Source organism: Trachypithecus francoisi, unplaced genomic scaffold, assembly GCF_009764315.1.
Source record: "Trachypithecus francoisi isolate TF-2019V2 unplaced genomic scaffold, Tfra_2.0 Lachesis_group4, whole genome shotgun sequence".
Lineage (NCBI taxonomy): Eukaryota > Metazoa > Chordata > Mammalia > Primates > Cercopithecidae > Trachypithecus > Trachypithecus francoisi.
This window is the reverse complement of record NW_022681469.1, coordinates 112,938,437-113,177,512: the sequence shown is the minus strand read 5'-3', so window position 1 is coordinate 113,177,512 and position 239,076 is coordinate 112,938,437. Positions and strand designations below refer to the sequence as shown.

At 47.9% G+C, this 239,076-nt stretch overlaps 5 protein-coding genes across 12 annotated transcripts; 2 read left to right on the top strand and 3 right to left on the bottom strand.

Annotated features, from left to right (window-relative positions):
- The first annotated feature begins 30,058 nt into the window (after positions 1–30,058).
- TECPR1 (tectonin beta-propeller repeat containing 1) lies at positions 30,059–71,912 on the top strand. Of its 7 annotated transcripts, none has more exons than XM_033195020.1 (26): positions 30,068–30,190; positions 30,767–30,898; positions 37,574–37,817; positions 38,665–38,847; positions 39,041–39,163; positions 40,612–40,737; positions 44,091–44,265; positions 44,384–44,484; positions 46,672–46,773; positions 49,392–49,537; positions 52,746–53,236; positions 53,685–53,830; positions 54,714–54,869; positions 55,151–55,300; positions 55,398–55,558; positions 57,349–57,476; positions 58,402–58,504; positions 61,414–61,510; positions 61,636–61,715; positions 62,788–62,844; positions 63,298–63,478; positions 63,909–64,044; positions 64,655–64,747; positions 69,347–69,453; positions 69,578–69,697; positions 69,857–71,912. In XM_033195020.1, exons 3-26 carry the CDS (start codon positions 37,593–37,595, stop codon positions 69,968–69,970), a joined length of 3,501 nt encoding a protein of 1,166 aa, XP_033050911.1. In that variant the 5' UTR covers positions 30,068–30,190; positions 30,767–30,898; positions 37,574–37,592; the 3' UTR covers positions 69,971–71,912. The 7 variants fall into 7 exon arrangements, with proteins under 7 accessions (XP_033050910.1, XP_033050909.1, XP_033050908.1 ...); XM_033195023.1 differs by having other exon boundaries at positions 30,083–30,190; positions 30,767–30,822; XM_033195019.1 differs by lacking the exon at positions 30,767–30,898 and having other exon boundaries at positions 30,059–30,190; positions 46,672–46,731.
- Positions 71,913–71,914: 2 nt separating this feature from the next.
- Positions 71,915–76,095, bottom strand: BHLHA15 (basic helix-loop-helix family member a15). Its single transcript, XM_033195028.1, has 2 exons — positions 75,876–76,095; positions 71,915–75,153 (listed from the first exon to the last, which is right to left on the bottom strand). Exon 2 carries the CDS (start codon positions 75,097–75,099, stop codon positions 74,512–74,514), a length of 588 nt encoding a protein of 195 aa, XP_033050919.1. The 5' UTR covers positions 75,100–75,153; positions 75,876–76,095; the 3' UTR covers positions 71,915–74,511.
- Positions 76,096–77,584: 1,489 nt separating this feature from the next.
- LMTK2 (lemur tyrosine kinase 2) lies at positions 77,585–189,041 on the bottom strand. 2 transcript variants are annotated; one of them, XM_033195015.1, is made up of 14 exons: positions 188,616–189,041; positions 152,345–152,472; positions 148,403–148,547; positions 137,886–137,959; positions 134,459–134,577; positions 130,177–130,264; positions 117,422–117,555; positions 102,204–102,288; positions 100,851–100,972; positions 96,650–96,799; positions 92,952–95,910; positions 83,472–83,604; positions 82,996–83,238; positions 77,585–81,722 (listed from the first exon to the last, which is right to left on the bottom strand). In XM_033195015.1, exons 1-14 carry the CDS (start codon positions 188,716–188,718, stop codon positions 81,694–81,696), a joined length of 4,512 nt encoding a protein of 1,503 aa, XP_033050906.1. In that variant the 5' UTR covers positions 188,719–189,041; the 3' UTR covers positions 77,585–81,693. The 2 variants fall into 2 exon arrangements, with proteins under 2 accessions (XP_033050906.1, XP_033050907.1); XM_033195016.1 differs by having other exon boundaries at positions 188,622–189,023.
- On the bottom strand, positions 114,154–114,720 carry LOC117073353 (vacuolar ATPase assembly integral membrane protein VMA21-like). Its single transcript, XM_033194154.1, has 2 exons — positions 114,667–114,720; positions 114,154–114,505 (listed from the first exon to the last, which is right to left on the bottom strand). Exons 1-2 carry the CDS (start codon positions 114,718–114,720, stop codon positions 114,251–114,253), a joined length of 309 nt encoding a protein of 102 aa, XP_033050045.1. The 3' UTR covers positions 114,154–114,250.
- On the top strand, positions 159,647–165,269 carry LOC117073352 (heparan-sulfate 6-O-sulfotransferase 1-like). The gene is given in 5 exon segments (XM_033194153.1): positions 159,647–159,698; positions 159,769–160,851; positions 162,256–162,352; positions 162,869–163,042; positions 165,038–165,269. Coding segments are annotated over 5 exon segments (1,638 nt in total).
- Positions 189,042–239,076: the final 50,035 nt, after the last annotated feature.

The following is a 239,076-nucleotide window of genomic DNA, read 5'->3' as shown; positions in this document are numbered from 1 at the left end:
GGACAACACGGGACCAGGATCAGAAGGGGGAGGGGTTTGGCCGTGGCAGGTGCGGGTCAGAGCCCGTATCTAAACCTGGGTGTGTTCTGGCCTCGGGGGCCGCGTCAGGCGCCCTCGTTGCAACATTTCCTCATACAGGGTTTCACGGGTTTGCCAGAACAAGTTTAAAACGAACGATTGGAACGTTTAGGATTCCTTGCGTCCTTAGCGCCTCTGCACCTTTTCAGGGGCACCTGTAGCCGTTACGGTATTCTGTCTCCAGTTTTCTCACCTGCATTTTGATCTCACCTGCACTGTAGCTCTGGGACGACTACAGCTCTTCTCGAACCGCGCCTTTTTAATTTTTAAAAACATTTTTGTAGGGAGGCCCGGGGGTGGGGGCTGTCTTGCTGTGTCCCCAGGCTGCAGTGGAGTGACACAATCATTGCTCAATGCAGCCTTGACCTCCTGGGCTCACGCCATCCTCCCACCTCAGCCTCCTCAGTAGCTGGGACCACAGGTACACGCTACCATGCCCAGCTAATTTTTTAAAATTTTTATATGGGATCTTACTATGTTGCCCAGGCCAGTCTCAAACTCCTGACCTCAAGCAATCCTTTTGCCTTGGCCCCCCAAAGTGCTGGGATTACAGGTGTGAGCCCCTGCACCTGACCTTTTTATTTTTTAATAAGGAATCATCATTTATTTATTTATTTATTTTTGAAACAGGGTCTCACTCTATGGCCCAGGCTGGAGTGCAGTGATGCAACCCTAGCTCACTACAGCATCGACATCCTGGGCTCAAGTGATCCTCCCACCTCAGCCTCCTAAGTAGCTAGGGACTACAGGTGCACGCCACAGTGCCCGGCTAATTTTTGTATATTTTGTAGAGATGGGGTGTTGCTATGTTTCCCAGGCTGGTCTCAAACTCCTGGGCTCAAGTGATCCTCCCGCCTCAACCTCCCAAGGTGCTGGGATTATAGGCATGAGCCACCATGCCCACCTGGCCATCATATTTCTTTATCACAAGTCCAGCTCTTCGAGGCCCATTCCCATTTTGTACGTCCTGTCCTAGTCATCATCCCCGCAATCCTCAAAAGAGGAACTAAGAGGTGGTCCAGGTACACTAGAAGACTGAGGAGTGGCCCCTGGCACTAACGAACAGCCAGATCAAGAGTGGAGACTGGGCTGGGCGTGGTGGCTGACGCCTGTAATCTCAGCACTTTGGGAGGCTGAGGTGGATGGATCACTTGAGGTCAGAAGTTCGAGACCAGCTGGCCAACATGGTGAAACGCTGTCTCTACTAAAAATACAAAAATTGGCTGGGCATGGTGGGGGGGAGGGTGGCACCTGTAATCCCTTGGGAGGCTGAGGCATGAGGATCACTTGAACGTGGGAGACGGAAGTTACAGTGAGCTGAGATCGTGCCATTGCACTCCAGCCTGGGCGACAGTTAGACTCCATCTCAAAAATCAAAAACAAGAGTGGAGACTGGCCAGGAGTGGCCAAGGGCTTTGGAGCCAGTAGAGGCCCTGGTAGGCAGTGAGGAGGCCATTGTTCTTGGGGGCAGCTGTCCGGCCACCATAGGGTGACAGCCCTTGGCCAGAGAATACTGGGGTGCAACCTCGTGCCTCATCAACCATGAAGAGCTGTGGCTCAGGTCAACCCTCCTAACACCTGGTCAACAAGGACCACCTGGATTCTCCTCCCAGCCTTGCAAACTGCTGAAGAGTAGCAGCTGCAGACCTGGTGATCTCCTTTCCTATCAGATCAACAAAAGCTGGCACATTTTCCTTCAATTTCATGGCTAATTGTCCCTTCACCACTTGTCTGCATTTCCTGATAAACCCCCACAAAATCCACAGCCGCTGGTCCCCTTTTCTTCCAATACTTGTCTTTGCCCCAGCAATGCCCCTGGTTTGGAACTCCAAGTCTGTGAACGCCGGGGTGTGGTTTTGGGATGTCCCAGCATGGCTTTGACCAGTGCTGCCCTCAGACACAAAGCAGTTCCTGCCCCTTCAAACGTGCAGCATGCAGAAGGTGGAACTGCTATCCCAGGCTCTGTGTGCAAGCCCTGGGGGGCCAAAGAGGACGATGACAGGGACACAAGTAGCAGTCAGATAGGGAGGCAGACAGTAACTGTGGTGAAGGGAGCTTTGTATGGCGAGAGGGTTGGAGGTGCCACACACTGGCTGGTGATGAGCCTGGGTGCCTGGAGAGTTCCAGGACCACAGCCTGGCTGGGAAGGCCAGTGGCGAATCAGCCGCAGGGACCAGTGGCAGAGCATTCCAGGCAGAGTGAACTGTGATCCCAGAGAGTACACAGTGGCCCATTATATGCCAGAGCTTGTCACTGGGTGTGGCCGGAGCCCTGGAAGAGTCTCTAGAAGGTAGAGGTGGGGCTGGGCATTGGCATTGGGATAGCATCCTGTAAGAGGTTATTGGGGAACTGCATAGAGTTTGAACAGGGGAGTGTGAGCATCAGATTTCAGTATTAGAAAAATGTCTTTGAAGGGAGGGGCACAGTAGCTCATACCTGTCATCCCAGCACTTTTGGAGGCCGAGGTGGGAGGATCGCTAGAGGCCAGGAGTTCGAGACCAGCCTGAGCATCATAGTGAGACCCTCGCTCCCCAACCATCTCTACGGAAAATTTAAAAATTAACTGGATGTGGTGGTGCATGCCTCCAGTCCCAGCTACCCAAGAGGCTGAAGTGGGAGCATCACTTGAGCCCAGGAGTTTGAGGCTGCAGTGAGTCATGATCGCACCACTGCCGACAAAATAAAGTGAGGCCACCAGTCATCTTGGCTGCTATGTGATGACAAATTCACATGTGCCAGGCTCTGTACACAGCTCTTTATATGGTTGGCATCTCTGCTCATCTGCAGGACCATCCCATGAAAGTGGCCATTCCTTTCCCCCAGGTGCTTGATGAGGAAACTGAGAACTGGACACAGTGGCTCACGCCTTTAATCCCAGCACTTTGGGAAGCTGAGGCGGGCGGATCACTTGAGGCCAGGAGTTCAAGACCAGCCTGGCCAACATGGCAAAACCCTGTCTCTACTAAAAATACAAAAATCAGCCGGTGTGGTGGCTCACACCTGTAATCCCAGCTACTCAGGAGGCTGAGGCATGAGATCGCTTGAACCTGGGAGACGGAGGTTGCAGTGAACCGAGATCACGCCGCTGCACTCCTGCCTAGGTGACAGCAAGACCCTGTCTTAAAAACAAAAAAACAAAAAACGGGTGGCTCACGCCTGTATTCTCAGCACTTTGGGAGGCTGAGGTGGGCTGATCACCTGAGGTCGGGAGTTTGAGACCAGCCTGACCAACATGGAGAAATCCCGTCTCTACTAAAAATACAAAATTAGCTGGGCGTGGTGGTGCATGCCTATAATCCCAGCTACTTAGGAGGCTGAGGCAGGAGAATCGCTTGAACCTGGGAGGCGGAGGTTGTGGTGAGCCGAAATCGTGCCATTGCACTCCAGCCTGGGCAACAAGAGCAAAACTCTGTCTCAGGGAAAAAAAAAAAAAAAAAGGGCCAGGTGTGGTGGCTCACACCTATAATCACAGCACTTTGGGAGGCTAAGTCGGGCAGATCACTAAAGTCAGGAGTTTGAGACCAGCCTGGCCAACACGGTGGAACCCTGTCTCTACTGAAAATACAAAATCAGCCGGGTGCAGTGGCTCACACCTGTAATCCCAGCACTTTGGGAGGCCGAGGCAGGTGGATCACAAGATCAAGAGATCGAGACTATCCTGGCCAACATGGTGAAACCCCGTCTCTACTAAAAATACAAAAATTATAGTGGCATACGCCTGTAGTCCCAGTTACTTGGGAGGCTAAGGCACGAGAATCGCTTAAACCCAGGAGACGGAGGTTGCAGTGAGCCAAGATTGTGCCATTGCACTCCAGCCTGGTGACAGAGCGAAACCCTGTCTCAAAAAAAAAAAAGGAAACTGACACACAGAGAGCTTCCATATGTTTCCAAGGCCTACCAACCAGTAGAAGTGGGTCTTCAAACAACAGATGTACCACACTTAATCCTAGGATCACCCCACACTGCCTCTATGCCAAACACACAAGAGAAGCATGCCACCTTTTGCTGGGTGTTTTGTTTTGTTTTGAGGCAGAGTTTTGCTCTTGTTGCCCAGGCTGGAGTGCAGTTGCACGATCTCGGCTCACCGCAACCTCTGCCTCCTGGGTTCAAGCGATTCTCCTGCCTCCGCCTCCCAAGTAGCTGGAATTACAGGCATGTGGCACCATGCCCAGCTAATATTTTTGTATTTTTAGTAGAGATGGGGTTTCTCCATGTTGGTCAGGCTGGTCTCTAACCCCTGACCTCAGGTGATCCGCCTGCCTTAGCCTCCCAAAGTGCTGGGATTACAGGCATGAGCCACCGCACCTGGCCTCTTGCTGGTTTTCACAGAAATGCATTCCTATTGAAGATTTGGAATACATAAATATGCATATGTTTCGGATCGCCGAAATTCTGCTCTGTACCACTTTTGAATTTCTTTCTTGTTTTTTTTAGAGACAGGGTCTTGCTCTGTTCACCTGGCTGGAGTGCAGTGGTGCAGTCATACCTCACTGCAGCCTCAACCTCCCGGACTTAGCGACCTCCCACCTCAGCCTCTCTGAGCAGCTGGGGCTACAGGTGCCATCACCACACCTGGCTTATTTTTTAATTTTTTTGAGGTGGGGTCTCCGTCTGTTGCCCAGGCTGGTCTTGAATTCCTAGCTTCAAGTGATCCTCCTACCTTGGCCTCCCAAGGTGCTGGGATTATAGGAGTGAGTCATTGAGTCTGGTCTTTTATCCACTTTTGTATCATGCAGACAATTATTTTTATTTTTTTGAGACAGAGTCTCACTCTGTCACCTAGGCCAGAATGCAATAGTGTCATCTTGGCTCACTGCAATCTCCACCTCCCAGGTTCAAGTAATTCTCCTGCTGCCTCAGCCTCCCCAGTAGCTGGAATTACAGGCGTGCGCCACCACACCCAGCTAATTCTTGTATTTTTAGTAAAGGTGGGGTTTTCCCATGTTGGCCAGACTGGTCTCGAACTCTTGGCCTCGGCCTTCCCAAAGTGCTGGGATTACAGGTATGACCCACTGCACCTGGCCTCATGTAGACATTTAATAAAATTATTTTTAGTACTGCTATTCCCATACAAATGAATGCATGTGATTTTTGTTGCTGTGTGTGAATGTTTTCACTGGGGGTACTCAGCAAGGAGACCTGGCCGGACAGTGGAGGTGCTGGTCCCTGCCTGGGGGATGAGGGAGATGTCTTGTTCCGGAAACCCTGACAGTCACCACGGACTCTCATCCAGTGTGCCAGGGGAAACCTAAACCAGGATCATGCCCTTTCTTGAATGCTCTCGAGAAAGGCTGATAAGCCACCACGTGAGCTTCTGGGCACACAAGCAGCAAGTATCTCACATGGTCAAGACTGAGGGAAAAAAAAAAAAAAAGGAAGCAAATATAATTTCAAACTCCAAGGCTGTACCCAATTACAAGCGCCTGGCTCAGGGAAGGCCCTTGCCAAATATTTACTGGATATTTGCTAAATGTTTATCTTAGATAAACACTTTAAGTTCCGAGTTTTATGGTTAACCGGAGGTAAGCCTTACGGTTCTACTAGGCAAATATTTCTAAATATTTTATAACTTAAGTGCATAAGTTTCTACATGACACAGGCAAAATTTTCTCTTGCTGAGTGACAAGACAAATTCTATCACAAGTCGTGTGTGTATATACATATATATATTTCCTCTGTGTATATATTTGCATATTTAAATCTATATTACACTCTTCATTCTCTAATGGGGTGGTCCTCACTACATAAATCTGCTTGGTACAACACACTTAACTCACACAATGAAACACACAAAGCATTTCTTTTGTAATCCACATTTTCAAGCACTTGCCACAAGAACAAAGAACAAATTCTGGGCCAGATATGGTGGCTCATGCCTGTAATCCCGATACTTTTGGGAGGCCAAGGTGGGAGGATCACTTGAGGTCAGGAGTTCGAGACCAGCCTGGCCAATATGGTGAAACGCTGTCTCTATTAAAAATACAAAAATTAGGGCTGGGAATTAGGGCTGGGCACAGTGGCTCACGCCTGTAATCCCAGCACTTTGCGAGGCCAAGGCAGGCGGATCACGAGGTCAGGAGTTCCAGACCAGCCTGGCCAGCATGGTGAAACCCCCATCTCTACTAAAAATACAAAAAAAATTAGCCGGGCATGGCTGGTCAGGAGGCTGAGGCAGGAGAATTGTTTGAACCTGGCAGACAGAGGTTGCAGCGAGCCGAGATTGCGCCACGGCACTTCAGCCTGGGGGACAGAACAAGACTCTGTCTCGAAAAAATGCAAAATTAGTTGGGCATGGTGGTGCATGCCTGTAATCCCAGCTTCGCAGGAGGCTGAGGCGGGAGAATGGCTTGATCCTGGGAGATAGAGGTTGAAAAAAAAAAAAAATTAACGAAAGCACAAATTTGGAATCGCAATTTTCTGGCTAAGTTTCCAAGCTGCTGTACTCAAAACCCCTGAGAAGCAGCTGCAGGATTAACAGATGCACCAATACCTCCAGGCTAAAATGTAGATGTCAACACATTTCTGGCAACACATGCAGAATTCAGTGGACACCTTTTATCTCTGCTAATATTCACAGTAACTCAACAGGATGCTTTTCCAAGACTTCTTGATCGGTGGCGGGGGGAATCCTATAAAACATCAGCCAAATTTGGATGTCGAGGGCAGTGAGTTGTGATTGAAAGAATAAGTAGTTCTTAGGCCGGATGCGGTGGCTCACGCCTGTAATCCCAGCACTCTGGGAGGTCGAGGCGGGTGAATCACGAGGTCGGGAGATCGAGACCATCCTGGCCAACGCAGTGAAACCACGTCTCTACTAAAAAAAAATACAAAAAATTAGCCGGGCGTGGTGGCGGGTGCCTGTAGTCCCAGCTACTCGGGAGGCTGAGGCAGAATGGCGTGAACCTGGGAGGCGGAGTTTGCAGTGAGCCGAGATTGCGCCACTGCACTCCAGCCTGGGCGACAGAGCGAGACTCCGTCTCAAAAAATAAAAAATAAAATAATAATAATAATAAGTAGTTCTCATTCAGACTGTTCTATGTCCTCCCTGCGGGACGGGCACAAGTCAGTTAACCTCAGGGAGCCAGGCTTGCTTAAACCAGAGACCTCAAGCATCCTTTCAGAATTATAGTCATGTCTGTTCTTTGGGGGCATTTTTATCTCATCACCTTCCAGAATGACACAGTCATCATTTCTAAATGGAACTTCAAGGCCAGGTACAGTGGCTCATGCCTGTAATCCCAGCACTCTGGGAGGCCAAGGAGGGAGGAAGGCTTGAGCCCAGGAGTTCAAGACCAGCCTAGGCAACAAGATCTCTACAAAAAATAAAAAGCAGGCTAGGCATGGTGGCTCACCCCTGTAATCCCAGCACTTTGGGAGGCCGAAGCAGGTTAGGAGTTCAAGACCAGCCTGGCCAATGTGGTGAAACCCCATCTCTACTAAAAATACAAAAATTAGCCAGGCATGGTGGCGAACACCTATAATCCCAGTTACTTGGGAGGCTGAAACAGGAGAATTGCATGAACCCATGGGGCAGAGGCTGCGGTGAGCCAAGATCACGCCACTGCACTCCAGCCTGGGTGACAGAGCAAGACTCTGTCTCAAAAGTAAAAAATAAAAATATAAACTTAGCCGGCCATGGTGGCATGCACCTGTAGTCCCAGCTACTCAGGAAGCTGAGGCAGGAGGATCACCTGAGCTCAGGAGGTGGAGGCTACAGTGAACTATGATCGCACCAGCGCACTCCAGCCTGGGCGACAGAGCAATTCCCTGTTTCTATATACGTACATACATACATACATACATACATACATAAATGGAACTTCAGGGAAGAAAGCAGCAGCATCTACCACTCCTCTCTTTTGTGTTGTGATTCATACTTCCACATTCTGTCGTCATGATTAACCCCAGAGCCATGATGGACAGATATTATCATCCCCAATTTACAGATGAGGAAAGAGCCTGGCTGTCCATTGAGCAGGTCCCCTGAGCCCCTTGTGGGCCAGGACAGTGTCTTATCTCTGTATCCACAATGCCTCAGACATAGTAGGAGCTCAATAAATGTTTAATTGAACTCAAGGTCATGTGCCCACAATCATTTGACTGCTAAGCGGGGATTCAAACCTAGGTTCTCCCACCTCCAGACTCAAGCTCTGGTTCATAGACCATAAAGGGCATCCCCTCGTCAGGCTAGAAGTATGCCTGGATCATTACATAAGGCATTCCTCATTTTAAAAAAATCAAAAGAAGCCAGGCGCGGTGGCTCACACCTATAATCCCAGCACTTTGGGAAGCTGAGGTGGATTACTTGAGCCCAGGAGTTTGAGACCAGCCTGGGCAACATAGCAAGCTCCCATCTCTATTTTTTTTTTTTTTTTTTTTTGGAGATGGAGTCTCAATCTGTTGCCCAGGCTGGAGTGCAGTGTTGCTATCTAGGCTCACTGCACCTTGAACTCTGCCTCCTGGGTTCAAGCAATTCTGCCTCAGCCTCCTGAGTAGCTGGGACTACAGGCACCCACCATCATGCCTGGCTAACTTTTGTATTTTTAATAGAGACGGGGTTTCACCATGTTGGCCAGGGTGGTCTTGAACTCCCGACCTCAGGTAATCCACCTGCATTGGCCTCCTAAAGTGCTGGGATTATAGGTGTGAGCCACTGCGCACAGCCCTCATCTCTACTTTTAAAAAGAAAAAAGAAAAATAAATTGAGGCCAGGCATGGTGGCTCACACTTGTAATCCCAGCACTTTGGGAGGCCCAGGTGGGCAGATCATGAGGTCAGGAGTTTAAGACCAGCCTGGCCAACACAGTGAAACCCTGTCTCTACTAAAAATACAAAAATTAGCCAGGCACGGTGGCAGGCGCCTGTAATCCCAGCTACTCCAGAGGCTGAGGCAGGAGAATCACTTGAACCCGGGAGGTGGAGGTTGCAGTGAGCTGAGAGCACGCCACTGCACTCCAGCCTGGGTGACAGGGCCAGACTCTGTCACAACAAAAAAAAATTTTAATAAAATAAAATAAACCGAGAGTGCCTAGATGGCGGGGAAGATGCCGGTGGACATTACTGATGCTCTTTGGGATCTCACTCGATAGTTTTGGGGACTACAAGTGTCATTCAGGGAAAATGAGGCATCTCTGTGACTTTTCTATTCTCTATCAGATGACGATGAAAGTTATCCAGATTGTTGGTCGGCACGGTGGCTCATGCCTGTAATTCCATCACTTTGGGAGGCCAAGGCAGGTGGATCACCTGAGGTCAGGAGTTCAAGACCAGCCTGGCCAACATGGTGAAGCCCCATCTCTACTAAAAATACAAAAACTAGCCGAGTGTGGTGGTGCGCACCTGTAATCCCAGCTGTTCAGGAGGTTGAGGCAGGAGAATTGCTTAAACCTGGGAGGCAGAGGTTGCAGTGAGCCGAGGTCGCGCCACTGCACTCTAGCCTAGGTGACAGAGTAAGACTCCTTCTCAAAAAAAAAAAAAAAGTTATCCAAATTGACAGAAGGTCTTTCCCTGTGGGATCTGTTAGCTGTGGTTTAATTTATTATGGCATGTTCTCACTTACATGTGGGAGCTAAACGATGGGTACCCACGGACATACTGAGTGGCAGAATAGACACTGAAGACTCAAACAGGTGGGAGGGCAGCAAGGGGGTGAGGTCTGAAAATTACCTGTTGGGTACAATGTTCACGATTCTGGTGACAAGGACACTGAAGGCACAGACTTCAGCACTATGCAATACCTGCATGTAAAGCATCTGTCCTTGTGGCTGGCTGCAGTGTCTCACGCCTGTAATCCCAGCACTTTGGGAGGCCAAGACAGGAGGACTGCCTGAGCCCAAGCGTTAGAGAATAGCCTGGGCAACACAGCAAGAACCTGTCTCCACAAAAAAAGATTTAAAAATTAGCCAGGCATGGTAATGTGCACCTGTGTTCCCAGCTACTCAGGAGGCTGAGGTGTTTTAAGGCTGGGAGGTCAACGCTGCCATGAGCTATGATTGTACCACTGCACTCTAGCCTGGGCAGCAGAGTGAGACTCCATCTCAAAAAGAAAAAAAAAAGCCGGGCACAGTGGCTCATGCCTGTAATTCCATCACTTTGGGAGGCCGAGGCGGGCAGATCACCTGAGGTCAGGAGTTCAAGACCAGCCTGGCCAACATGGTGAAACCCCGTCTATACTAAAAATACAAAAATTAGCCGGGGGTGGTGGTGCACACCTGTAATCCCAGCTACTTGTTAGACTGAGGCAGGAGAATCGCTTGAATCCGGGAGGCGGAGCGTGCAGTGAGCCGAGATTACACCATTGCACTCCTGCCTTAGGCAACAGAGCGAGACTCTGTCTCCAAAAAAAAGAAAGAAAGAAAAGAAAAAAAGAAATCTGTACTTGTACCCTCTAAATATATAAACATTATGTTATAAAATTGAAATAATCTATGATGGTAGAGAGAAATGAAGTGGAGCTTGAGGCAAACTTGTCCCCCGTCACCAGAGCTCTAAGTTTGGTGACAGGAGGCTCATCTTTGGTTGGGATGAAGCAGAAAAATGACCACTTCCAGGTTGAGATGGAGAGGTCACTTCCTTTGGTCAGTAAGGGAGTGGCTTTTGGGACCCACCCCCAAACGATGATGTTTAGGGGACCCTCTCAGGGCCTACAAGGATCTGGGTCTCCTCCTCTCCGTCATTATTCTATTTTGCCAGCAGTGCCTAGAACTCCATTCTGCTTCAAGCCGCAGAGTGGAGGAGAAGACACCGAGGCTTGGAGATGCTGTTTCATGGAGTCTTGGCTTTGCGGATAAGTGGGCTTGGGGGGCAGCAGTGGGGAGGGGTTCTCCAAAGAAGAGAGGCTGCTGTGGTGAAGGGACAGAGGGAAGGAGCCCCCAGGGCCTCCCGATGCCACTGTGGTAGGAGGGTCCCCTCTCCTCTCCCCCATCCCTTCTCCTCCCCAGCAGGTCCCCTGCATCCTCTCTCTGGCCCAGCCCACCCTCCGCTGCCTCCCTGGTCTGTTCCGGGGGCTCCTACCTTCAGCTTGCACTGTGGAGGCCATGGCTGTTCTTGGGGACACGCCCAGGAATGATGAGGGGGTGCCTCAGTACGGGGTGGGGAAAAGCCCCCTTAAACTCCAGAAGCCAAGCAGTCACCAGGGGGACAGCGACCGACATGAAGGAGGGACCGGACAGACGACCATGGGGCACGAGCCATGGGGGGCGTTGGGAGGCCCAGGAGGAACTGGGCAGAGCCGGGTCTCGCTGGGGACAGAATGCAGCCTCACAATCCTGCCCCACCGCCAAGATTCTCAGGTTCTGAGCCTGGAGTCTGGCTGCTAGCCAGCGACTCATGGCGCCCACAGCCAGGTGCCACCCCTCGGAGCCGGGACAGTTTGGGGAGAAGCCGGATTAATACCAACGCCAAGGGAATCCTTGATAAAAACCCTGACTTATGAGAAGTAGCAATGGAGAACCAGCCACATGAATACAAAATGTGACTAGACAATGCCCAAGTTGCCAAGTGACAAATGCCCAAGCCAGCAGCCCAGTTTCAGGCTTTCCCTGAGGCCCTAGAAAGTGTCTTTAGGGGCCAGGCGCAGTGGGTCACGCCTGTAATCCCAGCACTTTGGGAGGCCGAGGTGGGGAGATCACCTGAGGTCAGGAGTTCGAGACCAGCCTGGCCAACATGGTGAAACCCTGTCTCTACTTAAAATATAAAAAATTAACTGGGTGTGGTGGTATGCACCTGTAATCCCAGCTACTTGGGAGGCTGAGGCAGGAGAATTGCTTGAACCTGGGAGGCAGAGGTTGCAGTGAGTCAAGATCACGCCATTACACTCCAGACTGGGGGACAAGAGCGAGATTTTGTCTCAAAAAAAAAAAAAAGTGTCTTTAGGGTCAGTTGAGGTGAGAAGACAGCCTGATCTGTGAGTAGGCAGGAGTGGCCCCTCAGTTCCATGAACCAAATCCCCCTCAGAAACCCCCACCTCAGGCTGGGCTCATGCCTGTAATGCTCATGTCTGGTGGCTCACGCTTATTAATCTCAGCACTTTGGGAGGCTGAGGCGGGAGGATGGCTTGAACCCAGGAGTTTGAGACCAGCCTGGGCAACACAGTGAGACCCCATCTCTACAAAAAATAAAAATTAAAAAAAAAAAAGATCATCATTCATTCATTCTAGTGGATCATTTTCCTTACTTTCCTGGGACAATTCCTTTTTTTTTTTTTTTTGAGATGGAAGTCTCGCTCTGTGGCCCAGGCTGGAGTGCAGTGGCCGGATCTCAGCTCACTGCAAGCTCCGCCTCCCGGGTTCACGCCATTCTCCCGCCTCAGCCTCCCGAGTAGCTGGGACTACAGGCGCCCGCCACCTCGCCTGGCTCGTTTTTTGTATTTTTTAGTAGAGACGGGGTTTCACCGTGTTTGCCAGGATGGTCTCGATCTCCTGACCTCGTGATCCGCCCGTCCCGGCCTCCCAAAGTGCTGGGATTACAGGCTTGAGCCACCGCGCCCAGCCGACAATTCCTTTTTGCATTTATAATGTAGCATTAGAAAAAGGGATATGGGGCCGGGCACGGTGGCTCAAGCCTGTAATCCCAGCACTTTGGGAGGCCAAGGCGGGTGGATCACGAGGTCAGGAGATTGAGACCATCCTGGCTAACATGGTGAAACCCCATCCTACTAAAAGTACAAAAAAAATTAGCCAGGCGTGGTGGCAGGCGCCTGTAGTCCCAGCTATTTGGAAGCCTGAGGCAGAAGAATGGCATGAACCCGGGAGGCAGAGGTTGCAATGAGCCAAGATCGTGCCACTGCACTCTAGCCTGGGCGACAAGCGAGACTCCGTCTCCAAAAAAAAAAAAAAGAAAGAAAGGGATACGGGCTGGGCGTGGTGGTTCATGTCTGTAACCAGAGCACTTTGGGAGCCAAGGTGGATGGATCACTTGAGGTCAGGAGTTCGAGACCAGCCTGGCCACACAAACATGGTGAAATCCTGTGTCTACTAAAAATATAAAAACTAACCAGGTGTGGTGGTGTGCACCTGTAGTCCCAACTACTCAGGAGGCTGAGGTGGGAGGATCGCTTGAGGCTACAAGATCAAGACATGGCCTCCCAACGTGCTGGGATTACAGGTGTGAGCCACCATGCCTGGCCCCTTTAGTTTTTGAGAAACCCTTTTACTAGGAAACACAATCCTCCTGTATTTCTGTATCCAGGAACTACAAGTTGTAATCTGTCGTGTGTGTGTGTGTACAGCCTTATTGAGGTGTAATAATGGTGTCTTGCTTTTTTTTTTTTTTTTAAGAGACAGGGTCTTGCTGTGTTGCCCAGGCTGGTCTCAAACTCCTGAGCTCAAGTGATCTCCTGCCTCAGCCTGCCACAGTGGTGGGATGACAGGCATGAGCCACTGCTCCCAGCCCTCGTGTCTTGCTTTTAAAGCCTACACAGCCTTCTTTTTTTTTTTTTTTTTTTTTTGAGACGGAGTCTCGCTCTGTCGCCCGGGCTGGAGTGCAGTGGCCAGATCTCAGCTCACTGCAAGCTCCGCTTCCCGGATTTATGCCATTCTCCTGCCTCAGCCTCCGGAGTAGCTGGGACTACAGGCGCCCGCCACCTCGCCCGGCTAGATTTTTGTAGTTTTTAGTAGAGACGGGGGTTTCACCGTGTTCGCCAGGATGGTCTCGATCTCCTGACCTCATGATCCGCCCGTCTCGGCCTCCCAAAGTGCTGGGATTACAGGCTTGAGCCACCGCGCCCGGCCTACACAGCCTTCTTATACATCGCATGACCTAGACTAGTCCCGGCCCCTATCACCTGCAAGTCTCTGTGTACCCCTCCCACTATCAGAGTAATCTTCCTTCAGTGACTATGCTCAGCTGAGCCACCAGCTCTCCCTGCTTACAAACCTTCAGCAGCTCTTTGCAGCCATGGTGTGAGATCCTGGTCCTTCAGCATGCCATTCGGGACCACCCTGCCCTGCACCCGGTGACCCTGAGTGCCTGAGAGAAGCACCTTCCACTGGTCTTTTTTTTTTTTTTTTTAGAAGGAGTTTCAGTCTTGCTGCCCAGGCTGGAGTGCAGTGGCACGATGTCGGCTCACCGCAACCTCCGCCTCCCGGGTTCAAGCAATTCTCCTGCCTCAGCCTCCCGAGGAGGTGGGATTACAGGCGTGTGCCATCATGTCTGGCTAATTTTTCTATTTTTAGTAGAGAAGGGGTTTCACCATGTTGGCCAGGCGCGTCTCGAACTCCTCACCTTAAGTGATCTGCCTGCCTCGGCCTCCCAAAGTGCTGGGATTACAGGCATGAGCCACCATGCCCGGCCTATGTTTTTCTTTCTTTTTTTTTTTTTTTTTTGAGACAGAGTCTCACTCTGTCGCCCAGGGTGGAGTACAGTGGCACGATATTAGCTCACTGCAAGCTCTGCCTCCCAGGTTCACGCCATTCTCCTGCCTCAGCCTCCCGAGTAGCTGGGACTACAGGCGCCCGCCACCACACCCAGCTGATTTTTTGTACTTTTAGTAGAGACAGGGTTTCACCGTGTTAGTCAGGATGGTCTTGATCTCCTGACCTCATGATCCGCCTGTCTCGGCCTCCCAAAGTGCTGGGATTACAGGCGTGAGCCACCGCGCCCGGCCGTTTTTCTTAATTTGACTTCCTGTAGATCAATAGGCATATTTTATCTTTGGCCGCCTGTGCAAGCCTTTCCATACCTCAATCAAATTCTCCTTCTCATTTCTCTGAATCACTTCCACCATCTGCCCCCATCTCTGACCTTTCACCGGCGCTTACTGGACACTTACAATACCTAAAGATCTATGCCTGGCAGTGAAGGAGCTGGTCAAACCACGCATTAAGAAATCCACATTCCTGGTCAGAGAGAGCCTTGAGGGGGAGGCCTTTAGGGACACAACACCATTTAGCCACCAGGGGGCATGGATTTGGCCCCTGGTGACTTGTTTAAAGAAAGACATAAGGGACAGAAGGAATTCATGTCATCCCAGGCATCTGTCCCAGCCCTGCTGCTGAGCTGATGAGCTGATAAGCTCGAAGGGACAATGACTGGGTTTTTGACAGTTCAGTATGTGAAAGAATTCCAATTTACTGCTGTTGGAATTTTAAATTGTTCCGACCCTTGAGAGGAATGTGGCTAGGTGGCTTGACTCATATGGCATGCAGCTTTTTTTTTTTTTTTTTGAGATGGAGTCTTGCTCTGTTGCCCAGACTGGACTGCAGTGGTGTAATCTCGGCTCACTGCAACCTCCGCCTCTCAGGTTCAAGCAATTCTCCTGCCTCAGTCTCCCGAGTAGCTGGGATTACAGGCGCCCACCACCATGCCCAGGTAGTTTTTGTATTTTTAGTAGAGATGGGGTTTCACCATGTTGACCAGGCTGGTCTGGAACTCCCGACCTCGTGATCCACCTACCTCGGCCTCCCAAAGTGTTGGGATTACAGGCATGAGCCACTGCGCCTGGCAACTTCTGCCTTTTTTTTCTGTAAAAAATTAGGAAGACTAGGCCGGGAGTGGTGGCTCATGCCTGTAAACCCACTGCTTTGAGAGGCTGAGGCAGGAGACTGGCTAGAGCCCAGGAGTTCCAGACCAGCCAGGGCAACATAGTGAGACCCTGTCCCTATAACACTGTTTTTAATAAACAAATAATTAGGAAGACTAAATGGAGTCAGAGGTAAGACTCTCACAGAGTACGATCCCTACAGAGAGAGTAATAAATTATCTTCCTTGAAACTACATCAATAAAGTCGCTGTAATGTATACACTGGTCTCATACGGAAAATGTAATCCTGGCTGGGCGTGGTGGCTCGTGGTTGTAATCCCAGCACTTTGGGAGGCCAGAGCAAGCAGATCACTTCAGTTCAGGAGTTCGAGACCAGCCTGGGGAACATGGTAAAACCCCATCTTTACTAAAAAAATACAGAAAAAATAGCTGGGTGTGGTGGTGCACGCCTGTAGTCCCAGCTACTCGGGAGGCTGAGGTAGGAGAAACACTTGAACCTGAGAGGCGGAGGTTGCAGTGAGCTGAGATAGCGCCACTGCACTCCAGCCTGGGTGACAGAGTGAGACTCTGTCTCAAAAGAAAAAAAAGGCAGACACAGTGACTCATGCCTGTGATTCCAACACTTTGGGAGGCCAAGGTGGGCAGAGCAACTGAGGTCAGGAGTTCAAGACTAGCCTGGCCAACATGGTGAAACCCCATCTCTACTAAAAAAAATACAAAAATCACCCAGGCATGGTGGCATGTGCTGTAATCCCAGGTACACAGGAAGCTGAGGCAGAAGCATCACTTGAACTCAAGAGGCGGAGGTTGCAGTGAGCCAAGATTATACCACTGTACTCCAGCCTGGGTGACAGAGTGAGACTCTGTCTCAGAAAAATAAATAGCCAGGCATGGTGGCTCACGCCTGCAATCCCAGCACTTTGGGAGGCCGAGGCAGGCGGATCACCTGAGGTCAGGAGTTCAAGACCAGCCTGACCAACATGGTGGAACCCCACCTCTACTAAAAATACAAAATTAGCTGGGCGTGGTGGCACATGCCTGTAATCCCAGCTACTCGGGAGGCTGAGGCAGGAGAATCTTTTGAATCTGGGAAGCAGGGGTTGTGGTGAGGTGAGATTGTGCCACTGCACTCCAGCCTGGGCAATAAGAGCAAAACTCTGTCTCAAAAATAAATAAATACATAAGACAAAATAATTTTTTTTTTTTTTTGAGATGGAGTCTCACTCTGTCGCCCAGGCTGGAGTGCAGTGGCCAGATCTCAGCTCACTGCAAGCTCCGCCTCCTGGGTTTCCATCATTCTCCTGTCTCAGCCTCCCGAATAGCTGGGACTACAGGCACCCGCCACCACGCCTGGATAGTTTTTTGTAATTTTTTAGTAGAGACGGGGTTTCACCGTGTTAGCCAGGATGGTCTCGATCTCCTGACCTCGTGATCCGCCCATCTCGGCCCAGGTATGATTAATAACAAAAGACACGCCTATCACTCAGGAAATTCCAAGGTCAAGGGGTGCGCTGAGCCAAGAACTAGGGACAAAGGTCAAATATATCATTATACCACACCTACAAAGACATCCAGATTTCCCAAGCAACAGAGGGGAGTTGGCATACTTGTCAACCTTAAATAATGTAATTGAGAAAATACAGTTAGGTATATAGCTGAAGGATGACCACCGGGAACACCAACCCCCGACAGATGAAGGCCAGCATTCTGAAGCAGAGAAGTTAAGATTTGGCCGGGCGCGGTGGCTCAAGCCTGTAATCCCAGCACTTTGGGAGGCCGAGACGGGCGGATCACGAGGTCAGGAGATCGAGACCATCCTGGCTAACACGGTGAAACCCCGTCTCTACTAAAAATACAAAAACTAGCCGGGCGAGGTGGCGGGCGCCTGTAGTCCCAGCTACTCGGGAGGCTGAGGCAGGAGAATGGCGGGAACCCGGGAGGCGGAGCTTGCAGTGAGCTGAGATCTGGCCACTGCACTCCAGTCCGGGCGACAGAGCGAGACTCCGCCTCAAAAAAAAAAAAAAAAAAAAAAAAAGATTTAACTTGCATTGACAGAGATAGGCAGAGACAGAGAAGTTTTAGCAGAATTACATTTTCTTTTTTAAAAAATTATTTTGTTGGCCAGGCACGGTGGCTCAAACCTGTAATTCCAGCACTTTGGGAGGCTGAGACTCCGTCTCAAAAAAAAAAATCATACCTGAGTTTATGCTAATACAGTGACGTTAGTCCCTGGAGAGTGGCTGGTAGACCAAGTGATTAGAGTTGGAATTGTAAGCCCCACCCTTTGACCTCTGGAAATGGGGAGGGGGCTGGAGATTAATCTGTATAAGAACTTTTGGGCCCAGGCATGGCGGCTCACACCTGTAATTCCAACACTTTGGGAGGCCGTGGTGGGAAGATCACTTTAGCCCAGGAGTTCAAGCCAGCCTGGGCAACATAGCAAGATCCCATCTCTACAAGAAATTTACAAATTAGTCTAGGAAGACTATAGTCCCAAGTTAAGGCTGCAGTGAACCGTGATTGTGTCACTTACTGTACTCCTCCAGGCTGGGCAACAGAGCAAGACCTTGTAAAAAAAACAAAAAACAAAACAAAAAAAAAACTTCTGGTCAGGCACGGTGGCTCACGCTTGTAATTCCAGCACTTTGGGAGGCTGAGACGGGTGGATCACCTGAGGTCAGGAGTTCAACACCACCCTGGCCAACATGGTGAACCCTTGTCTCTACAAGAATACAAAAACCAGCCAGGCATGATGGCAGTGCCTATAATCCCAGCTACTTGGGAGGCTGAGGCAGGAGAGAATCACTTGAACCCAGGAGGTGGAGGTTGCAGTGAGCCGAGATCGCTCCACTGTACTTTAGCCTGGGTGACAAGAGCGAGACTCCGTCTCAAAAAAAAAAAAACAAACAAACAAAAAGAACTTCTGAGTGAGATCTGATGAGGAAGGTGGAGTGCCCAGATAGGGTGTAAAGCTCCGTGTACCACCCTCTCTCGATACCTTACCCCATGCACCTTTTCCATCTAGTTGTTCCTGACTTGTAACCTTTATAAGAACCTGGTTGGCCAGGCACAGTGGCTCATGCCTGTAATCCCAGCACTTTGGGAGGCCGAGGTGGGCGGATCACAAGGTCAGGAGTTCGAGACCAGCCTGGCCAATACGGTGAAACCCCATTTCTACTAAAAATACAAAAATTAGCCAGACATGGTGGCGGGTGCCTGAAGTCCCAGCTACGCGGGAGGCTGAGGCAGGAGAATCACTTGAACCTGGGAAGTGGAGGTTGTAGTGGGCCAAGATCACACCACTGCACTCTAGCCTGGGGGACAGAGTGAGACTCCATCTCAAAAAACAAAAAATGAACCTGGTTAACATAAGTGATGTTTCCCTAAATCATTCTAGCAAATTTTTAAACCCAAGGACGGGGCTGTGGTGTTAATCTGGTTTGGATGTTTGTCCCCTGCAAAACTCATGCTAAACCATGACCCCCCGTGTTGAAGGCACAGCCCAGTGGGAGGTGTCTGGGTCACGGGGGCAGATCCCTCATGAATGGCTTGGTGCCATCCTCGTGGTAACGAATGAGCTCTTGCTCTAATAGTTCATGTAAGATCTGGTTTTTGTTTTTGTTTTTTGGTAGAATCTCACTCTGTAACCCAGGCCAAGGAGGGTGGATCACCTGAGGTCAGGAGTGTGAGACCAGCCTGGCCAATACAGTGAAACCCCATCTCTATTAAAAATACAAAAATTAGTGGTGGCAGGCGCCTGTAATCCCAGCTACTCAGGAGGCTGAGGCAGGAGAATCACTTGAACCTGGGAGGCGGAGGTTGCAGTAAGCTGAGATCGCGCCACTACACTCCAGCCTGGGCGACAAGAGCAAAACTCTGTCTCAATAAATAAATAAGTAAATAAATAAATGGGAAGCAGAGCATAAAAGTTTGGAAAATTTGCAGCCTGGCCATGTGGTAGAGAAGGAAAGAACATTTTCAGGGGTGGAATTCAAGGAGCCTGCAGAGCAATCATTTGGTAGAGAGATTTACATGACTAAAAGGGAGCCAAGTGCTAAGAGTCAAGACAATGGAAAAGAGGCCTGGAAGCCATTTTGGAAGTAAAGATTAAGGCACAATCTGTGAGACTTGGCAGCTTCCATGTGGAACCTCCAGGTGCACAGAATGCAAGAGTGAAGGAGGCTTAACAGCTTCCACCTAGATTTCACAGGATGTATCAGAAAGCCCAGGTGCCCAAGCAGAAGCCTGCAGCTGAGAAGGAGCCCCTGCAGAGAGACTAGGGGAGTGCTGAGGGGAAATGTGGGGTTGGATCTCATGCACAGAGGTCCCACTGGGGCACAGCCTAGTGCAGCTGTGGGTAGGGGACCACTACCCCCCAGACAGACCCCAGAAAGGTAGATCCACCAGCAGCTGGCATCCGCAGCCTGGAAAAGCCACAGGCAACAGACTCTAACCTGTGAGAGCAGTCATGGGGGCTCTCCCTTGACATGGACTAAAGGGAGATTAAGTTTTAAGGCTTAATGTCTGCCCTGGTGGGTTTCAGACTTGCCTGGAGCCTGTTACCTCTTTCTGTTGGCCAATTTCTCCCTTTTGGAATGGGAATGTTTATGCATTGCTGGTACCACCATTGTATATTGGAAGTAACCAACTTGTTTTTTATCTTATAGGCTTTTATCTTACAGAGATTCTTCTGCCTCAGCCTCCCGAGTAGCTGGGATTACAGGCGCCCGCCACCATGCCTGGCTCAATTTTTGCATTTTTAGTGAAGATGGGGTTTTGCCATGTTGAACAGGCTGGTCTCAAACTCCTGACTTCAAGTGATCCAGCCACCTGCCCAGGCCTCCCAAAGTACTGGGATTACAGGTTTGAACCACCACGCCTGGAGGGCTATGGATTCTCTTTCAAGTTCTGGTTTACAACCAAAGTATTAGAGACAAGGTCTTGCTATACTGCCCAGGTTGCAATGGCTATTCACCAGCAGAGTCCCACGAGAGATGAGCAACTGGCTACTCAGGAGGCTGACGCAGGAAGATTGCTTGAGCCCAGGAGTCTGAGGCTGTAGTGTGCAATGATCACCCTTGCACTTTGGCTTGGGTAATATAGTGAGACTGTGTCTCTAAAAACAAAAAAACAAAAAAAGAAAAGCATCTACTAAAGATAATCTCTCTACAAAATGTGATTTGAAATATGTACATAGTGGCTGGGTGCGGGGGCTCATGCCTGTAATCCCAACACTTTGGGAGGCTGTGGCAGGTGGATCACTTGAGGTCAGGAATTTGAGACCAGCCTGGCCAACATGGCAAAACCGTCTCTACTAAAAATACAAAAATTAGCCAGGCATGGTGGCGGGTGCCTGTAATCTCAGTTACTGTGGAGGCTGAGGCACAAAAATCACTTGAACCTGGGAGGCAGGGGCTGCAGTGAGACAAGATCACGCCATTGCATTGCAGCCTGGGCGACAGCTGCATCTCAAAAAATGCAAAAAAAGACTGTATCTCAAAAAAAAAAGGAAAGAAAAATGCATGGAAAATCAAATTAATAAGTATTATAAATAGACGTATTATTTGAAGGAGTTGTGACCTATTTCATTTCCAGCCTATGATGGTTCATCCTTCCTTAGCAACCCAAGAATTCTGACTAGCCGTGTGAACTTAGGCAAGTTACTTTATCTCTCTGTTGACCGATGGGGTTGATAACAGCTATTGTGTCTGCCCTTATATGTGGTGAGCTCCGAGGAAGGCTCCCTCAAATAATCGTGAGATCGTGCCACTGCACTCCAGCCTGGCAACAGAGTGAGACTCCATCTCTTTTTTTTTTTTTTTTTTTTTGAGGCGGAGTCTCGCTCTGTCGCCCAGGCTGGAGTGCAGTGGCCGGATCTCAGCTCACTGCAAGCTCCGCCTCCTGGGTTTATGCCATTCTCCTGCCTCAGCCTCCCGAGTAGCTGGGACTACAGGCGCCCGCCACCTCGCCCGCTAGTTTTTTGTATTTTTTAGTAGAGACGGGGTTTCACCGTGTTACCCAGGATGGTCTCGATCTCCTGACCTCATGATCCGCCCGTCTCGGCCTCCCAAAGTGCTGGGATTACAGGCTTGAGCCACCGCGCCCGGCCTGAGACTCCATCTCAAAAAAAAAAAAAAAAATTAGTGGCCGCGTGCGGTGGCTCACACCTGTAATCCCAGCACTTTGGGAGGCTGAGGCCGGCAGATCACAAGGTCAGGAGTTTGAGACCAGTCTGGCCAACATGGTGAAACCCTGTCTCTACTAAAAATACAACAATTAGCAAGGCATGGTTGTGTGTGCCTATAATCTCAGCTACTCGGGAGGCTGAGGCAGGAGAATCACTTGAAACCAGAAGGCAGAGTTTGCAGTGAGCCAAGATTGCGCCACTGCACTCCAGGCTGGGCAACAAGAGCGAAACTCCATCTCAAAAAAAAAAAAAAAAAATTAGCCGGGCGTGGTGGTGTGCACCTGTAATCCCAGCTACTTAAGAGGCTAGGGGTGTAGGACTGCTTGAGCCCAGGAGGTTGAGGCTTCTGTGAACTACGATTATGCCACTGCACTCCAGTCTGGGTGATAGAGCGAGACCCCATCTCTCACACTCTCACACACACACACACACACACACACATATCGTGTGATGCTGTCACTTGATAAGTTATATTCCATTCATGTAAAATTAAGTGAGTTGCTCCACCTCCCAGGCTCAAGTGATCCTCCCACCTCAGCCTCCCGAGTAGCTGGGACTACAAGCCCGCACCACCGTGCCCACCTAATTTTTGTATTTTTTAGTAGAGACGGGTTTCACTATTTTGGCCAGGCTGGACCATATGTGCTTTGTAAAACCCTTCCTTAATTGTAAAACATAATACACAGAGAAAAGTGTATCAGACATAAATCTTGTGAATTATTGTAAAGCAAAATGTGACACCACTAAGGTCAAGCATGAGAATCTTGCCGGCCATGGCCAAGTCTCTGTGTGTCCCTTTGCAGCCCCAAAGGCATCCACATCCTGGTTGTTGTAGCATTATGCTAATCACCTCCTACTCTTTATACTTTTTTTTTTTTTTTTTGAGATGGAGTCTCGCTCTGTTGTCCAGGCTGGAGCACAGTGGTGCTATCTCAGCTCACGGCAACCTCTGCCCCCTGGGTTTAAGCAATTCTTCTGCCTCAGCCTCCCAAGTAGCTGGGATTACAGGTGCACGCCACCACGCCTGGCTAATGTTTGTATTTTTAGTAGAGATGGGGTTTCACCACGTTGGCCAGGCTGTTCTTGAACTCCTGACACCGTGATCCACCCACCTTGGCCTCCCAAAGTGCTGGGACTACAAGGGTTAGCCACCGCGCCTGGCTGTCTTTATACTTTTACTACCAAATATACACTCTCAAACACTATAATAATGTTCTTGGCTGTTTTTGAAATTCACATATCAATGGGATCACATATGTTCTTTTGTGTTTGGCTTTTCTCTTCTTGGCATATGTTTAAGACTCACTCATGTTGTTGCATTTAGTTGTACTTCATTGTTTTGCTGCCAATAATATTACACTGTATGAGGTTGGTACCAAAGTAATTCTGGTTTTTGTCATTGCTTTTATTTATTTATTTATTTTTGAGAAGGAGTCTCACTCTGTCACCCAGGCTGGGGTACAGTGGTGCCATCTCGGCTCACTGCAACCTCCGCCCCCGTCATGGTTCAAGTGATTCTCCTGCCTCAGCTCCCAGGTAGCTGGGATCATAGGCATGCGCCACCATGCTGTTAATTTTTGTATTTTTAGTAGAGATGAGGTTTTGCCATGTTGGCCAGGCTGGTCTCGAACTGACTTCAGCTGATCCACCCGCCTCGGCCTCTCAAAGTGCTAGGATTACAGGTGTGAGCCACCGTACCTGGCCTTTTTTTGTTTTTGTTTTTGAGACGGAGTCTTGCTCTGTTGCCCAGGCTGGAGTGTAGTGGCATGATCTCAGCTCACTGTAACCTCCGCCTCCTGGATTCAAGCGATTTTCCTGCCTCAGCCTGCTGAGTAGCTGGGGTTACAGGCGTGTGCCACCATGCCCAGCTAATTTTTATATTTTTAGTAGAAACAGGGTTTTGCCATTTTGGCCAGGCTGGTCTCAAACTCCTGACCTCAAGCGATCTGCCCACCTCGGCCTCCCAAAGTGTTGGGATGACAGGTGTGAGCCACCGCACCCAGCCCTGTCATTACTTTTAATGGCCAAAACCACAGGTAGTTTTGCAGCAACCTGATGTGACTCCATCACACCGATCATGCATTCCACTACAGATGGACACCTGGGGCTGTTGTTACATAGAGAATACTGGTAAGGTGTACAGCACCTAAATTGCCGCTGGGCCACAGCACGGTCCTAGCTTCAGCTCTATGAGGTCATGTCAGTGATTTCCCCAGTGATGGCACTGGCTCGTACTTCTACTCCCTTAGCCTGTCTAGTGGGCAACTCATTGTGGGTTTAATTTGCATTTTCCTGCTTATAGCTGTAGTTGAGCACTTTTTCATAAGTTTATTGACCATTTGTTTCTTTTTCTTCTTTCTTCTTTTTTCTTTTGAGACAGGGTCTTGCTCTATCGCCTAGGCTGCAGTGCAGTGGTGCAATCACAGCTTGCTGCAGCTTCAACCTCCTGGGCTTAAGTGATCCTCTTGCCTCAGCCTCCCTAGTAACTGGGACTATAGGGATGCACTACCACACCTGGCTAATTAAAAAAATTTTCTGTAGGGATAGGGGCTCCCTTTGATGCCCAGGCTGGTCTCAAACTCCTGACCTGAAGTGATCCTCCCACCTCCGCTTTCCAAAGCTCTGACGTTACAGGCATGAGCCATCATGCCGGAAGATTGAGAGGCATAAGAGAATGCTGTGGAAGGTCACACCTGCTGCCCAGGTGCCATCAATCCTCAGGACCCTGTCTGCCTGGGATTTGCTATGGAAGGCTCAGCAGAGCAGAGACCAGGAGGTGCTTCAGCTGTTCACAGGTCCTGCCTTTGGCGACGGTTAGTGGAACTCTGTTTCTGTGCGGGAAAGAGAGCTGACAAAGCTGGGACGAGAAACATCACACTGGACTAGGTTAATTACATGAAATGAAACTCATCTGTGTAAATTGTGATAAAACACAACTCAAGACATTTTAGGTATGGTAATTGGTTTGTTTGACAAATTGCATTTCTGGAGTCAAAATATACAGACATGTTCCTTGTGAAACATACAGGCATAACACAGATTGTAGGTTGGTTTTGAACATACTGTGCAAGTTTACCATCATCAGAAGCTCCTCAAATTACTGTCAGGAGCAGTCATGTGGTGTCGTGCCGAGTAATATACAAAGCAAGCTTCCAGCCCACTGGTAAATACAGAGACCATATGGATGCCTACTGGGACGTAAACATTAGGGACTTCAATTAAAGGGAGACGGCAAGTTTTTCTTGTTTGCTGGAGAGTAGTTTCTGTTAAGCCAGGGACCTGGACTTTCCTTTGTCTACTCCTGATCCTTTTTCTACTGGAAAGGGACCTCGATCCAGACCCCATGAGAGGGTTCTTGGACCTCACGTAAAAAAGAGTTTGGGGCAAGGCCATAAAGTGAAAGCAAGCTTATTAAGAAAGTAAAGGTATAGGCTGGGTGCAGTGGTTTACGCCTGTAATCCCAGCACTTTGGGAGGCCAAGGTGAGTGGATGACTTGAGGTCAGGAGTTCAAGAACATCCTGGCCAACATGGTAAAACCCTATCTCTACTAAAAATACAAAAAGTAACTGGGTAAGGCCGGGCGCGGTGGCTCAAGCCTGTAATCCCAGCACTTTGGGAGGCCGAGACGGGCGGATCACAAGGTCAGGAGATCGAGACCATCCTGGCTAACACGGTGAAACCCCGTCTCTACTAAAAATACAAAAACTAGCCGGGCGAGGTGGCGGCGCCTGTAGTCCCAGCTACTCGGGAGGCTGAGGCAGGAGAATGGCGTAAACCCGGGAGGCGGAGCTTGCAGTGAGCTGAGATCCGGCCACTGCACTCCAGTCCGGGCGACAGAGCGAGACTCCGCCTCAAAAAAAAAAAAAAAAGGAACTGGGTATGGTGGCACGCACCTGTAATCTCAGCTACTCGGGAGGCTGAGGCAGGAGAATTGTTTGAATCTGTGAGGTGTAGGTTGCAGTGAGCTGGGATAGTGCCACTGCACTCCAGTCTGGGCAACACAGCAAAACTCTATCTCAAAAATAGGCTGGGTGCAGTGGTTTACGCCTGTAAACCACTATCTCAAAAATAATAATAAAGTAAGGGAATAAAAGAATGACTACTCCAGGCCAGGTGCGATGGCTCACGCCTGTAATCCCAGCACTTTGGGAGGCTGAGGTGAGAGGATCACCTGAGGTCAGGAGTTCGAGGCCAGCCTGGCCAACATGGTGAAACCCCATCTCTACTAAAAATATAAAAATTAGCCGGGCATGCTGGCATGCACCTGTAATCCCAGCTACTCAGAAGGCTGAGGCAGGAGAATCGCTTGAACCCAGGAGGCGGAGGTTGCAGTGAGCCAAGACCACGCCATTGTACTACAGCCTGGGCAACAGAGACTCCATTTCAAATAAAATAATAATAATCAACAAAAATTAAAAGAAATTAAAGGAATAAAAGAATGACTACTCCACAGGCCGAGCAGCAGCAATGGGCTGCTGGACTGAGTAAACTTAGTTACTTCTTGATGCTATGCTAAACAAGGGGTGGATTATTCATGAGTTTTCCAGGAAAGCGGAGGGCAATTCCTGGAACCAAGGTTTCCTCCCCTTTTCAGCCGATATAGGGTAACTCCCTGACGTTGCCATGGCATCTATAAACTGTCATGGCGCCGGTAGGAGTGTCTTTTAGCATGCTAATATATTATAATTAGCATATAATGAGCAGTGAGGAAGACCAGAGGTCACTTTTTTTTTTTTTTTTGAGACGAGTCTCGCTCTGTCCCAAGTAGCTGGGACTACAGGCACCCGCCACCGCGCCTGGCTAATTTTTTTTTGTATTTTCAGTAGAGACGGGGTTTCACCGTGGTCTCGATCTCCTGACCTCGTGATCCGCCCGCCTCAGTCTCCCAAAGTGCTGGGATTACAGGCGTGAGCCACGGCGCCTAGTCCAGAGGTCACTTTCATCACCATTGTGGTTTTGGCTGGCTTCTTTACCGCATCCTCTTTTATCAGCAGGGGCTTTGTGACCTGTATCTTGTGATCCCAAACCTGCTGACCTCCTATCTCATCCTGTGACCAGGAATGCCCAACATCCTGGGGATAAAGCCCAGCAGTTCTCAGCCTCATTTTACCCAGCCCTTGTTCAAGATGGAGTCGCTCGGGTTCAAACGCTTCTGACCCTTGTACTGTAGCACTGACCTGATCAATATATCCTACTGTGAAAGGAAAATAAATCTCGGGACCCCAAGATTACTAAGCCAAAGAGAGAAGTCAAGCTGAGGATCGCATCAGACAAACCTGCCTCCCATTTTATTCTTCGATAAGATAGCTAGAAAGTTCAAAAGAGCTACATACCCCCTTCACAATTTCTCCACAAGGAAATTCCTTTTGGGCCTCAAGATCTTTGCCCTAAAACAGTTCTGATGAATTTTACCCTGGCAATGTAAATTCACAGCTTTTCTTCACAGGGACAACGCAGACAAGTCATCCCTCTGCTCACTGAAGACAAATGCACATGTGGTTTCTTCCTCTGCCCTATTGTTTATGTAAAAATGCAGATTCACTGAGCCAGACAGTGAGTAAGGCATATGTGACTATTCCTCTACCCACTCTCACATGTAAATTGTGTATTCAGTGAAAGGCTGATCACAGACTCAAAAGAATGCAAACTTCTGGTCCGGCATGCTGGCTCACGCCTATAATCCCAGCACTTTGGGAGGCTGAGGTGGTTGGATCACCTGAGGTCAAGGGTTCAAGACCAGCCTGGCTAACATGGCAAACTCCCATCTCTACTAAAAATAAAAAAGTTAGCCTGGCATGGTGGCACACACCTGTAGTCCCAGCTACTCAGGAAGCTGAGAAAGGAGAATCGCTTGAACCTGGGAGGTGGAGGTGGCAGTGAACTGAGATCTTACCACTGCACTGCAGCCTGGGCGACAGAGTGAGACTCCCTCTCAAAAAAAAAAAAAAAGAAATCGGGGTAGGGGGACATGGGTCCCCAGCCCCTGAATTCAGGAAAACTGTATTGAACTTTGTCACCACACAAGAAAACTGCAAGGGGCCATAGAAAGCTCCTAATTCAATGCCTCTTTTTCATTTCTTTTTCCAATGCCTCTTTTAATGTAGAAACTAAAGCTAAAGAGGAGATAAATGGCTATAGAGTGTCACAGGCAGGACAGAACCCAGGGCTCCCTGCCTCCAGACTATTTCTCCAGTAGTCTAGCGACCATTCACCCTCCTCCTTTTTTGTTTTTTTGAGACAGAGTCTCATTCTGTCACCCAGGCTGGAGTGCAATGGCACGATCTCGGCTCACTGCAAGCTCTGCCTCCCAGGTTCACGCCATTCTCCTGACTCAGCCTCCGGAGTAGCTGGGACTACAGGCGCCCGCCACCACACCAGGCTAATTTTTTGTATTTTTAGTAGAGATAGGGTTTCACCATGTTAGCCAGGATGGTCTTGATCTCCGGACCTCGTGATCCCACTGCCTCGGCCTCCCAAAGTGCTGGGATTACAGGCATGAGCCACTGTGCCCAGCCCACTCATCCTCCTTCTGCTAACAGCACCCTGATCTTCCTCTGAGGAGCCACCTCTGTGCTTGGCTGAGCCCTTATGCTTGAGGTGGGCTCTGCCCACATCTCCAGATGAAGTCCACAAATGCCAGTCCCTCAGGCCCAAACTAAAGTCAAGGTCAGACACAGGACTCAGCAGAGCAATCTGGGGTGAACAGGAGGCATCTGGAGGCTTTTTCTTCCATTAGAGAAAATGTGGGGCTTCCCCAGACATGAAGGCCCAGGAAAAACCTGTCTGCATCCCCAGAAATGAGAGAGAATCTGGGGGGGGGGGGCGATGGGAATAGGTCACTAGGTCCACCAGGTGACATTGTTTTTTTTTTTTTTTTTTTTTTTTTTTTGAGACGGAGTCTCGCTCTGTCGCCCGGGCTGGAGTGCAGTGGCCGGATCTCAGCTCACTGCAAGCTCCGCCTCCCGGGTTTACGCCATTCTCCTGCCTCAGCCTCCCGAGTAGCTGGGACTACAGGCGCCCGCCACCTCGCCCGGCTCGTTTTTTTGTATTTTTTTAGTAGAGACGGGGTTTCACTGGGTTAGCCAGGATGGTCTCGATCTCCTGACCTCGTGATCCGCCCGTCTCGGCCTCCCAAAGTGCTGGGATTACAGGCTTGAGCCACCGCGCCCGGCCTAGGTGACATTGTTTTAGCTCAGTGTCGGGTAGTATCTAGCCTTTCATCAGATGCCTTTTTTTTTTTTTTTTTTTTTTTTTTTAGAAGGAGTTTTGCTCTTGTCGCCCAGGCTGTAGTGCAGTGGCACAGTGGCACCATCTCGGCTTACTGCAACCTCTGCCTCCCAGGTTCAAGCGGTTCTCCTGCCTCAGAGTAGCTGGGATTACAGGCACGCACCACCACCCCTGGCTAATTTTGCATTTTTACTAGAGATGGGGTTTCACCACCTTGGCCAGGCTGGTCTCAAACTACTGACCTCAAGTGATCCGCCCACCTCGGCCTCCCAAAGTGCTAGGATTACACGTATGAACCGCCGCACCTGGCTCAGGCATCTTTCCTTTTTCTCCTTTCTCCATCCTAACTTTGCCAGTTTTCTGCCAGTTTTCTACAGTGTTTTCAAATCCCAGTTCCATCACTTACAATGGGAGTCGCTCCACCTATGCGCCTGTGTTCTTATGTGTAAAATGGGAATGACGCCGTCAGCTCCTTGGGTTGCTGGAGGATGAAATAAGACCCAAGTAAAGCACTTACGTCAGTGCTCGGCACCCCGGGAGGACTCACGTATTACTATTAATACATTAGGCCAGCTTTCACTGGGTTTTGTCACTGGCAATAGAGTTTGAGCAATCCAGGGCCTGTTACTGACACCACGCCATGCTATAGTCATAAAATCACATATGTTTCCAGGAATCTTCCCCGAAATAGTAAAGCTTTAAGTGTAGTGTGTGCTCAAAGGCTACGTTTCAGTTCGATGGAGATCAGGAAGACACTTGTTCCCTGCGTCCTCTCCACGCCCCAGGCCGGGCGCCCACACACTGCTCCTGTCGCCGCAGCGCCACGCACCCAGGTACCCTCCCCGCCACCCCTTCTCCTCGCCTGCAGGCGGTGTCCACACCGCCCTCTCCGCTCCTGCAGGCCACGTCCTGGAGGGCGGCCGGTGTCTCGCCGCCAGAGAGAATGCGGGAACTCACTACAGTCGACACTGGACTCTTGACCTGGCGCGACCCCGGAAGTGGGCGGGCACGCGACCTCAAAGCCAGCGCCGACGCGGCGCACCGCAGCCAATCGCACGTCCCAGGCCTCAGCGCCCTGGAGAGGCTGGCCAATGGGCGCGGGGCCTGATGCCGCTTCCGGCCCACCCTCTTGCCCGGGCCCCGGGAGGGCCGGTCCGCTGAGCCCGGACGCTGAGGAGCTACCACCGCGACTCCGCCCCGCCCCGCGCGGGCTCAGGTGAGTGCCGCGCGGCGCCCCAGCTGCAGCGGCGGCCAGGGCCGTGGGAAAGGTTGGGGCGATGAAGGGCTGGGCACGCCGCCTTCCCCACCACCCCCAGGCTGTTTGCCGGAACACTAGGGGGAAGGGAGCAGGAGGGACCGCACTTGTCCTCAAGCCTGCACACCTGGAGGGTGCCACCCCTGTCCTCTGCCCTGGAACGCCCACAGTCTGGTGAAGTGGCCTGGTGCAGGTGACGTCCCCACTCCAGCCTTTGGACTGGAGCCATGGGAGAAGCGGATCGCGGGATCCTGGTTTCGAGAATCACGCAGCAAGAGGCCTGCCTAGCCCTGTCCCTGGACATTGATGGGAACAAATCTGCTTGTCGTCAGATTAGCTTTGGCAGATGGTCAGGGCCCAGAGCTCCCACATATGCTACTGGTGGCAGTGCAGGGGCACCACCTGTCACCCAAGTGCACAGAACTGGGCTGAACGCCAGGCTGACTCAGGACACCTCCTGCCCGGTGAGGCTGGGCGGACCCTATTCTTCAAGAATCAACTGCCATGGAAGTTCTGCTGCTTTTCCCCACCTTTTAGGACCCCGATGTCGCTTTTGAACAGCCCCTGCACCTTGCAGCCAGCGAGCTACTGTAGTAGGCATTGCCGACTCTGTTTGCATACTGGATGGGAGTGACAGTGTAATAGAAAAACAAGCAAGAAACCTTTTAGGTAGGACTCCTAAGGCTCAGAGGAAGTGAGTAAGTGCTTGCGGAGCGTTCTTGGTACTGTGTCTTTTGCTCTACCACATCTCTGTCCCCGCTTCTCTTGGGTGCTTTTTTTGGTCTCTGAAAGGATCTGTGAATAAACGGAGACAGAAAGGCAGATGGCTTTGAGGGTGGCGAGCAGACCTTCTTCGTGGAACGACTGAAGGTTCAACTCAAATTCATCTTGTAGAAATTCTTGGTGAATTCGAGGCTGCTAATTTGGAAGATTTTCCTCCATCCCTCTAACCCTACAAAACAAACAAGTCCCAGGATCCCTGAATCATGGGGCTTCATGTTCCCACCCCTCTTTCAAGAGTCCTCTGACCCCGTGACCCTGTGCAAGTTGCCTGATCAGCTCACAGCAGAAAGTGGCCCATGAGGAGCTAGGGGGAGCCTCTTGGCAGAGGCAGAAAGGAAGTGTGGCTGACCAAGGATGGTTACCGGATGTCAACTGTAGCTGGGAAGTGATGGGTACTTGGGTCTCCATTCTGAAGGGAGTTTGTAAATACAACAACCTCCACCCCTTCCTTTCACTGTAGCAGAGTCTCCTCCCATTAACTGCCCAGAAGGTTCAACGATGTCTATGAATACATTAATGTTTAGTCATTTCTCTGAAGGAAAGTCAAAATCTTCTTTCATTGAGCTCGACCTGCAGACTGAGTCTAGCTAAACTGCTTGCTTATCCAGTGAATTCTGAGCTATCTTTGTTTTTTGTTGTTGTTTGTTTTCCTTTTTGAGACAGGGTCTCGCTCTGCTGCCCAGGCTGGAGTGTAGTGGCACAATCATAGCTCACTGTATCCTCAACCTCCTGGGCTCAAGTGATCCTCCTGACTCAGCCTCCCAGGTAGCTAGGATCACAGGCATGTGCCACTACACCTGGCTAATTTTTTTTTTTTTTTAACTTTTTATTTTTGTAGAGATGGAGTCTCCCTGTGTTGCTTAGGCTGGTCTTGAACTTCTGGGCTCAAGCGATCCTCCCACCTCAGCCTCGAAAAATGCTGGGATTACAGGCATGAGCCACTGCATCTGGCCTCTGAGCTATCTTTGAAGACTAACTTATATTTAATGCTATAGAAAGTGAAAACTAAAAAATAAAATAAAAAAATTAAAAAAACCTTCATCTTCCCCTAGCATTTTATTGAAGATTTTCACACATACAGCCAAGTTGAAAGAATTATACAGTCAGCATCCCCCTCCCCACCAACTAGATTCTTCTACTACTGACACTTTACTTGCTTTATTACATATCTGTCCCGATTATGACCTTGCTTTTCAAGTTATTTGTGGCATTTGTTTTCCCTGGAGAAGTATTTCTGTCTTAGATCGGGGAGTTGGCAGCGTATTGGAGGTAGGTGGTGGTGATTATCCTTAAACGTTGTTTCATTTTATTTATTTATTTATTTTTTTGAGACGGAGTCTCACTCTGTCGCCCAGGCTGGAGTGCAGTGGCCGGATCTCAGCTCACTGCAAGCTCCGCCTCCCAGGTTCACGCCATTCTCCTGCCTCAGCCTCCCGAGTAGCTGGGACTACAGGCGCCCGCCACCTTGCCCGGCTGGTTTTTTGTATTTTTTAGTAGAGACGGGGTTTCACCATGTTAGCCAGGATGGTCTCGATCTCCTGACCTCGTGATCCACCCGTCTCGGCCTCCCAAAGTGCTGGGATTACAGGCTTGAGCCACCGCGCCCGGCCCGTTGTTTCAACACCCACTGTGTGCAGAGACTATTATGGAAATGAAGAGGTTGAAGACTCAGACCTGAAAGGGACTTGGTTTTTTCTTTTTCTTTTTTTTTTTGAGACAGTCTTGCTCTGTTGCCCAGGCTGGAGTGTGGTGACATGATCTTGGCTTACTGCAACCTCCTCCTCCCAGGTTCAAGCGATTCTCCTGCCTCAGCCTCCCAAGCTGGCTAATTTGTGTAGTTTTAGTAGAGACGGGGTTTCACTATGTTGACCAGGCTGATCTCGAACTCCTGACCTCAGGTGATCCACCCGCCTCAGCCTCCCAAAGTGTTGGGATTACAGGCGTGAGCCACTGTGCCCTGCCCTGGTTTCTTATTTTTTATTTTTATTTTTTGAGATAGGATCTTGCTACCTCGCCCAGGCTAGAGTACAGTCTCTCAATCTCAGCTCTCTGTAGCCTCAACTTCCCAGGCTCAAGTGATCCTCCCATCTCAGCCTCCCAAGTAGCTGGGACTACAAGAGCACATTGTCATACCCAGCTAATTTTTGCATTTTTCGTAGTGACAGGTTTTCACCATGTTGCCCAGGCTGACCTTGAACCCCTAGGCTTAAGGGATCCACCCACCTCAGCCTCCCGAAGTGCTGGGATTACAGATGTGAGCCACCGCACCTGGCTGATTTTTAATTTTTTTAATTTAATTAATTTATTTATTTATTAAGACAGAGTCTCGCTCTGTCACCCAGGCTGGAGTGCAGTGGCACAATCTCAGCTCACTACAAGCTCTGCCTCCTGGGTTCACGCCATTCTCCTGCCTCAGCCTCCCAAGTAGCTGAGACTACAGGCACCCGCCACCATGCCCGGCTAATTTTTTGTATTTTTAGTAGAGACAAGGTTTCACCGTGTTAGCCAGGGTGGTCTCAATCTCCTGACCTCGTGATCTGCCAGCCTCGGCCTCCCAAAGTGCTGGGATTACAGGCGTGAGCCACTGCACCTAGCCTAGTTTTTTATTTTTTAAGAGATGAAAAAGAAGTGACAGTTTGTGGTAGCAAGTACCCACTAACAATGCCAAGTAAAAAGTAAATAATCCCAAGTAAAAATACCAAGGAACATCAAATTCTTGCTGGGTACTAAACTGTTTATTAAAAGCTCTGTGCCAATATTATCTCATTTACTTCTCATAAGAAATAGGTATGTATGTCACTATCCCATTCTGCCTTTTTTTTTTTTTTTTTTTGGATGGAATTTTGCTCTGTTGCCCAGGCTGGAGTGCAGTGGCACAATCTTGGCTCACCACACCCTCCGCCTCCCAGGTTCAAGCGATTCTTCTGCCTCAGCCTCCCGAGTAGCTGGGATGACAGGCGCCTGCCACCACACCCGGCTAATTTTTGTATTTTTAGTAGAGACGGGGTTTCACCATGTTGCCCAGGCTGGTCTCAAACTCCTGGCCTCACGCGATCTGCCTGCCTCGGCCTCCCAAAGTGTTGGGATTACAGGTGTGAGCCACCGCGCCCAGCTTCATTCTGCCTTTTATAGATGAGGAAATTAAGGCACAGAAAGGTTAGTTAGCTTTTGGTGCTACAAGAAAGTGATGATCCCAGAATGTATCATTCTGAGATCCAGGCAGCTCTGGACTCTCCTAGTCACTGTGAAGGTGCCAGAGGGGCCCTCAGTCCTGATCAGTGAGGTATGAGGAGGTCACTGGAGGTCACCAGGGGTCCCAGCTCAGGACCTTGGACACAGATGCCAGTTTCAAATGGTTCCAGAAGGCTGGTGTTCTGATTTTCTTGTATGTTTGACGGGCCTTGGTGCCCTGGGGTGGAGGAGGTTGGCCGCTTTTTGAGGGGCTCTTACTCCCTGGGTTTGCTCCATTCTGCTGGGCAGTCTCCCTCCTGTTCTTTTCGCCCACTTCCTGTTATGGGAGTTTCCCAGAGCTGAGCTTTTGTTCTGCTTCCTGTCTTCCTGTTCCTCACCCTCTCACTCACTTCCTTTTCAACCTGCATTCTGTCTTCTTGGTGTTTGTAAGATATACCTTGTCCTGGCCATGGCTGGGGGCTCACGCCTGTAATCCTAGCACTTTGGGATGGATCACCTGAGGCCAGGAGTTCGAGACCAGCCTGGCCAACGTGGCAAAACCCCATCTCTACTAAGAATACGAAAATGGGCCAGACGTGGTAGTGCAGGTCTGTAATCCCAGCTACTTGGGAGGCTGGGGCAGGAGAATCACTTGAACCCAGAAGGTGGAGGTTACAGTGAGCTGAGATCGTGCCACTGCACTCCAGCCTGGAAATAGAGGAAGACTCTGTCTCAAAAAAAAAAAACCTAAAGAGCCTTTTTTTTTTTTTTTTTTTGAGACAGAGTCTTGCTCTGTCATCCAGGCTGGAGTGCAGCGGTGCAATCTCGACTCACTGCAGCCTCCGCCTCCTGGTTCTAGCAATTCTCTTGCCTCATTCTCCTGAGTAGCTGGGATTACAGGTGCATGCCACTGTGCCCGACTAATTTTTGCATTTTTTTTTAGTAAAGATGGAGTCTCACCATGTTGGTCAGGCTGGTCTCAAACTCCTGGCCTCAGGTGGTCCGTCTGCCTCAGCCTCCCAAAGTGCTGGGATTATAGGTGTGAGCCACCGCACCTGGCTTATTATTATATTTTTTTGCTGTTGGCAGCTACAACTATTTTCAGATGTGCTTCTATCTCGTGCCATTGACATGGTCACCCGGCCATCTGGAGCACCCGCATGGCTCTGGCATGCTGCGGGAGCACTGGGCCCAGCCTCCAGGCACCTAAATAAACTCTGCGTATCTCCTTTTGCTCTGGTTTTTAAGTCAGACCGGCCACGTCTTCATCTGTAGGCTCTTTCCTCTCTTCAGGCCCTGGGGCAGTGTCCTGGGTTGGATCTGGGAGCCGCCCTATCAGGCAGAGCTTCTCAGGTGATGGCCCCGGTGGGTGACCTCATCCAGTAGCTCTGTGTTTGGCTGCCTTGTGTCTGGCCATGTGGCCCTGCCAGGGCTCCAGGAAGGACACCCCTGGGTGCAACAGCACTGTGGGCCCTGGAGGTGGGGCCAGGAGTGCTCAGTGGCAGAGCTTAGCAATAGCCTTGGCTATGCCTACAAAGCACAGAGAAAGAGGAGAGAAAGGGCTGGGTGCAGTGGCTCATGCCTGTAATCCCAGCACTTTGGGAGGCCGAGGTGGGAGGATCGCTTGAGGCCAGGAGTTCAAGACCAGCCTGGGCAGCATAGCAAGACCCCATCTCTGCAAAAAAAAAAAAATAAAAATAAATCAGCCAGGTATGGTGGCACATGCCTGTAGTCCCAGCCACTCAGGAGGCTGAGGCAGGACGATGGCTTGAGTTCAGGAGTTCAAGGCTGCAGTGAGCTGTGATTGCACCACTGCACTCCAGTCTGGGCAGCAGAGCAAGATATTCTCTAAAAAATTAAAAAGAAAAGAAAAAGAAAGGAGTAGAGAACGACAGAGGAAGAGAGCCGGGGGAGGGGGAGGAGGGAGTCGCCGAGGGAGCATGAAGAGAAGATCCCTACGTCCTTGAATTCACATGGTCACGTTGGCTCTGGCTAGAATGCCAGGCATGTGTAAATGCCCTCACCATGCCCAGATAGAGGCCAACATGGAGGAGAGACCTGTCCACTCTGGGGAAAGACCCCTGGGGAGGCAGTGGGGTAGTTATATCTTTTGAGATTCAGCTAAACCTGTAAGCTTTCATTGATTCTTTTGAAAACAAAGATCTGGCCAGGCGTGGTGGCTCAAGTCTGTAATCCTAGCAGTTTGGGAGGCCGAGATGGGAGGACTGCTTGAGACGAGGAGTTTGAGAGCAGCCTGGGCAACATAGTGAGACTCTGTGTCTACAAAAAAAAGTTTAATTAGCTAGGTATGGTGGGGCATGCCTGCTGTCCCAGCTACTCAGGAGGCTGAGGCAGGAGGATCACTTGAGCCCAGGAGTTCGAGGCTGCAATGAGCTATAATTGAACCACTGCACTCCAGCCTAGGTGACTGAGCAAAACCCTGTCTCTACTTTTTAAATTCTTTTTTTTGAGACAGGGTCTCTGCTCACTGCAACCTCCATCTCCCGGGTTCAAGCCATTATCCCGCCTCAGCTACCTGAGTAGCTAAGACTACAGGTACACACCACCATGCCTGGCTAGTTTTTATATTTTTAGTGGAGATGAGGTTTCACCATGTTGACCAGCTTGATCTTGAACTCCTGGCCTCAAGTGATCTATTTTTAAATTCTTTCAAAAACAAAAAAGGCCAGGCGTGGTGGTTCATGCCTGTAATCCCAACACTTCGGGAGGCAGAGGCAGGCGGATCACCTGAAGTCAGGAGTTCGAGACCAGCCTGTCCAACATGGTGAAATCATGTCTCTACTAAAAATACAAAAATTAGCCAGGCGTGGTGGCGTGCACCTGTAGTCCCAGCTACTGGGGAGGCTGAGGCAGGAGAAAACCCGGGTGGTGGAGGTTGCAGCGAGCCAAGACCCCAAGATTGTGCCATTGCACTCCAGCCTGGGCAACAGAGCGAGACTCCGTCTCAAAAAAATAAACAAACAAAGAATAAATAGTCGCATAGGCGCAGTGGCTCACGCCTGTAATCCCAGAACTTTGGGAGGCTGAGGCGGGCGGATCACGAGGTCAGGAGTTCGATACCAGCCTGGCCAACATGACAAAACCTGTCTCTACTAAAAATACAAAAACTAGCTGGGTGTGCTGGCAGGCGCCTGTAATCCCCGCTACTCAGGAGACTGAGGCAGGAGACTTCCTTGAACCCGGGAGGTGGAGGTTGCAGTAAGCCGAGATCGCGCCACTGCACTCCAGCCTGGGTGACAGAGTGATACTCCATCTCAAAAAAAAAAAAAAAAAAAAGAATAGTCACAATAGAAGTCTCCCAGGTTTCACTTAACTCTGATGTCCCCTGGGCTGGGAGCCTGAACGCTGACCCTCGTCCTCCTGCCACAGGTTACCTCCAGCTGCTGCCATGCCCAACTCAGTGCTGTGGGCGGTGGACCTCTTCGGGAGAGTGTACACGCTGTCCACAGCCGGCCAGTACTGGGAGCTGTGCAAGGATTCCCAGCTAGAGTTCAAGCGCGTCAGCGCCACCACGCAGTGCTGCTGGGGCATTGCCTGTGACAACCAGGTCTACGTGTATGTGTGTGCCAGCGATGTCCCCATCCGCCGCCGAGAGGAGGCCTATGAGAATCAGGTAGCGACCCTCATGGTTGGAGTTGCCGAGTGGATCAGTTTGCTGGGTTATTGGTTAAAATGATGAACCACAGAAGGGAAATAGGGGCCCCAGATTCCCCACCAGTTCCTGCCTTCATTTCCTTCCTTTTACTTAAAAATCTGAGTTGCTGCCAGGCGTGGTGACTCACGCCTGTAATCCCAGCACTTTGGGAGGCTGTGGCGGGCAGATCACTTGAGCTCAGGAGTTTGAGACCAGCCTGGGCATCATGGCAAAACACTGCCTCTACAAAAAAAATCCAAGAATTAGCAGGGTATGGTGGTGCACACCTTTAGTCCCAGCTACTCAGGAGGCTGAGGCAGGAGGATCACTTGAGCCAGGGAGGTCAAAGCTGCAATGAGCCATAATCGTGCCCTGCACTCCAGCCTGGGCAACAGAGCAAGACTCTGTCCCCCTGCACCCCCCCAAAAAAATTCCAAGTTGCATAGTATCCAGGGTCTTTGAGGCTGAAGCCACTATTGTGTCCTCACCAAAGCAGGCCGGCCAGGTCCCCAAGAGGGCAGGCTCCAGTGGTTTCCGGGAGCCCAGGACAAGGTGTGCCCTCCACCACCTGTCCTGCTTAGAGCGCCGTGGCTGGCAGAAGGATTCTTTGCCCCTTGGGGCCGCGCTGATGTACTTGCTGGCTCATGATAAAGTGGCGTGGGGGTCCTCAGTCGCTGGGGAACAGGCCCTCTGCTCACTTCCTATTCTGGAGATCAATGAGGGGGCCGGCTGGGCAGGGTCAGCTGGCCCTGGAGATGCCCGGCCCGCCTGGGTTCCCGCCCAGCAGGCTTGGGTTCAAGGCCACCTCTGTGTCCCCGGCCCTCAGCGCTGGAATCCCGTGGGTGGCTTCTGTGAAAAGCTCCTGCTGAGTGACCGCTGGGCGTGGAGTGACGTGAGTGGGCTCCAGCATCGGCCGCTAGATGGGGTGGCGCTGCCCTCGCCGCACTGGGAGTGGGAGTCTGACTGGTACGTGGATGAAAATTTTGGAGGCGAACCCACCGAGAAAGGGGTAAGTGAACTCGGGACCCTCCATGACTGCCCTGTGGGGAGGGGGCGCCTAGGGCTCCTCCTGTCCTTGCTTCTGTCCCCTACACCCTGTGGTGCCCGAGCTCGGGCTTCGGGCCACGCCCTCCCTCCCAACCTTCCCCAGCTCTTCATATGCCTTCCCTGCAGAGCCTGAGAGCCCTTCCTTGGTGTTTCAGGGGTGGACGTACGCCATCGACTTTCCCGCCACCTACACGAGAGACAAGAAGTGGAATTCTTGTGTGCGGCGCCGGAAATGGATCCGGTACAGGAGATACAAGTCCCGGGACATCTGGGCCAAGGTCTCTGTGCCTGAATGTGGCTTGGGGGCAGGACAGGGCCAGGACAGACTGTGACATGCAGCCTCCTCTCCACCTTCCCCACCCGTGTGCACCGGGGGACGCCACGCCCACCTTCGAACCTGGCCTTTGAGCTGTTTCCTGTCCCGGGAACACCACGGCACTGCGTGTCCCTTTGCTTGGGAGATGGTTACACAGGGAGCCAGGCCAGGTCCAGGACAGCACAGAATTTGCCCTGACCCTGGTGTCCAAGCTGCTCTGTCCCCGACCGAGCCTCCATCTGGCACTTTGTCCTCCCCCTCAGCCAAGGGAGGCACCTCTGACTCTAGCGTTGCTCCATGAAGAATCTCCCAGCTGAGGGAGGACAGCCCTGGACCCGGGTCTTGGTGTGGCCTCCAGTGAGTGGAGACCTCCCTGGGATGTCCAGGGCTGCGAGGTGGGGCTGCCCCTGGGCCTGGGAGAAGCCAGGAGACCAGGAAGCTGGCCCTATTTTTTTTTTCTTTTTAGAGATAGGGTCTTGCTCTGTTGCCCCAACAGTGCTCTGTTGCACCCTGTTGAGTGCAGTGGTGCAGTCATAGCTCACTGTAGCCTCGAACTCCTGAGCTCAAGTAATCCTCCCACCTCAGCCTCCCTAGTAGCTGGGACTACAGGCATGCACGACCATGCCCTGTTATTTTTTAAAATTTTTGTAGAGGCTGGGTGTGGTGGCTCATGCCTGTAATCAATCCCAGCACTTGGGAGTTTGAGACCAGCCTGGCCAACATGGTGAAACCCTGTCTCTACTAAAAATGCAAAAATTAGCTGGGCACGGTGGCACGTGCCTGTAATCCCAGCTACTCAGGATGACTAAAAATACAAAAATTAGCTGAGTGTGGTGGCACGCACCTGTAATCCCAGCTACTCGGGAGGCTGAGGCAGGAGAATCACTTGAATCCAGGAGGCAGAGGTTGCAGTGAGCCGAGATCGCACCACTGCACTGCAACCTGGGCAACAGAGTGAGACCCAGTCTCAAAAAAAAATAATAAATTTTTTGTAGAGGTGGGGTCTCACTATGTTGCCCAGGCTGGCCTTGAACTCCTGACCTCAAGCAATCCTCCTGCCATGGCCTCCCAAAGCACTAGGAGGGCCAATGACTTTTGAAGACTTACACTGGCAGGGCCATCTTCTGTCATCAGCCCCGTTCTTAGGGCTGGCAACCAAGTCACCAAGATCGGGTCACTGGAAAGCCCAGAGCCGAGACCCTGCAGCGCATCTGCCTTCCACATGGGGGCAGCGGTGACCACTTGGCTGACAGAGGGAGGACGAGGCAGGGGTCCCGACAGTCCTGATGCTGCCTTCCCTGTGAATTCAGGCAGCTGCAGGCTGGGCTGGAGAGCGGACATCCGGATGGCAGGCAGGCGGGAGGTGGGTGCACGCCCAGGCGCTGACTGCTTCTCACCTCCTTGCTTCAGATCCCCTCAAAGGACGACCCCAAGGAGCTGCCCGACCCCTTCAACGACCTCTCTGTAGGGGGCTGGGAGATCACAGAGGAGCCTGTGGGCCACCTGTCAGTGTGGGCTGTGTCCCTGCAGGGCAAGGTAAGGCCAACCCCTCTCCCTGCCCCAGTTCCCCACGACTCCCACTCTGTGGGTCATGTCCTGTGCATCCCCTGGGTCTTGCTCCTCCCAGGAGCCCCGGCTCCCCGACCCCATGCCTGCTCCTGGCCTTTCTCTCCTCCGAGCCCCCTGCGTGCTGATCAGTGCCCAGCCTCGGCTCAGGCACACCAATGTGGCCTCCTCAAGACAGATTCTGAGCCCCCTGCCAGCTCCCTGCTGGTGCCTCCCAGTGTTCAGGAATAGTGTGGGGGTAGGAGTGGGGGTGACAGAAGGTGTGCCAGTGGATGGATGGGTGGTGTGTGGACAGATGGATGGATAGGTGGGTGTGTGGATGGATGGGTGGATGAGTGTGTGTGTGGATGGATGGATAGGTGGGTGGGTGTGTGGATGGGTGGGTGTGTGTGTGGATGGATGGATGGGTGGGTGTGTGTGCGGATGGATGGATGGGTGGGTGGGTGTGCGGATGGATGGATGGATGGAAGGGTGGGTGTGTGGATGGTGGGTGGGTTTGTGTGTGGATGGATGGATGGGTGGGTGGGTGTGTGAATGGATGGATGGGTGGTGGGTGTGTGGATGGACGGACGGGTGGGTGGGTATGTGCATGGATGGATGGGTGGGTGTGTGGATGGATGGATGGGTGGGTGGGTTGCGGATGGGTGGGTGGATGTGTGGATGGGTGGGTGGGTGTGTGTGTGGATGGATGAATGGGTGGGTGGGTTTGTGTGTGGATGGATGGATGGGTGGGTGGGTGTGTGAATGGATGGATGGGTGGGTGGGTGTGTGGATGGACGGACGGGTGGGTGGGTATGTGCATGGATGGATGGGTGGGTGTGTGGATGGATGGATGGTGGGTGGGTTGCGGATGGGTGGGTGGATGTGTGGATGGGTGGGTGGTGTGTGTGTGGATAGATGGATGGATGGGTGGGTGGGTTTGTGGGTGGGTGGGTGGATGGATGGATGGATGGATGGATGGATGGATGGATGTGTGTGTGGATGAGTGGGTGGGTGTGTGTGTGGATAGATGGATGGATGGGTGGGTGGGTGTGTGGATGGATGGATGGGTGGGTGGGTGTGCAGGTGGATGGATGGGTGGGTGGGTGTGCAGGTGGATGGATGGGTGGGTGGGTGTGTGGGTGGATGTATGGATGGATGAGTGGTAGGTGGATGGATAGATGGATGGATGAGTGGGTAGGTGGATGGAGGGATGGTGAGTGAGTGGGTGCGTGGGTGGGTGGGTGGGTGTGTGGATGGATGGATGGGTGGGTGGGTATGTGGATGGATGGATGGGTGGGTAGGTGTGTGGATGGATGGGTATGTGGGTGGGTGGGTGTGTGGATGGGTGGGTGGGTATGTGGATGGACGGGTGGATGGGTGGGTGGGTTGCGGATGGATAGGTGGGTGAGTGGGTGTGTGGATGCATGGGTATGTGGATGGTGGGTGGGTGGTATGTGGATGGATGGGTGGGTGTGTGGTTGGGTGTGTAGATGGATGGGTGAGTGAGTGGGTAGATGGATGGGTGGGTGGGTGTGTGGATGGATGGGTGGGTGTGTGGATGGATGGGTGGGTGGGTGTGTGTGCAGATGGATGGATGGATGGGTGTGTGGGTGGGTGTGCGGATGAATAGGTGGGTGGGTAGGTCTGTGGATGGATGGGTGGGTGTGTGGTTGGGTGTGTAGATGGGTGGGTGGGTGAGTGTATGGGTAGATGGATAGGTGGGTATATGTGTGGATGGATGGAAGGTGTGTGCAGATGGACGGATGGGTGAGTGTGCAGATGAATGGATGGATGGGTGGGTACGTGGGTGGGTAGGTGGGTGGTGGATCTGTGGCTCTTTCGAGAGAGGCAATCCTGTCTCAGGGAGTTTGTGAACTAAGCAGAGGAATCGAAGCAGCCCCCGAGGGCAGCAAAGGCCCCAAGGGTCCTGAGCTCACGGCGCTGACACTCGAGTCACAGCTTTCTGTCGCACGTCAGGATTCTTCAGTCGCTCTCGCCATGCACTGACCACAGCTCCTCAATGGGCTTAGCAGTTATCAAAAGTTGTGGGTTTTGGGCTGGGCGCGGTGGCTCAAGCCTGTAATCCCAGCACTTTGGGAGGCCGAGATGGGCGGATCATGAGGTCAGGAGATCGAGACCATCCTGGCTAACACAGTGAAACCCCGTCTCTACTAAAAATACCAAAAAAAAAAAAAAACTAGCCAGGCGAGGTGGCGGGCGCCTGTAGTCCCAGCTACTCGGGAGGCTGAGGCAGGAGAATGGCATAAACGCGGGAGACGGAGCTTGCAGTGAGCTGAGATCTGGGCACTGCACTCCAGCCTGGGCGACAGAGTGAGACTCTGTCTCAAAAAAAAAAAAAAAAGTTGTGGGTTTTGTCATAGCCCCCCTCTGCGGCCTCGTTGGCCTGGTCAAAGGCGAACACAGTTGCTTCCTCAGCCCTGTTGAAGGGCGGTGGTATGGGGCCAGGCAGACTGAGGGAGCTGGCCCAGGACTGAGCCCCTTTCGGGGGTCCACGCCCACCTGGGCGCAAAGAGAGAGAGGGGAGAACAGGGGCCGCAGAGCAGCGTTTGTTTCCCAGAATGTCAGCCGTGAGCCCGTGCTGCCTGCACCACACCTGTGGTCCATGAGAGGCGGCACCAGGACCTGGGCTTCTGTAGACGCTGGGGAGACAGAGGGGCCCTGAAGCCACCTGCTTGCAGAAGGGAGGCTCCCAGGCCTGGTGCTGCAGGGCCCACTGTAGGGGGATGGTGGCAGGATTGGGAGGCTGGGGTCCCCAGTCTGAAGACAGCCCGATGGGGAGGGTCACTTGCCCTTTCTGGATCACGAAGTGACATGCAGTCTCCCCCAGGTAAAATGAGCCAAACAGTTCGGATGCTCTGAGCCCGTTGCTCCCAGTCTTAACCATTCAGTGAAGGAAGAAAGAACTGACATCTTAGACAGTTTTATGAATGGGGGTTGGAGGTTTTCCCATTTATCCATCGGGACCTCGGCCTCCCCTAGAGCTGGGTGTCGTGAGAGCACATCGCCACAAGGGGGTGTGGGACACACGGACTGGCCGGGGTGGCCGGAGACCCCCGTGCCTGACACTGGAGTCAGGTGGTGGGTGGGTGTCCATGAGTGGGCGGGGTTGGGGGCGTCACCCCCAGCAGATGAATGGAACAAGTGTATCCCCCAGGACCGCCAGAATCCAGGCTTTGCATTTTTTGGCGGGGGTAGGGGGCAGGGAGTGAGATTTGGACGGTCAGGAGACATGAGTCCCACCCCCCACCACGCCGAGACCCCCGTGCTTGGCTGGTGGGAATGAGTTGATGCAAGTGCCATGTCCCTGTGTTGCCTCCCAGGTGTGGTACAGAGAGGACGTCAGCCACTCCAACCCCGAAGGGTCCTCCTGGTCCCTGCTGGACACCCCCGGGGAGGTGGTCCAGATCAGCTGTGGGCCCCACGACCTCCTGTGGGCCACACTCTGGGAGGGGCAGGCCCTGGTCCGGGAAGGAATCAACAGGAGCAATCCCAAAGGTGGGCAGCCCGGCCCTCCCGCCCGCACACCCTGTACTGGGGAGAAGGGTGAGGGTCACTTGCTCCCCAGCTGTCCAGGCTGATGGGGACCACTGGGGGTTTCCTGGGGGCCCGGTAGGAAGTTCCTGGTCCGTTGTGGAGCCTCCTGGATCTGAAAACGGGGTCATGCACGTCTCGGTGGGAGTCAACGTGGTCTGGGCTGTCACCAAGGACCAGAAGGTAAGACGGGGATGCTGTGTGGGGTCCCTTGAAGGCTGTTTTCTCTTCTTGCAAGTGTGGCCTAAACAGCAGGGCATGGTGGTTCACGCCTGTAATCCCAGCACCTTGGGAGGCCAAGGCCAGAGGATCACTTGAGCCCACAAATTTGAGACCAGCCTGAGCAACATAGCAAGACCCCATCTCTACAAAAAATAGTACAAATTTTAAAATTAGCCAGATGTGATGGGTGCATGCCTGTGTCCCAGCGACAAGGGAGGCTGAGGTTGGGGGATCACTTGAGCCCAGGGGTTGGAGACTGCGGTGAGCTGAGATCACACCAGTGTACTCCAGCCTAGGTGACAGAGCCAGACCCTGTCTCAAATTTAAAAAAAAAGAAAAACCCGGGCCAGGTGCAGTGGCTTATGCCTGTAATCCCAGCACTTTGGAAGGCCAAGGTGGGCAGATCGCCTGAGGTCAGGAGTTCGAGACCAGCCTGGCCAACATGGCGAAACCATTTCTCAACTAAAAATACAGAAAATTAGCCGGGCGTGGTGGCGGGCACCTGTAATCCCAGCTACTTGGGAGGCAGGAGAAATGCTTGAACCTGGGAGGCAGAGGTTGCAGTGAGCCGAGATTGCACTACAGCACTCCAGCCTGGGCAACAAGAGAGAGACTCCATCTCAAAAAAGAAAAACCCATTAGAATAAATCCGGCACCAGCCGAGCACCATGCAGTTTGTTGCTGAAATTGTTGCCAATCTCCAGGACGTTTGGTGCCGTAAAATCCTCCTCCACCCACACCCTGGTACCCAAATGCAGCAACTGAGAGTGTCACCTAATAGGCTACAACATTTCGAAGAATCAGAAGCAAATTTCCTGAAGCCCTCGGTTAACGGAGCACCTCCCCTTCCTCTAGTCAGTGCTTGTCTTTTGCATCTTATCAGCGGCAAGTCCAATAAAACCAGCCAATTTCCGACCACTCATGGAGTTTTTCTAACTGCTTGTCAAGGGGGTTTCCCTGGCCCGAGGGATGGACGGCCCACACATCTGCATCTGTATCTCCAGTGCTGAAGTTTCCAGAGTCTGAGGCCACTTCCAGCCCACAAAAATACAGACCAGACTGTCCCCCACATTGGGTCCTGGTCACCCCACTTCCCAGGGAGCACAACTTCCAAATCCCTCATATAGCAACATGCCACTTTCTTTGGATTAAATGGGCAAAATTGGATTTTTTTTTTTTATTTTTTAATTTGAGACAGAGTCTCATTCTGTTGCCCAGGCTGGGGTGCCGTGGCACAATCTCAGCTCACTGTAACTTCCACCTCCTGGATTCAAACGATTCTCCTGCCATGGCCTCCCAAGTAGCTGGGATTCCAAGCGTGCACCACCACACCCGACTAGTATTTGTAGTATTTTTTAGTAGAGGCAGGATTTCGCCATGTGTTCAGGCTGATCTCAAACTCCTGACCTCAGGTGATCCACCCGCCTCGGCCTCCCAAAGTGCTGGGATTACAGCCGTGGGCCACCGTGCCCGGCAGCATCTCAGGAATTCTAATAGCACAAGGTCTCCAGTAGGTCTGAGACTAACGGGGCCTCCCAGGCCACCGTGGAGAATGTATCAGAACAGCCGGGATGGAATGCCGGGCGGCAGGGTGGAGCATGACCAGCGGCTGAATCACAGAGCCACAGGTAGTCTGGGAAAATCTAGTGGGAGTGTGTGTATTTTTACACGTTGACATGAAAATACTTCGCTTTAATTTTAAGTATTTCTTGAAGTACTAAGAATAGACCCAAGATAGGGGTCTCATGTTTTCTAAGAATGAGCTTTTTAAAAACTCGTTTTCCTAAATAACATTATTAAGGCCGTTGTCTTTAACAGGGACCAACTCAATTCAAATAAAGCAGCCTTTTCCAAGCTGCCTTTTCCAAGGCTGGAGAATGGGCAGGCAGCTGCCAGGACACGTGTAGCTGAGGCCAGGGCACCCTCAGCCCTCGTGGGACAGAGCCAGGCGCAGGAGTTGCGGCCGGGGTGTGGGAAGAGGGACGTGGATCGTGGACAGGGGCTTCCTTGCTAAATGATGTGCGACTGCTCATTTGTGACATGAACCAAAGGATCAAATTATTCACTTGTTCTCCCCGAGGCTTAAACAAATGAACCGTCTGTCTCCCTGGCCCTCCAGGAAAGCACGTTTATTTCTGACTCCCCCAGGTGTGGTTCCGAAGAGGCGTCAACTCTCACAATCCCTGCGGCACCAGCTGGATTGAGATGGTTGGTGAGATGCTGATGGTCAACGTGGGAATGAATGACCAGGTGTGCACGGGGGTCCGCAGCCCCTGAACAGCAGGGGTCTCAGGATGAAGGTTCCTCATGCCACAAAATAGCCCGGCGACCCCTTCCCACTGTAGGAGCTCATGATGGCGGTACAGCAGGGTCCTGGCACCTCTGCACGCTCTCAGCCCACGAGGATTCCCAGGGGCTGGTTCTGCCAGGGTCCTGGGGCCCTCGCTCAGGTCAGTTTCCTGAGGCCTCAGAGTCATGAGCACAGATCTGGCCTGAGAGGTGGCAGGAAGGGGTTCCTGGAGACTGGAAGGTTTCCTTGAGAAATGTTTAGGTGAAATCAGGTGCGATGGTCACCAAGTGAAGGATGAAGCTGACCCCTAATGTGGACTCCGAGGACGGAGCTTCTCTCCTTTTTTTTTTTTTTTTTGTTTTGTTTTGAGACAGAATCTTGCTCTATCGCCCAGGCTGGAGTGCAGTGGCACCATGACGGCTCACTGCAATCTCCGCCTCACGGGTTCAAGTGATTCTCCTGCCTCAGCCTCACGAGTACCTGGGATTACAGGTGCGCACCACCACATCTGTCTAATTGTTGTATTTTTTTGTAGAGACAGGGTTTCACCATGCTGGCCAGGCAGGTCTCGAACTCCTGACCTCAAGTGATCTGCCTGCCTCGGCCTCCCAAAGTGCTGGGATTACAGGGATGAGCCACCACGCCCGGTCCGTGCAGCCTCTCTTAAGAATCACCTGCACAGTTTCACAGTGTGGCCTTCTCAGAGATAATGAGGATTGGGGACTTTTAAGACTCAAAGGGTGGGCTGGGCACCATGGCTCACGCCTGTAATCTCAAAACTTTGGGAGGCCGAGGTGACTGGATCACCTGAGGTCAGGAGTTCAAGACCAGCCTGACCAACATGGTGAAACCCCATCTCTACTAAAAATACAAAAATCAGCCAGGTGTAGTGGCACATGCCTGCAGTCCCAGCTACTCGGGAGGCTGAGGCAGAAGAATCTCTTGAACTCAGGAGGCGGAGGTTGCAGTGAGCCAAGATTGCTCCACTGCACTCCAGCCTGAACAACAGAGCAAGACTCTGTCTCCAAAAAAAAAAAAAACACTCAAAGGGTTCAGCCCCTTGCTGTCAAGGAGAGCCCGCCACTCCATTACACTGAGCAAGAAGTTCTTTCTGAGGTGCCAGGCTTCCCTCTGCTGCCATGCCCTCCTCCCACCTACCCTGGTGGCACAGCACCCAGAGGCGGGGGGAGGGGGGGTGACAGGCACCTGCTAGTGCACAGTCCGAGGCGACTCAGCTGAGTCAGAGCCGAGCCTACCAGGGCCAAGGGACAGAGATGCTGCAGCCTACCTAGCCAGGCCACCTGAGCCCTTTAGCAAACCTTACTTCTTACCCAAAGGCAGAGAGTAGGATGCCTACCCAGAGACCTTTTCCATGGAAAGTGAGGTCAGAATTAGGGTGGTTACTTTGCATCTTAAAAAAAACACCATGGCTAGGTGTGGTGGCTCACACATGTAAATCCCAGCACTTTAGGAGGCTGAGGTGGGAGGATCACTTGAACCTAGGAGTTTCAGACCAACCTGGACAATATAGTGAGACCCCATCTCTACAAAAATTAAAAAGTTAGCCAAGTGTGGTGGTGTGCACCTGTAGTCCTAACTACTCAGGAGGCCAAAGCAGGAGGATTGCTTGAGCCCAGGGGGTTGAGGCTGCAATGAGCCACGATTGTGCCACTGCACTCCAGCCTGGGTGACAGAGTGAGATCCTGTCTCTAAAAAAAACCAAAAACATTCCGGGCGCGGTGTCTCACGGCCGTGATCCCAGCACTTTGGGAGGCCGAAGCGGGTGGATCACCTGAGGTCAGGAGTTTGAGACCAGCTTGACCAACATGGTGAAACCTCATCTCTACTAAAAATACAAAAATTAGCTGGGCGTGGTAGCACGTGACTGTAATCCCAGCTACTCTGGAGGCTGAGGCAGGAGAATCGGTTGAATCTGGGAGGCGGAGGTTACAGTGAGCCGAATCACACCACTGCACTCCAGCCTGGCGACAGAGCAAGACTCCATCTAAACAAACAAACAAACAAACAAACAAAAAAAGCCTTAGCTGGGTGTGGTGATGGGAGCCTGTAATCCCAGCTACTTGGGAGGCTGAGGCAGGAGAATCACTTGAGCCCTGGAGGCAGAGGTTTCAGTGAGCCGAGGTTGGGCCACTGCACTCCAGCCTGGGCAACAGAGCAAGACTCTGTCTCAACAACAAAAACAAAAGCAACAAAACCAGGACCACCTCTGGGTTCACGGGGACATCTGCTTCCCACCAGAGGGCACACGCAGGACAGGGAGGCAGGTGAAACTCACTTCCTAATAGAGCGTCCCCCAGCCCGGCCACTTTGCCTGGACCTAGTCACCTTGAAAGCCTGGCTCTGCCTGAGGACAGGGAGATGGGACCAGGTCGCAGCTTCTCCTGAGCCCCCTTCCAGCATTTGACTTCTGTGCCCACCACACAGCCCCACCATGGACCTTCCCAGCCCACACACACCTGCATATGGGGGACCCTGCCTGCATTCTGCAACCCCAGGAAGCGAGAAGAGCCCCCGGGCCTGTGCCCCGCTTCCTCAGAACAGAGCCTCTCTCTTCCAGGTGTGGGGCATTGGCTGTGAGGACCGAGCTGTGTACTTCCGGCAGGGCGTCACCCCCAGCGAGCTCAGCGGGAAGACCTGGAAGGCCATCGTCGCGGCCCGAGAGTGTGACCGGTCACACTCCGGCAGCTCGTCTAGCCTCCTCAGGTGACCAGGGACGGCAGGCTGTGCAGGAGCCAGGCTGGGACGGGCTGTCTGAGCCTAGGTGGTCACGTCCAGAAGAGTCTGCCACCTGCCCCACTGGGTCCCGGGACTTGTCCCAGGCAGGAGAAAATGAGTCTTCACTCACAAGAGCCACAAGAGCCGAAGCCCTCCTGCCTCGGTCCCACAGAGAGGGGGTCCTGGGGGCAGCCTGGGGTGGCCGCTGGGGGTGTTGCACACACTCTGGGCTGCTGGTGGTGGCACTGGGAGCAGGGTAAGGCTGGGCCGTCGTGAGGGAGGTGAGGCTCGACCCTGACGTGGGTTGCCCCATTGGGTCCAAAGGCTGAAGATCTGGGGCAGAAACGGTTCTCTGCGATGGAAGGAAGGACCCCTCTGTCCAGGGGAAACAAGGACGGAACACAGGGTCTCTGCCTAGCCTGCAGCAGTGGTCTCAGACTCAGGCACCAGGGTTGCCTGGAGGGTTTGTTCAGACTTTGATCTCCGGGTCTCACCCCGAGTTTCTGTTGGAGACTTAGTATTTCTCACCAGCCCCTGGGTGATGCCGCTGCAGTTCTGGGGCCGCACCTGGGGGTCCGTGGGTCTAAAGAGCGTGGACAAGCCCCAGCTCTGCCCACCGGCCATGAGAGCACAGGCAGGCGACTCCGTGGATGAGCTGGGGACAGCTCAGCTCTGCAGTGGCAATGTTCACATCACGGGCGTGGATGGAGATGGCGCTCAGGGCCCAGGCTCTGCAGCCGTCCACGTTCCCACCTGTAGCTGTGACCCTCCCCAGCCCCTGGTCCATACCCCTCTGTGCCCTGAGCCTGGTGGTCGCCACCCTGCTGTGCTGTCAGCCCAGAGGGTCAGGGAGGATGGCCAGGGCAGGCGTTTGCTCGTGTGTCACCTGAGGGTTTAGTCTGCTCAGATGGTAGGTGGCTTTTTGTTTTGTTTTGAGACAGTCTCACTGTGTCATCCAGGCTAGAGTGCAGTGGCATGATCATGGCTCACTGCAGCCTCAAACTCCTGGACCCAAGTGATCCTCCCACCTCAGCCTCCCAAGTAGCTGGGATTACAGGTGTTCACCACCACACCTGGCTAATTCTTGTATTTTTAGTAGAGATGGAGTTTCACCATGTTGGCCAGGCTGGTCTTGAACTCCTGACCTCAAGTGACTCTCCCACCTCTGTCTCCCAAAGTGCTGGGATTACAGGCGTGAGCCACCACACCGGGCCAGCTGGTAGTTCTTTTGTTTGTTTGTTTGTTTTTTGTTTTGTTTTGAGACGGATTCTCGCTCTGTTGCCCAGGCTGGAGTGCTGTGGCACGATCTCAGCTCACTGCAAGCTCCACCTCCCAGGTTCACGCCAATCTCCTGCCTCAGCCTCCCGAGCAACTGGGAGTACAGGCGCCCGCCACCACACCCAGCTAATTTTTTGTATTTTTAATAGAGATGGGGTTTCACCGTGTTAGCCAGGATGATCTCGAGCTCCTAACTTTGTGATCGGCCCGCCTCAGCCTCCGGAAGTGCTGGGTGTGAGCCACCATGCCTGGCCCCAGCTGGTAATTCTTTTTTTTTTTTTTTGAGATGGAGTCTCGCTCTGTCGCCCAGGCTGGAGCGCAGTGGCGCTATCTCGGCTCACTGCAAGCTCCGCCTCCCGGGTTCACGCCATTCTCCTGCCTCAGCCTCCCGAGTAGCTGGGACTACAGATGCCCACCACCACGCCCGGCTAGTTTTTTGTATTTTTTAGTAGAGACGGGGTTTCACGATGTCAGCCAGGATGGTCTCGATCTCCTGACCTCGTGATCTGCCCGTCTCGGCCTCCCAAAGTGCTGGGATTACAGGCTTGAGCCACCGCGCCCGGCCACCAGCTGGTAATTCTTAAACTGGAAAGTACATGAGAATCAGCTGAGAAGCTTCAAAAACTACAGATGCCAAATCTTTATAACTTTGAGGTTAGCAGTGACTTCTTAGACATGACACCAAAAGCCTAGGCAATGAGGAAATACAGATAAATTGGACTTCATCAAAATTAAAAACTTTTGTGAATCAAAGGACATTATCAAGAGAGTGAAAAGTCAATGGAAGGAAGGCAAGGCTGGGTGCAGTAGCTCACACCTGCGATCCCAGCACTTTGGGAGGCCAAAGCGGGAGGGTCGCTTGAGCCCAGGAATTCAAGGTCAGCCTGGACAACATAGTGAGACCCCATCTCTGCAAGAAGTTTTTAAAAAAATTATCTGGGTGTAGTGGCATGTGCCTGTAGATGAGGCAGAGATGGGAGGATCCCATGAGCCCAGGAGGTCGAGGCTGCAATGAGCTATGGTCACTTCACTACCCTCCAGCCTGGGTGACAGAGAAAGACTCTGTCTCAAAAAAAATAAAAATAAAAAAAATAACAAATGCTAGTGAGAACATGGAGAAATTGGAACCGTTCTACACTGCCGGTAGGAGTGTGAAATGGTACAGCGACTGTGGAGAACAATTTAGCAATTCCTGAAGACGTGAAACCCCGAACTGCCATGTGAGCCAGTGCTGGGTGTACACCCAAGAGACTTGAAAACACATGTTTTAGTCCATTTTGTGTTGCTATAAGGGAATCCTGAGGCTGGGTCTTTTATAAAGAAAAAAGGTTTATGGTCAGGCACGGTGGCTGAAGCCTGTAATCCCAACACTTTGGGAGACCGAGGCCAGTGGATTACTTGATGTCAGCGGATCACTTGAGGTCAGCGGATCACTTGAGGTCAGGAGTTCAAGACCAGCTTGGCCAACATGGTGAAACCCCATCTCTACTAAAAATACAAAAGTCAGCCAGGCGTGGTGGTGCATGCCTGTAATCTGTCAGCTACTCAGGAGGCAGAGGTAGGAGAATCTCTTGAACCTGGGAGGTGGAGGTTGCAGTGAGCCAAGTTTGCACCACCGCACCGCAGCCTGGGTGACAGTGAGACTCCGTCTCAAAAAAAAAAAAAAAAAAAGAAATATTAATTCCAGATCTTCACCCTCAGATATGTCGATGTGATTGGTCTGCAGGGTGGTCCAGGTGTCAGCTTTCTGGAAGCAGGTGCTGATGTATATCTTGCACAGAGGAAGAGACAGTTCAGGGAGGTTCTGACTTGCCCAGGTTTCCACAGGCAGTCATGGTGGAGCACGCTGGACAGGGCTTGCCTGGTAGCACCTGTTCCCCTGCAAGGGAGTGACAGGTCTGCCCTGATTTGTCCCTAGTGCCGGCTGCTTCTTCGGTGACGAGGTGAGGGGCAGTGGCGAATCTGCCCCCAGCGATACTGATGCCTCCTCAGAAGTCGAGAGACCGGGGCCTGGCCAGCCTCTCCCTGCAGAGCCTCTAGACGATTCCAAGAATCCCACGGGGAGCTCAGCCTCGGGCCCAGGGGCTGGCAGGACTGCAGAAGATACCGCGGAGGATGCCTGCCCAGCCGAGGGCAGTGGAGAGGCCGGACCCAACACACACCCCGGCCCCGCCCCCACCCCGGCCGAGCTGCCCTGGACCAGTATTGACCTCAAGGAGCCCAAGAAAGTGCCCAGCCACTCGGCCACTGGCTTCCCCGAGACCACCAGCCTCTCCTCGCTGGGGCTCCTCCCACTGGGCTTGGAGGAGCCGTACGGGGTGGATGACCACCCGCTGTGGGCCTGGGTATCGGGAGGCGGCTGCGTGGTGGAGGCATGTGCCATGCCCAGGTGGTTCACTGTCCAAGCGGGTAAGGGCTCCTGCAGGGCCTGGGGGCAACCACATGGCCAGGTGCCCTGGGGGTGTGGGGTGTGGGAGGAGACCGGGGTTGGGGGGCTCGGGCAGGCCTGCTGTCCTCCCTGGATGCCTCACTGTGCTCAGCAGCCCTGAGCCAGACGTTGGGCTCCTCTGTGGCCTCCAGAGACCAGCCTGAGGCTGTCAGGACCTGGAAGCACAGTGGCCAATGCCTCTTCCGCTGTCTGCAGCCCGTCCCCTGTGCTAGCAGTGGTGGCCACTTTCCAGGCTGAATTACTGGGGGAGAGCAACTTGTCCATCAGGGCGAAGGGTGGAAGGAGGCTTAACAGAGAGCATAGGTTTTGACCTAGAAAGGGCTGATTTGTTGGAGGGGAGCGCCGTGGCTTCCTGCCCAGCTGCGGGCAGGACGGTGCCCCGGCCCTGAAGCTCTGCCTGCCCCACAGGCCTGTCTCCCTCGGTGCAGACGCTGTCCCTGTCCATCACACCGGCCCAGACTGCTGCCTGGAGGAAGCAGATCTTCCAGCAGCTCACAGAAAGAACCAAGCGGGAGCTGGAGAACTTCAGACACTACGAGCAGGCTGTGGAGCAGGTGGGCACCCCGGTGGCCGCGCACACATTTTTTTTTTTTCCAACAATCATTCATTGAGCGCCTGCTGTGTACCACCTCTGAGAGAAACAGATGGATGCTTCCATCCTGCTGTCCATCCGTCTCCCACGCAGATGCGGGCATAGAGAAAGGAGAAAGGAGCTCAGGGTTCCTTCGTCCATCCTGAAGACTTTGGTTCAGGCTGTGTTCCGGGCTCATTGGAGGCCCTGGGGACCCAGAGATGACAGCAACCTCAGAGGGTGGTGGGTGGGGAGGGGAGGGTGGCCAGGGAGGGGAACCACGGCATCCTCTCCCTGCTGGAGGGAACCCCAGGCGCCCAGGGGTGCAGTGTGTGATTGCAAGGAGTTAGCACAGAGGGCGGCCAGAGACCCCACCCCTGGACCGACCCTGCTTCTGCCCCGCTGTCCTGTGTCAGAGCCTGGCCCTCAGAGGCTCACAGTCAAGTGTGGGGGTGACAGGGAAGTCACACAGAGCGTGTGACCCTCCTCATTCCAAGGGCCGCTGGACACAAGCAGGCTGTGGTTGGGGCTCTAGCTCGCCGCTGGCTCACTGTTTGACGCCAGGCCAGGCCGGGAACCTCCTGAGCCTGTTTCCCCATTCAGAAGGCGGGCTGCTAGTGCCCACTCCCTGGCTGTTTGAGAGAGAGGAGGTTGTACAGAACAGCCCTGGCTTTCAACCTGCACCTGTTGGGTGTCCGGCAGCGTCACTGTTGTCATTAGCCTGGGGGGAGCTGGGCTGAGAGCTGGGAGTGCCGAGTGGGCCCTACCCCAGCCCTGCCTCCTCCTCTGGGCACCCCCGTCCCCGCTCTCCTCCCCTTGCACCCCGGGCCTGCCTGTGACGGTGTCCCCTGCCCCGGCCCGCGCAGTCGGTGTGGGTGAAGACCGGGACGCTGCAGTGGTGGTGCGACTGGAAGCCCCACAAGTGGGTGGACGTGCGCGTGGCCCTGGAGCAGTTCACGGGGCATGACGGCGCCCGGGACAGCATCCTCTTCATCTACTACGTGGTCCACGAGGAGAAGAAGGTGCCCGCAGGTCCCACAGAAGATGGAGCCAGGGAGGGGACACGGGGCTGGGGTGCCAGGGGAGGGGTACAGAAATGGGGGTGCCCAGGGGAGGTAGTAAAGAAATGAAGTACCAAGGGAGGGGGCAGAGCTGGGGGTACCCAGGGGAAGGGGCAGGGCCAGGGGTGCCAGGAGAGAGGGTGTCCGAGGGCAGGGTCCCAGGGTGAAGCACAGTGAGGGTGACCCTCCAGAGGCCTCCTGCCCTGGGTGACAGCCCTGCCGGGCGCCTGCTGTGTGAACAGTACACCCACATATTCCTGAACGAGGTGGTGGCGCTGGTCCCAGTGCTCAATGAGACCAAGCACTCCTTTGCCCTGTACACCCCCGAGCGGACACGGCAGAGGTGGCCGGTGCGTCTGGCTGCCGCCACCGAGCAGGACATGAATGACTGGGTGAGTGGGCGATGGTCCCCTTGGGCTGGGGGAAGGGACAGCCACGGTGGGGCGGCCTGGCCTGGCCTGCTCAGCAGTGACCAGTGTTGTGCCACGCCAGCTCGCCCTGCTCAGCCTGTCCTGCTGCGAGAGCCGGAAGGTGCAGGGCCGCCCGTCCCCACAGGCCATCTGGTCCATCACCTGCAAGGGGGACATCTTCGTGAGCGAGCCCAGCCCCGACCTGGAGGCCCATGAGCACCCCCTGCCCTGCGACCAGATGTGAGTGGGCTGCACTCCGGGTGGGGCCTGGGGCCTGGCCTCACCCAGAGCTTATGGTTACAGAAGGGGGGTCCAGGAGACTGGAGTCCATGCAGGGCCAAGCTTCTCGCTGACCAGCCAGAAGCACAGCCACTGGTTCCCAGGCCCCCAAGTCCCCTGGGCCTGTCCAAAGACCCCAAGAGGGGGAACCAGAAGCCCCACTGGGCCCAGGGTGGGTCAGTGCCGCCCAGGAGCCTCTGAGCTTCGGGAGGAATGTGGAGTGTGGGTGAGGGGCGCAGTTCTCCACCCCAGGGGGCTTCCAGGCCCTGGCAAAGCAGCCACATCTCTCCACCTGCCCAGGGCACAGACCCGGTGCTCAGCCACCTCCAGCTCCAGCTGAGGCCCTGCTGCAGGGGCCGTCCGGGGCCTGGGGGCAGAGAGGAGAGAACTACTGGGGGAGGAGAGTTTGGGGGCATAGTCAAGGCAGAGCTGGTGGGGTTTGAAGTCCAGCGGGAGTGGGCAGAGAGAGGACTTGATGTTTGGCACTGGGAAGTGCCCGTGGAGACAGGACCTGGGGGACTCAGGGTAGCCAGGTTGGAGTCGGGTGAGGGCAGGGCTGGACGCACAAGCCTAGGAGGCATTGTTCTGTTGGGGACATTGACAGCCACAGGCGGGGCTAGGCAGGTTGGCTCACACCTGCAGTCTCGTCACTTGGGGAGGCTGAGGTAGGAGGATCACTTGAGGTCAGAAGTTCAAGACCAGCCTGGGAAACATAGCCAGACTCATCTCTACCAAAAAAAAAAAATCAAAAAATTAGCAAGTCATGGTGTCATGCACCTGTGGTCCCAGCTACTTGCAGGGCTGAGGTGGGAGGATCACTTGAGCCCAGGAGTTCTAGGCTTCAGTGAGGTATAATCACACCCCACACCATGGCACTCCAGCCTGGGCAACACAGTGAGACCCTGTCTCAGAAAAAAAAAAAAGCCACAAAGGGGGAACGAGTTTCCCTGGGGGGGGGGGTCTGAGCTGAGTCCTGAGGAGGAGGACCCAGCCGCGGACATGGGGGCTATGATTCTGTCCCCTGTGGGACAGAGAGGCTGCCCCAGGGGGTCTCCCCAAGCCGACGAGGTCCTGGGCTTCATGACCCGTGGGCACTGGAGCTGGGGACATAGTGAGCCAGAAGCCCTGGCTGCAGGAGAGGACAGCAATATCCTGTCAGAGGATTCAGACCGCCTCTGGTGACAGTGACAGTGACGGGGCCTCGGCCACAGGAGGCTGACCTGCACCAGCTGCAGCCTGCACTCTGCCCATCCAGGAGGCCATGCTGTGGTGGCGCCGCCTCCTGCCGACACCCTGGAAGCCCAAGGGCTGTGCTGTCACTCATGCAGAGGATTAGACGTCACGTCTGGCCCTGCTGTGTGACATTCAAGCCTGGCTGCACCTGCCACCGTGGCCAGCCCGTTCCCCCAGGTCCCAGACCCCAAGGGGCCCTGTGAAACATGCCGCTGGCCTCATCCCCTCCGTGTCACCGTGGGGATGAGGTGGGTGGGTTCCAGAAGACTCCCAGCCCGTGGAGGGGTCTGACCTGCACAGCCCCAGTGCCAAGACCCTGCACCTCTCGTGGGCTGAATCTCTTTAGTGTTGATTAATATGAACATGGAGGTCAGGCAGGGTGGATGGTCTGTGCTTGGAGACCAAGGAGGGCTGAGAAAATCCCAGAACCACGGGAGGCCATGGAACAAGAGGGCGGCCAGGCAGGGTTGGAAGGTGGGGCCTGAGGGGTTTCCTCCTGCCCTCTCCCATCCTTCCAGGTTCTGGCGGCAGATGGGAGGCCACCTGCGGATGGTGGAGGCCAACAGCCAGGGCGTGGTGTGGGGCATCGGCTATGACCACACGGCCTGGGTGTACACAGGTGGCTATGGAGGTGGCTGCTTCCAAGGTGAGGGCAGCCCGTGGGGCCCCCCCGCCCGGAGCCTTCCTGGGCATTCTTTCCTCTAGTCCCCGTCTGGGTTCCCTGCCCAAGGCCAGGGCTACTGTCCCAGTGTTCACACTCGGCTAACAGCTGGCTGACAGGTGACCTTCACCACTGCCAGCCTCCACCCAGGATGGTCCCTGCCAGTACCCCCCCGAGCTGAGGGCCTCAAAGGTTCCAGTGAGGCAGCGGCCAAGGCCCCCCAGCGTGTCCGACCCCTCAATTTCAGGGCATTAGGTGGGCTTTTCCTTCAGGGTAGACACTCGCTGAACTTCTGTGGACCCCCAAATTCTAGGCCAGGGTCCCTCTGTTCCTACTGGAAAACGAAGGCAGAAACGGACACTGAAACGGGGCGTTCCAGGCCACAGCCCACATGCCCCATGGGGGAACAGCTAACCCCAGAGAACTGTGGTCTCTTGACACGTCGGGAACGCGTATCCAAGCAGGCTTTCCAGCTTCCCTGTGTGTGAGGCAGGAATGGCCTCTGTCTTCACGTCACAAGTGAGGGAGCCGGGGCTCATGGACGTTACGTTGACTGTCCCAGGTTCCTTTGGTAACACAGAGTGAGCTGGGTGGGCCTCAGGCCTCCCTGGCGCTAAATAGAGGGCAAGGTGGGAAGAGGTGCTGCAGGGGTGTGGATGGGAGGTTTGATGCACAGTGGGCTGTGCTCATCAAGGTTGTGCAGTCCCAGAATAATCACAGGCCCGGAGGCGAGAAACCCAAGCCAGGCCGGCCCCGTGAGATAAGCTCAACATGACTGTTTGCCCCTCTCCGCTGACCTGGCTCCAGCCCGCCCTCCCAGCCTCTCTGGGAATCTGTGCTTCAGACGGAATGCCAGAGTCCCAAGCAGAGCCCATGTGGCCTCGGTCCCAGCAGCCACCTCTCCCCGCAGGCCTGGCCAGCAGCACCAGTAACATCTACACGCAGTCAGACGTGAAGTGTGTTCACATCTATGAGAACCAGCGCTGGAACCCTGTGACAGGCTACACCAGCAGGTAAGTGGCACAGGTGCCCAGCCAGGATGCTGCCTGGCACAGGCCTTAGTCCTGGCAAAACCAGGACAGCAGCATCCTCCGTAGCGTGGAGTCCAGTAGAGCCTGGCGTCAGGTCCCCAGCAGGGAACTAACCAGATCTTATCGCTCACTGAGATTTCTTTGTCCTTGAATCTTGTTTTTTGGTTTTTTGTTTTGTTTTTGTTTTGATACAGTCTCTCTCTGTCGCCCAGGCTGGAGCGCAGTGGCCGGATCTCAGCTCACTGCAACCTCCGCCTCTTGGGTTCACGCCATTCTCCTGCCTCAGCCTCCCGAGTAGCTGCGATTACAGGTGCCCGGCACCACGCCTGGCTAATTTTTTGTATTGTTAGTAGAGATGGGGTTTCACCATGTTGGCCAGATTGGTCTTGAACTCTTGACCTCAAGTGATCTGCCCACCTTAGCCTCCCAAAGTGCTGGGGTTATAGGCGTGAGCCACCGCGCCCAGCCGAAAGTCTCTAACTATATTGACAAAGTTTCTACTTCCAATACAGGTATGTAATTCCTTCTTAGTAAGATTCTGTTCCTGATTCAAGAACCAGAGATAGAAGAAAGAAAGGTTTTGTAATTTTTTTTTTTTTTTTCTGAGACACAGTCTCGCCCTGTCGCCCAGGCTGGAGTGCAGTGGCGTGATCTTGGCTCACTGCAAGCTCCGCCTCCCGGGTTCAAGCGATTCTCCTGCCTCAGACTAACAGATAGCTGGGATTACAGGTGCGTTCCACCATGACGGGCTAATTTTTGTATTTTTAGTAGAGACGGGGTTTCACCGTATTGGTCCGGCTGGTCTCGAACTCCTGACCTCATGATCCCCCTGCCTCAGCCTCCCAAAGTGCTGGGATTACAGGCTTGAGCCACCGCACCCGGCTGCCTGGCCTGTACATTTCTATACTGGAGCTTTGACATCTTTTATTAGATGGTATTTCATATGTTTGGACACTATTATAAGTGGCATATTCCAAGTTTTAAATTTCTTTTTTTTTTTAACTTTTTGAGGCTGCCTGAAGAAATGCCATTCATTTCCTCTCCTGGTTTTCTTTGTTTTTGTTTTGTTTTGTTTTTTGAGACAGTCTCACTCTGTCGCCCAGGCTGGAGTGCAGTGGCTTGATCTTGGCTCACTGCAGCCCTTGCCTCCCGGGTTCAAGCCATTCTCCTACCTCAGCCTCCCGAGTAGTTGGGATTACAGGCGCCCGCCACCATACCTGGCTAATTTTTGTATTTTTAGTAGAGACAGGATTTCACCATGTTGGTCAGGCTGGTCTCCAACTCCTGAACTCCCGAGATCCGCCTCAGCCTCCCAAAGTGTTGAGATTACAGGCGTCAGGCGTGAGCCACTGCACCCAGCCTCCGCTTCTGCCTTTTCCAAATTGATGAAATAGACAGTAATAGAAACAACAAACTCTCTGACAACTCTAATCTCACCAGCCAAAGACAGCAACTGCGATTAGCATGTGGGGTGTGGCCTTCCGACCATCCTGTGTGTTGGGGGCAGACGAAGCCAGGCACAGGGAGGTGGCTCCATGGCCTCACCGTTCCATACCCGGGGTGGACCCAGTGTATCTGACTTTACTCAGCCTTGGACGTCTCGACCATAAGTGACCTTTTCAGCATCCTATGGAACCATTTAAAGGATGTCCCTGTGTGTAAATATTTGTGTGTCTGTGTGTTTACCCCAGTAAATCAGGGGATTTGAGATTTTCTAAGGCGGTTGACACACATTGCCAAAATATTTCCATCCTGAACACCTCTGCCTCGACTGTGGGCATTGTCCACACAGCCTGGCAACACACTTGGATCTCCACCCCCTCCTCACATCCTCCTCAGTCCTTACTGAGGACAGGGTAGAGCTGTGCACCCACATCTGTCTCAGAGAGGCCCGAAAGGGCCACAGCTGGTCATCACAAATGCGTGCCCCAGCTGTGTTCTCCAGGCATCTCAGCCTCACAGCCGCCCCCAAAACCGCCCCATGTGCTGCTTCCCGCTACTCGAGTGTCCTGTCGTGACACTAACAAAGCACCACAGACCACATGGTTTGAACAAGAGAAATGTGGCCATGTGTGATGACTCACACCTGTCATCCCTGTGCTTTGGGAGGTGAGATCAGCCTGGGCAACAAAGCAAGACTCCATCTCTACAGGACATTTAAAAATAAATTAGCCAGGTGTGGTGGCACGTGTCTGTAGTTCCAGCTACTCAGGAGGCTGAGTTGGGAGGATCACTTGAGCCCAGGAATTCGAGTCGGCAATGAGCTATGATCATACCCCTGCACTCCAGCCTGGGTGACAGAGCGACAGCTGTGGAAGGAAGGGAAGGGAAGGGAGGTGAGGGGAGAGGGGGGAAGGGGGGAGGGGAGGCGGGGAAGGAGAAAGAAAGTCTTCTCTCCTCTATGCATGTCTGTGTCCAAATTTCCCCCCACCCCTGCTTTTTTTTTTGAGACGAAGTCTTGCTCTGTTGCCAGGCTGGAGTACAGTGGTGCAATCTCGGCTCACTGCACCCTCCGCCTCCCAGGTTCAAGCGATTCCCCTGCCTCAGCCTCCAAAGTAGCTGGGACTACAGGCATCCACCACCACGCCTGGCTAATTTTTTATATTTTAGTGGAGACGGGGTTTCACCGTGTTGACCAGGCTGGTGTCGAATTCCTGACCTCGGGTGATTCCCCTGCCTCAGCCTCCCAAAGTGCTGGGATTACAGGCATGAGCCGCCGTGCCCAGCAGGCTGTCACCTCTTAGGAGTGCGAGCGTCTGGAGGCGGCTGGCTCTGAGACTGGAGCTCGGTGCTTCCCTGCGGGGCTGCCACCAAGGGTGTTATGGGGGTGTCTGAGTGAGCTGGTTGGTTCCCCAGTCTCCCTCGTCACCCACCCTGTTGTCCTGTCGCAGGGGTCTGCCTACGGACCGGTACATGTGGAGCGATGCCTCGGGGCTGCAGGAGTGCACCAAGGCTGGCACGAAACCCCCGTCCCTGCAGTGGGCCTGGGTGAGGCTCCGCTGCCCCCTAGGGAGTTGGGAATCCGCCCTCCCACCCCTCCTTGCCCCTCCTCGAGTGTTCTGACTGCCCTCTGGATTTGGGGGGTCCCATCCTCACTGACCCACTCCTCCCAGGTCTCCGACTGGTTCGTGGATTTCAGCGTCCCGGGGGGCACGGACCAGGAGGGGTGGCAGTACGCCAGCGACTTCCCTGCGTAAGCCTCTCCCTGCACAGGGCCTTCGGGCCAGGTCCTGAGCGTCAGGACCCTGCAGTGTGTGGCCTCCGTCCTCACTGCTCTTCCAAGTTGAACCCTGCACCCTAGGCCTGGCCAAGGAGCAGACCCCTGGTGCCAGCCCTGCTACTGGAGGGGGAGGGGCCAGCGGAGGGGCTGGGAGGGGCCCAGGAGAATGTTCCCTGCACACATGGCACCTCTGGCCTCTGTGCGTGGCACGGGTAGGAGCGCCATGGCTCCCCCATGCCACCTTCATCCCTGCTGTGCCAGGCACGGGCTCTGGGAGGGTCAGATGGTGGCATCCGGGGCACCAGACTGAGGGGCTTGAGGAGGGCGGTGGCCTTGACGGTCTCAGCTCTTGGGGGCTTTGAGCCAGGCCCTGAGTGATGGGGGGTTCAACACGAGATGTCAGTTGAAGGGGCAGCGTGAGCCCCTCAGAGAGATGCAGTCCCCGTCCCGAGGCCCTGGACCCTGGTGGCGCAGGTGCACGGTGTGGGCAGACCCTTCGTGGCACAGTCTCAGCCTGCTGGAAGATGCAGCCAGGACAGCCTGAGCTGGGGCCCAGAGCCAGGTGGCTTCTGAGCAGACCAGGACCATCCCATCGGCCACAGCCAGGCCTCCTGGACCACCCTCCCTCAGCCTCGGGCCTCATCCTGACCAAGAGCTCTTGCTCCCCAAAAGGGCTCTGATGAGGCCTGGGGAGGGGAGGGCTGAGTCCCCTTAGCCTGACCCCTGACAGGTGACTGCTATGCTCCAGCCCCAGAGAGGACCGGACCCCCTTCCCCAGGGAGCCTTCAGCCCCTGGGAGGCCCCAACCCCCGGGAGGCCCTCCCTGCAGGTCCCTAGGGCTGCACTCAGCCCTGACCCTGCCGGGGCAGCCAGGAAGCGTCTCCCAAGAGCCACACATGGTGACACCTCCTCCTCTGAACCCCGTCCATGGCTTTCACCCAGTCCCCATGCCCTGTAACGGGTAGAACAAGAATGTTTACATGCACGGTCCCTTTCCAGAAACTTCCACGAAGTGGCCCTGATTTCATCTTCTTCCTCCTTGCAGCTCATACCATGGGTCCAAAACGATGAAGGATTTTGTGAGGAGGAGGTGCTGGGCCAGGTGAGGCAGGGCTGCAGGGTGACCGTCACGGTCAGACTCCTGGAGGAGCCGGTCCTGAGGGAGCTCTGGTTCCCTGCACCCCAGGCCACATCTGGCCTCTGACCTCAGTCCCAAGGGAAGAAGCAGTGGGGAGTAGGGTGAAGAGGGAAGCCGAATCTAAGTAAATGTCAGCCAGGAAATGCCCGCAGGCTCCCAGTGCTCTCTGGTTTCAGAAGAGTTTGTTTTCATGAACAAATAAGAGAAATGTCACTGGCAGGCTCCACCTGTAAGCTGGACAGAGAATGCCGCCTGGCTGGGGGTGGGGGTGGGGGTGGGGAGGAGGCCACCTCTGGGCCCCTCTTTCCACCCACCCCGGGGTTGACTGCTTTCCTCCTCCTGGCTCCAGGGGGAGAGGCCCTGGAGCCTGGTGGTCACCTTGGGGTCCCCGGGCTGTGTCTGCTCTCCACTGTACAGAAAATGCAAGCTGGTGACCAGCGGGCCCTGGCTGGAGGTGCCCCCCATCACCCTCAGGGACGTGTCCATCATCCCGGAGAGCCCGGGTGCCAAGGAGAGCGGGCACAGCATTGCCCTCTGGGCCATCAGTGACAAGGGGGATGTGCTGTGCCGCCTGGGCGTGTCGGCGCTCAACCCCGCGGTGAGTGCCGGGGCCAGATCCGGCTGGGCTGGGACCCTGCTCAGGACAAGCCCCTAGGACCAGTGGACACTGTCTGTGGTCCAAGTGGGTCCCTGTGCCCTGGGGCAGTTGGCCCAGGAATGAGGCCAGTGGGGCAGGGGTGACGGAGGTGGGCCCAGGGAACACCGTGGTTCTTTGGCACCTGGTCCTTGGTGGTCAGCACCCCGGTGAGGTGCACACGCCCACAGGGGCGATGTCCCTGCTCGCAGGAGGATGAGATGTGCCCAGGATTTCAAGCACCGAGATCAGGCCGGGTGGGGCTGTGTGACTCCCGGCTGTCCCCCAGCCACCCGTGCTGCCCAACCGCTAGGCCCATTTCTGCTGGGCCTGGAGGTGGGGCCCTGCGGGTGGGGGCCCTGGTGATCTCAGCACCCCTCGTCGCCGTCCCCAGGGCTCCTCCTGGCTGCACGTTGGCACCGACCAGCCCTTCGCCTCCATCTCCATCGGGGCCTGCTACCAGGTGTGGGCCGTGGCCAGGGACGGCTCCGCCTTCTACCGGGGCTCCGTGTACCCCTCGCAGCCGGCCGGTGAGTGCCGCGCCCCAGGAGCCCCTGCAGTGCTCACCTTCCGTCCAAGCTGACGTTTGCTCAACATCCCCTCTGGGCCAGGGTCCCCCAGAAGCCGTGTCCCCCTCCCACTGGGACTGACTGGGAGGTGGTCACCCTGGCAATGGGGCAGCTGGAGCCAGGCCTGCCTGGCCCTTCCCAGGGTGGCCCCTGTGTCTTGGCCCTGCAGGGTCTACTCCACAGTGACCACTCTGGTGGCCGCCTGGGAGGACGGCCTGTGCTGGCTTGTTTTTCTCCAGATGTCCAGTGTCCAACATGGGGACGCTGGTACTCAGCTGCCCTCCACACAGGGATGGGTTGGGGGGCAGTCCCTGAGGCTGGGTGTCCACCATGAGCTGCCCTGGAAGCCTTTGTGTTGCGCTGGTGAGATGAGTCCATCAGAGCCCGCCACGGCTTCCAGAGCCCCAGGCATGGTGCTGGGTGGATGGCAGCGCACGGCTCAGCTCTGTGTGGCCCACAGCTGACACCAGGCTACACATCCGAGAGGCAGCTGGGGACCGAGGCCCTCAGCCCCACCTGGCCCACACGAGCAGGAGGTGGCCGCATGCCTGAGTCAGCCTCCCCTTCTCAGGTGACTGCTGGTACCACATCCCGTCCCCGCCGAGACAGAGGCTGAAGCAGGTGTCCGTGGGGCAGACGTCGGTGTACGCCCTGGATGAGAACGGCAAGTTGCTTTTTTAAAAAATGTTTAATGTTTTGGCTGGGCGTGGTGGCACACACCTGTAATCTCAGCACTTTGGGAGGCTGAGGCCAGCGGATCACCTGAGGTCAGGAGTTCGAGACCAGCCTGGCCAACATGGTCTGCATGACACCGTGAGACTGTGTCTCAGAAAAAAAAAAAAAAACTTTAATTTTTGTGAGTACAGAGTGGGTGTGTATATTATGGGGTACATGAGATGTTTTGATACATAATATGGCATGCCATACATAATAATCACAGCAGGGGAAAGGGAGTATCCATCCCCTCAAGCCTTTATGTTACAAACAATCCAATTTTACTCTTTTAGTTATTATTATTATTATTTTTTGAGACGGAGTTTCGCTCTTGTCTCTCAGGCTAGAGTGCAGTGGTGCGATCTCCGCTCACTGCAACCTCCACCTACTGGGTTCAAGCAATTCTCCTGCCTCAGCCTCCCAAGTAGCTAGGGTTACAGACACAGGCCACCACACCTGGCTAATTTTTATATTTTTAGTAGAGGTGGGGTTTCACCATGTTAGCCAGGCTGGACTTGAACTCCTGACCTCAGGTGACCCACCCACCTCAGTCTCCCAAAGTGCTGGGATTACAGGCGTGAGCTACCACACCTGGCCTTCTTTCAGTTATTTTAAAATGTACCATTGGCCGGGCCCGGTGGCTCAAGCCTGTATTCCCAGCACTTTGGGAGGCCGAGACGGACGGATCACGAGGTCAGGAGATCGAGACCATCCTGGCTAATACGGTGAAACCCTGTCTCTACTTAAAAATACAAAAAACGGCCGGGCGCGGTGGCTCAGCCTGTAATCCCAGCACTTTGGGAGGCCGAGACGGGCGGATCACGAGGTCAGGAGATCGAGACCATCCTGGCTAACATGATGAAACCCCGTCTCTACTAAAAAATACAAAAAACTAGCCGGGCGACGTGGCGGGCGCCTGTAGTCCCAGCTGCGTGGGAGGCTGAGGCAGGAGAATGGCGTAAACCCAGGAGGCGGAGCTTGCAGTGAGCTGAGATCCGGCCACTGCACTCCAGCCTGGGCGGCAGAGCGAGACTCCGTCTCAAAAAAAAAAAAAAAAAAAAATACAAAAAACTAGCCAGGCGACAAGGCGGGCGCCTGTAGTCCCAGCTACTCGGGAGGCTGAGGCAGGAGAATGGCGTAAACCCGGGAGGCGGAGCTTGCAGTGAGCTGAGATCCGGCCACTGCACTCCAGCCTGGGTGGCAGAGCAAGACTCCGTCTCAAAAAAAAATAATAATAATAATAAAATAAAATAAAATAAAATAAAATGTACCATTAGCCAGGCACAGTGGCTCATGCCTGTAATCCCAGCACTTTGGGAGACCGAGTTGGGCAGATCACTTGAGGTCAGGAGTTTGAGACCACCCTGGCCAACTTAGTGAAACCCATCTCTACTAAAACCACAAAAATTAGCCAAGTGTGGTGGCGCGTAAGTGCCAGCCTCCCAAAGTGCCTGTAGTCCCAGCTACTCAGGAGGCTGAGGCAGGAGAATCACTTGAACCTGGGAGGAGGAGATTGCAGTGAGCCAAGACATGCCACTGCACTCCAGCCTGTGTGACAGAGCAAGACTCTGTCTCAAAAAATAAAATAAAATAAAAGTAAAAAAATAAAAAATAAAATGCACCATTAAAAAAATCTTTTTTTTTTTAAGATGGAGTTTCACTCTTGTTGCCCAAGCTAGAGTGCAGTGGCATGATCTCGGCTCACTGCAACCTCCACCTCCCAGGTTCAAGCGATTCTTCTGCCTCAGACTCCCGAGTAGCTGGGATTACAGGTGCCTGCCACCATGCCCAGCTAACTGTTTTGTATTTTTAGTAGAGACGGGGTATTGCCATGTTGGGCAGGCTAGTCTCTAACTCCTGACCTCAGGTGATCCGCCCGCCTCTGCCTCCCTAAGTGCTGGGATTACAGGCGTGAGCCACTGCGCCTGGCTCTGTTGTTTTTTGACTTTATAATAATGGCCAGTCTTGCAGAAATCGAATGATATTAATATCTCAGTGTGGTTTGGATTTGCATTTCTCGGATAATTAGTGGTGTTGAGCATTTTTTCATACGTTTGTTGGTCATTTGCATACCTTTTTTTTTTTTCTTTGAGACGGAGTTCTGCTCTTGTTGCCAGGCTGGAAAGCAGTGGATGCAATCTCGGCTCACTGCAACCTCTGCCTCCTGGGTTCAAGCGATTCTCCTGCCTCAGCCTCCCAAGTAGCTGGGATTACAGCCATGTGTCACCACACCCGGCTAATTGTGTGTTTTAGTAGAGACGGGGTTTCTCTGTGTTGGTCAGGCTGGTCTCGAACTCTCGACCTCAGGTGATCCGCCCGCCTCAGCCTCCCAAAGTGCTGGGATTACAGACGTGAGCCGCCGCGCCCGGCCTCATGTCTTCTTTTGAGAAATGTCTATTCATGTCATTTGACCACTTTTGGATGGGATTATTGGTTTTGTGTGTGTGTGTGCTGATTTGTTTGACTCCTTCTAGATTCTGGTTATTAGTCCTTTGTCAGTTGCATAGTTTGCAAATATTTTCTCCCATCCTTTGGGTTGTCTCTTTACTCTGATGATTACTCCTTTTGCTCGGTAGAAGCTTTTTAGTTTAATTAGGACTCCTTTATGTATGTTTGTTTTTGTTGCATTTGCTTTTGGGATCTTAGTCAGAAATTCTTTGCCGAGGCAAAGCCCTTGAATAGCTTTTCCTAGGTTTTCTTGTCGAATTTTTATGGTTTTAGGTCTAGATGTAAGTCCTTGATTCATCTTGAGTTGATTTTTTAATATGGTGAGAGAGACAGATCCAGTGTCATTATTCTACACGTGACTATCCAGTTTTCCCAGCACCACTGATTGAATAAACTGTCCTTTCCCCAGTTTCTGCTTTTGTTTGCTTTCTCAAAGATCAGTGGGCTGTAGGTATCTGGCTTTATTTCTTGGTTCTCTCTTCTGTCCCATTGGTCTATGTGTCTATTTTTTTTTTCATAAAACAGAACAAGATTATATTTCAATATACAACTTCTGTGTAACCAAAAAATAAAACACCACAGTAAAATGAATGAGAAAAAACATATTTGCAATTCTAGACAAAATGTTATCCTCTTTAATCATAAATGAAGTCTTCAGAAATCAGTACAAAGAGACTAACATTATAAGGGAAGTGAAAATAAAAGGAACAGAGGAAAATGGAATAGCACAAATGAGTTATAAGGCTACATGAAGATGATCCAGTTAACGTTAATAACTGAGAAAGCAATTTCATTATAAATTACATTATCGGTCCTTACAAATATTGATTATCTGATGTTTGTACAGCCTTGGGAAGTGAAGAATTCTCAAATACTGGGGAAACTTACTCTAGTCATGGGGAGTTTACTCAAAAATGTAGATTTTTGCATAAACTTGGCACAAACAGTTCCAAACCCTAGGAATCACTCCAACAAAATAATCAGATACACACCCACGCACATACACATACATATTTACTACATAGAAAATGTGTAAGTAATATCATCCCCCAAAAACTACTTAGGTATCAACTGGTTTATAATACATTGGCTGGGGGTGGGCTATGTGTCTATTTTTATAGCAGTGCCATGCTGTTTTTGTTACCGTAGGCTTGTAGTATAATTTGAAGTCCAGTATTGTGATGCCTCCAGATTTGTTCTCTTTGGTTAGAATTGTTTTGGGCATTCAGGCTCTTTGTGGGTTCCATATGAATTTTAGGATTTTTTTTCTAATTCTGTAAAAAATGATGACAGCATTTTAATAGAAATTGCATTGACTGCAGATGGTTTTGGGCAATATGGTCATTTTCATGATACTGATTCTTCCACTGATTCATCCCATACTCATCAATCCATGAGCATGGGATGCATTTCCATTTGTTTCTATCATCTCTGATTTCTCTCAGCAGTGTTTTGTAGTTCTCCTGGTGGAGATCTTTCACCTCCTTGGTTATATACATTCCCAGGTATTTTGTGTTATTTTTTGCAGCTGTTGTAAAAGGGGTTCATTTGATTCTCAGCCTGGTTGCTGCCGGCATGTAGCAGTGCTACTCATTTGTGTGCATTGATTTTGTAACCTGAGACTTTCCCGAACTCATGTGTCAAACTTAGGAGTCTTTTGGAAAAGTCTTTAGGGTTTTCTAGGTATTTGATCCTATCATGGGCAAACAGAAACACCGTGACTTCCTCTTTTTCGATTTGGATGCCCTTTCTTTCTTTCTCTTGCCTGATTGCTCTGGCTAGGACTTCCCTTGTCCACAGTTTCTGCCTCAGCAGAAAGAGGATCAGGACCCCAGCCGTGCCCAGCACAATAGGGTGATTATGAGGCTTGGGAGACGCCCTGAGTGTGCAGAAGGCAGAGCTGGCTGCAGCCCAGGCTCCTGAGTGTGGAGCAGTGGACGAGGCTGTGGCCCTGACTCAGGGGCCAGGACCCTCCTGCCTCCCCGGCAGCTTCCCAAACCCCGAAGTGGTTAGAGCGGGGCCTGGCCACCGGCTGCTGGGCCACACGGGCAGGAGGGGCCGGGAAGGTCTTCCCCTTTATCTTCACGGCTTCTTTCCCCAGGAAACCTGTGGTATCGCCAGGGGATCACGCCCAGCTACCCGCAGGGCTCCAGCTGGGAGCACGTGTCCAACAACGTGTGCCGAGTGTCCGTGGGGCCTCTGGACCAGGTGGGGGTGCTCAGGGGGTATCGGGCGCTTGGGGTGCTCTGGTTCCCTCTCTGGTCTCCCCCATCCCGTGCCCAGCCGTCCCACGGCAGCTGGGGCTGAGAGCTGCATGGGGTGTGTGCTCCAGGTCTGGGTGATCGCCAACAAAGTGCAGGGCAGCCACAGCCTGAGCCGGGGGACGGTGTGTCATCGCACAGGCGTGCAGCCCCACGAGCCCAAGGGCCATGGCTGGGACTACGGCATCGGGGTGAGTGGGAGCCATGGTCTGGGGCTGTGTGGTCACCTTGTGTCCTGTGGGACAGTCCCCTGGGACCCGGGGTCTGGGTTGGAGGGAGACCCCCAGGCAGAGCCCCTCCAGGATCCTCGAGTCCCCGAGTCCCCTGGTGACGCAGCTCTCTCCTTCCAGGGAGGCTGGGACCATATCTCTGTCCGGGCCAATGCCACCAGGGCCCCCCGGAGCTTGTCCCAGGAGCAGGAGCCAAGTGCCCTGCCAGAGGCCCGTGGTCCCGTCTGCTGCTGAGGCGCCCCCACGCACCTAGACGCAGGGACGGTGCCCGGTTTGGGGGATCAAGGCTGAGCCACTCTTGTGCTGAAGTGTGTACCGTGAGAGCGATGTCGCCCTGGTGTACTCTGGAGGGAACCTGGCCCCAAGGCTGCGGCCACTTCACAGGCACTGGTTGAGACAGCCCCGAAATGTGAAGCTCCACGGACACTCCTGCACATGTCCCCGTCTGCGAGGAGCCCTGGGGGTGTGGGGCATGGGGTGGGAGCTGTACCTCCCGGAGGCCCCTCCCACCCTTCCCTTCCCCTCTCCCTCCTGCCTTTCCAGGACTAGAACCCAGAACCTGGAGCCCTCCAGGAACACCGGCCCTGGGGCAGCAGAGCCCAGGATGGAGCCCTCCTGAGCCGGCATCTCAGACAGCACCTGGGCCCCGCCACCCCTGACCAAGAGAGACGCTGTGGGGCTCAGGGCCTCTTTACCACTTGCAGTGACCATTTCTCAGAGCAGGACTTGCAAAGAGGCTTTCATTTCAAAAGTGAAGGAAGGAGGCCGGGTGCCATGGCTCAAGCCTGTAATCCTAGCACTTTGGGAGGCTGAGGTGGGCAGATCACCTGAGGTCAAGAGTTTTGAGACCAGACTGGCCAACATGGTGAAACTCCATCTCTACTAAAAATACAAAAAAAAAAAAAATTAGCTGGGCATGGTGGCGGGCGCCTGTAATCCCAGCACTTGGGAGGCTGAGGCAGGAGAATCGTTTGAACCCAGGAGGCGGAGGCTGCAGGGAGCTGAGATCGTGCCAATGCCCTCCAGCCTTGGTGACAGAGTGAGACTCCATCTCAAAAAAAAAAAAAGTGAAGGAAGGAGACAGCAGATTGGAAATAACACTGGAGTGGATGGGATTGGATAGGATGGATGTTCTCTTCCCTGAGGGGGCCGGGGTACCAGACAGGAGGCTGGGAGAGGACGAGAGGCTGCCCCGTGGCTGGAGGCAGTGTCTGTATGCGCAGTCACCGTCACCAACCCCCTTTCGGCCCCTTCCCCAGACGTGCTGGCGGACAGGGGCTTCTTGGATCAGATCATGTTGTAGGGGGTGCAGACTGTAGGCTTCTGCGGGGAGCAGGACTGTGTCCGTCAGCGGTGGCCATGGGGTGTGCACACAGACCCTCAGCCCATCCTGCACATGGAGCAGGGCGCACAGTCACCCTCCATCCTGTGACGAGAGCTCGGCCCGGCCAGGCGAGGCAGAAAGCGTCGGCCAAGTGGCCCCGACCCATCCAGCAGTCTCTCAGCTGCTTTTTATCCCTTTGGGGGTTTGCTTCCTCCACCTGGACACTTTGCCCGGGAGGTCATCAGAGCCCAACCCCAGGCTCTGCTCGGTTGGAGAGGGGATGACTTTACCACCACCTGACCTTCCTAGGGTCCTGGGCTCACTGTCAGCAGGGGGTCCGTTGTATTTGTACAATATGGGGTTTGTCACCCAAAAGCTGATGCTGAGAAAGCTCTCCCTGGGGCCCCGCCCGCCGGCTTCTGAGAGACCTAGTGTTCCGGTGTTTCTGGAAGTGGGTCGCAGTGCCGCCGGCTGGGAAGCTCTCAGATCAATCACGGGAAGGTCCTGACGGTGGCGGCCACCTGGAACCACCCTGTCCTGTCTGTTTACATTTCTCTATCAGGTTTTCTCTGGGCATTACGGTTTATTCCCCTACAACACTGACCTGTGCATTCTGCTGTGGCCTGCTGTGTCTGCACGCGGCTCTCAGCGAGGTACGGGGAGGGCGTCACCCTGCAGAACGGCAGAGCGACGCGTCCTCTCGCTGCTGAGCACCAACTGTTTACCTGCCCAGCATCACTTCCTCAGATGCTTTACTCAATAAATATTTCCCCTGGAGTGTCCATGCCCTGGTGTTTTTATTGATAACACTGATTGATTAAAACGTGTGGTTCCCCGCGTGCCTGAAGCAGACATTGCCGTGGAATCTTTTATTTTTGTTTTATGACACAGCGTCCATTTCATGAATACTTTGAAAGGGCCATTAGAAAAAATAAGAGCCAGTTTGGGTCATTTGAGAATCATTTTCAGCACGATTACAGCGGGGGCGCAGGCCGTGCGGCCCGGCTGGGTTTTCCCAGATGCAACAATCGCGGGTTCTGGCTTCTCCGTGGGTGGGGATGGGGATTGCGCCTCCGGAGCTCTCAGGACGCCTGTCTGCCGAAGGGTGGGTGCGTCCACAGCCCCGGGGGACGGCGCGTGGGGTAGCCCGGGGATGGCACGTGGGTCTCTGACCCGCTTATGCGGGGACTTGAGGGAACTCAGCCCGATGGCCGAGGCAGGGGCTCCCCACAGGATAAAAGGGTCCAGCCTGGCCTTGGGGTCCAAGAGGAGGGCCAAGGGAGTGGGCCTGTCCCCTGTCCCCTCTCCTCCTCGAAACACTGGACACCCCAAAGCAAGACTATGGCTACTGAGTATCCTGTGTGATGTGGCCACAGGGCGTCCCGTCTGGCCTCAGGGGAAGAAGGACTGGCTGCTCGGCCCAGGTCACCCTCTAGGAAGCAGAGGAGGTGCGGGTGCCAGTTCAGGGCAGAAAGAGCCACTGAGGCCATTGTCCTGAAGGCGGTGACCGCCAGGCCCTCCTGCTGCCCCCCGGGAAGCCCTGGGCTGTGCTGGACACCGGGTCCAGTCTTCGTCTCCTGGACCAAGGCTCTTCTGGGCTTTCGGGCTCAGCTCGTTGGTCCATTCAGCAAGTTCAGGGGCGGACTGAGCCCTGCTCTGGCCATGGCTCAGCCGGAAACAAGAGCTGCCAGGTTTGTAGCACCTGAGTACCCCCGCTGGTGAGGTCTTTGTCATCTTGAGTCCCCGCTGGGCAGGTGTCCCACAGAAGGGGAGCCCCGAGCTCTCGCTGTCCCAAGCTCCCACCTGCATCCAATCTCAGCCCACAGTGGTGGATCACCCTGACCTTCCAGACTGCCCCCTCCCAAGGGGCAGACCCAGCATCCTGGAGTCCCCACCCCGAGCTGTGCTGAAGGACAGCTGGGGCGGTGGGGTCAGGACCAGACCAGGCCTCTGATAGAGTCTCATCGAAATGAGGCCTATGTGCCCAGGCCACCTTAAAGGGGCCCTGACCAGGAAAATCAGGCCTGAAGCTGCCAATGCCAGATACTCAGGGTATCAGGTGTGTCCTTATGTGGCTAGGTGTGACCCCAAGCCTGCTGGTGCATGCAGCCTTTGGTGCCACGACCCCCATCTTGGGGAGGGCAAGGCCACCTGGTGGGGATGGGCCAAACAGAGCCCTTGGTCTCAGCTGTGGCAGCCACATCGCTGGCCCAGCTTGGCCCTGAGGGCCTTCAGGACATCTCTGGGCAGAGGCATGAGGGAGGGGAGAGCCAAGTGGCCAAGTCCGGCAGAGCCAGTGGGGCAGGAACGCCCAGCAGAAGGAAGCTGGGCTTGGGGCAGCAGAGACGTGCCAAGCCGCCAGGCCCAGCCATGAGGATGAAGTACCTGGCGGGGGAAGGGATGTACCTGCCACCCCCAGGCTCCACCAGGCAGAGAGACCCAACGGGCTGCCAACTCAGACCAGGACCCAAGCACATCGTAATGTCCTACAGACACAGCATGGTGCCAATTATATGATAACCCCACATCAGTGAGAATAAGTAACAGCAGTGGCGGGGGCTGGGGTGGGGCACACTTGGTCCCTGCACGGGCCAGGGCTGAACAGGAGGCCTCAGAGTCGCTCTTGGGGAGCGAGAAAGGGCCTTGGGGCTTCTCTGCCGTGCCCAGAAGGGCTGCACCAGGAACACCCAGCCCTGCCTCCTGCTCCAGCTTCACAGCGCTCCTCACACCCTGCCCCAGACCCTCTACAACCAGGCACAGCCTGGGGTCACCACATCCAGGAGCCCCCACTCGGGAGGAGGGAGGAAGAGACTCCAGCCCCTCCCCACTATTCAACCTTTGAGGATGGATTTGAGGTCATCTGATTAGATTTTCTGGCAGCTCCAACCATCTCAGATTGGCCCCACTCCCTGAGCAGCCTTGGGCTCTGCCAGGCTTGTCCTAGGCCTCAGTTTACCCCAAATGCGGATGCTGAGCCCAGGCCTCATGTAGCCCTACAATGAAGGTTGGAGGCGGGGGTCCCATGCTGGGGCCTTGGCCTCGGAAAACCTGCAAGTAACCCTTTTCCTGGGATCTCCCCTTGCCTTGGAGGAAGTCAGGGTGAAGAATCGTTGGTGCCAAGGCTAAGGAGGTTTTTCAACTTTTCCTCCTTTTCAAGGAGACTGCCTGGTTCAATGAAAAATCTGGATCTGCCTGGGCCCTACCCAGAGGTTTGAGCCTCACGACGCTCTCCAGGGCCTCGGCCTCAACTAGGCCACTCGCTGGTCCCCAGCGGGGCAGGAAAAATTGCTCCAGGGAAATGGCTGAATGTTCGGGGGGAAAATGGAACAGCTGAGGCCGTGTCCTTGTGGGGTGTCCCCGCCCATTTGGGGCTCGGGGCTTGGAGGGACTGGGGCTGGGAGGAGCAGGCCGGGCAGCCGCGGCCACTGCCACCCCCACCCAGGGCTGGACGTTAGGTGCCCTCTCGGAAGCTGTGGATCTGCGTGGAGTACCTCTGCAAGTGGCCCTGGGGCTGGGCCTCGGTGGCCCCCAACGTGCCCCCGGCCGCCTGCTGCTGCTGCTGCTGCTGCTGCTGCTGCTGGTAGTGCTGGTAGAGCTTGGGGCCCGGCCCCTCCAGGCCCGGGAGGCGACTGCTGGACATGGTCAGGATGGTGGCCGTCAGTGATTTGATGTAGTTCTTGGCCAGTGTGAGTGTCTCGATCTTGGAGAGCTTCTTATCGGCGCGCACGTGCGGGATGACTTCACGGAGGGCCTGGAAGGCGTTATTGAGCTTATGCATCCGCTGCCTCTCCCTCTCGTTGCTCTCCAGCCGCCGCTGGATGCTGCTGTCACGACGGCTACCGGGTCCTGAGGGGCCTGCCCGCCTTCGCCCGCCCTCGCCCCTCGCCCCTGCTGCGGCCCGGGCTGGCCGGCTCCGTAGACCCTTAGATGGCTCTGGCCCCGGGTTCGGCAGGGACCCCTCTGGCGTCCCCTCCCCAGGGGTGGCCTCTGTGTGCTGCACCGGAGCCCGGCGCCGCGGGGGCCGGTTCTTGGTCTTCATGGCCCTGGACTGGCTGTCCCAGGTGGTGGCAGCGGGGAGGTGAGGCCCTTGGAGCTGAAATCCAGAACACAGGACACTCTGTGGTCGCCCCCACATGGCCAGGGGACCCGCTGGGGGGCCGTCCCCGGCAGCTTCCTACTTGCTGACAACAATGGTACCAGGGGCAGGGGGTGGCGCTCCGCGACTGGAGGTCCTTCTGTTCACACGCTTAGCCCTGGGCTGACCCCACCTCACGCCCCTGCTTTACCTCATACAGACCTCTGCAACCTGTCCCTGTCCCTGCGTCCACCTTCCCCCTGGGTGACTCATCCTGACCCCTAGATCTTCCTCTGGCCTCATGCCCCTCACTGCCCCCCAGTGTCTCCTGAGCTTGGTGACCTTTGACACTTTGCCTAGACCACCCTGAGATGCATCCCCCACCCTAGCTTAGGGGTTGCCTCTGCCGGAGGCTGCACTGACTCCTTCGCCCCGTGGGCGGGCAGTGACTCCAGTCACCAGGCTCTCGCTGTCCTGCCCCGCTGGACGTGACACGTGCAGGGACAGCACTGGGGCCAGAACCGCTGCGGATATGGGGCAGCCGTGGAGGTCAGAGATCGGCAATGGCCAGGGCCTGGCGGCAGCCCCCAATCCCACCACGTGGATGGCCCCCGTGGGGGCTCCAGACAGACCAGAAGTCCCCCACCCGGGTTTCCCCGAACCCCCACAACCCCGCCGCCAGGTCCTGCCCCTGGGTTCCCTCCCCGCGGCCCCACCCGAGTTCCCAGCTCCCGGGTTACCTGGGGATCCGCTGCCGCACGCGCCGAGGCTGCCCACGGGGGACAAGGACACGTCGCTTTAGCCGCCCCGGGCGGGGCCGCGGACGCATGCAAATGAGCCCTCGGGGAGGGGGCGGGGCCGGGGCGGGGCCGAGGTCCGGGTGTCCCGGGCGGGCGCGGGCAGCGGTGGCGGCACCTGCGGGCGGGCGGCCGGCGCCTGGGGCTCCCGGACCAGGTGGCCGCGCAGCCCCGCCCCCAGCTTCCGCCCCGCCCCCAAGACAGAAAACCTCCCCCGCCGGCCTCTCCCCATCCTCTCCCTACAGCCCCTGCACCCTCGTTCCCCCAGACAGCCTCCCCCACCGCCTCTCCCCCTCCTCCTCCTATAGCCTCCCCTACCCGCCCCGAGATAACTTCCCCCATCCGTCTCTACCCATCCTCCCCCTACAGCCCTCGCAAGACAGCCTGCGTCCCCACCTCCCCTACTCCCGTCCCCCGACAGCGTCCCCACAACCTGCTTGTCCCCATCCTCCCCCTCAATTTCTACCCGCACCTTCCCCACTAGCCTACCCCACATCCGTGCCGGAGACACCTGCTTTCCCCGACCCTGCCCCCGACACAGCGCCCCCGCATCCATGCCTCCCGCGGCCCTCCTTCCCAGGCCTCTCCACTCCTAGCGGGGCCCGGGCCCATTCCGCGGATGGGGAAACAGGTCCCTGGGAGCAGCCGGACGGAGGACGGAGGGGCAGCCCGGGTTCAGGCTCAGCGCAGAGCCCAAGTCCAGGAGCACTCGGGGACGAGCTGCTCCGCGAAAACGCCGGCATCTCCCAGGGGCTCCCCCGCCCCGCAGCCGGGGATGTTTAGGGGAACCTGGACCCCGAGTTGGGGGTGGGAGGGCTGTCCATGGGAACGCCTTTCTTTTTGAGACGGAGTTTCGCTCTTGCTGCCCAGGCTGGCTTGCAGTGGAGCGAGATGATCTCGGCTCATGGCAACCTCCGCCTGCCGGGTTCAAGCGATTCTCCTGCCTCAGCCTCCCGAGTAGCTGGGATTACAGGCATGCACCACCACGCCCGGTTAATTTTTGTATTTTTAGTAGAGACGGGGTTTCTCCACGTTGGCCAGGCTGGTCTTGAACTCCTGACCTCAAGTGATTCACCCGCCTCGGCCTCCCAAAGTGCTGGGATTACAGGCGTGAGCCACCACGCCCAGCCAAAGCAGCATCTTGCTCAGGGAGGGACCATTTGGGGATGCTAGGGGTGTGGTGACTGCGAGTGCTCCACACTCATGGGTCTCGCTGCCCTGTCTCAAGTACTTCTGGGTGGGGACTCAGAGGGGCCATGGTAGGGTGGGGTGGGGGGCCGGGGGGTGGGCACAGAAAGGCTGGCTTGGAGCCAAGGTTAGTTCTTCTCTTGGCCTAGAGCTCATTTGAGGCTGGGCCAATCGAGGTCTTTGGAAATGAGAATGCTTCCGAAATTCATGAGTGCAAAGGCATGGGTTACAGACATGCTTCAAGAGGGCACGAACACTAAACAGGTTTGGTTTTCCGGTGGTGACACAAAGCTTTACGTCCTCAGGAGTGCGGGGAGTTTAAGTCTGTCCCGGCACACAAGCTCCAGAGGGACCAGGGCAGGGGCCCGGGGCACAGGCTGCGGGCCCTCACGGCAGGGCAGGGCCAGGCCACCCACCCAGGTCCTTGCACATGGACAAAACATAGAAGAAACGCGGCAACAGAGTTTATAAATATATAACTATATTTATTTTGAATATTAAATAGTTTTTAAATTACAAGCAATTTATTGAATCACACTATGCATCAATATACAGTAAAAATCTTACAATTTAAAAATGTACACAATTTAAACTGGAAGTTCATTGACTGTTATATGGCCGGGGACCTTTTTTGCCTGTGTTAAAGAGACAGCAGGGAGGCCTGGGGGATGGGATGGCCCCCTACATCCGCCTCCGCAGAAGGAATCCCACGCTGGATCCATGCACCAGCCCCATGATCAAGATCCCGCTCAGCCCACTAAGCCTGCGCGCTTCATCAGCACGTGTCCACACCCGTCCAACTGATCTTCACAGGCTGCTGGTAATTCAATACTGTCAACGCATCTTTAAGAATTTTTTTATAGATGAAAGAGAATGTTCTTTGTTAATAAAGACTTGGGCCAACCCCATTGCTACTTAGGAATATTGTTTTGGAGATTTCCATCAGAAGTCACTGCGTACACCCATTCTTTTTTTAAGGCTACTTCTCATATTATGGCTCACATGTTGAAGCCACTCTAACAGAAGCCCAACCTTTGGCGTCTAACCCTTGGTTCACTTCTGAATTTTCAGATGACAGGCTAAGTCGGGGAAGAGCAGGCGCTGCCTTCCTTCCACCGGAGCCCTGGGGACAGACATGCAGTAGGTCCTTAACTCTACAAACACCCTACGGGGAACAGGAATAAAAGGAGGGGTTCCAAAAGGCCTTTTACAGCGGCAAGACATACCAAGACTTTTCTTAGATAAACTCATTTGTATAGAAACGATCGAGCCTGTACATTTAAAAATAGCGCGAATGCTGTTTGCAATTTGGCTTGGTCGATCTTTCTGCACGCTTACGGGGAATGGCTTCTAGTCCAGACACACGGGCCAAGTCTCAGAAGGGATTTGGGGAGCACTTTTTCTGTGTTGCCCTTTCTGGCTTATTGACAGGGTCATTTGAAAAGACAAATTCGCATCTAGCTAGGAAGGAAATGAAAGCTAGATTATTTTTGTTATAGGATTTAAAATGTACAAACTCCACCAAAATAGGTCTAATTCAGATTGATTCTGGGTTGCTACCCATAGAAGGCCAGAAAATATGCTAACCTTCCCCCACATCATCCAGAGAACGCCACTGATTTATTTCATTGCACAACTTATTAGAACAAGTACGTTTTGAAAACCCACCACTGATAACCAACTTATTAGTTAAAAAATAACAAAACAAACAACAAAAATCTGACCTGAACACAGCACATGCTGACATTTCAAAAATGGGCTGCAATTTTTATTCTACTTAAATTTCCTGTGTATTGCTTGGATTTCAAAAAAACATGTTAACCCACGTGTTGATTATAAATATAAAATCTCACCCCTCCATGCAACACCACACTAAGATCCACCACCCCCCCCAAACTCAATGTATAAAATGCTTTTTTGGCAATTAATTATGAGTGACTCAAAATAAATAAAAATGGGAATTATGAAAATCTTTTTTTTTTTTTTTGGAGACAGGGTCTGGCTCAGTTACCCAGGCTAGAGTACAATGGCATGGTCTCAGCTCACTGCAACGTCCATCTCCTGGGCTCTAGCCATCCTCCCACCTCAGCCTCCCAAGTAGCTGGGACTACAGGTGCACACCACTATGTGCCTGGCTAGTATTTTTTTTTTCTTTTCTTTTTTTTGTATTTTTAGTGGAGACGTGGTTTTGCCATGTTGCCCAGGCTGGTCTTGAACTCCTGGGCTCAAAGTGATCCGCCCGCCTCAGCCTCCCAATGTGCTGGGATTGCAGGCGTCAGCCACCGTACCCAGCCAAAATCTTAATCCTAGTGGAAAACTGACAGCCCCAGAAGGTCACTCGAGGCGACACTGTATAAGAAGACGACAGATTCCATGGAGCTGCATGACTCTGGTCATTAAATCTGAACTGCTTAAACCCGCAGTTGAAAGTAGTAGTACAATCACGTCTCATTTCTCCTCAGCCAAGACTAATCTTAGACGTAAAAACTGAGAAAACTCAGGAAGTCCCCACAGCAAGAATTCAGTCATGACAATTTTGGCAAAATCATCTTCTAATGCCCTGTTAATTACACACACACAAAAAATCGCGCATCCCGAGAGCCAGCGATGCTCCCCGCACAACCCAGGCGGACACCGCGTCTACCCCATGCCTAGACAGGAGGGGACTCTCTCCATCCTAACTTCTTGCTTTGGAAAGTTATTGCTTAGTATAAAATATGAGAGGAGTGGGGCGGAACTGGCAATGAAGGTCATTTGCTGTGCGCACTCTGGCAACGTCCACCTGCATTTTCCACTAGGACTCAACTTCCTTCCCTGTACCCCAGGCGGCCCCTGCATGGGTCTGGAGAGTGCCCAGGTTGCGCTGGAGTCTGGAAACGTTATCAGCACCGGAAAATATGTGGGGTGAAGGGTGAGTGTGAGGGGATTGCAAGCCCGAGGACCCCCCGAAGGAACGGGTGCCTCCCCAGCACGGCACGGCTGTGCTGCACCAGCTACCGGGGACTTTTTATGTCAAAGCAGAACTCAGGGAGGGAGGCCTGAGGTCGCCCATGACCGCTGGGGCTCGTGCCGACGTGATGAAGCTACATTGGGAGCACTCGGGCCCTTTCAAAGACAGAAGAGAACCTGGGGCTTAATGCAGAACAGAGGGTCCGTGAGATGAGTCCCGGGGACCACCCAAGTCCCCGATCCAGACTATGTGTCAGCTGCTGATGCTCTGCTGTCGTCCCTTGTCCGTCTCCCTTGACAGCTGCAGGATGTGGTGTTATCTCATCCCACGCAGATAACCTGAGACTGGCCAGGCCCAGCTGGACGTGACTTGGAGCGGCTCGGAGAAGATTCGGCTGTGGAGTTTTTTTAAAGCTCAAGTCCCCCCACCTGACGTGTGCACACATCACCACCTCAAACCGTCCTCCACAGCTGGCATGCTCTACGGAGATGTGTCTGCCCGAGTCCCCCGGCTTCTTGAAGGAAGGATGGGAACACAGAAGCTTCCCAAGAGCCTGGCCTCTGAAAACCAGGCAGAAGAGCTGCGCGGAGGGAAGCGGTGCGGCGGCCCCATTCGGGGTGCAGCTCTCCCGACCGCCACCCAGCACGTCCCCAGGGATGGGCCAGGTCCATCTGAGGTCTGGGGCCACAACCTGCCGGTTTTTACCAAAAGGGCTTTAAAAAATGGGACGTGGGGTGGGCGAATGACAAGGAGAGGCTGCAAGACCCCTCAGCTCCTCAGAGAGAAGCCTCATTTGCTGTCGGGAAGCTGCTTCCTCAAGAAGAGACAAAATGCATTTGATTCCATCCACAAAACAGTGGTATTTTGGACTCGCTGAAAATATTTCCTATATGAACATAAAACACTAACATTCAGAATCATGTATCATTTATGAAAGAATACCATATGTACAATCCCAACAATCCTAGACACAGTAGAACACTCAAAATATTTAAGCTTTACAAGTACCATGCAGCGCAAACTATAAAACAGAAAAACAAAATCAAACTAGTGGATAGCATCAGCTTGACCTGCCTCATTTTCCTTGAATAATTTAAGATTCTGTACAACAATGGAGACTCTCAGAACATTTATCCACAGTGCAATTACAGAAAGCAATTCGTGATTTCTCTAGAAATAATAAATATGGCTCACTGGTGACCATTCCCCTCGCGTGTCCTCTGTGGTGCCCACACGTGGGCCGGGATGTGCAGGCATGGACGCAGAGACGCCCCTGTGGAAAGCACACACGCAGTGCGCACAGCTCCACACACACATGCACACGGAGGCTGCGCCCCTGCCTCCCCCGACGGCCAGCGCGGGAGCACTGCCTGGGAGGACGCGGCCACGGGTGCCTGGGGCACCGAGGGATGCTGGCTCCTGGACACAGCCTCGCTCCCCACCTTGGCTCCCGAGGGCCCCGCCTTGAACGCAGCTTAGAGCCGTCTCCCTCTTCACCTCTGGATTCTTCCTCCCAAGCTCATATCAGCAAATGGCGAGTGGATGTCGCTGCTCGGGCTGAGGGCGCAGGGGCGCCACTCCAGGGGAGCAGCCTCGGACCCGAGCATGTGCGTTGGCAGCCACCTAGTCCTTTTCTCCATCTTCGCTGCTTCCTGTTGAGGAAAGAGGAAGTGAGATGACAAAGCTGAATTTTTAAAATGATCAGACAAGAATGGCATGGACGGTGTGTACGCTGCGCCACGGGAACAGAAGCGGGTGCTTTGAGCCCAGCACCTCCCGATCCTGTCCTTTCCTTCAAAAGCAGCAGCTGCCCGACGCTCCCACCAACACATCTGCTAGGCTCAAATGCCAGCTGGGCGCTAAGGGTCAGGGTGCAGAAGAAGTCAGCTGGGATCCACACATCTGCCCCAACAGCCTGGCAGGTAGCAGGTGTTATCTAATCTGCACAAATGAAGCCTAGTGCCCATGCAAACAAAGCCTCTTTGTATTCCATATTTATTATTTGATCTGTAAACTTCCAATCAAAAAATGAGCTTATTAACCTTTTATCTTTCAATCTAGTGACGGGGAAAGAAGGCTCCCTATGTTCAGATACCTCCACTTCAAACGGCCCCTGCCCATTCACCCCACCCCACCCCTGGGAGCCACACCAGGACCGAGACTCAGTAGCAAAACCAACTTTCCAGGGGCAGCACCAGCGGGCGTGTGGGCTGGTCCCAAGGCCAGGGGTCAAGTGCTCTTACGAGCCTGCTGAAGAGCGGGTTCTCTCTGGGAAAGGAGAGAGAGTGTGGAGGGGGGATTACGCAGCCACAGGAGAAAAAGAGGAGACGGTGCACAGCCTGGGCGTTTCTGGGACCCAGAGCCCCTCTGCCTCAGCCTGGCCCCACAGGGTGGGCAGTGACGAGCCTGAGAGTGCCCAAGACAAACAGGCAGGGCGTGGCCCCGAGAGCACACTCAGGATGCTGGCAGTTTTATTTACTCTAGAAACAGGGTCTTGCTCTGTCACCCACGCTGGAGGGCAGTGGTGCAGTTACAGGTCACTGTAGCCTTGAACTCCTGGGCTCCAGCATTCCTCCCACCTCAGTCTCCTGAGCAGCTGGAAGTGAGGGTGCACACCACCACACCCGGTTAATTTTTCAGTTTTTATTTTTTGTAGAGATGGGGTCTCACTATGTTGCCCAGGCTGGTCTCACACTCCCAGGCTCAACTGATCCTCCCACCTCAGCCTCCTGAGTATCTGGGATTACAGGCAGAAATCACTGCACCCAGCTGATGATGGGAATTTTTAAAAAACGAGTTTGTAATCTACTCAGCAAATGTGAAGAAGACATGAGATTATCAAGCCTGCAAGACCACCGTCTCCCCAGCTGCAGCGCCCCACCCCCAACTCCACACCCCCAACCCCCAGCACGTGGCGCCTCTCACCGCCCTGCTCGATGTCCGAGTCGGTCAGGTGTGTGAGGGAAAAGCTGGCAATGTTGGCGGGAGAGATGGAGAACCGGGAATAAGGCGCCGAATGCGGCCAGCTCTGCTCCGTGCTCCGGGCCGGTGGTGGTGGGGAAAAGTACTTGGATGTTTGGAGAGAAGGCTTGGAGCTGAGCAGGTTACTTGTTGTCTTTGACATAAAAGGATCTGGGGAGAAGTCATCATCCCACTCAAAGCCGCCACCTAGAAATAAAAAACAAAACCCCACCCTTTATCACTGCGCGATGAGGCAGAGGGGGAGGCTCTGGGCAGGTGCACCCTGCGGGTCGGAAGACAGCCCGGGCCGACTGGCAGATGGCAGCACTGTGCCCATGTCAGGGGGCGTCATTAAAGCAACATGGTAAGTTACCCTCAAAAAACCTTTACATGACTCATTTTTTCAGTTTCCTTTAAAACTAGTCATTGACGTGAAATACCTTCTTCGTCGGTGGAGCTTTCGGAGTTGATGCACCTGCTCAGGTAGGGAGAGCCTGAGGCCGGGGCTGGGCCGCTCAGGTCAGGGCCGCACGCCTCTCCTCCACAGGGCCCCAGCTCTTTGGTTGGGGTCTCCTGAAAAGCCAAACAGAAACTCCCGTCAGCAAAGGCCTGCTCACGGGAACCCCATGTGACCGCTTCCCCACTGGCAGGTGCATCGGACTGACAGACTGAGAAGTGAGCGTCTCAAGACAAGGGCGGCTCCGAGCCTGGGAGGATGGACAGACACGAGGCCCCGTCTCTCCCTCGTCCTGCAGCTCTGACCTCGGCAGAGGCATGAAGCAGCTCTCTGAGGCTGCAGAGAAGCGCTGAGCAGCAGGCAGGCGGGGACGAGCAGCAGTGCTCAAGATGCCACCCACCAGCACCAAGTGTGTCGGCTTCTCCTCCACAATCCCCTGCCTGGACTCAGCTGAGCCCGGGATCCAAAGTGGGCACCACCCTGGACACAGCGATCCGGGAGAAGCGCTTAGTTCTGGCTTCTGAGCAGGAAGGGGGTCTTCTGACGCTCAGAAAGAGAAGGGGGGAATTCCAGCTTTCTTCTTTTCTCTGTTCTCTTGCTCTCCAGTCCCAAGCAATCCCGGGGCAAGAGCTGTCTGTAATCCTGAGGGCCATAAAGCCTCCACTCCACTGGAGGACTGTGATCCCGAGTGGGAGGGAACCCTCACTGGGTTTTTCCCCTTCTGTCTTCCCACTGCTTGGCTCCAGACGTGCGTGCGGTTGCAGGAAGTATGGCGCATCGTGTAACCAAAGCCTCATATTTCTAGCTAGGGGACCAGAAAGGAGAGGCCCAAAGAACTGCAAGTATCAGGGACATAACAGAATAGGGAGAAGCGCAAAAAGGTGACCCTATGAGAGGCTGCTGGGGGCTCCTGGGCTTACCCCTGAGCTGTGCGTGGTAGATCTGACTCTGAACACACCAAAGCTTTGAAAATGAACCTCAGGGGAGACCGGGGTGCAGTGCGGGGCACACACATGGGGCAGGTTCAAACAGCACAGTGAAGGCTTTGAAAGGGGAACTGGGAACTGACACTGAAACCACAGCCCACAGAAGGCTACTTGGAACTTGTGGCCTGTGCCCACGGGGTCAAGGCCTCCTAAGATAAAAATATCAACATTAGCCACAACGTTTAAACACGGCACAGACTGCCTACATGATAGGAGGATCCAAAAGCTAAACTTATTTTGCATTCGAAAAACCAGGAACACCTCAATTTCCCTGGGAAAAGAAAATCAACCAGTGCCAGTGTCACAGTGCCACCAATGTTGGAATTATCTGAAAAGGGACTACTGGCCGGGCGCGGTGGCTCAAGCCTGTAATCCCAGCACTTTGGGAGGCCGAGACGGGCGGATCACGAGGTCAGGAGATCGAGACCATCCTGGCTAACATGGTGAAACCCCGTCTCTACTAAAAATACAAAAAAAACTAGCCGGGCGTGGTGGCGGACGCCTGTAGTCCCAGCTACTCGGGAGGCTGAGGCAGGAGAATGGCGTGAACCCGGGAGGCGGAGCTTGCAGTGAGTTGAGATCTGGCCACTGCACTCCAGCCTGGGCGACAGAGCGAGACTCCATCTCAAAAAAAAAAAAAAAAAAAAAAAAGGGACTACTATAAAAATGCTCCTACAGCTAAGGGGAGAGACACTCTTACCATGAATAGAAATAGAGAAAATCTTAGCAAAGGAACAGATGATAAGAAGAATGACAAAAAGCCAAATTCAGAAGAGAAAAGCACAATAACCAAAATCCAGCAACTCAATGGATGGGTTCAACAGCAGAATGGAGATGACGAAGGAGATCATCAGGGACCTTGGAGACAGAGTAACAGAAATCACCCAATCCAAACAAGAGCAAGAAAAAAAAAAAACCTGGAGGAAGACAGGACCAGAGCCTCAGAGCCTGAGAGAGCATACACAGGGCCTAACCCTGGAGCCCCAGAAGGAGAGGAGACAGGAGATGGGGCAGAAAAAGTACTAGAAGAAAATAATGCCTGAAAACTCAGATTTGGTGAAAGATACAAAACTACAGATTTAAGAAGTTTAACAAAACAAAAATGGGATAAATACAAAGAAATTAGGCCGGGGGGGTGGGGGTGGCTCACATCTGTGATCCCAGCACTTTGGGTGGCTGAAGCAGGAGGATCCCTTGAGGCCAAGAGTTCAAAACCAGCCTGGGCAACATAGTGAGATGCTGTCTCTACATACAATTTAAAAATCAGCTAGGTGTGGTGGTGCACGCCTGTAGCCCCAGCTACTCAGGAGGCTGAGGAGGGAGGATCACTGGAGCCCAGGAGTTCAAGGGTGCAGTGACCTATGATCACGCCACTGTACTCCAGCTGGGTGACAGAGCAAGACTCTGTCTCAAACAAAACAAAACAGGACACACACACAAAGAAGTCCACCCTCGGATGCACCATAATCAAACTGCTGAAAGCTAAAGCTAAAGATCTGAAAGCAGCCAGGGATAAAAGATGTATTACAGTTCGAGCATCCCAAATCTGAAGACCAAAAATCTAAAATGCTCCAAAATCCAAAACCTTTTGAGCACTGATATGGCGCCCACAGTGCTCACTGGAGCACTTGTGATTTCGAATTTTCAGATTTAGGATGCTGAACTGGTGAGTATAATACAAATATTCCAAAATCTGAAAAAACCAGAAATCTAAAATGCTTCTGGTCCCAAGCATTTCAGATAAGGGACGCTCCACTTGTACTTCTAGGACAATGATCTGAGTGATTGCAAATTTCTCATGAGAGACCATGAAGGGTGGAAGGAAGTGATACATTTTTAAAATGATGAAAGAAAACAATTATCAACTCAGAATTCTATGCTCAGAGAAGACAGGCTTCGGGAATGAGTGTGAAATAAAGACAGTCTTAGACGGAAAAAACACTAAGGTAATTTATTTAAAAATAAAAGGAACCCTGCAAAAAAAAATTTTTTTTTTTTTTATAAAAAAGAGAGAAAAAGGCCGGGCGCGGTGGCTCAAGCCTGTAATCCCAGCACTTTGGGAGGCCGAGGCGGGTGGATCACGAGGTCAGGAGATCGAGACCATCCTGGCTAACACGGTGAAACCCCGTCTCTACTAAAAATACAAAAAACCAGCTGGGCGAGGTGGCGGGCGCCTGTAGTCCCAGCTACTCGGGAGGCTGAGGCAGGAGAATGGCGTGAACCCGGGAGGCGGAGCTTGCAGTGAGCTGAGATCCGGCCACTGCACTCCAGCCTGGGTGACACAGCGAGACTCAGTCTCAAAAAAAAAAAAAAAAAAAAAAGAGAGAGAAAAGAAAAGCTAGTTAACTTTCTTTAATTAGAAGGGAAAGGGTCCCAGAAGGAAAGCTGGAACATCAATAATGAAAAAGAACAACAGAAAGACAGGAAGCCCTCCAAATCAGAGAGTTCCACCTCCTCACAGTCAACCAACGAGGACAGAAAACATTCAGAAAAGACAAATAAGACATAACAGTACAACAACAACAACATAAATAATACAGTATAACAACTATTTTCACAGCATTTACAGTGTATGAGGTATTATAAGTAATCTAGAGATGACTTAAAAGTCTGCAGGAGGATGTGTGTAGGTTATATGCAAATATGACGCCATTTCATATAAAGGACTTGGGCATCCTCTAATTATGGTATCCAAATTATGGAACCACCACTTCTTGGAAACCAAGGGACAACCCCAGAAACGATCTCAACAGAGATCAGTGAGAAGACCGCCCATGCATAGCCACACCTGTGCATACTAAGTCCTGCGGTTAGCCTTGTGGAACCCACATATACCGAAAGTCAGCCCTCTGTATCTATACACAGGTTCTACATCCCAAGAATACTGTGTTTTCGATCTGTTTTGGGTTGAAAAGAAGCCATATTTAAGTGCACCCACACAGTTCAAACCCATGTTGCTCCAGGGCCAACTGTGTAATACTATTCATTTCCTCTTGAGTTTCTTAGAATGTGTTTGATGACAGAAAGTCAAATGTGTTGCATGTCTGAGGGGTTATCAGTGTACATGTATGCAACACAGACGAGCATGGCAAGATGGGGACGGAGGGCAAAAGGCCTGAGTGACAGAAGGGTTTCCACCTTCCATCTGAAATATGCAAATATAGATTCTAAGTAGATTGAGAAGTTTAATACATACATTGTAACCCCCCAGAACAACCATTACCAAAACTACACAGAGAACAGTGTGTAAAAAACAAAAAATAGAAAAATTAAAATGTAACACTAAAAATGTTCAATTTATTAAAAAGAGGAATAGAAATAAAAATAGAATAAAATGGTATATGTAAATCCAAAATATAAACAATTTTATTAAATGTAAATGATCTAAACATATCATTAAAAGGCAGATTTTTCAGAAGAGTCTTAAAAACCCCACGTATTATAAGATCTACAAGAAACTCATAAATATAATGATACAGGTAGATTAAAAGTAAAAGGATGCAAAAGATACACCACACAAACATTAACCAAAACAATGTGGCCAGGAGCGGGTGGCTCACGCCAGTAATCCCAACACTTTCGAAGACTGAGGCGGGTGGATCGCTTGAGCTCAGGAGTTCAAGACCAGCCTGGCCAACATGGTGAAACTCCATCTCTACAAAAAATACAAAAATTATCTGTGTTTCGTGGTGCGTGCCCACAGTCCCAGTTACTTGCAGGGCTGAGGCGGTGGGACTGCTTGAGCCCAGGAGGTCAAGGCTGCAGTGAGCCAAAATCATACCACTGCACTCCAGCCTAGGTGACAAAGTGAGACTCTGTCTCTGAAAAAAGAAAGAAAGCTGGAGCAGCTCTGTGAATATAAGACAAAGGAATACGGAAGGACATTACAAAAGGATAAAAAGGTCAATTCAGCAAGAAGACATCATCAACCTAAATGTATATGCACCAACCAGAGCTGCAAAATACAGGAAGCAAAAATGAACAGAAATGAAAAGAGAAACAGACAAATCTAAAATCACAGCTGGAGCCTTCAACAACCTCTCGCTCAGTAATAGAACGAGTATGCAGAAAAATCGACAATGATAGAGAAGAACTAATACCATCAACAAATTAAATCTGACATTTATAGAACAATCCACCCACCAAAACCAAAATACACACTCTTTCAGGTACATGTGGAATAATTCACCAAGAAAGACCATATCCTGGCTCTAAGATAAACCTTAACAAATTTAAAAGCATTGAAACCATATTAAATATGTTCTCTGCCCGTAATTGAATTAGACTGAAACTTAATAATGAAAAGATACAATAAAATCTCCAACTCTCAGAAATTAAATACTTATTCAACAATATATTAACCAATTATTAGTCATTATTAATTATAACAATATATTAAACTATATTATTAATCTATGCTCCCAAGAGGAAGACTTACAAAACACTTTTTGATCTGAATGAAAACAAAAATTCACACATTAAAATTGGCTGGGTGCGGCTAGAGTAGTACGTAAAGGGAAATTTGTAGCATTAAATTATTAGAAAAGAAGAAGCCAGGTGCAGTGGCTCATGTCTGTAATCCCAGCACTTCAGGAAGCCAAGGCAGGCAGATTCACCTGAGCTCAGGAATTCGAGACCAGCCTGGGCAACATGATGAAACACAAAATACAAAAATTAGCCAGGCATGGTGGTGGGCGCCTGTGGTCTCAGCTACTTCTGGAGGCTGAGGCAGGAGAATCCCTTCAGCTGGGGAGGCGGAGGTTGCAGTGAGCCGAGATCACGCCACTGCCCTCCAGCCTGGTGACAGAGTGAGACTTCGTCTCAAAAAAAAAAAAAAAGGGAAAAGAAGATCTCGAATCCTAAGCTTTTCCCTTAAGAGTCTAGAAAAAGTAAAATAAATTCAAAGCAAGGAGAAGGAAGAAAATAATAAAGACAAAGCAGAACCCAATGAAATAGAAAAGAAAAAAAAAATCCATGAAAACAAAAGCAAATTTTTGGAGAGATCAACATCAACAAATCTACATAATCTCTTCCAAACACTATCAGAGAAGGAAATACTTCTCAACTCATTTTATGAGACCAGCATTAATTACTGATAACAAAACCAAAGACAGTGCCAGCAAACAAAAAAACACCAACCAAGAAAACCTAGGTGGAGCCCACGAATGTTACTCCTCAAAGGTGGAGAGCGGGAGCCTCTCAGACAGGCTCTCACTCTGCCGCCCAGGCTGGAGTGCAGTGATGCAATCATAGCTCACTGCACCCTCAAACTCCTGGGTTTCAGCAACCCTCCGGCCTCAGTCTCCTGAGTAGGTGGGACTACAGGTGCATGCCACCACACCTGGCCAATTTTTAAAAAATGGGTTCTTGTTATGCTGCCTAGACCACGCTCACCTGGCCTTAAGCGACCCTCCTGCCTCAGCCTCTCAAAATGTTACGATGATGGGAGTGAGCTACTGTGCCCAGTCTTCAGGGCTTGTTTACAGTATGACTGATGAGGCTGGAGGGAACCCTGTTGCGCTAATTGCAAGTAAGCATCATTACCCACTACTTTTGTCTCAATACCACTGTGCAACTGAGGAAAGACATCGCAAGTGCCAACAGTGGAACGCGATGCCAGGCTGCAGATTTTAAAGGTGCATGCAAGAGGCGGCAGGGCTCCGTGGTGAAAAGCTCGGGGCTCAGTCCAGGAGACTCGAGTCAAGCCCTAGTGCTGCTACTCACTGGGGCCAGACCCTGTGCAAAGTCTACATACTCTGAGCCGCAGGGTCCTCTCCATGAAGATAGTGACAAACACCCCCACATGGGGAAGCAAAACAAGACTCAATGTAGAATAATAACTCAATGCCGGCACCCACAGACTGTTCAGCAGTCTTTACTACTTTACACAGTAAGCGCTGGTTAAGTATTTGCTGAACTAACAAATAGTGATAAACCAAGAAACAATGCTGCCCAATCCCATGAACACTCAGTTAAAACTTTGGAGCCAGGATACTTCAACTGCTTAAAAACGATACAACTTCAAAACCAGCTCATTAAGAATGAAAGCAGGAGCGGGAGGAAACCCTCAATCCTCAGCCTGAACGCTTGGTGGCTGTCGCTTCAAGGCACGCTGCATGAGACGCATAAGCAAACAAATTTCAGATCATCAGAAAGATTTTCCTCATTTTCTTCTGGCCCTGACCCACCTTCCGACTTTCTCTCTGACACTGACTTCCTTGTCAAAGCCTCGCGTCCATTAAGCATGTCTAGTATTTGATCTCTGTACCTTCCATCCTGTAACTAGTGTGCCCTTGTCACAAGTCTTCATCTTTTGCAATTCTGCTCTGTCTTCTAAAGCCAGAAAAACATAACATCCTCCACAGACTTGTGCAAGAGGCCCACGCTCTGCGGCCCCAGGGAGCTTTCTCCCCACGCTGCTTCCACTGGGGCCACATCCCTCTCACTACTCCAGCTACCCCCAGGCTTTCAGGAAGTGGGGACAGCGTGCTCCCTAGCTCCTACCCGCACTGCTCACCGAGCACAGTTGACAGTTCCATCCCACCTATACATTACCCCATCCACGGAGAAATGCAGAAATGCAGCGATCATCCCAGTTCACAGAGATGGGGAAGAAAGGGCTATGTGGATGCATTGAAAACAAAACACAAACCCGAGGGGCCAGGTGATCGCTTCTCCCTTCCACTCTTACTAGAAAACGGCAGCTTGTTTTCCCAAGCTCCCTGAGCTCAGAGGCCCCCGAGTTTGAGATCTGCCTAGGAACCACCTGGGGAATGAAAAGGCGGCCTCTTGGCCCCTCTCACAGATTCAGGCTCAAGAGGTCAAGCTGAGCTCAGGAGGCTACTTTTCTTTTCTTTTCTTTTTTTTTTTTTGAGACAAGGTCTCACTCTGTCACCCAGGCTGGAGTGCAGTGGTACAATCCCGGCTCACTGTAACCTCTGCCTCCCAGGTTCAAGCAATTCTCATGCCTCTGCCTCCCAAGCAGCTGGGACTGCAGTCTTGCCTACTGTGACTGGCTAATGTTTGTTATTTTTAATAGAGATGGGGTTTCACCATGTCGCCCAGGCTGGTCTTGAATTCCCGATGTCAGGTGATCCACCCACCCTGGTCTCCCAAAGTGCTGGCATTACAGGCATAAGCCACTGCACCCGGTCTTACTTTTCATTTTTTAAACATCCACCTCCCCACAGTATATGCTATAGCTCAAATGCGGGTGATTTAATGATTTTTAAAGAAACATCATAAAAACCAAAGTGAACAAAACATAGAGGAACAACAAGGCATAAAGTGACATTCAACAGACACAGCTCCTGGGGGAGGAGGTGGAACAGTGCTCGGATCTGCCATAGCCATGGACCCATGAGGGATGGTGCCACGCAGGGGCTGAGAGACCAAGGTCTGGGTTCCCAGAACGGGGCGAAAGGGAAGGCAAGCAATGTGAAGGAGACGGCGAGGACTCCTGCACCTTCTAGAAGGTGAGGGGACCCCATTCTCATGTCCCACCACTGAGCTCTCCCGACAATCCAGCAGATTCAAGCAGCAAATTCAAGCGCTACAAAGACTAGTATGAAAAGGACGTTTTTTTTAAAAGCATACTTGAATTATAAGCTGTTACATTTTTAAAGGAGCCTAAATCCATGCCCACTCAGCAGTGCACACTAAGCCGCCTGCTCCAAAGCAGGGAAAGAGGACAGGTCAGGGGACAGAGCAGAAGGACCACAGACGCTCTTGCTGCATGTCCCACCCTCCAGACACCCATCGCAGGGCTTCTGGTCGGCCCCTCTCCTGAGCTGTCTCCAGGGCTGCACGCCAGCAACGGTTCCAGGCTTGCACCCAAGTGGTGGGTCCTACTGCCAATTGTCAGGCTCTAAAAATTGGAGGCTGAGTGCAGTGGCTCATGCCTGTAATCCCAAAACTTTGGGAGGCTGAGGTGGGAGGATGGCTTGAGCCCAGGAGTTTGAGAGCAGCCTGAGCAACATAGCAAGACCGTGTGTCTACAAAAATTAAACAACAATAACAAAACCTTAGCCAGCCATGGTGGCATGCACCTGTGGGCCCAGCTATTATGGAGGCTGAGGTAGGAGGATCGTTTGAGCCCAGGAGTTCAAGGCTGCAGTGAGCTGCAATCGCACCACTGCATTCCAGCCTGGACCACAGAGCAAGGCTGTCTCAAAAGAAAAATAAAAAGCAAAACAATAAAAATTTGGTGTGTAAAGGGTGACTAATTTCAGGAAGACTCCAGTAGAAGACCCAGGAAGAACATTTGCTCTTTCCCTTAATTTAATACGAATTCCCTGCACAAATGACATTTCTGCATATTCTTAGAACTGTAACCAACCCCAAATGACTTTTTATGAGTAATCACAATCTGCTGCCTCAAAACGGCAACTAGAAAACAGACCACACTCAAATTTCCTAGCACATTTTGGAATCCTTACATGGATATATAGAGAAAATGATTTAGAGGGAACAGGTACCTGGTCAAACAGGTAGACTGTGACATCATTGAAAAATGTGACTGCCTTCTTTTCCTTCTTCCAGTCCTCGGGCAGCGGGTCAGGGGCTCCGGCCGCCGTGGGCTTCAACAGACTCCGCAGGTGCCTCCCGTCCTCGTTGCTGAGGATGACGGGCACGGGGTGCTCGGTCTCGTCCTCCGACTCGGAGCTGAGGCTGTGCAGGTTGAAGGCCCGCAGGTCCTCGTCCGAGTCATCACTGTTTTCGTCCTCCTCGTCCGCATCCATCCCGTCCTCCGAGAGGTCGAGCATCCCCGACACCCCAAGTTTCCCCAGGTACTTCCCTTCGATGTCCGGCTCCTTCAACTTGGGGCCCTCGGAGTGGCTGGACAGGGACTTGTCCACCGCAGAACTGGTGTAGGCAAGGAGTTCGTTCGTGTTGGTCCCCGTGGAAGCAAGGGTGCAGGGGCGATCTTCCTGTGTCTCGAAGTCATAGCCACTGCTAAGTTCTGAGTTCAGCACACTCCAGGGACTGCTGGCCTCGTCTTCCGTGGGATGGACCTGCTGGGGAACATCAGTCTGTGCTGGCTCTGGTGTGGCTCTTAATTCCAGGTCACTGGAGTTGTGCAAAGCAGACAGACAACTTTCATCTGGCTGGCTCTTTCTGGCTTCCAGGCAGCTATCCTGGGCACCAGGACTTTGCTCTGGGAGGACAGGCTCGGGCAGGGGCTGCTCCTGTACCAACACCAAGGCGGATGGGGAGTTCGCCAGGATCTCCTCGGACCTTTTCTCGGGCTCAGAGTCATTGTCTGAGAAGTATGCAGAGTCTCGGTATGAACCCTGGGAGCCAGCTGTGAATGTCTGAGGGGTCACTTCTGTGCCTCTGTGACCATCGCCGGCATCTGAGATGACAATGACCGGGTTGGGAGGCAGACCGCTGTGGCCGCCGTCACCCGCGGTGGCTGGTTCTGAGTCTGAGGTGCCCTCGGGGGCAGGATGCAAGGTCCACTCGGGAGACTCCAAGTTCTCTGTTTCGTAGCCGCTGTCTGCCGGCTTATCGGGCGGCATGAGTTTCTGAGGAGAGTGAGATCCTAAAGAGTCCAGCAGCGCTTCGTGGACGTCCACTGACTCCAGGGAGTCCGGGGTTTCCAGGGACGGCTCCGAGGTTGGGAAGGGTGCTGACAAGCTGTCTTCCAGGAGGCTGTCCTGACTGGTTGAGTCCGAGGAGAGAGCGGACACCAAGCCTGCTTCTTTCACTGTGTCTTTAGAATTGAGCTGATTTAAAGTCTCCACAGCCTCCAAGTTTTTCTCTAGCCGGCGATGACTGTGATGGTCTTCCAAAAACGGTTCATTGTGTAATTCCTGTCCCAATTCCGGGAGACTACTCACCACACTCACCCTGCTGGGAAGGATGTCATCAGCAAGAACAGAGTCACTTTCGGTGAGTCGCAGGGTCTCCTCACTCTGGCCAGGAGAGTCCTGGGACCTGCCATCCATGTTGCGGGTTTTGGCATCGGTAGAGAGAATTTCAACCGGGACAGTCACAGTGTCTGGACTGATGTCCTGGCAGAGACAGTCCTCCGGGACAATAACATCTAAACACGTGGGCTGGGTTTCTCCCTGTGTCGGGAGTGAGTCTGGGGGTACCCGATGGGGCATTTCTTCTGTTTCAAGGGAGGTAGGAGGTACCTGCACTTCCGGGGAAGACTGCAATGAGGTGCTCAAAGTGTCACCTGTGAACATGACATCTGTGTCGTCACCCTTCGTGCTTATGCTTTCCTGCAACAAAGACAAGCCTGGCTTATTTTCCACAAACTGAAGCTCAGTATCTAAAGAGTTTCTACATGACATTTCTAACATAGCTTCGGTAAAACCAGCATTCTTAAGTTCTGTCTGAAGATCATTTATGTGTTCTTTGCTGGACAATGAGCCTTTTAGTAAGTTTTTCTCTTGAAGAAATAAAAAGTTTTCTGACAATTCTTGAACATTCAATGGATCAACATTATCTTGGTGTATAAGATTATCTGACAGGCAGAGAGGCTCACTGTCAAAAAGTTTACGGGGCTTTTCTTTCTCAAAGTGGCCCATTATGACTGACTCTTTGGGGTTATCCAAACTGGAACTTAAAGTGGCAGGTTTAAAGTCGGCTTGAACTCTGTTTAGTTCCATTAAGTCGAATATTTTCTGGTGACTGGGCAAATCTTCCGATTTGTCCAGATCATTAAATATATTGTTGAAAGGGCTCTCGGGGCCACTGGTCACGTGTAAGTCCCCCGGTAAGCTAGAGTCTTTGGGGTCTGTACTGCTTTGGAAGAAGTCCTCATCTGTACTGGACTCCTCAAGTTCAACGTTCCTGAGCGCCGTGAGCTGGGATGGTTCGGGGCCAGTCCTTTCTGGATTATCCATGTCAGTTGTGAGCAGCGCTGGTGGGTAATCAAGCTCCAAGTTACTGCCACTTTTTTCTTCTAACTGGATATAATAGTCACTTCCAACAGAAAGGTTGTGGGCATCAAAAACAGGAACCACTCCAGGGGCCCTCAGGGGGACATCCTGGCCGCTGTCATCTTGCTTTCCGGGCCCGGGATCTGAAAGCGAACTCTCAAAAACTTCAACTGGATAGAAGATGCTCGTGTAGGACAAGGCTTCGTCCAGGTGGCCCCGGCTGCGCTCATCAAAGTGGTCGTGCTTAGCGGCCTCCCAGACATACTCAAAGCTCAGGCCCTGGCTCGTTTCGGTCACAGTGAGGACTTCCTCCATTTCACGACCCAGCCGGTCCCTGGCAAAGTGGTCGAGAATTGGGAATGCAGCATTGTTGGAGGAGTCTCTGCTATTTGTGTTTGGCTTCAGAGCGTTCCACTGCTGTTCAAAGTCGACCTCTGAGTCCCGCTGGCTCTGCAGCCGCAGGTAAGTCAGCAGCCTGTGCACATCTTCTGCCGCGGGTCTCTTTTCTGGTGACAGCCAACAGAACTGTAAGACTTCATACCTGAGCAGTACATGACAAGCAGTCAGTGGAACCATCACGAATCTTTTTGTTTTGTTTTCGAGACAGAGTCTTGCTCTGTCACCCAGGCTGGAGTGCAGTGGCACGATCTCGGCTCACTGCAACCTCCACCTCCTGGGTTCAAGCAATTCTCTTGCCTCTGCCTCCCAAGTAGCCGGGATTACAGGTGCCTGCCACCGCGACCAGCTAATTTTTGTATTTTTGGTTTAGACAGGGTTCACTATGTTGGCCAGACGGGTCTTGAACTCGTGACCTCGTCATCTGCCTGACTTGGCCTCCCAGAGTGCTGGGATTACAGGCATGAGCCCCTGTGCCTGGCCGAATCAGTTAAAAATATCAAAAGAGGCCAGGCACCCTGGCTCACACTTGTAATCCTGGGGCTATGGGAGGCTGAGGCAGGAGGATCACTTGAGCCTGGAGTTCAAGAACAGCCTGGAAAACATAGTGAGACCTCGTCTCTACTTTTTTTTTTTTCTTTTTTTAAATACAAATAAATAAATAAACAATATGAAAAGACTTTACAAGGACCCTAAAGCCAAGTCAACACCCCAAACGTTTCTACACCTTCGTCACTGCCAACCACATTAAGTAGTTCAGCTCATGGTGAGGTCATGGTGAAAGAGGAAATGAAGAAATATAATAATTGGCCCACAAATTTTGTGTTTTGGGGACACTTCACAGTGAAGATGAAACAGAACAGTTGTAATGTGAGGCTACCAACCATCTATCAGAGTAGGGCTGCTCCAGCTGGGGCTTAGGGAGCTTTGTCTCTCTCTCTCTAATGACTTGGTTGAGGACGTCTAAGTTGGAAAGGTTTGAATACGGCTGTGCAGCACTGTCAAAAAGCTCCCAAAGTGTCACACCCAGGGACCTGTTGGAAAAAGAAAACGGTTGTTTCTCTCTCCTTTTAGATGTTAAATTCTTAACACTCACATTTGTTATATAGCCAGTAATTTTAAGGACAAGGTGTGTACTGAAAAGATTAATAATACAATCGTTCTTTGTTTTGTTTTGTTTTTTTGAGACAGAGTCCCACTCTGTCACCCAGGCTGGAGTGCAATGGTGTGATCTCCACTCACTGCGACCCCTGACTCCCGGGTTCAAGCGATTCTCCTGCCTCAGTCTCCCAAGTAACTGGGATTACAGGCACCAGCCATCATGCCCTGCTAATTTTTGTAATTTTAGTAGAGACGGGGTTTCACCATGTTGGCCAGGCTGCTCTCAAACTCCTGACTGACCTCAGGTGATCCATCCTCCTTGGCCTCCCAAAGTGCTGAGATTACAGGTGTGAGCCACCACAACCAGCCAAGATCGTTCTTTAATCTCAAACCAATAATCAGCACAATGGCAAAAAAAAAAAAAAAAAAAGGATTTCTGTTAAAATGAGGAAGCCCATGCCTCCTATTTGCTACTGAATACTACCCTAGACGTTTTGGCCAACGAAAAATGTACAAAACAGAGATAATAGGTGTAATTATGTGGAGATGACTATCAACTTTTAAGTACTCAACAAATTATTGGAAACACCATCAGCATGTTCTACAAATTCGGCAGAATGGCTGGAAACAAGATAAATACTCTGAATTCTGATTTTTTTTTTTTTGGTAGAAAAATACACCTATTAACAACAGTAGTAAACACCAGAAAGCATCTAAAAGGAATCTTTACACGGGCAAGACAATGTCTGAAACCCACCAGTTTGGTTTGAGTCGCTCCTCAGTATCGTGGGTTTTACTGCCATTCTGAAGGGATCCCCCAACACGCCGACAGCTGTCTGTGTGCCAGGAGAGGCCCTGAGGGCTGACTCACCACAGCAGGAACGCCCTTCTCAGTCCCAGCCCAACCCTCTCTCACACCCCGGTGCTCTGTCCCCACGGAAACAGCCTCTGCTGGCTTCCTGGGTCAGATGAGCTGCCTCTCATTTCCTCCATGAAGTCTCTGCATCTCCTCCCCACCACGCACTGCCCCCGTCCTGCATTTGTGTCTCCTATTTACTGCCATGTTCTCGAACCTGACTCTCATCTGTGTCCTCTGCGAAGCCATGAACACACACACTGGTAGGTCAGGTCCACCCCTAAGGATGCTGAGTGGGTAGATCCAGGAGTGGCCTAGAAAACTGTCTTTTTAAAAAGCTCCCCAGTGATTGTGATGTCCAGCCAACCCTCCATGACACACCCCAAACAATGAAGAAACAACTACATTTTGACAAAAATCACTAAAGGAGAGCACCAGAGCACATCCAAGGAGTAACAAGGACTCAGGAAACTCAGGACGGCCACAGCGAGAGCAAAAGGAAACGCCTGGCCTCCACCACCCCATCCCTGGAAGGGGCAGCCAGGAACCAGGAGCAATTTCCTCTTCCAGGTAAGGGCAAGTAAGAGGACCTCACTGTGAACACCTACATCCTCACACTGCTCACTGTGCACACCTACGGTCCTCACAGGCAGTAAGCCCAGCTGAAGAATTCAATGAATGAAATAAAAAGAAATACAGAACTTCAACAACAGTCTCAAGCAGAAGAATCTCTCAACCTGAAGAAAGGTTGTTTGAAATTACCCAGTCAGAGGGAAAAAGAGAGAAGAATGAAAAGGAGTGAAGAAAGGCTTCAGGGCTTATGGGAGACTACAGAGCAAACAAATACACACATTATGGGCATTACAGGAATAAAAGAGCTAGGAGAAGGCAGAGAAAGGCTCTATAAGGAAAGAAGAGCTAAAAACTTCCCAAGTCTTGGGAGAGCTATAGACATCCAGATCCAGGAAAATCAAAGGTCCTCAAAATACAATCAACCCCAAAAGGTCATTTCAGAGGCACATTATGGTCAAATTGTCAAAAGTCAAAAACAAAGATAAAGATAAAATTCTAAAAACAGCCAGAGAAAAGCATTAAGTCACATAGGAGGAAAGGAGAGAATGGGATGGTACATTCAAAGTACTGAAATTGGCAGCTAAGAACACTATGCCCCACAAAGATATCCTTCAGAAATGAAGGAGGGCTGGGCACGATGGCTCATGCCTATAATCCCAACACTTTGGGAGACTAAGACGTGAGGATCGCTTGAGGCCAGGGGTTCAAGACTAGCCTGGGCAACACAGCATGACCTCATCTCTACTAAAAATATATACATATAATAACAACTTTTTAAAATAAAGAATGGAGAAATAAAGTCTTTCCCAGACAAGAAGAAACTGAGGGAATTCATCACTATGAGACCAGCCTTAAGAGAAATGGTCCAGGAGTCCTGTATCTGGAAGCTAAAGGAGGATAACAACCATCATCATGAAAAAACACAAAAGTATCAAACTCACAATACACAAGGTAGAGCAGATACACAAGAGAGAAAGAAAAAGGAAGAAAACCTCCTCACTCATGTGGAAGTTAAAAAGGTTGATCTCATAGAAGTAGAGAGTAGAAGAGTGGTTACTTGAGGCTGGGAAGGGGAGGGAGGGGAGGAATAGTGAGAGGCTGGCTAACAAACACAAAATTTCAGCTGGGCAGAAGGAGTAAGATCTAGTGTTCTATAGCACTGAAGGGTGACTATAATTAACAACAAATTTTTGTATATTTTCTTTTTTTTTTTTTAATTTTTATTTTTTGAGACGGAGTCTCGCTCTGTCGCCCAGGCTAGAGTGCAGTGGCCGGATCTCAGCTCACTGCAAGCTCCGCCTCCCAGGTTTATGCCATTCTACTGCCTCAGTCTCCTGAGTAGCTGGGACTACAGGCGCCCGCCACCTCACCCGGCTAGATTTTTGTATTTTTAGTAGAGACAGGGTTTCACCGTGTCACCCAGGATGGTCTTGATCTCCTGGCCTCGTGATCCGCCTGCCTCGGCCTCTCAAAGTGCTGGGATTACAGGCTTGAGCCACCACGCACGGCCAAATTCTTGAACATTTTCAAACAACTAGAAGAGCAGCTTTTGAATGTTCCCCAAAACAAAAAAAAATGATACGCTTGAGGTGAAGGGGATACTAGTTACCCTGATTTGATCATACACTGTATATAGGTATCAAAATATTACACTGGGACAGGTGCGGTGGCTCACACCTGTAATCCCAATACTTTGGGAGGCCGAGGCAGGCGGATCACCTGAGGTCAGGAGTTTGAGACCAGCCTGGCCAACATGGCGAAACCCCATCTCTACTAAAAATACAAAAATTAGCCGGGTGTGGTGGTACATATCGGTAATCCCAAATACTCAGGAGGCTGAGGCCCAAGAATTACTTGAACCAGGGAGGTGGACATTGCAGTGAGCCATGAGCCGAGATTACACCACTGTACTCCAGCCTGGGCAACAGTGAGACTCTAAAACAAACAAACAAAAAATATATATATACACATATATCAACTGTACCCCATAAATATGTCCAATTACACTCATTGAAAAATAATAAAAGCAAAAAATATTGTTTTAAAGAAATCCAAAAGAAGGCAAGAAGAGGAAAAAAACCCCCAATAATCAAAAAGCAGGACAACAGCACATAAAACAGAGCTATAAATTAAGAAGGCTGTGACAGAAATTGTTAGTCAAAGTTTTAGGTGCATCTTCTTAGCTTCCATTAAACGGACTCCTATAAATCATAGTATAAACATGACAGTTTTTTCAGTTTTTTCTTTCACTTCAATAAATACGTATTAAATATCTATTATATATCAGGTCCTGTGGGAGGCACAGAACATGAAACGACTTGGTTCCTGCCTTTATAAAGGAAAATGGGTAGCAGAGGCAGTATTCAAAACGTTAACTACATCACTACAATTGTGATAATTGCTATTACGTTTCTTAAACTGTCATTTTCACACCATCAGGCACTCTTTTGTTCCTGCATCTTATACAACTACTTTCCTTTAAGGAAGTACTCAAAGAGGAAGAAGTTAGGACTTTGCTAAAGAAATGCCTAATAAAACGGTAAGCCAATACATACCAGATATTACTATACTTAGTCTGATCTGCAGTGAGCAGTCTGTCTTGAAAGCTGGTTACTAATTCTGGAGCAGTCCATCGCAGAGGGAAAACTTTTTTATCATCTGTTTCAATATAATCCTCCTGTTTTGTTAGAAAGCACACAGAATTTTGAATAGAATTATACTTCTGGTGAGTTCAAGAATTTAAATCCATGGTATTCTCAGAAAACATATACCCAGTCCAAAAAAAACCAGGTCAGAAAAAAAAAGCAGGTATGAAGAGCGACTTTCTGGGCAGAAAGTGGGTAAGGAGTTTCTCTGAAGCCTCCTGGGCTTCATGGGCTCATCTGCAAGCCATGAACACTTGCTAAGTCATCTTTCCTGGAAAAGGAAAGTACGCTGTGTCTGATGCACATAACACAGACTTTGAGCAAAACATTAAAACAATATATACTGGGCCTTATGTGCTGAATAGCGAAGCCAGTTAGTAAGATTGCAGCCTTTAGACTCTGACAGGGATTTGAAGTCCTCATTCTACCATTTAACAGCTATGTGATTCTAGGCAAGCAACAACTTTGTGAAGTTTTTTCCTGATCTGTGAAATGAGGAAAACCCACTCTTTGTGGTGAGGATTAAATGAGATGATGTAGGCCGGGCACGGTGGCTCACGCCTGTAATCCCAGCACTTTGGAAGGCCGAGGCAGGTGGATCACAAGGTCAGGAGTTCGAGACCAGCCTGGCCAACAGGGTGAAACCCCATCTCTACTAAAAATACAAAAATCAGCCGGGCATGGGGGAGGGAGCCTGTAGTCCCAACTACTCAGAAGGCTAAGGCAGGAGAATGGCGTGAACCCGGGAGGCAGAGCTTGCAGTGAGCCGAGATCGTGCCACTGCACTCCAGCCCGGGCGACTGAGCAAGACTCTGTCTCAAAAAAAAAAAAAAAAAAGAAACCCCGTCTCTACTAAAAACACAAAAAATTAGCCGGGCTTGGCGGCGTGCGCCTGTGGTCCCAGCTGCTCGGGAGGCTGAGGCAGGAGAATGGTGTGAACCCAGGAGGCGGAGCTTGCTGTGAGCCGAGATCAGGCCACTGCATTCCAGTCTGGGCGACAGAGCGAGACTCCGTCTCAAAAAAAACAAAAAAATTTTTTTAAACAAACTTTTGGAAAGCTGTCGCAAAACCTCGGACATAAAGCCGCAGACTTACACAAGCCACACATCAGAAACCCAGACCACCATTAAAATGACTGCTGCAAATCCCTCTCCAGAAAGCCTCAGACTAAGATTCTTACAAATAACAGTCGGGCATTTGGTGACATTACAACTTCACAATACAAATTAAATCAGACTGAAAACAGTTACGCCTTTGGCTTACCTTGTACCTGCTGAATCCTATTCCATAATCTCCCACTTTCACATTTAAGTCGGAGGTGAGAAAACAATTCCGCAGGGCTAAATCACTGAAAACAGAGGGAAGTGAACACGGCAAGAAGAATCAACAACCAGGATCGTGCTACATGGAAATGCCACAGAAATGGGCTTTCTCTCGGGATCCGAGTAAGTATACTGAGCTCTCTGCTTAATAATTAGTGTCTTAAAATTCTTTTTCATAGAAGTATTATATATGTCATCAATCACTTAACTAATAAAGATGATCACACTTTTTGGCAAGTAATTAGCTCAGGTTAAATACTGACCATATCTGTACCATGTTCTGCATTAAACCCAGATTTACAGCTTGTTTCCTTGTATTTTCTTTTTTTTTTCTCATTCAATTTAGTAGTTTATTTTGCCAAGACTGAGGACCATGCCTGTGACACAGCCTCAGGAGGTCCTGACGACATGTGTCCAAGGTGGTCAGGCTACAGCTCAGGTTTATACATTTTAGGAAGACATAACACATCACTCAATACATGTTAAGATATACAGTGGTTCAGTCAGGAAAGGCAGAACAACTCAAAAATTCAAAGTGGAGGCTTCCAGCTCATAGGTATGTTAGAGTAGGTAGTTAGATATGGACAGGGCAGGGACGCAACCCCCCCCACACACACACCCACCCCCTATTGCCCCCAGGACTGTCAGGTGACCATAAGGTGATGGTCAGGTGGTTGTTAAACTGTCTCTCTAAAATGGTAAGTGGTTACAGTCAGCACCAGGAAAAGACAGTCTCCTAATAGAAAACACTCAGAGCTGGTGTTATCCTCTTCTCAGTAAGATCTCAAACAGGCACACTAAGAAGCAAAGTGGCCTCTTATACAAGCTTCCACTGGGAACGCTCAAAGGGAAGGGAAAAACTCCTCAAGTGAACAGGTGCACAACTTCAGCAAACCCCAGAACCATGACAATGTATAAAACCCCAAGTAGGGGATGAACAGGGCACCTGGATCTTTCAAGTCACCCGCTTGGCCCTTCCAAGTGTACTGCTTCCTTTCACTCCTGCTCTAAAACTTTTTAACAAATTCTCACTCCTGTTCTAAGACTTGCCTCAGTCTCTCCCTCTGCCTTAAACCAACTACTGCCCTTCAGCGAAATTCTTTCCTCCAAAGAGGCAACAATCAAGGTGTTGCGGACCCATACAGATTCACCACTGCTAAGAGGTAGACTCAGATTTTCCGACAGGCAACTTGTCAAAAGAGTTCACCTAAAGACCAGAAACCCAGTCAGGCAAGGTGGCTCATGCTTGTAATCCCAGCATCTTGGGAGGCTAAGGCAGGCAGATCACTTGAGGCCAGGAGTTCAAGACCAGCCTGGCCAACATGGCAAAATCCTGTCTCTACTGAAAATACAAAAAGCTGGAGTGAGGCTGGATCATGGTGGATCACACTTGTAATCCCAGCACTCTGGGAGGCCGAGGCAGGTAGAACACTCAAGGTCATAAGTTCAAGACCAGCCTGGCCAACAGAGCGAAATCCCATCTCTACTAAAAATACAAAAAATTAGCCAGGCATGGCAGTGTATGCCTGTAATCCCAGCTACTCAGGAGGCTGAGGCACGAGAATTGTGTCAACTCCAGAGGCGGAGGCTGCAATAAGCTGAGATCGCACGACTGCAATCCAGCCTGGGTGCTCAAAAAGTAAAAAATAAATAAAAAATAAATACCTGAAATTCCATATAAGGGAGTGTCTGGGTTAAGATAAGAGATTGTAGAGACCATAGTTCTTATTATGCAGATGAAGACTCCAGATAGCAGGCTTCAGAAAGAATAGATTGTAAATGCTTCTTATGAGACTTAAAATGATGCAAGACTCAGATAATTCTCTACAGGACTGGAGAAAAGACTTAGAAAGGGAAAGGTATTCTCTATAGAATGTAGATTTTGCCTGTAAGAGACAGTTTTGCATGGCCATTTTTAAATATGTCAAAGGAATATATTTTGGGGCAAAATACTTCAATTTCTTCCAGGGCCTGCTATCTGTCATGTGATGCTTTACTTTGTCAGGCTGGAATATAGTGTTTTGTTGTTACAAAAAGTCGTAAGATCTCTGTTTTAATGTTAATGCTGGTCAGTTGTGCCTGAATGCCAAAGGGAGAGTATAATGTGGCATGCCTGATCGCCCCCTCCTCATCATGTTCTGAACTGTGGGAGGCCCTTGGCTGAGAGGATGAGTTCATTCAGACAATTAGGAAGCTTAAAGCTTTATTTTTAGTTTATACTTCCATATTTCAGCGATTGTGAATAACCCTGGTATGAACATGGGGGTACAAATTATCTCTTCAAGACCCTGTTTTCAACCATTTTGGGGATACACCCAGAAGTGGCATCACTGCATCATACGGAAATTCAATTTTCAATATTTATAAGGAGCCATCATACTGCTTCCCACTGTGACTGTACCATTTTACCTTCCCACCAACAGTGCACCAGGGTTCCAATTTTTTCCAAGTCCTCACCAAAACATATTACTGTTTGATGTTGATAGTAGCCATCCTAATGGATGTAAGGTGGCTTTTCATTATGGTTTTGACTTGGATTTTCCTAATGATCAGTGATGCTGGGCATCTTTTGGGGTACCTATTGCCATTTGTATATTTTCTTTGGAGAAATGCTTTTCCAAGTCACCCATTTTCCAATCAAGCTGTTTGTTGTTGAGTTGTAGGAATTCTCCATATATGCTTTATAAAACCCTTTTCAGATATATAATTTGCAAATACTTTCTCCATTCTGTGGTTGTCTTTTCACCCTATTAATAGTGTCTTTTGATCAACAAAGTTTAAAAATTTTCATGTAGCCTTCAATGTTGTTGTTGCTTGTGCCTCTGATGTCATACCCAATAAATAACTGCTGAATAAATCACTGTCATAAAGCTTTTTCCTTATTTTCTTCTAAGACTTTTATACTTTCGGGTCTTACATCTATGTCTTTGATCCCCTTTGAGTTAATTTTTGTATATGGTGTTAGTTAAGTGGGTTCAGCTTCATTTTTTGCATGTGGATATCCCGTTTTCCCAGCAGCGTTTGTTGAAAAGACTATCCTTTCTCCATTGAATAGTCCTGGTACTCTTGTTAAAATAATCATTTGACCAGCTGGGTGCAGTGGCTCACACCTGTAATCCCAGTACTTTGGGAGGCCAAGGCAGGCAGATCACGAGGTCAAGAGATCGAGACCATCCTGGTCAACGTGGTGAAACCCTGTCTCTACTAAAAATATAAAACTTAGCTGGGCATGATGGTAGGTATCTGTAATCCCAGCTACTGGGGAGGCTGAGGCAGGAGAATCTCTTAAACTCGGGAAGTGGAGGCTGCAGTGAGCTGAGATCGTGTCACAGCACTCCAGCCTGGCAACAGAGCAAGGCCCTATCTCAAAAAAAAAAAAAAAAAAAAAGAAAAGAAAAAGAAAAAAATCATTTGACTATATATATATGGTTTTGTTTCTGGGCTCTCTTTTCTATTTCACTGGTCTATATGTCTGCCTTATGCTAGTACAACACTGTTTTGATTACTGCAGCTTTGTAGTAAGTTTTAAAATCAGAAAAGGTGAGTCTTCTAGCTTTGTTCTTCTGTTTCAAGACTGTATTGTATTGACTATTTGAGGTCCCTTCAGATTCCATATGAATTTTAGGATACGCTTTTCTGTATCTGTAATCCCAGCTACTTGGGAGGCCTCGGAGGGAGGATGCCTTGAGTCCTTGAGATGGAGGCTACAATGGGCCATGATTGCACCACTATTCCAGCCTGGATGACAGGGTGAGAGCCCATCTCTTTGGGGAGAGCTTTACTGGTCCACAAATCTAGTTAACATGTGAAAATGCATGTTCTTGTTACAGATCAAAAATGACTTAGGCTCAGTACAATAGAGTTCTCCAAACCCAAGTCTTGGTTTGCAAACAGAAATTGAAGAGGAATCAAGAAACAGAGATAAGGTAAGTTCTCCCTCAACTGAGCAGCTGGAAAACCAGCATCTCCACATTTTCTTTCAGGCTTTGAGAATTTTTCTCCCATTCCACACTTTTATCTTGATACTGATATCACCGTGGCGCAGAAAGGCTCCACAGAAGGGCTTCCCAGCTCCTATTCCCTGGATCCTCCTCCTCCCCTCCCCTTTCTCCCTCTCTCTCTCCCTCAGTCTGTCGGGCACTCGCAGAACCGGCTGGGCCTGGCCCAACCTGAAAGAGCGTTTCCTTGTATTTTCAGAGTGACTAAGAAAGAACTCTAAAATGCTATTAGCAAAATTGCCTGAATTTTTTTTTTACAGCTTGTATTACTTGAGTAATAGTCTAGTAAGAGTCTAAGTAAATATTAATAAATTTATAACTTCAAGCACCCAAAAATAATCCACATTATTTAAAATGTTTATTTTTTCCCTTTTTAAAAGATATGCAAGCGTTGTAGTCAGGTCCTTTCCAAATTATTTTCATGTCTTCCAAACTCTACATCTCCACAAGGGAGGGAAAGAGCATATTTCAAGACTGACTTAGAACAATTATATAATTTATTTTTTAAAAAGTTAATTTTCAAAAACACACAATTTGACAAGCAAAAACTACTTTTTCTAAAGGAACTTCCCATACTGACAACATATTAAGTTGTCTGGCTTTTGGCTTTAACCCTTAGAGTCTTTATAATCACCAACTGGTATATGAATAAAAAAGCCATTAAATTAAAATAGAAAAGGAGGCCTAATTTACAGTTTTAAGTTGTAAACTGAAGATTTCAAAGCTGAATTTCCATAGTCCAAAATGTGTGTCATTATAGAACGGCAAAAGACCAAAACCGGCCGGGCGTGGTGGCTCACGCCTGTCATCCCAGCACTTTGGGAGGCCGAGACGGGCGGATCATGAGGTCAGCAGATCGAGACCATCCTGGCTAACCTGGTGAAATCCCGTCTCTACTAAAAAATACAAAAAACTAGCTGGGCGAGGTGGCGGGCGCCTGTAGTCCCTGTTACTCGGGAGGCTGAGGCAGGAGAATGGCATAAACCCGGGAGGTGGAGCTTGCAGTGAGCTGAGATCTGGCCACTGCACTCCAGCCCGGGCTACAGAGCGAGACTCCGTCTCAAAAAACAAAAACAAAAACAAAAAAACCCAAAACCTTAAACTATTAAATTCATATTTTCAAAGATTTTAATTTCCAAAGTTCACACGTCTGAAATACAGGGATAATGGAGATGATGGTGGCAACGGCTAACACCGATATAATTCAGTAACAGCTTGGTACGTAACACTGATTCAGTAACATAATCATGGCTAATATTCACAAAGTCCTTACTTCACAAGAGGCATTTTACATTTTCTCTAAGTGTTTAATCTTCACAACAAACCTGTGAGGTGGGTACTATTATTTTCCTCATTAACAAATATGGACACTGAAGCAGAGAATTGAAGTGACTTCGCCAGGGCCACAAAGCTAGCAAGGTAGTGTTCGGTAATATGTTTGCGCTTTCACCATCAGTAACTCTCAACGACGGTGCAGCGATTCTCGCAACTGCTGTTCCAAGCATGCAGTTGGTCCTCAATGTGAATTCCAGTTAGCTACATCACATCACTTGCCACACTCTTTGTGCTTACAAGTGATTTTCTGTGCTCCATCCAGAAGCCTTCAGGCTTGCTGAACTGCCTGGGAAAAATCTTGGGACACCTGTGACTCCACTGTTATGAATAACATAGAATCTTCTAATTGTAAGTAGAAAGGTGGTCCCCTTTTCTTGGAATTAAGCAAGGGAAGAAGGCAGCGAGGGAGAGAGGGAGGAGGAACACGCCATTTGAGGAGAGAAAAAGTGAAAATGCTTTAAGTAAGGCTGCTCTATTCATTGGGCCAACAGCTGCGACTGCAGAGACACAGGTTTTGCCAATAGCAGCTCCGTCACTAGGCACCACGAACGACCACCTCTAGGGTCTATAAACAGACCCTGTGAACCTTCCCAACATCTCCCTCCTGAGACCAGAACAAGGAGCTGGATGCCAGCATTCTAACAAGGGCAAGCACGTGTCCTGCTAGGCTGGGGGAAGCAGCCTGAGACTGGCTTGGGCGATGTTGAGCTCAGGCACCTCCTGGGCAGCAAGGCGACTGTCCCACTCCCTCCCTCCTCTTCTCTCTCCATCTCTCTCCATACAAATGTTCCACATAGGTCTTTGGAAACTTGAAATGTGAAGGCTTGGTAAAAAATGAACAATTACGCCTGCAGAAGGTCCTTGGCTCTCATTATAAAACTGCAAAGCAAGCAACTGGTGTTCCCAGGGGAAAAGGCAATGGTTCTCATGACCTGAAACCCAGAGGTGGTGAGGAAGCAAACAGTGGCAGGACTGGGTCCTGCCCCCAACTCCTCCCCAAGTGCCCAGGCTCCACAGTGCAGTGGGAGGGAGCCCTCGGCAGTCAGGAGGCCAGGAGCTCATCTCAGCTTCACGGCTCCAACACTATGTGATGCTGGGCTGGTCACGTGCATAGCAGAGGAGCCTCAGTTTCCTCAGAACAACAGGATGCACTTGAAATGGTTAACTCACAAGGCTGTTGCAAGGGTAAAATTGAAAAATACATGAAATGTTTTGAAAACACGAAAGTGCTGTACAGATGCAAAGTAATGATACAATTTGGGTCAAGGTTGGTAAAAATAAATATGATTTGAAGCCAAATAACGTGCAAAGCTAAAGAAAAACATACAAGTGTCATTTCTTAACAACAGAGGGAACTCTTAACGTCAATGGCTGCTTTTGTCAGGAAATGCAAACACACAGCCAGTCTACTCTCCCTTCAAGTTGAAAAACAGGTCCAGGGATGAGGCTGCCAGTGGCGCCAGCCCCGCCCGACTCTCAGAACGCTCTGGCAGGGTCGCCTGTGCTTGGCAGCACTTGCTGTGACTGCGACCACAGTAACCACGAGACTCAGGGCCACATGAGCAGAGTGATGGACAGAAAGTGGGAGCCCACGGTTCTGAAGGGTTCCCACCCCGATTCACAAGGAAGTACCACTGCCTGCTGCTCACTCACGCTAGGACTAGTTTGCGTGTCTTCAGGGTTCTCCTATGCAAACTCAACATGCAGGAGGCATTTTCAAAATAATCCACACCTCTATTATGTGAACTACCTATGCCTTCCCGAGTAACCTGGATTCCTGATAAGAAGAGTTCACAGACAGGAAGCAAAATACCAGCAAGTTACTGAATACTCTTCTAGCAGCTTGGCATACTTTATCTGCATCTTGACAACAGCACTCCAGGGCTTTAAAGACGATCCCCATTTTGTAGAAGAGATATAGCTCCAAAGGATGAAATAACCAGGCTTATACCGGTAAAGCTGATGAGAGGTGAATGAAAACTTCAACTCCAAAGCCTCTCTCTGTTCACCAGGCCATTCTGACTCTGGCAGCCACAAAGACTTAAGCTTCCAAAGGGACTCTGCACTTAACACCCTAAGATGGGAAGGAGACGTACCAGGAGAGGATTAAACCAAGAGGATTCCGATAAAGCACAAGGAGGCAACTTTATACCAGAGCTTTGACAGCGTTTGCCCTACTTATTAGGTCAGTCTTTGCTAGCTGGGCAATGGTACATTTACTGAGTGCTTGCTGTGTGTATCTCAGGCACCTGCTAGGATTTGGGAACAAAGAGTTCTTCCACGGGGTGTGAAATTCTTATTGTACCCTAGGGAAAACGACCTAGCTGGAACGGGGTCCGCCACCAATGGTGCCTATGTACAGTCCCAGCGACCTGGGAGGCTGAGACGAGAGGATTGCTTGAGCCTGGGAAGTCAAGGCCAAGCAAGTGAGCCATGATCGCGCCACTGCACTCCAGCCTGGGTGACAGATTGAGACCCTGTCTCAAAACAATAAATAAATAAGTAAATAAAATAAATACAAACCTGTTCAGATTCTAATGGGAATTCTTTGAGTGAATTGGCATTTCTGTGTGGCCTCCCACCATAAACCATGGTGCATCTTTCCATGTGTCCACATGTTATCTTACATTCTTCAATAAGATTTCATAGTTTCCTTCATACAGTCCTGTGTCTTTCTCACATAACATATACCCAGATTACTTATAATTTTGGCATTATTGAGAATAAAATGGTTTTTATTCATCTTCACTGCTGGGTACATAATTATACCTGTACAGACAAAAACGACTGACTTATGTATACTGTCTTATAAAAAGCCACAACAAGTTTTTTTATTTATTATTTTTTTAAAGCATTATTATTATAATTATTTTTTAAAGAATTATTATATATAATATAATTTATATATATAAATATATTATAATCTATATATTATATCTATAATCTATATGGATGCGGTTTGCTAGTATCTGTGTCTATGTTCATTCATGAGAATCATCAGTAATTTCTTTACGCCATCTTTTGCTACATTAAGGTTGTGTTGGATTCATGATATGAATTACAGATATATATATTATATTACATGATATAAAATATAAATTATAATCTATTTTTTAAAGAATTATTATTTTTTAAAAGCATAGTTTCTTGGTTTTCCTAAACATATAACACCATGGCACCAGTAAAGAAGTGTGGTGTAGTTCGGTGGTTAAGAGTATAAATCCGGAGGCAGAGGGTGCAGCTTTGAATCCCAGCTCTGCTGACTTCCCACTGCATGATCCTGAACAAGTCAGTATACCTGTCTGTGCCTGTGTCTCCTGACCTGTAACACAGGAAAACCAGCACTACCACCTAGGAGTTGGTGTAAAGTAGCTGGCATGTGGGAAGCATTTGGTAAATCTTAACTATTGTTATTGAGACGGAAACTATTACTATTGTTATTATCATCATCATCATCGAGACAGAGTCTCACTATTATTATTATTATTATTGAGACAGAGTCTATTATTATTATTATTGAGACGGAGTCTCACTCTGTCACCCAGGCTGCAGTGCAGTGGCATGGTCTCAGCTCGCTGCAACCTCTGTCTCCTCGGTTCAAGCAATTCTCCTGCCTCATCCTCCTGACTAGCTAGGACTACAGGCGTGCGCCACCAAGCCTGGCTAATTTTTTTGTATTTGTAGTAGAGATGGGGTTTCACCCTGTTGGCCAGGCTGGTCTCAAACTCCTGACCTCAAACAATCCACCCACCTCGGCCTCCAAAAGTGCTGAGATTACAGGTGTAAGCCACTGTGTCGGGCCTTTTTTTTTTTTTTTCTTTTTTTTCCCCTTATTTCTTGGGCCTATTATTTTTAAACTGATAATTTTATAGTTTGTGTTTGTATTTGCCAGTATCTCCAATGAAATGTTGGAAAGTAAAATAAACAGTGGGCACCTCTGCCTCGTTTGAAATTGAAAGGGCTTTATTATTCTGCCATTTAGCAATAGCATGATATTGCTATTGAGTTTTGGTCAAGTTTTGAGTATTAGTCCATATGATATTTAAGTTGTACCTTTCCTTTCTTATCGGAAGAAGGGTTTCCCATCAGAGGAGAATATGTTTACATAGTCTATGTAAACACAGAATAGCTGCTGAATTATACTAAATGATGTTTCTGCAATCTATTGCTATAATGTATTTCTCCTCTTTTATTCTGTCAATGGAATGAATTATGTAGACATATTTTTATAATATACATCTACCCTTAGAGTCCTAGAATCAGTCTTAATTGTTTTGTTCACACACTGCTGGATGCGGTTTGCTAGTATCTGTGTCTATGTTCATTCATGAGAATCATCAGTAATTTCTTTACATCATCTTTTGCTACATTAAGGTTGTGTTGGATTCATGATATGAATTACAGAAATTTCCGTCTTCTTTGTGGTCTGCAATAGTTTAAATACACTGGAGCCACCTGTTCACTAAAGGTCAGACAGAGGACACCCATGAAGCCCTCTGGACCTCGAGCCTTTTTAAAGGAAAGCTCTTTAACCACCTTCCCAGTGCAGCTGCTCAGCTGATGACAGTCTTTCCATCTCTGCTTGGGTTGTAGCTGCAGTCAAATTGGTTCCTTTCCCGTGAAGCCTTTCCTCATTTCTATGTGACATACATCATGGGAGATACAAAGGTCAGGAAGATGCAATACCTGCCTTCAGCAAGTCTTCCATGTAGAAAAGGAAATAAGGAACCTTCATGGAAACCCACCACATATGAATTCCTGTCTGGTTCTCTTTTCAGTAGTGTCTTCTCTTTCTAAACCAGCCTAAGCTGTAGTGCAATAGTGATTAAACACGCACGCACGTGCACACACAAAGTTCTGGGCATGCCATCCTACTGCCTACAGAACACAGCCTGAAGGCCTTATTCTGGCCCTCTGTAACGTGGTTTCAAGCTGTCTCTCTATTCTTATCTCCCACTATCTTCTCTCCTGCGTCTTCTGTTCTAGTTACACTGGACTATCTGACATTTCCCTCAACTCCCTTTCCTTCTCTTCCTCCTACCACATACATCATCTTGCTACTCCCTTCTCCAGCAATTCTGAATGTCCTCCAGCCTCCAACTGATGCCCATTCTTCAAGGATCACTAAAACGCCACTTCCTTTCAAAAACTGACCTGGACTCTTCCCAGACAAAAGTAACTCTTCCTCCTCCTGCAGAAATGACCACACACGGTGTGTGCGCCTGGGTACAAACTGCTCATCAAATGATCAAAGGAGTGGCTGAGACAGACCAACCGCTCAGCACCCCGAGCCTCAGTATTCTCCTCTGTGAGTGGGATTAATAATGGCACCTGCCTCGTGGTACTTGGGGTGGCCCTGACGATCAAATCACTACTCACGGAATGTTGTGCAAATGCATGGAACATGGCAAACACCGTGCCAAATGAGAACGCGCGTTTCCACTCTCCTGCTGGGGCGGTAGTGAGCAACAGGTGTGCATTTTGCTTTGATTTTAAATGTATTTCTTTGTCTCTCACCTTGGCACTGGATTTTAAATGTATTTCTCTGCCTCTCACCTTGTCATTGAACTCTGCAGGCAGGGGAAGTTCACTGCATGCTAACCCCAGTGTTGCTCAGCAGAAAGTAACTGTAATGCTACAACTGGGCAAATCCTACAGAGGCTCTTTTGTACACAATGGTCACCCAGGTACTCCGTGAGGCTACCCACTCCAGGTCTCCAGCTCCATGAGCTGCTGCGAGGATGACAGGCTGCCTGTGGGAACCCCCTGGCTCAGCTCATCACAGTGACCTGGTGGCATCTCACGGACGGGCTGCTCAGGAGACTGGCAGGCAGGGGACAGGAAGTCCTGGGCTCCAGGCCAGCAAGGCAAGTGGAATGGCACAGCAGCAAGCTGGCAGCGCCTGCTGTTTACACGGCCTTCCAAAAGTCACATGCACGACTTCAGAGATGCAGGCTCCTGAGACTCCGGGTTAAGGCTCTTCTTAAAGAATAGGTAGAAATACAACTTCACCACGGGTGCTTTACTAGATTAGTTTCCAAACGGAGCTAAGAACTTTACTTGGACATGTAGGTTGTTCTGTTTTCAACCAACAGAGGAAGTCCTAATTTAAGTCAACCAATAAATATTCTAAATTCCAACTTAAAAATATACTATATGATATGCTACTGACAAAAAAGATCTTAAAACACAAAACTTTGCCCCAAATGGAAATTTAATATAGATATGATTACTTTTTTTTTAACATGTTCTTTCTTTTTTTTTTTTTTTTTTTTTTTTGAGGCAGAGTCTCGCTCTGTCGCCCGGACTGGAGTGCAGTGGCCGGATCTCAGCTCACTGCAAGCTCCGCCTCCGGGTTTACGCCATTCTCCTGCCTCAGCCTCCCGAGTAGCTGGGACTACAGGCGCCCGCCACCTCGCCCGGCTAGTTTTTGTATTTTTAGTAGAGACGGGGTTTCACCGTGTTAGCCGGGATGGTCTCAATCTCCTGACCTCGTGATCCGCCCGTCTCGGCCTCCCAAAGTGCTGGGATTACAGGCTTGAGCCACCGCGCCCGGCCAACATGTTCTTTCAACTTTATTCAAATCAGATGTCCCCCCTCCAGCATTTATCATTTTAAAAAATGAATTTAATGCTATCAAAAGGTGATGTTCACTTTAATCCTGTTTGCCTTCACGCCACTGTCGTGAGCCTTCGTTCCAGGCCACATACACAAAGAGGGCCAGGACCACATGGACGGCGACCACTGCAACAATAGCAGCGTAAAAATAGCTGTCCCTATTGGAGATCCCAAGGGCGCCTTCAAATATGTAAGATTTAGTTGTGAAATATAACCCAATAGGAACAGTGATCATTAAAGCTGTGAAGAACAGGAGCGTCTTCAGTGTAGATGCTAATGAGCTTTCATTTCTCTATAAAAAAATTTTTTGATAATTCGCTGGGCGTGGTGGCACGTGCCTGTAATCTCAGCTACTCAAGAGGCTGAAGTAGGAGGACTGTTTGAACCCGAGTTCAAGTCTGCAGTGAGCAGTGATTGGGGCACTTTACTCCGGCCTGGGTGACAGAGCAAGACTCTGAACTCAGGAGGCTGCAGTGCGTTCAGCGCCGCTTTATTGGGGCGCTCCATGGTGTAGCCGTGCCGGCACAGGCACTCGGCGGCCGAGCTGGGCTCGACCACCGCGCTCAGTAAGCTCCGCGGGTGAACGGTCTATGATTACTTTTTTTTTTTACAACAAAATGAAACAGCTGTCAATGGCTTCAAGGATTTTCTTTTCTTTTTTTTTGAGATGGAGTCTCGCTCTGTCACCCAGGCTGGAGCGCAGTGGCGCGATCTCAGCTCACTGCAAGCTCTGCCTCCCGGGTTCATGCCATTCTCCTGCCTCAGCCTCCCAAGTAGCTGGGACTACAGGCGCCCGCCACCACGCCCGCCTAATTTTTTGTATTTTTAGTAGAGATGGGGTTTCACTGTGTTAGTCAGGATGGTCTCGATCTCCTGACCTGGTGATCCGCCCACCTCAGCCTCCCAAAGTGCTGGGATTACAGGAGTGAGCCACTGCACCCGGCCTCAAGGATTTTCTTTAACCTGAGTTTTAGAACTTGAATAAAACCCAAACTATGTGATTTACTCATCATCTTTACTTGTTCTAAAGTCCACAAGATTTGAAATTAAGTAAAACTTTAACTTGAAACTCATAGGAAAATACTATTTACTCTGACATCTTTGCCAATTTAAAAAACACAGATTCTAGCTGTCTTTGATAATTTTACACTGCTGATTCCAATATGATGCTCTTTTAAAATTAAACCCTTCTCTAAAATTTAAGAATTCCTAAGCCAGTAACAGTAATTATCTGCATTTTGTAACATATTAACAATATAAATTATGCTAGATAATAAACTGTTATAAAATACATCAAAAACTAAATACAGGCTTTCTCCATTATGAAATCTTTATAGTTTCATGTAAGGGATTCTGCTTTGGGTCTTAAGAAACTGGTAACTTTTTGAGTCTTTAAAAAAAAAAACCACTTTACCAGAATGATTTGTTTACTATTGTAAATCAAACAAGATATAAATGTGTAAGAAGGTGGTTAATAATTTTCCTCCTCGCCCCCTTGAAGTAATGTTGAGAGTCTGATAGGCACCGTACACTTTTCCATGCCTGTTTATACACACACCTCTAGAAATACAACCAGGTGTTTTCATACTTAAAAAAAAAAAATGGAATCACACTACAAATATATTACTGTGAAATCTGCATTTTACAAAATAGAATACTTCAAGCCAGGCACGGTGGCTCACACCTGTAATCCCAGCACTTTGGGGGGCCGAGGTGGGCCACCAGAGGTCAGGAGTTTGAGACCAGCCTGACCAACATGGTGAAACCCCATCTCTACTGAAAATACAGCCAGGCCTGGTGGCATGTGCCTACAGTTCCAGCTACTCGGGAGGCTGAGGCAGGACAATCACTTGAATCCCAGGGGTGGAGGTTATAGTGAGCTGAGATCACACCACTGCACTCCAGCCTGGGTGACAGAGAGAGACTCTCTCTCGGTTGGGTGCGGTGGCTCACGCCTGTAATCCCAGCACTTTGGGAGGCCAAGGCAGGTGGATCACGAGGTCAAGAATTCGAGACCATCCTGGCTAACACAGTGAAACCCTGTCTCTACTAAAAATACAAAAAATTAGCCGGGTGTGGTGGTGGGCGCCTATAGTCCCAGCTACTCGGGAAGCTGAGGCAGGAGAATGGCATGAACCCAGGAGGTGGAGCTTGCAGTGAGCCAAGATCATGCCACTGCGCTCCAGCCTGGGTGACAGAGCAAGACTCTGTCTCCAAAAAAAAAAAAAAAAAAAGAGAGAGAGAGACTCCGTCTCAAAAAAATAATACATAAGTAAAAAATAGAATACTTCATACACTCCCTTCAAGTCAAGACACACAGGTGTTCCTTTTTAGGTCAATGGATTACTAAGAGTTAAATGATTTACATAAAGTCGATTAAAGAAATACTGCCTGGTTTCCCTGGAGACCTAAGAAATAATTTTAAACGTATTGTGTTGCTTTTAAACATAAAGCACAGCTCAAAAGCCTAGAGGAGGGTAAGCAGAAATCTCCTTTTGAGTTTACAGAACAGACTCATTATTTGAGATAGGACTCCAAGTCCTTTGGTGTTTTAATTACGAAAATCACCATTGATGATCTGAACAAAATACAACGTGCTCCAAAGAACTATGGTCATTCAAGTGGAGCCTGAAAGGTTGCCACAGAAATGTGCTACACAGATCGCTGTGCTGTCCACAAGCAGCCCGACCCCCCACCCAGGGGGGCCTCTTCAGATCGGATCCCGTGACACCTCTGCTTCCGAATGGGCATCTACAGCCCACCCTTCAGTGCTATGACCTTGTGCACACAGAGGCTGCTGGCCCAGAGATTCTCTCTTCCTTTCTCAGGAATGTGAACTGGGACGCACCGCAAAACCGGGCGGGTAACACCAGAAGCCTAAAGCTGGTGTGGCAAGGATGAAACACGCGAGGTGTCACGTGGTGGATCGGGACAGTTTACTCCCAACTCTGAGGCAGGTACAACCGTTCACATTCTTTGAAATTCTGGAAATAATAAATGTATTAAGACATCTTATTCCCTAGTACTGGTTTACAATGAAGCCCAACTCAACCCTCATCCGGACATGGGCAAGAACGAGATCACTTCTACCTGCATGAGCTGGGCTCATCCTGCCACCTGTCCTCCTTAAGTTTCACAAACCCGGCAGCCTCCCTGGACTGTCCTGCCGGCACTGTGTGGGGCATGCACCTCTGGCGCAGGGACCCACCTGTGCAGGAAGTGCAGCTTGTGCATTGCGGCCAGCCCCGCGGCAATCTCACACGCCATCCTCTGCAGCAGCATGGTCTGTGAGTCCCCCCGCATGTGCTCCTGCTCGGTGCGCAGATACGCCTTCAGGTCGCCCTGCAAAAGTCAGCCCGTTTGAGTTTCAAAACGAAGCACAGGAACAAAGTGAGCACTTAAATACGTGCCTCAGTGAACACTAACTGTTAAGATTATTAGAAACTTCTTTTGTTCGTATTTAAAGAAGTTCCAACCCAACACTGCAAAAGTATAGACCACTATTATGCTTTTAGGAACATTCTAACTGGTTAACATTTTTGTCGTATAAACACATGGAAAACAAAACAGTTTTTAAAAAGATAGTTTTGCAATGATGCACATTTAAACTAAATGCTGTGCAGAAGTAGAGACACTCCCAGGTTACCTAAGAGATGACACGGAGAGTATAAGAAATGGTGCCACTCACACTGCTTGTTCTATGGATTCTAGGCAGCCCCCGGGCAGTGAGCGCTTCACCAAGAAGGTGCTGTGGCTACTGCCAAAGCTTGGAGGAGCAATGGAGTGGGAGAGGAGGAAAGAAAAATGGGCGGGAAAGGAGAAGTCCAGGCAGTACAGCAACAATTGCTTCAGGTCTCCCCCACCTTCCTCAGGACCCTGTGCTGTCCTGAGACGGTGAAGAGAGAGAACATTCCAGCCACTCCAGAAAAACTCACCACATTAACAAGCCTACTCTTCAAAGGGGAGCAACCTGAGCATGAAAATAAACAAACTTACAGTCAGACACCCAGCACATGGCCATGACACTGCGGGGCTCCCCAGGCCTCCTCCAAGACTTCCCTCTGTCATGCTGTCTTTATTTCATGATTTTCATTTAGGACATTATGTTTTGGGGAGTTTACAGTATAGCTGTTATGGGGAATACCCTTTTGAGGGAATAAAATCTTCCACATTCTCCTTACCACTGATTAAATATTTATTGATACGATTTCATTCCAAATTAAAGCTTCCTCGAGTCAGTTAATAAAATTCAGAAAGCAAGCCAATGGAATGGCTTTCAGTGTTCTTTAAATCTGAGTCAAGAAAAGACTCCTGGAGGCAGAGAGCAGGAAAAAAAAAGAAAAAAGAAAAGATTCCTGAGGAAGGGCATTTTCCTTGACCAACTAAAGAGTACATGTCTTGTAACTGTTACTGAAGATAGCCAATTTATCAAATACCTCCCAGAATAAAACCTTAAAACACAGTATTCCTTTACAAACATTTGCCCATATTTAATACTGAGTACATTCTGAGGTAACTTCTAGGTCCACTCCAAGAATCTAAATTTGTTTCCATTCCCAGTTTCCAAGATCTTTACACGAGTGATAATGTTGATATTAACAGTCGCCACCATTTGTGCTTTGAGCCCTGAGCCAAGCGTTGTGTTAGGAGTTTTTGCACTTGTTACTGCAAATACAATTTGAGATGTTTACCAGATATGGAACTCAGGCTTAGGGAGGGTAAGAAATTTGCCCAAGGCCACAGAGCTAATAAATCGTAGGGCTGTGCTTCTACTTTTCGGTTTACCAGCTAGTCAAGAAAGTTCTATTTAGCAAGTGAATTAAATCAGTATGCAGACAACATCAATGTATTTTGTAAGAATGAATATAAAACAACTGAAGGTCAATCCCATCAATCTGCAAGGGTCTCCCAAGCGTCACGTGACTGCTCTGCTAGGGCAGCAGTGGCCTTCCCTCGGTGCTGTGCACCTGGTATCACTGTCCTTCACACATTCCTTCCAAACGTGGTGCCCTCTCCTTTGTTCCCAACGAAATTAGAAGCCATTCCAGAGGAGAAAGAGACATTCTTTTTTTTCCTTGTAAAAACATATGAATATGACCCTCCATCCAGGTTAGGCTCTGTGGAGCTTGGGAGTTGGAAGGATAACAAATGATTCAGAAGACAATTAAATTCACCCAGAAAAATTCCAGCAGAAAACTCTAGGACTACAGGCAGATAGGAGTTTCATAAGGTAGCCCGTACAGAAAGTAAACATGAACAAAGCCTAAGTCTACCCACGTTACCAGTGAAATGGCAATCAAATTCTTCTGCCTAACCCCTCCGCTACCAACACCCATCTAAGGAAAAAATTGCTCTCACACAAAAACATGGTTATGCTGGGCCGAATCTGGCCAATCTTCAAAATCAACAGCAGCTGCTGGCAGGCAGTGAACTGCGACTCGGGCCATGAAGGCAGAGGAAGCACAGACTGGGCGTGGCTGCTTCTCAAGGATACCTAAAGTATATTCACCACCACTTGCTGTTCTTAAAATGTCTTCTCTCCATACTAGTTCACTTCCCAAATTTCACTCAAAGACAGAATATAATAAACAGAAGGGGGTTTTACTTAAGAATAGATAAAATCAGTACATTCCAGGCAAAAATATCTTTAACCCAGGAATAGGGAATAACATCAAAGATTACTGGAGGCCCCTGGTCACAGTTCTCATGGATGAGACTTGTGATGGATTGTGTAAGATCCAGGGTTAGTTCTATGTTCCAGAAATGTCAGTAGAGCTCTCCTGGTACCACAGTTTAAAAGGAAAAATCAACATAAAATCTTTAATTAGCGTCAATATGTTTATGTTAAGCAAGTATTAAAACTTGATTCATTCTATCCAAAACGGACAAACCTATATTTAGATATCTGATTCATTTGTATTTTAATGGTGCTTAGTGATATAATGATGATAATAATGGTGATTATTTTGGTCCATTGTTTAAAGAAAAAAAGCTCACCAAGAACAGCAAAGTATTCTGAATTAAAATAAACATTCCTTTATCCATGTTTTATAAATTTCTCAGCTTCCCAAAACCCCCCAAAAAACTCCCGAAAGAAAACTTATGACACTAGATGGCAGCAGAGCGCTACACCAAGCACTCCAGCAACAGAGCAAGTGACCTGCAATGCCTTCGTGGAATGAGTCATTCAAACACCTATAAATGGGTTCCTTGCAAGCCCCCTCCTCAATGCTGACATGAATGGCCAGGGCGGGCTTTCTATAGCTTTTCTGCAGGACACTGGGAGCAATGAATTAATTTCAAAACAGTGCAAAAAGTTAACAATAGCTTTAGAACTGAAAAATTAAAGTCATCTATATGTTTAACAGGATGATTCTGGGGAAAAAACATAATTTTCAATAATTTTATTGAAAGGATGAAAGAATGATAGACAGCGCAACACCCCCGCTTCTGCTAATGAAACAGAAGACCTGCAGACTGGGGCAGCTGACGCCACCACGCCTCCGCGCAGCCCGGGGCTTCTCTTCCCTCCCAGCAGCTCTCTTGCCTGCATCTATTTTTTCTCAGCCCCACTGGTCCCCCCACCCACTGGCATCCATAACCTTATACATCATCTCCTCTCTGGTTGCCATGGATTTCTTCGTCCTTGTGCCTTTCTAAGCTCAATCTTCTCGAGAGTCCATCTCTTCTCTCTGCTCTGGCGCCCAAACACCTCCCAGGTAAACCCAGCCCTCCCCTCCCCAGCCCTCCAGTTCTCTCTCCTCTCTGTGGTTAAACTCCTCAGAAGCCTGGTCGGTCCTGGCTCCTTGCTCAGGAACCCCTCACCCCTATCAGAAGCACTTTCATCCACCATTCAGCGGCAGCTGCTCTCGCCAGGCCTATCAAGGAGTGTCCTGCCCACTTCTCCCCAAGCAGAGCTGGCTGCGTCTCATCTCACCAGCGTTAATGGAGACGGGCCCATTCCTTCCTTGCTTAAACACGTCCTTCTTCACAAGCCTTCAGGCACCGCAACCTCCTGCGTTTCTTCCTATCCCACTGGCTGCTCCTTCTTCGGCCTCCCGACTGGCTCTTCCTCCTCTCGCTGATCCATAAGGACCCCAGAGCTCCGTCCTGGTCCTCAGCCCTGGGATGCTCCCTGCCCAGGGATTTCAGCCACCCCATGGCTTGAAAGTCCATGCCTCACGTACACCTCTCTGGCCCAGCCCCTCTTCTCCTGACTCGACTTCCCTCACTGCTGTCTAAGCGTCCTCCGGCACAGACCTCCGCCGATCTCAGTGAGTGGCATCGCCCTTTTCCCAGTGGGTCAGACAAAAAGTGAAGATGTCATTGGTGAGTTCCGCCTCTAGGCGGCCACATCCAACCAAGTTCTGGGTCTGTTTTCAAACTACCTCTCATGCCTCCACTTCTGTGGTGCTGGTCCCTGTACCCACCCACCCCCACCTTGAGGACCCACGCCTGCACCAGTCCCCCTGCAACCTCCCCGCACCCATTCGCCTGAGCAGCCAAAGCCAGTCTCTGAAAACATAAATCCAACTGTGATCACCTGTGCTCCTCCCTGCTGTTTTGTCTGTCTCTACCACTAGAAAGCAAGCTAGACATGGCTAGGACTCCATCTATTCCCTATTGTGTCTCTAGAACCTAGAACAGTGCTGGGCACACAGCATGTGTTTAATATTTGCTTAATGAATGGGAAGACAAAACACTTATGCAGACATTCTAAATGATGCCCTACAGGTTAAAGTCGAGACAACTGTTTCCCCAAGGCAGCCCCATCCTATCATTTCCGTGTAATAATCTAAGAAGAATGAACTTAGGAGTAAATCTGAAATTTCACATTTTTACTGGGCTTTTAAATTTATTACTTCATTACTCTGTACATCAAAGCTAGCCAAAGACACTTAATTGGGGAAAATAATTTTTCTTTTCTTTTTTCCGAGACAGAGTCTCGCTCTGTCGCCCAGGTTGGAATGCAGTGGCGCGATCTTGGCTCACTGCAAGCTCCGCTTCCCGGGTTCAGGCCGTTCTCCTGCCTCAGCCTCCCGAGTAGCTGGGACTACAGGCGCCACCACCACGCCTGGCTAATTTTTTGTATTTTCAGTAGAGACAGGGTTTCACCGTATTAGCCAGGATGGTCTCGATCTCCTGACTTCGTGATCCGCCTGCCTCAGCCTCCCAAAGTGCTGGGATTACAGGCATGAGCCACCGTGCCCCTCCAAAAATAATATTCTTTTTTTTTTTTTTTTTGAGACAGAGTCTTGCTCTTTCGTCTGGGCTGGAGTGCAGTGGCCGGATCTCAGCTCACTGCAAGCTCCGCCTCCCGGGTTTACGCCATTCTCCTGCCTCAGCCTCCGGAGTAGCTGGGACTACAGGCGCCCACCACCTCGCCCGGCTAGTTTTTTGTATTTTTAGTAGAGACGGGGTTTCATCGTGTTAGCCAGGATGGTCTCGATCTCCTGACCTCGTGATCCGCCCGTCTCGGCCTCCCAAAGTGCTGGGATTACAGGCTTGAGCCACCGCGCCCGGCCCAAAAATAATATTCTTTAAGTAAAATCTGTTTCTCTTTGAAAGTAAATGTTACTTTGAGAACAGAGTCTAGATTATTATAAAACTCAGTTAAAATACAGCCATGTGTCACTTAACACTGGGGATGCCTTCTGAGAAATGTGTTGTTAGGCAATTTCACCATCGTGCAAACGTCACAGAGCGCAAACGCCACACGAACTTAGATGGTCAGCCTACTGTACCCCGAGGCTACATAGGGTGGTTTCTTGCTAAAGCCTAGGCTTCAAACCTATAGAGCATGTTACTGCACCGAATAGTGTAAGCCACTGTAACATGATGGCAAGTATTTCTGTATGCAGCCTTGACCTCCTGGGCTCAAGAGACACTTAGGCCACACTAAATTTATATAAAAAATTATTCTTTCTCAATAATAAATCTTGGCTTACGGTAACATTTTTGCTTTTTAATTTTTTAAAACTTTTGAGTCTTTTTGTAATAACACTTAGCTTAAAACAAAAACACATTGTACAGTTGTACAAAAATATTTTTATTTCTGTAAGTTTTTTTTTCTATTAAAAGTGTTTTTCTTTTTAGACTTTTACAGACAACAGTGAGGCCCCCATCAGCCTGCCCCAGCACCATAGGAGGGCGCCAGAGAACCTCTGCTGAGATCACAGCAGCCACCCCGTGTCGCTTGTGCTCCAGCTACAGGTGCACACCTTGGTTATAAGCAGCGATGACCTGTCACTGCAGTGACGGGGAGAAGACAGCGCCTAGGAGCAGGCCGGCCACACACACGGGGAAGCAGTGCCAATGGATGAAATGCAGGGGAGGGGGAGCAGGCACCAGGGAAGACAGGAAGGGCCTGGCTAGAGGCAGCCGGAGCAGACTGTCAGCAAGGGCCAAGGCCGTAGTGCCCAGGCTGCAGCCAGGTATGGGGAGGGCCAAGGCCATTGGCAAGCCCCCAGCACAGGGCCAGGCACCGGAACAGGGCAGACCCAGGGACTGGGAACATACCAACGACCCAGTCACCCCCACACCTCAATCCATCTGGTTGTCCAGCACAGGCCTCCCCTCTGCTGGCTCTGGTCAGGAACCCCGTCCACCTGTGCCCCTGGCCCTCCTCAGGCCTGTTCCACTGTGACTCCATGTCCCCTCTTCTCTACATGAGCTCCTTAGGGGCAATGACAAGTCATCCATCTTGGTGTGCCCAGTGCCTGAGGAGAAATTGCTGACCTGAGGTGCCCTGGTGCATGGGGCTTATTAATAACTACATTCATAAAGAAGAGCTGCCCATTAATTAGGCATTTCTGCACCAAAGGCCAATTCTAAAACGGAGGCCTCCCGCTGATGGTCGCATTAAACCACCTGGTATAAAAGCACACAGGGCCGGGTCATTTCAGCACTTTGGGAGGCTGAGGTGGGAAGATTGCTTGAGACCAGCCTGGGCGATATAGTAAGACCCTATCTCTAATTTTAAAACAATACAATAAAATCAGAATAAAATCAAGCCACCCATAAACACACTCACTTTGGCACTAGTAACTCTGCGCCCTCAGGCTAGTCCAGCACCAACCCTGACACAGCAGCGTGGGTCTGATTCTTCAGTCAGTCCTTTCCCCTCTCTCAGACTCGGTTTCCTCATCTGTAGACTGAAGCTACTCCTACGCGTCTCACAGCATTGTCAAGACAACTCACTCGATCGGAACACACATCAAATGCCCAGCACCAGGCCTGACCCAGAGAGCTCAGACCTTCCCCATCGTACTCCCCATTGTGAGCAGTGGCTAAGGTTCCTTCCAGGTCTAAGAGCCCACGAGTCTAAGCTCCTCTGATTCTGCCCCCAAGTCACCGCTCTTCACGAGAGATGGAAGAGTGCAAGTCCCACAGAGCAACGCGCTGCTGTCAAAGAACAGCCAGTAGACACCCTCCCCTTCTCCACCGCGAACTGCCTTCAGAAACTGACTCCATGTTTTACGGGCTGAATTTAGTAAAGAAGCTCAGTACACAACATTCAAGAACACAGTATCATCTGCTCCAGAGCCAGGTGATGGAGCTGAAGAAATTGCTGACCAATAAGAAAGATTAGGACGTGGCGAAGGTTAGTGTACATCCTCCTCTTTCTCCCCCCGCTGGCAGCCTGGTCTCCAGCGTGCTTTGTTCCCTGTCCTTACTGCTTCCTCTTGAGCCTTCCCAACAGACCCAGCCGGCCTCGCCACCAGGGCACAATGTCCATCTCCACACTTCCTTTGCAAAGCCTTCCCCAGTGATCCTGGTTAGGATTCCCGTACTTCTATTTATTTAGTAATTAGAATCAATCAATTTTAATAACTAAAAATGGCCACGACTTACTGAGCATTTTCCTTGTGCTCGGTAATCTCATCCATCATCTTACTTAATGGTCAGGGCAGTTCTAAGGGGAGACAGTATTACTGCCATTTTACAGAAGAGGTTAAGGAATTTTCCAAGGTGATAAACCAGTGAGTGGCAGAAAGAACATCGAAACAGGCAAGTCAGAGGCTTATTCACTTCTGTGTTCCTTAAATCACCAGGCAGCTTCTGGCACTTCGAATTTGCTCAATCCATTTTTGTTGAGTGAGTGATCCTTAATCAAAAGTCTCATTGCCTTGATATTCACGTGAGAGCGGTGTGTACCTGCCATGGCAACAAGTTCTATAAAACACCCTCCAGTCATCTCTTGGCTCCTCTCATAAATACTGCCGCCGTCAGCAACGCAAATCTGTGGCTGTAGGCCAGCTACCAAAAGCACTCAGAAGAGTTTTCATTTACTTTCATAAAAATTCCATGATTAAGTGCCTTTTCAAAACAGGCTGGTTAATTCCATCTTACAAGGAATTAAGTAAGTGCAAAAATATTTTCTCTTTTCTACTTGGGAGATGTTATCACTGGGCACGATGACTGCAGGATGACGACTGAAAAGGCCACTGTTCATTCAATCGCTCTTGACCTGCTAAGACAGGCAGAGATAGCCGGTCCTTCACCATGGCCACAGCAGCTTTTTAGAGAGCCTGGTCCGCTGCCCTCTGTGTCCTTTGGACTGTGGCCAGGGGGCAGGTCCTGCCTCGGGGTATGCCCCTCTGATCAGAAAGGCCTGTTCCTGGGCAGGTTTTGGGTCATCCAGGCTCAGTGTCAAAGTGAGACTTTGGTGTGTCCCATGGGACAACCCTTGGTCCCTTCAGGTGGATACCCTCTCTGGCTCCCTGGGCTGGTGCTACCTGACCGCTCTTGCCACACAGTGGGAGCCCAGAGAAACTGGACTTCAGTGCCAAGAACCCCGTCAGGCCCCTAGTCCTTGCTGCTGGAAAATCTGTTCCTTTTCAAGTTTACGAGGGCCCAGAAGTGATATGTATGAAATTGACCAAGGAAACAACGTGACCTCTCACCGCTGGACAAGTTGGTGGCGCCCTGTGTTTATGACCTTGACTCTGACATAAGACTGGCCACACCAAGTGATAACCAAAGATTTCCAAAGGGCATCCTAGCCTCCTCTTAACACAGGTAACACCTGACACGGCGCCTTAAATTGTGGGAGGTAATTATCCTTTTTTTTTCTACTGGGGTAAAAAAAAAAAAAGCATAAAATACCACTTGGCATTGTAACCATGTCTAAGTTTACAATTCCAGAGTTAAGAACATTCTCCTTGCTGCACAACCATTACCGCCAGCTGCCTCTGGAACTTGTTCAACTCACAAAACTGAAGCTTTGCACCCATTAAACAACTCCCCATTTCCCAGCCCCAGCCTGCCCCTGGCACCCATCTTTCTACTTTCTGTCTCTAAGAATCTGACTACTCTAGGTACCTCCTGTAAGTAGAATCACACAGAACTTGTCTTTTTGTGACTGGCTTGTTTCACTTCACATAATGGCCTCAAGGTTCATTCATGCTGTAGCCTGTGTTGGAATTTCCTTCCTTTTAATAATCCTCTATTGCACAGAGCAGATTTGGTTTATCCATTCACCCATCGATGGACATTTGGCCGCCTCCACCTCCCAGCTACTGTGAATAGTGGTTTCGGTAATAATCCATTATTGTGAATAACGTGTGCAAATATCTGCCTGAGGGCCTGCTTTCACTTCTTTTGTATATATCCCTAGAAGTGGAACTGGCTGGATCATATGGTAATTGTATTTTTAATTATTTGAGGAACAATGATTGTTTAAAAAATTGTATTGATCAATGTACCATTGGGTGGGATGCTTAAATTAAACACAGCTATTAGCTCTGCACTGCCAGTAGAAGTTTTCGGTGGGGTCCAGAGCTCCTCGGGATGTTCATAAGTGAATGTCCCCGAGTGACTTACGAGGGTCACATAAAATGTGTTTCATGAAGTCACATCTGTTCATTCTAGAAGGCTGTATGTATAATATTCACCCCAAAGTATAATCAAATGTAGGTAAGTTACTATGCTTTGAATACTTAGTCTAAGTATTTGAATAACATGTATTTAAGTCTGAGCTCTGAAATGGCTGGGGAAAAAAATTATAAGGATGCTGAGTTAGAGAACAGATGTATTTCTTATATTTTCATAAAAATGGTGTCTGTACAATGATAAAGACACAAATAATACTCTAGAATTTTGTCAATACTGGGTCATTTGTGGTAACATAAAGAAGTTATTTCGCTATGTTTTTGGGTTTCTTTATAAAACAGGTTAAATTACTACTCCCAAAAAGGACAGCTGCTATAAAAAATAAATTAAAAAAGCATTAAAACAAAGCCCATCTTCTGAACCCATTCAGAAAAAAACATGAAGCAGAGTGGCCAAGGTCTTTGACCATTGTATGAAAAAACTAACATTGTCTACTGGAACTTTCAGGGACAGATGCAGACGGGCAAAGAAGAACTGGAAAATGCTAAAACATATGAGATAGTTTTCCAAGCCACTTCCATCAGCCGAGAAACGGGCGACTGTCAAATAGACGCTGACTCCAGCTCTATTTCTGTGATGGTCACTCACAAATAATATGCCTCAACTGTTATTTATAATTAATATAAGGAGCTTAGGGACCAAAAAAGGCAAAATGAAACATCTCAGAATAGTGGGCCTCTGACGAGCAGACTTGCCTCGTCACCTAAGGGCGCGTCTCTGTGTCTTAACTTTTTTGTGTTGATTCCGTGTCAGTGCCAAAATCACCTACCATGGGTCACACAGAGCTAGACTAAAAGGAAGCTATTTTTTTTATATCACAATAACCTATGATCATACATTTTATAACTCTGATCATACTGAGATTATCAAAACCAATTATATAATAATATGCAATAAACCCCTGAGAAATCCCAGTACGAACTCCTTCCTCTTAGCTCTCAGGCCTCTACTAAATAATTGATCATGTGTCACCTCTCACTGGGGGACCTGGAGGACAACGAGCACACTGAGTCTCAGCATCTCCAGGGTGCAGATGCCTTACTCCAGTTAAGTGTCCAATGAATAAGCACCCTTCACAATGGCAGAGAATATGGGGTGGCCCAGAAAAGTAGGTTTAATTCCAATTTTCCTTACATGGAGAGAGAGCTCTAGGAGGTTCCAGCTCCTTTGGGGCAGGATTAACATATTAATTTTAGACTTTGTTAGGTTAAAAAATGTGCATGTTGTAATTTCTAGTGTGACCACACAAAAAATTAAGAAACAAATATCAAAAGTCCAAACTTGTAGATGGGGAAAATTGAAACAAACAAAAAAAATTGAGAATCCCAAAGAAGAATAGAAAAAAGGCAAAGAAGAAAAATTGTAAAACGGCACAAAAAAGAATACCAAATAGGTAGATAAAATTACAAATATCGCACTAATTACAAGAAATATAAATGAACTACATATTCCATTTTAAGTGACCAAGATTGCAAGATTTAAAAAAATTTTTAACAACAAACTATTTACAAGAGGTGTAAACCAGAGAAGAAAAGGATTGACAAAAATATAATTTGACAGGCAAATTCTAACCAAAAGAAAGTTGGTCTAACTATATCAGTATCAATAAAAGCAGACTTTATCTTTATTAACGCTTTTAACCTTAAAGAGAGCCCCTTCATAATGACAGAAGGTTCAAATTATAGGAAATTATACCAACCTTAAATGTTCATGCCTACATAACAGGGCACCAAAATGTAAAAACAACCAGAATTATAAGGAAAATCTATAACCAGAGCCTCTCTCAGTAACCGATAGAAAACTGACTCAAACCCCCTCCACACTCCTTCCCCCAAATCAGAAGATACGAGAGATTTAAACCACCTCACGAACTTGACCCAGAGGACCCAGAAACAATACTTTAAGGAACGACATCAGAATACACTTTTTCTTTTTTCTTTTCCAGCATCTACAGGCACGAAAAAACACTGATCCTGGAGTGAAGATGAACGCAGCCCAGAAGAGAGCCACAGCTGACTCAAAGCCAACACCTAAGACGAGCAAGAACGACTTAGTTGCCATGAGCCACAGATATTTGAGGGTCACTATTACATCATCCAACGAAAGCTAATGTTACCAAGTTCATTAATCAACCACCTCTGCCAATGACAGAAATATTCGAATCACACTTAGGAATTAAAACAAAAAAATCACGAGGCTTACTGTTCTTTATTTAAACAGATGAAAGTGTTATTTGACTTAACTGGGAATTTGTTTTGGGGTACTCCTATTTTTCTATGCACAGCCACGGAAGTTTTAATGTTCTGAAAACTGAGATGATGCAAAGAAATCAATTAAAACCTGACTCATCCAATTAACAGCTCACCACTGTTTTTGGAAGATAACAATTACATGCTAAAAATGGGCTTTTCAAAAAGATGAAATCTTCTGCATGCAGGAAAAGATGTTCAGAGGAAATTTCACACAGAAATTACTATTGAAATTATTCATAAAACTGCACAAAGAACAATCTTTCCAACTGTCTCAATAAATATTATCATGCTAAGAAATAAGGTTTTTAAGAAAATAAATCTAATTCTTTAAACATATAAATGTCACATACATTTGCTATTTTCAGATGCTGACAGATCAGGAGTACTTGAGGTAAAGAGATTGGGCTCTCTCAGGCGGTTCAAGTGTTCCAAGATGTTTCAAGCCCAGTTCAAGCTCTTAGGAGGGGCACATCTAGATCCAAGCTCTGGCTCTGGTTCTGCTATATACACTTGATCCACAACATGGCCATCACATGTAAAGTATGGACAAATATTGGCACCTAACTCTGGAGGTTGTTATCATTAAGTGTGGTAAGGCAACTAAACAGGTTAGCACAGGGACTGGAGTGTAACAAACCACTATGTAAGTGTCAGTCAACACTGTCACTATCACCAAGGTAATAAAAGTAACGCATCATAAAGTTCTTCAAGTGGGGGACAGACATGAAAGCAACCCCTCATCCAGTATGTCCATCTGTCAAAAACGCTTGAGTACAACCTTGGAATGCTCGAACTTGAATTCCTTCTAAAAACTTACCAAGTCGCAGAACTCAAATACCAGGAGGTAGGGGATTGCTTCTACACACTGTCCAACACACTGAAGAATATTTGGATGCTGAAGAATACTGGGAAAAATAAAAGCCATAATACTGTTCATCAGGAAGCATGATAATAACATTATTCAAACAAAAGCATAATAACAAAATTATTCACACAGTAATTCAAATTTTTTCATAATAATTTATACATTTAAATAAATGACAGGCTGAAAAGGTCATGAAGATTATACTTAAAAGGTGTATACTAAGTTATCTAGTAAGTAATTCAAAGCCAATCAAGTGAATATTTTCACAAATTAAAAAAGAAATCTTAACATAAGAAACTTAAAAAATTTTTTTCAAGAGACAGGGTCTCGTTCTGTCACCCAGGCTGGAGTGCAGTGGTGGAATCATAGCTCACTGCAGCCTCCAACTACTGGGTTCAAGGGATCCTCCCACCTCAGCTGGCCAAATAGCTGCCATTACAGGCACATGCCACCATGCCTGGCCTCAAGAATTTTTATCTTTAGTAATTTAAGTTTAGAGATAATATTTTAAAGCAGCATTTAAAAGAGGGCAGACTATACAGTCATCCCTTAGTACCTCCGGGAGACTGGTTCCATAAATCCCTGAAGATACCCAAATCCAAACCAAAGATGCTTAAGTCTCTAACATAAAATGGTGTCATATCAACACATAACCTTCGCATATCCGCCCATATAAATCATCTCGATTACTTGTAATACCTAATACAATGTAAATGCTATGTAAAAAACTGTTATACTGTATTGTTTATATATTTTTTACTATTGAATTATTTCTATTTTTAAATATTTTCAATATTTTTAATATTTTTAAAAAATAATTTCAATCACCATTGGTTGAATCCATGAATACAGAACCCGTGGATACAGACGGCCAACTGTATATACAAATTCAATAAGTATTTCAGCCAGGACAAAAAAAGGAGAGCTGATCTGTACAAAAGACGGAAAAACTAGTTGGGTGTGGGGACGTGCAACTGTGGTCCCAGCTCCTCAGGAGGCTGAGCTGGGAGTATCGCATGAGCCCAGCAGGTGGAGGCTGCAGTGAGCCATGACTATACCACTGCACTCCAGCCTGGGGGACAAAACAAGACCCTGCCTCAAAACAGTGACAACAACAAGACAACTTCAGTATGTATTTCAATCCGGATATTAAATAACTCAGTTTCTCCTTCAGGCTATCTAGCTTATGCATTCTTTTCCATACATTTCCACAGTATATGCAAACTCCTTTTGGAAAATATTGTGTCCAAAAGAAAATATAGTTAAATAAAAGGTATGCCAAAATAGGTTTTTTTTTGTTTTTTGTAAAAACAAAAACAAAAAGCCTTTTATTTGGATACAATTATGAATTTACAGGAGTTGCAAAGACAGCAGAGGTCTGGTTTATCCTTCACCCAGTTTCCCCTGCTGGTTACATCTGATACAATGACGTACAGTACGACACCCAAACCTGGGAGCTGCCACTGTGATAAAGTGTGCGCAGGGCTCCTTGCCGGGTCTGCATGTGCACAGATGTGTGTAACCGTCACCTCGATGGAGACTCAGAACTATCCCATCACCACAAAGATCTTCCCACCCCACCCATGTGTACCCCTGGCAACCACTAACCTGTTCTCCATTTCTAGAATGTTCTAATTCTAAGAATATTATATAAATGGAATCGGTATAGTATGTGACCTTCTGAGATTGATTTTTTCACTCAACATAATCCCCCTGACATCATCCAAGGTGTTCCATGTGTCAATGGTTCATTTTTTTTTTTTTTAATGTGGGAGCAGTACTCCAGGAACGTACCGCTTTGCTGAACCACTCACCTACTGACGGACATGTCAGTTTTTCCAACTGTTGGCTATTACAAACAAAGCTGCTATGAACAATCATGCAAGGGTTTTTGTACGGAAGTAAGTTTTCACTGCTCTGGAATAAATGTCAAGGGGTGCAACTGCTGCGTTGTATGATGTGACAGTTAATTTTGTGTCACCTTGGTTGGACCACAGTGCCCAGGTATTTGATCAAATATTATCCTTATTACGTTTCGGTGAGGGTGTTTTTTCATGAAATTACTGTCTGTCTGTCTCTATCTATCTATCTACCTACCTACCTACCTACCTACCTACCTACCTACCGAGACAGGGTCTCACTCTGTCATTCAAGTTAGGGTACAGTGGTGTGATCATGGCTCGCTGCAGCCTTGAACACCTGGGCTCAAGTGATCTTCCTGCCTCAGCTTCCTGAGAAGCTGAGACTACAGGTGTGTGGTGCCACCATGCCCAACTAATTTTTTTGATTTTTTTGTACAGACAGGGTCTCACCTCATTGCCCAGGCTGGTCTCAAACTCCCAGGCTCAAGCAACCCTTCAGATTCAGCTCCCAAAAGGCTAGGATTATAGACCTGAAGTACCGTTCCCAGCGGATCATTATTTAAATTGGTGGACTTGGAGTAAAGTAGATCCTGCAACAACGGTGGGCCTCATCTATCAGCTGAAGACCCTAACAGAAAAAAGACTGAACTCCCCCACAGAAGGAGGAATTCTGCCAGCAGAGGGCCTTCAGCCTTGAACTACAACATCGACTCTTCTCTGGGTCTCCAGCCTCCTGGTTCACCCTGCAGACTCTAGACTTCCCAGCCTCCATAACTTCATGAGCCAATTCCTTTAAAAAGGTCTCTTTCTAGATATACATGTACATACACATCCTATTGGTTCTGTCCCTCTGGAGAATGCTAATGTATAACTAATGCCAATATATAACTAATGCTAATATATAACTAAACATATGTTTTGTTTTCTTAAGCAACTGCCAAGCTATTTTCTACAGTGGCTCTATCATTTTACATTTCCACCAGCAATGTATGAGGGATCTAGTTTCTCCACATTCTTGCCAACATTTGGTATTGTCACTTTTTTCATTACAGCTTTTCTAATAGGTATGAAGGGATCTTAATTCATTTCTTTAGTAGCTAGTGACAGTGAACATCTTTTCATGTGCTTATTTGCTATCCATGTTATCTCCTCTTTGGTGAAATGTCTCAGCGTCTTCTGACAATTTTCGAATTAGGTTATTTTTTCTCTGTGAGTTTTGAGAGTTTCTTATAAATTCGAGATATGAGGCCCATGTCAGCTACGTGATTTCTAGCTATTTTCTCCCAGTCTATGGCTTGTCTTTTCACTGTTACCAAGGTCTTTCACAAAGCAAATGTTTTTAATTTTGATGATACAATTTATCAGTTTTTTTAAGGAAGTTTAGCCATATTTTTGTTCTTTTTGTTGCTCCTTCTTTTCTAATGTTCATTCTAAGGTGCCTCTTTTTATCATTTCTATTTAGAAAACTGTCATTCTTTTAAGGTAGGTTTGCTGGTAATAAATTCTCTTAGTTTTCTTTCGTCTGAGCATGTCTTGATATTCCTCCTTCATTCCTGAAGGATATCTTCTCTGGAGAAAGAATTTCAGAGTTCTTTTCTTTAGAAAAGTGAAAAATGTGCCGACTCCTTCTGGCTTCCAGGTTTCTGATGAGAAATCGGCTGTCCTTCACATTGCTTCCCCCTATAGGTCAAGTGCTGTTTCCGTCTCCCTGCTTTAAGGATTTTCTGTCTTTCATTTTCAGAAGCTTGATTATGTGTCTTGGCACGGATTTCCTTGGGTTGATCCTGTTTGGCATTTTCTCAATTTTTTAAATCTGTAGGCTTTTTCTTTTCCAAATGTAGAAAATTTTAGCCACTATTGCTTTGAATCCTTTGTCAGCCCCATCCTCTACCTCCTTTCCTTCTGAGACATCTATGACATGAATAATGCTGGATCTTTTGTTATACTTCCCTATGTCCCTGAGGCTGTAACTGAAATGAAGAGTTCCTGTATTTCTCAGTCCTGAGGTTTCCATTTAGGTCTTCTTTATGTTTTCTATTTCTCTGCTGAGACTGTATTTTTTTGTTTTAAATGTGACGCAATTGCTCACAAAGCACTTTTACGATGAGAGCTTTAAAATTCTTGTTGGGTAATTCTAACATCTCTGTCATCTGTGTTGGAATCTGTTGTCTTTTCTGGTTTAGGCTCAGTTCTCCTGGTTCTTGGAATGCTAAGTGATTTTCAGATGATGCCTGGACATTTTGGGTCTTATGAGACCCTGGAACTTATTTAATCATGTACGTTGCAGGCAGAAATCCCACAGTAGTTTTAAACACCTGACTTTCAAGAGACTACAGACTAGCCTTACAGAACACATGACAAGGTTTACTTACTAGTAAGGTTCTCCATTTTTCAAAAAAGTATCTTGTTCCTTTGGGCTGGCACTTGCTTTTAACTCCTTCACGATGACTCTCGCTACGCTAGTGCCCGTGTAAATCTCTCCCAAGAGAACCTAAAATCAAAGAACAGTTTTTTTGTGTCATTTCCATCAAAACGATAAAGGAGTCTGTCGTATCTACCAGGAAATGGAATACAGGTGAACAAGTTAAGCAATAAGCAGGTGACCTTCTATTCTTTTACATACTAACTCACCAAAAGCTTGGAAAACTCAAAATATTTTTCTTCAGCAAAAGGATCGTTTTAAACCATTCACCAGATATTTACAATATTCACATATTTACGTATATTTCTTTTCCATTTATTTAAAAATGTATTTATATTTATTTGTATTTGATTTATTTAAAAATGTATTCTACTTCAGGGACATTATTACTTCACAGAAGTGCAATTTATATGTTCAGTTCCAACATAACTCAAATGTTCCTCAAAAACACTTCCACTAAGTTTTGTTACTTAGTCTGCTACACATATGAGAAGTAAACTGACAGATGTTAATTATAATCAATCATTGCCCTGAAACTTAAAAACCTATCATACTCCATCCAATGATACCCCGCCTTGATCTCCTACCAAAACTCCCTTCAAAACATCCCACTGAAATCCACAGAACATGAAATGAGAATGTGCCGCCTCACAGAAGAACTAGCTACAAGGGAAATGCTAAATAATTTATAAAACAGGACAATGCCAAGGTATTCCAAAGTGCTATATTTAAGATGAAAATGAGAATAAAGGTTTTTATTTAACTCTAGAGAATGATAAAAAAAAAGAGAGAATGATCAAAAAGACTTCTTTTAAAATAGTTCCTTTTAAAATAGATTAATTTTAATGTCCTGAAAATAGAGTAAGAACCTGAACAGAACTCAATGTGTTTATCAGAAATATAAGGACAGAAAAATGGAGAACAAGAAATTCTGATAATTAACTAAATCACCCTTTTTTTTTTTGAGACCGTCTTGCTCTGTCACCCAGTATGGAGCACAGTGGTGCAAATATGGCTCACTGCAGCCTCGAACTCCTGGGCCCTGGTGTTCCTCCTGCCTCAGCCTCCCGTGTAGCTGGAACCACAGGCATGTGCCACCCCACTCAGTTAATTTTTTTTAAGAGATGGGGTTGTGTTATATTGCCCAGGCTGGTCTCAAACTCCTCGCCTCAAACGATCCTCCCCACCTGGGCCTCCAAAAGCACTGGAATGACAGGCGTGAGCCACCGTGTCCGGCTTATTGCTCCTTGCGGAGTATAACTCAAGAGAGTTGTCTAAATGCACTGTCTCCTCTTTCTCTCTTGAATCCATTCCACACAAGGATGTGCCATCACCATTTCCCCCTGAGCAGCTTCTTTCAAGGACGCCAAGGAACTCACGCTGCTGAATCCTCATTCTCCCAGGCTTCATCTTCCTCCATTTGTAAGCTGCAGCATTACTACAATTAATCTTCTTGGAACTTTCAGAAGACTCCTATCTCCTGGGCTTCTTCCTCCTCACTGCTTCTCCCTGACTGCACTGGCCTCTCCGTGCTATAGGGCCTCCCCCTGGTTTCCACTTTGAAATTCTCCACGACTTCACCTGGTCTCCTAGCTTTGAATACATTCTAACAGTGAGATCGCTCGGATTTACATCTCCAGCCTGGACCCTCTCTCCTCAACTCTTGCTCTGCATTTCCAGTTCAGCTACTTGGTGCCCCCACTGAGTTGTCTAACAGCCAACTCACATCTGACATAGCAAAGGTGAACTCCCTATTTCCTCCTCCTCCTGCCTCTCCTGCAGTGTCTGTTGCATTTCAGTTGACAGCAACTCTGTTCTTCCAATTCATCAGGTCCTCAGCGGTCAACCTGACTGCCTTTCCTCCACAGTCCAAGTCTCATCCCCCCTAAGTCTGCACCCGCATGCTCTCGTCTGAACATCTGTCTTGGGTCCCACCACTTCTTGCTGCCTCACCACTACCATCCAGGTTCAAGCTGCCTGGGCCTCTCCCTGGATGCCTGTAGGAGCCTTCTAGTCCATCTCCTCCCTGCTTTCACCTTTCCCCTCTATGACTTCCAGAGTGATCCTTTTAAAAAGGTCACTCAATTACATCATGATCTCTTAAGCAGCAGAGTATTTCCCTGTTTCACTCTGAGTAAGACAGTCTCTAGGCACACAATATCCCAGATCACCTGCTTGCCCTCTACCTCTCTGAGCCCACCTCCCACAACTTGTTTGCTGTGTGACCGTCCCAACTAGATATCTAAGCCTTGTGAAGACAGGGTGTTGTTTTGTCTCTCATACAGGACTCCATTCAGGTCAAGGTTTGACTCATCTTCCTTCACATCGTGCCCCTAGCACCAATAACAATGGCTGCTACGTAACAGGTTTTGCTGAATGGTGCGGAAGAGAACTCATACAGTTGGGAGGACATGAAAGATACAGACAATGCTGAAGGGAAGGAGAAGCAGCAGCAGATGGCTGACTACTGGGAAGTGCATCCTCCCATCATAAGCACCCTGCTTACAATGTAATCCCTACTCCATTAGGAACCTCTCGCAGAGCACGACTGCGGTACTGTGGAAATGGGTGTAGATTACTCCTTCTGAGCCATCTACGATAAAAAGATCAACAAAGCATTGTTACTACAGGCCACTTGACAGGCTATGAGAGAAGGCTAGTTCTTCATCATGGTCTTCGTTGTAAGACTGTATTTACAGTTCTAAAGTGGCTTAAGTGCTATAAGGGGAAGGGATTAAAAAAACAATCTAACCTGAGGAGGATACAAAGCTGAAGCTGCTAAGATTCCAGGTTTCTTTTCCCTTCTTACTTTCTTACGTCAACAATTAGAAAAGTCTCTGATACATTTTTTTAAAGGCCTTTGTTATGGTCGAAATGTTTGTGTCCTGTGTCCTCTCCAAATTGGTAAGCTGAAACCTAATAACCAACGTGATGGAGAGGAGGACGGCCTTTGAGAGCAAATGGGATTCACATCCTTCCAAAAGAGGTTCCAGAGAGCTGCCCTGCCCTTCAACCACGTGAGGACGCAGCAGGAAGGCGCCACCTTCACCTGATGCTGAGTCAGCCAGCACCTCGATCTCGGACTTCCCAGCCTCCAGGACTGTGAGAAATAAATTTCTGTTGTTTATAAGCCACCCAGTTTATGATATTTTATTATAGCAGCCTGTAAGCCATAAGACAACCTTCCCGGAAAAGGCTCGACACACAGCAAGGCTGAATCTCACGCCCCCACGCTGCCACAGGGGGAATGGGGAAACTCAATTAGTACTGCAGGGTCACAGGGCATGTGGAACTTGACACAACACAATTCTTCATCAGCCCTGCACTGAACACAGTATCATTCAGAGGGAAACAAACAGAAGTGAAGAGCATCTTACCTTTCCAAACCACCCATTTCCAATCTCCTGTATGTAGTTCAGACTGTGGCGGGCAACCTGAGACTTCAATCCCTCTGTAGAGAAAAAAAACATAAAAAATGAAATGTAAGTATCTAACTAAAATAAAATAAATATTAAATATACAATCTATAAGGTAGAAACACATAAAGGCTTAAGCAAATAAAGGCAGGAATATACACATAAAACATCTCTTTTAAACGAATCATGCCAAAACAGCTTTAGGCTTTAAAACTGACAATTTTTTAAATAAGTTTCCTGCCAATTCTTTAATAAGTCACATTGTTTTTTCCGATCTAACTACTCTCACGTAACCACCAATCACCACGCCAATGACCTTTACGTAAGTCCTTATTTTCATTTCTCTTGAACAGCTCACCTAGACATATGATTAACCCTCTTAAATTACTCTCCTTATTTTTTTAAAAGTTTTACTGACGTATAATCAGTAAAGTCCACATATTTAAAGTATACACTTTGATACACATTAATATTTGTACGCACCTGTGGAACCATCACCTAAATAAAATATGGAACATCTCCATTACCCCTAAGTCTTCTCATACCCACTAGTAATCCCTGCTACCTGCCCCCATCTCTGCACAACCATTCACGTGCTTTCTGCACTATAATTGCATTTTCTAAACTGTTATGCAACCAGAATCATAAGGTATGTACTCTTTTTTTGATGGTATGGCTTATATAAATTATTTTAAGATTCAATCAAGGTCTGGAGTATATCAAGAGTTTATTCTTACTTTTATGACATAGAGATTTCCCCTGAATGAATATACCACAGTTTGTTTATTCATTCACAAGGGGATGGACATTCATGTCGTTTACAGGTTGAGGCTTTCACAAATCAAGGTGGTATAAATACATGCATGCAAATCTTTGTAGGGACAAATGCTTTTGTTTCTCTTGAATAAATACGAAGGAAAGGAATGGTGAGATCATACGGGAGGTGTCTCTTTAACTTTTCAAGAAGCTGCCAATTGCTTCCTAAAAGATGACCAGCTCATGAGGGTTCCAGTTGCTCTGTCTCTTTGCCACCACTTGGTGTAGTCAGTCTTTTTCATCTTAGCCATTCTAAAGGGTATGCAATCTTACTTTTCATTTTTATTTTCCTAATGCCTAATGATGTCAAGTCCCTTCTCATTTGCCTATCTGCCATCTGTATATCTTCAGAGGTGACATATCTATGCAAACCTTTGCCTCATTTTTATTGGGCTGTTTCTTATTATTGAGTTTTGAAAGTTCTTTCTATCTTCTGAAACCAAGCCCTTTCACAAATATGTAATTTGCAAATGTCCATGGCTTGACTTTTCATTCTCTTAACACTGTTTTCCAAAACATTTTAAATTTTAAAATCTGAATTTGAATTTCCAAAAAGCTTTTAATTTTGATAAGGTCCAATTTATAAGTATTTCCTTTTGTGAATGGTGCTTTTAGTGTCCTATCTAATAAATCTTTGTCTAACTAAAGATTATAAAGAGTTTATTCTAGAAGTTTTATACTTTTAGGTACTACATTTAGGTTTATGACACATTCTGAGTTAATTTTTACATATGGTGCAAGGTATGGATCAAAGTTCATTTGTTTGCCAACGAATATCCAATCGCTCCAGCACCATTTAACTGCACCTGTCGAATTAACTGACAGTAGTGGAAATGGTGACAGCAGTGGGAATGGTGGAGCAGAGACATCTCCTCTGGCAGCTGTCCCTTCCAAGAAACACTGAAAGACTTTTTTTAAACTCCCAGTTTAAAAAAAGTTTAAAAACTTATAAAAACTTATAAAAACTCTAGAAGATGGTCAAAGATTTACAGCAACCAAAGCGAGCCAGGAGAAAGTCCACTGACACAGGGTAGAACATCTTTGTAGCTTTAACTTACCCTGCTTCCCCAATCTCCCTCCTCAGTGCAGCCTCAGTCTTAAAGATGACCTGTGTTCCCAGGTGGGTACCAGGGTCCACAGGAAGCACAGTGGACCTTATTCCCAAGGAACTATGTTTGTCTTGACCTAACTAGGGTTGCCCTGAGGAACTGCCACAAGTGGTTTCTCTTGGTTTCACAAAACTCACAATTCTATCAGGATGGAGTGGTCACATATTCCTCGAAAACAGCAAAAGGCAAATGAGAACAAGCTACTGCCACCTAGGGCAAAAAGTAACAGTCAAGGCCAACAGTACACATGCTGAAAGCTTTGGCAGAAGAGCTGGGGAGTGAGATTTTGGAGGAGAAAGGGGGCTTTTGAAAGCTCCTGTGTAGAAGGGAACCTAGATAGCCACGTGTGTGCTCAGGGTAGGATGTGTGCTCAGAAAGGCTGAGAAGAACACAGGCTTTCAGTTGGGGCTGGTCTCCAAGCCCAGTACAAGAAGGAAGTGAAGGCTAAGGCAGGGTTATAAACGGCCTGGCTAGGTGTTGAAGGAGTGCCCTAACAGAGCCAATCTGCAAAGACCTAGACAATATTTTTTGTTTTCTTTCTTTACTACTACTTCTCTTTTGCACAATCACATTATTCAAAATGTCCAGTTTCAAACAAAAAAATTATGAACATGCAAAGAAACAAAAATGTGACCCATTCACAGGTAAAAACGAATGAACGGAAACTGTCGCTGAGAAAACAGATATTGGACTAATTATTAGACAAGACTTTATTTTTTTTTATTTATTATTATTATTTTTTGAGATGGAGTCTCTCTCTGTCACCCTGGCCAGAGTGCAGTGGCACAATCTCAGCTCACTGCAAGCTCCACCTCCTGTATTGACACCATTCTCCTGTCTCAGCCTCCTGAGTAGCTGGGATTACAGGCGCCCGCCACCACGCACAGCGAATTTTTTTTTTTTTTTTTTTTTTTTGAGACGGAGTCTCACTCTGTCCCCCAGGCTGGAGTGCAGTGGCGTGATCGTTCACGTCACTCTCCTACCTCAGCCTCCTAAGTAGCTGGGACTACAGGCGCCCGCCACCATGCCCGGCTAATTTTTTGCAGTTTTAGTAGAGACAGGGTTTCACCGTGGTCTCGATCTCCTGACCTTGTGATCCACCCACCTCGGCCTCCCAAAGTGCTGGGATTACAGGCGTGAGCCACCGCGCCCAGCCGCTAATTTTTTGTATTTTTAGTAGAGACAAGGTTTCACCGTGTTAGCCAGGATGGTCTCAATCTCTTGACCTTGCGATCGATCTGCCTGCCTTGGCCTCCCAAAGTGCTGGGATTATAGGCATTAGCCACTGCACCTGGCCCAACACTCTGTCACCCAGGCTGGAGTGCAGCGGCACAATCTTGGCTCACTGCAACCTCTGCCTGCCGGGCTCAAGTGATTCTCCTGCCTCAGACTCCCAAGTGGCTGGGACTACAGGCAAGCATCAGCATGCCTGGCTAACTTTTTTTGTATTTTTCGTAGAGATGGGTTTCCCCATGTTGGGCAGGCTGGTCTCAAACTCCTGACCTCATGTGATCCACCCACATCGGCCTCACAAAGTGCTGGGATTACAGGCATAAGCCATCACACCTGGCCTAATTTTTTTTCTTTGAGACAGGGTCTCACTCTGTCACTCAGGCTGGAGTGCAATGGTGCAATTTCTAAATGCAACCTCTGCCTCTCGGGTTCAAGTGATTCTCCTACCTCAACCTCCTGAGTAGCTGGGACTACAGGCACAAGCTACCACACCTGGCTAATTTTTATATTTTTTTGCAGAGATGGGGTTTCCCTATGTTGGCGAGGCTGGTCTCGAACTCCTGACCTTGGCCTCTCAAAGTGCTGGAATTACAGGCGTGAGCCACCATGCCCGGCCTAGACAAGACTTTACATCAACTGTAGTGAGTATGTTCAGAGAGTTAAAGGAAATGATGGACAAAGAACCAAAGGAAACCAGGAGAATGAATTTCCCCCAAATAGAGAAGAATTTCTCTAGAAATTCTAGAAGCTTGACCTGAAAAGCACAGTTAAGTGTTTCAACAACAAATTTGGGTGAACAGAATCAGTGAACTTAAAGATGGATCAAATGAAGTTATCTAGTCTGAAAAGCAGAAAGGAAAAAGGATGAAGAAAAAGGAACAGAGCCCAAGGAACTTGTGGGACACCGTCAAATAAACCAAGAGACATATTATCCATTAGAGTCCCAGAAGGAGGTGAGAGAGAAAAGGAAACAGGGCATGAATCTACACATTCAAAAAACTCCAAGTAAGATAAACTTGGCCAGGCACAGGGGCTCATGCCTGTAATCCCAACACTTTGGGAGGCTGAGGTGGGAGGACTGCTTGAGCCCAGAAGTTTGAGACCAGCTTAGGCAACACAGTGAGATTCTGTCTCTATAAGAAATTAAAAATAAATTAGTCAGGAGTGGTAGCATGCACTTGTAGTCCCAGCTACTTGGGAGGCTGAGGTGGGAGGATCACTTGAGCCCAGAAATCGAGGCTGCAGTAAACTGTGATTGCACCACTGCAATCTAGCCTGGGTGACAAAGCGAGACTTAAAAAAAAAAAAAAAGTAAGATAAACTCAAAGAGATTCACACTGAGAGAAAAACTATGGAAAATCGAAGAGAGAATCCTGAAAGCAGCAAGAGAAAGGCAATTCATCACATACAAGGGATCCTCAATAAGATTAACAACCAATTACTCAAAAGAATCCGTGGGGGCTAGAAGGCAGTGGGATGACACAGAGAAAATGCTGAAAGCAAATACCTGTGAATTCTGTATCTGGCCAAACTATCTTTTAAAAATAAGGAGAAATTAAGACATTCTGAGATAAACAAATGTTTGGGGAGTTTGCTGCCAGTATACCTGCCCTACAACAAAAGCTAATGGGAGTCCTCCAGGCTGAAATAAAAGGACACTAAACAGTAACTCAAAGCCATCTGAAGAAATAAAGATCTCCAGTAAAGGTAACTATATAGGTAAATACAAAAGTCATTATTACTGTATTATTGGTGTCTAACTCCTCTTTTTATTTCCTACACAATTTAAAATATGAATGCATTAAAAAAATTATAACTGTGTTAATAGGCACAAAATGTATAAAGATATAATTTGTGACAACAACATAAAGGGATGGGACTGAGCTGTACAGGAGCAGAGTTTGTGTGCTGTTGAACCTAAGCTGTTATAAATTCAAAAGTGTTATCAATTGGGGATGTTAATTGTAATCATTGTAATCCCTAAGAAAATATCTAAAAATATAATCCAAAGGGAATAAGAAGGGAGTCAAAATGGTACATCAAAAAATTTTTCCTTGATTACAACCACTACAGATTATTCTGTTCCTTCTCCCACTCCCACTGGTTCACTAGACTTAAAAAAAAAAAAAAAAAAAAAAAACTATCAGAATCCCAGTGGCCTGTTTTACAGAAATACGAAGGCTGATCCTTACATTCAGCTGGAATTTTAAGAAATCCCAAATAGGCAAAAGGATTTTGAAAAAGAAAAACAAAGACTCATATATCTTGATTTCAAAACTTACTATAAAACAAAAGCTACAGTAACCAAAATGGTGTGGTACTGGCATAGGGACGGACATACAGATCAAGAGTCTGTATCAAGCTGGACATACAGCCGAGAGTCTAGAAATAAATGCAAACAAATATGGTAAACTGATTTTCAAAAAGGGTTCCAAGACAATTCAATAGGAAAAGAACAGTCTCTCAAACTCTGTTAACTGAGACAACTGGATATCTACATATAAAAGAATTAAGGTGGATCCTTACCTCACACCATATAAAAGAATTAAATCAAAATTGATCAAAGAGCAAGAGCTAAAACTGTAAAACTCATAGAAGACAACAGAAAGACAAATCTTCACGACCAGGGATTTGGCAATAGTTTCTTAAATATGACACAAAAAGCACAAGCAATAAAAGTAAAAAACAGATAAACTGGACTTCATCAAAATTAAATTGGAAAACTTCTATGCATCAAAGGACACTATCAAGAGAGTGAAAGAGAATACACAGAATTTGAGAAATATTTGCAATTCATGTTATTATGACATGATTATGATTAAGAGAATGATATTGGGACAAGAAATACACAAATTAATGACAGAGAATAGCAAACCTAAAATAGAACCATACACACATGGAGGCAGAGAGAAAAGGAAGGATCAGTGAATGAATGAAGCTGAAAAACCACAGCAATCTATAAGGAAAGCTGAAGTTGGATTTCCTCCTAACAACATCCTCAAAAATCAACTCAAGATGGGTTTTATATCTAAATCTCAAAGCAAAAGCTTAAAATATTTTTTAAAAGGTATTATTTTAATCACAGAATAAGAAAGAATTTCTTAAGACCACAAAAAGTTCTAACTCTAAAAAGGGCTTAAATTTCAAACTCTTAAAAAAAACTATAAAATTTACTATATTAAAATCAGGAACTCTGTTCATCAAAAAATCCTTTTTTGTATATGTGTGATTTTTTTCTTTCTTTTTTTTTTTTTTTTTTTTAGTGTACCATTTTGATTCCCTCTTCATTTCCTTTTCTGTAAATTTTTTAGTGGTTACCATGGGGATTACAGTCAGCATCCTAAATTTGTAACAATCTAGTTTGAATTGATACCAATTCAGCTTCAAAAGCAAAGGCATTATCCATTAGATACTCAACTGGCAGGAATATAAATTGGTACAACTCCTGCAGAGGGTAAGGTGGCAAGACCCATCAAAATTATAAACACATGCACTCTTTGACCCACTTTAAGAAATGTATTCTATAGATTCCAGTACAACCACCTGCAAACAACACAGATACAAGCTTTATTTGTTTTCACATTAGAAACAAGCCAAATATCCATCAACAGGGGGCTGTTTAAAAAACTGTGCTAGCCGGGCGCGGTGGCTCAAGCCTGTAATCCCAGCACTTTGGGAGGTCGAGGTGGGCGGATCACGAGGTCAGGAGATCGAGACCATCCTGGCTAACACGGTGAAACCCCGTCTCTACTAAAAAATACAAAAAACTAGCCGGGCGACGTGGCAGGTGCCTGTAGTCCCAGCTATTCGGGAGGCTGAGGCAGGAGAATGGCGTAAAACCCGGGAGGCGGAGCTTGCAGTGAGCTGAGATCCGGCCACTGCACTCCAGCCTGGGCGGCAGAGCGAGACTCCGTTTCAAAAAAAAAAAAAAAAAAAAAAAAAAACTGTGCTAAACTATACAATCTACATAGTACGAACCTAGAAGCAAGAATACATACACTTTAATGATATGGAAAGATCTCCAAGGTACATTGGTAAGTGAAAAAAGGCAAGATGCAGAATAATGAATTTACCATGACACCTTTGAGTTAAAAAAACAAAAAAGAGGAGGACTATGCACATGTGTGGGTGGGGGCATATAGGTATGTCTGTACCTACCTTCCTCTAAATTTTCCTGTGAACCTCAAACTTCTCTACAAAAAGTCTTTTAAAAAACAAAAAGAATTACTCTGTCTCAAAAGAAAAAAAAAATTTAAAGTAAATGTAAATGGGAGTGAGGGGAGATACCTGCATCAACAAATTCTGGAAAGGTGTACGAAAAAACAAGAACCAAAAGTGCAGCTGTTACTTAGGGAAGGCAGCGGTGGAAAACAGGTCAGATTTAAATACCACAGGGAGACCTTCCAATATATATACTCTTTCTTCTTTCTTTTTCTTTTTGAGACGGAGTCTCCCTCTGTCCCCCAGGATGGAGTGCAGTGGCCGGATCTCAGCTCACTGCAAGCTCCACCTCCCAGGTTCATGCCATTCTCCTGCCTCAGCCTCCTGAGTAGCTGGGACTACAGGTGCCCGCCAGCACACCCGGCTAATTTTTTTTTGTATTTTTAGTAGAGACAGGGTTTCACCGTGTTAGCCAGGACGGTCTCAATCTCCTGACCTCATGATTCACCTGCCTTGGCCTCCCAAAGTGTTGGGATTACAGGCACGAACAACCGTGCCCGGCCTCAATATAGACTTTTTGTAATGTTACGGTTTTTGAACCAAGTGAATATATTATCTATGCAAAAAATAAAATACATTTAAAAAAAGAAAAAAAACGGTAGAACTTGTAGACTTGCTTGTGAGTATGTGGTATATCTTTTTCATGGAATATATCACAAATATCTTTCATAGTCAAATACAGTTCACCTTGATCCTTTTACAGGAACACATAAATCTCCACTGTATCGATTGACTGTAATTTAGCAAATCACATACTGACAGACATTTAATCTGTTTCCATCTTACCCTGCCAAACAACGCTGCAATAAATTCCTTTGTACATGCATATTTGCACACTTGCCCAATTAGTTCCTAAAGATAAATTACTAAAAGTGGAACTGCTCGATCAAGAGTCAACATATCTCATATTTTGATACTTGTTGCCAGACTACCCCTCCAGAAAGAACATCTTCAGCAATTTATAGTGGCACTAATCATAGTGGATGAGACTGCCTGCTGCCCTCCACATGCTTGCCCATCACTACCTGGTATCATTTCTTTTCGTCTTTACTTATCTGCTATCAGCTTAAGTCTGCACTTCTTTAATTAGTAACGAGGTTACTATAATTATTGACCATTTGAGATTCTCCTTTCATGTCCTCAGCTTATTTATTCTAGTAGCGTGTTACTTTTTCTCCCAGATTTGTTTATACTCTTAATATGTAACCGCTTTTAATCCTGTTTGTAGTTTACAAATATTTTTTGTGACTCTGTCAATCTGTGTGTGGTGTCTTTTTCTATACAGAATATTTCATTTTTGTATATCAGATTTGGCAGTATGTTCCTTTATGGATTCTGGATTTGATGCATGCTTGGAAAGGCCTCTCATATCCCAAGATGATAAAAATATTCTGAGGGTATTCTATGCAGAGAAATTTAAAATTTCTTCCTATGAAGAGGGATATTAGGGTATAGGGCTTCCTATGAAGAGGGATATTAGGGTATAGAAAGGGGTATGTATATAAACAAAATTACAATGGCTGCCCAGGTCACCATAATTTATTTTCTGCCCACATCTGACTGTGCTCCCATCCACCCCCAGTAGATCCTGAAGAGAAGCTGTCTGTCTGTCCCCACCTTCCTGACCAGTGATGGCTCTGCATCCTGTGACTTAGGTGAAGACAACCAGAATGTCCCTCCAAAGGGTTTTCTTTCTGGCCTGAGGAGAGAAAGAAGCTCCTTTCCTCTATGGCTTTAAAACTACAAGGGAATGAGTGTGGAGCTGCTGGCAGCCAACCTCCCTACTGAGCAGAGAAGCTGCCTGAGAGATTCAGCAGATATGCAAAGAGAAGAGAGAATCAGAAATGAATTAAAATGCTGATGGTGTTCCAGGCCCTGGTTCTAGCTGTCTCCAAGGTCAGCTGAACCCCTGCTCTTCCTACACTCTGGGTCCATGTGTCAGAAAATTCCCTTTTCCACTTAATCTAATCTGAATTGGAATTCAGCTACTTGAAATGAATCCACGGGTGATCGACTATGGGCCTGTAAAAGCTCTGAGAAGGCTCTAAAGGTTTTTCTTAGGTATAAAGGAAAGCAAATTATCAAACAAGCAACGATAAAATATTTCCATTTAGAGTAAGTATACTTAAGTTATCCCAAGAATATATTAGACCTCCTTCTAAACTTCATTATTTTGGTTGGAGTAAGGGTATTATTATTTACAGCAATTAAAGCTAAACACTTCAGGTTGTTTTTTTTTTAAGGCTGCAAAATCTATAAATTTAAATATATTCTTACTTTACAAATATTTAAATGAATTGCACCAGCTATGTTACGTTCCATCTGGTTTGTTCTTGTAGTCATGCCTGCCTGCAGTGGTATCAGTTCAGGGGTTTATTCTGCCCTAAGCAGAGCCCACAATGTGTGTCACACCGGCAAAGGTAGTCCTAGCACCTACAGACTTACATAGCCTTCTTGCGGCAATCTCAGAAAACCCTACTTCTTGAACCCACCTCTTTTGTCAAAGCAAAAGCTTAAAATATTTTTAAAAAGGTATTATTTTAATCGCAGAATAAGAATTTCTTAAGAACACAAAAAGTTCTAACTCTAAAAAGGGCTTAAATTTCAAACTCTAAAAAAAACTCTAGTCACATTCTATTTTTTCACAAGACATCAATTAACATAAAATCAAACCTCTATCTGAAGAAGCTTAGAAAAGTCAATCTGATTAACATATCCAAACATTCCTCTCCTACCCAAACGCGGGGCATCCAAGTGGAAGGCAACAGTGTCCTACTCAGCAAGGTGAGCCGTAGCCAGAACTAGCAGAGAAACCAGCTCCAGAACAGAGCCTGGCAGTTCCGTCCAGGTGTTCAATGTTAATGAATCAAAGAGATGTGTTTTATTCTCATAACAGACCCAGGGTCCAGAAAGGAGAAGATAACGCTACTGCAGGGATACAATGGGCCTGACCACTAGAATTCAGCTTCACTGGGAGCAGAAGGAAGAGAAATAAATCAAAGAGGAGATGGGCAGTCCAATATTTATGATAGCTAGGCTCCCACTCTCACATCTCAGAAACAACTCATGAAAATGCGGCATTAGGCTGTACGGTCTTACCTACAGAAGGCTGGAATTGCGAGGGAGCTGGGAGTGAAATATTTGGTACTGAAAGTGTGAAGACCTCTGCTGGGGACTGAACAGAGGGGGTATCTTCTGCTGGTGGTGTGAAATCTATCTCATCATCAAAATTATCTTCAAATTCCTAAAATGAAAGAGAGCAAGCATTAAAAAACCATTGGCTAACACTTAAAATAGGAACATATTTATGCACTCATTTGGAACTTGCTGCCACAATTTTTTTTTTCCAGTTTGTACTTAATGTTAAGTAAAAAGCATATGTAATTGTGTTCTCTGACTCCAAATAGCAGAATACGTAAGACAGGAAAATAAATTATACATATTTCATGTAACTTTTAGAACTGTTAGTTTGAAGTTAAATGCAATGGAATTTACACGAAAATACTCTTCTAGGCTTAACAGTTTACTTTTAAATGACCCTACAGTTTAAGCAATTCTTTTTTTTTTTTTTTTAGGCAAGGTTTTGGTCTATTGCCTGGCTGGACAGTGGCTGGAGCACAGTGGCATGATCATGGCTCACTGCAGCCTGCACCTCCAGGGCCCAAGCGAGCCTCCTACCTCAGCCTCCCGAGTAGCTGGGGCCATAGGCATGCATCACCATGCTCAGCTAATTTTTTGATTCTTTTTTTTTCTGTAGCGGCAGAGTCTATGTTGCCCAGGCTGGTCTCAAACTCCTGAGCCCAAGCAACCCTCCTGTCTAAGTCTCCCAAAGTGTTAAGATTACAGGTGTTAGCCACCGAGCCTGGCCAAGCAATTATTTTAAAATTACTACTTTTGTGACATGATTCTTTGCCTACTGAATCAAAATAAATCATTTTATTTTAAAGTTGTATATGCATTTCTAATTGAAATGTGATTTCTATTAAAATAAATGTTGAAAGACTCAGAAAAGATGTTTTTAAGTGAGTTCTATTTCTCTGAAAAGTGTAACAATGGAAACATTACTAAATTAGCTAAAGAAACCACCAGGATCTGACCCACAAAGGTCACTTAAAAAAACTGGCTTTCTAAAGATGACAACTTTACAACTCTGGATGTAGGCAGGTGAAGTGGCTCATGCCTGTAATCCCAGCACTTTGGGAGGCTGAGGCAGGTGGATCACTTGAGCCCAAGAGCTCTAGACCAGCCTGGGCAACATGGCAAGACCCTGTTTCTACAAATAATAATTTTTAAAAATTAGCCAGGTGTGGTGGCGTGGGAGTACTGGAGTAGTCCTAGCTACTCAGGAGGCTGAGGGAGGATTGCCTGAGCCTGGGAGGTCAAGGCTGGGTGACAGAGCGAGACCCTGTCTCAAAAAATAAATAAATAAATAAAGTTGTGGAAACCTTTTACATGACGTTTGGTGGGAAGCTATCGCAACTCTTCCTGTCACCATTCTGGTGAACTGGTATACCTTGATATTCATGTCAATTTACCATAGACATGGCCAATTATCAAGTCATTCATCAAATCATTTGTTCAGATAATTAACATGTACCACCCCTCCAGGCACCGCAACAGAAGCTGGGAACAGATCAGCGAACAAGACTGTTCTCCACTGAACGGTCTATGAACTTTTATTTTCATTTTTTCTACCACCTCTCCTAGCCCCGCAATCCAATACAAGAAAAAAACTAAAAGTTACAATGGTAGATTTCTCTAACACTTGTGTCTCCATATGCATGTGAGAAGACATTATTCTCATATATGTTCTCCAATGCATTAAAGGACATTATTGCTATTTGTATTGATGGAGTTGGAAGCAAGAAAAATGAGGTACCGTAACTTCAGTCTGGGAGGGTATTTTTGAACAAGAGGAAATCCTTCAATTGTTCTTTTGGACATTTCTAAATAGGGCTCTCTCTGTAAAATGATTTTGTCCATCGTTCCTACCTTAAAATAATGCCATTCAAAATTTGGCAGCAGCATGACGTACCACTAGATATACCAACAGATGATTCTCAAGATTCGGACCAGGTAACATATAAAAATAAGAAAAATGGCCAGGCACGGTGGCTCATGCATGTAATCCTGGTACTTTGGGAGGCAGGGGTGGGAGGATCACTTGAGCCCAGGAGTTCAAGACCAGCCTGGGCAACATGGTGAAACCCCGTCTCTACAAAAAATACAAAACTTAGCTAGGCATGATGGCGTGTGCCTGCAGTAACCTCAGCTACTCAGGAGGCTAAGGTGGGACGATTGATTGAGCCTGGGAGGTTGAGGCTGCAGTGAAGTGTGATCCAGCCTGGGTGACAGAGAGAGACCCTGTCTGAAAAAAGAAGAAGAAAAATGAGATAAGCCTGGGTCACTTTTAAAGTTTTGCCGCTGGCTGTCTGGATGAACGTGGGCAAGTCACCTGTGTTACCAGACTGTAGCCTCCTGGTCTGTAAAATGACTTCCATGGACCATCAGCTCTAAAACTGCACAGCAACAAATCACAGATGGAAATACTCTTATACAGTCACACAGACTCTAGAGCTGGAGAGTGCTCTAAGACACTGCGGCCCCTGTGCCAGCATTACCGGGGAAGCTCAGTAACAACACAGATTCCTGGCTCTCAAATGAACTCCCGCATTCAATCCTGAGATTCAAAAAGCTTTGCATGATCTAAGGCAAGAACGAGGCATCATGAAATGTGAGATGGAGACTAGATTTTGGTATCAGCAACACTGATCAGGCTTTATCTGTGTCCTGAAAATGGCCAGGTTTCTGTGCAAAGTCCCACAGCAAGACTAACAAGCAAGGGACACAAACTGTCCACCTACAACTGTGCCCCTACTACTAGTGCAGTCAGCAGGTGCCACAGCAGTATCTGTAGGAGTTCTAAGGCCTAGGGACTGATTGCTGTGAGTAAAACTCTACAGGTCTGGGGCAAAATCTTCTAAAGGAACTGATCTCCACTAGTGTTTTCCGACTGCCCTCCTGTGTTCTCAGCCCTCTGTGTGTATATGGCCAGTGCTGACCCAAGAAAACAGCACATCTCTGTTTCTCCTCAGGGCTGCCAGAAGCCTCGGGGTAAAGACAGCACACACAAACAGCCATGAGGTTCTAAAGACCAGGGCACCATGTCCGGGGAAAACAAGGCTTTAGCCAGAAGAGGACCTTTTTTTTTTCCCTCAATTTGAACCACTGGCCCTCCAGACTCCTGGGCCAGTCCTGTGCAGTCAACAGGGAGCAATATTAAGGACCATTTTCTCTGCACGCCTGCATTCCTTCCTTCTTTCCCCCCATGTATTCCTTTATGACAAGTATTTACACAGGCCGAATGCACTCCAGCAGGCATGCAGTAAGTTCTAGAGGCCTTCCCGGCTGCTTCACTGGTTGATTCCACCGTCTGCTGCTACAACCAGATCTTCTCTATTACCCTCCCTGCCCAGGACTTTACAATCGTAGCCTCCTCCTCCCTGTTAGGGAACTCAAGGTTTCGATGATCTTCCTCTCTCACAAAACACACTGGGGGATCCCTTTGCCTCAGTAATCTCAATGACCACAAATTCACCAGCCTACAGAAGTTTGGGGGTGGAGGGGAACAACCATCTTGCTCTTCCTCATAGGCCTTATGGACAGTAAATTCAATCACCACGCTTCACTCTTCACTCAGCAAAAACCTCAACTCACTACAGGCAAGTGCTTACTGTCAATAATGGAGGCACAGCAAACTACAGCTGGTGCACCAAATCCAAACCTCCTATTTGTGTAAATAAAGTTTTATTGGCACAAAGCCATGACCATTTGTTAACAGTGTCTATCCTGGCAGAGTTGAGTTGCTGTTTTAGAGTCTGTATGGCCCACATATTCACTAAGGTAGAAAATATTTACTATTTGGCCATTAGGGGAAAAAACATCTGCTGATCTCTGCTCCCAAAGGACTGTGCTATCCAGTTATTCTATTGAAAAACATACTGGAAGACCATTTTAAATGTTCCTACCCTCTGTGCTCACCTTAAAGTCTATTTCTGGGTCCTTACAGCAGGATACACAGTTTGCAATTAACGCTATTAATATTATTAAACTGCACACACACAGGATCACAAAAGATGAGGAAACTTCTGCAGCAGGTGGCGCCTCCCCTGGAAAGAGAGATAAATAATATTAAAAACATGTACATTCCAAAATCAACTTTAATTAGTGAATTAATAGTTTCCTCTACATACAAATGGGTACAAGGATTAACGAAATAATGCTCGAGAAAAAACTGATGATCCATCCAGGATAAGAAGCTGTTGTTTATTTGAAATAATTTAGATGTATAGAGGAGTTACAGAGATAATACAGAGAGTTCACATACACCCTTCACCCAGCTTCCACTAATGCTAACATCGTACATTACCACAGTACGCTGATCAAAACTAGGACAGTAATGCTAGTAACGATGTTATGAAGTGACCTTCAGGCTTTATTCAGATTTTACTGTTTTCTCCACTTTAGTCCTTTTTTCTTTTCAGGATTCAATCCAAACTACCAATGTTGCATTTAATCACCATGTGTCCCTCAGCTCCTCCAGTCTCTGACAGGTTCTCGTCTTTCCTTGCATTTCATAACTCTTGACACTTTTGAAGAGTGCCGGTCAGTTATTTTGTGGAACGTCTCTCAACCGGGGCCACCCAATGTCTTCTCAGGATAAGACCAAGGTAGTTAGAGAATTCCAGTGGGGTGAACTGTCCTGCTTTCACAGCAGGGCACATGACCTCCGCCTGGTGAGGTGACCTTTGATCCCGTGGGCCAGGTGGCTCCCACCAGGCATCACCAAACCACTGCAGGCCTACCTTTCCCTTCTCATACTCTATTCCTTGAGAGCAATGCTGGCCCACAGGGAAGGAACATAAGCTGTACTTCCTGGAGGGAGGAGTGGTAGAGAGTCTGTACACACAGGTTAAAAACCCTCCAGTAATTAGTAATATCAGGGGGAAGAAACTTTGAGGCTATGCAACTGCCTGTTTCTCCTTCAGGTCTTGCACACCAGTTTTCTGCATCTGTCAACACATCTTGCCGACAGCAATTACTATTGTGATGTTTGGATATTTATTCTCCGGGCTGTAATCCAAAGTCATCATCACTTATTTTGTGGCTCCAATGGTTCCAGACTTGTCCACTGGGAGCTCTGTTAAGGGGACTCCCGGATCTTTTTGGCACGCCCCATCCTTCCCTTTTTCTCCAACTCTTCCTTACTTCCAGGCACTCCTCATATTTTCCCTACTCTGCTTGAGAACCAGCCATTGCTCCAAGGAGCCCTGGTCACAATAAGCAGGGAGGGAGGCGGTCTGCAGACTACAGCCTGCAGCCTGCTGTTGCGTGGGGGGCCTCCCCGGACTCCCCAGAGAAGAACGATTTCTACATCTTTAAGGGGCTGTTGGAAAAAAAAAAGAATATGCCAAGGATACTGCCTTGCCATAAAGCCTAAAATATTTTACTGCCTGGCCTTTTCCCATCCCTATCTAGAGCATAAAGATTTTTACATCTTATGTTTAGCAAATTCTTCGTTATCCGGAAAACATCTTATTCAACTAGGGTACTTGTGAAACTTTTCTTTGTCAGAGCAAACTGTTAAAGTCTCAGCTACTGGAAGTTCTCAGTTACTGAGAAATAAACTTTTCCTTAAAATCCTCATCTACGGCAGGCACAGTAAGCATGCCTGTAATCCCAGCATTTTGGGAGGATCGCTTGAGCCCAGGAGTTCGAGAGACCAGCCTGGGCAACAAAGTGAGACTCCATCTCTACAAAAAATAAAAATAAAAATAAAATCGAGCTGGGCGTAGTGACACATGCCTGAAGTCCCAGCTACTCAGGAGCCTGAGGTGGGAGGATGGCTTGAGCCTGGAGGAGGAGGCTGCAGTGAGCCATAAAGCACATCACTGCACTCCAGTCTGGGTGACAGAGCAAGACCCTGTCTCAAAAAATAAAATGAAAAAAATAATAAATAAATAAATCCTCATCTATGGCTAATTAAGTGTACAAATGCACCAAAAGGAAGGCAGAGAGATAAATTAATCAGGCTATTTTTTTCTAAATGAAGCTAGGGTACTTGAAGAAAAGAAAAGCTAATCCATACTCCTAGGTGAGCAAAACACATTCTTGAATCCAAAATAAGCTTCAGTGAAGATCAGGGAAGCCTAAAATGAACTGTAAACAGAAATCAGTTCTTTTTCAATAACAAAAGGTCCCTTTGGGAAGCAATGCTGAAACACCATTGTTACAAGCGGGCTCACTCCGTGCTTAAGAATAATACAGTTAACCAAGGGGGGTCGAGAACCTCCAAGTTCTAAATCAACAAAGTCTAAAACAGAGGAAAGCCCATACATTTAACACAGGAGGTAACTAGGTGATTCCTCTTAAAACCAATCTGGAGGAAGTCAGCTTTCACTGAGAACAAGAATTCCCTAACTACAGACACACTTGTGTCCATCTGGAAAACCTAAACTAAGTGAGGGGCTTCAGCCACTGAGAGCCAATTCTTATGAATGAAGACCAAGAGGGACAATTTTCTTCTCTTTCTCCTTGCAGTGAGCTGTTCACTCATCCAGACAAGTGAAGCCTGTGCTTCCCCACTGGAATTTCTTCTTTTTTTTTTTTCTATTAAGAGATGGGGGTCTCACTATGTTGTCCAGACTGGTCTTGAACTCCCAGGCTCAAGTGTGCCTCCCACCTCAGCCTCCCAAAGTGCTGGGATTACAGGCATGAGCCGTTGCACCAGACTGCTGGAATTATTTCTGAAGAACTGTGCTTCACTCCCCTGATTCACAAAATAAAAATTAAATGTGACTCCTGAGGATTATATAATATAGCAAAGCACTTTCACAGACATTGTTTTTTATTCATTTTTTAAGATGCATTTGGATGGTTAAGGGAGAAGAAAAAGAAAAAGAAGACGTAGTTTGTCCACTGCATATCTGAAGTTCAGGTGCATCTCACACCTCAGATTAGTTTAACTGGCAGCATTTCTTCTTTTTAGTGGTACAAAAATAAGGGTGTGACTTATCATCAACCTCATCTGACATTTGATAAAATACAGCATTATTTCACTTGGTCATCGCAACACCTCTGACGTAATACGACCAGCTCCACGTCTCAGATGAAGAAACTGATGTGTCCACGAACCCAGGTGGGACAGTGGCAGGCCAGGCTGAGTTTAGGTGTGCCGGGTGCAAGCTCCTCTCTTTCCTCGGAACCACACTGCTCCGCCTCAACGTGGTTGACTTTTAACACTTAAAAACAGCCCACTGTCCTTTGAACCCAAGTCTGTCATTAATTAGGGTAGTTTATACTTCTTCGAACTCCGCAAAGCTGATCTGGAGTTACTTTTTCCTCTCTTGCACCCAGAGTTTTTGTTTCTTTCTCTCTCTTTTTTTTTAAAATCATCACAAACTACCCATTTATTATAGAACTGGATAAGGACTGTATGAATGCCAGCCCGATTATCTGATTCATGAAAGTGTCCTCTGTGAGTCACTAGATAGGCATGAAGAGTATACCCAGGTTAAGAACAATGCACTATGCCAAGCTTTGCCCTAGCTCTCTGCTATACTTACTTCTGCTAGGGGCTGCAAGGCACCTACTCTCCCTTAGATTTCCTCAGTGTGAACCACACTTATTCAACCTCAGTACCTAACAATCCCATTAAAACTAATGCCTGAGAAACTGACTAGGTAGCTTCAAGTAGATATTTTTAGTTACCCCTTTTTAAAACTTTAAAGTATTTTTATTTTGATGAGTCCAAAAGCACTGTGCTTAAAAAAAAAAAAAAAACTCTAGCAATGAAAAAAAAAAACTTCCATAAAATGAGGAAATCAAACATAGGCTGGAAGGTGAGACTGGTTTGCAGAAACCACAGAGAGGAAGTAAATTCTAGACTTGCGGAACCACAAATAAAATCCCCATACCGCCGTGGTCAAACTAGAAACCAGGCTCTGACACAGTTCCTGACTGCAGCTATTAGAACCTGATGAAGAAAGACAGTTTTCTTTAACATGCAGCCTACAGCATTGAGAAGTGCATAAATGAGCCAGTCACCTACTAAAGAACATCAAACACAGGCGTCACCATACATTTAGGCAGCTTTTCCCATCACAAATAGAGAGCAAGCACCACTTGAGGTCTGGGGGAATACGTATGCTTCACCCAAGACACTGATTAAAAAATACCCAGCATCTCTACAGCACATTCTGTGAGTTTGCATTTAATAGTTTCCAAAGCATTTTAATAGCTATCTAGAACTTGATTTAACAAGCAGAAAACTTGAGAAACTCTAAGAGGTAGGTACAAATTATCTGTTTTAGAGACAGGTAATTTGGAGAATGCAATTTCTCAGTAATGACTCAGGGTAAGCCAGGAATACTACTTATTAATTCAACCATTACAACTCCAGCCTAATTGTCTGATTCATGATCTCTAGAACCTCAGATGAAACTGGACCCACATGTAATTAACTAAAGAGTTGTCTGTGAAGCCATTTTTGGATTCAATAAAAAAAAAATTAAAGGCCACAGATAAAAAGAAATGATGATCAATGTCTAGATCTATTAGGGATTACAAAATGCTACATATTCTAATGCTGTCATCCCTTGTTCAGTCACTAGTGGATACGCTTTCTTTTTTTTTTTTTTTTTGAGACGGAGTCTCGCTCTGTCGCCCAGGCTGGAGTGCAGTGGCGCGATCTCGGCTCACTGCAAGCTCCGCCTCCTGGGTTCATGCCATTCTCCCGCCTCAACCTCCTGAGTAGCTGGGACTACAGGCGCCCACCACGCGCCTGGCTAATTTTTTGTATTTTTAGTAGAGACGGGGTTTCACCATGGTCTCCATCTCCTGACCTTGTGATCTGCCCGCCTTGGCCTCCCAAAGTGCTGGGATTACAGGCGTGAGCCACCGCGCCCGGCCGGATATGCTTTCATAAAGATAAATTTCCTCACACTTACCATTTGGTTACCCAGTGGTTCAAGTTATAAGGAAAAGGCAGACAAGATACTTAAATCTTTCTCTTTCTTTGCCAGTTTTTTAAAAGTGAGTTGGTGGTTGGGCGCAGTGACTCATGCCTGTAATCCCAGAGCTTTGGGAGGCCGAGGTAGGGGGACCATGAGGTCAGGAGATCGAGACCATGCTGAGCAACATGGTGAAACCCCATCTCTACTAAAATACAAAAAATCAGCCAGGCATGGTGGCGCATACTTGTAGTTTCAGCTACTCGGGAGGCTGAGGCAATGGAATCGCTTGAACCCGGGAGGCAGAGGTTGCAGTAAGCCGAGATTGCACCACTGCACTCCAGCCTGGCGACAGAGCAAGACTGTCTCAAAAAAATAAAATAAAATAAAAAAGAGTTGTTCATTAGCACCCTCTGGCAGCGACCAGTTCGAAGAGCTGCTATCACTGTTTTGTGATATCTTTATGAGCTAATGAATTTAAAGCACCCACAGGCTTCCATCCGTTGTGGTTGTTCTGATTGACATTCCCATTGTCCTGTTTCTGGCAGGCAGGGCCTCTAAAGGGGTTTGCTCCCAAGCCCTCCCACAAGGTCCCAGCAGGCCTGGGTGGAGTTCTTGCTCCCTGGGATGTTCCAGGCATATCTTGTATAGTTTCTGTTTCAGACCTCCTATCAATCATTTCCCCAAATAGCCTTGGTTTCTTTTCAAGTGAACTGCTAATGTAAAGACCCCAGCTTCAGGAAGCAGAGCTGCTTATTCACTGCCGGTGTCACAACTACCTTAGAAAACAATGTATCACAGTTTTGTAACATTGAACTCTGGCACCCCTGTGGTCTAAGCAGTTGCCCTCTTCCGGTAATAGGGATCAGGAAACTATGGCCACTGGGTGAAATCCTGCCCATAGTTTTTATTTTGGTATGGCCTGAAAGCTAAGAATAATTAAGAATTCATGTTTTTAAATCATATTTTTAATCCAAAATAACATTTTATGACACATGAAATTTATGTCAATAGCTGATAACACAGAAAGACATTATGTATCTCCTGATGGAAAAACAAAACAGTACTGCCCAAAACAAGCAAACAAAAACAAGATCAAACCTGAATCTAACCAACCACCTAGATCCAAATGTCAATAAGTAGGAAACACTGTGAATAGTGAAACATGTTAAATACCACCGCAAGAATGTAATCGGCAAAATACAGGTTGTGAAAAACACTTGGGGAGAAAAGCCTAGGAAACTGTAAAAAAAGAAAGATGAAGAGAGGGAGAGTGGCGAACATTAAAAGACTAAAAAGACCTACCCACCAATTCCAACATATGGATGTTATTTGAATCGTGATTCAATCTATTTTTAAAATTATGACATTTTAGGCTATTGGAAATCTGAACACTAACTGACCATATTAAGAAAATGTAATTCATTTCTCCTTGGAGTGATAATGGTCATGTGCTTGTTTTTAAATGTAGTCCTTATCTTTTGGAGATAGTGACCTACTTAATGATGTCTGGAATTTGCTTCCAAACAGCACCAGGGCGTGGAGGAAGTAGACGGGGGCAGCATGAAAGAAGATGGGCCACAGCTAATTCAGGATGGGTGGAAGCTGTGTGGGAATTCATTACAGTGCCTATGTCTTGCATGCTTGAAGCTTTCATTTATTAAATGAATTAAAAAGTTTAAATGCAAAAAAAGCAGATATCATAATTTATAATCCATATTCTTGCTTACTTCTGATACGGGCATTAACGTGCTAGGGCTGTCATAACCAAGTATCACAAACTGGGTGACTCAAATAACCAAAATGTATTCTCTCAGTTTTGGAAGCTCCACGTCCAAGATCAAGGTGGCAGCAGGAAGGGCTCCTTCTGAGGGCTGTGGTGGCAGAGTTTGTTCTAGGCCTCTCCTTGCTTCTGGTAGCTGGCCGCCTTTTCCCTAAGTCTCTTCCCATCATCACCTCTCTACATGTGTCTGTGTCCAAATTTCCCCGTTACATATAAGGACAGCAGTCACACTGGATGAGGCCCACCCTCATGACCGCATTTTCACTTGATCATCCCCATAAAGACCCTCTCTCCAAATAAGGTCACGTTCTGAGGCACTAGGGTTAGGGTTTCCACGTATGAATTTAGGGGGAACACAATCGAACCCATCTCTAGCATAAATGTTTAAATAAAAACAAGGGCGGAGCGTTCTCGGCGGGGAGTGGGCGGGTGCAGGGGGCAAGGGGCAGGTGCAGGGGGCAAGGGGCGCGCTGTGCAGGCCGGGGCCGGGAGCAGGGCCCAGTAGGCGCGGAGTCGGGCCCGGGGAGCCGGGCCGGGCGGGGAGCAGCCATGGCGCCACGGAGGATCGGGGCCGTGCCGCTGCGGGTGGCCTTGGCGCCCAGTAGCCGGGCGGGGCCGGAGCGCAGGCAGCGGCAGAGGCAGCTGAGCCCGCGCCCCGCGCCCGGGCCCAGGCGATGGTGACACATGCGGCGGTGGCACCACCTTCGGACATCACCTCGTGCAGAATGTAAGCCTCGAGGTGCCCTGCGACTACCGGCCCAGCCAGAAGTGCACCTGCTACCGGCCTAACCGCCACGAGACTTGGCTCTTCTCCCGCTTCTCCACTGGCTAGAGCTGCCGGCTGCATGCCGACTGGACCCAGCTCACCAACTGCGTGCCCGGCGTCCTGGACCGCCGCAACTCTGCGGCGCTGCGCACGCCCAGGAAGTTCTACTACATCACCCTACTAGGAGACCCCATGTCCCGCTACCTGAGCGAGTGGCGACATGTGCAGAGCGGTGCCACGTGGAAGACGTCGCGCACGCCCACGTGGAAGACGTGTGACTCGCGCACGCCCACGCCCGAGGAGCTGCCGCCCTACTAGGAGGGCACGGACTGGTCGGGCTGCACGCTGCACGAGTTCACGGACTGCCCGTACAACCTGGCCAACAACCACCAGGTTTGCATGCTGGCCGACCTGAGCCTGGTGAGCTACTACAACCTGTCCTTCATCCCCGAGGACAAGCAGGCCCAGCTGCTGCTTGAGAGCTTCAAGAAGAACCTGCGGGGCATGGCCTTCTTGGGCCTGACCGAGTTCCAGCGCAAGACACAGTACCTGTTCGATCAGACGTTCAACCTCAAGTTCACCCGGCCTTTCATGCAGTACAACAACACGCGGATGGGCGGAGTGGAGGTGGATGAGGACACCATTCGCTGCATCGAGGAGCTCAACGACCTGGACATGCAGCTGCATGACCACGTCAAGGACCTCTCCCAGCAGCCCTACCAGTACAAGCGGCAGCTGGAGCACAGGGAGCAGCGCCTAAGGAGCTGTGAGGAGCGCCTGCTGCACCAGGCCAAGCAGGCGCTGCCGCAGGAGGACACTGACGAGCCGGCCCGTGTGCCCAACGAGAACTACATGAGCCACATCATTGAGAAGTGGTGGTGGTGGTGGCCATGGGGAGGCCTCTTGGGGAGCGTGAAGGGTAAAACAGGACAGACAACAGGTCCACCCAAGACTGTCACGGGAAGAGCATCCCAAACCTGCTCCAGAGGTAGCTGTCTCCTGGAAAAAAAAAAAGAGCAGGGATGCAGTGGGGCTGGGCGGGGATGGGGGCTTGAGGAATCAACGGCTGCAGCCAGTGGGTCAGAGGAAAGCATGCTCGAAGGATGCCACGGGCAGGGCAGGGCACGGCCTCCAGAGCAGGTGTTGTGCCTGCTCTCCTGGCCCCCTTGGATTTATCACGAAAACTGAAGGTTTGCACAAGAGGACAGTGGAAAGTGGACCTGTCAGGCCAGGAGTGTCTCCCTCACCAACTATTCACACAGCACTTGCTCTTAGCTCCTCTGTCCAGGCTACTAGGAGTGAGACCAGCTTCTGGCAACTGCCCCAGCTCCAGGCCATCCCATAGGCCCTCCCCTTCTGGCTGCCCCCCATGTCCCAAGGCCTGGGGAGCTCCCAGCTCACCCATCTGTAGCTTCCTCAAGGTCAGGGCCCACCCCATCTGAGGCACAGAAGACTCGAGTCCAGCCCCTAGGAAGCTCACTCCCCTCTCTGGCCCATGGTCCTGCTTCATGCTTGGGGTCAGGAGGCCAAAGCTGATGTTCAGGCTCCATCCACTTCCCACAGTCCTCAGACCAAGGAGGGGTTTGGGGAGTAGGCCCAAGCTGCATTGCCGGCCTTCCATGGACCGACTGGGAGCCCAGGAGTGGGGAGGCTTTGGCCAGGGATGCTGCCACTTGTGGCTGAGTCCCTGGCTGGCCTTTGGAGGTGACCACTCAGGCAGACCTGGATCAGACTGGAAGGGCTGGGGACCGAGTGCTCCCCTGCCTCTGTTCTCCTTTATGACCCATTGGGATTTGCTAGCAGGCTGCCCCAGCCCCATCACCAAGACACATACTCAAGAGCTCAAATACCACTGCTGCCACCAGCGTGTGGATTAAGTTCATCAGGCTTCCATTGGCTGGAGCGTGGGACCAGAGCCCCTGCCCAGGAGACATACCCTCGGATCACAGTGGCTCTGGATGGCCAGGAACAGGGACTCGAGCTTTCAGATTCTCAACTGGCCTTGACAGAACAGCTGTAGGTGGCCTCCCTGACACCAGATACTCAGCCCTCTCCACCCTGGCTCTCCTTGCATTTCCCCATGCTGCCCACCCCCTGGCAAAAGGCTGGCCATGTTCTCTGTTCCCAGCAGCCTTGCAGGTTTTCCCACTGGCTGCAATGGCCCTACTAAAAGCCATGTTGCATATCCGTTGTAAGCACGTGCCCTGTGCCCTGTCCCCATCCCTTATGCCTAGGAGGCCAGGCTGGTGTCTCTACGAGGGCCCCCACAGGCGTCCTGGGTCCCCCAGAGAGCAGACTGGTGTGCTCAGGCTGCAGGCTGACTCAGAGGCAGGGCAGTGGGCTCTCCAGGTCACTTGGCTGGGGTTGGCGGGGGTCCTCTCTCTTGCCCCAGCTTTCACTCAGCCACCGCAGCTGCCCCACCGTGGGGTGGAGATGTGGGTCACCATGGGCTTCGGAGCAAGTGTCTTCTGCAGCACAGGAAGGCGAAGGTGTGGTCAGATGAGGTTGCTACCCCTGGAGGTCTGGCATAAAGGCCCCACCCTCAGGCCTCCTACACTAGCCCCATTTTACTTTGGGGTCCAAGGACAGGGCGGTCAACTGGACAGGGTGGGCAGCGTGCCAGCGCAGCACAGTGCCACCTCCCTGGGTGGATGCATCACACTAAGGAAGTGAGTGCCAAGGGGATGTAGTGGTGTGGTTCTTTCAAAGGGAGGTCAGGGTCAATGGGAATCTGCTGGGACACTCAACACTAGGGTGGGTGCACTTCTGGGAGGAGGAAGAACATGTTCAGGGGAGTGCGGGGTCTTGCACAAGCCACGTGGTACATCTTGGCCTCCCAGCAGAAGGTGGACACCCAGCCAGAGGCCCTGGCTCAAGGTGGCCTCACCTGGCCATGGGCTTCCTGGGTACACAGGCCCAAGCGCAGGTTGTTTTGTACTTATTGGAGCATGTGTTAACTTATGCCCTGCATCCCAACTCACACGGAAGCATGGGTCTCGTCTCAGTCTCTTTGGCTGCATTTGGAAAGCAGTCTCCTCTAGGGCCAGTGCCAGGCTGAGGTGTCCAGAGGCGGCGGCAGCTGGTAGTGCCCTCAGCCCCCGAGTGTCCAGCCTGGCACTTCCCGTTCAGGCCACCTGCTTTGGGTCAACGGTTCCTTTGCCAGCAGCATCTCCTAAATGGTAAGGACTCTCTCCACCCAGGGCCCTCCCAGGGCTGCGAGGACGGAAGCAGGCAGGCAGTGGAGCTAACAGCTTAGTCACCAGGACCCCCAAACCTGCAAATGTCCCCTCCTGGAGGGGGAAGCCAGGAACAGAACTGCCTACGAAACAAGGCTGTGAACCTTTTGGGAACTGGAACTGTTTAACTTGAACCCAGGATGGTTTAAAGCTTTATTTATTTATAGCTTCTTCTTAAAAAAAAAAGTGTTAAGAAGAAATTTTTTGGTTATTCACACACACAAAAAATAAGTTGATGATGGAAAAGCAAGTCATAATCATCTAATTGTTTTTGTCTAGGTCGAGAATGAATGTTAGCCAATGAAATAAACCCTGACAAGGAAAGAAAATATAAATAATAATAAATAAATAAATAAATAAATAAATAAAAACAAGGGAAAACAAAGAAGAGCTAGAGACCAGTAGGTACACAGCAGCTACTTGCAGAGATGGAAATGGAGTGGCTGGGGGACAAAGTGTGCTACATCCTTTCCTATTTGTTGAATTTTGTATCCCCGGCTTCTCGCCATTTTTAACCTAACCAGTTTTGCCTAATGGCAAAACTCCTTAACAAGGCTTCAGCATCCATCGTTGCCTGGCTACTCCTGACCTCCCAGCCCCAACTCCATCACTCCTTCCCCAGCTCTCTACTATGACCTACGATGACCCTCTCTCCATCCTTCCAGATGATCTTCTGCCACTTCATTCTCATATATTCCCCTACCCAGAGATGCTACCATGACACGCACCCCCACCCCCATTCATCCATGCCCATCAGAGCTCAACTCGGAAACCATCCTTGAGGCCCATGGTTGCAGTCCCTGCCTGTGCACTCCCCATATGCCTTCCCCACTAGGCTGCAAACTGAATGGGGTCATGGGCCAGGCTTATATAATCCACCGACGACTCCCCAGAGCCTGGCCCAGCGCCTAGGATTCAGGTAGAAGTCAGGGGTAAGAAAATGAGAAAAAAGTGAGAGACAGCGATGAAGGGGCATAAGCAAACGAGTGAAAATAAGCAAGCAAGGGAACAAAACAGGAAAAAAAAAAACAACAGAAAGAAACCATAACCAACCCACTGGATCACAGAATAAACTTACAAGGTAGGTACAGTGGCTCACACCTGTAATCCCAGTGCTTTGGGAGGCTGAGATAGGAGGATCACTTGAGCCCAGGAGTTCAAGACCAGCCTGGACAACATAGTGAGAGGTCATCTCTACAAAAAGTGTGAAAAATTAGCCAGGCGTGGTGGCACACGCCTGTAGTCCCAGCTACTTAGGAGGCTGAGGTGGGCGGCTGACCTGAGCCCAGGAGGTCAAGGCTGAGGTAAGCTACGATCACACCACTGCACTCCAGCCTGGACAACAAAGTGAGACTCTATCTCCAAACAAAACAAAACAAAACAAAACAAAACTGAATAAACTTATGGGCCAGGTATGGTGGCTCATGCCTATAATCCCAGTGCTTGAGCTCAGGAATTCAAAATCAGCCTGGGTCTCTACAAAAAAATACAAAAACTTAACTGGGCGTGGTGGCATGAGTCTGTAGTCCCAGCTACTCAAAAGGCTGAGGTGGGAGGATGGATTGAGCCTGGGATGTTAAGGCTGCAGTGGTCGTGATCATGCCACTGCACTACGGCCTGGGTGACAGCCTGGGTGACACAGTGAGACTGTCTCAAAAATAATAATAATAATAATAATAAACTTACATTTTCAGGGTCAAACAAATAAGATAATTAAGAGAAGCATTCTTCAGTAATTTTACACTCTTACTCGGGAATATTTTCCCACTGTTAACAAACACTGTATTAGGGTAGCACGACGCTTATTTCCCAGGTCTCCAAGAATTCACACAAACATGTACCCATTTTGCTTAAGCTGCATAACTAAGGTGTTTTATTAAGAAAGACATTATCTCAAAAAGTGATTTTCCCTCCATTTATGGTCTCCCTCAAAAACAGGTGTTTACCCACACGCACCACGTTCTCGCACAGCCTTGTCTCACTGGAGGCCTTCAGAGCATTCTACTCAGTGCGGGCAAAGCAAGAATCCAAAGGCACTCTCTTCCCCAGGGAGCCCTTGGAGCACAGGACTGAGAAGAAAGCCCCCCACACGGGCAGAGCCACAGCCCTTGGACCTCTAGGCCAATATGTGTTTAGGAACAAAATAGGAATCTTAATTGGTGCCATCTAAGATGTGATTTAAATTTGTTTTAGTCTGAACACTGTGTGTATTAGTTTGCTAGGGCTGCTAAAACAAAATACTACACACTGGGGGCTTCAACAGCAGAACCTGACTTTCTCACAGTCCTAGAGGACTAGCTGTTGGCAGGGCTGGTTTCTCCTGAGGCCTCTCTCCTTGGCCTGTGGACAGTGACCTTCTTCCTGCATTCTCAAAGGGGCTTTCTTCCATGTGCATCTCTGGTGTCTCTGTGTGTGTCTAAATTTCCCCATTCTAGAAGGACACCAGTGAGAATGGACTACAGCCCACCCTCAGGACTCACCTGTTTAAAAGCCCTATCTCCAAATACAGTTATAGTTTGAGGCACCTGGAGGGTGCAGCTCAGCCCCTAGCACTGTGTCAGTTTACTAACGTTTTCACCTTTTTAATTATTTATTTACTTACTCACTTATTTATTTATTTAGAGATGGAGTCTTGCTCTGTCTCCCAGGCTGGAGTGCAGTGACATGATCTCAGCTCACTGCAACCTCCACCTCCCAGGTTCAAGCAATTTTTCTGCCTCAGCATCCTGAGTAGCTGGTATTACAGGCACCTGCCACCACACCCAACTAATTTTTGTATTTTTTAGTCGAGACTGGGTTTCGCCATGTTAGCCAGGCTGATCTCAAACTCCTCACCTCAGGTGATCCACCCACCTTGGCCTCCCAAAGTGCTGGGATTACAGGCATGAGCCACCACGCCCAGCCTTAATTTCTTATTTTTAAGTGTACAAATAGGTGTATATATGGCATATGTGTGACGCTCTGATACAGGCATATGAAATATACTACTACATCAGGGTATTTGGGGTGTCCGTCACCTCAGGCATGCATCATTTCTTTGTGTTAGGAAAACTCCAATTCCACTCCTTTAGTTATTTTAACATATACAATGAATTGGTCAATGTATTAATTGAAGAAAGCCAATCCCACTGGCAGGGGTCCATCCTTGACAGCACAGGCACGGGCATGAGGGCATCCTGCCTTCTAACTGGAAAAGCAAGTGTAAAGCAAGGGCCAGGTCCTTACATATCTTGCCTGTTTTCTGTTTTGCCCAGGCCCTCTCACCTCAGGGAATTTGCATAGGAGAATTCTGTGCCTACTTGAAAATGGACAATGGCCGGGCGCAGTGGCTCAAGCCTGTAATCCCAGCACTTTGGGAGGCCAAGACGGGCGGATCACGAGGTCAGGAGATCGAGACCATCCTGGCTAACACTGTGAAACCCTGTCTCTACTAAAAAATACAAAAAACTAGCCGGGCGAGGTGGCGGGCACCTGTAGTCCCAGCTACTAGGGAGGCTGAGGCAGGAGAATGGCGTAAACCCGGGAGGCGGAGCTTGCAGTGAGCTGAGATCCGGCCACTGCACTCCAGCCCAGGCGACAGAGCGAGACTCCGTCTCAAAAAAAAAAAAAAAAAAAAAAAGAAAATGGACAATGGTGGCTACTTAGACAAAGGATTAGACAAAGAAAACTCATAGAACCGAGGGAAGCTAAGGGCCAGCAACCTTCCAAATGGTCCCAAAATACAGCCCATCTCTAAAACACATCGTGTGGGCCTTTTTCTCTTAGTACATTAGGACCGCTAAGCCTGTCTTCCTCTTCTAACACCCTGACAAGTAGCACTGCGGCCGAGAGACTTAGTAAAATGAATCATCACACTACTTGGGGAAAAAAAACTGAACAATTATTGCAGATCACACATTTTTATTTAACGCCTCAAACTTACAAACCCATCTATCATCAAGGTTTCCTGTACACAGAATTTTAAGTCACAAAATGTTTTCCTTGCCATAATATAACAACATATCTATTTATAAGAACATTAAATAACCTAGAATCTCCCTCAGGTATTCTAATACTGGAAAGGAAAACGGAAATGAAGCATGGCAGTAAATATACTCAGCCACACACAACAGTAAAGAGTGCACTGATGATCCCGTTCATGAAGCAGAGATTCCACAAAGACCCTAAGCCAGAATCTCAACAGCCTAGAAAAACAGATCACTCTGTGTGCTAATCACAGACAGGGAAATGTTCCTCTGTTGAAAAGTGATTTTCAAGGTCAGCCAGCCCAACTGCTCCCTCACACTTGCAGAAAGGTTATATAATTTGAGTGCTAATTAAATACCTGCGAATGAGATCATTTTATACGAAGCTGCTGGTTTCTCTCAGACTATTCCACTAAAATTTGTTACCAAAGAACCATTTCATTCCCATTTTAAAACACTAACTAGGATGGAGACTACTACACAAAAGCTCATCTTTTGGCCACGGTGTGGCCAAAAGAATGTCGGGCTTGAATGACTTCTGCCAGACGACTGGGCCCCCACACCCCAAGAAATGAAGGGCTGGATATTCCGGGAACTGGAACCTTGGTTAAGTTGCTGGCATAGCTGAGCTATGGCGTCATCCACGGTGCTTCCATGTCTTTAACAGCTTTGAATGGTGGTTCCACACTCCAGGAAGCCGATGCAGGAACAGGAAGCATCTAGTCCCAGAAGGAGAGACTCAGAGCCAGATTCCCAGGGCTCCCCCCCACAACCATGCCTGCAGTGGACCACCACCGTCTAGCGGAAGGATATTCTGTTTTGCCACACAATTTCCCATGTATGTCTGCAGAGATGTGCAGGCAAGTCAATGGCAGTACTGGATTCACAACACTTAGCCAATCCAACTTCTGCACAATACAGCCGAAAGGATGGGAGAGGTGCCCTAAATGTCTGCTCCTTACTTCCCATGTAGGGTAGACCCTAAATAGCCTAGGAAAACATGTCTACTTTTTCTTTCAAATCTCTTACAATCCCTCGATGGAGTCTATGTTCTCAGAGCCCTTCTGGCTTCCTAAAGCCTAACTTAAGTTCTTGCAAATATAACTGAAATGGAATCTTAGGCAATGTGTCCTTCCACGCTCTCTCTTCAGAGAGGAAGTACTTAGTGGTACTATTGCAGTAGGACTGGCGGTGAGAGATGGCTGGGCCTGGGTATGAGGAGAGAGAATTCATTATACTCTTCTGTCTACTTCTGCATATGTTCAAAATTCTCTACAATGAAGTTTTAATTTTTAAGTACTATCTTCGAAACTAAGCCAGAAACTGGTTACAACAGTGACCTTGACAAGGTTCTACAGCACACAAAGGCAAGATCATCTAGGGTTTCTTATTTGATAACGCTTCAACTGATGTCTTTATGTTATCCAGAAAAATAAGCCCAAAGACAATTCAGTATCTAATTAGGTGCTTCCAAATACTCAGGTATCTAGCCCAAGATTAAAGACCTCCAGACAGTTAAGAGGGTTATGGGACAGGGGTGTCACCTACTGAAATGGCTGCAGTCATCCTACTGTGAAGCCCACCAGTCAGAAAGCCCCATCAACACATTCATTCATTCAACAAACATTTACTAAGCATCTTATAAGACAGGTGCCACTATAGGTTCTGAGAGTAGAGAACAAAGGACTGGGGAGATTGTTATTTTATATGGAATGACCAGGGAACACATTTCTGATACTATAACTAACTCATGCAAGAAATGACAGTGATTTGGTCCCAGGAGGGTTATAAAAATAGTCATTATTTACATGTTGCTTACAATGTTCCAGGCAGTATTCTAAACTCTTCCAATTCCATAACAACTCTTTGAGGTAGGTAGTGTCATTAGCCCCATTCTATGTTATTTTTTACCTTTTTAAGAGACCGAGTCTTGCTCTGTCACCCAGGCTGGAGTCAGTGGTATGATCAAAGGTCACTACAGCTTTGAACTCCTGGGCTCAAGCCATCCTCCCACCTCAGCCTCCTGAGTAGCTGGGACTACAGGTGTGCATCACCATGCCCAGATAATTTTTTAATTTTTTTAAAGACAAGGTCTCACTATATTGCCCAGGTCTCCACCTCTTGGCCTCAAGTGATCCTCCCACCTTGGGCTCCCAAAGTGCCGAGATGACAGGCATGGGCCACCGCCCTTGGCTAATTTTTAAAAATTTTTTGCAGAGATGGAGTCTCACTATGTTGCCCAGGCTTGTCTTGAACTCCTGGCCTCAAGTGATTCTCCCCGCCTTGGCCTCCCAAAGTGCTGGGATACAGTCATGAGCCACCGTGCCTGAAGAGCCCCATTTTAAAATGAAGAAACGGAGCACTGAAGAGGCAAAGTAACTTCTCCAAGGTCAGACAATACATGGTGAGGCTCAGAGTGCAAGCCTTCCCACTCCATGGCAGCGCAGGGGACGAAAGCAGGCGAAGAAGCCAGGACTTGCTGGCAGATGCGAGGTGAAGCTGGAGGGAAAAGGGGCATGGAGCATACCTCCAATCCATTTATGAACTCCCTGCTCTGAAACAGGAACAGACTTTCAAGTATCACCTGACATTTGAAAACCCTCTTAAGTAAAAGACAGTGCCCAACCCAAACAGATACGAAGGAACCTGAGGGAAACAGACAATGCAGGGGCTAAAAAATAATAAAAAATTAACAACTATAATATTCTCAGAAATAACAAGAGACAGTATACTCATGAGAAGAAAGAGGCTATTTAAAAAGTGGGGAGATGAGGCCTCCTGGAAATCAAATGAAATTGAAAAAACTACTTGCACATAGCAGTAGAACACAGACAAAAAGATCAACAGAAGTAAAGTAGAAGCTCATTCCAAAACATCCAACAATCTGCTGATAGAAGCTTTAGATAAAAAGAACAAAGAGAAGAGAAGATCATTCTTCCCAAAAAGTATGTGCATATTTACACATACATGTGTATGTGTGTGTGTATATATATACACATATATACGAAAATTTTCCAGAACTAAAGCACACAACTTTCAAGATTCAAAGGGCCCGCTGTGCATCCATGTTGATGAATGAAATGGATGAAAAGAGACTCATGCCAAGGCACAGCTTTACAACTGGTCAGAATCTAGATACAGAGGAAGTCTTAAAAGCTTCAGACCTCCCAAGAGGCTGGACAGTGGCCGCAGAGACACCACTGCAAGACTGGCATGGGACACAAGGGTTCCAAGACACAACAGCCAAACACATGGAGAGGAGATTTAAGCTCCTGACGAGGCACATGGGATGGATTAATGATGTGTTCATAAAAAACTAACAAAAGTAAAAGAACTGTAATCATCACAAACACTATAGGGTCAGTTGTAAATAATGTTTGCAGCCATAAAAATATAATGAATGGTGATTTAATCGAAAAGTTTAAGTGTGTTGAGAAGAAGGGTGAATGCACATGTGTGTGTGAATATATAAATCCTTGCTGTGCATAGTAGAAACTCAGTATCTGATTAAACTAACAAACAGTGCCAAAAGCACATTAGCCCACGATGTGGCTAAAAGAGCTGCAGGGCGTTGCCACTGGGAGCCAGCAGCAAGGATAGGGAGGAATGGGACAGGACAGGGATTCACTATTTTTATGATAAACCCTGAAAAACTATTTAATTTTTAAAAACTATTTACATGCATCATTTGACAAATGTAATTTATAAAATAGATCAACAAGGGGGAAGGAAAAAAAAAAGAGAACCAAGGAGATAAGAAACAACATTTAAGGGAGGGGACAAAGAAACACAGCTGATAGCAAACAGGAAAGAGGATGTTTTGGAGGCCACAGGCAGGCACACTACCATGGAAGGCAGAGGAGAAAAGCATGTTTAAAAGTGTTATGGAGGCCAGGCACAGTGGCTCAGCCTGTAATCCCAGCACTTTGGAAGGCGAAGTGGGAGGATCACTTGAGGTCAGGAGTTCAAGACTAGCCTGAGCAACATAGCCAGACCCCATCACTACAAAAAAATAAAAAATAAATTAGCCAGGCATGGTGGCATACACCTGTAGTTCTAACTACTAGGGAGGCTGAGGCAGGAGAACTGCCTGAGCCCAGGAGGTTGAGGCTGCAGGGAGCCATGACTACACCACAACACTCCAGCCTAGGGGACAGAGTGAGATCCAGTTACACACACACACACACGTAAAGATATTCACTGAAATGTTATTTATTATATAAGCTGAGAGCAAGGGTCGAGGAGCAGGAGGCAAAGAGGACGTAAGTGAGGGATGCTGCAGCTGCTAGAAAAGGGTGGGATGAGAGGCATGGGTCACAAAGCTTGTTTTAAAGAGCTGAGAGAAAGAGGAGGAGAAAAATGACATTTGTTGAATGTTCCACACGCTTTTTAAAATACCTGCCCGTGACTCTTGAAAGGATATACAAAATATCCGCCAATGAGCATTATTCTTGGGATCTACAGCAGTCGGCGGATTCCTAAAACCGTCCAGGGTTGGAGGAGGGTGACAACTGGGAAAATGCCTATGGGGTACCATGCTGATTGCCTGGGTGACAAAATTATCTGTACACCAAACCCCCACGACATGCAATTTACCCACGTGACAAACCTGCACATGTACCCCCCGAAACTAAAACAAAAGTTGGAAAGAAAAAAAAAAGGAGTCCAGACCTCCACAAAAGCACATAAATCAATGGTGGTGTTTAAAGTATCTTCTATGTTTACAAATGAATGCTTACAAGTTTACATTTCCTAAAAATCAGAAACATTTTTATCACCTTTAATTAAATGGTATAATGTCATCTCATAGGTGGAAACTAAATGGTTGTTCTTACAATTTTTTTTTTTTTCCCCGAGACAGGGTCTCGACAGAGTTTGTCTGGCTCTGCCGCCCAGGCTGGAGTGCAGTGGTGCGATCACAGCTCACTGCAGCCTCAATCTCCCCGTCTCAAGCAATCCTCCCACCTCAGCCTCTTGAGTAGCTGTAACCACAGGTGCACACCACTATGCACAGCTAACTAATGTTTTAAAATTTTTTTTATAGCGTTGGGGTCTTGCCATGTTGCCCAGGCTGGTCTCAAACTCCTGGCCTCAAACAATCCAGCCGTCTCAGCCTCCCAAAGTGCTGGGATTACAGCCCTGAGCCACCATGCTGGCACAAATTTAAAAACAGTATGGAGGTGATTTTTTTCAGCCTAATTATGGAAGCTAGCACTTTGGTTTCCTAATTTTCTTTTCTTTTTGAGATGGAGTCCGGCTCTGTTGCCAGGCTGGAATGCAGTGGCACAATCTCGGCTCACTGCAACCTCCACCTCCAGGGTTCAAGCGATTCCCCTGCCTCAGCCTCCCAAGTAGCTAGGACTAAAGGTATGCACCACCATGCCCGGCATTTTTTTTTTTTTTTTTTTTGTATTTTAGTAGAAACAGGGTTTCACCATGTTGGCCAGGATGGTCTCGATCTCCTAACCTCGTGATCCACTCACCTTGGCCTCCCAAGTGCTGGGATTACAGGCGTGAGCCACCATGCCCAGTTTGGTTTCCTAATTTTCAATATGGAATTTTCTTTAGTACTTCAAGAGTCAATCTTATGATATGTATTTTAACATTTCACCCCAGTACTTTCAGAAAATAAACAAAAATCAATATCCAGAGAAGGGGCTGGAGTTAGTCTCCATGTGTGCACCTGTGCATCGCATTACAGAGGTTCTTTAAAGCACGATGTGGTTGACTGGGGTGAACGGGTGGCCTGGACCTTAGGACCCTCACTCTTGAATCAGATCTGCCCCTAACTGGCAGTGAGGAACTGACTTTGCTGATCAACTTCTCTGGGCCTCAGTTCCTTCATCTGTAAAACCGGCATTTCAACTCTAAAATTCTACAGACAAGGATTTATGGCCGGGCGCGGTGGCTCAAGCCTGTAATCCCAGCACTTTGGGAGGCCGAGACGGGCGGATCACGAGGTCAGGAGATCGAGACCATCTGGCTAATACGGTGAAACCCCGTCTCTACTAAAATACAAAAACTAGCCGGGCGAGGTGGCGGGCGCCTGTAGTCCCAGCTACTAGGGAGGCTGAGGCAGGAGAATGGCGGAAACCCAGGAGGCGGAGCTTGCAGTGAGCTGAGATCTGGCCACTGCACTCCAGCCCGGGCGACAGAGCGAGACTCCGCCTCAAAAAAAAAAAAAAAAAAAAAAAAAAGGATTTATGGTCCCCACATTTTACCGAGTGCCTATACAGTTAATATTAGTGATCAGATCTTTATTAAAGTTGATTTTCTTTTCAACACAGAAAACTAAGTTAGGTGACTGATTCCTGGACTGTACTGCTGTGGCAGGCCTCTGGACTGTTCCCAGGGGTTATTTTGGTAAGTTGGTTATTTTTCAGTGCCTTACCAGCAATCAGTGTCCGGGTGTTGCATTTTAATCACAGTCTGAGGTAAGAGTCAAGTGGGGCTCTGCTCAGTAACCGACAGGCTGGATCCAGGGAAGCAACCGCTGCTGCCTAGATAGGGAACCCTTCTACAGGGGCAAACTGCCAGGTAGGAATGGGGACGGGATATTCTTTCCTCTTGAAAGGGGCACAGGTTTAATTTATTGAGGGTTCTGAGAGAATCCGCGATGATAAAAATACTCAAAACTTAAATTTACTGGCTAATCTGAAAGGCCACCAATAGATCACAACGCTTTAGTTTTGCAGTAAAATGCTGAAACTACAAAATTTTATAATTACTAGTTAGTTAAAACAGATACTTTAACGTGCAAAATGATTGCAAACTTTTCCTCCTCTATCTTCTAAGTCCAAGATGTCTTGGAGATTTACTTCCTATAATTAAAGATTGCAATTATACCATGCCAAACTCAAGTCCCTTCTTCAGTCTAGCAAAACTGGGGAAAACGAAGTTTGGGGATGCACTGTGAATATGAGCCTGAAGGGGGAAAAAAAGACATGAGCCTTTTAAAATTATAGTAGTTTCACTTTTAAATAGGAGCAGCTCCTCTCTCAAAAATTGCTATCATAGATGTTTGCAACTAAATTCTTTTCTCCCACCCAAGGCATACATGTTGCCAAAAAATAGTCTGTACTAGTACAAGAGCCTATGGTGTTCTTCATCCAACCCGACTGATGATTATAAAATCATTATAATGTAGCAGCTTCAGAGACAGTTTACTTTTTTTAGCTCATCATAAGAAAATTTTGTGCAGATCAATCATCCACAGCAAATATATCAAAATATAACAACAAACAACTTAAAAAAACAAAAAAGTACCCATTAAAAAATATGAAATAGGCTAAAAATCCTAGGCAATACCTAAATAAGTTAGCTTCAAAAAATAAACTTTTTAAAAGCAAGATGCTAACAACATACTATCCCAGCAAAACAAAACACTCTGCAAGTTACTGTATAGATCATGAATCAGGAGTTCTCATGTTACAGCGCACACATTTATCACCCCGGGAATTAAGAATGTCACGGTTTTATACCCGCTCTCGAAATTTCCCTGCAAGTCACCTGCCACCCTGACTCTAGCTGCAGTGAGCTGAGGCCTGGTGGTCCTAGACTGGCACCAAGATTCTCAGCTCATAGTGCGAGCATCTGACTGTCGGATGACCTGCTGTTTTTCCTGATATTTATACAGGATATTCATAAAATGTAAAGAGGCCATTATTCATACAGACATCTAGAGAAGGAGGTGAAGTTTAAAACAACAACAACACAAAAAAAACTTATTTCGAGCTTTCACTGTGTTCTGCCCTGGAGTGCTTGAATTCCTTTGTGGTGATAGCATATGTACCCACAGGAAGACTCTTCAGAACGGTATTTACACGTGGTGCTCAGGATGAGTGAGCTCTTCAGATTTCAGGTATTGGCATTCATTTTAAAATCTCAAGTTTTTAATTAAATGTAATGTTTTCCTTCTTTCCTTGATTCTCACTAGTTACACAAGTCAACAGAATTCCAGTAAATAACTGATACTATTTTCTATGCAGTATAAGATAAAATATGTGTGTTGTGGCAGTGAGGGGACAAGGGGAGAAATAATCAGAAAACTATTATAAATGCAGAGTTCCAGCCCAGCCTTCAGCATTTTAATTCAGTTAGTTTGGGACCCAGAAATCTCTATTTCTATTTCTTTTGAGACGGAGTCTCGCTGTGTCACCCAGGCTGGAGTGCAGTGGTGCGATCTCTGCTCACTGCAAGCTCCGCCTCCAGGGTGCTCGCCATTCTCCTGCCTCAGCCTCTGAGTAGCTGGGACCACAGGCGCCAGCCACCATGCCTGGCTAATTTTTTGTACTTTTACTAGAGACGGCCTTTCACCGTGTTAGCCAGGATGGTCTCGATCTCCTGACCTTGTGATAAACCTGCCTCGGCCTCCCAAAGTGCTGGGATTACAGGTGTCAGCCACTGCATCCGGCCTCTATTTCTTTTCTTTTTTTTTTTTTTTATGAGATAGAGTCTCGCTCTCTTACCCAGGCTGGAGTGCAGTGGCATGATCTTGGCTCACTGCAACCTCCGCCTCCCAGGTTCAAGTGATTGTCTTGCCTCAGCCTTCCAAGTAGCCGGGACTGGGACTGCAGGTGTCCGCCACCAGACCAGGCTAATTTTTTGTATTTTTAGTGGAGATGGGGTTTCACCATGTTAGCCAGGATGGTCTCCATCTCCTGACCTCGTGATCCGCCCGCCTCGGGCTCCCAAAGTGTTGGGATTACAGGCGTGAGCCACCACACCCGGCCGAAATCTGCATTTCTACAAATACCTAGGTGATCTTCATGCACGCCATCCTGTTTTATAAAAACACCCTTGCTTCTTCCTGAAGCGTTTTCAGCTGCACTGATCCGTCGCTGAGATTTACATCAAAACAAGTGCCAGGGCAGAGGGAAGGGTAAAGGTGAAACAAGATGAACCATGAATGAAAATACTGTGGATGCTGGGTGACGGAATATGAGGGTCCACTATACTACTTCACTCTACTTTTCTGTATGTTTGAAATTTTCCATAATAAAATGAATTTAAAAAAAGCAAAGCAAAGCTCAGTAAACAGATCAAAGTAAGCTGATAGCCCCATGCTCTTCAAGAGACTTGCCCAGTAGAAATTTCATCTGAACTTTCACCAATTCAAGGAGTTGCCTACAATCCCTTTCAGCAATTCCAACACTGAAAGACCCCCCAAAATAATCCTCTCTAACTAAATTCTTAAGCCAAAGAAGTTTCGTTCATGTTCTTAGAGATTAAGCTGCTCTTGGGGGAAGTAAACCAAATCTATTTTTCATGTATCTATTACTCTAAAAAGAAAAATAAGATTCTGCCAATATCATTATAATGCAGTTACTACCACAAACATGGTATTTAGAATGTTTATGGTAGTATTTAATAGTTTAAGTGACAGAGAGAAAACATGGACAGAGTTCTTTCAGCTCATCTGTCTCTAAGAGGCCCCAAAGCTGCAGTTGCTCTCTCCTCCCCTCCCCTCAACCCCAAAGATTAGGTACAGGAAGCAGAGGATCAAAAATCTAATAAAAATGTCCAGAAGCCCAGAAGCAATGAACAAACCCCACACCCAGATCTTTTTGCTTTTTTTTTGAGACAGAGTGCAGTGGTCCAATCTCAGCTCACTGCAACTTCCATCTCCTGGGTTCAAGTGATTCTCCTGTCTCAAACTCCCGAGTAGCTGCGATTACAGGCACACACCACCACACCTGGCTAATTTTTGTATTGTTAGTAGAGACGAGGTTTCACCATGTTGGCCAGGCTGGTCTCGATCTCCTGACCTCAAGTGATCTGCCCACCTTGGCCTCCCAAAGTGCTGGGATTACAGGCACAAGCCACTGCACCTGGTCCAGATCTTGGTTTCTCGTATCACTCTCCAATCAGAGGAACCAGAGCTCCTTGAAGAAAAGGCTGATTCTAGGGCTGGGGCAGAGAATACACAAGATGAAACTGTAGCTTCTTGAAATGCCAGAAAATAAGGAAATGCTTAAAAAAAAAAATGGGGATATGCCAGCGGGGTACTGAGGAGCTAACGGAAAGAGCTCCCGATGGCCAAAGCTGGTACAACGTTTAAGAACAAATAAACAACACCGTGGAATCAACCCGAAGTATAAAATAAATATCCATGCATCCACACTGACTAAGTAAATGCTTGAATAAAGAAATAAACAGAGGGTCGCTTGGGCCCAGGAGTTCAAGGCTGCAGTGAGCCATGACTGTGCTACCGCACTCCAGTTTGGACTACAGAGCAAGACCTGTCAAGGAAAGCAAAGGGGAAGAGGAAGAAAAAAAAGAAGAGAACAGTCAAGTTTCCTAAACAGAAGAATTCCAAAGAATGTCTACAGACACTTCCTTGCAAAGAGTCCGTGGAGCACAGCTTGCCACCCATTAAGGGTTGACCCTGCCCTCATCCACCACGGGGAGGGGAGGACAGAGCAACTTTACAGAGTGAAAGCCTGACCAACACTACTCAGTCAGGTGACCAAGTAACAAGTCATGTTGTGTGCACATGCCCTCAATGTCATATTTTGAGAACGGCACTTTAACTCTGTGATCTTCCTCCCAAAAACCCACACCCCCAGTCTAATCGTGAGAAAAACATCAGACAAATCCCAGTTGAGGGACATTCTACAAAATATCTGACCAGTACTCCTCAAAGACATCAAGGTCATTCCAAACAAGCAACGGATTGGGGGAGCCCAAGGGGCATAACTACTAAATGTAATGTGGTTTCCTGGAAGAGAAAAAAAAGACACTGGAGAAATATTAAAGAAACTGAATAAAGTGTGGACTCATTTAATAACCTATTAATACTGGTTCCTTAGTTGTGACAAATTTACTACATTAATGTAGGATGTTAACAACAGGGGAGCTGGGAGAAAGATACACATGAACACTCTGTAATATCTTTGCAATGTTTCTGCAAATCTAAAATTGTTCTAAAAGAAAAAGGTTTTAATTTAAAAAAAAAAAAAAGGCTTCATTCCAGATGAAGGTCTGTGGCTGCATGGAAAGTCAAGTCTGCAAGAGAATGAGAGGCTCCAGCTCATACCCTCTCCTTCACACACACACGTACGCACGCATAAAACACACACACATGCACAAACACGTGCACACACACACACACGGGGTACTGGTTTGGTGAACTTAGTTCTCTAGTATCATCTTCATCATCCTCAGTTACAAATGCTGACGGAACACCTGTGAAATACCATCCAAACAGCAATCCCAAAAATGTGTGTGCCATCCCAAGGTCCTTGCAAACTAGGTAAAGAGGACTTAAACAATGATGTAGGCCAGGCATGGTGGCTCACACCTATAATCCCAACACTGTGGGAGGCCGAGGCCAAAGGACTGCTTGAGGCCCATAGTTTGAGACCAGCCTGGGCAACATGGCAACTTCACTTTTGTAGACCATCTCTACAAAAAGTAAAAATTGGCCAAGCATGGTTGCATGTATCTATAGTCCCAGCTACTCAGGAGCTGAGGTGGGAGGAGTGCTTGAGTCTAGGAGTTCAGGGATGCAGTAAGCCATGACTGTACCTCTGCACTCCAGCCCAGGCAACAGAGCATGACTTTGTCTCTTAAACAAACAAACAAAAAACCAATGATATGAAGATATGAAATGGTATTTGGTATTTGTTAAGTGCAAGTGGTAGACTGGCATGATGAAACTAAACCTCTTTTTTTTTTTTTTTTTGAGACAGAGTCTTGCTCTGTCGTCAGGCTGGAGCACAGTGGCGCGATCTCAGCTCACTGCAACCTCCACCTCCCGGGTTCAACCTCAGCCTCCCCTCCCGAGTAGCTGGGACTACAGGTGCACACCACCATGCCCAGCTAATTTTTTAGTAGAGACGGGGTTTCACCATGTTGGCCAGGATGGTCTCAATCTCTTGACCTCGTGATTTGCCTGCCTCGGCCTCCCAAAGTGCTGAGATTACAGGTGTGAGCCACCACACCCGGCCTGAAACCAAATCTTTTTTTTTTTTTTTGAGAGTCTCACTCTGTCGCCCAGGCTGGAGTGCAATGGCATGATCTCGGCTCACTGCAATCTCTGCCTCCTGGGTTCAAGCGATTCTCCGGCCTCAGCTTCCTGAGTAGCTGGGGCTGTAGGCGTGTGCCACCACACCCAGCTAATTTTTGTATTTTTAATACAGACGGGGTTTTTCCATGTTGACCAGGCTGGTCTTGAACTCCTGACCTCACGTGATCCACCCACCTTGACCTCCCAACGTGCTGGGATTACAGGCATGAGCCACTGCGCCCAGCCAGTAAATTTTATATTCTTTCCATCCCGTGTCATTTACAAATCAAAAATGTGTTACTGTACCACACATTCTATACCTTAAAAAGGCACGTAAGTTGACCTTTTAAAAGGATGAAATGAAAATAAACGTCAGTTCCAATGTTTCTGTCCGGCACCCCACAAAACACCCTGCTCCACAGGTACACACTCTCAACTTCACCAAGGGAAGGAACTCTAATGGCTGGGCCAGGATCAATAACTCAGTAGGGAAGGTGGGTCCGCAAAGAGGTTTCAAAAAATTAAAAAGATGGCAGCACTTACAGAAGCAGGAGAAGAGCAAATGGCAAATAGTGAGAATATATGGAGAGCCAGAAGATGGGAATTTGCACGTAATATTTTGCAAGCTATAGGCAGATCAAGTTAGCTCTGAAGAAAGTATTGTGGAGGGTGGAGGCAGGAACAACAGATGTGCTGCAGCAGACACCCAGATGCAACGGTCTCCCTTCACCAAACTGGGGCCAGATGCGGGGAGCCAGGGGCTACTTTAGCCACAGCACATGGTCCTGCATACCTAATTTGACCTGATGGTAACTCAAGCCTTTTAAAATACTAAAACTGCCCAGGTGCAGTGGCTCATGCCTGTAATCCCAGCACTTTGGGAGGCTGAGGCAGGAGGATCACTTGCGTCCAGGAGTTTGAGACCAGCCTGGACAATATAGTGAGATCCCATCTCTACAGAAAAAAATGTTTTACGGCCGGGCGCGGTGGCTCAAGCCTGTAATCCCAGCACTTTGGGAGGCCGAGACGGGCGGATCACGAGGTCAGGAGATCGAGACCATCCTGGCTAACACGGTGAAACCCCGTCTCTACTAAAAATACAAAAAACTAGCCGGGCGAGGTGGCGGGCGCCTGTAGTCCCAGCTACTCGGGAGGCTGAGGCAGGAGAATGGCGTGAACCCGGGAGGCGGAGCTTGCAGTGAGCCGAGGTTGCGCCACTGCACTCCAGTCTGGGCGACAGAGCGAGACTCCGCCTCAAAAAAGAAAAAAAAAAAAAAAAAAAGAAAAAAATGTTTTACATCAGTCAGGCATGGTGGTGTGCACCTGTAGTCCCAGCTATTCGGGCTGAGGTGGGAGGATCGTTTTAGCTCAAGAGGCTGAGACTGCAGTGAGCTATGACTGCACCACTGCATTCCAGCCTCAGTGACAGAGCAACACCTTGTCTGTGTTAAAAAAAAAAAAAAAAAAAAAAAGGCCGGGCGCGGTGGCTCAAGCCTGTAATCCCAGCACTTTGGGAGGCCGAGACGGGCGGATCATGAGGTCAGGAGATCGAGACCATCCTGGCTAACACGGTGAAACCCCGTCTCTACTAAAAAATACAAAAAACTAGCCAGGCGAGGTGGCAGGCGCCTGTAGTCTCAGCTACTTGGGAGGCTGAGGCAGGAGAATGGCGTAAACCCGGGAGACGGAGCTTGCAGTGAGCTGAGATCCAGCCACTGCACTCCAGCCTGGGCGACAGAGCAAGACTCCGTCTCAAAAAAAAAAAAAAAAAAAAAAAAATGTTTTACATCAGTCAGGCATGGTGGTGTGCACCTGTAGTCCCAGCTATTCGGGCTGAGGTGGGAGGATCGTTTTAGCTCAAGAGGCTGAGACTGCAGTGAGCTATGACTGCACCACTGCATTCCAGCCTCAGTGACAGAGCAACACCTTGTCTGTGTTAAAAAAAAAAAAAAAAAAAAAAAAGGCCGGGCGCGGTGGCTCAAGCCTGTAATCCCAGCACTTTGGGAGGCCGAGACGGGCGGATCATGAGGTCAGGAGATCGAGACCATCCTGGCTAACACGGTGAAACCCCGTCTCTACTAAAAAATACAAAAAACTAGCCAGGCGAGGTGGCAGGCGCCTGTAGTCTCAGCTACTTGGGAGGCTGAGGCAGGAGAATGGCGTAAACCCGGGAGACGGAGCTTGCAGTGAGCTGAGATCCAGCCACTGCACTCCAGCCTGGGCGACAGAGCAAGACTCCGTCTCAAAAAAAAAAAAAAAAAAAAAAACATAGAAAAAACTTTAAAAAAACACATAATAAATGCAAAACCTACCAAATTGTCAAAAATTGAACAGGAGGTTTACCACCACCACCCCCTCCCACCAAAGGCCCAGGTGGACAGAGGAGTACAGAGGCACTCTTTTGTGGTTGGGGAAGGAAAAAACAGCTGAGAAAATGAAAGCTACTGATCAATGTTGTGGCTGTGGGTACCTGAGACATCTGGCATAAATAGTGCTCACTTTCCCACCTGAATCACAATACAATCAATGACATTTGGAATCACTGCACTGAGCTAACTACTGCAAAAAAAAAAATTAATAATGAGGTTATTTTTCTGATATGCCTGCTCATTGTGACAAATAATTGCAATGCCAAGGCAGGGCTCCAAATTAGCCACTTGCTGCAATTTTAAAATACATCAATCCAATATTTTGCTCTGCAGACATGCTAATTTTACCAAAGTTCCCCAGTTTTTTGTTTGTTTGTTTGTTTTTTTGAGACGGAGTCTCACTCTGTTACCCAGACTGGAGTGCAGCAGCGTGATCTCAGCTCACTGCAGGCTCCGCCTCCCGGGTTCATGCCATTTTCCTGCCTCAGCCTCCTGAGTAGCTGAGACTACAGGCGCCCGCCACCACGCCCGGTTAATTTTTTGTATTTTTAGTACAGACGGGGTTTCACCGTGTTAGCCAGGATGGTCTCGACCTCCTGACCTCGTGATCCACCTGCCTCGGCCTCCCAAAGTGCTGGGATTACAGGCCTGAGCCACCACGCCCGGCCAGTTCCCCAGTTTTCTACAACAGTATCTTCGTAAGAAGATTCAAAGAAAAGCTAATAATGGAATCTAAACACCCTAGAGGGAGCAGTCTTTCTAGATCAGAGATGGTTATCCACCATCTCCTCCTAGAATATTCCTTCCCTCATTTTAGTAAATACAAAGTTTTAAAACAGTAATAAAACACAACTAGTCGACTATAAAAGCACGTGATTTTAAATGAGAAAGGGCCGGGTGCGGTGGCTCACACCCATAATCCTACCACTTTTGGAGACTGAGGCGGGAGGATCACTTGAGGCCAGGAATTTGAGACCAGCCTAGGCAACACAGCGAGACCCCAACTGTATTAGTCCATTCTCATGGTGCTGTAAAGAACTGCTCAAGACTGGGTAATTTACAAAGGAAAGAGGTTTAATTGACTCACAGTTCCGCATGGCTGGGGAGGTCTCAGGAAACTTACAAACATGGCAGAAGGGGAAGCAAACATGTCCTCCACACAGCAGCAGGAGAAAGAAGTGCCAAGCAAAGGGGGCAAAGTCCTTTATAAAACCATCAGATCTCGTGAGAACTCACTCAATATCACAAGAATGGCTTGAGAGTAACCACCCCCATGACTCAACTATCTCCCACCAGGTCCCTCACACGACACATGGGGATAACCGGAACTACAATTCAAGATAAGAATTGGGTAAGGAAACAGCCAAACCATATCACCATCTCTACAAAAAAAATAAACTAGGCATGGTGGCACACACCTGTAGTCACACACCTACAGGTAAGCGTGTGTAGTAGGCACACACCTACTCAGGAGGCTGAGGTGGGAGGACTGCTTGAGCCTGGAAGTTTGAGGCTACAGTTTGAGCTATGATCGCGCCACTGCTCTCCAGCCTGGGTGACAGAGCAAGGCTCTGTTTTTCCCTGAAGTTTCTTTCTCCTGTTCTGCAGGAGGGAGTTGAGGCTGTGCTACCTCTGTTCTCATCTCACCGGCAAAAACTCCACAATTGTTTTGTCCCTTCTTTTTTCTACGTTCTCACCAAAGACCTCTTCTCACTTCCCTCACCCTTGTAGTGGGCCTAGATTTGGGAGTTCACAAAGAATCAGGGTCACGATCATAATTATAATCCTAGCTGGCCTTGCATGTCCTAACCAAGGACTAAGCACTGTATCTGCCTCACACCAGTACTGTCCCACAGAACCTTTCTCCACAATGGGAAGTTCTCTTCTGTGCTGTCCAATGCCATAGCCACCAGCCACCTGTAGTTATCAAGCCCTTAACATATGGCCAGTGCCATTGAAGAACGGAAGCTCTCATTCTAAAACACTTACATCTGAGCAGCCACAGGGAGCTAGTGGCTACTGTACTAGATGGCACAGGTTTGGACCCTCACAAGACTGTAACTATTCTCCCCATTTTACAGATAAACCAAGTCTTGCCTGGTGCAGTGACTCATGCCTATAACCCCAGCACTTTGGGAGGCTGAAATGGGAGGATCTCTTGAGGCCAGAAGTTGGAGGTTGCAGTGAGCTATGATGGCACCACTGCACTCTAGCCTGGGCAGCAGAGCAAGGTCCTGTCTCTTAAAAAAAAAAAAAAGAAAAATGAGAGGGAGAAAGAAAAACGTCAGTCACATTCATCTCTCCAGCTTCTAAGAGGAAGCATCAGCTCTGGGCTTATTCTACTACAGCCTGGGTTAATCAGGGATGCCTCATGACAATACACAATTATGTTTAAGATAAAGAAAAACTTTCAAGTGCTCATGATTCTTTTAAATAAATTAAAACCAGCAACTGTTCACACGCAAGAGCTTTAGTCATCTTCCAGTTTAAAAACAGGTTTATTACATAAAAGCAGACTAACCCAGATCATCCTAAAAATTTCCAGCATAGTTCTCCAACACTACGAACTACAAGTAGTAACAACACCAGCTTAGACTTAAATAAACCAGATTTCTCTCTAAAGCATCTCCATCCACCATAAAAAAGTTATTTTGAGCAACAAAGATTTTTTAAATCCAGTAAATTCTAGACATGCCATGTTAAGCAGCCACCACTTTGAGCTCCTGCTTTGAAGCCTTACCACCTACCATTAGTCAATCTGATGATAACCAAATTTACAAAGAAATCTGAAACAATGAAGCAAGTCAGTGTGAGAGGGCACACCACTGTGACCCCTCACATCCCTTTGGGTAAATATTATCACCACCACCCTTTTTAATCATGGAGTTCTAAGCCCAGAGGTCCAGTAACTGACCCAGGGTCCTTAAGCTATTCCAGTGGCAGCCAAAGCTTCACACCCACATCTCACTACAAAGCCCAAGTTCTTCCTACAACACTGTGTTCCAGCTAGGATTGGTTGATGAATTTTACCCTCAAACGAAAAAGTTGGATTATTTCTATATGTCCATTTACAAGAACTTTTTTGAGAACTCATTTGTTTACTGTTTCAGAACACTGGACATCCCTTATTTACATGACAGTGTCTTTTTAAAATTATATCTACAGCTGTTATCTAAGTGACACAATACACAGGGGCCAGAGAGGGCCCAAGGACTCTTTTAAAGAGTATTTGCAGGAACACTCAGCACACTGATTATCATCAAAACTGTAACGATTTGGTAACTTCAGTGCTAATCAGCTACAAAACTGTTGGACAGACTTCCTATTACTGTTTAAATGAGCACATTTAGTTAACCCCAAAATATCACCAAGTAAAAGTAATTACAGCAATCCCAACCAAAGTCAAATTTCAAGACTTATAGCTATAAATCTTAAAATAATTTGCATAGAAAGCCTGTTGAAAATAATTTTCTCAGAGGCTGCTAAACACAGTAATTCATACTTTAGAAAGCATTTCCTTTACTTTAGAAATCTTTTTCAAGATACAAGTCTGTTTGTTTAACCTAAAACGCGAGGCTCGGTTTCACAAGCTGCCGTTTAATCAGTAGCTGAGTCCCACTGGCTTCACAGGCTTCCGTGAGGTCCTTTATCTGGAGCTGCTAAAAGCTTCCTCTGTACTCTGTGACCTAATACGCTGCAGAACAATAGAACTGGGTTTCCTTGTCTCACCACTATCCTAATATTAATAAGAAAGTGTGAGCTTAGAGAAATTCATTCACATACACAAGATCTTTCTTTATTTCTAGTCCCCGTTTATGATGTGAATCTTGAGGATCTTGGAAAAGGTACATCCATGTTTTCTAAGAGAAGAATGATCTGATAACTATGATCTGGGGAAAAGAACTGAACTGTAATCTTAGTTTGGCAATTTCACTGGGTGTGAAAACAGTGAACTTTCTCCCTTTACATAAAAGCTTCCTAGAGAGGACCAGCAAATCTTAGTCTACTACGTAACCAACAAGGGCTCTTGCAGAAACACAGATTCTTAGGAAAAGAGGCTCCCAGACAGGGCGGGGGTGGGGACATAAGGGCATCCTAGCCCAAAGAAGAGGCCCAAAATAAAGTTCACCCAAGAAATACCTTCTTGCCTGATGGGCAAGTACAATCCATATATTTACATAGCTTTCTTATGACTGAACGAGAAAATACCTTTTTCAACTTCTGAGCCTAGCAATGAATCCAGATGATGAAGACACCATAGATAAATGATCTTCAGTTTAAAAGCTGAATTTCAGTTAACTGCATGCTTTCCCTAAGGCACCATTAAGCTGGACAGGCTGATCAGGCCTCAAGTAGAAAGAAGAACAAGCAGGTGAAAGACCCTATAGAATGGGTCTATACTTATTTGAAAGTGTCTAGCTCTATCTTCATAAGGAGTACAGGTTCCTGGATCAGCAGAAGCTTTAGTTCCGTTTTCGGCGTGTAACTGCTCTTTTATCTACCATACGTGGTCAAGTGGGATTCCTCTTTTTCAACCAGCGAGCTCACTAGTCAGGATTAGCTCCAAGGTTTTTTTAAAATCTTGGTCTAACGTATCTTGATCAAGAACGCACCTCAGTTAACGAGGATCAATAAGCTCTTTTGGATGGAGAGACAAGCCCCTGAATCTACGTCTGATTGTGCATTTTTCTTTCTTTCTTTTTTTTTTTTTTGAGACAGAGTCTCACTCTGTTGCCCAGGCTCGAGTGCAGTGGTGCGATCTCGGCTCACTGTAAGCTCTGCTCCCTGGGTGCAAGTAATTTTACTGCCTCAGCCTCCCAAATAGTTGAGATTATAGGCTCCCGCCACCACGCCTGGCTAATTTTTGTATTTTTAGTAGAGAGGGAGTTTCACCATGTTGGTCAGGCTGGTCCCGAACTCCTGACTTCAAGCAATCCACCCACCTCGGCCTCCCAAAGTGCTGGGATTACAGGCGTGATCCACTGCACCCAGTCTGACTGTGCATCTTTTCCACAGACTTTAACCCTAGGTACCCAATATTCATATGCAACACATCAAAACATATACACCTATCCTACAAAGATCAGAATATGAAAGGAAAATTTGAAGCAAAAGTTGCTACAAATTACCAAATATTTCCCTATGCTTTATCTATGTCAAGATTTGATACCTCTATTTACAGATTAACTTTTCTGATTGCTTTGTTCTACAACACCCCAACAATACTCAGTTTTTTATAATTCATGACACCATAGAATTGTAAAAGAATGGAATAAAAACCATGTAAGAATTGTACAGGCGGCCAGGCACGGTGGCTCACGCCTGTAATCCCAGCACTTTGGGAGGCCAAGGCAGGTGAATCATGAGGTCAGGAGTTCAAGACCAGCCTGGCCAAGATGGTGAAACCCCATATCTATTAAAAACACAAAAATTAGCCAGGCGTAGTGGCAGGGGCCTGTAGTCCCAGTTACATGGGAGGCTGAGGCAGAGAACTGCTTGAACCCAGGAGGTTGAGGTTGCAGTCTGCCAAGGTCGTGTGGATGCACTCCAGCCTGGGCGACAGAGCAAGACTCCATCTCAAAAAAAAAAAAGTGTACCGGAAGACATAGGTTCCTATAAAGAATCGGTATTTCAAAATATAAAAAATCCAATTAAGCGTCAAGTCATCTGGAAACTTCTTGAATCCCCATCAAATACTCTTTACCTACAACCCTATACTAGTGCTAATTTTCAGTATCTTTAAATATCAACATCATCATCCTTCCACATAATCTTTCATTATTTCCCAGGTACTTTCTGTGACTCTTACCAGTGTTGCCTATACACATCTGATAACATTCACTCTTCTTATCTATCAGATCAGAAAACAGAATTCACCTCACAAGTATTTGATCTAAGGCAGTGACAGAAATTTAGTGCTACATTATACGGTACAATGAGGACATTTAACGTTCAACTAAAGGGCACTCAATGACAAACCCTGATGTAGCTCTGGAAGCAATTACATGAAGCTTTCATCGCAGATTTGTTTGAAAAATATGTCTTTACTGGAGACAGTACATCCACATTCTGTACCCAATTAACATTATTCCAAAATAACTCTTGACCTCAAGAGTATTCCAAAACAGTTACAAGACTTGAAATGAAATGGAAAAAAAAATCATACAACTAGAGGTATCTAAGACTTGGGTTTGGGGCTCTGCCTACAATGAAGCTGTGTCACCTTGGGTAGGTCATTTGACCCAACACCCCCAGTATTTCCTACTACATAACGAAGAAATTAGTCTAAATTTTCTTTAAGGTCTCTTCTAACTCTAATATTCTATGAATGTATGAAAGCTCAATCTTTCCCCATTTCAAAGATAATGGCGGCAGGCAATAATGCCAAGTTAGCCTACATTTTTTTTTTTTCCTTTTTAGAAAAATGACACAACTTGGGATGTCTTCTTGGGTTGAAGTTTTATTTAGGAAAATAAACCCCAAATAAAAACGATGTTGAGAAAATGGGGGGGGGGCAGGGGAAGAAAATCATACACTGACGTTAGCTAAAATAGAAACTTCCATCACCCTTAAGCCAGTTTGTCAATAGTTATTCAACGCCTGCTACTCTAATCACTGGCTTCCTAAAATAGAAATATTTATAGTTGTTTCCTTCTCATCCCCGGACATACATTCCGAATAAAAAGCACAGAGTCTAAAATCAATTTACAACTTTAGAATAAGTTGCAAGGAGCGAAACAAACTCCGCACAGCTCGCCAAGTCATTTGCATTTAAGTACGATTGGGGTTAAGAAACGGTTCTTATTATGAGATGCGAGAAAAACGCACAAGAGGCAGGTGACATCTGGAAAGGGAAGCTGAACTGCCAGGAAGCGATATAAGCTGAGAACCTTAAGGCAACAGGTCCAGGGCCGGTACCGCAGCCTATCCCGGGAGGGGTCGGTGGCTGCCACCTCGCCCGCCGCCCTCCCCAGCCCCAACGACGTTGCCTCACCCCCGCCCCCCCATCCCACGCCCCTGCGGCAGAAATCTCCCTAATCACTCACCTCCCTGGGATTCCCGCCCCCGGCAGGCCCTCCGATCCCTCGGCGCCGAGGCCAGCCCGGCCCTGCTGTCCCCTCCCCCTCACGCCCAGGACCCCGCAGCCCAGTCCCCACCGCGGGCCCGCTCACCTGCACCTGTTTGCGGAAGTGGCGCGGCCCCGGCACTGCCAGCGAACAGGAGGACCAGCATCAGCAACAGCAGCCGCCGCCGCAACGCCGGCGGCCCCGGCATCTCGCCCACGGCGCGGCTCCGGGGCCGGCTCTCCAGTCGCCTTCCGTCCGTCCGTCCGTTCGCCCGTCACTCGGTCCTGCCTCCCTCAGCTGCCTCAGCGGCACCCGCGCCGGCTGCTCCCGAGCACGCGTTGCTTCTGCCAAACCTCGGTCCGGCTCCTGGTCCGCACCTGCTGCTCCAGTCGCAGAAACACCATCCTTCCCGCCTGCGCCGCCGCCGCCGCCGCCGCCTCTCAACAGCTGCAACGGCAGCAGCCCTGCGGAGCGGCGGGCCCGGGCAGCCGCGCTCCCGCCGCCATGATGGGCTGCGTCATGTGACGTAGCGCGGGGGCGGGACGTCGAGATGGACAGGGCGGACAGCCACTCGTCAGTCCACACCGGCCCAGGAGGCCCCGCCCATCATCCTGAAGGAGTGAGCGGTGGCGGCCGGTGCGCCCCCTGCAGACAGGAGAGTGCGTGGGCAGCAGGTAACACCAACAATTATTTTAAATTGAAAAATACAGGAAAATGTAAAGAAAGCCATGACAATCATCCTGATATTTTTTTCTAAGTGTTTTATAACATGCAAAAATAGGCCTGTCTTGTCTTCTGCCTTTTTTTTTTTTACTTGTCAGAGCTGTTTTAGGCTCTTCTCCTTAAGTTGACCTACACATCCTCTCAGCCATCCAACAGCTTTGGGCTTTTCACTTGAATTGATCAAGAGGAGAATGCCTCTCCCAGCGTCACCCACTGACTCATCTCCTGAGCTAAAGCTGTTGCCTCTTGTCCACCTGGCACACACTCTTCCTTTCGTCTGTCGAGACTCAACTGACATATGACTTCATCCATGACTCTCTAGGAGAAATGACTGTCATCTCCTTAATGCCCCGCCCTGGCCCTGTATGGACTGCTATCCCAGCTGCTGTGTCTTATTGACCCGTGGTTGTAAGCTCCCTGATTCAGCTGGGAGGAAATCCCTGGTGCAGGACCTGGGTTGGAGCAGGTGTTCTCTAAAGCAATGGTGAATGGTCCTGGTCCCAGGTACCAGGGCAGAGCAGCTCCCGGGGTGGCCTTCTCCCCACCAAGAGTTGAGGTGAGAACACAGTCCTGCAGAGAGGATAGAGAAAGCACTCTCCAAACACAAGTAATATAGTGGTCAGAGACCTGGGGGTTGGGAAAATGCCAAGCTTTTCTGGAGAAGCGCTATGGTTCAGTGTGTGCATGAGAGGAGCTGATTTCAATCTTATCAGATGGGACTTTGCCAGCTGGCAACAGGGTAACCTCCCTAATTCTCCAAACTCCCCAAATGTCCATCCTAAATGACAGCTGTCGGTGATGTTAACACAGCACTGGACACAGAGATGATGCCCAGGGAATATTTGTTGGATGATTGAAGCAAGCCAATAAATATCTAATGAGACAAACAGCTGGAATGAGAAACATTGAATTTAAAAGTCCATGGCGGCCGGGCGCGGTGGCTCAAGCCTGTAATCCCAGCACTTTGGGAGGCCGAGACGGGCGGATCACGAGGTCAGGAGATCGAGACCATCCTGGCTAACACGGTGAAACCCCGTCTCTACTAAAAATACAAAAACTAGCCGGGCAAGGTGGCGGGCGCCTGTAGTCCCAGCTACTAGGGAGGCAGAGGCAGGAGAATGGCGTAAACCCGGGAGGCGGAGCTTGCAGTGAGCTGAGATCTGGCCACTGTACTCCAGTCTGGGCAACAGAGCGAGACTCCGCCTCAAAAAAATAAAAATAAAAATAAAAGTAAATAAAAGTCCATGGCTTGGCTGGGCATGGTGGCTCACGCCTGTAATCTCAGCACTTTGGGAGGCCAAGGTGGGTGAATCACTTAAGGCCAGGAGTTTGAGACCAGCCTGACCAACATGGTTAAACCCTGTCTCTACTAAAAATACAAAAAATATTAGCCGGGCATGGTGGCGCGCGCCTGTAATCCCAGCTGCTTGGGAGGCTGAGGCAGGAGAATTGCTCGAACCCAGGAGGCGGAGGTTGCAGTGACCTGAGATCGCACTACTGCACTCCAGCCTGGGCGACACAGTGAGACTCTGTCTTAAAAAAAAAGTTCACGGCTTTCTGCTGATTCTTTGTGGAATCAGGAAGGAAGGCAAAGGTCTAGGAAAGAGACAAAACCACCCTGTTGTACTTCTACTTTTTTTTTTTTTTTTTATCGAGACAGAGTCTTGCTCTGTCACCAGGTTAGAATGCAGTGGTGCGATCTCAGTTCGCTGCAACCTCCGCCTCCTGGGTTCAAACGATTCTCCTGCCTCAGCCTCCGGAGCAACTGGGACTACAGGCACGCACCACCATGCCCAGCTAATTTTTGTATTTTTAGTAGAGACGGAATTTCACCATGTTGGCCAGGATGGTCTTGATCTCTTGACCTCGTGATCCACCCACTTCGGCCTCCCAAAGTGCTGGGATTACAGGCGTGAGCCACCGCGCCCGGCCTATACTTCTACTTCTGTCAGGAAGCTTCTCACTTTGAGTTCAAAGAAGCCAGGGACATCCACACTGTGTACTGTGAGGAGACTCATGGCTGCCTGCCGTGGTGCTGGCCTAAGGAAGGCCTTGCCTGATAATCTTGGGAGTGGTTATTTACAACTAAAGTGCACTCCAACAGCACGTCGGACCACAGTCCCAAAGTAGATTTCGCTATTATTTGAGCAAGCCCAAAAGTTAAAAATAAAAACACAAAATTTCTTTTCCTCTTTCACAGAACAGGGGTTATAGTATACATCCCACAGAGGATGTCTAAAGGCAACCTTTGCCCCACCACCCACCTCACCATCTATGCCTTTATCCAATACTTGAAGACCTCCAGTTAGAGATGTTATTAAACAAACAAAAACCTGTTGGCTTGTTTAGTTTCACCCAGAAGTCAGAAAACAGCCTTTAGTGCCTGCCACCATGCCCGGCTAATTTTTTTTTTTTTTTGTATTTTTAGTAGTGATGGAGTTTCATCATGTTAGCCAGGATGATCTCGATCTCCTGACCTTGTGATCCGCCCGCCTCGGCCTCCCAAAGTGCTGGGATTACAGGTGCGAGTCACCGCACCTGGCCGCTTTTTTTTTCTTTTTTGAAACAGGGTGTCGCTCTGTCACCCAGGCTGGAGTACAGTGGTGTGATCTTGGCTTACTGCAACCTCTGCCTCACAGGCTCAAGTGATTTTCCCATCTCCGCTCCTGAGTAGCTGGGGTTATAGGCGCCCGCCAACACACCTGGCTAATTTTTGTATTTTTAGGAGAGACGGGGTTTCACCATGTTGACCAGGCTGGTCTCGAACTTGTGACCTCAAATGATCTGCCCACTTCGGCTTCTCACAGTGTTGAGATTACAGGCATGAGCCACCGTGCCTAGCCCTTTACAGCCATTCTTGCAAGTGCCCAGTCTCTTTCAAGTTTTCCTTCATGCCAAGCCATCACTTGGAAGACCCTCCTGCCAGTATCTGTCGTGCCAACAAGCTCTGGTTGAGGCCTGGATGCTGAAGGATGTGGAGTCAGCTTAGTATTGGATAAGCACTTCTGGAGCTCTGGCACCTAGCAGATACTCTAAAGGTTCACAGAGCTCAGCTGGATCAAATGGGGCACCCAGGAGGCCCTGTTGGTGGGGTCCTGGAGCTGCTGGTGCCAACTCATGAAAGCCAATTGTTAAATGTTCAGGAATTTTGCACACTGGTTGTTCAACACAGCCATTGTTAAAATTTAAGTTATAGGCAGTGGCTTACACCTCTAATCCCAGCACTTTGGGAGGCCTAGATGGGTGGATCACTTGAGGTCAGGAGTTCAAGGCCAGCCAGGCCAAAATGGTGAAACCCCATTTCTACTAAGAATACAAAAATTAGCCGGGCATGGTGGCAGACTCCTGTAATCCCAGCTACTCAGGAGGCAGAGGCAGGAGAATCACTTGAACCCAGGAGGCGGAGGTTGCAGTGAGCTGAGATCACGCCATTGCACTCCAGCCTGGGCAACAGAGTGAGACTCCATCTCAAAAATAAATAAATAAATAAATTATGTAAACGTATAATTAAATTATATTAAAAACAAAGGTCATGAGGGAAGCATTTTGATATGATTTGGATTTGTGTCCCCACCCAGTCTCATGTGTGGAGATGTAATCCCCACTGTTGGAAGTGGGACCTGGTAGGAGGTGATCAGATCATGGGAGAGGTTTCTCATGAATGGTTCAGCACCATCCTCTTGGTGCCGTTCTTGTGATGGTGAGTGAGTTTTGACGAGATCTAGTTGTTTAAAAAGTGTGTAGCACCTCCTCCCTCTCTCTCTCTCTCGCTACTGCTCCCACCATGTGAGATGACTCGCTCCCCCTTTGCCTACTGCTATCATAGTAAGTTTTCCGGAGCAAGCCAAGCGGATTCCAGCATCATGCTTCCTGTACAACTTGCAGAATCATATGCCAATTAAACCTCTTTTCTTTATACATTACCCAATCTTGGGTATTTCCTTATAGCAATGCAAGAATGGACTGATAGTTTTGAAGAATGGAAGGCAAGAAGAACCCTGGCAAAATTGTCCACATAAACTTCTTCAGAACTCTAGGAATTTGCCAAAGGTTTGCAATATCATGCGTCAATTTGTTAAAGAAAAATGGCTGTGGCCAGGTGTGGTGGCTCACACCTGTAATACCAACACTTTGGGAGGCCGAGGTAGGAGGATCACCTGAGCCTGGGAGTTTGAGATCAGCCTGAGCAACAGAGTGAGACCCCCATCTCTACTAAAAATGAATAATTAGCCAGGCACAGTGGCACATGCCTGTAGTCCCAGCACTTTGGCAGACTCAGGTGGGAGGATTGCTTGAGCCCAGAAATTTGAGGCTGCATGAACTGTGATTGCACCACTGCACTCCAGCCTGTGCTACATAGTGAAACCCTGTCCCTTAAGAGAAGAAAAATGGCCAAATCTCATAAGAACAATGATCTTCATGGAATTTTTATTTGCCCTATTTCCATTCTTCTCTCCCCACCTCTGTGATAGCCTTGAAAACCAGCAGCTTCACGACCATGGGAACTGTGGAAATAAGCAGCCTAGCAGCTACCAGATGGGGCAGAATAGGTTTGGAGCGCCCCCAAAACCTGTATCCTCAAAGAACTGTGACTATCTGAGCTACCTGGCAGCTCCCTGGAAAGGCACTATTTTCAGGGCTTTTCTTCATTTTATATGACTCAGAAATGCCTCAGTGCAAGCAGTCCTATCCTGTTTGTTGAAAATAATCAGTGACAACTGTTTAACATTGCAATTGCCTGAGCCAGTAATACCAGTTGGCTGATGAAAAACTTAAAACTCTAGGGAATAATATGTCAGTGGGAGCTTTGAAAAGATCCACCATATTCTTGGAAATCTAGAAAGCCATGTGCATGTACAAGGCTATGAACATGGCTAAGAAATACATGAGAAGGCCCTCGTTTCTCATTCCTAGCTGATCATGAGGCTGTGCAAGCAGAAAGTGAGGACTGGGGGAGAATTTTAAACTGCCAGAGCATCAGATGCATGCTCCAACACACAGAGACGCTTAGCAAAACCAGGGAGACATATTGGTTCAAAGAATTTAAGAAGGACAGGTGCAGTGGCACACGCCTGTAATCCCAGCACTTTGGGAGGCCAAGGTGGGCGGACCACCAGAGGTCAGGAATTTGAGACCAGCCTGTCCAACATGGTCAAAACCCATCTCTACTAAAAATAAAAAATTAGCTGGGCATGATGGCATGCGCCTGTAATCCCAGCTACTCGGGAGGCTGAGGCAGGAGAATCACTTGGACCCAGGAGGCGGAGGTTGCAGTGAGCCAAGATCACACCATTGCAATGCAGCCTGGGCAACGAGAGCGAAACTCTATATCAAAAAAAAAAAAAAAAAGAATTTAAGGAAATCTCTGTAGTCATTAGCTGACCACTAAGCTAACGAAACAGAGACTTTGGTGCCCATTCACAAATTTTTCAAAACACAGAATTAAACCAGGAAAGCCCCTTTAAAAATGAATGATGGCAGCGGCAGCAATAACAAACAGCAACAACAATACAAACCCTGGGGAAGGGGAATATCAGGGCAAACTGATTTCCAGAGTTACCACATTATGCAATTTTAAATGTCCAGTTTGCAAAACATGGTTACAAGACAGAAAAAGAAACAAGAAAACATGCTTCATACACAGGATGAAAAATTAGACAACAGAAACTTTTCCTGAGGATTCTGTATTAGTCCATTTTCATGCTGCTCGTAAAGATATACCCACGGAGACTGGGCAATTTACAAAAGAAAGAGAGTTAATGGCCTGGCATGGTGGTCATGCCTGTAATCCCAGCACTTTGGGAGGCTGAGGCGGGCGGATCATGAGGTGAGGAGATCAAGGAGACCATCCTGGCTAACACAGTGAAACCCCATATCTACTAAAAATACAAAAACAAAATTAACCAGGTGTGGTGGCAGGCACCTGTAGTCCCAGCTACTCAGGAGGCTGAGGTGAGAGAATGGCATGAACCTAGGAGGTAGAGCTTGCAGTGAACCGAGATGGCGCCACTACACTCCAGCCTGGGCAACAGAGCAAGACTCTGTCTCCAAAACAAAAAAAAAGAAAGAAAGAGATTTAATTAGACTTACGGTTCCATGTGGCTGGGGAAACCTCACAATCATGGCAGAAGGCAAGGAGGAGCAAATCCTATCTTACATGGATGGCAGCAGGCAAAGAGGGAATGAGGAAGACACAAAAGCAGAACCACCCCAATAAAACCATCAGATCTTGTGAGACTTATTCACTACCACAAGAACAATATGAGAGAAACTGCCCCCATGATTCAATTATCCTCCACCAGGTCCCTCCCACAACACATGGGAAGTACAATTCAAGATGAGATTTCAGTGGGGACACAAAGCCAAACCATATCAGATGCTGAGAAGTTGGACTTAATAGACAAAGACTTTAAATTATAATTATTATAATTAAATAATAATAATTATTATAAATATGTCTAAAGAATTAAAGGTTGAAAAACAACAAAGAAGACCTCAATAAATGGAAAGACATCCCATGTTCTGGATCAAAAGACAACATTGTTAAGACAATACTCTGCAAATTGATCTATAGATCTAATGTGTTTCCCATCCATTCCATCTGGATTCTTTTCAGAAATTGAGGGGCTGATCCTAAGATTCATATGGAAATGTAAGAGCCCCAGAATAGTCATAACAATCTTGGGCAGGGTTCAGGAGACAAAGTTGGAGGATTCACATTTTCTGACTTCAAAATATATTCCAAAACTATAGTAATCAAAACAGTGTGGCACTGGCATATATACATCAAACAATGGAATTATGAGTCTGCAAATAAATCTTAAGATTGACAGTCAATTGATTTTCAACCAGGGTGTAGGACAATTCAATGGAAAAGCATAGTTTCTTACAAAATGCTGTGAGAACAGTGGATATCCACATGCTAAAGAATGATGATGATAGGCCCCTACCTAACATCATGTACAAAAATTAACTAAAAATAGATCAAGAACCAAATGCAAACAAATGCAAAAGCTAAAACTACGAAAATCTTACAAGAAAATGTAGGCATAGATCCTTATTACTTTGGATTAGGTTTGTTTCAGAGATAGGATACTATAAGCACAAGCAAACAAAGAAAAATAAATAAATTTGGCTTCAAAATTTAAAACTTTTGTGATTCAAAGAGTACAACCAAGAAAGTAAAAAGATAACCCCCAAAATGAAAGGAAATATGTGAATTCAGGTATAGGATAAGATACTTGCATCTAGAATACAGAAAGAACTCTTACAAGTAGGCACAGCAGCACATGCCTATAATTCCAGCTACTTGGGAGGCTGAGGCAGGAGGATTGCTTGAGCCTGAGAGTTCAAGACCAGCCTGGGCAAATAGCAAAACCCCATCTCAGAAAATAAAATAAATAAAAAATAAGAAAACAAACAAAATACCTCCCAAATAAGACAAATACCAAAAGTAAAAAATAAAAAGAACAAAAAGAACTCTTAACAACTCAATGACAAGAAGACAAATAGCCCAATTACTTTTTTTTTCTTTGAGACAGAGTGTGACTTTGTCACCCAGGCTGGAGTGCAGTGGCACAATCTTGGCTCACTGCAACCTCTGCCTTCTGGGTTCGAGTGATTCTCCTGCCTTAGCCTCCCGAGAGGCTGGGACTACAGGTGTGTGCCACAGCACTCAGCTAATTTTTGTATTTTTGGTAGAGACAGGGTTTCGTCACATTGGCCAGGCTGGTCTTGAACCCCTGACCTCAAATGATCCACCTGCCTCAGCCTCCCAAAGTGCCAGGATTACAGGCATGAGCCACTGTACCCAGCCAGCCCAATTAAGAACTAGGCAAAAGGGTATGAATACACATTTCTTCAAAGAAGATATACAGATGAACAATAAACAAATGAAAAGATGCTCAACATGATTAGGCATCAGGAAAATGCAAATCAATGCCACTTCATGCACAATAGAATGGTTTTAGTTTATAAAAAGACAGGTCTAATTTTTAAAATATAAGACACAAGATTGGTGAGAATGTAGAAAAGTTGGAACTCTCATGCATTACAAATGAGAATGTAACATGGTATGGCTGCTTTGGAAAACAGTGTAGTAGTTCCTTAAAACGTTAAACACAGAAGTACAATATTACCCAGAAGTTCTATTCCTGGTGTATACCTAATAGTATTGAAGATGTATGTCTATATAAAACCTTTTCCACAAATGTTCATAGCAGAATTATTTATAATAGCCCAAAGGTAGAAATAACCCAGATGTCCATCAACTGATGAATGGATTAGCAAAATACGGTATATCCTTAAAATAGACAATTAGTCACCAACAAAAGAGGGAATGAAGTACTGATATGTGGTACACCATGGTAAAGTTTAAATATATCATGCTTAGTGAACAATGCCAGTCGGAAAAGACCAAATACTGTATGATTCAAATTTTATGAAATGTCTAGCATAGGCAAATCCATACAGACAGAAAGTAAGTTAGTGTTTGACAGACACTGAAGAGGGAAGGGAATAGATTAGTGATTACCTAGGGCTGACAGAATGGGGAAGAAATGAGGAATGATTGCTAATGGGTATGGAATTTCTTTGGGGGATAATGAAATGTTCTAAAATTTATTGTAGTGATGGTTCCACATATCTGTAAATATATTTAAAACTATTGAATTGTACTTCAAAAAAAGGGAGTTCATTACCTGTGCACACAACTACTTAAAAAAAGAGAATATTGGCAAAGAGGTAGCAGTTACTTTAAAAAGAACCAAATACAAATTCTGGAGTTGAAAAGTACAATAACAGATTTAAAACTCACTAGAAGGACTCAATAGCAGATTTGAGCTGACAGAAGAAAGCATCAATGAACTTGAAAATAGGCAAATTGAGATCATCCAGTCTGAGTAGTAGAAAGAAAACCAAATGAATAAAAATGAACAAAGTATGGTTGGGGTTGGGGGGAGTAGCTTTACCAAAGTGTAGAGAAACCTGACAAACTCTACCTCAGGTAGATGATCAAGGTCTGCATCAACAATGTTAAGTCATGTTGATATTGTGTATTTTTGATATGATGTGATGAACTGTGGTCTTCATTCTCAATATACAACATTAGTTGCATCAGACAAATCCCAATTAACGGACATTCTACAAAGTACCTGACCAGTAGTCTTCAAAAATGCCGAGGTCATTTGTTGCAAGTATTTGGTTATTAAAAAAAAATTGTTTTAATGTCAGGGTCATGAAAAACAAAGAATGTCTGAGAAATTGTCATGGCCAAGAGGAGTTTAAGGAGACATGATAACTAAATATAATGTGGTATCCAAAATAGGATCTTGGAACAGAAAAATGACATTAGATGAAAACTAGGGAAACCTGAATAAGATATGGGCTTTAGTTACAATAATATATCCATAGCTATTCATTAATGATAACAAATATACCACATTAATGTAAAGTAATAACAGGAAAAATTGGGTGTGGGATATATAGGAATTCTCTGTACTAGCTTCACACCTTTCTATAAATCTGAAACTATCAAAAACTTATTTTTATGTGTTATTGTTTTTGAGATGGAGTCTCACTCTTTCACCCAGGTTGGAGTGCAGTGGCATGATCTTGGCTCACTGCAACCTCTGAAGCCCAAGTTCAAGCAATTCTCCTGCCTCAGCCTCCTGAGTAGCTGAGATTACAGGCACCTGCCACTGTGTCCAGCTAATGTTTGTATTTTTAATAGAGACAGGGTTTCACCATCTTGGCCAGGCTGGTTTTGAATTCCTGACCTTGTGATCCACCTGTCTCAGCCTCCCAGAGTGCTGGGATTACAGGCGTAAGCCACCACATCCAGCCCAAAAGCTTATTTTAAAAGAAAAAAAATGACAAAGCCTCAAAGCTCTGTGGGATGCCATTGAGCATACCAAAATACACAAAGTGTGGGAATCCCAGAAGGAGAGAATAGAAAGAAAGGGAAAAAATGTGTACATTTGAAGAAATAATGGGTGAAAATTGCCCAAATGTCGTGTTGGGCTACACATCCAAGAAGCTCAAATAACTCCAAGTAGGATTAACTTAAAGAGATCTACATCTGGGCACATCATAGTCAACTGTTCAAAGATAAAAACAAAGAGAAAATCTAGAAAGCAATATGAAAAAGAACCTCATTATGTATAGAAGTTCCACAATGAGATTAACAGCTGACTTTTTGTCAGAAACCATGGAGGCCAGAAGGCTGTGGGACAACAAATTTAAACTACTGACATGTTAAAGAGCTGGAAGACAAAGACTGTCGAACACGAATTGTATGTCCAGTAAAACTTGAAAAATAAAATAAATATCAAGACATTTTCAAATACACAAAAACAGAGTGAAATTGTTGCTAATAACTTTTACTATAAGAGATACTAAAGGGAGTCCTTTAAGCAGAAATAAAAAGTCACGATTCAGAAACTTGAATTCACATAAAGAAATAAAAAACACAAGGAGAAGGAAACTATATCACTAAATATAAGAATATAAATATTCTTTATATATTTATAACTCTCTTTTCTCCTATCTGATTTAAAAGACTACTACATAAAGCAACAATTATAAAACTGGCAGAGGGACTTGTAATGTATAAAGATGTAATTTGTATGACAATAATAGCACAAAAGATGGTTGTGGGAAGAGAGCTACACTGGAGCAAAGTTTTAAATACTATTGAAATTAAGCTGGTATTAATCGTATCTAGCTTGTTTAGGGTATTATGTTAATTGTAATCTCCAAGGCAACCACTAAGAAAACTCAAAAAATATATTTAAAAATAAGTAACGGCCGGGCGCGGTGGCTCAAGCCTGTAATCCCAGCACTTTGGGAGGCCGAGACGGGCGGATCACGAGGTCAGGAGACCGAGACCCTCCTGGCTAATACAGTGAAACCCCGTCTCTACTAAAAATACAAAAACTAGCCGGGCGAGGTGGCGGGCGCCTGTAGTCCCAGCTACTAGGGAGGCTGAGGCAGGAGAATGGCGTAAACCCAGGAGGCGGAGCTTGCAGTGAGCTGAGATCCGGCCACTGCACTCCAGCCTGGGCGACAGAGCGAGACTCCGCCTCAAAAAAAAAAAAAAAAAAAAGTAACAAGTGAATTAAAATTGTATACTAGAAAATATCTACTTTACACAAAAGTGGGCAGTAATGGAGGAATAGAGGAATAAAAAGCACATAAGACATATAGAAAACACATAGCAAAATAACAGACATAATCCTATTTTGCTGATGACCAGCACAGTGACTCACACCTGTACTGCTAGGGACCTGGGAGGTCAAGGCAGGAGGATCACTTGAGCCCAGAGTTTGAGATCACCCTGGACAACATAGTGAGGCTCCATCTCTACAAAAATTGTTTAAATTAGCTGGGTGTGGTAGCATGTAAATGTAATCCTAGCTTCTCAGGAGGCTGAGGTGAAAGGATTGTTTGAGTCCAGGAGTTTGAGGCTGCAATGAGCTATAATTGCACAACTGCACTCCAGCCTGAGTGACAGAGTGAGAACCTTACTTTAAAAAAATTTATAGGCCGGGCGCGGTGGCTCAAGCCTGTAATCCCAGCACTTTGGGAGGCCGAGACGGGCGGATCACGAGGTCAGGAGATCGAGACCATCCTGGCTAACACAGTGAAACCCCGTCTCTACTAAAAAATACAAAAAACTAGCCGGGTGAGGTGGCGGGTGCCTATAGTCCCAGCTACTCGGGAGGCTGAGGCAGGAGAATGGCGTGAACCCGGGAGGTGGAGCTTGCAGTGAGCAGTGATCCGGCCACTGCACTCCAGCCTGGGCGACAGAGCGAAACTACTCCGTCTCAAAAAAAAAAAAAAAAAAATTATAAATTATCATCATCATCTTCATCCTATCTTATTGATAATTACATTAGATGGAAATGGACTTATCACTCTAATCAAAAGGTAGAGATTGGCAGAATGAATAGGAACACATCGTTCAACTATATGCTGTCAACTAGACACATTTTAGATTCAAAGCAAAATAAATGTAAAGTGAGATAAAAGAAAACTAGGCAAAAAGCATCAAAAAGAGAGGTGGAGTGGCTATACTAATATCAGACAATGGAATTTGAAACAACAACAAGAAAAAGAAGGACATTTTGTAATGATAGTCAATCTATCAAGAAGATATTGCAATTATGTAGAAACATGCACCTAACTACATGGTTTCAAAATACATGAAGCAAAAACTGACAGAATTGAAGAAAGAAATATACAATTCAAAAATAATACTTTAGACTTCAATATCCCACTTTTTAGTAATAGAGAGAACAACTGGGTAGAAAGCCAAGGACATAGCAGACTTAAACAACACCATAAATCAGCTAGACCAACAGACATCTATAGTACACTCCATTCAAGAACAGAAGAATACATATTATTCTCAAATGCATATGGAACATTCTTCAGAATAGACCATATTTGGGGCCACTTTTAAAGGCTCAATAAATTTAGAAGGATTAAAATCTAATAAAGTGTGTGTTCTCTGACAAGAGTAGAATGAAATTAGAAATCAATAATAAAAGGAAATTTGGGGAATTCACAAATATGCAGAAATTAAGCAACACACTCTTACATAACGAGTCAAGAACTCACAAAGGGATGGAGTGCGGTGGCTCACACCTGTTATTCCAGCACTTTGAGAGGCTGAGGTGGGCGGATCATGAGGTCAGGAGTTCGAGACCAACCTGGCCAACATGGTGAAACCCCATCTCTAGTAAAAATACAAAAATTACCCAGGCGCGGTGGTAGGCGCCTGTAATCCCAGCTAGTTGGGAAGCTGAGGCAGGAGAATCGCTTGAACCTGGGAGATGGAGGTTGCAGAAAGAAAGAGAGAGAGAGGGAAGGAAGGAAGGAAGGAAGGAGAAAAAGAAAGAAAGAAAGAAAGAAAGAAAAAGAAGAAAGAAAGAAAGAAAGAAAGAAAGAGAAAGAGAAAGAAAGAAAGAAAAGAAAGGAAAGAAAGAAAGAGAAAGAGAGAAAGAAAGAAAGAGCGAGCGAGCGGGAGGGAGGGAGAGAAAAAGAAAAAAGAAAGAGGAAGGAAGGAAGGAATCACAAAGGAAATTAGGAAATAATTTGAGATAAATGAAAATGAAAGCACAACATACAAAAATTTATAGGATGTAAAGTAGTGCTTACAGAGAAATGTATAGCTTTAATTACCTAAATTATAAAAGAAGAAAGATCTCAAATTAATAACCTAGTGTTCCACCTAAGAAACTAGAAAAATATGGAGCCAGATGTGGTGGTATGCACCTATAGCTTATAATCCAAGCTACTTGGCAGGCTAAGGCAGGAGGATCACTTGAGCACAGAAGTTCAAGACCAGCCTGGGCAACGTGAGATCCCACCTCAAAAACAAACAAATAAAAAAAGAAACTAGGAAAAGAAGATGAAACTAAACCAATAGCTAGGAGAATGTGGAAATAAGATTAAAGCAGAAATAAATGAAGTAATAGAGAAAAGACAACAAGGACCAAATGTTTATCCTTTGAAATGATCGACAAAAATGAAACTTTTAGCTAGACTGACCAAGAAAAAAAGGAGATAAACCTCAAATTACTAAAATCAGAAATGAAATACAGGATACCACTACCAAACTTACAGAAATAGAAAATTATTATAAGGGAATATTATTAACAACTGTATGCCAACAAATTAGGTAACCTAAATGAAATAGACAAATTCCTAGAAAGACACAACTACTAAAACTGACTTAAAAAGAAATAGAAAGTCTGAATAAACCTATAAACAGTAGAGACAGAATTAGTAATCATAACATTTTCCACAAAGAAAATCCCAGGCCCAGACAGCTTTATTACTGAATACTACAAAATATATATTAATAGAAAGGAATGACACCAGTCCTTTACAAACTTTTCCAAATAATGGAAAAGGAATCCTGTCTCATTCTATGAAGCCAGCATTGCCCAAGAAAACTATTTACTGATATCCCTTATGGATATAGATGCAGACATCCTTAACAATACACTTGGAAACAGGATCTAAAAGCATATAAAAATTATACACCATGACCAAGTGAGATTAATCCCATGAATGCAAACTTGGTTTAACATATGAAAATCAATCAATGTCAACATATACCATATTAGTAGAATAAAGGACAAAAAACACATGATCATCTCAATAAGCATGGAAAAAGCATTTGATGAAATCCCTTTGATGATAAAAACACTCAACAAAATAGGTATGGAAGAGAACTTCTTTAACATAATAAAGCACATCTATGAAAACCCTATAGCAAACATCATAATTGCTATATGACTGAATGTTTCCTCCTAAGATAAGGAACAAGACAAGGATGTCTACTCTTGTTATTTCTATTCCATATATATTGGAGATTATAGCCAGGCAATTAGTCATGAAAAAAAAAGAAAGGTATTCAGACATAAAAGAAAAAAATAAGACTATCTCTATTGACAGATAACAACATCCTTTTGTATGTAGAAAATCCTAAGAACTCTATTAAAATACTATTTGAACTAAGAAATGAGTTCAACAAGGTTGGGAGATACAGCTCAATACAAAATCAATTGTGTCTGTACACTTGCAATGAGAAATCAAAAAAGAAATTAAGACAATTCATTTACAATAACGTCAAAGAATTAAGTATTTAGGAACACATTTAACAAAATACTTAGGAATGATTTATACTCTGAACACTATAAAACATTACTGGAAGTAATTAAAGATCTAAATAAATGGAAAAACATCACATGGATTAGAAGATGTAATGTTGTTAAGACAGCAATACTCCCAAACTGATTTACAGATTGAATGCAGTTCCTATTAAAATTCTATCAAAATCCCCAAAAAGCTGCCTTTTTGGCAGAAATTGAGAACCTGATTCTAAAATTCATTTTGAATTCCAAAAGATCCACTAGGGACAAAACAATATTGAAAAATAACAAAGTGGGAGGACTCACACAGTCTGATTTCAAAACTTACTACAAAGCTACAGTAATGAAAACAGTGTGGTACTGCATAAGAAGAGTTACAATAGACATAGATATCAATGGAATAAAATTGAGAGTCCAGAAATAAACCCTCACATTTACTGTCAATTCATTTTATGCAAGGTTGTCCAGACAATTTAATAGAAATAATAGTTTTTCAATAAATGGTGCTGGGACAATTCACATGGAAGAATGGAGATGAATTCCTACTTTACATCATATAAAAAATTAACTCAGCTATTCTAGGCACACTGCTTATAGGATAGCCCTGCTCTGCAAGAAGCAGTTTAAAAAATTAACTCAAAATGTCCTAAATGTAAGTGCTAAAATAATAAATCTCTTAGGAGAAAACCTAGGTATACATCTTCATCACCTTACATTAAGCAATGTTTTTGTAGAAAGTACATCAAAAGCTCAAGCGAAAAAAAATGATTGGAATTCATCAAAATTAGCCTTCATCAAAATTAAAGACTTCTGTATTTGAAAGACCACAAGTGAAAATGCAACCCACAGAATGTGAGAAAATATTTTCTTTTTTTTTTTTTTTTTTTTGAGACGGAGTCTTGCTCTGTTGCCCGGTCTGGAGTGCAGTGGCCGGATCTCAGCTCACTGCAAGCTCCGCCTCCCGGGTTCACGCCATTCTCCTGCCTCAGCCTCCCGAGTAGCTGGGACCACAGGCGCCCGCCACCTCGCCCGGCTAGTTTTTTGTATTGAGAAAATATTTTCAAACCATGTATCTGATTAAAGACTTGTGTTTAAAATGGGCAAAGGATTTTTTTTCTTTTTTTGAGACAGTCTCACTCTGTTGCCCAGGCTGGAGTGCAGTAGTGTGATCTTGGCTCACTGCAACCTCTGCCTCCTGGGTTCAAGCGATTCTCCTGCCTCAGCCTCCTGAATAGCTGGGATTACAGGCATGTGCCACCATACCCACCTAATTTTTGTATTTTTAGTAGAGACGGGGTTTCACCATAGGGGTTTGGTTTGCTTTAGAGTGGTGAAAATATTCTAAAGTTAAATGATGGTGATGGTTGCACAATTTGGTGACTATACTACAAAATTCACCTCTGTCAAGGGGTGAATTTTACAGTCTGAATTATCTCTCAATAAAGTTGTTATTTAAAAAACAAAGATAATAAATGCTTAAAAGTTACTGAGGCCTAATTATGTTACCTATGCTCTTAAGGTTACTGACTTTTTTTTTTTTTTGAGATGGAGGTTCACTCTTGTCGCCCAGGCTAGAGTGCTATGGTGCAGTTTTGGCTCACTGCAACCTCCCCCTCCCGGGTTCAAGCGATTCTCCTGTCTCAGTCTCCCGAGTAACTGGGATTACAGGTGCATGCCATCACACCCAGCTAATTTTTGTATTTTTTTTTTTTTTTTTTTTTTTTTTTTTTTTGAGACGGAGTCTCGCTTTGTCGCCCAGGTTGGAGTGCAGTGGCCGGATCTCAGCTCACTGCAAGCTCCGCCTCCCGGGTTTACGCCATTCTCCTGCCTCAGCCTCCCGAGTAGCTGGGACTACAGGCGCCCGCCACCTCGCCCGGCTAGTTTTTTTGTATTTTTTAGTAGAGACGGGGTTTCACCGTGTTAGCCAGGATGGTCTCGATCTCCTGACCTCGTGATCCGCCCGTCTCGGCCTCCCAAAGTGCTGGGATTACAGGCTTGAGCCACGCGCCCGGCCAATTTTTGTATTTTTAGTAGAGATAGGGTTTCATCATATTTGTCAGGCTGGTCTCAAACTCCTGACCTCAGGTGATCTGCCCGCCTCCATCTCCCAAAGTGCTGGAATTACAGGTATGAGCCACTGTGCCCAGCCCATTTTTTTTTTTTTTATGGTGGGAATTATAATATGTACCTTTTCTCACCTTCAAGTTCAGTGACATCATATCTATAGCTTGAATAAGCCATGATATGAGTATTTAATTTGGCAAACACTGTTAATCGGGGCTCTTTTTCCCCAGAAAGTCGTTTTTTAAATTGTTTTGATATTTACTTTTATTATTATTATTATTTTTTGAAACAGAGTCTCATTCTGTTGCCCAGGCTGGAGTGCAGTGGCACGATCATAGCTCACTGCAGCCTCAAACTCCTGGGATCTAATGATCCTCCCACTTCAGCTTCCTGGGTAGCTGGGGCACAGGTATGCCTCACCATGCCCAGCTCATTTTTAAATTTCTTTTGTAGAGATGGGAATCTGACTATATTGCCCAGGCTGGTCTGGAACTCCTGGCCTCAGTGCCTTGGGAGACCAAAGTAGGAGATCACTTGAGCCCAGGAGTTCAATTCCATCTAGCAATGTAGGGAGACCCTGTCTCTATTGAAAAAACAAACAAACAAAGAAGGTTTTTTTTTTTTTTGAGACGGAGTCTTGCTCTGTCGCCCGGGCTGAAGTGCAATGGCACAATCTCAGCTCACCGCAACCTCCACCTCCCAGGTTCCAGCAATTCTTCTGCTTCAGCCTCCCTGGTAGCTGGGATTACAGGCATGCACCACCACACCTGGCTAATTTTTGTATTTTTAGTAGAGACGGGGTTTCACCATATTGGTCCAGCAGGTCTCAAACTTGTGACCTTGTGATCTGCCCTCCTTGGTCTCCCAAAGTGCTGGGATTACAGGCTTGAGTCACGGTGCCCAGCCTAAAAAAAAAATAAAATAAAATAAAAATGAAAGGCTTTAAAAAAAAAAAAGAAGAAGACGACAATGGATGCATGGATTTTAGTTACAGGATGCACTGCACAAATGACAGGGGGCCCATGTGTTCTTTTATACGTTTCTATTTGTGCCTCTGATACATGGGCATCTCTAGCACAAGAACCCTAGGCAACCCTCCCTGCCTAATCTAAGGGCAAACTGCTCTCTGAGTGTATTAGTTTACATGGACTGCCGTAAAAAAATACCGTAGACTGGGCAGCTTACACAACAGAAATTTATTGTCCCATAGCTCTAAGGGCTGGAAGTCCAAGATCAAAGCGTTGACCAGGTTGGTTTTTCCTGGGTCTTTCTCCTTGGCTTGTATTTGGCTGCGTTCTCTCTGTGTCTTCACATGGTCTTTCCTCTGGCCACATGCATACCTGGTGTCTTTTCCTGTCTTCTTTTTTTCTATTATTTATTTATTATTTATTATTATTATTTTTTGAGACAGGGTCTTTGCTCTGTCGCCTCGGTTGGAGTATGCAATGGTGTGACCATAGCTCACTGCAGCCTTGGCCTCTTCAGTAATCCTCCCACCTCAGCCTCCCAGGTAGCTGGGATTACAGTCATGCACCACCACGCCTGGCTAAGGCTTTTTTTTTTTTTTTTTTTTTTTTTTTGTAGAGATGGGTTTTCGCTGTGTTGCCCAGGCTGCTCTCCAACTCCTGGGCTCAAGCGATCCTCCCACCTCAGCCTCCCAAGGTGCTGGGATTACAGGAATGAGCCACTGCACCCAGCTGAGAGCCACTTGTTAACCCCTAGCCAGCACATCAGTGGTCTCGCCATAGGACCCCCTTCCCCGGGTCTTTACGATCACCTTTGCTTGACTTGAATCCCTGTAGTGGTTGCATGACTTTAATTTAGCATTAGGCAAATAAAGAGACCAACTAGGTTGAAAGTCATTTGACTCTCCCTAGTTCTCTGCCAATCAAAGGCCATGTGCCTCATTCTGGATGATAGCCGACTTTATCTGCATCATGATGTGTGGTATATCATTAATGCAAATGATACATCAATTACCATGCTGGGCACAGAGAAGAGACCATGACGGACAATTGGCTGTCTTTCCAAATGCTTTTATGCCAAGTCCTTACCTGTTGTTGCCTCTAAACCTGTCTGACTCAGGGACAGCTCACCAGCTGCCTACCAGAGCCTTGAGCCACCTCCCATTTTTGGAGAGGGTGCGGAAACCACCCAATATGGTGAAAACATCCTAACACATTTAAGTCTAACAAATTAACACTTTTAATATACATCATTTATACAGCTATATAATGATGCTATGCACAAAATAATTACAGTAGGATTTATAAAAAGTACACAACAGACAGTGAGATTCGGGAATGAAATACCATTTAAAAATTGTATCATGAACATATTTTTTTTCCAAGCTCATTAGTATGCATGCCTTCCTTTCGAGGTAAGTTTTATTCGACAATGACTTGCAGATCACTTTTGATGTGTCAGACACTGCTGTAAGCACTTTATAAGTAATAACTCTTTAAGCTTTATCTAATTTTAGAATATTTTTATCACCCACAAAAGAAACTCTACCCATTAGCTGTCATTCCCCATCCATTCCCCCGGTAACCACTAATCTACTTCCTGCTTCTATGGATTTGCCTGTTCTGGACTTTTTTATTTTTATTTTTGGTAGAGACAAGGTCATGCTATGTTGCCCAAGCTGGTCTTGAACTCCTGGCCTCAAGTGATCCTCCCTCCTTGGTCTCCCAAAATGCGGGGATTACAGGCAGGAACCACTGCATTCAGCTGATTCTGGACATTTATACAATACGTTGCTTTTGGTAACTGACTTAATCTATCCTTATTCCCATTTTGTGGATGAGGAGACAGAGAAGATAAGGATCTTGGCCAAGGTCACATAGCTAGTAAGTGGCAGAAGCAGGGTTCACACTCAGGTAGCCTGGCTCCGGCATCCTTGCTAAGTATCAGAATCAAAACCGAATAATGTCAAAAGTGTACCTTGAGGCCCGTCGCACGCCTCGGTGGCTCATGCCTGTAATCCCTGCACTTTAGGAGGTTGAGGTGGGAAGATCACTTGAGACCATGAGTTCAAGACTGACCTGGGCAACATAGCAAGGCCCTGTCTCTACAGAAAAAAAAAAAAAAAAAAAATTAGCCAGGCATGGTGGCGCACGCCTGTAGTCCCAGCTACTCAGGAGGCTGAAGCAGGAGGATTGTGATTACCTGAGTCTAAGAGGTCAAGGCTGCAGTGAGCTATGATTGAACCACTGCACTGTAGCCTAGGCAACAGAGCAAGATCCTGTCTCAACAAAAACAACAAAGTGTACATTAAAAGCTCTTTGTGAAGATGAGGTATGGACCAAATTGCTCCTGGATACCCCTCAGGTGAGAGACTGTATTAAGGGTTGCTTTCTGGTGGGATCGGGTTTGGGGAATAGGGTGAAGAGCAGAGGTGGGGAACAAGCTCTACCCTGAAGTTAATAGTTGCTGAGTAAAGCTTTGTCCTTTGAGAAGACAGACTCAATACAATTACATGTATTTTAAAATAATAATATTAAAAATTAGCTGGGCATGGTGGCACATGCCTGTGGTCCCAGCTACTTGGGAGGCCGAGGTGGGAGGATCCCTTGAGCCTCATCAGTAGAGGCTTCAGTGAGCCATGATCACACCACTGCACTCCAACCTGGGTGGCAGAGCAAGACCCTGTCTTAAAAACGATAACAGGCCAGGTGCAGTGGCTCACACCTGTACCCCAGCGCTTTGGGAGGCCGAGGTGGGCGGATTACAAGGTCAGAAGATCGAGACCATCCTGGCTAACATGTGAAACCCCATCTTTACTAAAATACAAAAAATTAGCTGAGTGTGGTGGCGGGTGCCTGTAGTCCCAGCTGCTCGGGAGGCTAAAGCAGGAGAATGGGGTGAACCCGGGAGGCGGAGATGCAGTGAGCCGAGATCACGTCACTGCACTCCAGCCTGGGCGACAGAGCGAGACTCCATCTCAAAAACAAAACAAAACAAAACAAAACAAAACAAAAAATTTAAAAAAGAAAAGAATTCTAAGTTTCTGAGGACTGCGGGCTTCTCTTGTGCAGGGCACGTGTTCTGCTCACATCTGCTCCTTACCAATCCTTTGACAATTATTTCAACACACAAAAGAATGTGTCAGGTTATGTTCCAGGGAGGCACCAGGTAAACAAGAAGATGACGTGTCAGACTTCTAGGACAAGGAGAGCCCGGGCAGCTGCGGAAAATCCCACCTGCTTCACCCACTCTGCTGGCCACAGGACCTTTGCCCCAAGCCCATAAAACCCAGGGAGTCACCTGCTGTGTCAGTTTCCGCCAGGCCAGCTGGAACAGGAAGGGCGAATTGGTGCCAGACCGGCACATGGGCAGGTAGGGCAGGGCCCGTTGTCTTCCCAGGGACCAATCAGCTGGTGCAGCGTCGTCCTCTGTCCGTTCCTCGGCCTTGCACCAGAACGGGGATTGGAGCCTTCCAGCAAAGGGAGTCCTTGGGGCGCTCCTCCAGCAAGACCCACCTGGGACTCTCCACCACCCCAAGCAATGCCGCCCTGTCTCATCCACGTATCTCAGTGAGGGGCAGCAGGAAACAGGAATGGGCGCAGGCGCCTTTTTCTGTGTCTGTCTGATTGTGAGCCCCTACTTCAAGATACCCTGAGGGGTGGCTTCTATCTTCCCCAAATCGCTGGGAAGCAAACATTCCATGTGACCCCACAAGATGAGAAGTGAGGACGTGACTCCCCTGTAACCCAGCAGTCCAGAATCCCGGGTCCAAGGTCACCCAAATCAACCATCTCATCACGTTTGCAGTTGCTCTCTGGGTCTGCCTTTGGCTTCTTTTTGGGCTCAGAGCCCAGCAGGAAGCCAGGCCTCACCAGCAGGCCCCCACTCCCGCTGCCAGGGGCCTAGGCTGGGAGGCCCCAGGGAACTTCCTGCACCTCCCTCTGCAACACCTGTTTGTACCTGAAATTGTTTATTAGGGCGGTTCCAACAGCTGCCAACAGGCTCAGCCGGAATATGTGATTGTTTCTGTGTAACACTCAATGGCTTTATTTAATAGCAGAAGGAGTTGTGGCTACTTATTTAATTGCCAGACCTTATTAGAAATGGGGCTTTTCGCTGGGCGTGGTGGCTCACGCCTGTAATCCCAGCACTTTGGGAGGCCAAAGCAGGTGGATCACCTGAGGTCAGGAGTTCAAGACCAGCCTGTCCAACATGGTGAAACCTTGTCTCTACTAAAAATACAAAAATTAGCCAGGCGTGTTGGCAGGCATCTGTAATCCCAGCTACTCAGGAGGCTGAGGCAGGAGAATCACTTGAACCCGAGAGGTGGAGGTTGCAGTGAGCTGAGACTGCACCACTGTACTCCAGCCTGGGTGACAGAGTGAGACTCCTCCTCAAAAAAAAAAAAAAAAAAAAAGGAAATTGGTCTTTTCACTGCCCCTTGACACCCAAGTCGTAATCACAAACCACAGCTCATCTGCTAAGAGGGCAAGCGTGTTTGCCCTTCTCTGATTCCCCACGAATAAGCCACACACAATTTCAGATTCTGTTCAGGATGCCTAGACGGCTCTGTGTCCCAGGTGACACCTGGGAGTCCTGTGAGGAGTCTCCTCTGAGGTATGTCATCCCTCCACAGAATAAGTCTTCTGAGGATGGAGCTGTGCCCATTTTACCAATGCAGGAATCAGAGCGCCTCTGTTTTCCTGTGGATGATGCCTAAGAAGACTAGGGCGGTATTTGATCATCAGCAGGAAGGAAGGGCTCTTGGGGAAGCCGACCTGCTGCTACTGACTTCATTTGGGGCTTGAGGTTGTTAGTTTCTCTCTCTGCATCTGTTTCCTCTTGAGGGAAATTGACCAACCCCACCTGCTCACCTAGTAATCGAGTACCCCTACTTTTCTAAGAAAAAGAGAATGAGTATTATTTATATTATTAGCTTTTTCCTCTTCTTTTCTCGTTTCCCCCTGTTCCTCATTTCCTACTTAGCCCTTTAGAAATGCAATTATAACTTGATCAGGCACGATGGCTCACACCTGTAATCCCAGCACTTTGGGGGCCGAGGCGGGTGGATCACTTGAGGCCAGGAGTTTGAGGCCAGCCTGGCCAATATGGCGAGACCCCGTCTCTACTAAAAATACAAAAATCAGCTAGATGTGGTGGCACATGCCTGTAATCCCAGCTACTGGGGAGGCTGAGGCACCGAATGTCTTGAACCCAGGAGTTTGAGGCCAGCCTGGCCAATATGGCGAGACCCTGTCTCTACTAAAAATACAAAAATCAGCTAGGCGTGGTGGCACATGCCTGTAATCCCAGCTACTGGGGAGGCTGAGGCACCGAATGGCTTGAACCCAGGAGGCAAAGGTTGCAGTGAGCCAAGATCGCACCACTGCACTCCAGCCTGGGAGACAGAGCAAGACCTTGTCCCTCTCCGCCACACACAAAAAAGAATGAAATGATAACCTTTTACCTCCCCTTCACCAGACACTCCCTGTAGGGCAAGCTTATCTAACTACATGCTTCGAAGCTCCAGAGTGGAACTCACTCCCATCAGGAGACTGCCTTGAGAGACAACGGTCCATTTACAGCCCAAAGTATGCCCGTTATGAAACTCTCTCCTACCTGGATAGTTTCACCCACTCTGAACACTGAAACTCTCTCCCACATGAGAGTTTACAACCTAGTTCTGCCCATGAAGGTGCTAGCTTGACTGCCAGTAAATAAGGCACCAAACACATTTGGGCAAACCTCCACCTTCTCACTTTCTCCCCTGCATGCCATTCATGCCAGACCCACCCCCTTTAAAAGTTCACACTTTCTGCTCCAAAAGCGAAGTGGAACCTTAAGGCAGGAAGCCTGTACTTCTTCCCACAAGCTACCTTTAAAATAAAAAGCCACCAGACCTCGTGCTTGTTAATGGAACTTGCAAGTGGTGAGTGACTGAACTTGTGGTTTGGTTACAACCTGTCTTCTAGAAGGGCTGAGGCTCCGTCCAGCTCAGGCAGATGGATGGAGACCCAGGGAAGGACAAGTCAGAGGGGGCTTGGGCACAGAGGCCAACACCAGAAGAAAAACAAATCAGCTATCTCTTAGCTGGAAATAGGGACTTCCTGCCCCTAGGAGGTATCGGGTGACAAAAAGGGTGTGGGACATCTCTGGGCAGCCCTGAAAACAGCCTCTGTCTCCTCTGCCAGTGGCATTTATGTGGGTCTTGCTCGACGACCCCCAGATTCCTTGGAGAACAACCATTTGTGATTTTCTTCTTACTGAGATGCAAAGAAATGGAAATTTGTGTAATAAATCTCAAGAGAAAAATGATTACAAACTCTTTCACACTACCAAAAAAAAAAAAAAAAAAAAAAAGCGGGCGGGATTCAAAGAAAAGAATGGGACCGGGTGTGGAGTTCACATCCGTAATCCCAGCACTTTGGGAGGCTGAGGCAGGAGGATGCTTGAGCCCAGAAGTTTGAGACGGCTGAACAATGTAGAAATACCTATCTCTACAAAAAATTAAAAACTTAGTCAGTCATGGTGGTGTGCACCTGTAGTCCCAGCTACTCGGGAGGCTGAGATGGGAGGATTGCTTGAACCCAGGAGGTTGAGGCTGCAGTGAACCTGATCATGCTACTGCACTCCAGCCTGAGTGTCAGACTGGACCCTGTCTCAAAAAAAAAAAAAAAGAAAAAAAGAAGTAAAAGAAAAAACAGGGGGGCCTCGGGGACTTTTTTTTCTATTTTATTTATTATTATTATTATTTTTTTAGATAGAGTCTCACTCTGTTGCCCAGGCTGGAGTGCAGTAGTGGCGCCATCTTGGCTCACTGCAAGCTCCGCCTCCCGGGTTCACGCCGTTCTCCTGCCTCAGCCTCCTGAGTAGCTGGGATTAGAGGCACCCGCCACCACGCCTGGCTAATTTTTTGTATTTTTAGTAGAGATGGGGTTACACTGTGTTAGCCAGGATGGTCTTGATCTCCTGACCTCGTGATCCCACTGCCTCGGCCTCCCGAAGTGCTGGGATTACAGGCGTGAGCCACCGCGCCCAGCCTATTTTATTATATATATTTAAGGTGTACAACATGATGTTTTGATATACATATGGTCAATGGACTTACCCAAGTAAATGAACATATTCATCATCGTACATAGTTACCCATTTGTGTGCATGGCAAGAGCAACCTAAAATCTATTCTTTAGAAAAATCCCAAATACAATATGATATGTGAACTACAGTTCTTATGGTGTACATTTTATCTCTGTCTGGTGGGAGAACAGGTGTGAATGGTGACTGTCTGAAGAGGCTGCCCATGGGGGCCAGAGACCTGCCCAGAAATCTGGGGTCCGGCAGTGTCAGCTGCTGGGTCCCCAGAAAGGCCTGATTGCCCAGTACAGGCCCTGAGCACAGAAACTCCAATGCAGCCATGAGGTCAAGACCATGTAAAATGAGCCAGGCACAATGGCTCACACCTATAATCCTAGCACTTTGGGAGGCCAATGTTGGCGGATCACTTGAGGTCAGGGGTTTGAGACCAGCCTGCTTAACATAGTGAACCCCCATCTCTACTAAAAATACAAAAATTAGCCAGGCATGGTGGTGCGTGCCTGTAATCCCAGCTACTCTGGAGGCTGAGGCAGGAGAATCAATTGAACCCAGGATGCAGAGGTTGCAGTGAGCCGAGATTGCACCAAAACACTCCAGCCTGGGCGACAGAGAGAGACTCCATCTCAAAAAAAAAAAAAAAAAAAAAAGATAATGCAAAATGTAAATTTCAGAGAGGCGCAAAGAGCAGAGAATCACATCCTGGTGAGGTCGGACAAGGCTGGAAAGAATAAGGAAGGTGACTATTCCAGTTGGAGGACAGAGGTCAAAGGCTGTAAAAAGCAGGAAAGCAGGAACCATGCAAATGTGACCCAACCAGGAGAGACCATGTGAACAAGAGAGAATGCTCATGTGACCGTATTAGTAAAAGGAAGTCGCGTGATCTCATACTCATATGCATATTTATACTCATGCATATTCATAAACTGGAAGGAAATCACCAAAGCATTAGAATACTAATGGTGATTGTCTCTGAATGATAGCACCGTGGATGTTTCTTCTTTTCTTTTTTACAAAGGTTCTCATTTTTCTGTAATGAGCCTTAATTAAAAAGCAAAAAGGAGGGCTGTTGTTTATGTGTCTGTTTTTATGTTTACTTTGGCGGATTTTCTTTTTTTCTTTTTTTTTTTTTGAGACAGAGTTTCGCTCTGGTCGCCCAGGCTGGAGTGCAATGGCACGATCTCAGCTCACCACAACCTCCGCCTCCCAGATTCAAGCAATTCTCCTGCCTCAGCCTTCTGAGTAGCTGGGATTACAGGCATGTGCCACCACCATGCACCCAGCTAATTTTGTATTTTTTTTAGTAGAGATGGGGTTTCTCCATGTTGGTCAGGCTGGTCTTGAACTCCCAACCTCAGGTGATCCACCCGTCTCGGCCTCCCAAAGTGCTGGGATTACAGGCGTGAGCCACCGTGCCCGGCCTACGTTGGCGGATTTTCCAGATGAGAATTTCAACTCAGAACACTATCATGTCAAGGACAGATACTTAGTCACAGGGATGGCTTCACAGTTAGAAAATCATTGGTGGGACGCGGTGGCTCACAGCTGTAATCCCAGCACTTTGGGAGGCTGAGGTGGGAGGATGACTTGAGCTCAGGAGTTCAAGACCAGCCTGGACAACACAGCAAGACTCCATATCTACAAAAAAGTAAAAAGTTAGCCGGGCGTGGTGGCACATACCTGTAGTCCCAGCTACGCGGGAGGCCGAGGTGGGAGGATTGCTTGAGCCCAGGAGGTCAAGGCTGCAGTGAGCTATGATCACGCCACTGCAGTCCAGCCTGGGCGACAGAGCGAGACCCTGTCTCACACACACAAAAAAGGAAATCATTAAGAGTTTTCCAAAACATGCTCTACATAATGAAAAATATTCCAGATGGCACTAGGCAATAATATTCATTTCTAAACATTTATATTCATGGAGCTTAGACACTGCTGCTCCTAGTCGAGCCAGTCCATGTTTTCCTTTACACCTTGGGCACTGCTTGCTTAATTATTCACTGTTATCCTCACCAACTCACTGAATCTGCTGCCTGCTGGGAGGTGTTAAAAAAAAAAGCCCTTTTTTAGAGAGATAATTGAATCGGCTGAGGGAAGTGGAGTGTTTTATTTTTGGTGGGGATGGTTGGCTACCTTCCATGTATTCTTTTTTAAAATCTTACGTGAGGGATTGTTGCTGTCTGGTGATGGCTTATAGCTTTTCAATTTTGCTATTCTGCCTTGTTTCTGAGCAAGGTATAGATGCATGGAGATAACATTCTATTTGTCGTGTCTTTATTCTAATCTGGGTGTGCACTTCTGTGTTCAGACGGCAGCTGGGGTCATTAGCCAGCAAAAAATCCAATGCAATTTCGGACTAGGTAAGAGGAGTTGCACCTTTCCACAAGTCAGGTTTGCTGGCTCAGGGGAGCCGTGTCTCCAGGCCATCAGCTGATGCAGGTTAGGGAGTCAGGCGGCTCTGTCCTAGGAGAACAGGTGCAGAAAGGGTCAGCTAGTTGGTTTCCTCTGTACTGATTACAATTATTAATGAATCGACTGAACTGATGAGATATTTTGGCACTATGTTACTTGCCTTTAGTCCTGCTAATAGGACCCAGAAGAGAGCTTTTGAAGACACTCAGCTCAGAAGGAGCAGATTTTAAAAATTATTATTATGGTAAAATATGCATAACATGCAATTTACCATTTAAACCATTTTTTATTAATTTTTTTTTCTTTTTCCTTTTTTTTTTTTTTTTTTTTTTTGAGGCGGAGTCTCGCTCTGTCGCCAGGGCTGGAGTGCAGTGGCCGGATCTCAGCTCACTGCAAGCTCCGCCTCCCGGGTTTACGCCATTCTCCTGCCTCAGCCTCCTGAGTAGCTGGGACTACAGGCGCCCGCCACCTCGCCCGGCTAGTTTTTGTATTTTTAGTAGAGACGGGGTTTCACTGTGTTAGCCAGGATGGTCTCGATCTCCTGACCTCGTGATCCGCCCGTCTCGGCCTCCCAAAGTGCTGGGATTACAGGCTTGAGCCACCGCGCCCGGCCCCTTTTTTTTTTTTTTTTTTTTTTTTTTTTTGAGACAGAATTTCCCTCTTGTTGCCTAGGCTGGAGTGAAATGGCGCGATCTCGGCTCACCGCAACCTCTGCCTCCCAGGTTCAAGTGATTCTCTTGCCTCAGCCTCCTCCGTAGCGGGGATTACAGGCATGTGCCACCATGCCTGGCTAATTTTGTATTTTTAGTAGAGACAGGGTTTCTCTATGTTGGCCAGGCTGGTTTTGAACTCCCAATCTCAGGTGATTTGCCCGCCTCAGCCTCCCAAAGTGCTGGGATTACAGGCATGAGCCACTGTGCCCAGTCCTTTTTTTTTTTTTTTTTCCTTCCAAGATGTTGTCTTATTCTGTCACCAGGCTAGAGTGCAGTGGCATGATCTTGGCTCACTGCACCTCCACCTCCAGGGTTCAAGCGATTCTCCTGCCTCAGTCTCCCGAGTAGCTGGGATTACAAACACGCACCACCATGCCCAGCTAATTTTTGTATGCTTAGTAGAGACAGGATTTCACCATATTGGCCAGGCTGGTCTCGAACTCTTGACCTCATGATCCACCCGCCTCAGCCTCCCAAAGTGTTAGGATTATAGGCATGAGCCACGTGCCCGGCCCCAAAACTTTTTTTCAAGAGATGGAGTCTCGCTATGTTGCCTGCCCAGGCTGGTCTCGAACTCCTGGGCTCAAGCAATCCTCCCATCTGGGTTTCCCAAAATACTGGGATTAGAGGCGTAAGCCACCATGCCCGGCCCATTTCAACAATATTAAGCGTACAGTTTAGTGGCATTAAGCACATTCACATGGTCATGCAACCACCACCACCATCTAGCTTCAGAACTTTTTCATCTTCCCAAACTGAGACTCTTTCCCATGGAATTCTCACGCCCGTTTTACCCCATCCCCTAGCCCCTGGTAATCACCATTCTACTTTCTGTCTCTATAAACTGGACCAATCTTGGAACCTCATATAACTGGAATCATAAGGTGTTTTGTCTTTTTGTGACCAGACGTATGTGCCACATTTTGTTTATCCATACGTTCGTCGATGGCCCCTTGGGTTTTGTTTCTACTCCGGGCTGTTATGAAGAAGGCTGCTATGAACACAGGTGTGCAAATACCTGTTCATGTCTCTGCTTTCACTTTTCTTTTGGGTATATGCCCAGAAGTGGAGTTGCTGAACAAGCAGACATTTTAATAGAAACTAGGCCATTTGGAAAGCTCTCTGCACCCTGAGCCATGGTGTCAACACCGACGTCCAGGAGGGGCCCCCGGGGAATTTAGAAACCACAGCAGCATCAAACCCTGAAACATCAGTCTGAGCTGGAGGGGTCTTCAGAAGTCTCGGAGTCCAAAGCCCTCGCTTTATGAAGAATCTGCGTTGAGTCCACGTTATGCAGCAAAACAGTTCCTCTGTCCTGGTGGTAACGGCTGGGCCCAGGGAACAGCTGCTTAACGGAGCCTCTCAAGGATAAAGCAGAAGGGAACAGCAAATCTGGACAAGGAGTGGTAGGGGAAATTTTCTGCTGGGTCAGGAACTATCTGCTGCCCATGACCTGCCTGGTGCATGGACAAGTTTCTCCTCGAGGTGGGCCAGGGAATTTCAAGAGGCGCCACACAGCCTCATTCAATTCAAAGTGACAGGCAATGTAAAGCGTTCAGTGGTGCCGCTGATTAAGTCAGGGAGATAAGCCGCTGTCCATCAGGGATTTCCTACACGCAGACATTATAAATCAGAGGCTCTGTGCAGCAAACGTCATTTGAGGTTCTGGTTCAGCAACAGCTGTAAGGAACACTGGGGTGGATGCTGTAGCCATTGATTATTCTTCCTGGCGGTCCAGCACTGGCCACTGGAGACTGATGATCATTTTCCCAGCCTCCCTTAAAGCTAGGATCCTGCCATGTGACCTCTGCACCACCAATCAGAGGCTAGGGAGAAAGAGGAGCAAGTACCAGGCATGTTCACTTTGAAACTGGGTAGCTACAGCTGCATCTAATGCCTGGAGGGAGGGAATCAGCCAGGTTGCTTTTTGCTTCTAACAGCATGAGCTGTGATAGCTGCATTGAACCAGTTCTGTTCTGTGACTTGAGGCTTGTTCCTGACTCTATAGACTCCAAGCTAGGATCTCCAGCCTTCCTAGAGATCCGAGTTACCCAATATTCCCCTTCCCCTTCTTCCCCTTCTTCTTCTCCCTTCTTTCTTTCATTATTTTTATTTTTATTTTTAATTTTTTTGAGATGGAGTCTGACTCTGTTGCCCAGGCTGGAGTGCAGTGGCACCATCTTAGCTCACTGCAACCTCTGCCTCCTGGGTTCAAACAATTCTCCTGCCTTAGCCTCCCAGGTAGCTGGGATTACAGGTACCTGTCACCACACCTGGCCTAAGTTTTGTATTTTTAGTAGAGACGGGGTTTCACAATGTTGCCCAGGCTGGTCTCGAACTCCTGACCTCAGGCGATCTGCCCGCCTTGACCTCCCAAAGTGCTGGGACTACAAGCATGAACCACCGCACCTGGTCCCTTCTTTCTTCTTCTCCTTTTTCCTTCTTTCTTCTTCTCCTTCTTCCTCCTTTTCTTCTTCTTCCTCCTCCCCTTCCCCTTCTCCTGCTCTTCCTCCTCCTTCTGCTTCTTTTTTCGCTCTTTTTGAGACAAGATCTTGCTCTTTTGCCCAGCCTGGAGGGTAGTGGCACAACCACAGCTCACTGCGGCCTTGACCTCCCAGGCTCAAGCTGTCCTCCTACCTCAGCCTCCCAAGTAGCCGGCACTACAGGTGCACACCACTAACTATACTATGCCTAACTAATTTTTGGCTTTTTTTTTTTAAATAGAGATGGAGTCTCACTCTGTTGCCAGGCTGGTCTTGAACACCTAGGCTCAAACAATCTCCCACTTCAGCCTCCCAAAGTGCTGTGATTACAGGTGTGAACCAGTATTCTTTTTTTTTTTTTTTTTGAGACGGAGTCTTGCTCTGTCGCCCAGGCTGGAGTGCCGTGGCCGGATCTCAGCTCACTGCAACCTCCGCCTCCCGGGTTCACCCCATTCTCCTGCCTCAGCCTCCCGAGTAGCTGGGACTACAGGCGCCCGCCACCTCGCTCGGCTAATTTTTTGTATTTTTAGTAGAGACGGGGTTTCACCGTGTTAGCCAGGATGGTCTCGATCTCCTGACCTCGTGATCCGCCCGTCTCGGCCTCCCAAAGTGCTGGGATTACAGGCTTGAGCCACCGCGCCTGGCCGAACCAGTATTCTTTAATTACATTTCTTTTCTGCTCAGACCCATTAGAATTAGTTTCTGTGGTTATGACTAAGAAACCAGACTGATTCATCAGATTGCTTGCTATCGGTTAGCATTAGGTTGCTTGCTATCAGTTAGCATTAGGTTCAGCTGTAAACATTGGTGACCCACCCCCCAGCAATTAAGAGTGCCCTTTTCTTCCTTTAAGAGACCAATTCTCTGGCCAGGCACGATGAAACACATCTGTAATCCCAGTATTTTCAGAGGCCAAGGCGGGAGGATGGCTTGAGCTCAGGAGTTTGAAACCAGCCTGGCAACACGGTGAATGAAACCCCATCTCTACAAAAAGAAAAAATACAAAAATCAGCCAGGCATGGAGGTGTGCACGTGTAGTCCCAGCTACTCGGGAGGCTGAGGTGGGAGGATCCCTTGAGCCCTTGAGCCCAGGAGGTTGAGGCTGCAGTGTGCTATGATGGCACCACTTCACTCCAGCCTAGGCAACAAAGTGAGACCCCATCTCAAAAAAAAAGAGAAACTGATTCTCACTCTCACCCAGACTGAATGCAGTGGCACAATCACAGCTTACTGCAACCTCAGACTCCTGGGCTCAAGCGATCCTCCTACATCAGCCTCCCAAGTAGCTACAGGCATACACCACCATGCCTGGCTTTTTTTTTTTTTTTTTTAAGAGACAGAGTCTTCTCACTATGTTGCCCAGGCTGGCCTTAAACTCCTGGCCTCAAAGGATCCTCTTGCCTCAGCCTCGCAAAGTGCTAGGATTACAGCTGTTAGCCACTGCACCTGGCCAAGAGTGCTTTAAGCAAGACAAAAGTTTATTCCTTTTTCATTTCAAAGTCTGGGAGGACAGTCTTGGCTGGTATGACAGCACAAAGGCCTCTGGTATTTTGGCTCCTTCAAGCTTCTCATTTTGCCATCCCTGAGGTGTGACCTCATCCTCGTGGTCCCACATGGCAGCTGAAACTCCAGTCACCACATTCACATTCCAGGTTTAAGAAAAATAGAAAACAGGACAAAGAAGAAGGAGCAGACAATTTGTAACAGCCACCTTTTAAGGAAGGTTCCTGAAAACCTAAAACTCATTGGTCATCATGGAGGTAGATAGTGGTGATGATTGTACAACACAGCAAATCACACTCAAAACCCCTGATTGTATACTTTTTTTTTTTTTTTTTGAGACAGGGTCTCACTCTGTCACCCAGGCTGGAATGCAGGCATGATCATGGCTCACTGCAGCCTTGATCACTTGGGCTCAAGTGATCCTCCCGCCTCAGCCTCCTGAGTGGCTGGGACTACAGAAGTGTGTCATCATACCCAACTAATTTTTGTATTTTTAGTAGAGACAGGCTTTCACCATGTTGGCCAGGCTGATCTCAAACTCCTGAGCTCAAGTGATCCACCTGCCTTGGCTTCTCAAAGTGCTGGAATTACAGGCATGAGCCACCGTGCCCAGCCCTGAATTATATACCTTAATAAGGTGAATTTTATGGTATGCAAATTTTATGTTAATTTTAAAAACACACTCATTGACCAGGACTTAGATATGTAGACATGCCTAGGTGCAAGGGAGGCTGGGAAATGAAGGCTTTATTTTAGGCGGTTACATGGCCAGCTAAGAACTGTAGCTTTTCCAGCCTGGGCAACATAGTAGGATGCCACAGTGGAAAAAAAAAAACGGCAACAAAAAGAATTGTGGCTTTCGTTTACTCGAGAAGAAAGAAACAACAGACAGGGGCAGTCAGCAGTGTCTACCACGGTAAGTGAACACAGAAGACGGTGCCCAAACATTTGCAAGATAGATCTTACTCCTCAGCTCTACCATCACCAGCCACGGTCCTGGAATTAGTGTCTTTGTTTTTGTTTTTGTTGGAGACAGGGTCTCCCTTTGTCATCTAGGCTCGAATGCAGTGTTGCAATCATAGCTCACTGCAGCCTCAAACTCCTATGCTCTAGTGATCCTCCCATCTCAGCCTCCCAAGTAACTGAGACTGCAGGTGTGTGCCACCATGCCCAGCAAATTAAAAAAAAATTTTTTTAGAAATAGGATCTCACGGCCGGGCGCGGTGGCTCAAGCCTGTAATCCCAGCACTTTGGGAGGCCGAGACGGGCGGATCACGAGGTCAGGAGATCGAGACCATCCTGGCTAACATGGTGAAACCCCGTCTCTACTAAAAAATACAAAAAACTAGCCGGGCGAGGTGGCGGGCGCCTGTAGTCCCAGCTACTCGGGAGGCTGAGGCAGGAGAATGGCGTGAACTTGGGAGGCGGAGCTTGCAGTGAGCTGAGATCCAGCCACTGTACTCCAGCCTGGGCGACAGAGCGAGACTCCATCTCAAAAAACAAAACAAAACAAAACAAAAAAAAGAAATAGGATCTCACTATGTTGCCCAGGCTGGTCTTGAACTCCTGGCCTCAAGTGTTCCTCCTGCCTTGGCTTCCCAAAGTGCTGGGATGATACACATGAGCCCCTGTGCTTGGTCTTGGTAACTTTGTTTTCATAAAGGGATGTCCTCCTGGTTTCTAATGACGAAGACCCAGTTAACTAATGGCAGAGAATTTTAGCACCAGGCCCTGGCTGCAGTACACATCCCCAAATGGCCTACAAAAGTCTACTAATAGAAGGCTTCTATGTGCCACCCTCAAGATCTGAGCATCAGAAGTCAGAGTAGGAGGCCAGGCATGGTGCGTCATCCCTATAATCCCAGCACATTGGGAAGCCGAGGTGGGAGTATCACTTCATCCCAGGAATTCAAGACCAGCCTGGGCAACAGTGAGGCTGTAGTGAGCTATGATCACACCACTGTACTTCCAGCCTGGGTGACAGAGCGAGATCCTATCTCTAAAAAAAATTTTTTTTAAAAAGAGGTTAGGGTAGTCCCTAAACCAGCAGCATCTATATTACCTGGAAACTTGTTAGAAATGTACATTCTTGGAGGCCGAGGCGGGCGGATCACAAGGTCAGGAGATCGAGACCATCCTGGTTAACACGGTGAAACCCCATCTCTACTAAAAATATAAAAAATTAGCCGGGCGCGGTGGCGGGTGCCTGTAGTCCCAGCTACTCAGGAGGCTGAGGCAAAAAAAAAAAAAAAAAAAAAAAGAAATGAACATTCTCCGGTCCTAGCCTTGAGCTCCTGAATCAGAGGCTGAGGCCAGGACCAGTGATCTGCATCTATTACATGCAAGCCTCCCTGGGGTTTCTGGTGCTGAGGTTTGAGAATCACTTCCCAAAGTCAACATACCTGGGCCACATGAGTTCTGCCTCTCACAGAGCTGTCTTCACTGGGGTTTTTTTGTTTTGTTTGGTTTTGAGATGGAGTCTCACTCTGTCACCCGGGCTGGAGTGCAGTGGCGCTATCTCAGCTCACTGCAACTTCCACCTCCCAGGTTCAAGTGATGCTCCTGCCTCAGCCTCCCGAGTAGCTGGGACTACAAGTGCACACCACCACGCCTGGCTAATTTTTGTATTTTTAGTGGAGGTGGAGTTTCGCCTTGTTGGCCAGGCTGGTCTTGAACTCCTAACTGTAAATGATCCACCCACCTCAGCCTCCCAAAGTGCTGGGATTACAGGCATAAGCCACTGTGCCCGGCCTTCACTGGCTTTTTTTTTGTTTGCTACTGTAATTCTCAGCAACTGGGAATAATGGCAGGTCACCATAGCAGATGCTTAATAATTATTTGGCAAATAAGTGAATGAGACATTCTTGGCTCTCATTGAAGGAAGTAGTCCATTAAAATTCATTGCTGCTTTCGCCTTTGCTGTGGGGAACTTGTTCATCGCCCCCCATACTAGGTCTCATATCACCACACGAGAAGTGTATTTTATCTTATTCTATTTTATTATTTATTTATTTATTTATTTATTTTGAGATGGAGTCTCACTCTGTAGCCCAGGCTGGAGTGCAGTGATGCAATCTCAACTCACTGCAACCTATGCCTCCTGAGTTCAAGCAATTCTCCTGCCTCAGCCTCCAGAGTAGCTGGGATTATAGACATGCGCCACCATGCCAGGCTAATTTTTAAATTTTTGGTAGAGGCAGGGCTTGTCCATGTTGCCCAGGCTGGTATCGAACTCCTGACTTCCAGTGATCCACCTGCCTTGGCCTCCCAAAGTGCTAGGATTACAGGTGTGAGCCATCGGGCCCGGCCAGAAGTTTATTTTAGGACTTAGGGCTAGGCAGGGAAATGGAAAAGGTACCAGTTAGGGTCCCAATGAGGGAGCAGGCGGACTCAATTCCAGAGGTGGGGCCCAGACACTGGACCTAATTGAAGACCAGCTAAAACAGGGACTGGTGGAAGTAGCTTTCCATAAGACACCCACCAGTGCAGCATTTCAGTTTACCATTGCCATGTCAACACTTGGAAGTTATCACCCCTTTCCATGACGATGACCCCACAACCTGAAAGTTACCACCCTCATCCCAGAAATGTCTGCATAAACCACCCCTTTATTTGCATATAGGTAAAAGTAGGTATAAATACCAGTTTAGGCTGGTCACGGTGGCTCATGCCTATAATCCCAGCACTTTGGGAGGCTGAGGTGGATGGATCACGAGGTTAGGATTTCAAGACCAGCCTGGGCAACATGGCAAAAGCCCGACTCTCCTAAAAATACAAAAATTAGCGGGTGTGGTGGTAGACACCTGTAATCCCAGCTACTCAGGAGAATGAGGCAGGAGAATTGCTTGAACCCGGGAGGTGGAGGTTGCAGGGAGCCGAGATCACGCCATTGCACTCCAGCCTGGGTGACAGAGTGAGACTCTGCCTCAAAAAAAAAGACCAGGCATGGTGGCCCATGCCTGTAATCCCAGCACTTTGGGAGGCCAAGGCGGGTGGATTGCCTGAGGTCAGGAGTTCAAGACCAGAATGGCCAACATGGCGAAACCCTGTCTCTACTAAAAATACAAAAATTAGCTGGGCACGGTGGTGGGTGACTGTAATCCCAGCTACGCGGGAGGCTGAGGCAAGATAATTGCTTGAGCCCAGGAGGTGGAGGTTGCAGTGAACCAAGATGGCACCGCTGTACTCCAATCTGGGTAACAGAGCAAGACTCTGTCTCAACAACAACAACAACAACAACAAAAATATTTAAAAAAAAAAAATTTAGCTGGATATGGTGGTTCACATCTGTAGTCCCAGCTACTTGGCAGGCTGAGGCAGGAGAATTGCTTGAACGTGGGAGGTGGAGGTTGCAGTGAGCCGAGATCGCGCTACTGCACTCCAGCCTTGGTGACAGAGCAAGACTCCGTCTCAAAACAAACAACCAAAAAAGAAAAAACAGTTGCTGTTTAACACCACTGGCTTGGCCAGGTGCCGTGGCTCACGCTTGTAACCCTAGCACTTTGGGAAGCTGAGGTGGGTGGATCACCTGAGGTTCAGAGTTTGAGACCAGCCTGGCCAACATGGTGAAACCCTGTCTCTACTAAAAATACAAAAATTATCCAGGAATGGTAGCACATGCCTGTAATTCCAGCTACTCGGGAGGCTGAGACAGGAGAATCGCTTGAACCCAGGAGGTGGAGGTTGCGGTGAGCCAAGATCGTGCCACTGCACTCTAGCATGGGCGACAGTAATAATAATAATAATATTAATAATAAAGACACCACCAGCTTGCCCTTGAATTCTTTCTTGGGTGAACCCAAGAGCCCTCCCAGGCTAAGCCCCAGTTTGGGGCTCACCTGCCCTGCATCACCATTAGGATCCTGATGACACACTCAAAATAGGATCATTTTAGAAGGGGCTATTTACAATGAAGTTATTTACAAAGGTGCGGATAACAGCAGGAAGTCGTTATCACCCCTGTCTGGAAGAAGTGGGAAAGAAGGGGTTGCCAGAACCCAGGAGGGAAGACAGCTAGGTGCAGAAGGATGACCTTCAGTTAAGGGCCATAGCCAGCCCAAGGCCACTTGACCATGAAGGATTAAGAAGATGGGGTAGGGAGGGGATGAACAGCCAGACTTCACTGTTCTCTCTCCCTCTGATCTCATGCCAGAACTCAACCCAGCTAGAAGCTGGAGAGTACAAGAACCTGTCGATAATGTCTCTACAGCTCAGCTTTGTGGGATAGAGGATGGCTTGGAGAAGGGTTGAGAGCAGGCCTGAATCGGCAAAGGAGAGATACCTGGCATAGATGTGTTCCTTTCCCTGACAAGAAGAAGAATGCAACTCATTGGTCACATCTCTCTTTTCACTTTGCCTTCCAGGAAGCTCTGAGCCAAATAAGAGGCTTGCCTAGAGCAACTATGTCAGTCTTTGACTTGCCTTTTGAATTCTTCTGTCCCTCGTCACTTCTTTTCCACTGAAATGGCCCTGATTCCTTCTTCCTATCTGAGTTAAGGTTACTTTGTGGCACATTTTCTTTTTGTAAACCACCTCAACCTTGGTGGCAGGAATCCTGGCACTTACATACATTCTTAAAATTAAAAATAAGGCCAGGAACGGTGGTTTACGCCTGTAATCCCAGCACTTTGGGAGGCCGAGGTGGGCAGATCACGAGGTCAGGAGATCGAGACCATTCTGGCCAACATGGTGAAACCCCAACTTTACTGAAAATACAAAAATTAGCTGGGCCTGGTGGCGCATGCCTGTAGTCCCAGCTACTCCGGAGGCTGAGGCAGGAGAATCGCTTGAATCCAGGAGGCGGAGGTTGCAGTGAGCCGAGATTGCGCCACTGCACTCCAACCTGGTGACAGAGCAAGACTCCGTCTCAAAAAATAGTAATAATAATTAAAAATAAAACAGCAGGCCGGGCGCGGTGGCTCAAGCCTGTAATCCCAGCACTTTGGGAGGCCGAGACGGGCGGATCACGAGGTCAGGAGATCGAGACCATCCTGGCTAACACGGTGAAACCCCGTCTCTACTAAAAATACAAAAACTAGCCGGGCGAGGTGGCGGGCGCCTGTAGTCCCAGCTACTCGGGAGGCTGAGGCAGGAGAATGGCGGGAACCCGGGAGGCGGAGCTTGCAGTGAGCTGAGATCTGGCCACTGCACTCCAGTCCGGGCGACAGAGCGAGACTCCGCCTCAAAAAAAAAAAAAAAAAAAAAAAACAGCAAATGGCTACCCTGTGCCAGATACTGTAATAGGTGCTACGGGATGTAGAAAAATAGGTGAGATGCAGCTTCTGTCCTCAACGAGACCCCAGAGTACACAGTGAGGCATGGGAGTTCATTCATTCTTGTCTTCACAAGAATGTGAAGACGCCATGATGAAGGAGCGAAAAGACTGACGCCATCTGGAGGAAGAAAGACTTGCTGCAGTCTCTCTGAAGTTGGGTAAGACTCCTCGTCTTTCTGGCTGCGGAAGGTGAGCATAGGACTTGGGGCTTTGCTTGTACCATCAAGTCCAGGTCTTCTAACCATCAGAGAAGATGACAGTAAACCTCCCTCAGCGTGAGGGGCGTAGAAATGCTTGCAGCTCCCTCTCCTTGTCTATAAGTCTCATGCTTGAGAATTATATCAATGAGAAGCAGCAGGTCTGGGCATGGTGGCTCATACCTGTAACCCCAGCACTTTGGGAGGCTGAGGTGGGCGGATCACCTAAGGTCAGCAGTTCGAGACCAGCCTGGCCAACATGGTGAAACCCTGTCACTGCTAAAAATACAAAAATTAGCTGGGCAGGGTGGTGTGCCCCTGTCATCCCAAGTACTTGGGAGGCCGAGGCGGGAGAATCGCTTGAATCTGGGAGGCAGAGGTTTCAGTGAGCTGAGATTGCACCTCTGCACTCCAGCCTGGGTGACAGAACAAGACAGAACAACCGCCTGGGTTCAAGTGATTCTTCTGCCTCAGCCTCCCAAGTAGCTGGGATTACAGGTGCGCCACCACACCCAGCTAATTTTTGTATTTTTAGCAGAGATGGAGTTTCACCATGTTAGCCAGGCTGATCTCAAACTCCCAACCTCAGGTGATCCACCCACCTTGGCCTCCCAAAGCTCTGGGATTACAGGCGTGAGCCAGTGCACCTGGCCCGTGTTAACCATTTGTAAGTGTGCAGTTCGGTGGCATTAAGCACATTCACCTTATTGTGCAATTATCACCACCATCCATCCCCAGAACTTCTCATCTTCCCCCACTGAAACTACCCATGAACTGTCCTCATCTCCTTCCCGCAAACCCCTGGCAGCTGCCAGTCTACTTTCTCCCTCTATGATTTTTTTTTTTTTTTTTTTAAGAGAGAACAGGTATTGCTCTGTCACCCAGCCTGGAGTGTAGTGGTGTGGTCATGACTCACTGCAGCCTAGACCTCCTGGGCTCAAGCGATCCTCCCCGCCCAGCCTCCTGAGTAGCTGGGACTACAGGCATGCACCACCATGCCAGCTAACCAGCCTCAGCATCCCAAAGTGCTGGGACTTTAGGTGTGAGCCACCACGCCCAGACTTGTCTCTTTGAATTTGATACTCTAAATGCCTCACGAATGTGGAATACAGTATATGTCCTTTTGTGACTGGTTTATTTCACTAAGCATAATGTCTTCAAGGCCCATCAATGTTGTAGCAGGAGTCAGAATTCCCTTCCTTTTTATGGATAATATTCCACTGTATGGAAACATCACATTTGTTCATCCACTGATGGACATTCAGTTGCTCCTACCTCTTGGCTATTGTGAATAATGCTGCTATGAACCCAGGTGTGCAAATACCTGTTCCAGACTCTGCTTTCACTGTCTGGGGTGGGGGCGGATGTTTACAGCACCAGATGTGGAATTACTGAATCACAGCATAATTCTATGTTTGATTTTTTTTCAGGAACCATTACACCAAGGAATTAAATTTCACATTTAAATTTAAATAGCAAGATGTGGCTAGTGGCTACATACTGGACAGCAGAGATAGAGAGCACTTCCAGCCCTGGCCAGGCTCCTTGGGGACCTGTCCCTGTCATTCTCTCCTCTAGGTAACCACTGCTCTGCCTTTTGTTACCACAGGAAGGCCAAGGTGATGAGAGGATTGCTTGAGGCTATGAGTTCGAGATCACCCTGGGCAACATAGCAAGATCCCTTCTTTATTGGGAAAAAAAAAAAAAAGGCCAGGCACGGTGGCTCAAGTCTATAATCTCAGTACTTTGGGAGGCTGAGGCAGGAGGATCTCTTGAGCCCAGGAGTTTGAGATCAGCCTGGGCAACATAGTAAGATGTCATCTCTACAAAAAATAAAAATATTAGTCGGGCATGGTGGTGCACACTTGTGGTTCTCAGCTACTTGGAAGGCTGAGGTGGCTTGAGCCTGGGAGGTTGAGGCTGCAATGAGCTGGTGATCATGCCATTACATTCCAGCCTGGGTGACAGGGTGAGACCCTGTCCCAAAACATAAACATTTCAAAAAATTTTTAAAAAGCAAATGTTTGCAGATTCCTAGGCTAGGAGGTTAAAGGCTGGAAATGGAGACGTGAAAATACTCAGTTTTATCATACATGCATCTCCTGTATGTAACAACAAACTATCATGTTCATAAATGCTTAAGTAAAATGCTTCAAGCATGGAGTCTGCATCATAAAACAAGATGGTTGTTAACGTACAGTTGCTCTGTATTCAATACTTCCCTTTCTTTTTGTTTTGAGACGGAGTTTTGCTCTTGTTGCCCAGGCTGGAGTGCAATGGTGCGATCTTGGCTCACCGCAACCTCCACCTCCTGGGTTCAAGTGATTCTCCTGCCTCAGTCTCCCAAGTAGCTGGGATTACAGGCATGCACCACCACGTCTAGCTAATTTTTTTGTAGTTTTAGTAGAGACAGGGTTTCTCTATGTTGGTCAGGCTGGTCTTGAACTCCCGACCTCAGGTGATCCGCCTGCCTCAGCCTCCCAAAGTGCTGGGATCACAGGGCGTGAGCCACCGCGCCCAGCCTGTATTCAATATTTTCTTTTCCATTGCCATCACGTTTCTCACTCTCCTTACTTCATTCTGAAAAACAAAAATAAAGTCCTAAATTCCTCAACCAACTGAACAGGCTTCCTCTTGTCGAGGGGGGACCACAGAGATAGTTTACACATGGAGTTCCCAGCCATAATGAAACGGGGGGGGTTAGACAAGCTCCCCGTGTCCTCTCCCTTGCTAACTGCAATTAGACTGGCTTTCCTAAGGGTTAAACAGAAACCAGTGCTTTTGAAAGACTCGCCTCCCTGTCTGCAGTTTCAACACAGCAACTGCCCAGCATTCTTTACTGATAAGAGGTTACTGAGGTCCCATGTGGTGCCTCCTGCCTATAAATCCCAGCACGTTGGGAAGCTGAGGCAAGAGGATCACTTGAGCCCAGGAGTTCAAGACCAGCCTGAGCAATATAGCAAGACCCCATCTCTACAAAAAATACAAAATATTCACCAGTCGTGGTAGTGCACACCTGTGGTCTCAGCTACTTGGGAAGCTGAGGTGGGAGGATCACTTGAGCCTAGGAGTTGAGGCTGCTGTGAGCTGCGATCGAGTCACTGCACTCCAGCTTGGGCAACAGAGTAAGACCACTGTCTCAAAAAAACAGAGAAGCTGGGCGCAGTGGCTCACGCCTGTAATCCCAGCACTTTGGGAGGCCAAGGCGGGCAGATCACGAGGTCAGGAGATCGAGACAATCCTGGCTAACATGGTGAAACCCCATCTCTACTAAAACTACAAAAAATTAGCTGGGTATGGTGGTGTGTGCCTGTAGTCCCGGCTACTGGGGAGGCTGAGGCAGAAGAATGGCATGAACCTGGGAGGTGGAGCTTGCAGTGAGCCGAGATTGCACCACTGCACTCCAGCCTGGGCAACAGATGGAGACTCCATCTCAAAACAAAACAAAAAAAGAGACCACAGATCTTGGAGTGGTTCTGAACAGTCTACAGATGCTGTACACCGAGCACCTTCGTGTCCTCTGCTTTACCTTTTGATGTGTGGGGCTTCATTGTAATACATTTAAAAGTTAAGTCTCTGCCCAAAGTGAACACAGGATGTATGCAACATGCTGTTTGCTTACAAGGCATGTACATGTTCTCCCTTCATGAATATTCATAGCTCCTCCCACAACCTGTTCAATATGTATAGTCACCTGTTGAATATGTATATAGTTCAATATTTATAGTTCTGTGTAAATTCATGTCTCCTTCTTCCCTCCTTTCACGTACCTGCTTCTGGCTTCTCCCTGAGGCTACACTTCCCAGCCTGTGGGATGGCAGCCTGTAGGCAGCAACCCTTTGTAAGAAATAAAGCTCTCCTTTCCAAATTTGTGAACCTAATTTTTCTTCAGTTGACATTTTGTGTGATTTTTTTCATCGTTTTGTCAATTTTGGGAGGGGGACTCATTGTATATAAGGCTAGGCCAAAAAAAGAACCACACGGAAAGGCATTATGAAAAATGCTCTGTTGCTGAAATGGCTCCGTTGGTTCTGTCCTCTCTCTACACCAACATCTTCCAGGTTACACATCCTTCCAAAGGGCAGCAAGGCTCTAATGTGCTACCAAATGTACTTGGACCATCACTGGCATGCTTTTCTTAAAATGTGTTTAGACCAGGCACGGTGGCCTGTAATCCCAGTGCTTTGGAAGGCTGAGGTGGGAGGATTGCTTGAGCTCTGGAGTTCAAGATCAGCCTGGGCAACATAACAAGACCCTGTCTCTATAAAAATTTTTAAATATTAGCCAGGTGTGGAGGTGCTTATCTGTAGTCCCAGCTACTCAGGAGGCTGAGGCAGGAGGATCACATGAGACTAGAAGTTCCAGGGTGCAATGAGCTATGATCACACCACTGCACTCCAGCCTGGGTGACAGAGTGAGACCCTATCTCTAAAAGTTAAAAAAAAAAATTAATTAATAAAATGTTTTTAATTTCAGGGATGTTGATATTAAATATAAATGTTATAAATAGCACTCAAATGCTTCTTTGAGCCCAAGCACAGTGACTCATGCCTGTAATCCCAGCACTTTGGGAGGCCAAGGTGGGCAGATCACTTGAGGTCAGGAGTTCGAGACCAGCCTGGCCAACATGGTGAAACCCTGTCTCTGCTAAAAACACAAAAAAGTTAGCTGGGTGTGGTGGCGGGCGCCTGTAATCCCAGCTACTCAGGAGGCTGAGGCAGGTGAATCCCTTGAACCCAGGAGGTGGATGTTGCAGTGAGCCAAGATCGTGCCATTACACTCCAGCCTGGGCAACAGAGCAAGATTGTCTCAAAAAACAAAGCAAAACAAAAAACAAACAAACAAAAAACAAGAGCTGGATTTTTCCCCAACATCTCGTCTCAGAGTCTTTACAGTTGCTGTTGCCTGTGCCCCGAACACACTTTTCCCCATGCTGACATCTGCCTGCCTGGTTTCTTCACTTTGTTCGGGTATTTCCTCAAATGTCACCTGCTTGGTGAAGCCTTCCCCGGCTGCCCTCTACTTGTAGCCTTTTCCCCACACTCTCCATTTACCTCTCCCCACCGTTTCATTTCTCTATTGCAATTTTTTTTGTTTTTGTTTTTGTTTTTTTTTGAGACAGAGTCTCCCTCTGTCACCCAGGCTGGAGTGCAGTGGCACGATCTCGGCTCACTGCAACCTCCACCTCCCCGGTTCCAGCAATTCTCCTGCTTCAGCCTCCTGAGTATCTGGGATTACAGGCGTGTACCGCCACACCTGGCTAATTTTTGTATTTTTAGTAGAGACAGGGTTTCATCATGTTAGCCAGGCTGGTCTCGAATTCCTGACCTCAAATGATCCACCAGCCTCGGCCTCTCAAAGTGCTGGAATTACAGGCATGAGCCACCGTGCCCGGCCTCTCTATTGCACTTCTTAACCCCTGACTTTTATCATTCTTGGTTTTGGTCTGTCTTCCTTCATTAGAACATAAGTTCTGGAGGCAGAGGGGATTTTTCCTGTGTTGATTATCTTGAAATTCGAGAGCCTGGAACGGTGCCTGGCACATAGTAGGCACACAATGAATAATTTTCAACTGCCACCGGCCTTTTTTCTGAGATGAGGTCTTGTTCTGTTGCCCAGGCTGGTATGCAGTGGCACAATCATGGCTCACTGCAGCCTCCAACTTCTGGGCTCAAGAGATCCTCCCACCTCAGCTTCCTGAGTAGCTGGGACAACAGACGTGAGCCACCACACCTGGCTATATATATTTTTTTCAGCTCAGTTTTAAATGGCTACAGTGATTTGTTTAGAAACAGACATGTAATCTGCCAGTCATGATGGCTCAGGCATATAATCTCAGGACTTTGGGAGGCCAAGGCAGGAGGATTGCTTGAGCCCAGGAGTTTGAGACCAGCCTGGACAACATAGTGAGACTCTGTCTCTACAATAACATTAAAAAAAAAATTAGCTGAGTGTGATGGTGCATGCCTGTAGCCCCAGCTGCTCAGGAGGCTGAGGTAGGAGGATTGCTTGAGCCCAGGAGTTTGAGGCTGCAATGAGCTATGATTGCACCACTGCATTCCAGCCTGGGTGACAGAGCAACACCCATCTCTAAAAAAAAAAAAAAAAGAAAGAAAACAATTTTTTGTTGTTGTTGTTGTTGTTTTTGAGATGAAGTCTCGCTCTGTCACCCAGGCTGGAGTGCAGTCGTGCAATCTCGGCTCACTGCAACCTCTGCCTCCTGGGTTCAAGCGATTCTCCTACCCAGCATCCTGAGTATCTGGGACTACAGGCACACACCACCATGCCCAGCTGATTTTTGTATTTTTAGTAGAGATGGGGTTTCATCCTGTTGGCCAGGATGGTCTCGATCTCTTGACCTCGTGATCCGCCCCCCATTGGCCTCCCAAAGTGCTAGGATTACAGGCGTGAGCCACTGCATCCCGCCCCAAAACAATGTTTTTAAAGAAAAGAAACAGATACGTAATCCACTTCGAGTTAGAGAGACAAAATGAGGCTTTGACACTGGAGAAAGGGGTCCTTTCTCTTGCCCTGGAAGCTTGCAGGCTAGAATTGTCACCACTGTCATATATCATAAAGAGAAAGCCTGCTTGAGAGTAGCCAGCAGAGGAAAGCCAAACAGAGAGATAAAGCGAGGTCAGAGGCTGGTGACATCATTTGGCCTCTGTATGCAGCCATACCTGAAATAAACATCCAGTGGTGTGCTGGTAAATGTTTAACAATCAGCTCTGGGGTGAGGGGTAAGGGAGCCCTGATTCATAGCATCTGCCAGTTGCCATAGTGTAAATATTCTCACAAGGCTGGTTGAACTCAGGCTTGGGAGAGGTTGCATACCGTCAGTAAGCTGCTCCATCTTATCACGGCCCTGACCTCAAGTTCAGTGAATAACCCAAGATATCCCCTTCTTGCTTAAGTCAGCTTGTGTTCAGCTTTCTGTCACCCAAAGATCCCCGATACAGATGCTGATAAAATAACAGCACAAGGCTGGGCGCGGTGGCTCACGTCTGTAATCCCAGCACTTTGGGAGGCTGCAGCAGGCAGATCACTTGAAGTCAGGAGTATGAGACTAGTTTGGCCAACATGGTGAAACCCTGTCTCTACTAAATACAAAAAAATTAGCTGGGGGCGGTGGCACACTCCTGTAATCCCAGCTATTCGGACGGCTGAGGAAGGAGAATCGCTTGAACCCAGGAGGCAAAGGTTGTAGTGAACTGAGATCACGCCATTGCACTCCAGCCTGGGTGACAGAGTGAGACTCCATCTCAAAAAAATATATAAATAAATAAATAACAGCACAAACAAATGTGAAATTGCCCTTGTGACAGGCACAAAGCAGAAAGGCACATGAGATAGCTTGCTTGGCAGCCCTTACAAAGCCCTATGGAGGGAGGCATAAGAGGGAGGATCGTTTGAGCCCAGGTGTTTGAGACCAGCCTGGGCAACAAAGTGAGACCCCGTCTCTATAAAAAATTTAAAAAAAAAAAAAAAAGCCAGGCATGATGGTGTGCACCTGTAGTCCCAGCTACTCAGGAGACTGAGGCAGGAGAATTGCTTGAGCTCAGAAGGCCGAGGCTGCAATGAGCTATGACTGAGCTGCTGCACTCCAGAGCGAGACCCTGTCTCAAAAAAATTGACAGTGAGATACCACTTCATACCTGTCAGAATGGCTATTAGAAAAATGATGCAAGATTAACTGTTGGTGAGGATGCAGAGAAAAGGGACCATTCACACACTGTTGCTGGGAATGTAAATCAGTACAGCCATCATGGAAACCACTGTGGAAAACAGTGTGGAGATTCCTCAAAAAATTAAACATTTTAACATGTGACCTAGCATATGATCTAGCAATCCCACTACTGGACATATATCCAAAAGAAGTAGAATCAGGCTGGGCGCCGTGGCTCACGTCTGTAATCCCAGCACTTTGGGAGGCCTGAGGTCAGGAGTTCAAGACCAGCCTGGCCAACGTGGTGAAACCCTGTCTCTACTAAAAATACAAAAATTAGCCAGGTGCGGTGATGCATGCCTGTAATCCCAGCTACTTAGGAGGCTGAGGTAGGATAATTGCTTGAACCCAGGAGAGGTTGTGGTGAGCTGAGATGGTGCCACAGCACTCCAGCCTGGGTGACAGAGTGAGATTCCGTCTCAAAAAAAAAAAAAAAAAAACACGTAGAATCAGTACATCAAATAAATATCTGCACGCTCATGTTAATGACAGCATTATCTTTAAAAAAATTTTTTTTTTGGGGAGGACTACAGGCGTGTGCCACCATGCCCGATTGATTTTTTGTATTTTTAGTAGAGAGGGGGTTTCACCATGTTAGCCAGGATGGTCTCGATCTCTTGACCTCATGATCTGCCCGCCTTGACCTCCCAAAGTGCTGAGATTACAGACATGAACCACCACCCTAGGCCAAATTTTTCCTTTTTTAAGTCTTTTGCGCTCCTGATTGACAGCATTATTCACAGTCGCCAAGATGTGAAATCGACCTAAGTGTCCATCAATGGATGAATGGATAAAGGAAATGTGGAATACTATTCAGCCACAAAAGGAAAAAATCCTATCATTTGCAACAACATGGGTGAACCTGGAGGAAGTTATGTTAACTGAATAAGCCAGGCACATAAGGACAAATACTGTGTGATCTCACTTACAAAGAGCATCTAAAACAGTTCATCTCAGAGAAGTAGAGAGTAGAACGGCCTATTATTCCATCGTCTGCTCTGTGATATGGCAGAGCCCAGGTTACCAGGGGACTTGGGGGGGTGACGGGGGAGGAAGCTGGGGAGATGTTGGTCAAAGGTTATAAAATTTCAGTTAGATAAGAGAAATAAGTTCAAGAGATTGATTGTACAACATGGTGACCAATATATTGGCTGGGCAAGGTAGCTCAAGCCTGTAATCCCAGCACTTTGGCAGGCCGCAGCCAGAGGATTGCTTGAGCCCAGGAGTTCAAGACCAGCCAGGGCAAAATAACGAGACCCCATCTCTACAAAAACTTTAAAAATCAGCCAGGCATGGTGGTGCACACCTGTAGTCTCAGCTACTCGGGAGGCTGAGGAGAGAGGATCACTTGAGCCCAGGAGTCTGAGGCTGAAGTGAGCTGTGATTGCGCCATTGCACTCCGGCCTGGGTGACAGACAGATACCCTGTCTCAAAAAACAAAAACAGGCCGGGCGCGGTGGCTCAAGCCTGTAATCCCAGCACTTTGGGAGGCCGAGACGGGCAGATCACGAGGTCCGGAGATCGAGATCATCCTGGGTAACCTGGTGAAACCCCGTGTCTACTAAAAAATACAAAAAACTAGCCGGGCGAGGTGGCAGGTGCCTGTAGTCCCAGCTACTCGGGAGGCTGAGGCAGGAGAATGATGTGAACCTGGGAGGCGGAGCTTGCAGTGAGCTGAGATCCGGCCACTGCACTCCAGCCTGGGTGACAGAGTGAGACTCTGTCTCAAAAAAAATAAAATAAAATAAAATAAAAATAAAAATAAAATAGCAATATGCTGTTTTCTCGAAAAATGCTAAGACAGTAGGTTTTGAGTGTTTCCACTGCAAAAATTACAACTGCAAAAATTACAAATGTGGCCGGGCGCGGTGGCTCAAGCCTGTAATCCCAGCACTTTGGGAGGCCGAGACGGGCGGATCACGAGGTCAGGAGATCAAGACCATCCTGGCTAACACGATGAAACCCCGTCTCTACTAAAATATACAAAAAATTAGCCGGGCGAGATGGCGGGCGCCTGTAGTCCCAGCTACTCGGGAGGCTGAGGCGAGAGAATGGCGTAAACCCGGGAGGCGGAGCTTGCAGTGAGCTGAGATCCGGCCACTGCACTCCAGCCTGGGCGACAGAGCGAGACTCCGTCTCAAAAAAAAAAAAAAAAAAAAAAAAAAAAAAAAAAAAAAAAAAATTACAAATGTGAGGTGATGCGTATGCCTGTTGGTTGGCGTGGTTTGGCCATTCTGTAGTGAATATGTGTTTCAGAACATCACGTTGTAAACAATAAACATATACAAGTTTAGCTGTCTGTTAAAAAATAAAAAGCAATAACAAATGCAAAAAAAAAAAAAAAAACTGACTGGGTGCAGTGGCTCAGCTTGCAGATCACTTGAATTCAGGAGTTTCGAGACCAATCTGGGCAACATAGCAGAATCCATCTCTACAAAAAATGCAAAAAGTTAGCTGGGCAGGGAGGTGTGCATTAGTGGTCCCAGCTACCCGGGAGGCTGAGAGGGGAGGATCGATTGAGCCCAGGAGTTGGAGGCTGCAGTGAACTATGATTGCGCCACTGCACTCTAGCCTGGGCAACAGAGCAAGACTCTGTCTCAAAAAAAAAAAAAAAGAAAGAAAGAAAAACTGAAAAGGCCTGGAATTTTAAAGCAGCTGAGACAGGCAGTATTTGGAGGTTTTATGTTCCACATTACGAGGGCTTGATGTGTCTCCTGCAGGATTCTCCTTTAGTGCTTCAAGGTTGGCTGTGGCTTGGGAGTGGGCCAGAGCTCTGCAGAAGAGGCAACAACGCACCTTGTTCAGGGAATCTTAAAAAAAGACAACTTAGGGCCGGGCGCGGTGGCTCACACCTGTAATCCCAGCACTTTGGGAGGCCGAGGCAGGTGGATCACGAGGTCAGGAGTTCAAGACCAGCCTGGCCAAGATGGTGAAACCCTGTCTCTACTAAAAATACAAAAAAATTAGCCAGGCGTGGTGGCATGCGCCTGTAATCCCAGCTACTCAGGAGGCTGAGGCACAGAATTGCTTAAACCTGGAGAGGCGGAGGTTGCAGTGAGCCAAGATCGCGCCACTGCACTCCAGCCTGGGCGACAGAGCGAGACTCCGTCTCAAAAAAAAAAAAAAAACACAACTTGGCAGGGTGCGGTGGCTCACGCCTGTAATCCCAGCACTTTGGGAGGCCAAGGGGGGCGGATCACAAGGTCAGGAGATAGAGACCATCCTGGTTAACACAGTGAAACCCTGTCTCTACTAAAAATGCAAAAAATTAGCTGGACGTGGTGGCGGGCGCCTGTAGTCCTAGCTACTCAGGAGGCTGAGGCAGGAGAATGGCATGAACTCGGGAGGCAGAGCTTGCAGTGAGCTGAGATCAGTCACTGCACTCCAGCCTGAGGGACAGAGTGAGACTCCATCTCAAAAAAAAGAAAAGAAAAGAAAAAGACAACTTTCACTTCATTCACAGTGTAGCCCAGGGCAGGGTCGTGGATATGTTGGAAAGGATGTTTTAGGCACTTTGAGCATACGGCTCTGAACTCGTTCACTCACAGGCAAGCAATGCCCACCGTTTCCCTTTTGATTTCTGCTGCTCAGATTTCCACAAGCCATGGAGAGGGTGCCAGCTCGGATGGAACACTCTTCATCTCAGCCTTGTTATTCCATCATCTGGGCTGCGATAAGGCAGAGCCCGGGCTAGTTAAACACACACAATCCCTGCTCTATCCCTGTATGAGTCTGTTCTTGCCCTGCTGTAAA

Bases quoted from the DNA above. Each gene is read 5' to 3' on its own strand.
- TECPR1 (XM_033195017.1), top strand. From the start codon at position 30,066: ATGGGCGCGGGGCCTGATGCCGCTTCCGGCCCACCCTCTTGCCCGGGC. The intron at 61,511-61,635 runs GTGAGGCTCCGC...CACTCCTCCCAG, and splicing joins CGTCCCTGCAGTGGGCCTGG to GTCTCCGACTGGTTCGTGGA. The intron at 64,748-69,346 runs GCAAGTTGCTTT...TTCTTTCCCCAG, and splicing joins GTACGCCCTGGATGAGAACG to GAAACCTGTGGTATCGCCAG.
- BHLHA15 (XM_033195028.1), bottom strand. From the start codon at position 75,099: ATGAAGACCAAGAACCGGCCCCCGCGGCGCCGGGCTCCGGTGCAGCAC.
- LOC117073353 (XM_033194154.1), bottom strand. From the start codon at position 114,720: ATGGAGCGCCCCAATAAAGCGGCGCTGAACGCACTGCAGCCTCCTGAG. The intron at 114,506-114,666 runs GTCTTGCTCTGT...ATTTTTTTATAG, and splicing joins TGCAGCCTCCTGAGTTCAGA to AGAAATGAAAGCTCATTAGC.
- LMTK2 (XM_033195015.1), bottom strand. From the start codon at position 188,718: ATGCCGGGGCCGCCGGCGTTGCGGCGGCGGCTGCTGTTGCTGATGCTG. The intron at 148,548-152,344 runs GTGAGCACAGAG...CTTTCATTTTAG, and splicing joins ACCCAGAAATAGACTTTAAG to GAATTTGAAGATAATTTTGA. The intron at 81,723-82,995 runs GTGAGAGGCGCC...TTTCCTCAACAG, and splicing joins CTCGGACATCGAGCAGGGCG to GAAGCAGCGAAGATGGAGAA.